At 37.6% G+C, this 222,823-nt stretch overlaps 4 protein-coding genes and 1 long non-coding RNA gene across 8 annotated transcripts; 3 read left to right on the top strand and 2 right to left on the bottom strand.

The window, feature by feature from the left end:
• Positions 1-4,398: 4,398 nt before the first annotated feature.
• Positions 4,399-5,181, bottom strand: LOC139145402 (uncharacterized). The gene is made up of 2 exons (XR_011554915.1): positions 5,074-5,181; positions 4,399-4,609 (listed from the first exon to the last, which is right to left on the bottom strand). It is a non-coding gene; the product is annotated as an uncharacterized lncRNA (long non-coding RNA).
• A 23,053-nt stretch (positions 5,182-28,234) lies between these two features.
• On the top strand, positions 28,235-49,454 carry LOC139145400 (D-beta-hydroxybutyrate dehydrogenase-like). 3 transcript variants are annotated; one of them, XM_070716544.1, is made up of 9 exons: positions 28,235-28,327; positions 37,175-37,347; positions 37,632-37,756; positions 40,401-40,523; positions 42,658-42,761; positions 46,195-46,267; positions 46,496-46,557; positions 47,127-47,180; positions 47,939-49,454. In XM_070716544.1, the coding sequence occupies exons 2-9, from the start codon at positions 37,196-37,198 to the stop codon at positions 48,056-48,058; spliced, it is 813 nt and encodes a 270-aa protein (XP_070572645.1). In that variant the 5' UTR covers positions 28,235-28,327; positions 37,175-37,195; the 3' UTR covers positions 48,059-49,454. The 3 variants fall into 3 exon arrangements, with proteins under 3 accessions (XP_070572645.1, XP_070572644.1, XP_070572646.1); XM_070716543.1 differs by lacking the exon at positions 28,235-28,327 and adding an exon at positions 30,790-30,993; XM_070716545.1 differs by lacking the exon at positions 28,235-28,327 and adding an exon at positions 30,801-30,993 and having other exon boundaries at positions 37,180-37,347.
• Positions 49,455-57,431: 7,977 nt separating this feature from the next.
• On the top strand, positions 57,432-82,224 carry LOC139145399 (solute carrier family 15 member 4-like). The gene is made up of 6 exons (XM_070716542.1): positions 57,432-58,170; positions 72,860-73,155; positions 73,899-74,064; positions 74,562-74,681; positions 75,596-75,929; positions 77,399-82,224. The coding sequence occupies exons 1-6, from the start codon at positions 57,595-57,597 to the stop codon at positions 77,758-77,760; spliced, it is 1,854 nt and encodes a 617-aa protein (XP_070572643.1). The 5' UTR covers positions 57,432-57,594; the 3' UTR covers positions 77,761-82,224.
• Positions 82,225-83,017: 793 nt separating this feature from the next.
• LOC139145397 (argininosuccinate lyase-like) lies at positions 83,018-112,513 on the top strand. Of its 2 annotated transcripts, none has more exons than XM_070716540.1 (14): positions 83,018-83,312; positions 87,962-88,156; positions 92,821-92,961; positions 96,022-96,119; positions 96,695-96,734; positions 97,105-97,142; positions 97,813-97,890; positions 104,767-104,819; positions 106,044-106,221; positions 107,055-107,139; positions 107,448-107,550; positions 108,200-108,321; positions 109,464-109,570; positions 111,042-111,686. In XM_070716540.1, the coding sequence occupies exons 1-14, from the start codon at positions 83,280-83,282 to the stop codon at positions 111,178-111,180; spliced, it is 1,410 nt and encodes a 469-aa protein (XP_070572641.1). In that variant the 5' UTR covers positions 83,018-83,279; the 3' UTR covers positions 111,181-111,686. The 2 variants fall into 2 exon arrangements, with proteins under 2 accessions (XP_070572641.1, XP_070572640.1); XM_070716539.1 differs by lacking the exon at positions 83,018-83,312 and adding an exon at positions 83,622-83,805 and having other exon boundaries at positions 111,042-112,513.
• Positions 112,514-118,863: 6,350 nt separating this feature from the next.
• On the bottom strand, positions 118,864-218,881 carry LOC139145398 (protein-tyrosine sulfotransferase 1-like). The gene is made up of 3 exons (XM_070716541.1): positions 218,737-218,881; positions 167,622-168,628; positions 118,864-122,733 (listed from the first exon to the last, which is right to left on the bottom strand). The coding sequence occupies exons 2-3, from the start codon at positions 168,485-168,487 to the stop codon at positions 122,337-122,339; spliced, it is 1,263 nt and encodes a 420-aa protein (XP_070572642.1). The 5' UTR covers positions 168,488-168,628; positions 218,737-218,881; the 3' UTR covers positions 118,864-122,336.
• Positions 218,882-222,823: the final 3,942 nt, after the last annotated feature.

Here is a 222,823-nt window from a genome sequence, read left to right as displayed (position 1 = left end):
TTTTCAAAAGTTTATACTGTCAGTGTAAGACATTCCATCTAACTATATACCCCTGTTAGCCTCTCAATATTGTTTTACTTTTTGTTTTGAAGCTATTTCCATCATGCATTTTACCCTCAGCTCCCTTTGGAAGAGTATAGCATTCTAGAAAATTGAACTCCTGCAAAGACGTTGAAATATTGAACTTCATTGACTCGATCACTAACCATGGCCATAGTCTATGGCTTTCGACACTGTATCTATTCGACTTCATTTATCTTGAATCCGGGAGTTTTGTTGCCAGACAGACTCTTTCTCCTCGGCCATGGCAAATTGTTTTCCGCAGTAAACATTCGACTACACTGACCTTGACCGGGTGTTTTGTTCTCTCAAGTACTGCTCACTATGCCGAAGCCAATTGTTTTCGACTGAAAAGTCTCAACTCCAGTTACCTGCAGTCATTGTTCTGTATTCGAATACGCCACCGTTTCGGGGTGGCCCTAAAACGAAGGGGGAAGGGGATACGAAGGGTTTATGAGCCTAAAACGAAGGGGGGGAGGGTTAGGATGGGATTATGATATTCACATTCTAAGTGGATAACCCTTGGATAACACTACGCAAAAATAAAATATTGTCCTGAATATGATAAAAATATGAAAAAGAGAAATAGTATAGTCACACTTAAGTAAGGGATTTATGTTAGTGGACAAGACGGGGTGGCTTTGTGTACAATTCAATATATACAAGAACCATATACATGATCAATAACTATCACTGATGCAGTGAAGTGGGATATGATATTCACAGTAATAGAAGAAAACACTTTGATAGCGATATGCAAAAATGAAATATTGTCTATACAATTAAGGGAGTTATGTTATTGGGTGACCCCGGGGGGAGCGGGCTTATGTACAATACGCTATATACAGGCACTCACGCCATGCTTAAGGCAGAGCCTATAACTATCACTGCAGCCATGAGCAGGGACATGATATTCACAGTGTAAGTAGAAAAAAGTTTGATAAATAAAAGCAAAATGAAATATTATTCTCACGCTTAAGGGACATATCTTTTTGCACGGGGGGGGGGGCTAAGTACAATTCAATCTTAAAGTACTACCATCATACACATCGGGGCCCTATAACTATAACTGATGCCACGAAGCCTGGGAGCATGATATTTTCAGAATTAATATTAAACACATTTACAACAAGATTCAAAAATGAAATATTGTCCTAAGGCATAAGGCACTTATGCTATAGGACGAGGGGGGACTTGGTATATAATGTACAATATACAAACACTGATGCCATACTGAAGATGGGGCGTATAACTTTAACTTTTGCCACGAAGGGGGAGATGATATTCTCAGTTTCAGTAGAGAACACATTGATAACAAGATGCAAAGGGATTTATTTATATTGTCCTTGCGCTCAAGGGACTCATGTTATTAGACAAAGGGGGAGCTTAGTGTACAATGTATAATATACAGTCACTAGGTCATACTGAAAACGGGGCCTATAACTTTAAATTACGCCACGGAGGGGACATGATATTCACAGTGCCAGTAGTGAACACTTTGATAGAAACACGCAAAGTTAAATTATTGTCCTACTCCATAAGAGACTCATGTTATTGGACGAAGGGGGAGGGCATAGTATATAATATACAATACACAGGCATGGGCACCATACTAAAGACATGGCCTATAACTTTAAATTATGCCACGAAGGGGGACATTATATTTTCAGCGTGAGTAGCGAAAAGTTTGATAGAAACATGCCGAGTTAAATTATTGTCATCGGGCATAAGGGACTTATGATATAGAACGGGGGGAGCTTTGTGTCTAATGTCTAATGTATAATATATATTAGCACTAGCACCATACTATAGATAGGGCCGATAACTTTAAATTATGCTTTGAAGGGGGACATGATATTCTCAGTGTCAGTAGAGAATACATTGATTACAAGATGCAAAAATGAAATATTGTCCTCACGCTCAAGGGACTTATGTTATTGTACGAAGGGGGAGAGCTTTTTGTATAATGTAATATAAATAGGCACTAGCACCATACTGAAGTCATGGCCTATAACTATCACTGATGCCATGAAGGGGGACATAATATTCACAGTGTAAGTAGCGAAGAGAGCGATAGAAACATTGAAAGTTACGTTAATGTCATCGGGCGTAAGGGACTTATGCTATTGGACGAAGGGGGGAGACTTTGTGTATAATGTATAGTACATAGACACTAGCGCAATACTAAAGATAAGGCCTACAACTTTACATTTTGCTGCGAAGGGAGACATGGTATTCTCAGTGTCACTAGAGAATACATTGATAACAAGATGCAAAAAAAGAAATATTATATCAGGTCTTAAGGGATTTATATAATGGGACGAAGGGGGTAGGGCTTTGTGTATAATGTATAATATACAGTCACCAGTGCCATACTGAAGACAGGGCCTATAAGTTTAAATTTTGCCATGAATGGGGACATGATATTCACAGTGTTAGTAGCGAACAGGTTGACAGAAACATACAAAGTTAAATTATTGTCTGCCGGCATAAGGGACTTATGTTATTGGTTGAAGGGGGAGGGCACAGTGTATTGTGTATAATACACAGGCATCAGCGCCATACTGAAGACAGGACCTATAACTTTAAATTATGCCACGAAGGGGGACATGATATTCTCAGTGTCGGTAGAGACCACATTGATTGCAAGATGCATAAATAAAATATTGTCCTCACGTTCAAGGGACTCTTGTTATTGGACAAAGGGCGGGCTTAGTGTATAATTAAGCAATAATCCCCGCCGCAGGAGGGTATACACGAGATTTTGCTACAATGCGCGACATATAGCACGAGCCGATAGGCGAGTGCTATAGGCTATGGAGCGAATTGTACCAAATCGAGTGTATACCGACTGCGAAGGGGGTTATTGCTATTATATTATATCAACTCAGTCTGAATGCTGGGGTGTAATTTGAACAGCGCCCTCAGAAAAATAGCCTCGTTTTCATTTCAAAACAAAGGTCGCAGTAGTACGCAGGGGTCACACCAGCATGGGTCGCCTAAACATGCCTATATTCACCCTATACCGCGGACCTGAGTGAATGTTATAGGTAATATGTGTTTTTTAGGAATTGTTTCTGATATAAACAGTTTGTCATGTAAAAATAAACCTACCTTCAAAAGATTGTCGATGTGTATACTGAGTAGTTTCTGTTGCATAACACGAGTTGGGTCTGTCTATGAAGGAGAAACGGGCTAGTAAATGGTTTTCCGGTCTTGAACACCGATCAAATTTCAGCAGTGTCTTTTTCAGTAACAATTGATTGTGTATACCAATTTTTAACTTCACAGGGCTATTTTACTGGAAATGGTACACTTTTCAATAGACCCTGGGCGAAACTTCGTCTAAAAGAATGCCGTTTTCTAGTACTTGTTACAGTGGGCACTATACATTCACCACAGATTAGATGGCCTCTACAAACGAGAATAATTTTATGTTAACTACAACTACAGTTCTTTAGTATATTTTTTTCTCAGAATTTTAGAATTTATAAATTGTTTTATGTATCTTGAAGTCTGTTTCTATATATAGGAAAATGAGAGCAACTTTACACATCGTTTTCTACCTTTGATAGTGATGCGGTATATTGATTCGATCAATGTGGTTTAATGATATGGAGAAACATGGCGAGACACTGGTGAATCGATAGTGCTTTGACCCTGGTCATGTGATCTGGGTCCCCGGGAAAGAACCGGTTATGTGTTGGAGCTATTTATCCCACATGTTAATTTGATAGTAGCGATTGTTCATCAACTAGAGATGCTAGTATGGATATGTTGTGGTCTGAACTTTGAGTGGTTTGTTGGTCAGACCGTTCGTGTTTATTTTATCCTCGTGCTTGATTTGTGCCTGAACGAGGATGTCTCTTAAGTTTTTATTCCTTTTGTATGCTATGATAGTTTTTTCTGGAAAAACTTTGACCAGTGTTTGATAGGCTTCTATTATTTTCCAATTTTTTGTTAGACATTGTTTGATTTGCCTGGTTTGATGAATGGACTGAAGGTCGTTGTGTAAACCAGTTTTGTTCTTATGTCATATTCCTCTTATCTTTATCGGTGAGGTATCGTCGATGGTTGGTGAGATTAACATCTTTCTTTATACGAGATATATCTTTTTTTTCTATAATCTTGTTGTTGAAGTTTGCGTGTGAGAAAGTTGACCTTTTCAATGAAGTCCATGTCGTTGTTGCATGTGCAAGCATATCGGAGAAGTTCACCTTTAATGAAGCCTTTGAAAGTGCCGCTCGGGTGACACGAATTCTCAATAAATATTGGAACGTGTCGGTTGGTTTTGTGTTGGTTAAATTAAAAAGAAATTAATAAGTTCTGAATTCAATATACTGCAAAGACAACAGCTTTATTCTAAATAAACCTGAAGTTTGATCAATACTTAAGCCTCAGAGACTTGACTGCAACAAACTGAGACAAATCAGACACGAAAATTACGTCAAAAAGGTTAAAAGTGAACAACCATGAGGTCACATGCACAAGTTTTTCTATGGGAAGCCCCGGCTGGAAGCTTCGAAGCCATCCTCGGACTGTGATGACCCTGAAAAAAAAAGAGGAAAATAATTAAAAACAACTGTGACACGAATTTTACGTATTACAACCTAAAAGTGTCACTTGATGATAGTTTCCCCCAAAAAGTAACATTTGACCTAAAAATACGCACATTTTGGGGATTTATTTCACTATGATCGTATGCGAGTACATAGTGTACGTGTAAACGCAGTACACTAATGTTGATTTGGCGCCATATTGGATTTTAGCGGCAAAACACAGCGGCGAACTTTGCCGCCCAACATCAAATTCCTGGCATGAACAGACAAAATTCTGCGGTAAAAAGCTAATTTATAGTATAATTCCACGAACTATGCTTGATTTTGGGCCATAATTTCATGCTACCGTAGTTGGTACAGCAACACAAGTCCGCGCTCGACATATAACATCGTACTATGAAAAATCGCAAAATTCACTTTAATTTTTCAAACAGAGCCCCGAAAAGTCACTTACCTTCTCAGAAAATCCAATTGAAGAGATGAAGTTGGTCTCCAATGATAATTATCGGCGAAAAAATGAGGATTTGGGAGCGACTAACAAACTATGTTAGCCAGCCAACGGTCACAGTGTAGACTGAGTTGCTGAGTGCCGTTCGAAGGAAATGGCATTTGCATATGCAAATTGCACCCCTAGCGTTCAGACTGAACTTGCGTGTATTTGTTGTAACTTGGGTACCGGGTATTTTCATCATTCTAAGCGCCAAATGCAAACGGACGTCTGAGAGATCGACCGTCGGAAATTCTGCGCCCGAGACCGAGCATTTTTATAAGTCGGGATTCTGTACAGGCACACAGTATCCTACGATAAATACGCATTACGTCCATATCGACATTGCATTTTATTCGCATGCAACACGAACGATACTTGTCAAAAAATACCTGCTGCACTCAGACAGAAAATGGGTCAAGAGTTCAAATCAAAAGAAAAAAGTTACAATTTTTTTCGTAAATTTACATAAGAACAATAGTCCTGGCTTTTTTGGCATACTAAAAATAGATTTGTCTCATTCTGTACCGCATACCGTCGCGACATTCAGTGGTGGCACAGTGAAGTTACAGGATCTATTTTTGATGGATAATTTGGACGTTAATTGTACCAGAAAACAAGCAGTTTTAAATTAATCCAGACTTGCGATGACTGCAACTGTGATGAACAGTTGTGCAGATTCTGAGTGTGTTGCCCGATGCAGGGAGAGTTGGACGCTGACACTGCTCGTTGCATTTGATGTCAAATATCGTCGCAGTCGCCAGGAGTCATCCCATTGTTATTTTGAACTTCTTGGTCTACATCGTTAGGACATCCCGATCTGTTATAGCCCAAACTTTGGTAAATAATATCTGACATACCGTTTCTGTGAGGAAGTGTCAATTTATTTGTGTATGAACGAATACTATCTTCATTTTAAAGAGCGGTACTAGGATATATCGCGTCTCGACTCCCGCAAAGTGCACGGTGCGCTGTCGCCCTAATATTTGTGTGCATCATACCCCAAACGTGCTGCTTCAGAGATGTCTTTCATCATCGATCCCAACTTATTTACACCAAGAGGTGAGTTACAGACCCACACTTTATCTGTGTATGAAAATTCGGTCTTCAGTCTTTGAAACAAAGTGGACTGTTTCGGTCTTTCTCGAGGGTCTATGGTTTAGATAGGTACGTTCAAATGCACCGACCGGGCAATTTTCGAAAATGCTGGTTTAGGGGCCCGTTTTAGCACTGCTATCAGTGCTAAAACAGTATTTTAGCATCGGTGGAATGAGCTCTCGTCCAATCAGAATGGCGCATGGTAGCATGATATAATATAATGTATAATATACAGTCAGCAGTGCCATACTGAAGACGGGGCCTGTAACTTTAAATTGTGCCACTAAGGGGGACATGATACCCTCAGTGTCAATAGAGAACATATTGATAACAAGATGCAAAAACGGAATATTCTCTTAGGGTTAAGGGATTTATATGATGGGTTTTTGCGGGTTCTGGGATATTTGTTTTTGGCAAAAAGTTGTCACCAATTTTATGTGTTCGTGTATACGATCGCGTACAGTGACCTAACGGAAGGGTCTTAAGAATTATGTGTTTGTGCATACAAAGATTTACATTTATCAGAATGTTTACTTATATAACAGTCACACCAAATTGCCTACTTTCATATATGCCTTTTATTTCAAAGTATTACTTCCAATAATCACACTGTTAACAATGTTGTCGCCTCTCTTTGCTACTGACAATGTAAATATCATGTCCCCCTCGTGCCAACATTTAAAGTTATAGGCCCCATCTTCAGTATGGCGCTAATCCTTTTATAGTAAATGTTATACACTATGCCCCCCTTCGTCCAATAACACAAGTCCCTTATACCTGAGGATAATAATTTAACTTTGCATGTTTCTATCATACTCTTTGCTACTGACGATGTAAATATCATGTCCTCTTCGTGCCAAAATTTAAAGTTATAGGCCCTGTCTTCAGTATGGCGCTAATCCTTTTATAGTAAACTTTATACACTATGCCCCCCCCTTCGTCCAATAACATAAGTCCCTTATGCCCGAAGACAATAATTTAACTTTGCATGTTTCTATCAAACTCTTCGCTACTGACACTGTGAATATCATGTCCCCTTGGTGGCAAAATTTAAAGTTATAGGCCCTGTCTTCAGTTTTGCGCTAATGCCTTCATATTATACGTTATAAACTATGCCCCCCCCCCCTTCGTCCAATAACATAGGTGCCTTATGCCTGAGGACACTTTTTCATTTTTTTATATTGTTATGAATGTGTTTTCTACTGACACTGACAATATCAGGTCTCCCTTGCTGCAATAGGCCCCGTCTTCAGTATGGCACTAATGCCTCTATATTAAACATAACGCACAAATCCCCACCCCCTTTTGTTAATGCATTTAAGTCCTTGAAGCGTGAGAACAATATTTCATTTTTACATGCTTTTCTCAAAGTGTTTCTTCTATTACTATGAATATCTTGTCACCTTCAGGCCATCAGTGATAGTTATGGGCCCCGATCAGTATGATGCTGGTACTTGTATATTGCATTGTACCAAAGCCCTTCCCTTCGGCCAATAGAAAAGTAATTTAAGTGTAAGGATAATTTTTCTTTTTTGCATATTGTTGTGAAATTAGTCTCTACTAAGACGGTGAATATCATGTCCCCTTTAAGGTATCAGTGGTAGTTATAGACCCCCATCAGATTAGTGCCAGTGCGTGTATATATTTCATTGCGCATAAAGCCCCCTCCTCCTTGGTCTACTAACATAAGTCCCTTAAGCGTGTGGGTAATATTTCACTTTTGCATATTTTAATCAAAGCCAGGACAATATTTCATTTTTGCATGGTGTTGTCAAAGTTTTATGTACTTACAATGTGAATATCATAGCCCTTCGTATCCCCCTTCCCCCTTTCCCCTTCGTTTTAGTTTTCCCCCGTTTCGGCCATATTCAATTTTTTTTGAAAAAAAACAAGCCCACTCCTTCAGATTCACGGTCAACTTGCGTCAGTGTCTTTTTCGCAATACCTCTACTGGTAGGGCAAAGGTCAATTGATTTCGACTGAAAACCTTTTACTGCTTTGCATTATATTTAAATCTCTTATGTGTAAAAATATTCTGAATAAGAGTAAGTAAGCAATTGTTTCTATTGGACAATAATTCATTTCTAATCCCCAAGTTTACAATTTACAGAAATTGATAAATTCATATTTAAGCCCAACAAATATACAATATTATACAACAATATTATCATGAGACAAAAGGGGTAAATTAGTAAGTGTTTCGAGCACTGTCAAAATCGGGCTGATTATATTCTTTTGATTATTTTATAAACATTTTTCCTATCAGTGGACTTTTGTCGCTGCTTAATTTTTTTCTTATATGTAATGGATGTATCTATATCCAATTGCACCCTTTAATCCTTTACATATCCTCCGAGGGATGATTTGTGATGACGAAGTATAAGATAAGATAATCGCGAGTTACGAGTTTCACTTTTTTCGTATCTGACGAGTTGGCACGAGCTGTTTTGTTATATTTTGAAAATGCGTGAGGTTTGGCGAATATAGTTATTCATGATGGAGGCAGACTGACACAAAGACCGAAACACAGAAAATAGTAGGTACGCAAAAAATTACAAGGAGGTAGATTAAGACTCACCAATATCCCTAACTGTCTCTTCACTGTCGCGTGAATCTATTTCCTTCAGGTCCTCGGTGAAATTCATAGTAGTGGCCGTACTTTAAAATCAGTTTGTGCTTTTAGAAGATAAGCCACGCTTCTGGTTGTGATGCTTTGCTCTAAATTTGCTGTTTATGAAGTACGATAAACAATTTTGCCAAGACCTTTTATAGCAGTGCCGGGTAGTGACCTACGCAGGTAGGTCAGTCACCGCGCATCAAGTTAGGGACTGGACACAAATTACAGGGGGGGGTGGGCCGGTGGTTTTCGAAACACCGCTGCGTCAAAAATAGTGACCCTTCAAAAGTTCATGCACAAAAATTAGTGACCCTCCCCCTTATCCGCGCATGAAAATAAATGACCCTCCCCTGTTACTCAATACCCCTCAACAAACCCACAATGTGTTCAAGACCCCCTTCTGACTTGCTATATTTTTGAAATCCCCCTCCCAAAAGGAAGGCAAAATGCGGCCGATATAACGCTTTGTCCAAAAAAATTCAAATCATATGTGTGTAATAATTCATGTAAATGTACTTTGCTTGAAGTGGCAGGTAAAAAGTGCATGCGTGTACAAGCAATGTAATTTTTAGATTTCATCGATAATGTTGATTCACTATACATGGGAGTCTATGACAAAACTGTAAAAAAATTATTTCACAATTAATAATATGCACTTTTTGTGCATATATGGACCCTGAATAATTGACATAATTGTACTTGATTAGAAGAGGGTGGTAACACGTGCATCTGTGTACAAGAACTTTCTTTTTGGAATTTCGCATAAAAAGTTCATCCATCATACATTGTAGTCTATGACAAAAGTAAGAATAATTGTTTTAAAATACAAAACTTGGCAAATCTGTCTATTTGTGTACACTCGATTATTGGTATAAATGTTCATGATTAGAGTGGTTTCAAGTCCATGGTTGTGCAAGAAATTTCTTTTTGGAATATCACTGAAATGTTGATTCACTATACATGGCAGTCTATGACAAAACTATGAATAATTTTTTTCCAATACAAAACTAAGTAAATCTGTGCATTTATGTACACCTAAGTATTAGTATTAATGTTAATGATTAGACCAGAGTGGTTTCAAGCCCATGGTTGTGCAATAAATTTGATTTGGAATTAACTGAAATGTCGATTCACTATGCATAGCAGTCTATGATGACACTATGGATATTTTTTTTCCAATACAAAACTAGGTAAATTTCTGCATTTATGTACACCTAATTATTAGTATTAATGTTCATGATTAGACCAGAGTGGTTTCAAGCCCATGGTTGTGCAATAAATTTGATTTGGAATTAACTGAAATGTCGATTCACTATGCATAGCAGTCTATGATGACACTATGGATATTTTTTTTCCAATACAAAACTAGGTAAATTTCTGCATTTATGTACACCTAATTATTAGTATTAATGTTCATGATTAGGCCAGAGTGGTTTCAAGCCCATGGTTGTGCAATAAATTTGATTTTGGAATTTCACTGAAATGTCGATTCACAATGCATAGCAGTCTATGACCAAACTATGAATATTTTTTTTCCAATACAGAACTAGGTAAATCTGTGCATTTATGTACACCTAATTATTAGTCGCGCCAGCGGCTTACTGACTACGCATGCGCTTATTCATAATATACTATGCGAGTAACCGGAAGTGTACCCTTCTTTCATGGGCGCCGCCATGTTTGTTTTTTTTGAGTACTCGTAAATAAACAAAAACGAAACAAATTACTATTATATAACATGCCTTTTATAAAATATACCTCTTTTATTAGCCAGTAAATGTTATTATGCACCTTGTCGCTGATACAAAATATCGTTAATATAGATAAAGGGAGAAAACTGTCGTGCACTGCATATGAACGGGGGCATACGCAAAGAATGCTGGGATTGAATTATAGAAGAGCGCCCGCTGTGTCAATAATTAGATTCAAAAATTGCAAGTTTTAGACGGAACGCTATAGTTTTCAGTTTGCAAGTGGAAGGTGGGCAGTGCGGTTACCATTGCAATGATAATGATTGCATAATACGTCCCTTGTTTATCACAATAGGCTGTTATCATTGTAAAAATTGCCAATTTTTGTCCAAAATTTTACACGCTACAGAAAATCTATACCTGCCCTGCTGCAGGGTTTGACGTCGTGTACGTACGTGAACTGCTTTCATCAGAGGGAAACTGGGCATAGTTGTCATATAAACGTTTATGAAGTAACACTTACAGTTTATCATGAATCAATACAAATAACATTGCCAATCTTTAATAACCCCTAGCACGACACCAAGGGCTGAGCCCTATATAATATTAGTATTAATGTTAATGATTAGACCAGAGTGGTTGAAGCCCATGGTTGTGCAATAAATTTGATTTTGGAATTTAACTGAAATGTCGATTCACTATGCATAGCAGTCTATGATGACACTATGGATATTTTTTTCCAATACAAAACTAGGTAAATTTCTGCATTTATGTACACCTAATAATTAGTATTAATGTTCATGATTAGACCAGAGTGGTTTCAAGCCCATGGTTGTGCAATAAATTTGACTTTGGAATTTAACTGAAATGTCGATTCACTATGCATAGCAGTCTATGATGACACTATGGATATTTTTTTCCAATACAAAACTAGGTACATTTCTGCATTTATGTACACATAATAATTAGTATTAATGTTAGTGATTAGACCAGAGTGGTTTCAAGCCCATGGTTGTGCAATAAATTTGATTTTGGAATTTAACTGAAATGTCGATTCACTATGCATAGCAGTCTATGATGACACTATGGATATTTTTTTCCAATACAAAACTAGGTAAATTTCTGCATTTATGTACAACTAATATTAGTATTAATGTTCATGATTAGACCAGAGTGGTTTCAAGCCCATGGTTGTGCAATAAATTTGATTTTGGAATTTCACTGAAATGTCGATTCACAATGCATAGCAGTCTATGATGAAACTATGAATATTTTTTTTCCAATACTGAACTAGGTAAATCTGTGCATTTATGTACACCTAATTATTAGTCGCGCCAGCGGCTTACTGACTACACATGCGCTTATTCATAATATACTATGCGAGTAACCGGAAGTGTACCCTTCTTTCATGGGCGCCGCCATGTTTGTTTTTTTTTTTTGAGTACTCGTAAATAAACAAAAACGAAACAAATTACTATTATATAACATGCCTTTTATAAAATATACCTCTTTTATTAGCCAGTAAATGTTATTATGCACCTTGTCGCTGATACAAAATATCGTTAATATAGATAAAGGGAGAAAACTGTCGTGCACTGCATATGAACGGGGGCATACGCAAAGAATGCTGGGATTGAATTATAGAAGAGCGCCCGCTGTGTCAATAATAGATTCAAAATTGCAAGTTTTTAGACGGAACGCTATAGTTTTCAGTTTGCAAGTGGAAGGTGGGCAGTGCGGTTACCATTGCAATGATAATGATTGCATAATACGTCCCTTGTTTATCACAATAGGTTGTTATCATTGTAAAAATTGCCAATTTTTGTCCAAATTTTTACACGCTACAGAAAATCTATACCTGCCCTGCTGCAGGGTTTGACGTCGTGTACGTACGTGAACTGCTTTCATCAGAGGGAAACTGGGCATAGTTGTCATATAAACGTTTATGAAGTAACACTTACAGTTTATCATGAATCAATACAAATAACATTGCCAATCTTTAATAACCCCTAGCACGACACCAAGGGCTGAGCCCTATATAATATTAGTATTAATGTTAATGATTAGACCAGAGTGGTTTGAAGCCCATGGTTGTGCAATAAATTTGATTTGGAATTAACTGAAATGTCGATTCACTATGCATAGCAGTCTATGATGACACTATGGATATTTTTTTTCCAATACAAAACTAGGTAAATTTCTGCATTTATGTACACCTAATTATTAGTATTAATGTTCATGATTAGGCCAGAGTGGTTTCAAGCCCATGGTTGTGCAATAAATTTGATTTTGGAATTTAACTGAAATGTCGATTCACAATGCATAGCAGTCTATGACAAAACTATGAATATTTTTTTCCATTATAAAACTAAGTAAATTTGTGCATTTATGTACACCTAATTATTAGTATTAATGTTAATGATTAGACTGGAGTGGTTTCAAGTCTATGGTTGTGCAAGAAATTTGATTTTGGAATTTAACTGAAATGTCGATTCACAATGCATAGCAGTCTATGACAAAACTATGAATATCTTTTTTCCAATACAAAACTAAGTAAATCTTTGCATTTATGTTCACCTAATTATTAGTACTAATGTTAATGATTAGACTAGAGTGGTTTCAAGTCCATGGTTGTGCAAAACATTTGATTTTGGAATTTTTATCGAAATGTTGATTCACTATACATTGTAGGCTATGAGGAAACTATGAATAACTCATAGGTTATCTGATCCTAAATTGTTATTCAAAAGTTGATCGACCTGAAGCTTCCAGTTGTTATTGATGACATTTTGCACTATTCTGAATAGTTTGTATTCTGTCAATGTCCTCAAAAAATAAAAAATGTACATACAGCGACATGAACATTTGACACCGACCTATACCTAATGTATTGCCAATGGGAGAATGATATCAAATAAGTGATCTCCCAAATTGTTATTGAAAGAGTCATAATAGGGGACAGTTATGCACAATAGAGGAGTTGGATAAGTAGAAATCATGACAACTTAAATCAATGTGGCTGCTTGGATCATCAATACATTGTTTATTATACCCTTAAAATTGCGCCGGAAGGGCGCGCCGAAATGGAAATGGCAGAAAATGAAAGTGCCAGGAGGTATTTTTTCTTTTTTCAGTATTCCATATTCTTCAATACGTGCACATGCAAGTTCAGCTTTGATGCATAAAAAAGGTGACCCTCCCCCATAGGCATACACAAAATTTTATGACCCTTCAAAAATGCTTGCGCGAAAAATGGCGACCCACCCCCAAAAAACACCGCCCCCGGGCCCCCCCCCCTGTAATTTGTGTCCAGTCCCTTACTGCGCAACCTTGCTTCTGCTGCGCTACGGCGGCGCTTTTAATCAAACAATCTAATTCGGCCAAAGTCTGATTTCGAGGGGCATTCAGCTGCCCGGACAAGAAACCTTTTTAAGTGAAGATGGACTATACCATTGACACGTAGAATGCCTTGCTTCACGCTTGAAAACGCATTGTCAAGGAATTGTCTCCTACAATTTATTGGTAACTTGAATGGAAGTCTGGTCCAAAATTATTAGTCTAATTTATGATTTCGACAAACACCATACGGTTTGCAGACACAAACAACATAATGACAATTTTTCGTGTGCCCCACTAGTAATGCGTAGAGACACCGTGCGATTGGAAGGACGACTGTGATAGAGACAGTTATACTGATATGTTCGTGAGTCGAAAAAATCCTTCCTGGCCGCCAATACAACAATGCATTTGTAATTGTAGTTTAAGTCTAGTACACTTACGCCTTTCACTCAATGCGATATGTGGAAATAAAGTGAGAAAACACTGCCTATGGATATTACTTGGTCTATACTGGAGGCAAAAAATAAACATAATGCCAAGTATATCTGGTGTAGAGTTTATCTCAGGGATAAGACGGCTCGTTGCACAACATGTCCCTAAAACATAAATATAAAGAGAATGAAAGCAACTTCACACATCACGTCTACCTTTGTGATTCGATACGATATAGTGAGAGGATCATGGTTGTATGATATCAGCGTACATGGCGAGACGCCTCGGCATTGTTTGTTTGTCTTTTGGGGGATTTTTTTTTGAGCTTGGCATACGGGAGCACATTCAGGTTCATATCTGGTTTAATTATTGCATCTTGAACATAACGGACGAACGGAAATTATAATTAGTAAAGTGTGCATGAAAAGTGTGCATGTGGAACTCCCGTAATACCCTTCCATAATTCAAAAATCATCGGTCAAAAGTCACGTTACGCAGTGACGAACACAGCACAGCACAGCACAACACAACACAGATTATGAACAGGTGCCGCCAACGAAGATGTTCGTACAAAAAGGAGTTTGTGTTCAGTTTTTCAGCGGGCGGGCAAATTTAAAAACAGATCAGCGGGCGGAGAGGAAAAGTCAATATTTATGGGCGGGCAAAAATTTCAGTTTTTACAATGGGCAGGGAGAAATTTTCTGGCAGTGGGTACTGGAAAATAGGTAGAGGGAGGGGAATGCAGTGGTTGATAGAACTTCAGGGAAGATTTAGCGTCTAACATAGAGGTGAGCGATGTCCAAAGGTCGAAATGATCTTAGCTTGCACAATTTTGCGTCGATCTCGGTTGGCACACACGAACGTATGATTAAAAGGTAGTGCTGCGCTCATAGTTACGTAAAATGAAATTTTCTATTAAAATATGTACATCTCTTGGGCAATGGGGAATTTCAGTGGTAGTGAGAGGGCAGTGGGGAGCTTGAGCCGTTGTAAGGAGCGGGGAGCGGGCAGACCATAGATACTGGAGGGTAGTTGGCATCATAATTCAGTGGGGCAGGGCATATTTTCCGCATATGCCTGTGGGAGGGCAGTTACTAACAGTTCTACTTTACCCCCAAAAATATTAGTCAAGGTCAAAAATATGTAAGATCAGCCTTCGACACATGTTTTGTGATGATTTTGTAAAACTGACGAAATTTACCAGTTGGGCGGTACCTGTACGAACAAAGCAATAGCAGATAACACAGTCAAAGTCGTGGGAGATTTAAGTACTTCCATTAAAACAACCAAGAAGTGGTGTCAGGCACTTCGAAAGGGTCTTCAGCAGATGTACGATAACTTCCGATAGTTTGCGGCATTTAGAACACGGCTACAAATATTTTTGATTTTGAAAGAGAATGAAATATTCCTTGCGGAAAGTTTGGGCAAAAGTGTAACTTGGCTTTCACTTTCGAGGCACGTACCCCCTAAAGCATGGTACTTGCCTTTATAGATGGCGTTTCGCAAAAGTTGACAACTTTCTGAGTCGTCATCCGCCCCTTCTCTTCGCCAGGGTGAAGTCTAATAGCCGATGACCGATCTCCGATCGGCAGAATCAAACTGCCTAGCCTGTCGAAACGATTGTGCTGGTCGTTAAAAAAACAAAACATGGCGTTATATTTGTGTTCGAGATGTATGCCATTTATCAAAAAAATTGCTAATGTCACTGCGCATGGACGGAATGCGAGCACAATAGTTTCAGGTTTACGACAATTTTGGTAAAGTAAAAGTGACAACCTTTTCAAGAGGTGTAAAAGCAATTTACTTTCAATCTTGTTTAATTCGCCAATACATGATAACTTGAAAGTAAGTACACAAGAATAGTTCAGTCAGATTTGCACATTTCTTAAGTATAAACTGATTTGTTGAACAAAATTATAAACTTTTCTGAACTGCTCTCTCTCTCTCTCTCTCTCTCTCTCTCTCTCTCTCTCTCTCTCTCTCTTTGACAACGACACATTTTCCTCTATTCGTCAGATATGTTGTTGTTTTTCTTTTTTCTTCCGTATGGATATATTTATTTTCCATTAGCCCTCACAATTCTTCCATCTCGTCAGAGGTACGGTGTGTGTGTGTGTACATAAATTATTAGATAAGATAATTCTAATCACAGAGTTTTGCCTTTTTTCCTCTTTTTGGAGAGTTGCCTTGTCACGAGCAGTTCTGTAACATTGATAATGTGTGTCTAACAACTTGAATAACTTAAAATTACATGATGGAAAGTTTAACAGACAGAAATAAAGGCAGATGAATGGAGAGACGGGCAGACGGACGAAGACAGACAGACGGAAGGACAGACGGATGAAGACTGACAGACAGATAGCTAGATAGAGAGCATGCGCAAAAATTAAGACTCACCACGGCCCCTCCACTTTGAGGAGGAACCGTGAACTCACCAATTATGGCGCATAATTTGGCCAAAATTCAGACATAACATTTGACAACTAACAGATACAAATTTGACAACACTACGAGTTTTGTTATTGTCTGCCTTGCATTTAGACAGATACCACAGCCGTGTCCCTCTTCTCTCTTCCACATTAGTTAGGCAGCCCTAAGTTAGCTTTCATGAAATTGAAACCGTTTATAGGTCGCAAATAAAACACATCAGATTTAAAACTTCCCTAAGTTAAATTTCAGCCTATTAAATTGTTCAGATCGAACTTGGAGTGTCAAATCTGTATCGGTGAGTGGCAAAACGGGACTGAAAAGCAAAATCCATATTCTGTAGCATTGTCAAATCTGTATCGGTGAGTGGCAAGAACGGGTCTGGAAAGCAAATATCATGAGCTGGGGTGTTGTCAAATAAGTCTGATTTGTGCCTAATGTAAACGCCTTACGCCAATATCCTACAATGAGAATTTGTTCAGTGTACGGTCGTGTAAACCTAACTTCTAGTTTTCATCGGTGAAATTCACCGTGGTGACGGTAATTTAAAGTTAATTTTTACTTTTAGGAATAAGTCACCATTCCGCTTTTGATTCTTTTTTCTTAATTAATTTGCTTTTGTATGTTAAATGGTAGACAATATGGCTAAACGTCTGCGCTTTTATAAGCGGAAACCGGTTTTGTAGTAGTGCTTGGTAGTGATCCAGTCTGTTTAAGTTGCCTATTTTTGCGCGGTGGCCACCGGTTTTTATTGTTGATTTGGTAAAGAGAATGGCTGTTTGAGCAAAAGTCTTTCTCTGTCGAGGCCCATACTACCTTAGGTTGGGGTCAACTCAAAAATTGAACGTATTATCGTTTTTCTGATTTTAGATAATATATTGTGCTCTGATCAGTGACATCAACAAACATAAACAGACAAAGGGGGTTCCCGTCCTACTTTTTGGGTTGGTGGTCCCAACGTACCCCTACCCCACGTTGTTTTAACTACAAACGGGTACTTTATGTCATTGTCGATGATATCAGCAGAGACATGACCACAATTGTCAAGGAAATATTGTCATCTTTCTGATTTCTGCATATGTTGTGCTTTGAATTATTCTAACGACCAAAATAGACAAAGGGGGATTCCCGTCCTACATTTTGAGTTTTGGGGTCCTGAATTACCCCTACCCACGCTTTTTCTACCGAATAAGGCTCCTTTTTGTCACATTTTGATAGTTTCAGCAAAAGACTTGTAAGGGAATCGTAATTATTCTAATTTTTGCATTTGCTCTTTAGGGTACAGTGAATAGACAAGAAAAATATTGAGAAAGGGTTATGTACAATCTTGCTTTTTGAGATACGTCTATAGAAATGTGCAAGTCTCTTTGATTTTATGCAGTTTTCACCGATTTAAGACAATATTCAATCCCTAAACAGTTACTTATAGAGCTGAAAAAGGCTAATGTATTGATATTTCTGCAGTGTAGAGTTCGAAAATATCCTTTATAAATGACTGTCGGATTATATGAGGAAAAAATAGCGTTGCTAACCACTTGATAAAGTTACACGATGATGTTTCATCAAAATTAGTAAGAAAAAATACCCAGTGTTAATAGTTGGTTTTGTTTGCACAGAAGGGGGTGATCTTTGCATTTTATCTTGAAATCTAGCTCAGTTACGCCACTCTTTGAACATATTTCAGAATGACTTCTCATTTCAAATCTTTTGTGAAAGTTTCTCTAGAAACAGTATTGCAAGGACGTTTTCTTGCATTTCAACCGGCAAATCAATGGAATTGCTGATACTGCGATATCCATTTGAAATCCCCTGCCTTAGGCACATTGCTAGACTGATTCTCTGCCCTGTTTCTCGATATCGTATGCTTCGTAGACGACTGATACAAATATGAGAGTGCGTTTTGAACGCAGCAAAAAGTTTACATAATCAGTGGACGCTCACTCAAAAAACGTCCCCCGGAAGATGATAGTTCCATACAGCTGGCTAATGGCACAGCCATGCATAGAACATGACGGGTCCTTTTTGTGAGCACAGCGCAGGTAACGGAGAAATGGGGAAGGGAACTAGACGAGGTAGTGACCTACCTATTTTAAAAGTGTGTGAGTGCCTATTTGCATAATGCTATCCGACAGCCATCAGTCATATGATATCCAAATGTTCACTTTATGCATGTCATGTCATTACCTGCATTGAAAGGTAGAATGCCTTGCTAAAAGAAGGAAACGGCATTTCATTTGTGACGGAATTGCATTAGACCATTTAAAGACAATTGTTTTGTTATTAAAATTATTGATACCTGTTTTAAATTATCCTGTCTAATTTGTGATTTTGACAAAAATCGATATGCAGAAATAAACTTCAAGTTCAACTGCATCATAAAATATTATGGCAAAATTATTGCGTTCGTGAGCCTCAAAACAGAATTCACTACCAATACCACACTTTAATAGTTTGAGCCCAGTATAATTATGTACTTTGTTCTTTGACAATTATTGAAATAAGCTAAGCTGTTTTTACGCAGAACAAGTGTACAATACTCCTTTAGAATTTCTCTATTTGGACTCTCAAACTCTTACAATCAGATATACCGCTTGTAGGGGTTCATTTTAAAGCTCTTGACGTAAGAAATTTTTCACCGGCTTAGTTTTTCGAAATTCGCAATTTTTATTTCTCCACAGAGTTAACATAGGGATGGCGGCCATATTGAATTGGAGTATCGGTAAATCTTGAGCAATTTGTTTCTCTAGTTCTAAAATTGCACAGTGACCCCCGATTTTTATTTGTGATTTTGAAGAGAATGGTTGAAAGATTCCTCAAGGAAAGTTTGAGCAAAGGTTTAAGTCTTTCATTTTCGAGGCGCGAACTACCTTAAAGGTCATCGAAAGTGTAAAGAGTCATTCCGATCAAAAGACACTACCTGCTTGCCTGGGCAAACTACATGTATTCGCAAGTCGGACAAACTCCTTTGATTCAAAATTCCCTTGGGCCTTCATTGGAATTTAGCCCCGGGCTTTGACTGTGTCAAAAAAAAAAGGTCAGACAAAAAATCTCAGCAGCTGCTGGGGCTTTGACCGTGTCAAAAATATTTGGGCGAAACCACGGCAGCTGCATTAATAGGAGGAAAGTTGTGTAATATGAGAGCATGTAACATATTCTCATACACAAAGCATACCATTTTATGAACAACCACTCCATTGTTCAATACCGAGTTAAGCAATGGGCGATACCCAAAATGCACGGCAACTGAGCTGTGAATACCCAATCGTTATTGTTTACACAGCAATGGTATAAGTTACAGTTCGCAACTTGTGTGACTTCTCAGGCCAATAGTCTCTTCAGCCTTTGGCGCTCTCACAGCTTGTAATTGTCAAATCTTTACCCTAGTCCCTTGCAACAGGTGTGTGGATGCCATGGTTTCCACATGAGCCGTGAGCGCCCTCTCGTGACAATGAAATTACCACCGACGAATCAGGCAGCGCTAAACCATGCATTAAAGTTGCAGGATTTTGTATCTGTAAGCATTCAATGAAATAACTCATGCAATATAGGTTGAGCTGGCTTACCAAACCGGTGGCAAAATTTAATTCCGAGTATTAATTTAAAACATAGAATAACGAACATTAGAAGTATGTGAACGATGTGATTCAGTCACTACTGAGACATGTGAGGTACTCTATTAGTGTTTGAAACTTGTTGCACAATGGCAACAATATTGGATGTTGTTTCAAGTAATTGTGAGTTGTATATCGTGTACATTGCGTATCGATGAGATATCTGTCAAACTTTACACATGCACGTATTGTATGTACAGATACCGGTAGATATTGGTGTTACACCCAAAAAGTATTTTGTCAGCTCTTGAGTTGAAGGTACGAAAATTGTGTTTTTTTTCTAATTGCTTTCTTCGATCTTAAACTATCTCTTCACAACTATTAAAATCCGCTTATGTTTATGTCGAAGTATGTATGTCTGTATGTCTGTCTGTATGTATGTATGTATGTATGTATGTATGTATGTATGTATGTATGTATGTATGTCTGTATGTATGTATGTATGTATGTATGTATGTATGTATGTATGTATGTATGTATGTATGTATGTATGTATGTATGTATGTATGTATGTATGTATGTATGTATGTATGTATGTATGTATGCATGTATGTATGTATGTATGTATGTATATATGTATACCTTCCTTGTCGCTTGGCTTTTGTTAGGCTTACGCTGTAATTACTGTCTTGCGGGCCACGCGTGAGTTTCGCGTTCAACCACCATCTACGCGACAGTTTGCCAATGTATTCTTTTAATTTACTCTGTTTGATATTTAAAAACCCTCAGAATTGGGATAAGTCTGACATATAACACATTTATACAGTGTATAATATCATTATCATATACACGCAGTAAATTCCTGGTGTGTGGTTTTATTTTATTTCAGCGTGTACTGTTGTCTGCAATCGCAAGCTTACCCGACAATGTTTTCCGTTGCAACAAAGGTTGTGTACTGTTTGCCTTTGGTGTTGTCAGTTAGCTTATCTACCTGTCGAGTGTCTGTGAGACCTTTTATGTCGCTGGAAGGTCTCTCGTGGGACATGTTTATTTTAACCACTAACAAGGGTTGAGGACAAGAACCATTTAAATGCTAGATTGACAATAGCTACGGATGCCCGATTGAAGTGGGCACTCATATCGGCTTATATCAGGTTACACGATGTGTACAGGTAATCTTTGTCCTCGCAATGGACATGCTCAAACGCTGTGACAGGTTGTCTGGTAACACTGCTACAAGCATGTACTCGGAACAAGCCCTTGCTCCTGTGAGATATTCAGCGCCAAAGTCTATTTTTGTCCCCTTTATTAAACAAACCCTAGTCAATTTCTCTTAGATTTCTGCCAAAATTTTGAGAAAAAAACCTGTAGCAAATGAAATGTGATGTCCATTTGGTCTAAAATTATCAGAAGATTATTGAAAAATTCATAAAAATTGGTAAAATTTTGCACCAAAATTTTGGCGGGAGAAAATTACAGCGCTCAAAGGGTTAATGTCCACAACGATATATTTGCGCATGATACGAAAATGTTAGGCACTTTCATGGAGTCTCTTCTTCGGGCAGGCGAAACCTAGGGGGTTCGCTTCCGTGCCACTGGTAGTGGTCATGCGACATGCACGTCGTTTGAGAAGCCAACACCCCTTACACATTCTTTCGTGGATTAACTGAGCAAAAGCAGTAGCCAATATGAGGACGATATCATTTCAAAGAAGGGTAAAGTTGAAGTCTTGTTATGCTGTAATGAAGTAAATCAAAAACTACAAATAAAATACAAATAAGTGAACGTGACGCATAGGCCTACACATGGTGTACGCCGAGGAGGTTTAACTCAACACAGGGTAAAATTCAAATTCGTCTCGAATCAATGGGATTTCAAGTCAACTCTACCCTATCTAATTCGCATAAAAGTTTGCATTACATAGTTACAAATACATGAGAAGCAAATGGCTTTGGCGATAATATATTTGAAAGGTGTCCAGCATAAAGAGAATCTTGAAAATTGATCGAAATATGAATCCTTATATGAAACACGAATCCTTGTAGGCTAACCATACACGAGTTCTCATCTGTTCAGGCGATAAGAAGTATAGTACAAAAGTACAACTGACCTGGGAAGTGGTTCGCTATTAACTCGACGGTTGCCGCAATCGTACTATAGTCGGGGTCTGATTACTTAGATTTTCACATATTATAGGACCTCGCCCACCTAAAGTGAATTACGACGTTTCAAGCCGTAGAAAAGAGCTAGTCACACATCTTGATATATGGCATCTATACCGTCAGGGTACGTAGACTCTACCTTTGCCCGACATTGTGGGCGAAACTCTCCAGTGGTCACTCGTGCATGCCTTTGTTTTTAAAAAGCAACAACCCTCGGCTTTTTGACCATAACCTTCTCAAGAACAATTAAAAAAAAACTGGTTTGAACTGGTTATGCTTTCCCCGATGTAAAGGCGTTCATTGCGGAGACTTAGTTTGGTAAGATTGGTTCATTCCTGGATGGGAAATACCTACTTGATAAATATAATCACAACAACAACAACAACAACAACAACAACAACAACAACAACAACAACAAACGATGAAGACCGGTAAAAAAGGCAGACTATTATTCAGCTACTCCTTTGCCAAGATCACAACCCGCTACCTTTTTTGCTTTTCATTCGCCCTGTGGTTGAATACTATAACGGAAGACGAATTACTCAGGAATAACCGCTGATTTTGTCAACTCTTAAATATTCATCGGTATTCTTCATTAATTCCTAAAGGGACAAATACTTGGACTCTTCCACTTAAGCACATGTTTCTAATCTGCAGCTTGTATGCGTTCGTTTTAAAGCTTGGGGAATGATTAAAGTTTTCGCCATCTTGTTTTTGTGAAAATCGAAAGTAGTTAGTTTCATTTCAAGACCTGAGCTGTCCCGCCGTAGAGTGACATCTCCGAAACAGAGTTTTCTGTGCTCATATCTACTGCGAAGTCCGAAGTGCTTTGTGAACAAGTAATACAGAGTGAAATTGAGGGTGTCGCCGTCCGCATTGCCGAGTAGAGTTGGCACAGGGACGGTATATCTAGTTTGAATTTAAATACTCGTAAATTTAAGGTCATTTGTTTCCATAGTGCCAAGATTTGCACGGTGACATTTGATTGTTATTCGTAATTTTGAAAGAGAATGGTTGAAAGTTTCGCCGAGGAAAGGCTGAACAAAAGAATTTTCAAGTTTGAGGCGCTTACTACTTTATGTACATTCCGTTTGCAGGCAAATTTAAAAATAGATGAATTAGAAAATAGGGGAAAAAAACATATTTGGCGTATGTTAGCTTGAGAAAGGGAGGGAGGGGGGAAGATTTCACGTATTAATAATAATTTTTTGAACATATTGCCGTTACAGTAGCTGAATCCGTCACTGATCGTAGTGTTGTAGTGGGTTGTATTACGTGTTTTATTTTTATTTTATTTTATTTATAATATTCATCCACAGCGGACACGATACGTGTACCGACATAGGATAGGATGACTGAAACAGGTGCGAACCACCTATACAAAGCCAGTCACCCTAATGAAATGAAATATGTACAAATGAAAAAAGCAAACAACAATAACATACAGGAGATAAAAAATGAAGAAAGTCTAAAACAAATCAAATAAAATCTACATAGGTCTACACCTGCTACACAGACAACGAGAAATCCACGTACAAGTGTTGTCTGGATCAAAACAGTTATAAAATTTATCCCAATACCATTTCGTCAATGTTACTCTAAATGTACAAAGTGAAGCAGTGGTTCTAATTGTCGCCGGTAAATTGTTCCAGAGAATGACAATTCTGTTAAAGAGAAGGTGTTGGAAAGTGACAGTTTTACAATGGTTTCTATCCAGTGCATTTGTATCAGCACTAGAACGTGTATTAATTTTAGATGAGTGAGTTTTGACATACTTATGAACATTTAAAGAGTATTTCCCAGTAGTGCATTTATAAAAGAAAATCAGATCAAGAATCTCCCTGCGAAATGACAACGGTAAAAGGTTTACAGCAACTAATCTTTGTTTATAATCAATGTCAGTGGGATAATTAAGAATATACCTTGTTGCTGCTCTTTGGATTTTTTCAATTTTTACTAAGTTGCGCTTAGACTGGGCTGCCCAAACGACACTTCCGTACTCCAGATGACTACGCATTAGTGAACAGTAAAGAGCTTTAAGTGTTTTAGAGTCACATTTGTAGCCACAAGTGCGCTTGATCATGCCAAGCAATCTATGAGATTTCATGCAAATACGATCAATGTGAGTATTCCAATTCAAGTCGAAAGTGAGATCAACACCTAAATCACAGTATTTTTTAACTGATGCTAAGTCATTACCATTCATGATATAATCAAAATTCAGAAAATTTTTACATCGTGTAAAGTGGAGGACACTGCACTTTCCTGTATTAAAAGTCATACCCCTTTGACACTCCAGCTATAAAGAGAATGAATATCTCTCTGTAAAGCTTCACAATCTTGTGAATTTTTTATCACACGAAAACACTTGGAGTCATCAGCAAAGAGAGCTAAGGTAGTCTTAGGAGATACACAGACGGGCATATCATTGACATATAATAAAAAAAAAAGGACCCAAAATGGATCCCTGGGGAACTCCTGAAGGAACAGGCAACCAATCTGAGCATTCACCTTCAACTACCGCTCTCTGTCTTCGATGTGACAAATAGTTAGAGAACCAATTATGCAGCATACCATTAAAACCAAAAGAATGCAACTTATTTAATAATTTGTCATGAGGTACTTTGTCAAATGCCTTTGAGAAGTCCAGATAAGCATATCCTCCTGTCCTCCTTTATCTAAGACTTCTCCGATGTCATGAACAATTTGTACAAGTTGGGTACCACATGACTTCCCCTTGCAGAAACCATGTTGTAAACTATAAATTTTTCAGATAAGATTGGATAAACTCTATTGAATAAACACCTTTCCATCACTTGCTGGCTGAGCTCAACAAAGAAACAGGTCTATAATTACAAACGTCTTCCCTCAGACCTTTCTTATACACAGGAATAACATTAGCATGTTTCCACTGTGATGGTAGCTTTCCCGCATTCAATGACATGTTAAAAAGGTCACACAGAGAAGGGGATAACTCCCTGGCACATTTCCGAAGAAGACGGGGATATAACTTGTCATTGCCCACAGCCTTATTGGGATCTAAATTTTCAAGAACATTGTAAACTTCATCAACTGTAAAAACAATATCACCCAAGGCAGGATTTGAATGGGCATCGCTATTAAAATTAAATTCACTATCAGTACAGTTTAGCAACGTGATTAATGAGACTCGATTTAAGTTCGGGGGCCATGGTCTCCGCCATGCTGTGCCACTTTTGTACGGTCCTCTAGAGGGCAGGATAACAAACTGAAAGCAGTGCTAGGTTTATAAAAACTCTCTGCGGTCTATAATATGGCATCCTACACATGCAGACATGGAGACATTTTGATCGATGAAATAATTAAAACAATCATTTGGGCATCTAAAGATCACAGAGAATAAAATAGTACCGTGTAACTTAAACGTATAAAAAGCCGTTAATCTGACCGCTGCCAAAGCTGGCATCGCATTAAATATCTTTTAAAAATCAGGGATAACCTGTTTACCACAACGAGATTACAACAAAGGAATTTGAAAGTATTGTTTTTGTTGATTTTGATGCATGTCTGGGTTGGTGGCGCTACATGTCATTGTGCATATCTGCACCTAACCGAAAATAAAAAGTAGGAAATTTCCTATTTTCAATTAACGTCAGCCAGATAAATGAATATTTTACAGAGTTTGACGGCTATTTACCACACGGACGCACCATTATGCTTATTTTTATTAATAGTAAAAATAGAAATAGGGGTATATTTCAATGTTCATTCGATTTTAGCTTACCACTGAAATCAACAAAAAATCTATTTTCAAATTCCTTTATTGAAAGCTCATTTAGTAAACAGGATGACCGCAATTTGTCACGGATAGTCTCACATATGCACCTCGAAAATAGTGTTAAATTTCTGGAGCAAATAATATTTGGTAATAGTTGACAGTGTAATAGTTTAAATGTAACACTCATTGCCAATGCGCATGCGTGCATGGGGGGTTTAGCCGTTGACTCATAGTACTTTGCCCCAAAAAAGTTTAAGCTATTCTTTCAGTATTTGTGAATAAAAAAAACTATTCTTTCGGTATTCGTGAATGAGAATAAGGGGTACACCGTGGAAATAATTGTTGATGATGAGTGTGGCATATTGCCTCAAATATGACAAAAAAAATTAAATTTTAATTAAAAATGGCCGTAACCTAAATGGGGAAATAACCCCGAATTTTTGATTTCCACAAGAGGGAGAGGATATAATCTTTATGTCATTCGCAGGTATGGTTTCATCATGATTCGACACATGAAGAATCGACAGTGTTTAAATCTGTTCCCAGGGTGCATTTTGCATAACGTCGACATAAGTTCTGGGTCCGGGACAGGTCAATGCCTGTAAAGATCGTTAACGCTATTATTAGATCATGCTAGATGAGATCATGTATTTCGGACTACCAAACGACCATACAGTCGTCGATTTTATGGTTTGTTTGGTTTTTTGATACTGATAAAAACACCTAAAGGTATCAATGAACTCAAATTACTCATCTTTGTATTATGATAGAGCAAATATCGAGGTATTGAATGCAAGGTTATGGAGGGTTTGAGCCAACGCATACTCATGCGCAACATAATGTTTTTTTGTTTGTCTTTCTGTTTATTTGTTTCTTTCTTTTGCACAGCCAAAACCAACCGTGTTCTTGTTTATCTTCGTCTCGTTTGTCAGTTCAACTTGTCGTCTATTCCTTTATTGTGTTTATAGATGCCGTCCCATGTTCACGGCCTCTCAGATAACACAGACGTTTTGGATACATCAAAGTCAAAGACACTCAAAGTCACGGTGAATTTATCTCTTTGATATTGATGGCCGTTCGAGATACTGCATTATGACAACAGAACGTGAAGGGTGGGATACACGTGCGGTGCAGCCACCGTACTGGAAATTCAAGTTCAATCCATTCGATAACAGAGGCCTTCACGATCACTGGTTGGATCACCGTCATTGCACGCGCGCGTCGTTGTAAAATCACCGTTGAGTAGCGCCTTCACGGCATCGTGTTTTTGCTGGCGGAAAACGTACATTTGCAAGCTACAGCGCCAAATTGAATGTTGTTCTAAGAATTACCTGACATTGTTTCCGTAATATCTCACTCGACTTTGAAGTTTGCGTCGAGCTTTACAAAAGTTGGGAATTCGTCCATGTTTATAAATGCGAGTCGTCTTCATTGCCGCGGCATGTTCTTGTTTTGATCCGGTCTACGTCACTTTAGTCGTTACTTCTGTGAATAAACGTTAGAGGATCTGTTCAAAGTAGAAAAGGTGCTTTTGCAAACGGAATTTTTATTAGAACCAGGAATATTACTTAGAACTGTTACGAGAAGGATTGTACTCGACCGTGGGATCTGCCAAATAATCCCTGAATATTGATCGAATTCAAGTGAAGTCATTCGCGTAAAGCGATACAAAAGGCACGATTGACGCTTCAAAATGCTGTGGTGGAGTTGGAGACAAAAATGTCTTCTTCGCCGAACAAAGTAACCATTGGACCATTCCAAAAAACCGTTCCTTTCTACCACACGATTCCATGCGAATTGCGTAAAAAGTTCAATGGGTGCAGCCAGGCGATGCAAGTGTTACAGTAAAAGTGATAGTTGACTGCTGCGCTCTGAACAGAAACTTATGCACAAACGCTGAAAGGGGTTTAACAAAGAACTCGAATCGCCCATTCGATTGTTATGGAAACTAGAAATTCCTCCACTTTGGATCCGGTGCGCGTTAAAGGCCAGCACCTGTGCCTAGGGCGCACTAGTATTGTCCGTGTTCCGTGAAGATTCTGCACTTCCCAGACCATTGTTTTTCCATGGAAAAGTTTAATCTGATGGATCAATTTGTTTACCGAGTAATCCTATAAGAAATCCATCCAACTCGACGCTGCGGTGATGTATGTTTTCTCCTTTACTGTGACCCTGTTTGGCCAAGAGTGTTGTACCTAGGGGGTTTTTTGCGTCTCAACATTCCTCGCAGAGAGTGACTGGCAGATCTCTAATTTTCAACCCTTGCTTCATTCCCTTATAATCAAATCAAACATTGCCTTTTCATGAACTTGGACTGCACCAAATTGTCGGGCTACGCGACGCCTGATGCTGGCACAGAAATGATCGCAGCTCAACAGCTCATCGTCAACGCGCCTTTGAATTCTACAGTTTGCTTAAAATTCCTGAAAGTTTTACTTGTAATTGCAATAATTATCAGCGACATCCAGTAGGCATCCTGTCTATAGATAAATGCTGGGTTTAACTATGGGTCAACGAATGCGGTAATTACATGAAAAGGCAAACTCCCAAGGCCGTTTGTACATATTACTCGAAATGACTTTTTTATTTGTCACCACATATGAATCCGTGCGGCTAAAAATACAAACAAAACACGACAAACGGGTAAAAATGACACGAACAAAGGGTGATATTCTTGTGCAGATCAATAATTCATCATTTTTTTGTCTTCCTTTATTTTGCTTTGTTCACCAAGAATTCAACAAACCCTGGTAATCCCTCCAAAATTGTTGGCACTTTGTCAACGCATTATCAGAGCCAGTGGTGCAACCTACTTCGATTATGCTACACATTCCCCGATTGTCCGCGTGAAACAATATGTGTTTTTGTACGGAAAATATTTTCGAGGCATGTTATAATACGTTCAGGGCCTGACGTGGGTATGAATAGCATTCGAGGGAGTGACACAGTCGTTTACCAATACCTTGTTGTTTGTTTTCTCGTGGGAGCGGATTTTCCGGCGAGAAAAAGAAACGCTCTTGATCTTACATGTACATGTTCACCAAGATAAACAATTGCCGTTCATGTGTGTGCGTGGCGTTTAACAATAGGTTATGACATACCAGAAATTGCTCGCTACCAATTGAACCAATTAACTTATCTGATAAATTGAATTGGATCAAATTTCTTCTCGTTCAACGGCTGCCGGTAACGGAAATGAATGTGAGATATATATATATATATATATATATATATATATATATAATATATATATATATATATATATATATATATATATATATATATATATATGTATGTATATATATATATATATATATATATATATATATATATATATATATATATATATATATATATATATATATATATATATGTGTGTGTGTGTGTGTGTGTGTGTGTGTTTTTATTCACCGTGACAATGTGCAATCGCTTTTCTTTCATTCGTCGCTTTTGTTCGTACCTTGAGCGTTTGTCACTGTGTTTGTCTGTCTGTGTGCCTGTCTATCTGGTCGATGATTAGTCTGCCTTCCCTCTTGGCGGCTCTCTCTCTCTCTCTCTCTCTCTCTCTCTCTCTCTCTCTCTCTCTCTCTCTCTCTCTCTCTCTCTCTCTCTGTTGGTCTGTCTGTCTTTCCAAATACTTTTATTTCTGTTTCTGCTCGTCCTCGTTTGATTTTCCTGCTTGTTTATTTTGCCTCATACTTGAACACCCAAGTGTATTGGCAAATGATATTTAGACACATGTCACATGTAACTTGGCAAAAATAGACGGGGGAATTATGTGACGAGTGGGTTTTGCTCCGAACGGACAACACACAGAAACGATTTATTACAATGGCGAAAATGTATGACACAGCATAGACATTGCGATGACATTAGTGTCTATGATTGCAGAAGCATGCAATTAATCATAAACCAAGAGAATGTTGAACAATGGGGACCTGCTATGCAAATCAGTCCTTTCTATCATGTGCCGTTATATGTAAATTCAAGGCTGCGACATCTCTCCAGCAAGTGCTAGTTTCGAAAATTGACAATTGACACTAATTTGTCGACGAGCTTATAAAGCCTAATTTCAGTTTACTCAGGAGTTAGACCCCTTCACTCCAGCACTTACATGTAAAAAAATGTCATTTGATATTTCGACGAATGGAGCAAAATTAGGCCTAAACGTTAGGGCACCGGCCTGACAATGTCAGAGTTTACAAAATCTTGTACAATTACCGGTCCGATTGAGAGGCAAACTGGGAGAGATTCATTCGCCTATTGTCTTTCTCCCTCTCTCTTACATCATACCCTGCTATTATAAGGGCCTTGGTATGAATGTGATGAAATAAAATCAAGTTCTTCAGTTTGACAAATTCTCGAAACCCTGACCCGGTTACCCAGTGCTTGGGGCGGAGTCGAATTTCATCGCGAGTGGTGAATCATTTAAGATATTGAAGTGCGGCCCGTTCGTTTCGTGATTGCGTGTATAAATTACCCTCCAGGCTTGATCAATTACCAGGACACACGACCAAACACTAGCGCTCGGAGGGGTATTATATACGGGTGATAAATTAGGAAGAATCGCTGGGTAAGAAGGACACTGCGCATGAGCAGAGCAAGTGCTGGTTTGGTTTGACCCAGTTATAATAGTTTGGCGATTGCACGGTTCATACACTACTGCATTTATCACCTCTCAGTCGCAGTTGCGAGCTCCACTAGTCTCTGGTTGTGCTGTCGGAGAAGTACAACAGCCAGTGTGCATGTATGTGGCATTGGTAATGCAAGTGGTTTAATCAATGCCCCGTTCGATTTCCTGCTGAAAGCATAGGTATGTATTTTGCAACTGGTTGTTGACATGCGGACCTTGCGGCTGTGACAAATTTGTACCCATGTTCTGCAAGTGCTCTTTATCAGTGAGCGCGCACAGCGCTGTCAAGGACATTGAGGTCGGTTTTAATTACCGGTGCCCACGAGCGCGTATGTATATGTTTCGGAGATGGTGGTAGTAGGGCGGCCGGCGGACACGAATGGAGACCCACGCTTTCCGAGCACCGCGTTGGACTCATTTGAGAACGGAATTCATGGCTATAGGACTGTCGTATTGGCACCGCCGCAGACGTCCCGTACAACATCGGATTCAGGCATGCATCGTTGGCCACCGCTAATCGTGCGCACAATCGCAAATAATGGAGGCAAGCACGGTAATAAACGGTAAACAGTACTGTTGCGAACAACCCGATACACCTTAATATCCATTCCCCCGATGGATGAGCGGCATGTATCGAAGATCCACAGTTGACGTGAAACTACAAGCCCACCGGCCGCGGTCAGCTTGCCTGAGAAACAGTTGAACTTTGCCTCTCTGCCGTTCCATGTCGACAAACCCCGAAGCTTAGATAGCCACGCACATGCACACCCATTGTCGGCGGCCGTGGACCGTGCTCTCAACGGTAATTCCGTGATTAAAAATCCGTTTGTCAGTTCTTCTCACTACATAGTGTTTTTAAGTCAAATTGATTACTGTGACCCACTATAGAGACTATTCAAGCCCATCAATATTTAAAAGACGTTTCTCCATGAAAAGTTCCGCGGAACAATTCTGCCGCCCACCGCACCCACCACCTCATGCTGTGAGCCTTAATAGTATTAGGTAAAAATAGACAACATCGCAAACATATCGTTTCATACTAATCAGACAGTCTCAAAACCAATACTGCTCTGTTAGCGCCTTTTCCGACCGCCCCCCCCCCAAAAAAATTCCCGCGGAATCATCGAGATTTGATTTCAAAAACTTTGTGAACGTCCTTGAAGTTGCTAGTTGTTATATCACAAAACCTTGTTCGCTCGGGAATTTCATGTCGCAACACACGGGAGTGTGGCACCAGTTGCACCTTGTGTGCGGCAAAGTGCTCGTGAACATTTTGACTCGGTGAACCTTGGAGTCGGCCCGCATCCGTAGTTCAGTTCTGTGCGGATGGCTGTTGAAATTTCGTCCAGGACGACTTCTCGGGCAAAATCTCAACGTTACAATGATATACGTCAGACACAAAGTGTCAAGCATCTGCAACACAAACGTTCAAGGGCGAGTAACTTAAAATTTTTGATGATTTGTTTTCACGAGTTTTGTTTGCCATGTCAATGGCAAATTTTTGTTCTGAGCATGGCGAAACACCTACTGTTTAGTTTACCAACATAGCATGTATAAGGGTACAATGCACTGTTATATTGTTTACATGTGAATTCTAGTCCGGACCAGAATTCACTTGTCAACAATAGCGGTGCAAAATGTATGTACAGGCTGAGTTGACAAGCTGAATACTGTATATCTCAACATGCTTTCGTGGAGCAGATCATGCAACTGCAATTGACATTAAAAACAAAAATGGTGAAAAAATCGTAAAAAATTACAGGTACCGGCAATTTAAACTCCCAAATTTGTGGGTCACAGCGCCCTGGTATGTAAAATGAGGCAGTCTTCAATGCCAATTTCTCGCATTAGAACTTATTGACATAACTGTTGAGGTGATGTCCGTCCTTTGTTTTACCATTAGCCACTCTTTCTCACTTGAAGAGTTGTTTCCAGTCAATTAATTTACTAAATGATGATGTTGATACAATAGCCTGCGCGATGCATGGGAAAGAGAACAGCTCGGTTGGGTCGCACGAAGTTGGATGTCAAGCAAACTTATCGCGTTTTATGCGCCTTTCCTGAGTTTAGTGTTGCCGTGCGCCATTTTATGCCTGAACATTCCGACAGTGAGTGAATCATGGGCGCATGCTATATTGATACTAGCTGATAATCTTTGAACGTAGCTATCGAATGTGTGACAGTGTTACGTGATATCTTGTACCCGATTCAACGGAACGCCTGGCCCACCACAACCGGGGCGTTCTGAGTACACTTTCATAGCTTGATTTGTATTTTCTTTCGTGCATATGTCGCCGCCTAGAAGAACGTCACGCTACAAAGTATGTGAGAAGGTATTTTAAGTCGACAATCCAGTAGCTTTAATGTAAAATAACACAAATAAAGTATAAAAAACTCCACTTTTTGAGTTTCGCGCTCTCGCGATTGTCGGATTGACCGTTAATCGTACGAACATAACTACATTACTTTTTTGCAGTGGGTATATAGGTCTGACTCGCGACAAGTGAATTTGTGCTCGTGCTCTGCAATCGAATATTGCGCGCAGACGAAATATGATAATCCGTTGTGATTACAAGAAAGAGGACAAGCGTATCAAATGAAGATGATCAAAAACGTGCGAAAAATATAGGAAACTGTTCTGTATATTTACCGTCCTAACAGTCATAAATCAATCAACAGAGAGACGTGTTTTGGAGAAATTTCGAGAGTCGCGACAGCAGAAACCGAAAAGGAGAGAACATGACGCGATAAGGCAGTGAGCGGGAAAATCAGCCAATCAACTTGTTTGCCATTGGCAAAAACGATATAAGTCAATGGGATACAAATAGTTCTTCTTTTACAGAGACAGAAAGCAAAGCAAAGACAAACTGACAAGAGAAAATGGATGTGATGATAGCGAAGGCACCCTTAATGTTATTTAAAGCGTAACCTAGTATAGGGATCGTTAAGGGGGGGGGGGGGGGGGGATAACATGCACGATTCTAGAGCTATTTTACCCAATAGTGGTAGCAATCTAAATGTCGTAATACTTACAGAGACGATATTCTTTCTCAGTCAAGTGTGTCGAAATACAAGGTATTTACGTTGTAAACATAACACATGATGCATTATACGCAATATTGTCGACAAACGTATTCTAAAGTTTAGTTGTAAGCGATAATATAAAGAAGGCTGTATTGATAGGTTGAGCGCTGGTCATTTTGGCGGGAAATACATCGACTAATTGAGCTACAGTCGCATCGCTGAGTCTGCTGATGTGTATAGGTTATCTTAACATCAGCATACACCTGTGAACTTGAATCGAATCCCCAGTAAGGGCTAACCCAGTGCTACAGCACATTTCACAAATCGTATGAATTTTTACCGTCGATATTCTCAAGGGTTAATGAAATTAGTGTGGAATTGATATTCTTGTGCATTTAAACCTGGAACATGTTTCCCTGCTGTTTAGAGACGCCCTCGGAATCGAAACTTCGATCACAATCAATTTCAAGAGCCCTTCCCCAAGTGTGACGTCATTCACGGGAATATAATGAAAGACGCGTTTTCGCAAACCCGCATGTCCCCCGTCATCTGCTTCGATGATTATCCAAGAAAGTGCGGTCGTTGTTGAAAGTAATCGGGTCAATCAATGATACTGAATGAATGAAAGAAAGAAAGCGATTTAACTTTATCGGGCATTTTCACTGTTTATAGCAGTAAGATATATAAAAGGCATGCAAAAGTAAACGTTTAATTTCTGTATCTTAAGCAGAGATTTATAGCATGGTACATCTGCTGCGTAAATGTCCGCAACTCAAAAGTATCGTATATGGTCGTACGGGACCAGTATGTAGTTTGAGGAGCAAGAACCGTGGATGAGGGGTCTGCCCCGCTGTCCTGCCTTATATATCAAGTCTTTCTATTTCAGCGCGGAGAATGTACTTTTTGTTCGGCCTTGAATGCCACGCGGTCTCGTGACGAGGCCATGCCAAGTTGCCCGCAAGTTTTGTTGTTGTTGTTGTTGTTTTGCACCAGAGTTGTAAACAAACCAAACAAAACAAAGCACAAGATTCGGATAGTCATCCCTAGCAATTATGTCGCCCACAGTCTAGACGTGAAGTCCTTCCTAACACACCGACGGCCTGGCTCTTGGAAAAGCACGGTTCATTAAGGCCCATTTTTGAAGCCTCATCCGGTTGACATTTAAATGTCACGCAACTGTACAAATAGGTGGGCCTGAACATTTCCAACTCGTATTTTTTTGTTCTTATGCATGATTGTATCATATTAATCTTTTGTCGCATGGTCCAGAGACAGGAACTCGTAAACAAGCCTTACAACCTCCAGCCCTGACAAAATCTACTGAGCAAATTTTACCCATAGAACGTCTGTGTTTTGAGGATCATGGGTTAAACCACGGTGGAGGAACCGTGGTTAAGCACTCTCAGTTCGGCCTTGAGTACAACGTGCCGGTGCAGTCCTGCCCATCGGCCTGTCAAACCAGCCATATAGCAATAGTCTTGTTTCGCCCGGTGTGCAAAAACTCATATTGGAAAGAAACCGTCGCCGGAGCTTCGGAGTGACTGTTCTAGTTACGCAAGCGCTTTCATAAGCTATCGATGAATGTTACTTCCGTCAGATATATATAGCCGGGACATGCTGAATGCAATCTCTTTTAGAATGGCTTTATATCTATTTATCACGCCACTTCAAGGTCATTTGACCAGCTTACAGTTTACAAAAGATACGAGGAAAAGACTCTGATGTAATCGACTTGCTTTTGCCTTGGCGACTGCGATGTTCAATACCCAATCGATCTGCATCCAAAAAGGCCGTGTTTGTTCGCCGAAGATGAATGGAGTGACACGCTTTTAAAGTGAAATGGGCAACGGTACGAATTCGATTGTTCCGCCCGATGAATCTTTCATATATAGGGAGTTGCAAAAGCCAGTGACATTGGGTGCCGACGTCTCGGGGGAAAAAACCAACAACCCCGGTGGCATACGCGGAAGCAAACGTGCTGGGGTGTTCTGAGACACCTGGAATCATGGATGTAAAAAGTCTATTTTTCACATCCATGCTGCAATGGTTTTCAGGTACACTCTGTGACGTGTAACTTTCGACGAACGGAACCCCAGATATCTCTGCTATTACATAACAGAACTCTCTGCAAGACGGTCTGGTTTTATCTGACGTTTTAGTCACGTGAAATATCACACTGCCAACAATTTTCCTTCACTATTAAAAAGTGTACGTACGGCGCAATTTACGCGATTTGTATTTACATTTGATAAACTGATCTAGAGTTAGATTTACACTCTTTGCAATCCTGACAGTTGGGATGCCACTTGTAGACCAAGTCAATGGTCACTGTAGCTCCGTGTATCTTGTAGTGCTTACATTCGTTCAAGTCCCAGAATTTGTTCCAAGTCAATGAATCATGTCACGGTGGGGTTACATTGCTGAGAAATATCCGATATCGTCGCAAAAAAATCTGCCTGACACCTGTTGATTGTAATCAATGTGGGGTCTATGAACGCAAACGTAAAAAGATCGGCTAGTTCCTGGTATACTGTACAGAAAACTATCAGTCTGGAAAATCTAAAATTACGTTCAGCATCCCCCGAGATTCTTGTGAAAGATTTCTTTTAAGTCTTGGGTTCCATTTTGAGGGCGGCCGAGGGTGGAGCGTGTAGATTGACCTGGCTTTCGCTTGTGCGTTTTCGCTCTGCCGGGAAACTGTAGTACTCCTCGCTGACGCAAAATCTGCGATGCGTACTAAACATTGCCCCGAGGTACGTTTACTTATAGTTGCCAGATCAAGCATGCTGGCCAAAGAGGACGCTGAAATAGCTTTACTTATTTTTGGATGTGTAGATTGTCGACAGACTGGCGACCCCTTGCCAATTTAAATACCTTATATTTTCTTTCAGGAGATAGAGTTGGTGTTTTTTTTTATGTGGTAAAATCAAACGAAATTTCAAGAAGTACCGAAAGCGAGTTGCTCTATTTGTCAACCACACTTTACCGACCGCCTCGACTTCCAAATATTGTGCCATGAATATGAGATTGCCATCGAGGATGGACCATTAAATTCTGGGGAGGACAGTAGAATTGTGCAAATGTGGAGAGATTTTTTTGAAAAAAAATGTTACCACTGTTTTTGCAAAGATATCCACATGACATGAAAATGAAACGTTTTGAATTTTTGAAAAGGACAAGGCGCATTCTATGCCTACTCACAAAAAATGGTCAAATTTAGGACCGCACAAAACTGCGTATCCTTATTGTAACCCCACACCTAAGATCAGATGGTCAACCTCTTATTCCACAAGGCGATCCCCGTAACGTCAGTTCATTTAATTTGTTCTTTCCTCAGTCTAGACTTAATGGAAACAACATGCCCAAGGTGGCCTTAGTGACCGGTTCCAGTGATAGTGAGGGCATTGGATTTGCCATCGCCAAGGCCCTGGCACGCACCGGATGTGACGTCATTCTAACCGGCTCCAGGGAGGACGACAAAGTCACGGAATTGGTGGATGAAATCAGGAGGTGAAGTTCACTGACAGTAGTGACTCTGTATAGTGATCGAGATGGCAGCCGCTTTCCCAGCATGCAATACGATCACTGACTGCTAATTTGTGAGCTGACTATTTCATATCTCTGTTTCAACTCTCTCTTCTCTATCATTTCCCTCTCTCTATCTGTGTCTGTCTGTCTGTCTGTCTGTCTACCTGTCCCCTTTCCCTCTGGGTTATGTCGCGAAGGTGATTCTTTTCACGTATAATCGAATTGAAAAACTGACTTTTTACTTTTTATGCTGTCATTTTTGTCAGGGATTACAAAGTGAAAACAACGTACATCAGAGCAGATCTCAGGAAAGAAGAAAATATCGAATATCTCTGCCAAGAATGTAATCGTCAGTTTCCAAGCGGGATAGACATTCTTGTGAACAATGCAGGTAAGAGCTCACGACATCACAGTGGTTTTCCATGCAGCATTCACCTTCCCGCCAATATTTTGCAAAGATTTCTAGATATTTTGAGTACTTTGACCTCAGTTATCTCAAACCGAATCTTCATTTCCATAAGAGAGAGAGAGAGAGAGAGAGAGAGAGAGAGAGAGAGAGAGAGAGAGAGAGAGAGCGCGATGTGGGTGACCAACGTGTTCTTGAACTTTGATCGTGTGATTCTGGTGACAGACGGAGCCTAATCTGACTCGATATCCAAGCTTTACACAAACCAATTCAAGTCAGACAGATCACGTGTGGAAATGGTCACCTATCGATGAATTCCGACGCTACCATAGTGACTGTTTTTCCGTCGACTATGGATACGGCAAATATTTGACCGGTAATCATCGTTTTGCATCTGGAGATAGAGTGTCAACGAAACCTGTCTCAATAAAATGCAGATCTATATCCTCATGTCGCTTATGCACTATAAGGCGTTGAAGGTCCCATCTGACTAGTCACGTCAGTCGATCCATTTCCAGTCTGAGTAATAACTTTGACAGCTGCACGAAAGATATTAAAGGGACAAAGTCGGCCATTTTTCAAGAATTTTGTTTGATGCAAGATACTACGTATATTGTTTGACATGTTGAAAGATACTTAAAAAGGGGGTGATCATGCATATATTCGACCCTGGTTTTAGATGGTCGAATATATACATGGCCACCCCTTCATTCAGTATCTTTCAACATGTCAAACAATATAAGTAGTACCTCGTATCAAACAAAATTCATGAAAAATAGCCGACTTTGTCCCTTTAAGTTCCATTTATAAAAATAATATTTTTGTTTTTTGCGTAAAAAAACTGTCTGGCTCTGGAGCTTTAACACTTTAAAACAAATCACGCATCAACAGCAACGTGAGCTTCTCTCGCGTTTAACAAAATCTGTATGATATACACTGTTAAGTTGTTGAATTTGGTCGTTTGTAACAGCATTGAGCTAAAAAGGGGAGCTCCATGGTAACAGAAACTATCGTTTAATATTTGTAGAACGGAAGGATTTTCTCCGAAATAACGTTGGGTAACAGTTCGAAACAAGTCATCGCTGATGACACAGTCCCCACTTGTTAATGGGTATTTTGATTACAGGTCCTCAGAGAGGATAGAGTCCTCTTCATTAGGTCTATGATAAAAATACTTTTGAATGAATTCACTTGATACATGTCTGAGTTATGGTTCAGGACATGAAAAAAATCATAACAAAATGGTCGCACAGTGGCCATATTGGATCGCATCACAAAACAAATTGATGTGCATAGCTATGACATTGGTCGATGTCCTTGTACCAACTTTGAATAAAATTGGTCGAAACATGCGGATATGCCTGAGAAATGGCTCTGTACATGAAAAAATTGTAATAAAATGGCCGCCTGGCGGCCATATTGGATCGTATCACAAAACAGATTGACGTGCATATGTATGACATAGATCAATGTCCTTGTACCAACTTTGAATAAAATCGGTTGAGATGTGCCTGAGTTATGGCTCTGTACATGAAAAAATCGTAATAAAATGGCCGCACAGCGGCCATTTTGGATCGTATCACAAAACAAATTGCCATGCACAGCAATGACATTTGTCAATAAGCTTGTACCAACTTTGAATAAAATCGGTTGAAACGTGTCAGAGTTATGGCTCTGTACATGAAAAAATCGTAATAAAATGGCCGCCTGGCGGCCATATTGGATTGTATCACAAAACAAATTGACGTGCATATCTATGACATTGGTCAATGTCCTTGTACCAACTCTCAATAAAATCGGTCGAAACATGCCTGAGTAATGGCTCTGTACATGAAAAAATCGTAATAAAATGGCCACCTGGCGGCCATATTGGATCGTATCACAAAACAAATTGACGTGCATATCTATGACATTGGTCAATGTCCTTGTACCAACTTTGAATAAAATCGGTTGGAACATGCCTGAGTTATGGCTCTGTACGTGAAAAAATCGTAATAAAATGGCCGCCTGGCGGCCATATTGGATCGTATCACAAAACAAATTGACGTGCATCTGTATGACATATGAAGTAATCCTTGTACCAAGTTTGAATGAAATCGCTCCAGGCATCTCAGAGATATCTGCGTGAACGGACGGACGCACGCACGGACGCACGCACGCACGCACGGACATGACCAAACCTATAAGTCCCCCCGGACGGTGTCCGTGGGGACTAATTACACAGTGACTGTCCCTGATCTTGGGCACACAAACGCGACGTGAACGACGGGAGAGTCATTCAAAAATAATATGATAAGGCTTGATTAATTGTCGCGTTATCGATCACAATGAGATCTGCTGTTAACAGTTACATGCAGTTTTCCCCTCTCACTCCAACAAGTCTTTCCGGGCAGCGGTGCTGCAAATTACTTTGAAAGACCTTGACATTCATAGTACCGTCTTTCTGAAATTCGCAGTCTCTAGTAATTCTTGGCAAATTCAGCCGAACCTTTCCTGACAAATACTGTCTTGAAATCAAGTACGCTATTATATTTTAGCCGCAATTGTTAATGGTAATTTACTTCGCGCCTTAGGCATACTAGCCCTGTGTATACCATTTATTGATAGTCTTTTATTTATATCTGTGCAGGTTTTGGAGAAGTGTTTCCGATCGAGTCCTACCCAGTTGATCGATACAATGACCTCATTGCTGTGGTGCTGTCGGCTCCGTTCCATCTTATACGAATTCTGCTACCTGACATGAAGGACAAAGGTAGGATAGAACGAGACAGAAAATGTCTTCCTTTTTCACTTCCTCTGTCCATCTTCAGCAATGTTTGAGCCAGTTCGCCGTTTTTTGTCCTTCTTTGGCGCTCTCTGTATACAGTCCGTTTTCTTGTCATTTTGTAACTTTTTCCGTAAAGTTATTGTACAGTTGTCAAAATGATGTAAAGCACTGGTTAGATTCCCCCGATTGTCAATTCGAAGCTTCCCAAGGTAGGGTCATGTAAATTTAAAAAAATTTCACAGCAATATCTTCGGTTTGTATATTTATGATTTTTTTCTTTTGTCAAATTTTGAAAAAAATATTAATTCTCATGAATAGTTCACACTATCGATTTGACATTGGGTTTGCAGGTCTTTACTAATATGCTCATACATATAAATTAAATCATAATGATATGCATATTGTAAGAATTTTTGTATTTTTGGATATCATTTTTGATGAAAGAATCTTTTTACAAAAGCCAATCTTCTCCCCTTTGTTTCCTTGAAATAGTAGAGCTAATACTCAAAACATTGTATGTGATATATGTTTACATTAGCATAAATCTGTGTACTTCTATTTTTGAGATGTATTTCCCCTTTTTTTTCAAGTCTTCTCTTCAGGAATAACTTGCCGGATATGTCTCAAAATTTGATCATTCAGATTTTTGGGATGACTTGATTATCCAATACCCAAGTGATGGCGAAATTTGGATGAGTAAATATTTGGGCCCATTTGTCATTTTTGGTCGAAGTACAATATTTTCCAAAACTGCTGGTGTAATATATTTTTCAAAGGGTTATTCAATTGGTTCCAAACGGTGGTTTGATGTTGAATTTCAAAAAAACAAATCTTTTGAAATTCAGTCGTTTGAATCATTAGGCCAATTTTCTCATTTTTTTGGTCAAAACATTTTTATTTTTTGTAAAATTCTAATCCAACAGTTTTTGAATGTATTTTTCATGCTACTAGTAGGCCCGACTGCATTGTGCTATTGATGAAATCTGCACAATAATCTCATAGTTTTAGTGATAATTCGGTCAATTCTCGATCGGATTCGAACATCACAAAGTACGGTACCCATTCACCTAGCGCAGACATCACAGTCAAAACCGCTCGATCGGCTAAATTCCAACCCTTGTAGAGAGTGGTTCAATAACCCAGCTAGGTCGTTACAGTTTTTCTGACCGCGATCCCTCCACACCCTATATTCTCTTTCCATGGTAACTGTGGCAAAATTGGAACAGGTGACAGTACACCTTTAATATTAAATTTCCAGTACGTTGTGTCGGTTTCGTTTTGCCAGCTTAATAGTGAAAGACAAAGCGAGTCACTTTTGCATAGAGATGAAAACAAAATTAGAAAACATATTTCCTGAGAATATTTTCTACGAATCGTGATCAAACATTTCTTTTAAGAAGACATGCACTCATGGCTTCAGTTTGATGTTTTCTAGAATGTTTTCATGATTGTTTAACCTTTGCTCCAAAAAGATTTTAAAAACTCACCTCCTAATATTGTCCAGCTTCTCTTAAAAATACAAACCGATATGATTCTGATTTTGTTTATAGACACAGTTTATATTACAATTAGTAAACTGTGATAAAAATAGAAGGCCACTGAAGTATTCATATGTTTTCGGTCACAGCTCTAGTAAACGAGTTGCTAATCATTTACGAGTATACAGGATGACATATGCACATATATTGGTTTGCAGGGTCTCTGTTATTTTTCATTTTCATATTGTGTTTTTGTGGAATCTTTGTCACTGCAGGTCAAATAATACATGTCTTTTGCACAAATCTCTTGTTTGATACTTTGAAATTTGGTCAATAAGTACATGTACATATCTGTTACTCGAGACACCTTGGTAGATGTAGGTTTGTGTTGGACATTTCTCCGTTTAGCAGAGACACTGCCATTCCTTGTTGAATAACTTGGAGGCAGTTTAGCGCATACCATTGCCATGTAGTATACAGGTGTTGCAATATTTTCAGCACCTTGAACAGTCCAACGCTATAGCTTGCATTTCGTTCGTGTTGACCTACCACATCTGATCAAATTTGAGCACAGTGTCCTTGACGCTATTTTTATTGAATCTTACATCTTACCTTTAACTCGCAACACAACTATCAAACAGGATGGGGAAGAATTGTCAACATCACCTCCGTTGGGGGCGTCAGACCTTCCATCTTCATGGCCCCATACTGTGCAGCCAAACATGGTCTGAATGGACTTACCAAGGTAAGAAGAAATAAGATTTTCTCTATGTATGTATGTATGTATGTATGTATGTATGTATGTATGTATGTATGTATGTATGTATGTATGTATGTATGTATGTATGTATGTATGTGTATGTATGTATATGTATGTATATGTATGTATGTGTGTATGTATGTATGTATCTATGTATGTATCTATGTATGTGTGTATGTATGTATGTATGTATGTATGTATGTATCTATGTATGTATCTATGTATCTATGTATCTATGTATGTATGTGCTCGCGTGCGTGCATGCATTCATCCATGCATGCATGCATGCATGCATGCATGTATTAAGTTACACACACACATACATACATACATACATACATACATACATACATACATACATACATACATACATACATACATACACAGGGCTCGAAATTAGCGGTAGTCCCGCGTCCACAGACTACCAACTTTTCCCTGGGGCTACCAAAGTCCATGAAATGGTAGCCCACACGGACTACCAAAGCCTGCGACATGAAATACTTGGCGTGCGATGTCCGTCACTTTCGGACGAGCTAAATGCAGTCAACATGCAGTTTTATTTGTTTGAAGCAATTATCCTTTCATCTGTGCAGAGCTTTTTCTGGTGACTCTTACAATTTTCACTGCTATGTTGTTGTTTTCACAAATTTCAGAATGTTGAGTTGCTTTTCCGTGTGCAGTCTTTGCATGCCACTTCACACCATGTTGTTGCTGAAATTTCACAAACTGTCACTTCTATATCAAAAGATTGTGTAATCAGTTTGATTTGAAGAATAGTAATATAAAAAACTGTGTCAGTTAAGCTTGGCTTAGTTTCGCTGTCTTTTATCTATGGTTATCGATCAGTATCAATTTATTACGTTCTGTATAGAGAGACTCGGGTGTAACAAGGCATGCCAGTTCATAAAGATCATGAGAATATTTTTTTATTTTTTTCATTACTAAAGTTACAATTTCTTTGGATATGTAAGCCGATTTTGAAAGTGATAGAAAGTGTTAAAATGAACATAAATTAGCATAAATTAAGCATTCGTGACACATTACATGGGGTTTCTGGAGTTGAAGCCCCTAGTTTTACTGCTATTTTGTGTTGCTGAACCGGGGCTTATACTCGGACGAGTACAGTATTGCTAAACTAAAATATTCATGGACTACCAGCCATTGCCACTGGGCTACCAACTTCAGAAAATGGTAGCCCAAGGGGACTACCAGGGTAAAAAGTTAATTTCGAGCCCTGATACATACATACATACATACATACATACATACATACATACATACATACATACATTTCACATATTCTATGAAATCGTCATATCTATTCGGAGAACGACAAGTTTACAGCGTCACTGTCTGTTAATACGAGAGGCGTTGTTCAGAGCCATTATCCTTGTGTAGGATGCAGGCGTTGAATACTTAGTTTCCTGGCTACGAGTGATAGCCCTTAACTGCGACAGCCAGTGTATAATATGTCATTTCGAGGAAATTCCAGTTTTGATTAATAAAAGTTGCCGCAGTTACTGCAATGTCTACGTCCATGTATGGGCATGAATTCGCATTCCTTATATTTAAATTCGCAGGTCGATTGTATAGTCCATGGCTAATAGGTCAGATTCGTCTATAATATACGCTCACAACATTTGAAAGACTTCTTTCCAGATAATTACGTCGCGATGACCTATATTTCGAAAGTCATGCCGATTTAGATGACGAAAGTCCAAGATTCAGCATTGCGTCATCCTAATGCTACTGCACAAATTGAAATGTCGACATCGCCAAGTTATCCTTGATGCGATCCTGTATTTTGCCCTATTTTCATAATTCGCGACAGCGCCTGCAAGACAGCACCTACAGTCAAGATAATTTGTAAAAAAGTCTGACAAAACAACACTAAAAGTAAAAGAAAGTCACAAAATAAACCTCGGTACTAGCACAGAAGCGACTGTTTCGGAAGGTGTGCGGAGTCGTGAAATTTGCGAATATCGTGGTACTTCCAATAACAGCCTCTTGCGTAGAACTGCCGACTGGTTAGCGAAATCCCTCTAACACAGTCGCGATATGTCTGCTTTTCACAACGTTTTCCATTTCTTACATTTGTGGGCAATAGATACCGCTCCATGATACATTGAATAGTGATGACGTATTCTGGTCACAGGGAAATGATAAATGAAATGTACGAAAGGGCAGCGCACTTCCAACTCGCAATGTGTACATTTCTTTCTCTCCTTACTTTCGATGTGTCATTTATTTGCACAAAAACTGATGATAAGGTTCGTTTCGACGTTTATTTGCACAAAACTGATTATCACGTTTCGACATTACTTGTCCCCTGCCAAAACTCTTTCCAATAAATTGTCTTTTTTTTCAACCCAAGGTTATAAGTTATGTCTTTTCAACCCACGGAATATCTCAAAAAATCCAGATTGCGTTGTTTTGCTTTTAGGTATTCAACTACCGTAATGTCTCTAAAGGTTCTGTTTTGAAAAGGAAACCACGAACGAACAAGGCATTTATAGTCTAAGAAAAATATATAAATCTCACAATTATAAAATATGAATATCATTAATGAAATCAGTTTGGTATTTCGTCAGATTTTGAGTTTTCTTTCCTCTCTTAAATACTTTTCTTTGCGTGAGTTCGGAACAAACTTGACACAGAAGTTAACTTGCATCGGACAGGACACGTTTAATACATTAGGCAAGCCGTATATTTAGTGAACGGCTGTGTCAAGTGTGATCCGTGAGCGTTCCGTGACGAGTAGCGCAGAGCGGAAAGGAAACTCAAACCTGACGTAATATTAAATCGATATTATTGATAATATTCATATTTCATAATTCAGAGATAATTTATTTTCTTTTACAATAAGTGCCTAATTCGTCTGTGAGAAAAAAATAGTAAACGGTGAAGGATTTCGATTTCTATTGTTTTGACCCGGCTTGAAATTCTCGGCTGCTTGTACAGTGTAAATACAAAATGTCGTATTGTTGTTTACGAACTGTGTGTATGTTCATATGGAAAGTCATGTAGTATTACCGTAAACAAAACGTCATATACAATCGGGAAATATGATGTCGATAAATCGAAATAAATTTCTGAAAGACCTGCCCCCTGCACGGTCGAAAGAAGTGGTCACCGTGATAAAACTGAAAGGTGTTTACCGAATTTTCATGATGACAGACATTTCCGAGACATTTCCATCGAAGTTTGTAGTTTCGGACATGACTGTTCAGATATTTTCGCTATTAGGTTACATGTTACGGGTTACCAGCATTACCTTATCAGCAAGCCTGTGTAATTTTAAACTCTGATATCTGCTCTTAGCACTACCAATTTTAGCTCTTATCGCAAAGAAACGCAGCCTGTTTTCATACCCACAACTGACCTGATTTCACTTCCCTGTACTTTGACCTACTTACAGGCCGTCGCCAAGGAAACAGCGGAATACGGAATCACATGCAATGCCATCCTGCCCGGAGTTGTTAAAACTGGGCGTAAGTAAGCTTACACATGATACTAAAACGGGGTCAATATAGTAAAAATGCAATCCACTTTACTCGTCTACTACAGGTTTTGTAATGACGAGCCTGGCACCGATGGCTCCTTTTCAAAATCCTATTCTGTTCATACCGTGGGTTGGTTAACCTCTCCGCCATCTTGCGAGAGTCCCCCTGACTCTGATAAACCCTAAATAGTCTTTTTTTCCCTTCTTTTTGTTTCAGTAACTAGAAAGGGGATGGAACTTCTCGCAGAGATGGAGGGAATTTCTAAAGAGGAGATGTCGGTGAGAAACATTTTTCTTTCTCGGTGAAGATCCTTGCCTCCATATCATCATCAGTTGCACACTCTCAACCATTTGGACAAACGTGTCAACAAAATGATCCACAAGTCTCTTGCTCTCGTGATTGGAGTGTTTACCACCATATGTCACAGCGGCAAAGTGTGTCATAAGTTTTTGAATAACCAGTATGTAGTCACCCAAAGGACACCAAGGGAGCAAACATCCTGACGCCACTTCTGTGGCGCCTTTTACAAGTCTTAAAATCACGCAAGGCTCAGCTCATTGACTTTTAACAAGATGCACTGCTTTAGTAAATCATCCAAATCTGTGTTACGAGAGCGAGTTTTTGAATTTACGCATTATTCCAAGCAAACTGTTTTAGCGTCGTGGCCGCATAGAGTGATAACACTACATCTGGAGCTGTAACTGAACACTCAACAAGAACTGCATATCTGAATACCTTTGTCTGAACATGGAGCTACTTTTGGTAGCTCCATGATCCGAAGTACATCATTATCATTCGCTGCCTTTGATAAGCAAATGACAGCGTCTATGAATGTTTGTTCTTACAGAAAAACTTCTTGCATGAAAGACATCCGACGAAGGAATACGTACTGCCGGAAGATGTAAGTTTTCTGCCCTTACTCCAGGCAATGCTTTCACTGTATAATTCCATTGTTCAGTTCCCTGTAGTGACAACTGGATAACTCATTTACCGCTGTACCCAAAGTATGTGAGACGTACTCGCTTGCAAAGTCATGGCAGTCTGCTTGAACTTGATTATTAAGGTAGATCGCGCCTGGAAAATTAAAGACTTAACTTTTGCTCAAACTTTCCTCAAGTAAACTTTCAACCATCCTCTTTCAAAATCAAGAACAATATTCTGGGGTCCCTGTGCAAATTTTGGTACCAGAGACACAAATTACCCAATATTTAGCGATGGAGGGAGCTTGTGGAATAACTAGCAGTTATAATGTTAAAAGGCTGCAAAATCGTCAGTCGTTCGGCCTTTTTTTTCGGATGTTGTTCACAGCCAAACGTGAGTTATACCAAAATCGCCGTAGCGGGCGCACTGTCACCTCATGTAATGAAAGGATGGATGAGAATTGGTTCGACCAAATGATTCTACACAGACAAGGTAGTTTAACAGCAATAATGCTAACAAATACTGTAAGCAGTCATCGATTAACATGTTAAATACCCAATGTTAACCCAAAAGGAGGTTCGCCATACCAGCCAGGCATAACGCACAAAATTAGCACGAGAAGGCCCTGCAACTTTGCTTTTGATTTCACAAATGCTCTCAGTCCAGTCTGTTGTCACTGATGTGTTTTAATCCGTCATTTCTTTTTGCGTTTTTCCCTCCCTCTCTCTCTCTCTCTAGATAGCAGATTTTACGGTTTTCCTGTGCTCGCAATCAGCGGCTCAGATGACCGGTACGTGCGTTCCCATGGATGGCGGTCACATGTTGAACAATTGCTCCAGCAGCAGTAGCAAGCTTTGACCAGCGGACCAAAGAAATGAAACTTTAACGCTTGACGAAACGTTACGCTATGGCCTCAGAGAAAAGAACAAATATTACCACGGATTCTACCTCAGACAAAAGCCAAAACAGGTCAACAAAGGGCTCGTTTTAGTTCCAAAACGACAGAATGACAACCTTTAGGTGCTCTCAGGTGCAAATGGGTACGAGTTGCCGCGGGTCTCGGATGAACTGAGCATGTTTCTTTTATAGTCGAGGACATCGCGAGCGTGAATTTTTTTTATCCTAGGCGCCATTGTACATGCCTTCAAATGTCTAAACCGCACATTTATTGCCATATTCAATGATTATGTAAGATGGTGTCTTAACCCTTTGAGTGCTGTAATTTTCCCACCAAAATTTAAGTGCAACATTTTACCATTTTTGATGACTTCTTTTCTGCAATTTGTGGAAATGTTGGATTAAATAGACATCACATTTAATTGGTTACAGTTTTTACAAAATCTGAAAAAAATTGACGGGAGTATATTTTATAAAGGTGACAAAAATAGACTTTGGCGCTCAATGAGTTAAGTACCTCAGGTCACTCTCAAGTGAGACTTCCCGAAGACATGTTCACGACGGGCGCGCCTTTTGCAGTGGAAGCCCCCCCGAAAATCTTCGCATGAAGGCGTTTATGTGACCATTTCCTCGAGATGTAATCCGACAGGCCATAAGCTGTAACTTTTAAAGTGTTTCAACATTTTTGTTCCGTTTTCCTATTATGCATTTCTTGTTTATTCTTCTCCCAAAAGTATGTCGAAATGCCCGGTATGATCCGTTCGCAACATGTCTAATGAAACCCGTGCACGTTTCAGTGTCCTTGTTGTAAACAGGAATTTTAGTCTAGAGTTAGTCTAGAATTCATTTATCAATAATAATATTGCACATAGATTGTATTGGCACTGCTAATACCCTGCATCTCAAGATACATTTGGGAGAAAAATAAAAGAATGTACTTGTTTTCTCGTGCAGCAATAATGCAAATATTATAAGGAAAATTACAGCGATTGTAAATTAAAGTCCTACGTCGACTCTCAGTCTGCTGATACTGGACAGATGTTTTGGAGGCGGGAACTGTATTTCCAGAAGTATAAATTATGTATGAATTTATTAAGAAGTTTTTACAATCAATAAATAACATTATTAATGTCTTTCCTAACCGATGACGAAAATCTTATAAATTGAGAATGTGTTTTTAGCAATACTGACTGCGTGGTTTCCTTTTGAGGACTGCGTTCAAGTGCAAGGACGGGAATATCAGAAACTAGTAATGTGAAGTTTATAATTGAAGCGCAATCGTATTGTACCTGCAATACAGAGAACATGTTTTCGATTTGCGATTTAACCAAAATAAAAGGAATTGGTGTGAATGTTTGTTGGTGTAGTCTTTCCTAACACTTTCCAAACGCACCAGACGGTAAGAACAACTCTTGACACGATTGTGGCCTTAGGGTTAGACCATTAGATCTGTGGGGGCGTTGTCCGAATCGGGACATGTAGTACAGAATTTTGGCGTTCTAAGAATTTACTTGTGATTCGCAAGGACAGGGTATGCACATTTTGCCCAGAATTTCTCACTTTTTTTGACATTTCAGGTCATATGATATTTTTTTGCGAAAGCAACAAGATGGCAATAAATGTTGTAATATGTTGTAATATGTAATATTTGTAAACCACGAGATTATGAAATCACAAATTACACGCATCGAGTCAGCAGAAAAAGCAGGAATTCCTTACCCATCAGAAAACACATTTTTTGTATCGATGAGCATGTTAGTACTTTGTACATCTAATACAAGTGAATGTATCACATTCATCTTCTTAATTGAAAGGCACATCTTTACGAAGCTGCACTAGAATATAGATGCTGTCATGCTTTTGATCCTGAAGGGCAGGGATACAATCACGGCATGATAGTAAGGTGAGAGATGATGGTGCCAGAGCGTCCGTTTCCTTCTAGCGCCATGGTTAAACAAAAGAATTTGTAATACACCGCTTGTGGCGCTACCTCGTTTTATCGTATGAGATCTAGAGTTTGAGAATACCCGTGTACCTGGAAGGACAAGTGCACTTCATAGCCTGTCAGTTTCTCACGAAAGAAGTAAAAATGTTAAGCAAAGATAAGCATTTAAACGGTTTATGGTGGTCATGTGGTAGTTATGGATCTGTGTCAGACTGATTTTAGGGACGATTCAGAATTTACTTCCAGGGGGAGGGTGGAGGATTTTCTATTTTCTGGGTGATTTTTTTCCACGCCCCCCCCTAGTAAATTATAGAAAAAATCTATGGCCCCCCTCATTTTTCCTGGGTTTTTTTCCATGGCCCCCCCTAATATATACATGCATGCTTACACACTATAGACATATCCAGTCTAACAAGTTGCAGGAACTGTAGTGGACATTTAATCGATGATCAGATATAACAAATCATTTCAGGGTTATGTGACTATAAAAAGAATGATTTGCAGGGACTGCAAGTGGCACACTTTTGGAAAGGGTAGCAATAAACATATCTGGTTGTAAATTTCTGAAAAAAAGTTAATTACTAAGTATGAATACTTTTTTCGTTATGTCTCACTGATACATATGATGCACACAAAGACAAGCAAAGATGTCAGTTAGAAATGGTGAACAGAAAATCAGAGGAGCAGATAATTGGTAAAGTGATATATATCTTGAAGTTTAATGGTACTACATCATCTACATCATTTGCAGATATCCAGATATTTCTGGAAAGTGAGATGTACATGCACAAGTTCAGCATACATTTTCATTTGATGATGCTGAATATTTGCAGACTCACGGTGAAAGTTTTAAACATTAGGAATTAAAATTGGTGAAAGCCATCTTGTTTTTACTTTTCTCTTTTTTTCTAATATAGTTGTCATAAAACCAAGTAGCTGCCACTGAAAGCAACAATGCTGAGGAATATTTTAGAACATTTCTTTAACAAAACACCTTATCCAAAACATGAATTTACATATTATTCTGCTCATTCCATTCACAATCCAATGTTCATATTAAAATGTAGATAACCCTGTGTAATTTAAAGTTCACATTTTGTCAGCAGTATTTTTCAAAATGGACAGAGCATTCATATTTCAAATTTTTTAAGCAAATGTTTATTTTAAAATAGTCATGATGCGCATGTTTTCAGATGACACAAAACAATACATGTTAATTTGTTTTTTTGCCTTTTCTGTCGGCCGCCACTGAGAAATCTTTGATTATACATATCAGAGTGAATGGGACACAAAAGTATTAGCATCAATACACAATGTGTAAGCCTATCCACACTTCTCCTAGCCTCATACACACTGAGATCACTTCTTGGACTACAGCAAATTTCTTGTGTACACGATATTTCAGCAATCCGACACCATAGCATTGATGCAGTGCCACATGATCTTCTGGATGCACATACAGGATAATTGGAAAATCAGGATTATTGGAAAATCAACCCTTTTGTAAATTTTTCACCATATATTTTTGACAGTAATACATAATATTTTTATTTTCAACATTAAAAAACTTTTCGCTGAAAAGCAACTTGAATATGACACGGCCATAAATTTATTTTCAAAAAAATTTATAGTAGATGTATTAAAGCACTGTAAAAAGTTATGTAGAACATTGAAAAAATTTAGAAACGGTAAAATTGACGGATGAGAATGAAACATAGAAAAAAGGAGCAGAAAAGAAGAGAGGATAAAAAATACGAGGACTATGACTGGTTAAAGTTGCTCCACAGGCGACCAAAAAAGTATTACTGAGATTTTCACTCTGTTTTCTCTATCATTTTCTCTCCTTTCTTCATGCTCTGACTGATCGGAGTAAATAAAATAAATGGTTTATATAACCTAACCTAGCCTCTGTGACTCTTTATTTATTTTACACTCCATTACAAGGACGTATATCTCTCATACACACATGCTGTAATTAATTAGTCAACACAACTAATTATGCTAATCCGTGGACTTATCAGGGATTTTACGGGTTGGTCAACATCGCGAAAGATAGGAAAATCACTATCTTTCCGATGTTGACCAACCTCTGATAAGTCCACGGATTAGCATAATTAGTTGTGTTGACTAATTAATTAGAACATGTGTGCATGAGAGATATACGTCCATGTAATGGAGTGTAAAATAAATAAAGAGTCACAGAGGCTAGGTTAGGTTATATAAACCATTTATTTTATTTACTCCGATCAGTCAGTGCATGAAGAAAGGAGAGAAAATGATAGAGAAAACAGAGTGAAAATCTCAGTAGTGCTTTATGGGTCGCCTGTGGTTGCTCTTGAGTGCGAACCTTCAAAATTTAAACGTAAAAGAATTAGATAAATACCTTGATAAACATAAATTATCAAAACAAAAAAATTGAAAGCTGAAAAAGTTCAAATTATAAGGGCACATATACATGCACAACCTTCATTCAATTTAAGAAAACTGTCAGGGAAAGATATTGTAACAACTTATGTCACAGATGAGTCAGAGTCAGATAGCAGTGACACTCAATTGGAAATCTCTGTCATTGGAGTCATTGAGAGTGATGATGATGGTGTTGGTTCTGAATATGATAGTGACACAGACACTGACACTGACAAAACCCCAGAGAACCAACGTGACCATGTTACTTTAAGAAGTGGCAGAGTAGCAAGTCGTTTTGTTTTGAAGTAAGGTGGAGCTGCATGTTGCCAACACATTGTTTTTCAAAGCAATATTTCTCATCAAAGATGACAAGGAAACCCCCTCATACCATATATTTTCAAAAAGCAGAGACTCTAAAGTTTAGTATCCTAGCAGTAGTTTACTCAAACGATGAAGTGGGTGTATATTTGGGGTAAAAAACCCAAATTTTGTTATTAATGATAAAAATTAATTTAAGTCAAAAACTATACAGTATTTTCTGAAATGTAATATTTCACTTGAAAGGAGAGTATAAGTAGAAAAAAACAATTATTTTATTTGGCATTATCCATCCTCATTTTAAAATTGTAGGGGTTTAAAAACTGACACTCTAATAATTGATTAAAATATGATCAGCAAAATTAAAATGCCTCTTATTCAAGATGCCTCTTATTCAAAATGTAAGAGCTTTGTTGCCAAACAAAAACCAATTGATAGTCGTTTTGTTATATAGCATTTAAAAAACATAATTTCAGAAAATTTGACCAAGCCGGAGTGGAGTTAAATTCTTTGGAATTTTGAAATTGGGAGGAAAAAGAAGCCAAGAAAACGGGTGATTTGCATACATTTGCATAAATTAACTTCTTTATCCACACAACTTTCAACTGCTTTACAAGCTACAAGGTAAACCCAACCTTAAAAAGACATTTGCTGTAATTTTTAGCCTTTGTTCAATGTTCATGTCTGTGTGTCAGCATTTGTTTGTTATTCTATCACTACATAAAACACCCAATGCTGTATTTAGCAGCATACCAGTGTGAACATAAATGACCATTATTATTGTTGACAAATGAATTCTAGTCTGGACTTGATCCGAGATCTCTTTTCAACAAAAACAACCCTGACTGTTCACTGTATGGTTTGTGTTGACATGCTAATACTGGACATTTCATAACGCTTCAGGGAGGAGAACAATATACTGCAGTAGATACATAAAACAAACCACTGTGAATATTACCGAATTTGGCAGCTAAAGGAGTTTAACTAAACATGTTGAGTTTATCTGTCACCCAGGTAGCGTCTATGGTTCTCTTTTGTAGAGATAAGAAATTCTGGGAAAACATTGAATTGATGTTTTTTTTTCCTTGCCCCCCCCTAAAAGATTGTGGTATTTTTGTCTGCCCCCCCCCTAATTTTTGTTGAGAAAAATGGGTGGCCCCCCTGAAAATCCTCCACCCCCTGGAAGTAAATTCTGAACCGTCCCTTATGATAAAATTATCCACAGAAACGTCTGCTGCTCGCTTACAAACACGAGATGATCAAATAAGCTTACACTAGAAGCCGCAAGCATTACTCGCTCCCTCGATATTACTCATGGATTCAATACTTGTCAATCGTACTTGGGATTGCTGCTGCAGCTGTTTTATAACTGAATAACTCTGATCGTAGGCCTAGAATACATCACAAAGTCAATCGATTTCTAAAAAATGACTCAGTCCGGTGTTTAACCATTGGATGTAAGTTACACCTGTGTCATGGTTACAAAAAAGATAATCCAAGGCTTCGATCATCATTCATTCACGCTATCCCTCTCTCCCTCTTTGGTTCAAGAGTTGGAGTCCGACGTCAGCCGATTCACTTTTACTCAGTAAAAGTGAGTCGATCTTCATACTAATGTCAAATACCTCTTTATAAGTGGCAATATATTGATCTTCGGTCCAGCGCTGATATCAGGAAGACAGATCACTGATGTTCAGTTACCCGCTTTAACGCACCCACGACTCTTGGTGTGAATTTTAGTCACAGCAGCCTTGAACAGGCGCTAGCCTATCATGCATCAGGGAGAACCATTTGATGACTGGGATAATGCATTGGGGAATTGTCGGCAGGTAGAAAAGGAGAAAAAAAATAATCTGATCCTGTAATGGTTTGAGTAGAAACATGTGCCAACCGACAGATGTAAAAATATCGTCCGTGCTGAAATCAGCAAACTAGCGAATTTGATCGTTCCCTCGTATTCTCTGGAGATGCGCCGCCTAACTAAAATGTTCAACATTGGTGTGGACTAACCATTTCTGCAAGTCTGATTTACGCATGGATTGTAAAATGCTGTCTATTTCTACTTACGTAGGATATTACAAGTTATTTGTAGGTTTAGACTTCACTCAACCAGTGACATGTAGGTAGAATTATGCACCGCATGTTACAAATTGATTACCTAGGAAAAATGCATTGCTTCTGCATACGCTGAACTGACCACTGATGCAGGACTGACCATATATAAAAGAACTGCCGTCACAGCGCCAGACAAAAATTCCTGCAGTACCAATTTTTCCACTCTCCCTCCCCCGCCTAAAAAGGGCTCTTCCCTTACAGAAATATCCACGGGCATTTATCACGCGTGACGAATGGATCTAGCCCGCAGCACAAACAGGTACCCTTACGACTTGTTATTGGTCGAAAACTGCACTGAAAAGAGTTGCCAACTCGACTGTAAAACTGGGTTGTACGCCCTGTATCGCGAAAGAGTATTTATGTAAAAGGGAAATAACAAAATGTCTTCACCGAGTTCATGATGAATAAATACCACAGGCTCTCTAAACCATAGAGATACTGTGATATAAGGGATGGACCATTAGATCTTGGGAGGGGGGTGGTCACAATGAAATTGTGAAATTTTTTTTTTTCCAATTGTAAATTTCTAAAAAAAAATTTTTCCAATTGAGAAAAGCTGTGCAAATTTTTTTTTTCTGAGTAAATTTTCAGATTTACAATTTTTTTAGATCGACGCTGTCTGATGATACAATGTACATCCATATCACTAGCGCAAATAAGATTGTGTGCTGTAACCCCAACATACATAGCCTAGTGATTTATATTGCTGATAGATTTCGCGAAATGTTGCAGATCATCTTGCGCACTGAATGTCCAACAATACTGACTAATACTGGAACAGAAGGAAATGAAGAAGTGGTGGAATCAGAGACTGATTTTTACACAACCAATGACAGTACATCCGTCACTCCTGGTTCTGTAAACAATTCTGAACAGATGATTCATATCAATGAGACAAATCAGAAAAAAAGACAATGTTGGCAATGAGTTTCCTTCCCTGTATGATGACAGTGTTCTCCGTAGGGTTTTTACAAGAGGGCAAAGATGTGGCGCGACAAGCAGCTGTGCAAGACGTCGCGGGGGGAGGTCAGGAGGGGGGTGTCCCCCCCTCCTGCCGTTTGAGCTTTTGAAAAATAGAGATTAAAATGGTGTTATTTGGTGGCACTTGGGGAGTATTTTTTTCAGATTACACATCTTCCTCTGAAACATGGTCTTCTTGCTCCTCAGTAGCTTCCTATAGTTTTGAAAGTTGACTACTTTGATTTCCTGGCTTCCCTTTCTACTGCGTGGTGAAATGCCTACATTCACCCCACCAAACATCATGCATATCTCATGATTTACAATTTGACAAGCTGAGAAGCTGTTTGCAAAATATAGTGAAATTTGAATATTTGTGTTTTTAGGGCAAATTTTGCCCTTTTTTGATCAAAACATCTATTTCTCTGTAGCTAGCAGCATGTACAAATTGATTGGATGTGTATAGATGTGGTGAAATTTCAATATTTGTCTTTTTAGGGCAATTTATGCCATTTATGGTCAAAAAATAAGTGTTCTCTGAAAGGGCTTGTCAAATTTCTTAACAATTTGCTACATTAGTCCTTTAAGATTTGTTAATGCTTTTTTTGTGGTGGATAAATTCTTCAGATAATTGTCATTCAGCATTTGCTACACACAAACGATTAGTCATACAGAATTATCCAGTATTTGCTACAGAGAAACCTTCAAAATTCAACCCATCTTCTGATGTTGATATATATAGGTCAACAAATTCCATTCATTCTACGTAGTGTATGGTTGAATGTTAAAAATGTGTTGCTGTTGAATTTAAGGCTGTCTTTTTAGAAAAAACTGAAAATGCCTTTTTAAAAGCAAAATAATACATCATGACTTGATATGTTGTTAATCATTATTGACGTGTTTCTACTTGTTCACCCGTTCATGCATTCACCATTGCAATAAAATGCCGCGAAAAAATGAAGCTGATGTGGCCTGCATCTGTTCACCTTGATCTTAAAAGGCAAATATAACTTTCTGTCTTGACAACCTTACCATAGTTTCAATGTTTGACCTAGTGTACCTGCTTGGTTTGTACGCAGGAAACAAGTAGAAAACAGGCTCTATAATTTTATAATTTTCAAGTGGTCAAAATACAAAAGTCCTGAAAAGATAATAAGGGATACAGTCACTCTAAATATATACAATAAAATTTAAAATTTGCGTGGAGGGTGTACTAAAAATACAGAAAGCTGCTTCCTGTCAGAAAAATATAAAAAAAATTCAAAATTTTCAAGACTTTTGCAGATTTTTTTTTTACGCATTTGTCTTCTTATTTATTTTTTTTTATTTTGCAAACTAGTTTGAAGATTTTTTTTTTCCTAACTTTCTGCTCTGAAATTTTTTTTTTCTGTTTTTGACCACCCCCCTCCCAAGATCTAATGGTCCGTCCCTAAAACAAGTTTTGTCACTTTGTATGGTACGCTCCAAATCATGCACCTCTGGTGGCGCCATTCAACGAGGCAGCTACAGAAAAACCCAGGGGAGATGTGAAAGCGATGCATGACGCGCTTGTCATGTGAGAAGACGAGTAGAGTACACAGGTCATTAGCATGCATTGGAATTGAATGAATCACATGACATACGCACAACAACATGGCGACCACGTAACAGTCAGCTGTCGACCGTCTCCAAACTTTGGTGAAATTTCTGTGAATTCGACTTCTGTTTCGCTTATTGAAGCTAGGATCTATTGTTGTGATTTCTGCTGCCGTCAACCATGGACAGAACTGAGAGAAAACCTCTCCTTTCGCGGCAACGGAGCACGGAGAGCGATGTTTTCGTCCACCGCTCAAAACCACGACGAGTATTCGCATGCACTTCGGTACTGGTTACCGAGTGTCTTGAGAGAGTCGCTTTTTACGGGGTTACTGCCAACATCGTGCTTTTTCTTAACCACAGACCTTTTGACTGGTTGGCGCAAAATGCTGCCAGTGCGCTTTTCTTCCTCATGGGACTACTGTACGTCATGTCGGTACTCTGCGGCTGGCTCGCTGACACGACTCTGGGAAGGTTCAAAACGATTGCACTCAGCTTTATTATTTACATGGTGGGAATAGCATTTCTGCCCTTCCTTGGGTATGGGAGTGAACCCGAAAACGACGAATTCTTGACAAAAATGTGCGGAGAACACGACTGGTATGATTTGCAGGATGAAGTGCCTACACCATCAAATAAATGGACTTGGACAATGTTCGAGGAATATTGTGCCTGGGCTGTATTTCTGTCACTCTTTATCATATCAGTAGGCGCTGGATCAATACGCGCCAACCTTGCCCCGTTTGGGGCTGACCAGGTGAGATATACCTGCTAAGGTTTAGCTGTTTATTATTCCAAACTAAACGGCCGCAAACTTGTGAAGTTTACCGCTGTGCGTCGTATTACTGTGCCTGAAATTCTTGCCGAGTCATTTCCAATGCTCAACTCCATCGATGTAAAACCAGCGATGCAATGAGAATAAAATATTTTTCCCTGATTGCGTTTCGGGCTTTACACGGGTCGAGTTGAGCGGCCACGTATCGCAGATGTGCCAAGGGACAATTTGACGGAAAAGCCCAGTTGCAGTTTACTTGACAAACGGAACGTGAGTCACTACTCGCCCGTGGGCGCGCCCACACGCACGCTCACACGTCCACGTTCCCAAAGCCCGCAAACGTTCTTTGGGTATCCCTTGGGGCAAAAAAAAATAACTACGCACTGTGGGAAAGCAGAAAAGTGAGATGTACACATTGTTTGATTCCATGCATGATATTTCAATTTGACCCGACAGTTTTTATATTGGCAGCACTAGTACTATAGTCTAAATTTCCCCATATGGCCAGCCCACTACCACTGGGCAACCGCACCCCATGAGCCTACCTAGTCTCATTTTAATATATCTGTACTTCAAAGAAGGTCTTGGACGAGAAATAATACCTGCAAATAATGTAGAGAATTACCACTGCAGTTGCTGAAAAAATTAACCCTTTGTGTGCTGTAATTTTTCCCACCAAAATTTTAGTGCAACATTATACCAATTTTTATGAATTTTTCTGTAATTGTTTTTGATAATTTTGGACCAAACAGATATTACATTTCACTGGCTGCAGTTTTTTTATCAAAATGTTGGCAAAAAATCCGTAAAAAAAACTGACTGGGGTATATTTATAAAGGGGACAAAAATTGGCTTTGGCACTCAAAGGGTTAAAGCACACATGTAGTCGATCCATAGGGTAGCATGCCATGTGATTATGAACTCTTAATCGATGTTAATCATTCTGGTTCTGCAAAATGTGAAATGAATAATCACAAATTCCATGAACCTTTCTACATTTTTTAAAATTGTACCCATGAGGCATTTTAGTGCCATTATTTAGTATGTATTGCAGTGTAGTGGCAAGGTTTTTTCTACTGGTAGTTAGAGACAAGGGATTGTGACACAAATTATCAACCAGCCTTGTCTATGAAAACCAATCTCCTCTTTAATATACAACTGTCCGTCATTACATGAAACATGATAGTGTGCTATCTATGCATGAAGTCAGCAGATCCCCTTCTGTCAGAGGTCAAGAAAAAAAGGTTAATCCAGAGAGTTTGTAAATGTATTACAGTGGTTACAGAGGGACTGTGGTTGTAGCAAGGGCTGCCTTTACATCAAAAACGGTCTCTCCATGACATTGTCTTTGAGTGACCACACAGTAAACCACAGGGGCTCACAAATGGCTATATAATCAATATTACAGCGTTTTTCTTTCTTTTTCAATGTTACAAATAAACTAGCTGAGCCTGAAGAGCACAACACTTGCGTAGCTGTCTTTTGTGTAGCTTGTATTGGCATGTATAGTGCGCCCTCAATAGGGAGTGTGATCATATGTAAATGCGACCTTTAGTTCCGTGACCTCTAGCCATTCCTACTTCCTGTCCTCGCTATGCTTACTGTACTAATTTCCAAGGGGAGCAGCTCTTCGCCAAGCCAAGACCATCAGCGCCGCTAAGTACCTGGTTACTTAAAATGCATCATAAATATTCATATATTTAGTGGGCGAGTCTTCATTAATGAGTCAAAAAGCACCAGGGCTACCGGCGACCTCAAGCATGGAGCAACATGTTTGTTACGGCTCTGGCGACTGTTGTTCTTGGCAAAAACGCAGAGCAAGAAAGTCCGGTAAAGTATTCAGTGCGTTGTACGCGCGATCGAGCAAACATCGTAGAAGCCGTCGACGGCTCACGGGAAAATGGTCGAAAATACGTGTTCTTCTTATCTTCAAGAAAGTTAGCAGGCGTACAGAATGAGTCTCAGCATGGAGGTAGCAGAGACATGGTGTCAGATAGTCAATAATAAAGATGATACAAGTTTATTTATTCAAAGTAGTTCATTATTTTGCAAGCTAAATCTACGATACCGGTCGGTCTCGTAGAAAACTGCCAACGAAGCCTATGCGTTGGCTCGCAGCGGGACTGTGGCAATGACCTCAATGACCCGAGCGCGTTCGATACACGCCACAAGTGCCGCTGCGATATCACAGCTACATGAAAAGGGGATTGCCTGGTCAGATCTCCACCCAACAATACCAGCACCGACCCATTTGTGAACGCAACACTACATTGTAACCACTCTATGTATAAAACCATAAAAGTTACAAGTACTTTTATTTCGTATGCAGCTTAATCTGAACAACATTCAGGGCTCAAAGTTGCGACCATTTTAGTCGCTGCGACCAATTTGACAAAGTTGCGCCAAAAAAATGTAGGTTACTCGCATTTTGCGACTAATTCTACGCAAGGAATAATTCCCACCGTATTTCACAGAGTTTGCAAGGGTCGTGACCCTGAAATCAGACGTGCCAAAAATAGATTTTAATAAACATTTGACGTCGCCCAGCCACACAGAGGCGAGCGCGTCTCTACCGCTACTTTGTTTTTATATGAGAGGTTACATGTTGCCAAACAGCTGTCAAGACATGCGATGAATTTAATCACAAATTAAATCACGACCCAATCAAATATCAGTATCATGTCAATGCTGTCATAATCAATTTTATTGAACCAATAACCATCACAGGAATTAGCAGTAACTAACGAAATAAATCACAAGCAAAAACTTTCCCCCACGTGCACACTACCTATATTTCAGTCCAAGATGTCGGGCTCACTAGATCGTTATTTTGGAAAGCAAGGAAACTCAAGGTCGATCATGTTGAAACTGGGTCTGCCAGTAAAGGAGACGCAACAACAACAAAAACGAAATCCCCAGCAGAACACTAGGGATATTGATAGCACCAGCGATCATACTGTTCACGGACAGTGTACCAGGTCAATCATTCGATGACGATGATGTTCCGTCTGTGACGTGTACACATGACAAATGGATCCGCAGCACAGCAAGAAACCGAGTCGGAAAGTCGATAGCAGCCACAAAATACAGGAAAAACATGCCAAACAAAAGTATGGGATGAAAAAGTTAAAAAATCCCTTGCAAAATACGTGACAAGTCGAGAATTTTGAGATTGGTTTCGGCACGACAAAAAAACGGACTTGAAATACTGTTACTGTTACCAAATTGTATGTATAAACGCAGATTTAGAAAAAAGTACTACGAGATGAATAATGAATGGCAACTGTTCACCTTTATTTGATAAGTACCACATTGTTTGAACGGTTTCAAAATGCTCCTATTTTTTTTGGGTTTGCTCCTAAATTTTGGACTTGGGAGCAAATTGCTCCTAGCTGAAAATATTAACTTTGAGCCCTGCATATATATGCATTATTGGATAAGAGGTTTAATGGTACACAGTATGTGGAAGGACTGTAACTGGGTAAACCGTTCAGTTAATAATGTACCATGGAGGTAGTAGCGGACTACCTCCATGCATATACTATGCATACACAACGGGCAACACGACTCAATCAAATCCCGTGCACTTTTCCTAGTGTTTGACTGTTGCTGCTGTTTTAAGCAGAGTTTGAGAAGTACCGTAAAAACCCGATCATTCGACCAGAAAAAATAATTACGATTTCAAAATCGTCGATTTATTAGGAAATTAAAACTGCCGAAATAATTTAGTGGTCGAATTATTTGGAACGACAAGGATGAAATTTACGCGAGAAATGTTTGCCATGTTGAGACTGCTTCAAAGCATGGACTGTGAAATTTTGTGAGGTCGACAAATTAGATAACAAAAAAACCTCAAACGCACCTGGGTGTCACATAAAATCAAAGTGGCCGCGATTACACACGGAGCGATCTGTGACACTGCCACCGGCCGCTCGACGGACGACGCGTAAGTTGACATCGTGTGCCAGCCCTTGGAATATATTGTAACTCCCTGACAGGCAAATGAGATAGTCTAATGGCGTTTGATGTTATATTCGATATCAGACTCAAAACAAAACGTGAACAATGCTGATAATATATTGCATATTTCGTATCGAAAACCGGTAAAGTTCGTAACTGGTGACATGTAGCGGCCTGGAGAAAGTTCATCACCATCGATCGAATGTCCGTGACGCTTTTTCTGCCAAATAGACATATTGACATAAGACATATTGCACAGGGAACTTCGCGATATGGCAATTATATGAATTTTACCGTGAAGAAAATATGTGAATTTAAACTGGCCGTACAACCAACAGTAAACATGGCGGAGCAATGATACCGACTTCAGAGACTTCGATTTTATTTTCATTGCGATCGCTGGTGTGAGAGCGAGTCGTCCGGTCGAATTTTTTCCCACTGGCTATTCGGCTTTGAATTTTCAATTGCCCTCATGTGCTAAAAACAAGACGGGCGTTCTCTGTGAATCAATAAGTCTTTTGAATATGAAAAAATCAGACATCTGAACCTCAACTCGCAGCTTGAAAGTTGTTCTCCGAATCGGGACAGGGACATCGGTGAGGCCGGATTTCACGTAATAGCTATGGAAACCGACGGCTCGTTCGGTGTAAGAAAGCATGCGATGTACGTCTACGTTATTTTTACTGGTTTTGAGAACTTCTAAAATAACTTGTAATCTGTATATCTTCGCACATCGAACCGATATTGTATACCTATCACAAGTGTAGGCGTATAGCTTCGAAATTTTATGGGAGAGACACCACGACTGAGACCGACAGTAGCGGCACAACAAACTATTCCCAATTATGCGTCCGTGTTTAATACAGACATCTCTGTAGGTGATTCTGGTTTCTCAATCGAAATGAATCAAAAGTCCGACATTGACAACATTGACATAAAATATGTCCGAAAACTTTTGTTTTATTCAACCAACTGATTCATCTCCTTTGATATCCCTAAGTTACATGTAAACAGTCCGGAAAGACTGACATCGATGTCTCCCGGGCCCCCATGCATACAGTATGGCCGTACGAGTTCAAATATTTCAGTGTTATACATTTTCTTGTCCTTCTCTTTCTTTTTGAGCCAGTGTCATTATTGTGAACACGGCTAATAATAAATAATATTTCTTCACCGTTTTGCAAATATCTCGTCAACCGGGCGCATGGGCAACGTCTTCGCACGTTAGTCAAAACTAATGACACTGTAGGTCAGAATATAACATCGGTCAAAGTAAGATTGAATAAGGAAGACGAAAATGCTTTCATCGATTGACAAAAATGAGAAGGAACGAGTCAGTAAATATCAATCCATAAAGGGGAGATCGAGACTGCCATCCCCCATGATTAATCACGGTCCCTCCACAAAGACCGTGGATTAATCAACTGTGAAACAAAATATATATTTCGATCGACAGACTTACACAACCAGAGACAGCATTTTATTCAGCTTTAAAATAAGTCACCGCCTTTCCTATAATAACACCCCGTTTGCGTTTCGATCTACTCTGCTCTGTCCCCAATCGGTATGGTGTTAGGTGATAACGCAATCTCGACTGGCTTTTTAACCTCCCAGCAATAAAATGGGAACAAAATAGGCATACAAACTTTAATACCTGTTGCTGTACCACTGAGGTGATCTGCCGGCTGTGTCGCGTACGGGCCATGTGCAATACATCGTGTTTGTAAATATGTTAATTTCCTGTTTATTTCTTGCATAAGGCACGCCCCACCACTCTTGAACGAGCCGTCACTCACCAGATTACGTCCTCATTATAAAGTATAATCAAGTTGCCCGCACAGGTACTTCACGGCGCACATGGGTCGCTTCGGACATGGTGCTGACAGCGTCCAATTTTCTTCACATTCTACATTCACGAAGGTTCATTTTTAGACTTTAATGACATTGCCAGATCCTTGTGCCAAAACAACGGCCGTGTCCGTCAAAAAAAATTACCAAGATTTCATGTTTTCGGAGATTCACCATAACAATCATACTGCGGATATGGCCGGATCTGCCTCCCTTGGGAAATTAGTACAGTATCGACGTCAGTAAACACAGCGACGTCTGTACGCATGGCCGGCCATATGGAGAGGGAAGTAGGCATGGCTAGAGGTCATGGAATCAAAGGTCGCATTTACATATGATCACACTCCCTATTGAGGGCGCACTATACATGCCAATACAAGCTACACAAAAGACAGCTACACAAGTGTTGTGCTCTTCAGGCTCAGCTAGTTTATTTGTAACATTGAAAAAGAAAGAAAAACGCTGTAATATTGACTTATATAGCCACTTGTGAGCCCCTGTGAGTAAACAGGAGCTGAGAACAGTTGACCGTTCTCTTGGGTCCCAACAAAGTTCAAGGTTTTTCTGCTTTCTCATCTCAGGTGACTTGGGCTGTGGACAATTAGCTTCCTTGTGAGACAGGAACAATAAACAGCATAGGGAGTTCAATGTGAATATTCCAAGTCCAAGTGCTGTGCAAATCCTGCGTCCTGTTTGTACATGAGTGGCAACCTCATAACCTTGCAGTGTTCGCGCTACCGCTCGCCAGACGGCAAAATGGCGAATTGATTCACTCATTGGCGACTCAGACGGTCAGAACAATCGCCAGACTGGCGACTCAAAATTTGTACGTTCGGTCACTTTGTTCTACGATGTTCTGTTGCATTGCGGTGTTTTTGTTTTACTTCTTGGGAAGTCTTCCACCATAGTACTATCGTACTCATCTAAGTATAAGCCCTGCCACTGTTTTCAGAGTATAATGGGTCATACAAGTTGGTAAAATTACTTTTCAGATAAAAGAAGCTAATGGGACATCGAAGTTCCCGTGTTAGTATCGTGAGCAAAATGGCACGTATACCCAATACATGTACTTGTGCCCCTCCGAAATGTCCCCCGTTACCTAAATAGAATAGTCCCATTCTAGTTACGTCCGCCATTGTTCACGTTCACGCTGTCCTGTTTCCCCGGGAGGTTGTCATAGTCCAAGTCTAAACATGCAATTTCAGTTGTTTTCAGCGATCATCCTTTCATCTGTGAAGAGCGGTTTTACCGGTGACCATTACAATTTTCACTGCTATGCTGTTGTTTTAACAAGACACGGACCGTTTGATCTTGGAAAGTAGAGTTGCTTTTACGTGCAGCCAATGCACATGCCAGTTCACGGGTTCACACCATGCTCTTGAACGTGAATGGCAGCACACATGATGTCTTTGTTTCACGTTTATATTTTATCTCAAGGTATGATTCAAGCTGAAATGTCACCAAAATGTCACTTCTATATCGAGGGATTGTGCAAACCAGTTTGATTTAAAACAGCTTTGTAAAACACTGTTTACTTAGCTTGGAAATTGTTACCGAGTTTTGCTGTCTTTTGGCCATGCACGGACGTGTATCAATATCAGTGTGATCATGGCATGCCATGCCACGTTCATGAAGATCTTGAGGATGTTACTCTTTTCTGTATTTTTTTGTACTTCACAATTTCTTTGGATGACGTTTGAAAGTTCAAGTGGTGTTCAATAGTCATGCATGAGTTTTGATACAAAGCATTCTTTTTATTGAACTATTAAAGCAGCACTGAGGATACATATGATGATGAGAAAGTGGCAGAACTGAAATATTTGGTTATCATTACTCTTGAGTATTTAATAATATCACCTTTGACCCTTCGAGATGAATGTGTGTGACCATTGACCTCCCCTCTCAAGAGAAAAATCTGGCTACTTGTGTTCACACTGTATTAGCCAAAAAGGCTAATCAGCTTGAGTAGCCAGAGCAAACCCTGCCTTGTAAAAGGTGTACATGGCCTTGAACTTCCATTTAATAAAAGTGTCTAAGCAAAGTCCCCTTTTAGCTTATTTTCACACACCTGTACATGTAGCTCTCCTTGGCCTGATTAGTACTGTCACTTCTGGTGTCATAAACATGCACTCTGTTAATCACACAAAGCTAATATCCAGATTATTACATGCCTCGTATATCGAACGTCATACGCTCCTTAGGATTCAATGGTAACTCGTCGATGACGTCGCGGGACGGCATGGTCATCATTGGACTGAAGTGAACCGGAAGTATTTTCAACTTGACAACGTTTTGATGTAAAAATGTTGAAATTTCATGTTTTGCATAGGAAATCTGAGGTTAGGAAAATTTTGTGGAAAAAATGATAAACCGCCTATCAGTAGTTTAAATATATCAATGTGCCATTCGATGATAAAAATCATTCCATTTTTAACGGATTTTCATCTAAGATGGACTTGAAGCATTTGATTATCATTTGCCAATAAATCTAAATATTTTTGAGTGAAACCTGTGTAAGAGAGGCATGTAATAAAAACATTATAGCCCAAACAAGAGACTATGTACCCTTGGGGCAGGAGACCATTTGCCCTCCTTATGTCGGGCAAATGGTCACCTACCCTCGGGCACATAGTCCCATGTTTGCGCTATAATACATGCATATAGTATGGCTTGTAGGTGTGTCATCAGCATTGCCACTGTGGACTTTTTCACTCTTCTGAAGTTTTAAAAAAGTTCTGTTTTTACAGTGGAAGTCTTTTGCACCCTTTGTAATCCTTTTTCTCAAGACTGATAACAGTTCACAATTACCCTATTTGCAATAAATTTTCAGGCCAGTTAGCTGTGATTTTGATGATATTTTTCTCTCTTTTATTGTTGTTTATGTCAAGTACAGTTTCTTGTTCTAATACCAAAAGCATGGGGAGTATTGATACCAGTAGACAAACAGTAAAAGAATGGTCGTGTAGAAATCAATTTAAGCACAAGAAATATATTCTCTTTACCAAATTTATGAAAGATAATTTAGGCAGTCCCTCAGGAATAAAGTCAAGTTCAAATGGGTTCATTTTTGATTATTGGAAAACAAAGTCTTTGAAAATCGCTGGAGATGAAGTCCGACCAGCTGTTAGGAGTTCTTTTAAACTGCAGCCACTATTTCAGATGTAATGAGCACAAAAATGCACACTCAGCAAAATTCGATTCTGTGGTGAAACTATGAATAACAGGGATAATTAAGTGTAAGCTTTATTTTGGAAATTCAAAACCCTACTTTTACAAATTCTCAAGAAGTAAAGTTAACTTGTAACTTGAAACGTCTATTTGAAAGATATACAAAAATGCACAGTCAAAAAATCATCACTCAAAAGGTTTTCCTATTCACAGAAGGATCATGGAAAATGCTTTTTGAGTGACAAATGGTTTTTGTCAGTTTAGGTGAGACCTCTTTCAACTGCAGGAATCACTTTTTTCTGACTGTGGAGGTAGCACATAGAAGCCTTCGGAAGCAAGTGGTCACTAATCAACTTCTGCATATGTGTTCTGTTTTCAGTTTCATTTGACTTGAATGTAATATTTTACAAATTTTGGGAGACAGCAACACAATAGATGAATGGAAACACATCCAGAGGAATTATTATCCAAAATGTTACCTTTTTTTAGGTGTTGAATGACCTTCATGTAAATATGGTGTTTGGGGTCATTTATGTGTTATCATCCATACCCCTTTTCCTGCCACACAGTATTTAGACTATTACTTTCCCATCAGCCAAGTCAGTAAAAGCGGTATTGAGCCAAAACATTACGTATTTTCACCCCGCTTGGCTTGGTATGTTATAGCATCTTTAGTCAAAAAAACAAGTTTACAGTCTTTATGTTTTCGACAGCCTTCAAATGTACAGTATTATGTTAAAATACACCATATGGAATATGTTGTGTTTCATTAATTTTACCCATTTTAACCTGATGGTGAAATATGGACTTGGCAGGAAAAGGGATACCCATTTATCGTTTTCTAACTTCCCTGTGGAGATCAATCTACTATAAGTGTGGCTTTTAGTGGTGGCAAAAATAATGCTGACTCATATCCTGCGATTAATAACGTCTCCATTGAAATCAAAATTAAGAACTTGAACAGTGGCCCTCAACCCTTTCTAGCAAAATTAATCACTATGTAAAAGAAGAATTAGACACATGTAGAATATTAATTACATATTTATTGATCCTGATCATGTGGCATTCCTGCACCGATGTTACAGTAATTATGAATCCATGTCATTGCTATCTTTATAACATATATAAAATGGATACTTTCAGTTTGTCGGGTTCCAGCAGGAAATTCTTTTTTCAGTTCTGTTTGGACAAGTTTTTGTAGCATTGAAAAAACTGTGCAACCTCAGTATTCCAGTGATTTAATAGCCTTCACCTGACCAAATTAGTCGCATTATCTGCTTAATGGCAGGTCACACAGATTATAAGGTCACAAAAGTGAAGGTTATAAACAGAGGTATCCTTCTACACATATTATGTTTGTCTTTGCACCTTAATTGTTATGCGTTCATATTTGTCAGCTGACCCCGAAGATTACGTACATAAGTCATGAGAACAAAAAGTAACATGTTTTGCCGAGGATAATGTTTGTATTTCAATTTAGCAACAGAGGTTTTGTACCAATTTTTTCAAGGAAAGTTATGACATTGTTATCAAAATCTGAGTACAAAAGAAGATACTGTACTGTGTGTTATGAATTGGAAATTGACCTTTCTAGGTCATTATCCAAATACATGTAACAATTGGATGGTCTTTGTGTGTTTCTTTTTTTATGCTGTGAGTGTCATCAAAAGCATAAACGTCACTGCATTTATCAATGACAAATGAAATATTTGGCACTTGAGGGCATGTGACGCCAGATTTGTTCTGGAGAGTCGGAAATGAAAACAAAATACATGATGATACATGATGATACTACATGTATATCAGTAGGCAACAAGTGAAAGCACAACTGTAAAAGACTGGGCCCAGCCTTCTATACAAAAAACGATCCAGTTGTCTTTTAGATGGTTTTTAACCCTTTGCCAAGGAGTGCTGTAATTTTTCCCACCAAAATTTTGGTGCAACATTTTACAAAACTTTTTGAATTTTTTCTGTAATTTTTGTGATAATTTTGGACCAAATGGAAATCGCATTTCCTTGGCAACAGTTCTTTATCAAAATTTTGGCAAAAGTCAGAAAAAATTTGAGAGAGGTATATTCTGTAAAGGTGACAAAAATTGACTTTGGCGCTCAAAAGGTTAAATATTAGATCCCCTACATGTTGATTTGTAAAGTTATTTGTAAAATGAAAGTCCTCTTTGGTAAAGACAACACAATAATGGACACACCACTATTATTCAATCTTTATACGCAAGAAAACTTTCATATGCTGTAAGTTTATACATGTAAGAAGCTCAAATTATACATGATTTTGTATTGTGAATTCATGGCAACTACATTGTATGCAGAGCGGGTTTACTTTGCATGACGTGTAGTGAAACCACAGTGAATTCCTCCATGCCACGGATGTTGTGAAAACCCATTGTCCATTGTTCAACGGAGCCTTCCGGGAAGTATACAGAAAAGAGTTCTGAGTGACTCACATGCTGTATGCTACATACGTATTTACACGTAGGTGTATGACAACACAGTACTGAGTATTACTAGCATTGTAAATTCCACCCACACCATGGACACCACCAACCCCACTTACCGTGTAGCCTGTACATGTAGCATTGAAAGTGGATCAAATTTATGAGATTCAGTTGTAAAAACGTGTTCCTCAGTTGTTTATTTTAGCTCACATTCATAGATGTGAATGTGAAAGGCCAAAGAAATTCCCCAGATGTATCAAACAAGATTTGTGTACGCCCATCCATCAGTCATTTTGCTGTTAAAGGTGAATCGATTATACTAAGTACATGCATGTAGAGATATATGCATACGGTACATATAGTATGCACCTTGAAAGTGAAAGACCTAAAAAGTTTGCTCAAACTTTCCTCAAGGAAACTTCCTCAACCATTCTCTTTCAAAATCAAGAATAAAAACGGGTCACCTTGCAAATTTTGGTACCAGAGAAACAAAACATTAAAGTTATCAAATTGATATTCAAAATTACTGTCATCCCTGCGTTAACTCTATGGGACAAAGTTACGTCTCTGATTTCACAAAAATAAGAAATTGAAAATTTGTTTACTCCATAAGCTCTAAAATGAGGTCAGCCCACACAAGTGGTAGATGAGAAAAGCATTGTAACAATTTTGGTCTGAATGTCTGTCCCCGAGACACATCCTACAGTACCTTAAGGTAGTATGCGTCTCAAAAGTGAAAGACTTAAACTTTTGCTCAAACTCTCCTCAATGAAATTTTCAACCATTCTCTTGCTAAAGCAAGAATATAAATCAAGGGTCACTGTGTAAATTTTTGTACCAGAGAAGCAAATTACCTAATATTTACTGATATTTGAAATTCAAAATGGCGGCCATCTCTGTGTTTACTCTATGGGGAAAAAATAAAATTTTGGATATTTGAAAACCTTAGACAGTGAAAATCTTGCTTACTCCCAGAGCTTCAAAATGAGCCCTAACAAATGGTCGATCAGAGCCAATCTAGGAATTTCTTGAAATTTCATGAAGTCAGCCGTGTACCACTGCATGTCCCATAAATAATTCAAGGTTATTAAACTCAACATTGCCTGGTTTAGTTCTTGTGTCATATCATTGTGAGTGTCATTTGTGCTGTGTCAGATCTAAGTGTAGACAGACTGACGCAGCATAAATGACGAGGAATGTTGATACAATGCCAGAAGAGGTGATATGGGCTACTAACCAATTTATCATATACCAGGTGTCTAGAATTTTACAAGTGACAGGAAAAGTGTCAAACTAGAGGAGGAGGGGCAGGTGGTTGCTTCTATACCATCACACAGGCAAGCATGGTGATATTCATATACGTGTGAACAGGCTTCAGTCGTAAACCGTGCAATCATTTTATCATTTTACGTAAAAAGTTCGGGAGTAAGAAGAAATCAGAGCTGGAAGTTCCTGAATGTTCCTGCTTTTTTAACTGCCACACAGCACACAAGGAGTAACCAAGTAACGTGTATCAAAATTCACTGCTCATGACAATTTAATCCCCTGTACAAGATACTTCACATTTATCATTCTGCGCTCCACACACCTGTGCACTGTGACAGCCTACATGTAGGTTGATGCCACTTTGAAAATTTCAAACACACACCTTTTGACAAATGTTACTTTGTTGTACATTTCGTATTCACCTCCCATTTTAAAATAATAACAGAAGCTAGTACATATAAAGGTTCCTCTTTTACCAAAGTTTGACATCATAAGGACGATAACACACACTCTGCTATAAATAACACAGTGCATTTGACGTCAGTGGAACTTTCCATGGCACTTTGCCAAAACTAAACATTGATAATTTACCCCATTATTTTGCACAATAATAATCTAGTTATAATACAGACAAGTAGAAAAATACATTTAATAAAGGTAATGTATAGATCAACAAAACTTTAAGAGAAATTGAAATAGATACTTCAAGTAGATTGTTCCAACAAAGAATTTTATTATAATACAGAAATGACAGAGAAAAATACCATTACTTGACCAGACAGATGGTTGTGCAATGAATGATATTGTTTTAGATTCATACAGATGCTTCATATTTATATTTATGTTGATGTTGGTGCTGTAGTGCTTAACCGCCTTTGTAATCAAAGTGAGCACGCACAGTCCTGGCAGTTATCAGACAGTCAGCAGTCATTGTAACAGTACTCACAAGGAAATTGCATAATCTCTTCATACACAGGTACATTCATAACCACATACCAAAGTCTACAAAATACATGACACTACAATGTGCATTGTTTGTCCATGTATATGTATGGTGATGAAGCGTGTTCATATCCGATGTCACCCTTACCTTCATTGCTTTTACTGCGTTATCTAGACGTCCAGATGACGAACAGATAAAAAACTTTTGTGGAAACAGTTTGCTCTTGATTGTTCAGTGTCTCATGAATCATACCGTTCACTTTGATCCCAAAATTATAACAATTCATGTTTTTTCAATTAAAGTCTGGCTGATGTGAAGACAACTCACATCACTATTTCGCGATGACTTTCAATTTATTTTGGTCTCAATTTTTCACCCTTTTTAACTTCCACTTTTCTGTCAATATTCAACCATGAAGAACATGTACATGTAGCAGACCAAAGAAAATGGCCTTCTAAGCTACATGTATATACATGTATTTGAATAAAACAAATCTTCACAGATTCGTGTTTATAGGCCAGTTGTCTTTAGCACAGAAATCTCAACTTAAAGGGTCAATACAAGAAACTCTTGTTGACATTAATTAAAAACCAAAATAGTGAAAAATAATTGAACATAACAGCTCCTGGCCCTTGTAGCCAAAAGCTTTGTTCAGAAATAAATGATTACAGGATTGTATAGCTACATTACTACAGGGTCATGACTTCTTCTTTCTGAAAGAAAAGTAAAACGGCATTCAAGTTTTCATTTATAAGAAGATATGTTTTGATCAGATGATCAAGTCACGACATGTGTATAACAAAGTATGATAGAAAACAACACCGTAGTAAACACAGAGCGTGTACATTGCATACATACTACTGTACATGCAAAACAATAACAATGCCTGCTATTTTTCAACATTTCTGTCAAATCAAATCAGTTTTATTGGTGTTGTTTGGAACCATATGTATTCAAATTGATTTGCATAATATTTGACATCAAAATCAACATATACATAATATGCAGAATTTCATTTTGGTTTTCTGAACAGGTCAAGCATGAGGGTCCAGAATTGACCAGAGCTTTCTTCAACTGGTACTACTGGTCTATCAACCTGGGTTCACTGATAGCCCTGGGCCTTGTGGCATACATCCAACAGAACATTAACTTTTACATCGGGTTTCTCATCCCGGCGGTGGCCGTCATCTTAGCCTTCCTGGTCTTCGTAGTGGGTCGGTGTTGCTACCTGGTGAAGAAACCGGCCGGGAGTGTGCTCACTAACACCTTCAGAATCATCTGCACCGCTTTCAGGAACAGAAAACGCAGGCGGGACTACCTGCATGACCGGTAAGTGCGGTAGGAATTCATGTAGGGCCAGGGCTGTTCACGTTTGCACATGTGCTGCTAAATATTTAGCTGCAGAGACACTGCTTCTAGAAATTCAAACAAATTTTGTTGGTGTTTTGTGCACAGGTGTTGTTGCAGCTTTTAGTCAAAGCCGTGAATATATCTTTTCTAGTGTTCATTGTAATAGTGGTAGTTGCATATTCTGTTGATTTTTGTCATTCTTGCAGCGAAATTTCAAAAAAAGTTAATCGAAATTTGCGACAAATGTTTGTTTTTTCATCTTAATGAGAGAACGATGATATCAATTTTCAAACAGCCCTATTTTGAGCAACCATGTTGTGCTCCTGACGTATTGCATTTACTTGAAGGGTTCACCATCTTGGATGTTCAGGCCAGGATAGGATGACAGAATTTTGTATGAGTGGAACCAGGAATTGAACCTTTTAAGCTACATGTATAAGAGACGGTCTTTACTGCATTTTCATTCACATTACACTTGCCTTCAACTGTTTTCAATTTGTTATTTGAAATATAACTCCAAATAATAGAGTACTTGTACGCATATCACCAGTGTATCTGCTGTGTGCATTAGAAATGCTCCATAGCAGGTCCAACAAGAGAAAAACATTGTTACAGTACAGCAGACATATGAGTAATTGACACACCAAATTACATGTAGGTAATTACTGTTTATTTGTTTGTTTATTTGTTATTTATTTACATTATTTTTTTCCTTCTTTCAGGGGTGAACATCCTTTCGATGTGACTCCACCACCTGGTTTCTTGGATATGGCCAAGATTAGGTACGGAGGATGTTTCCATGAAAGCAGTGTTGAAGATGTCAAGTCCCTGAGTAAAGTTATTCCAGTCTTCCTTGCACTCATACCTTATTGGATGGTCTACTTCCAGGTAAAATGATCTTCACTCCCCCCCCCCCCCCCACCTCATGTGACTTGTTTGGGATGTAGCTATGGAGTAATTACTGTGAGAAAAGCAAGCCAGAGAACGTGTGCCATAATTTTGCTATAAATGAATATTAATGAGCAACACCCATTTAATTATAGGCCAATCATGAAGGGACCATTTTAACAGAAACACCATGTTCTCTGTTGGAGACCATATTCACATTTAAGTCAGAAGTTTTGCTCTATCATCGACCATGCAGCTGGACGGAGTATGGGCGAAGTCCAAAAATCACTGAAGGCAAAAATACTTGGTCTAGGGACTAGGCTAATTCTCCGCTGACCATTGAAAACAATGGGTTTGGACCAAACCAACGTTGACAGTCGTTGTGACCAACACCAACAATTGAGTTGAGATCTGCACACTTACATTTATAGAGTACGATGACTGCTTTTATTTCTTTGTAGAAGATCTATATAACGACACTCTCCTTTTGCTTCCAGATGATGACAACATTCCTGATCCAGGGCCTGCACATGAAAATCTCTCCCAATGCTCAAAACTCCACAGCGCTGAATGGGACAGGGTATCAAACAGCAGTTCCTTATGAGAAGGGCTTCCAGGTATGGTGAAATTTGCTCAAAATCTTCCTCAAATCCACAACAGCAAACATACTTTTTGAGTGATATTGTGAATACGAAGTCTTTTCTCTATGCTGAGCCATACTGTAAAGTCGCATTGCCTTTTTCACATCTCTTAAATATAGTATTTAAATACAATTAATAGTTTACTTTGTGATTTTGTGTGGCTCCCGTAGAATTTATAAACAGCTGGCCACTGTTTTTGAGAAGTTTTCCTTTTGACAGTCTTGCTTTGTTTGGAATCCAACGATCGTAACTGTTGCTCTGACACTCTTCTAATGTGAGAGATGAAATACTGAGGTGTATTACACCCAGTGAGCACACACCAAGGCACACAACGTAGTAGCGTTGTGCTTCTCATTGCCTTCATAGAATGGTACCGGTCACGACAATAACATACATCTGGAGCATGCCACTCAAAAGCTGTCATGAAAAAAGTCATGAAACAGTCATGAGACTTGGTATCCTGAGGATAATGCCCAGAAACTATCAGACACACAAAATTATATTGTACGCCCCATAACTTATGCTTCTATGGCACCAGTGTTTCACATCAATACAGTGGTTTGAGTTGAATCGTTGGCAATATGGTAACTAGACACAGCATCTAAATTGAGGAGTTGTCAACACTTGTCAGGTGTAACTGTCGTCTAGCAGTAATATCAGTCGATCACAAAGAAATCAACTCTACGAAAGTTGAAACACTGTCTAGGAGCAGGTCAGATGTAGTCAAAACACCACCGCCAGGTCAGCACAAACAACGCTTTCAAATGATGCACTCTGAACAGCAAGGGAGATCAGTTGCTTTATTGAAATTAAGTCATTGTCTGACATATCAAAGATTACAATAAGTAGCATGTGAGAACTAGCAACTTGATTCTTATTGTATTTGGCAGGTTCCGGCATCCTGGCTGATGCTTTTCGACGTTCTGCTTCTCCTTGTCTTGATTCCGATCATGGATCGTCTGGTGTATCCGTGCCTGGACCGTCGCGGCTGCCACCTCTCCATGTTGAAGCGCATCGCCATTGGCATGGTGTTCAGCACCATGGCCATGGCCAGTGCCGGAATACTGGAGCAGCAGCGGAGATCATGCTACGAAGACGTGACTTGCGGGGAATGGCCTCAGACTATCAGTGATACTACATACTACGGTGCAAACATGTGGATATTCTGGCAAATTCCTCAATATACCCTCATAGGGATAAGTGAAGTCTTTGCCAGTGTGGCAGGTGAGATTTTTTTAAGTGGCATTGATAAATAGTAGATCTAATGGATCTTCCTTTGGAGGTATTTGCATGTTTAAACCCTCTAACAACTACAGTACGGTCCATTCCAGATAAGACAATACCATGTGTAGAGAAATCAGGGAATTCAACAATTGGCCTTTTAAGTATCCAATCAGCGATTTTCACAGTTATTGCATACATGTAAGAACATGTATTATGAAAAGTATACGGCACTACTTATGTTACATAGGTAAACATGGCTGACATGACCCTTTTACCCATGTATGGACATTATGCAAATTTGCAGTGACTAAGGAATTTGAAGGTATCTTTTCTTGATATATATGGTAGGTGCCTCACTGCCATGCCATTGCCTGCTGAATGTTGGTTCCAAAGATCCAACATTTGTCTCTGAACTATTGTCAGCTCGATTAGAGAGTACCAACACATTGTAGGCCCAGTTAGCCTGCTCCAAGGCAGTGTAGAGGTCCTTGTTGATATCCTAGAATAGCATCAATCAGTACAAACTCCCTAGAATTATCAATAGCATCAATCAGCAATCGATACAGACTCCCTAGAATAGCATCAGTCAGTACAGACTCCCTAGAATAGCATCAATCAGTACAGACCCCTAGAATAGCATCAATCAGTACAGACTCCCTAGAATTGCTCTAATCAGTACAGACTCCCTAGAATGGCAGCTATCAGCAGTCAGTTCAGACTCCCCAGAATAGCATCAATCAGTATAGACTCCGTAGAATTGCACTAATCAGTACAGACTCCCTAGAATGGCATCTATCAGCAGTCAGTTCAGACTCCGTAGAATTGCACTAATCAGTACAGACTCCCTAGAATGGCATCTATCAGCAGTAAGTTCAGACTTCCAAGAATAGCATCAGTCAGTACAGACTCCCTAGAATAGCATCAATCAGTACAGACTCCCTAGAATAGCATCAATCAGTACAGACTCCCTAGAATAGCATCAATCAGTACAGACTCCCTAGAATAGCATCAATCAGTACAGACTTCCTAGAATAGCACTAATCAGTACAGACTCCCTAGAATGATCAATAGCATCAATCAGCAATCAGTACAGACTCCCTAGAAGAGCATCAGTCAGAACAACAACTTGCCTTCAGAGTACATTTGCTCATAATCAGAAACAATTATGAAATGTTTACTTCTAAGTATTGCACCCTGAACCAACTACTCTTTTTTATTTCCAAGATTTCAAGATCAGAAAATAAATAAAATATTGGCCGTTGGCATCTAAAGAAGATGTATAAAAACTTACAAGAAGACAATAGTGCCACTTTAAGGAAAAAACTGACAGGTTGAAAAAACACAATTGCTGCCTGAAAAGTTGTACACCTACCTTTGAAGCGACAATGCAGATTATGCTACATTTAACATATTACATGTATGTAAGTTCCTCTGAACATTTTGTGTGTGTATTTTTTTTTGCAATGTAGGATTGGAGTTTGCCTACTCCCAAGCTCCCAAATCAATGCAGGGTCTTATCATGGGACTCTTCTGTCTATCCAGTGGCATTGGATCCCTCTTTGGATCGGGTCTCCTCTTCATCGTCTCCCTGCCTCACATCAACTGGATGCAGAAAACAGACGCAGGAAACATCAACAACAGCCACCTTGAGTACTACTTCTTCCTCCTTGGTGGCATACAGTTCGTCACACTCCTAGTGTTCGTGTTACTCACCAGGAAATACGAGAGGACGGATAAGAACTTGCACGTCAAAAACGGCACAATGAACGGCTACATGGAGGGTTCACCTTCCAGACACGTGCAGAGAGGAAGCATCAGCTCCTTTGAGTAGAAAGCGGAGACACAGATCTAACAACAGTGTGGGATGGAGCTTTCATTTCCTTGCTTGTCGTGAGCCAGCCAACATGGACTCAGGAATTCTTATCGAATGACAATGGTTACTAAAACCACAAAGGTCACCAAATCGAATCTTATATGTTACCAAAAACCAAGGTAACCGCAATGGCATCCCTGCCAAACATTTCACATTTACCTTGCGACTGGACAAATCATGTCAGTTATATACGGACTACTAAGACTAACAGGGAGGACAGCCTGAAGTTTACGACTCTGCATTGTCCAATTTTTTTTTGTATTTGTTTGTGTCATTAACCACCATGCCTAAACACAGGAAATAGCACTTATAACAACCGGATTATGTCCATCATATATCGGGAATGGTGAACTGTCACAAAAACCAGAGAAAAATCAGTTTATTTAATGACAGGTGATGCCATATTAAAAGTACGGAGAACTATAGTACATGTATATTTAGAATGCAACTCACAGGGAAGAACAAGTATTAACCCTTTGAGTGCCAAAGTCAGTTCTTGTCAACTTTTTGAAATACACCCCAGTTAACATTTTTCTGATTTTTTGCCAAAATTTTGATAAAAAACTGTAGTCAATGAAATGTAATATCCATTTGGCCCAAAAAGATCAAAACACTTACAGGAAAATACATAAAAAATTGGTAAAATGTTGCACTAAAATTTTGGCGGGAAAAATTCCAGCACTCAAAGGGTTAATAATTCTTGATTTTCATTTTAGTACATTTTGGTGTATGCTGCAGTACTTCAGGGTTTCAAAATCTTCGACAGATATCCACTCATCGACAAAAACTTTTCGTAGTGGTGAAGCTTGGAAGGTGAATTCACCATTCACAAATGTTGGGTGAAGGAAGTTCATCACTGCTGGAAAAGGAATGCAAAAAACATTGATCTTGCATGAGATGAACTGTCTCTATATATTACTATGCAAAAAGCAGTATTTGTCCAAAATGTGAGGCAGTACCCTCTTGAAATGAGGTTTAGGTAGCATGCACCTCAACACTTTACAGTTTTTGCTCAAACTTTAAATCATCTCTTCATAATCAAGAATGAAAATCACCGTACGAAATTTGTAACTGCAGGAACAAATTATCCAATATTTAGTGACAGTTGAAATTCAATAAGCAAAGTTTGGGAGTCAGAATACTTATCCCAAGGTGCATCTTACTGTGACAACCATTGAAAAATGCACAGTAAGGAATCCCCACCAGAAGCTGCAGCAACAAAACAAGATGGGAAAAAAATATCCGTGACCATTTCAATGCACGTAATAAACAGTAGCAAACTGACAGTCTTTAGCAAACCAAAAGCATAACATGCTGGAAATCCAATTCTTCTACTAGGGGTTGTTAAAAGTCAACGGCATAAAAAGCAATTTCTACATAGTTGCTAGTAATAAAAGGGCACCAGGCAATTCTCTCATTTCAGGCCGGTATAGCACATCAAGTACTGGAATGGTGTCACTAAAAAGTTGTCTTCTTCCAAAAAACTGGCAAACTCTCGGCGATGCTAATCTTCCCTGTTTTCATTGATCAGGTGCCTCGCAACAGTATACACATCCTGACATGATACAGCCAAATCATGCAGTTTCCATGACAACATTTAGAAAAAATTCAAAGCATTTATCACAGTTCATACATTTTTGTGTCAAATGAGTTACATCCAAAAATTACAGCAATAAGTCCATAACAGTTGTACTTCAGCGCGTATTCAGACACTGTTCACTTCAGAGAAAAAGCAATCAGGTATTTCTAAATTTGTTTTGTAATGCCAGGTAGTACATGTATGTATTTACAACACTCTGCAGAATTTGGTTGCTCAGCTACATGTACTAATAAGAATAACAGTTGTATTGCCCACAGCAATCACTTATCTCTGTGTGATTGGGCGCTGAAAAAACCACTCTACATTAAAGTGTATTTCATATTAAGATTCAGATTACAAGGAAGTCTAGTGTCTGTATGTTAGTTTTGAACCCCAACACAGGAGCGTGAGAGTCATATTGGATGTGTTGATACTAGACTTATTGCAAGTTTGGATTAATATATTCAAAGAGATGGCAACTCGTGTGCTTCTGAGTCATTGATATTGACCTCTGAACTCTATACTTTGAAAATTGATTGTTTAGGACAATCTCAGAACCTGGAACCTTGTGCTCCATTTACAAAGCTCTGTATGATGATATTGGTAAGGAAATTGAATGATGTTTAGCGATTTGAACTTTAACCCCATCGAGTTATGATAACTGCCAGCTAAATTGAAGCTACAGTCACCATTGAGTGCAGAATTGTGACTTTCAAGAACGGAGCATAAAAATAGAAGAAGGAACTCAAATCACATTTTTCTCGTGGCATCAGTGTCTGTTGTATCCCCTAATTAGAAAGGAAAGTGCATGCTTTTTGGCAGCTAGCCAAGTAACCCCACACACTGTATGTAACTTGATACTCCATCCAAAAAAAGCGATGCAAAGCGCAGATTCACCAATTTCCTTCTCTTGGACAACTCACTCCACTGAGCCTAATATTCAGCAACAATGAGAACACCTATTGCACTTTTTACCTGCGCAATATAAGAATATTCGTTGTCGATTTGAACAGTGTAGTCACAATGTTGGTTCATTTGGGTCATTCTCACATGGTATAAAAACGTTATTTTGTTCGACATTTTCCTCTCGGCCATTAGCGTCATGATTGATCATAATTATAATGAAGCAGTCCAACATAAGCACTTTCATACCACTTTTAGAGTATTTTCCGTGGAATATGTAACAATAGCATTTTTTAAATATTTTTACATAATACTTACTATTGAGCCCCACATTTTCAGTAATTAATATCAAAACTTCTTTCTGTTTTTATATATGGGCCAGAATAAAAAGTGTAGATACTCATAGCAGGAAATTTGTCACCCAAAGGTTTCATTTTGTGATGTGTAATATAATGTATATGAAAATGTATATGGATTCAGGTAACAGGATGCTTGCTTATCTGTATGTACATATGTACATGCTCTCAGACGTAACCATGCGTCCATAACACCTGTCCTAGAAAAACAGAAACAGATGCATATGTAACACATACTGATTACCCTTTTACTATAATGGAGATTTGAATTTTCAATGCTGTAGGCTCCAAAACCATCAGAAGCTTCACTAATAGACATCTGATTATCATTTTAAGTCGGATGAAAGAATAGTTGTGTTGTGCTTGTCATAGACCGTGAAAGCTATATATACTCCCGCATATAAATGATCCATTGTAATCTCTCATTGGGTAAAACAGTGTCACATGTTATGCAAATTAACTTTTCGCCATTGAAATCTCAGAAATATCAAGTCATTACACACATGTGACACTCGGGTGATGAAAAGTGTCATATGTTATGAAATTAACTCTTCACCATTAAAATCACATCTCAGAAATACTGGGTCATGGCACACATGTGAGACTATAGGGGCTATGGGAAGATAAACCGGCAACTGCCAATGCCCTATTTTTATCACAGAACAGACTGCCGGGATTTTACCAACATAAGAAGAACTTGATGCATCTTTCATCCACAAATGACTCTTTCTGGCACTCTAGAAATTCAAAGGTGCCTAACACTTTACACCTGTGTCCATATATCTAGGTCCATCCACCCCCATTATAGAACTGATTTTCTGTAGCCTGGTGGTGTATGCACTTTTACAAGCAAATGTTTTTAATTTTTTCACTCCTGTTTCAATTATTTTCATAATGATAATCTATGATGTAATATTTGTCTTCACAGAGTATATCAACTTTTTTAAAAGATTTTTTCACTCTTCACAAAAATGGTTAGCATTGTAAAAACTTCCAACACAAATATTTACGTAATTTTCTTATATATTTACGAGTATGTCAGTGTATTCCCATCACTTTTGCCGGCCTCAGGTTCAGATTACCCAGATGATCTGATGACAGATTTACCTTAAATTACTGTAATTTTTTTTATACAAAACCTGTTTCAACTGTGTAAAGTTTAAAAGAGTGGGTCAAGAAAGTTCATGGCCACTACAAAATCAACTACCTACAATCAGCCTTCAAACAGTGAAGATGAACTTCAGATAGATTCAAAGTCAATAACGCCAGTAGTTGTTTGAAAATCAGAAAACAAATCTGCATATGAAAACAATTTGATTTCACAGGATAAAATATTTCTAGAAATAATACTAATAGCAAAACTTCATTCTGTATCCTTGCCATCTTAACATACAGTTTTTTTAGGCATAATTCAATATTTTTCAGAGGTTATTTTAATTTTTGTGACCCATCTGACTGCTGCTACAATTTCTTCATTTGAATGGATGGATGGATCCTGTAAAATTTGTTTTTGTAAAAATAAAAGAATTTTTGTATAAAAGTCACTTTCACAAAGAAGAAATAAAATTGTCTTAAAGAACTTCATTGGTGTCTTGTAGTCTCATCATCCTATTAATCTCACTACTAGGACTGTTTGAGAAAAATGGATGTATTTTTCGGAAATACAGTTGTTCAGTATGTATATATAGGGACCTAATATCCAATGCAATTAATAGTCAAATGGCATATCAGGGGAAAAGTTTATCTCATTATCAGAAAAGAATTGGTGTGTTTAAACTTTTGCCATCATGGGAATGCACTTGACTGACATGATTTCACAGGACTCATATGGCAAAAGGGCAAAACTGAGTGTGCCTACAATTCCCTCTCACGGTCTCAAATGAATTGTGTTAAACTCCCCCAGCATTCTTTATTTTCCCATCCACATATCGACAACACATGAACACTGCGACACCATTAAAGACATTAAATAGACTGATGCTAGGGATCAGATAATCGCAAGCATATGCCGAATGAGTTATCAAATTGAGATATGATTTAAAAAAACGTTTCAATATCAAGAAATCTGAAACATTTGCTCAGAGTGCAAAATTTGATCTTACAAGAAATATTGACAGTTTAGCGAGATACATTGAATAAACCGATGATGGCGTTTATTTTCAACTCGGCACTGGCTACGGATGATGTTTTTTTTGTCAAAATTAAAGTTCACTCCACTGGAAGAAGTGTCGGCAGACTTTATTACCGTTGTTTGTGTCGTGGTCGCAGTTTGCCCTTGAAATACATAAAAACGAAAGTTACATGAAACCGTCCTCTAGCGGCGTTCTATTTTCCCCGGATGGATCCAGATATCCTGAATGTTCTCAGTGCATCTGTCAATCTTCACTCACATGTCATACAAAATGGCATCTTTCGCTGGCTACCAGCAGCTCTGACACTTGAGTATCGCGTGCTCTTTCATAATCACCGTAAATTGTATCTAGAAAAACAGAAGCTTGCTAAGAACTCTTCAATTCTTGATTTCTCTTACTGTCTGTCCTAGAATTTAGAAATCGCTTCCGAAATCACAGATTTCAGACGTGACATTTAAAACATTCTACGAATTCAAGGCTCCGGAAGTGCACGTCTAGCTTCTTGCGATGGCTGGAAATAATGTAGGAACAACAAAAGAGGTATGTACATCGTGTGTGTACAACAGTGTATTTCATTCAATAGAACTGTCACGTAGTCTTCTGCTAACGATTACGTGTTGTGAACAAAAATGTAATCACGGTCTCAGACATATAAGATTATCTGATTTATCATTTACAAGATAGTAAATATTCGAATAGCTGACGATTACAACCAATATTACCATACGAGTAACTGTACTGCATGAGGAACAACATAGCTTTTGTTGCTCGTAAGGATTTAAATAATGAGGTGTGCATTGATACTGGATCTATAACCTGACCCGCTTTAGCGCCGCCACATGCCGCTCTACCAGCCTGCAGCCTCTAGTTTAAAATTAGGTTCGAGTGGGTCCATCGCGTGTACTGATGTACGCGCGTTTTATTGGTAGTCGACAGTATGGCTTCTTTGGATGAGGGGCGGTCCGAAGGGATCTCGCCGGCCAAGAAGAGAAAGCATGAAGGCGGTTCTGAAGATTCTGGTGTTCCAGAAAAAGTGAGAGACATCTGTTGTTCTGTAAAGTCACCCTTTTGTTCGGGGGAAGATGTGGACCTTTGTTGTGTTCCACCGGGACCCGACTGTGGTTGTGGTGGAGAGACTAAACTAGTAAACTGCTGCAAGAGTGATGGGATTTTGACATGCAGACTTACATGCGGCTTCCCCGGTCCCTCCAGGGGCGTTGTTTGATGTTTTGAAATACGTGCTTCTTTTTTTACTGGTTTTGTAAATTATACAAGCGAGCTCAACGTCATTTATTGCCAAATGTTTCACCATATGTCGTAGAATAGGAGCGAACGATCAAATGTGTTGTGTTCAGACAGTAAGCTAGCTATGCGGAAGTAACAACGAAAACGCGGTCGATGCTCATACTCTACAATCTCAACGTCGTTGCATCACAGAAGGATGTTGAACAGGATTAGAAAGACCGGATATAGCATATTCTGGAGTTAAGCGTTTCCAGTTACTTGTTAATTTGTTACTCGGAATAATGTGAAAGTTTTTGGTTTTGTTTGTTTGGTGTTTTTTGTTTTGTTTTGTTGGGTTTTTTTTTTTTGGGGGGGGGGGATAATGTGGAACTTGTCAATACAAACTTTGTACCACAAACCTTCTTCACAGAGTTTGTTCTGAAACATCCTGGTGTAATGTAACCAGAGTGCATTATCTTTTTCCAACCGGTCATTTTAGGAATGGAATATCTAGACAGATGGAGTCATAAGTTCAGTTTTGATCATCTAACTCCTAAATGTTCCCCAGGTGTCACCTTCAGACTTAAGATCATCTGCCCTTCTTCCATGATACTTAGATGTGATGAGTGAGTATAAATCAAGGTTAATAGGTCGATATCTATTTCGAGCTTTCTCCCATCTGTAATGTTTTGGCCATTGGTGTGGTTCATAATGGAATTGTTTACGTCGGGTAGGAGCTATGTTGATCAAACCCAACCACCCCTAAAACTCAAGTTATCATTATTTTTATCTGGCATAGATCTCTGAACAATTTTTTATGTGATATAGATTTCCCTGTCACTTAGCATTCGTTTGCTTTCTCTTTAAAATCAGATGTAGATATGCTTGGTCTCAGGCTGGTGTTAAGTGTACAGTTGTCGCATTAATTAGCTGTCCTTGCTGCGACCTCCCGGGGTCAGGACCAATTCAAGACGAATACAAATAGAAAGTTTAAGCGAGCCAATCATTGTGGATTTTCATATAATGTCATATAATTTTTGTCAACTTTATCATATATACGCCAGTCAATTTTGTTTCTAATTTTTGCTAAAATTTTGATAAAAATTTGTAGCCGATAAAATGTGTTGTCCATTTGGTCCAAAATTATGAAAAAAAGTTACAGAAAAAATCATAAAATTGGTGGACTGTTGCACTAAAATTTTGGCGGGAAAAATTAGAGCACTCAAAGGGTTCATCCGATGCAAATTTGTCAACAAAGCACTGTTGAATCAACTCACTGGAGTTGTCAGTGTTGAATCCGTGTAGTGTAGTAGCAAGGTATAGAGAAACTGAAACTAACTTTCACACATGCCCCATGCACCTCAAAAATATTTCTCTATTTCCTGGAAGTTTTAGACGGTTTTATTTTTTGCTACACAGCCTCTGCAAGAATGAGATAACTTTATTGGTTTGTTTTCAGCCCAACTCGGTAAAAATACGAGATGGTTTATACTGTGAACTTAATGAAAAGACATCCCATTCTCATGTGGCTCCTTACATTCCTCATACTTGCCATCATGCTTTTTGAGTATTATGATGACTTGAAGTTGAACACATTTACACTGGTTCATAAAGTATTTGTTTTTAATGCAGGTTTTCATCTGTAGGTTTTGATTTCTAAATTATGACATTTAAGTTTTGTGCAGCAATACTATTTGTGTAGGAATGTAGCTTTCAACAATCCAGCTTTATGACCTTTCTTTCCATTAATTTTGCCTTGCCCATTTTGTCCCATGATGTCAGACTATTACCGCTTTCACACTATAGACTTTACATTGCCTCTTAGTTGGCTGTGGTTTTAAGAACAATGTGAATGCGCCATGTGTGCCGTGGTTGGCACTGGGATGGCCTAACATATGTCAGGTCCAAGAGGTATATAAGCTTCATAGTCGACAAAATTTGTGACCAAGCCAAAATTGTGTGTGTGAACAGTTTAGGCCTGCCCTAGGCCCAGGTGACACCTCAAAAGTTGGCCCTAAAGCAACATTGGTAATCCACTGAGAGGTTGGAGATTCATGTACATTTTACAGTGTAAAAGCAAATCAAAATATTTTGTACCTTTTGCCCAGCAGCCTAGAGGCAGCCCTGGGCCTGAGTGTGAACCTGGCATAAATATGGAGTCTTTTGTCAGCCTCTCAAAATTTGATCAACAGTCTCCACACTAAAATTCAATATTTTAGCCATCTTACTTTTATATAATCGAAAAACTGTGTGCATCCTGTATGTAACATCAGATATGCAAATGAATACTATAAAAAGCTATTTATTGATGAGAAATATGACCTGACTATTAGAATGAAATTAGGTGGTGACATTGTCAACGTGGTCAAATTAATGAAATGCATCGTTATCTGAGTTTGATTGAGTGAATAATCATTTGAAATTTTGAGTTTGTGTCAAACTTAAGTGCAGTACTCTCTACGCTTTCATACCTTGACTATCGGGAAATATTTCGGTAAATACGAATCCACATACCAAATTTAAAACGGGTATAATAAAATGAAAAACTTAAAAGGCAAAAATGTTATCCCTTTGCAAGGAATTTTTCCGTGCAATCTATGTACACATTTTAAGAGAGTTTAAATTAATCTAATTTACTGGTTCTCAAGGTCTGTCAACTTAGACAGGAAGAATAAATTTCTTTTAAAAAATGGGTTAGTTTAGATATATGGTAGGTTGAATATAGATCTAGTCACATGAGTTGGCATGCAGTCAATTTTAAGCTTAATACAGTGTAAGAAATGAGATTTATTATGTTTCATTACCAGAATGAAATGCTGCATATTAAGATAAATTATTCATGTTGACTCATTCCAATTATAGAGTAATATTCTGCTTGATCTAATCCATCTTTGATATGTGGCATTGATTAAAATCCCATCATTTATTTATTTTTTTTTGATTTGTAAGAAAGCTTTTCATTGGTCCTTTGCTTCTGTGAACATTCATACACACGTGATACAGCGCTAGAGTGAATACTACAGTATTCATACAGTGTGTTCTTTCATCCTGGTCATTATGCTACAAAATGCCACATTGCTTTTTGAACAATGCAGGTTTCATGAGCATCTCACCGCTTTCTAAGAAATTGTGAGTGATAGGTGATGATGACCTTTGAACTTGTTCCCACAATCCCATCTGTAGACTTTACCAAGAATCTGTGGTTGGTGAGGAGGATGTTTATCACAAACACGTACATATGTAACAGTATTTTAAAATACATTCCTGTCCATATTAATTTTTCTGTTACTGCCCTAAACTATGTGCTTCTTCACAATGTAGATCAACATTGCTGTGCTCACTGAATGTGTCCCCTAGATACTTTGATCTCAGAGGAATCTTGCAAAAACTACTGTAGTTAGAACAGAGATGATATTCAGTGAAGTCTACATGCCCATTGATCTAGGCAGACAACAGCAAATTTCTTGACTGAGCAATGAGATAAACATCTAAAGAGTTAATCCCTTTCCATGACCCCACCTTGACCTGACATCCTGGTAGGTTTGATGGTGTAGGACATATAGTGCAAGTTTTTTGCTCAAAAGTGAATGACAGTTGCACTTTATGAGCAAACATGGATTGTTGTTTCAGTGGTGAATGCATGTATAAGAAGGACAGTGCCAGGATGTAGGGGTCAATTAGGGGTCACTAAAATGGCAATGTGCCTACCCCAATGACAATAATGAATGTGCATTTATTGAATTAAACTGAAAACAGCTCATACCATGCAAAAAATGAAGTTCCATATTATTAAATTACTGTTCAACTTTTCTCAGGTAATGCACTTAAATGATAACACATATATTTAGTAGTTTTGTCTGTAATATGTATTTATATTTCACATCTGATATCCAACAGGAGTAAAAACAATTCTATCATCAACTAGTCCAAAATCAATGTACACATTACCTTTTCTTCATACACAGGCTGGTAAACTATGGGGCGGTAGATTCACTGGTGCCACTGACCCAGTCATGGAGAAGTTCAACGCTTCCATAGAATTCGACAAACGCATGTGGAAGGCTGATATCCAGGGAAGTCAAGCCTACGTCAAAGCATTGGAAAAAGTGGGATTGGTCACAAAGGATGAGAGACAGGCTATTGAAGAGGGACTTGATAAGGTATTGTTTTGTCAATAAAATTTTTGTTAGTTGTTTGTGATTTAATCATTAAAAATATCAACTTTCCAGTTTTCAGTAATCGCAGTGTAGTGCCAGTCACGGGAAATTATCGTGTATGTGGCGATTTGTCTCCAGTTCATGAATCAAAATTATATTTTATAATGTGGGAGGTCTGTGTAAAACACCAAGAAAATATTTTTGGTATCTGAATGCAAAAAGGAGGGCCACAAGGAAATAAATTTCAAGATCATAATTTGCAAATGAACCTACCTTCAAAACGATGTTGGAAACTCTGAAGTGCCTCTGATTTATGGTATCACAAGTAAGGTGCATTTTTTGTTGAACAAAAATATTTCACCTTGTACCAACTACCCTTACGAAATTTTTTTTTTGTGGCATATGTCCCACTGTCTTGCGGCTTATAAGCTACACACAAAAAAGGCTGCCAGAACTTTTTTTTCACTATGTGCCGATATGTGCCACTAGAGGCACTCAACAGGCACACAAAGACAATCAGTCAAATCTTTTGTGGCAGATATGCTAAAATATTTAAATAAACACAGTTTGAGCAAGATATTGCTCACTATAAGCCACAACGTTGAGTTGACACTCCACTTGATCTCGCATTCTTAGATGAGATATCCATTGACAGTGACACTACAGCTGGCACAGCAGGAAACCTTTGATTTTCAACAAATTGTGTGAAAAACAACCATTTGACTTTGATCGGTGCAATAAATCAATCACTGACTTTTTATGTACGTTTTGCAAATGATTGGTTCTCACTGACAGCGTAACTGTTTCTACAGAAAAAAAGGCTTTGCAAAATATTAACTCTGGCGAACCATATATCGACGTTAGCCCTGCGTACGATGCTGTGTGTTCCGCTACAGCTAATTGTGGTGAGCGGGGCTAATTGTGGTGAGCGGGGCGATTAGCTGTATACAGCTAATCGCCCCGCTCACCACAATTAGCTGTAGCGGAACACACAGCATCGTACGCAGGGCAAATATCGACGTATGATGAACTTATTTCACGTGCATATCTCCCTTGAAAAGACTAGTCTTTCAAAGAACTGCAACTCAAAAATAACGTATATCTTGTTCTTTTGTGTTTTCTTACGCCCTTTCCACACGCGGGTTTTAAATGAACTGCAAGTACGGAGTAGGTCTTGAAAGCGTACGTACGGCATGGAGGTACGTACGGTAAAGCTTTCCCAGCGTATAATAATGTACGCATAGTTTCAACATTGATCACGCTGGGCTTCAAAATACGGACGTGCGCGATGAAAGTCATCGTCGGGCAAAGTTTGTAAGTCACGAGACTGCTATGTCGGAGCCGTTTTTGTAGAGTTTTGTGTTGATCTAGAAAGGTTATTCCCATGTATTTGTGTCGTTTTGGTTTTCAAACGCAAGCTCGCATGCAGCTGAGCTCGAGCTCGATCAAGCTGCCAGGGAGACAATGCGTGGCGGGTCAGAACAGACTTTGAACCCGGAACTCTAGAATCACGCCTGATGATGTCATAGATCATGTGAAGACTTCTTTATGATTGGTCAGATTGTTGTAGATCATGTGAAGATTTCTTTATGATTGGTCAGATTGCCAAAAGGTCATGGGTCAAATCCTGAGCGGCAAATTAAATCTGATATGCACTGGTAGGCCGTTAGGACGTTTGAGCGAGGAGTATATCGTCGCCATTTTTTCGCTCTGATTTTTGTACAGTTTAGCGTAAAATTACCGTAGGACATTATCATTCAGGGTACGTAAAGGTTAGCTATGAATTTAAAACCAACAAACAGCGTTTGCGATGCGTTGATGGCCCTTGGATGACCGATTCTGAGACCGCGATATCGTCCCGAAGAACAACGGTCACGGACACACCCATAGTTTGATCGAAGAGCTACAGATCGTTTAAAATTCGGTAAGTAATTTTCAATACCACGAGTTGTCTCTATAATTTTCGCAGTTTTCACTGTCTTTGGTCGTGCTATATTGATGTTGTTCTTGGCGAACCCTGTTCAAGTATGCCAAATGAACGTACGGTATTGGCAAAAATAATATACCGGTAGTTAATCATGGAGGTTGGTAGCCTCCGTACGATGCTGTGTGTTCCGCTACAGCTAATAGCCCCGCTCACCACAGCCTGCAAAGACCCGTACGTAGGGTCGGTGACTTCAAATCCATTTTGGGACTTGACGTAAAAAGCCAAATTACTGCCGAAATTCAGCGTTCTTGGGCCCAAGTCGTATCCCTGCCTACCTCAGCTACTCGATCGCTTCCAAAAATGCCAGTCTTTTATTCACTTCTCGTAAAACCGTCGATGTCGGCAACTCTCGCTAGCCCTGCGTACGATGCTGTGTGTTAGCTGTAGCGGCCAACACACAGCATCGTCCGCATTTTTAGATTACACTTTTGAAAATTACGAATGCAAGAACGACGAAAATACAACTCAGTGGGCTAACTGCTAGTGTAACAATGAATATCAATAGGCATATCCACGACTCAGAGTACAAGCTGCAAAAACAGCAATGTATGCAACATTGATAAAATTTGTCCGCATTTCAAGCTGCGTGTCCGATATCGCGCGCGTACAGCTTTATTTAGTAACAAACCTGTAACCGTGCACTGAGCTATTATAGAGGGATACTTTTTGTTTTAAAACAATTTATGAGACAGTTTTCCATTTACATTTCTTCTGTTTGAGATGTGCTGAAACCCAATCACCGCTGGTCAATAGTTGTAGTTTAGAGTGGTGTGTCACAAGTAAATAGTGAAAATGAGGCTGAAAAGCAATGATTTGGTAATCACAATAAACATAATGTATAGATATGTCATGAGTTTGTATCATTAGGTAAATTATTTAATATTAATTATTATTATTTCTTTCGAGCACATGAATGCTCTTTTCCGTGAATTTTTGTATTAATATATAATAAGGGTAGTCAACAAAATACAAGCAATTTCACTTTGCACATGTAATAATATCCTTGTCTGTTATTTATCATTTTTATTCTCAGTGTATGGGCAAAGGCCATGAAGCTGAACAGACCAATGGATCAACAGGAACATTAAATCTGAAGTTTCAGAACAAGATCGGAAACATTAGGATGGCATCGAAAACAACTTTGGATAATGTGAAAAATCAAATGCAGACTTTTAGACGTGTTCTGTTATGTTTTTCACATGAACCTCATTAGATTATTGAATTTTGATTTTATTTTAATTTCTTAGTGGTTCAACCTAGTGTACCAACATCATTGTTTTACATATCAAAATAAACAATGGGGTATTATCGTGAAGATATGTGGTAAGTTTTTTTTTTTGTTTGCATATGTGAGTAGGCGGTTTAAAAGGCAGTAGCTGTAACTTAATTTTTATGCAGTATTTTTATACTGTTATGTGTCTTGATTTTTGCCTATTTTGCCAAGTGAGTAAAGTGAAAAGTTACCTCAACACACAAAAGTTAAAAGAACAACATCATAAGTTACAGCTACTGTCCCTTAAAACAAATGAAGATGTGAAGTGTATGGTAATCTCCTGGCTAGTATAAAACTGGTAGGTACAAATGCAGGTATGGTTGGGGAGGGGGGGGGTAGCACAGGAAGCATGCATAGCAGCATTTTACCATGTAACCTTTTACCCCACCATTTTTTTTTTGCATATTGTCTGCAATCACAGCGGCTTCTATGCCGCTAAAAGCCCCGCCCCATTTTTTTTGCGGCATATCGTCTGCAATCACAGCGGCCTGTATGCCGCAAAACTGTGCCAGAACAGATCTTTGCATGATAAAATATGAATAACCTGCTTATAAGCCACAAACAGTTGCAGCTTGGTATCCACAACTATTGTGGGTTAGCATGCACAACTATGTGCCAGAAGCCATATTTTTTCGTAAGGGAACAGTTTGTTTTGCACTGTAGGTTCCAGAGTCGTCAGAGTAAACAGTGGCAGTCCAAACAGGCCTCCAACATTTCGGTTTTCTGGTCCAAAATGAAAGCATAGCAGTTTCAAACTGTTAGTTCATTGTATATGTAGCAATTCCATACACAAGGGACATTTTTGCCACCAGGAGATATGACAATGTTGAGTATCTTGATCTAGATAACCATCTCCCCCCCCCCCCCCCCAAATGATGATCAAAAATTTACATTGAAAAAGGTTTCTTTCAATAAAAAAGTCACATCTCTAAAACCTGGTGAGTATCTGTACACATGAAATGCTTGTATCCCAAGGCCCATAATTTTAAGATTTTGTTACATCATGTGTACCATGTTGCCTTCTGTGAAGGTCTACCCATTCTTTCCCTATTCCCGGTGCAGATGTCCACCTTTTCCATCTATAAACTACAGGATCAGACCAAACAACGGTGGTGAAAGGATTAATGACTCAATTTAGACAGCCATGCACTGCACTGATTAGAATGCATGGCGTGATTCCAGTTTTTAATGCAACCATGATGACATACATGTAACTGACTTCGTTCAAAACAGGATATACTAATATCCTACATGTCTGCCAAATAGCTAACAGACAATAAATGCTCTTTCTCTATAAGATATTTCTCATAAAAATCAAAATTTCTTGAATGCAGTGGATGCATACCTGCACCATCTCAATTTCAGCTGCTGCTGTGTTTATGCTGTAATTCTGCTGCTCTGTGTTAGGTTGCAGAAGAGTGGAATGATGGTAGTTTTAGCATACAGGCTGGTGATGAAGACATCCACACAGCTAATGAGAGACGACTCAAGGAACTCATAGGCAGTGCAGCTGGCAAATTACACACTGGCAGAAGTAGAAACGACCAGGTAATTGTCTTTACATTCATAGGGAACACAAAAAAGAGTCTAAGAGTATACTGGTATTTTTACATTTATGGAAAAGAAATGATCAAATTTAAAAAATTAAAATTTGCATGATTACACAGTAAGTAATCTGTTTGTGAATATGCCATTAAAGTTCCATTAGCTGTCCCTCTTGCGATTTTTCCGTTAGTTTTGATTGAAATGATCACGGGCTCATGTAGAATAGCCTGTCAAATAACAGAGAATCGCATATTATGCGGAAACATTACGTGCCCTACAACTAAAGAATATGTGATTTTACAACGAAAATTTCAATTTTTGTCCGGACAGAAATACAAACTCTGTTGACACGCGGATTGCAACGTAGGCATTTTTCTGCACCTGCGCGAGCCATTTACAGCAATTTCAAAATAAATATTCATTACTTATGCCCGGCACTTACGTCGTAGTCCATTGTCCGAGCACGTTGCGTAGCCAGATGTCTGGCAATCCTCGACGCAATGTTGTTTTGATCCCAGCATGCTGAGCATGCCAGACATCAACAATGAGCTCGGAAGGGCAACACGTTTGAACAAAAATTAGCAGTTTTATGTGGCTATAACATCACTAATCATGTTTGTTTCTTCGTAAAACAACATTTTGCAACAAATATGAGCCTCCAACATGGAATTTTCCGAGGTAAAAAATGGTCAAAAGTTACAAATAATGGCCCTTTAAGTGCAAGGGTCAATGAACTGCAGTGACCTCAGACTAGGGTCACCTTATCTCACAGAATTTCCCCTCCCCCTTTCACAAGGTAGCATATGTTTCATGTTTAAATTGGTCAGTCAGCAGAAAAGCAGTAAATCGTCACACATAGGATTCTGATTCACATTAATCCTCTCGCTATCAAAGGATTACAGTTCAGATGTGCTTGGATAAATTTCAGTTGAAATTACATGAATGTTCAATTTTTAATAGACGCTCAGTCCAAACTATCTCATTCAAGTTCAGTTTTATCATATTGGTCATCCAGTTAATGAATATCATGACCCTCACTCTGATAATTAATAGCTGTTTCAACTTGAATTTGTAATAGTATCTTATCCGTCAAGGGCAAAAAGCAAAAATTTGGCGTTTAGCTTGGTAAAGAAAGGATTCAAATTATCCCAGAGAGATTCAGAAGGTGCGATGACAGTGGATTTCAAAGTTGTTAGCCACAGATTCCTTGCGTGGCGAATTGGTCATACATCTTGTTAGCCACACACAACTTTCTTTAGCCACACAAAACTTTTGTACAATAAAATCAAAACAAAATATTTTAAGGTCTCATCTTGTTTGAAGTGCCATAGACTTCACATGCAATCCACCCCTACCCCCCCCCTTCTCAGACAAGGACTTTTTGAACGCAACTGCTTGTTACACTTCTTTAAAAAGACTGGTACAGTTCATTTTCTGTGATGTGATAAGGAATCCTAGCAACCCATATGATTCAATTAGTACAACCAATAGAGGTAAACTATTGTGCAACACATACACACAATTACAGGGCTTCCTTTCCCCATCGTTTGAACAAGTATAATAGAATGAAGAGCTGAAGACAAAAACAGTTAACTAATTTTTTTATTGATTAAATTTGGTGTTTGGACCAACTGACATTAGTTTGATTCACGTACGTACAACATATGCTTTCGATAACTTGCCTTGATTTAATCGTGTCTCGTAGTCATACTGTGTTAGTCAATCTGTTTTCAAAGTTGGATCACGTATTTGACAAGCATACCAAAAGCGGTCTTTAGATAGAAAGAAACCACAAAGTATTGAGATAAAAGTTTCAGGCCCGGTTTATTTCAGTTAAAAAATACAGTGTTTTCAATTGGCTTCGAACTCACAAAATATGGTTTCCAGTCACCTTGTGGTGATGCAACAGACACATGTCAGACGCGACGCGACGTAGGATATATGTCACGATGTCAACAGTAACAACACATACATTTGTAAACAAACTAAGTCGACCGTCATGGCTCTTTCGCTACAGGCTGGATAAGGCCACGATATCAACAGTCTGAATGAGCTTATCGATTGCAAGTCACTGGAAAATCAAAAGAATACACTTCAGTTTAACTAAAATCTTACAAATTTCTTCATCATGCACATTGAAAGAAAACCTCAACCACGGGGACCGTCTGGAGCATGGGAGCATTCAGCTTCACGCAATGATGGCCATGCTGCCATCCAACGCCACGTTCAGTCGCAATCAACTTGGCTAGCAAATCGCTCGATTTTTCCATAGAATATTATCAAAAAAGTGGTAAAATCTACCGTTTCTATCACTCAGAGAGTAATAGCTGTACATGATATAATCGTCTTCTGTGTCTGAGTTGCGAAAAAGCTATCATAAGGTCTCTCGACTCTTGCTCTCGTTGAGTAAATGGCAGCGGGGCAGCTGACCTGATTAATATTCACGTAAACAACTGACCCTTCTCGGAAAGTTCACATAGATTACTGGAACTCTCTATTGTTCGGGTGGAGATGTCATTATTTTGGTCCTTATATGGTACTAAACTGGGTTCAAAGAGTAAAGAAAAAGCTTTATGGCTTGCCGAGTTTGGCAATGCGTACCATAGCTGGACAGAACGCATAGTACGCAACCACGTACTGTCGGATATCGTAAACTTATGTGGCGCTGAGAGCGAGAGTATCACATTGATTTCATCACCTGATAGTATCGCATCGTTAACCGTGAATTTGACCGGGGTCTTTGAGTTTGAGGCCAGTTTGCCACACTTTCATGAGCGTGGCGAATCAGGAAGACATTTTATTCGCCACTCAGCACTTTCTATCGCATTTTGCGAATGTGGCCCCCAGGCTACGTGAGTGTATACATGAAAAGGTACAGTGAAGAATCGTCACCGGTAATTGTTTCATATCTAAGGGCCCATGACATATGAATAATAGAATAAATTTATCTTGTACATTGATAGTGTACACAGTGAGCACAAGTAGACATTTATAAACTGAAACAACATTATGTAATCCAGTATCAGTAACGATGTGTCTCCTTTCTGATTGGTCGATTCATAGGTGGTGACAGACATGAGGCTGTGGATGAGAGACAATTTATCCGTTCTTGGAAACTATCTCAAACAACTTATTCAAGTGATCATTTCCAGAGCCAAGAAGTAAGTCCTATCGCTGTGACAGCAATATTTCAAATCTTCACTTTCAACATCATGACCCTCACTCCATGGCTCGAGGGTGCTGTCTACGTTCCCCTGAGGGATCTTGCAGTCTATTTCAAGTTGTGCAGATGAAAATTTGTATATTAAGTTCACTTTAGGATGCAGGGATTATCAGTGCCACAATTATGCTTCAAAGAATTGCATTGTAAATCAGTGATGTCATTTAATGGAGTCAAATGTCCTTGTCTTTTGGATGCCAATTGCATGTTCTTGTTCTATTCCCTGAGGCATGTTGAATAACAGCTTGTTTAGCTTGTCAACACAGCATCTATAGGTGCAGAATGCACTGTTATTGTGTACATTTGAATTCTAGTCCAGACCAGAATTCACTTGTCGAAAATAACAATTTGAAAGCAGTCTACACACATACAGATTGAGTTGATAAGCTGAACATGCTTTGGGAAGTAAAAGGAGGTTGTACTTAACATGAATAATAAAACTATTGAAAAAAGGTTATCAAAAGTCAAAACTACTGGCCTATTAACAGTGTATTCTTATAAATATTTATCCTTCAGGGAAATTGATGTTCTCATGCCAGGGTACACTCATCTACAGGTCAGTATATATAAATGATAATGACAACAATAGATTAATGGCAGTAAGCAATAATTATGAATTTTCAAATTCAGCAATAGAAATGTTAACTTTGTTTCGTTTTTTTTGAGATTGTATTTGATATCATCTTTGCTAGTGCCCTCAGTGTCAGCAATGAAACATATTTTCATGTTAATGGAAACATCATTCATACTTTCACAGACTGAACAGAGAATCCACATATGAACAACTAAAAGGACACAAAAAACCATATTACAAAATATCAGTAGTATAATATAGTAATTCGCTAACTCCTTACATCTGAATGCGGAAATCAATCATGTTAATGCAGTCATGCAGTTTAAGGTTCATTTTCTTTCATATGTTGCAGAGAGCTCAACCGATTCGCTGGAGTCAGTGGCTTCTCAGGTACGGTGAATGATATTCTTCTGAAACCGATAAAAATAGTCCCTTCAAGTTTTAAGGTCGGTTTTCCTTGATATGGAACTTATCAAATACAGAAGTTTCTGCCCTAAATCCGCAGTTGCTGCAAAATGTTGTGATTTAATGAAAAATTATCTGGCATTATGGTACATCTCACCACTGATTACTGATTTCAGCCGTGTATGTCACAAACAGTTTATTTTTCAATCACTTAAAGGTTCATACAGGGTGCTGTCATTCACATTTGTTCAAGTCATAGTGAAATTAGTGACATTGTAAAAAAATTGTCACAAAATATCCCCTATCTGAATATCTGCTCATTTCCAAGTAACGTGGGATATAGTATACTCATTCAGATTCATTGAAAACAAGGAATGTACATTGAATGATATTTTTATACAGTAGGACCCTTAATCTGTGGACATAGAAGTGGAAATGTGAAACTTTCAGTCACTATTAATCACTGTTATCCCGTCTTTTGACTCAGACTGTACTGTCCATCTAGCTACATTGAAAATTAAATTTATTCAGAGACATCTGTCTCTGCCAATTACAGTAGTTCATGCACGCAATATTTGATTTGAAACGGTCTTTGCATAAACTGTAGAATACACTAGGTGTTGTAATGACATTATCTGTGTGATTTCTTCTTCAGTTACGGCACTGCTTTACAGAGAGATATGCAAAGACTCAGAGAAATAATGACCAGAATCTGCGTGTGTCCGTTGGGATGGTAGGTAATTTACTCTGTCATCGTACAATGAATGGAATATGCAAGCGGAAATGAAATGACCTCTATAAGCCAGACAGTGATTAGGGTAGAATGTGCCTTGAGAAACAATATTTTGACTCTCAAAATTTTTACATCTACCACTTGTGGGGGCTCATTTTGAAGCTCTTGAAGGCAATAAAGTATTTGCTACATGTATTTTATTTTTTATATTTTTTTTAATTTCGCCGTATAGAGCTTGAAATTGAAAGACTTACACTTTTGCTCAAACTTTCCTCAAAGAAACATTCAACCATAATACTCTCACCAAGTAAAGAATGATAAAAATCGGGGGTCACCATGCAAAATTTGGTACCAGAGAAACAAATTACCCAAAATTCCATTATTTTAAATTCAAAATGGCCACCATCCCTGTGTTAACTCTATGGGGAAAAGTAAAATTTTAAATTTTCGAAAAACTAAGTGAAACTTTTCGTCGTTCCAAGAGCTTTAAAATAAACTTCAATAGGGTGTAAATTAGAAACGCATTGTAAAATTTCAGAGTTGGAATATCTGTCCCTGAGACACATTCTACCTTACGCCATGTCAGACAGGTCAAAGCAGAACTTCTTTTCCATATATAGTCACATTTTACAAGCCTTACTTATCATGGACAGTGGTATATGCTGAGTTTACTTGAAATAGTAGCACTCAACAGCAAGTCCATGCATACCAGTTGATCTCATTCTGTGTGGGAAAAACAGATACAGGTCAATTGTGACATTTTACAAGCCTTACTTATCATGGACAGTGGTATATGCTGAGTTTACTTGAAATAGTAGCACTCAACAGCAAGTCCATGCATACCAGTATACCTCATTCTGTGTGGGAAAAACATACAGGTCAATTGTGACTTTTTACAAGCATCACTTATCATGGATAGTGGTACGCTATAAATTCACTTGAAATAGTAGCACTCAATAGCAAGTCCAGGCATACCAGTTGACCTCATACAAATTGTTTATGGTTTGTGAAAAATCCACAAAGAGTTTCAGTGCATTCAGGTGATGTGTTATTGCATTGCCACTGACAGGAAATCAGTGCTTTTTCATCCACTCAACATAAATTGTACTAACTAACTTATAAATGACTCATAATTTAAAGTTTTGCAAGAGTGACACATCAATAAAACTAGATATGAACTGTAAATGCTCACGTGTTTCATTATATATTGAAGTTATGTGTAAATTTGAACATTTGCCACATGTTTGCAACTTCATTGAAATTATTATGATCAACATAATGAACAATAATCACCGCCGATTAATTCTAAAAGGTCATGAAGTATACAAATATGTAATTAGCTGAAATAAAAATATTAAAGTAATTTTACTGCTCTTATTGTATCACCACTTTATCTAGCAAGTGTAATTACTGTCGGCCAAGTCCTTCAAGCCATATATGCCGAGCTGTGAAAGCTCATTAGATATGCCAATTATAAATAAGCTGACATGAAAATGTGAAATGACTTTCGATATTGTTTTGATCTAGTACCTGGTATAATCATCAATGTACATAGCATGTTTTGCCAACTTTGATCAAGTAAATCCCGGTATATATCCCTAATAAGCAAAGTTAATTAAATATGTAAATTAGGAAGTGGCTTTAGTAAAAATGCTTAGTGATTGTCAGTAATGTTGTATCATGGTATCTGCAATATGTGTAGCAAATTTTGTCAACTTTGGTCAAGTCAATTCAGACATATATCTCTAATTAGGAAAGTTCATTAAATATGCAAATTAGGAATTGGCTGAAGAGAAAATGCTTGATGACTTTCAATAATATTGAATTATAGAGTCTTTAATATACATAGTAGGTTTCATCAATTTTGATCAAGTCCATTAAGATAAATATACCTAATTATGAAAATTCATTTAATATTAAAATTAGGTTTTGGCTGAAGTAAAAATGTCTTTTGACTTCAAATGTTATATCACAGTATCTTTGATGTATATAGTAAGTTTCAACAACTACAATCAAGTTAATTCAGATATATATCCCTAATTGGGAAAGTTCATTAAATATGCAAATTCGGAATTGGCTGAAGTAAAAATGTTAATGACTTTCAAAAATGTTGTATCATAGTGGCTTCAATACATGTAGCAAGTTTCATCAACTTTGTGTCAGTCATTTCAAATATATATTCCTAATTAACAAAGTTCATGAAATATGCAAATTAGGAATTGCTGAAATTAAAACGCTTAATGACTTTCAATAATGTTAAATCATAGTACCTTTAATATACATACCAAGTTTGGTTAATTTTGATCAAGTCAAATCAGACATATATCCCTAGTTAGGAAAGTTCATTAAATATGCAAATTAGCATTTATCTTTCATGTCACCCTTAATGGTTCCCACTGCTGATATATCTTGGTGTGATCAACATTTGTAGCAAATCTCATCAAATTGTGTGTGGTTGTTTTTTGCTCACGTGTGAACACGTGAGCATATGTCGCAGCGATGTCTGTCTGTCTGTGTGTCTGTCTGTCTGTCTGTCTGTCTGTCTGTCTGTCTGTTGGTCCATTTTCTCAAAAACGGCTGAACGTATTTCAGTCAAATTTGGTAGACATCTTCAGAATTCAAATGGCTAGAACTGAAAAGGTTTTGGTGGGCGTGGCTTGGATATTAATGAAGTTATGAAAGTTTTAATTTTTCTGTTACGCCGCGTATGACAAGTGAAAACAATTGACTGTTTGAGGGCGCTGTGAAATGTGCTTGTCCAGGTTGGCTACAGCTGGATAGCTCTGGTTTCAACCACGGTCCCTCCGTGTTTCAACCTCGTATTGAACATTAAAAATATGATATTTTATTACTCATTCAACTCACTATTCAAGATAAAATATCGTTTAGCAAATTAGCTTTATCCTTGGTAATTGATTGTTTCCCTCGCTGCTCGATCGCCAGAAATGAGTACATACGTTCTCTACCTAGCCTCATGGCATGGAAGTGCTGATGAATAATAACTTTGGGTCAAAGGTATTGAAGTGTCCAATCAGGTTCGTGCACAGAGTCCAAGGCCATGACCTACTTCATGTACTTCTGCACTGTTTTGATTTTGCTTCGCCAAGAAACGTGTTCGTCATTGTCCATAGAAGTATGTTTGCTCTCCTTTGAGGTTGTTTGTGAAACAAATTCCGGGATAGGCCTTGGAATGCATACGATCGGCATCGCGGCAGTGCATGTAGCTAGCCCTACGAGTATGACGAGAGTGTCCGGCTTTGGCTACGCCGCCTCCCACCTCCGGTAGGCGGCGTAGCCAAAGCCGGACACTGTCGCCATACTCGTAGGGCTATGCATGTAGCGTACCATGCTTGTGTAACTGCCGAGCTCAACGTGCATTCACGGTTGATACTCGTGTACAATCATGATGTGTTCAATTCTGATGAAGATTCATAAGTCTTACTTTTGCAGTCTTTTTTCCGTACGATAATCCCGACAATACGTGTTACTGTTGGCAATGGGATATACTTCCAAAGATATGTCGGATTATTGAAATACACCTGCAGACTGATTATACAGCCAATGTTTACAATATCGCGCAACGCATGTTGATGTCGCCGAACACCAGCAATACAAATGCAAAAAATGAACAAATTATGTATGCATTCAAAAATCGAAAACCACACAATGGCAGCATATTATCTCCAGATAATATGTGTAATTTTTATTTACATAGTGGCAGCAATAAGCATAAATAGGCGAGCGATGTAAATGGGGTCGGTAAAGCATTGCAGCCGGTGAAAACGCCGTTGTTATCTATAGGGTATTCTGCATGTAAGGCGCTGAATTACTTGCGTCTGTAACAATGTAAACTTTAAAAATTAAAGCAAACTTCAAAAATCTTAACCATACAATTGAAGTGCACAACATCAAGATTATTTGTGTATTTTTTTAAAGTCAATAGCTGAAGGAATAATAATCTCCAAGCGAGCGATTGATTCGGGACCGGTGAATAATCACAGCCGGTAAATATTTTGTATGGGCTTGGGAGTAATAAATTACGTCGCCGAATCACGACAGTAAAATGTAAATTTAAATAAAACCAACGCAACAGCAAAACATCGAAAATAATACCCTTGTAGGACAGTATCTTAAGATTATAGATTTAGATTTTTACATTCATAGCTGAAGAAATAAGTATCTTGAGGCAAGCGATCGGCACGGTAGCGGCGAAGAATTTACAGCCGATAATACTGGGTGCGGGAGGGAGGGAGTAACGTATACGCGTACGTCGCCAAATCACGAGAGTAAAATGTAAATTTACACGAAACTAACGGAATATCCAAACATCGAAAATAACACCCTTGTAGTACAGTATCTCAAGATTATAGATTTAGATTTTTACATTCAAAGCGGGTGAAATAAATATTTTGAAACAAGCGATCGGCACGATAGCGGTGAAGCTGGTAGATCATCAGCGCCCATTGTTTTCTATGGGGCGCGAGTATGTGTGTTGCCGAAAAACAGAAGGCGGTAAAAATGTAAAAATACAATAATTTGAGCCAATATTTAAAAATCGAAAACGATACGATTGTAGAACGACATCTAAAGATTACGGATTTAGATTTTTACATTCGTAGCTGATGAAATAAATATATTGAAGCAAGTGATCGGCACGATAGCGGCCATGAATTTGCAGATAGTAGACGCCATTGTTTTCCTATGAGGCGCGGGCAATGTGTTTTTTGTCGAACTACAGACGGCGGTTCAAGTGTAAAATCACAAGAATTTAAGCATATATTTAAAAATCGAAAACGATACGATTGTAGTACGGCATCTCAAGGTCTCAGGTGTGAATTTTTGTATTTATGAATGAAACACTAAAAAAATTGAAGCAAGCGATCCACAAGGTACCGACGACGGCGCAAAAACCATTGTTTACTATGGGAATTTTTCGTATCATTCATCCACACTTGCAATACCTAAAACTCGCCGGTTCAATTTTTTCATTTTTCGCACGAAATGAAAGAAAAGACACAGTCGTTCGGATGTTCATCGTAACAAAAATCGTATCGTTTTCGATTTAAAATTACGCCTTACTTTTCTTGTACGAATTGGTTTCAGGGCTTAATTAGCAGTGGTGCTGTACGCGATTCGGACATAACCGCTTGTCTGTGTCAGCATAATTTTGGCAGAATTTTCATAATTTATTTCATGTGTAAGTAAAATACTTACATATACGTTTTCATGTATATGTATACTATATATTTAGAGAATCTTTAGGACAATGCTAGCGTGAAACGGCGGCAATAGCGTTATATATTTCTGACGGGCGTCAACGTCCATGAGACAGCGTGTCGCTGCCGTAGTGGGCTCATGAATAATTCATTAGGACGACTACGCGTGAAACAAATTGGCTGCCAAAAAACCCGTAGTGTGTAGGCAAAAGTGTGACGGGGTCGAAGTGACTCGGGTACCTGGGGCCGACCAAAACCAGTGTGAATTACTGGGGTCAAAGCGGACAGCGGCCGGGATGACGTGTTCCCCAAGCGAGCTACCTTCAGAAGTCTGTTTCATCGCAAAAAACGTCAACTTTTAAAACCCGTCATTTATTTACTGATGTTATTCTCAGCATCACAAACATATACGCCTCTGCTATGTATCACAGCAAATAGTTATATTTGAGCGCCCCGTAAATGGGATCCTCGTTTTTTTGCGAACCCGGAAGGTGTGTCTTGCTCAATGCATTTCCTACCCATAGCGAGGGAAACTGCCCGCGTTCCCATGCTCCCATGCACCCTTTTCAATGCCAGTGCAACGCCATCTGTGCAAAATTTGTGGTGGTATGCTCCCGGTGATGGAAAACCTCTCTTATTCTAACAATGACGTAGTTGACTTTGGACTTCGATTTCGTAAATGTGATGTCCATGCAGTGAGTTTGGGTTGGCGCGCTTATAATGCAATCTTCGCCCGCCTGCGGTCCGATATCCCGCATTTATTAGCGATATTTATCTGTTTTGACTTGACCAAAGTTGGCAAAACTTGCTATGTACATTAAAGATACTATGATACAAGATTATTGAAAGTCATTTGACATTTTTTTCAGCCAATTCCCAATATGCATATTTAATGAACCTTCCAAATTAGGGATATATACTGGCATTTACTTGATAAAATTTGGCGAAACATGCTGTGTACATTGATCATTATACCAGGTTATAACAGTATTGAAAGTCATTTTGCATTTTCATGTCAGCTAATTCATAATTTGCATAAATAGCTAACAAGCTTTCACGGTTTGGCATATAGAGCTTGAAGGACTTGACCAAAGGTAATTACACATGCTATATTGTGATACAATGACAGTACTCAAAGAAATTAGTTATTTTTATTTCAGCTAATTACATATTTGAATACTTAATGACCTTTAGAATTGATCTGTGGTGAAATTCATTGTGTTGATCATAACACTTTAAATGTAGCAAAGCATGTAGCAAAGGTTCAAACTTGCACATAAATGCAATATATAATGAAACACGTGAGCATTTTCAGTTCATATCTGGTTAATATATATCCATTTTTTCTAAAATCATTAATTATGCAAATGAGCAAAAAGTATGCAAGCCAGACCCACCAAAAACTAATCAGTTCTTGCCATTTGCTAACTGAATATATGTACCAGATTTGATTCTGATCTGATAAGCCGTTTTTGAGATAATGGACCAACAGACAGACAGACAGACAGACACACAGACGGACAGACAGACAGACAGACAGACATCGCTGCGACATATGCCCACGTGTGTAAACACGTGAGCAAACTAGTCATGAGTACCATCATCTGCAGATTTGATATGGTTATTTTTAATACACCTGTTCTATTTTTTAACCCCGTAGTGGCGCCCTTGCAGGAAATCCGTTCAATGTTGACAGGGAGTCAATAGCTAAAGGTAGGCTATTATTTGTCAACAATAACATAAGGTTATTCCCAAAATACCAGGATTTATGTCCGAGTACATTGTGCAGGGGAGGTATTGTCTGAGACGCGGAGCATCAAGGACAATACCGAAGCGTACAATGTACTTTGACATAAATCCCGGTATTTTGGGAATAACCTTATTATTATACACCTTTTTAGTCCAACTTTACAAGAAAAACGTCAAAATTAAGGCGTCTTTTGGATGCCGTCGTGCAATGTACTGAGCGATCACAAACAGACTGGAAACGCATTGAGCACGTCCGCTAAGCACACACAACAAAATTTCAACCCGTGCAAGGCAGTGCACATGGTTGAAATTGTACGTCAGCAGCATAATTTCACTCGAATTCACAGGTTTAGGACTGACCATGATATAATTTGTGAAGTACTGAATGCTAAGAAGTACATACATTTTTGTGAAAAATGCAAAATTTTCTCTTCTTTTCTCTGTGTTGACGTGAAGGTGTTTTGAGGTCAAAGGTCAAATAGCGTCCAATAACACCTAAAGTTATTGTATTCCGTGTCAAAGTTATTGGACTCCTTGTCTTCTGATATCGAAACTTACTGTACGACGAAACTCCATAGATTGCAGACGCAGGTGAACAATAATATTGCATATTAAACACACTGCACTGTGCTGGCAGTGTTGATACAAGGTATTTCAACATATGGTAGAGAGAATACTAAGAAAATATATTTGTTGTCTTTCTGTCTGTCCGTGTATCTATCTACGTGTATCTATCTATCTGACTGTCTGTCTATCAATATCTAATCTATGTATCTATCTATCTATCTGTCTATCAATCTAATCTATGTCTATCTAATCTATCTGTCGATCAATCTATCTAATTTATCTATCTATCTGTCTGTCTGTCTATCAAATATATTTGTATAGTGCCTAGCATCTAAAGTTAACTTAGTGGCATGTTGAGTTATGAGATGATTGAAAATATTCTCTGAGAGATGTCAATAGGCGACTGTAGGGAGTCAAATTCCATCTGGGTGTGTTAAGAAAGTATTTAGACGATGAACAAAGAATACATGAGTGCTGTGTAGTTCAGTTCCTTAGATACTGGGGAGAGAGTCCATCAAGGGCGCTGTATAACAAAAGTGATGAAAATTTCATCCAACTTTGAACTGTCGAAGCTTTGTCCTTTTAACGTGATAATCCATTTCTTTTGCCCTGGCCATGTAGAATTAGGATTTCCTGGGATCTCAGCCAATAGCCTGGACGGCACAAGTGGCAGAGACTTTGTGGCAGAATTTCTGTTCTGGTCATCGATGACCATGATAACACTCAGTAAATGGGCAGAGGATCTCATCATCTACAGTACCAAGGAATTTGCCTTTGTACAACTATCTGATGCTTACAGGTCAGAGAATCATCTATTCACATCTTTATTTCTCCTCAAATTTAGTTTTAATTTTCAACTGAACAGATTGCTTCTGTACTGTAGTAAGTGGCTGATGATTCAATTACATTATTTTTGTGCAATTACTATTCCCTCTGGTTTCACAAATTTACATTATTCGGTTGTAATAAAATTTTTCTCTTATCTCCCCTTGGGAAAGAAGATCCGGTATTATAATTAGGGACAACCAATTGAACATAATGCCCTCATACAGAACAACAAAGATATTCTTTAACTGTCGTCAATCGGTCCCAAATGACGTTGATGTATAAATCCTTTTCAGTTGTTTATTTCAATGGTTCAACTCCGGAATAAACATGATGCAGTATGTTGTACACACTCAGTACGCCCAAAGATCACAAGATGGCAGTACAAAGAAACACGTGTAGAAAAGCATATGGAAATACATATATTTTTTATGTGCATTAGTGTAAATGTAAATAGGTGTACATGCTTTGTACTCCAGCAAAACACTGTTTTTTTGTCAAGAAAGGTCAAAATTGCAAAATCATCAGATGGCAGTACAGAACACAAACACATATAGAATTTGTGTATTTAACTCTTTTCCATGTGTGGGACTTTGTTGCTGCCCCTGTCCATTTCCAGTTGTTCCCAATCTGTTGATTACTAAGTTGGCTGTAATGAGAGCAACAAACTATGAAATTCAACAGGGACGTCAAAACCTATGGTATCCCTGAACCTCTGGAACTTGTAAATTAAAGAAAAGTAGATTATGATTTTGAGGATGTTGACATATGATTTCAAAATCTTTCCCTTTCCTTGATTTCCACCAGTACTGGCAGTAGCTTGATGCCTCAAAAGAAGAACCCAGACAGTCTGGAATTGATCCGTGGTAAATCTGGAAGAGTATTTGGAAAGGTAAAAAATTTTTTGACAATTTGAGACATATATCAAAACATTGAGACAGCAGGGACCAGACCCTAATTGTGGCACCATACTTAGTGAGGTTTTGAGTTTGTTCTACAAAAATTTTATTCTTAACGCAACATATTTTAGTACAAATACTTTTTGTGTTTTTCCGAAAATGATGTTTATTAATTTACATCTCTGTCTTACTCTATCTATCACTCTATGTGGCTGTCTTTACTGTCACTGCTCCCTTTTCTCCTTACCCTCCTCCTACCCCCACCCCTCCCCTCTCTTCCATGATTACTAATCAAACTCAGTGCGCAGGCTTCCTGATGACCATGAAGGGACTCCCTAGCACCTACAACAAAGATTTACAGGAAGATAAGGAGGCCATGTTTGATGCTTACGACACATTAGAAGGTAACAACTCATAGTCTTGTCTCCATCTCCCCGAAAAAAATTGTACATCATTATCTGCTTGTCGCACAGTTCCTCCACAAACATTTTCCTGTATGGTGTTCATGTACATATAGATATTTCAACAGGTCCCAAAATCATTTCTGTAAAATGCTTATCTAAAAGGTTTTCCTTTGACCCAAAGAAAAGAAGGATTGTTATGATTACCGACTGAAAGAATCATTCTATGGACTCTGTCTCTCACCAGGGCTGTGAAATCAGTTTTCAGTCAAGTGTACAGTTTATATCAATCAACTGCCCTTGAACGAACCAGCAGGCACTTATAGCCAAATGCATGTACCATCTTGGGTGTCATCCTTTAGATTATCGCAGCAAAGTCTATAATCACTACCCATATTGTGCGCCTCGTGAACAGATGTCTCAGTATTTATGCTGCTCTGAGCTTGCAATTGCCTGTGGGTGGCTTTTACAGTCTATAAATAGAATGTATCCCCTAGATAATGTTGAATTGTAATATGGCATAGCATAAAATCAGCTTCTTCATCAGTCTTGTCACTCATAGATACTGACAGTCATCAGGGCCTTGATTGGTAGCCATTTCATCATTGTATCCTCACTGACAGTCTCATTTGCATATTGGCTGTATGTACAGGTGTACTACAGGTTGCGGTTGGTGTTATGTCCACTCTTCAAGTGAACAAGAAAGCGGCCCATGATGCATTGAGTCCTGACATGCTAGCCACTGATCTAGCTTACTACCTGGTCAGGAAAGGGGTGAGTCCATACATTACTAGCCATTTATCTGCACTCAAATGGAAGTTCTGGGACATTTTTGCCCCAAGTTTGGTCCGGAATACCAAGGATGCGATTCCTTCTACAGACTCAGTACACCCAAGAGACGACATGATTGTGGTACAAATGCAACCGCATGTACAAACAAACACGTATGGAAGTACACATACAGTGTATTACTATGTGAGTTTGTACACGTTTTTTTTTACTGTGGTCTATTCGAAATCCGGGTTTAATCTATTTACCAAAGACCAGCCGATTTAAGAATGAATTACTGTTTAATAGTAATTTATACAAGGCCACACTAATTTCAAGGCTTTCTGAGCATTGAGATATCCCTTTATAGGGAATGTAATATCTTTTATTTAAAATTAAAAGCCTAGGGTAATTAATAGATGCACTGCTTCCTTCCTCCAGTTAATAATGTTAGGTTCTCTGTAGAACACAGAGAAAATGTGACATGTGAGTAAAATCCGACAATATACGACTGCAAATTGATAGGACCAATGAAATGGTCTTTCCCCTGTTTATATACATTGAGAATAATTTTATGTGAAGTATTCATGATGATAGTTTAGCCAAAGAGTGTGCACAGCCAGCAAAATCAGCAATTTATGGATGACACTTTGAATGGACTGTTTTGTGCCACCAGGCCTAGCACCAGGTAAGACACAGCTGGTGGTAGTGGACTGCCCAGTAGGTAGTGGTGGACTATATATTCAAAGAAGGGATATTGGGCAATCAACAACACTGCAATGGTTCTCCTCAAAACAAGCCTCATGACATTCAATGCAAACAGTGGCGTGCCTCATTGTCATAAGCCGGAGAGGTTTATATACATAATTCAAGATTGGGCAATCTTTGAAAAGCTAAAAAAAGTTGACTTGTCATACTTTTCGGAAGTGTCATTTCACCTTTTGATATGTCTGTTATCCAGCAAACAAGCACAATAAATGACTACAAAAATGAACGTATCTTGTCTTTAGGCCCGCCACTGGAAGTAGTAGTGACATTTGCGTTTGAGACCGTTTCAAAAGTGTACCCAGGGTATAATGTTGGTTGCACTATGAAAGTCTGTTTGCAGTTTGTTTTTTTCAACGTAATGCTCTTTTACATGATTTCAGGTGCCATTCAGAGAGGCCCATGGTTTGTCTGGCAATGCCGTGCACCTCGCTGAAACTAAAAAATGTTCCATGAAGGATTTGACGTTAGAAGATTTGAAGAAAGTCAGGTAGGCAAATGGCACTTCAGACTGACTTTATCATTAGGTTGTCAGTTTGAAGGCAATGCTAGACAGAAGTGACAGTTACAGTACATGTAGTTTTCTTGTGATATGTGATTTCTGGTAATTTTGTACACTTCTATTTTACATTGGTTACAGATGACCCGCAGTTTTGCTGTGTCCAAGTCATCTTTAGCAACAAGGATACGGTACTCCTACAAAATTTTTCTGTCATTATTTTTTGTGAAAATTCCTTTGAGCATAAACTTGAATTTTGATAATTGCAGTAGAGATATAAATGATAATGCCAAATTTTGCTATATTCTCATGCTACTTTTTCAGGATTGTTCAGTACTATGTAGGTCATGTGATTTTCCATATCAGAAATTTGTACCTTGTGATATTCACAGCGTTCTAATCTCATCTCACGTTTGTTTTGCTATTTATGAACACATTCACTTTATATGTAAAGTGTGTTGAAGGGGTTCATTTGAATATGCAAATCAGCTAGTGGTGAGTCACCTTGAATGGAGAATATCCATTGAACTGAATATTTACACCATGTAGTAGATTTCTCATCTCAGATAAACAGCGCGTGCTTCATGTGCAAGACCAATATGACCCTGTGTAAATTAACTCATTATTACTCATGGTGAATGTTGGTCTTAACCCTTTCACCCCAGTTCCCTGTGTACAGGTCCAACTTTACCATAGAAAACATTGGATTTGGGACAAACCATGGTGGTGAAAGGGTTAAGCTACTCTTACCCCTACATCAAGTTCTGCAAATGATGCAGAAATTTTTCTCTTTTTTTTAGCTCATATTTGGTTTTATATATAAATACCAAAAAGAGCTTATATGATGAGTCTGAGTGGCGTCTGTATGTCTGTATATTTGTGGGTATGTGCGGATGTATGTCCGTCACACACAAAGGCTCCCATACCGCCAAAGCTACCATCTCAGTATTTGGTGTACAGGTAGATGCAGGGGTTGAGATGTGAATTTGTTCAAATGAACTTGTCAGTGTCAAAAATGTGCATATGAGGTAAGAAAAAGTGAAATCCTGCAAATGTGCAGGAGTGATGGCCAGTGTCTGAAACAGGCTTGAGTCATTTCCTGTCATTGTTTATGAACTGTTACATATTAACAGACCAGATCAACCATAGACAGTAGAGAGGGGAAGACTGTCTATGGTCCAACTAAGAGGGACTAACTGTTTCTGCTATGCATGTCGCTAAAGTTGAACTCCAGTACCTGAAGTTCAGACCTTATTTACTTTTGCCATTCTTTTTTTGCTGGTTTAAATATTCTTGTTGTACTGTGCAGAAATCATTGTCATAACATCAACGTAGAATTTTCCTGCACTGAACAGATAGAAACAATATGTATTTTTGATCTTTGGTACCCATACTGGTATATACCAATTCTGATAAAATTTGAGCGACACCGAATAATTGCGGTATTTTTTTGTCTTTGCAGTGCTGCTTTTGATAACGATGTCGCCAGCGTATGGAACTATGAGAACAGCGTGGAGCAGTACACATCATCCGGCGGCACCAGCAGACAGAGCGTCCTCAAGCAAATAGAACAGCTGAACAAGTGGCTGGAAACATTGTAAAGCAAAAGAAAAAAACACCCAGTGCAGTGTGATTCAAGATTTTGAAGTAGCCGATAACATCTGGGAAGTTGGCAAGCCCAGATGATAATTATAAACTTAACAAAAAATTTTAAGGCGATTTGTAAATTGTACTTGTCCAGATGTGGTCTTGTCATAAACCCGGGACTCTGTTGTTCATAGGAAATTCTGTCAGTATCATACACTCCTTTGTGGGAGCAATTTTAATCAGCTAAATCATGTCTTTATTTTTTAGCACATTTTCTTTCATAAACCTTTGATTTACCATGCCAACAATATTGCATGTAGCATCTCGTATCAGCCTTTTTCATATCACTTAGTGATCTCAGAGTCTTAACTTTTGTTGTGGCGCACAGCTGCTAAAATCCACCCACAATCCTCCTTGATTTGTAACCAGTGGATATTTCTATTCTCAAATCTTTCTCGCTGTGTGAAAAATTGAAATGACTGGTAATTCTAAAATTATCAGTAGACAATTTGCAACAACATGTGGGAGCCTACCATCTCTGCATGCTATTGCAAGTGATGAGAGTATAGTTTGTAACTTTTCTACTCAGAGAAGATTTGTCGGAGTTCATGAATTGATTTCCATGTGTACAAATCAAGTTGAAATATGGATAAATTTTAGCAATATGTACTGCTTTCATAGTTTAAAGGATGTTTTAACAAGAAATTAATGAATCATTTAATTTTAGTGCCACTTTTGTCTCATAACGAGGCTGGTTGCTGTGTGCTGCTTTTAAAACTTAAAGATGATCTTTTTACCCACAAAGCTGCTTTAGTGCATTTTATTTTAACCTTTTTTAAATCTGCAGAGCAGGTTGTGCATTATATTTAGTTGTTTAATATGGCTTAAAAAGTCATATACTTACGGTAGAATGCGCCTCGAGAAGAGATATTTGGACTCTCAAACTTTTACGATTCTTGTCTGATCTACCACTTGTAGGGGTTCATTTTAAAGCTCTTGGTGTAAGAAACTTTTCACAGTCTAATTTTTCGAAAATTGGCAATTTTCTTTTTCTCCGTAGAGTTAACACGGGGATGGCAGCCATTTTGAATTTCAAATATCGGTAAATCTTGAGTAATTTGTTTTGCTAGTATCAAAATTTGCGTGGTGACCCCTGATTTTTATTCTTGATTTTCAAAGAGAGTGGTTGAAATATTCATTGAGGAAAGTTTGAGCAAAAGTTTGTCTTTCACTTTCAAGGCGCATACTACCTAAGAGAGTCCTCCCTTATGAAAGGCCAAAGGTCATATGCAGATAGTATGTTGTCAGATGAAAATAAATATGACAAAATTACAAGTTGAAACTATACATCATATTCATGTCATTATATCAGTGTGATTTAAGTCGTAGACAGTAGAAGCATAGATGATAGAATGCTATATATGATTAGCCACATGTTGTATCTTTTTGTCAACGCCTATTGGTGATAATAGAATTGAGATAGAAGCATAAATCAGCGAATGTGGTTGCAAGTTATGTACTGTTTGCAACTGTCATTCTGAATGGTTGGTTATTTTTACCTGCCAGACATTTTCAGCATTATATCAACCAATGAGAGCAGGTCTTTAGTCGTTATTTAGCAGGTGAATACACATTAACGATTGGAATAACAGCATTTTGACTATCAGGTTATTAACAAGTTGCGTGTGTGTGTGTGTGTGTGTGTGTGTGTGTGTGTGTGTGTGTGAGAGAGAATCAGCAAGTGCATTGTGAATGACACCAGTGTTTCTTAGGAGATGCATACCTCTCTCAAAAATACTAAATTTAAAAAAAGATATATTTCATCAGCAAGTGTTTAGTGGGTCACAATAATTGTGATCAGATCTGTAGCAAATTTACACAGTTCACCTTGTTCATGATTATTCGCATAATACTCTGGATGTCTGTTCTGTCATAGGTACAAAGTCAACTTGTTTTGTATAAGGTCACCTGTACTTTGCCATTTGCATATTGACCTGTTTACACCTGTTTATTTGTGGCTGTCCTTATCAGGTTTCCACTTTTGAAAAAAGATGCATTGTCACTTACACTGACCTGTTCACCCCCAATACCCTTTTAACAGGTCCACACTATCTTTCCTAACATAGGTTTAGGCCAAACCATTGTGATGAAAGGGGGTTTAATACTGTAAACAGAAGAATAGTAATGTGTATCTTTCATTACCCTTTGTCACGTAGCTTTAACACTTTGTCATAATATTTAACTTACCTTGTGTTTTGGGGAGTTTTCTTGTTTTGTTGTTTTTATTCTGTGGATAAAATAACTTTACTAGAGGAAGATTGTCCAGGTGCCACTCAGGTCTTACTTTGACCAATAAATACACCTGACATTGTATTCTTTAAGCAGGTTAGTCATTGTGATCTCCAGTCATTGCCCTAATGTAGTCCTACAAGTAAGCATCCTTGTCCAATTCCCTGCTACCTTATTGTAGTTTTGATAACATATCATTTATGGGGAGGAAAATTGATCTTGACACAAGATGGTGAGAGCGCGTCTCTGCCATTTCATATTACGGTAAATGTTTTCTTCTCAGTGACATATCTACCCTAGAAGACCTCACAAAGTCACCATTTACAAAATTTTAAAGATTACATGACTGTAGATCACACTGTGACTTACCAAATATGTCGTATAGTCAGTGTTGATTGCTCAGCAAATTATTGGTAACAGATTTGTCTTTAGTAGACCGAAGATCCGTCGCTTGAGGGCGCTCTTTACACTCCCCTGCGCCCTCCAGCTATGGATCTTTCAGTCTAAGTCTTGAACTGCACAGTAAATTTACTGCTGTATCTCATAAAGAAGGGAAGTTACAAATGGACAAAAACCTCACAAGTTGAGGTTGGACTGAAGAATACAACAAGGCTTTCCCTGAACTGGACTTTAAAACAGTGCCATGGAAAAACTTTATCCAAAATAATTTAGCTTTGATGTAAAAGTTATCCACATGTAGTTTAGTTTTGCAATTGTAGTTTTTCTCATATATTGTGGCTTCCTCAATTTTCCTTTTGTCGTGTGGTCTCTTGTGAAGAAACTACTCTCCTAACAGAGAAATGCAGCACAGTTAATCTGTGGGTAGTTACCAAAAAGAACATTGCTGTCTTTTATCTGTCTTTGTGTGTTTGTTTTCAACAATTTCATCAGCCATCCAATATTTAGGGTCTGTATACGGAAGTTTACTGTAACCTGTTATACAAGGATGATGTGTGCTACACTTCAACTCGTTATTGAAAAACCCAAGTGAAGTCTCACTGTAGCGTTGTGTTTATTTTCAAGTTCCAAATCACCAGCTGTCTTTCTGCATGGGATCCGTATTTGAATGAGAAAATTCAGACATCAGTGATGGGCATGTACATGCCTGCAGCACATTCTCAACCACAGCAAAATAAAAGTCTAGACTTGGTGGAAACTGTAATTCTAAAAATAAGAAATAATTTCCTGAATCTCTAAATACAGATTACACAATTTCCCCATCGCTCATTATTATTCATATCAATATATTTATTGGGTTTTTGATCTGAAATATTCTTTCATGAGGGAGTCTTGTACTGAAATAATTTTGAAGATACATGTACAAGGAATTTAAATGTAATTCCAGCTTTTTTCATAATTTTATGTTCTCTATACGTGAGTGAGTTTTATTCGCAATTTTGTCTGAAAATGTCATTGCATTGTCATTATGAACACACGTGGTACTTTTACCCTTACAGCTGTTTGACAGTTTTCCCAAAATGCAAATTATTTCAGAACAGTTTGGCAGATCTTATTCAAAATGTATGGTATTGTGGCTTTGCTGTCCAGAAATTAACACCATGGCCCTGGGGTGTTGGCGTAATTATAGCAATCTCCCAGTCGTTTTAACAAATTTTGAAGTAAATTTTATGTACATGATAAGAAAAAGCAATATTTTTCCCCTAAAAATAGAGTAATTTGCCAAAGAAGACCAGTGGAATTTGAAATATGAAACGCTTGAAATAACTTCTTTCAGCAGAAGTGGGACAAATGGTGAGAAAACATGCCATGTTCAGCATTATTTCGGATGGAATAACTTTTTTAAAGACTAAATGGGCAATTGCCAAAAAGATGATCATCATAATTGAACATGAAGATTATGTAATATCTTTGTAACACTTGATGTGATTATGGTAAATCCTCATGCGTACCACTGCTTCAGCGGAAAAATATCCCAGGAAAGAATTTTCCTGTCATTATTGTGTGATCTGGAAATGTGTGTGTAGAATAAAGACAATGCGTACAACAGTTATCAAAGCGTGTTCCGTCTTTATTTTTCCAAAAATAATCACATAACGGAATTCCAAATGTCCTCCGGAGAAAGGTGAAACTAGTGTACAGGCTCCATTTACACATTCTAAAGTATGATTGGTCATCACTTAATGTATGCAAATTTATGCTGAAAAAAGGAATGTACAATAGCACTTGATTGGGTAAATTGGTTAGAAAGTCCTCAATTCTGTCGTCAATGCACTGTTTCAAAGGTCAATTGAAGTGAAATCTGTACTGAAGTCTACTCATCAGGAGCCCCTGTACAGATATACGGTGTGACAATAATTTTATAGTGTGTGAGCAAAAGAGCCAATCTTGGAATTAAATGGTTTTAAAAATTTGAAAATTATCAAATCTTTTCATTCACTGGGTGTTTTTCCCAGATCTTTTTTCTCTTTTTTCTACAACAAAATGGCTGCCTTTTTTTCGCAATGACAGATACCTACACAATGCACTGCTAGCTGGGCAAGGGCGTATAATTGACATCTTTGAAAATTAAATGAATGCACATAATAGTAACCTTGGATTTGAATATCACATATGGTAAGAAAACCATAGGTACATTCAGTGCTTCTAATTTCTTTTCTCATTTTTGTTGTGTGCCAGGATCCTGCGAATCATGTGTTCTGAAAAAGACCATTTCTGAATTGTAAATGCACGATATGTTCTAAATTCCAGTATTGGCAGTTCCTGTGAGCGACTAAATTGATCCAACACAAGTTCAATCAGCATTAAACCGAGTTGTTTTTTTTTCACCCTTCAAAAATATTTCTGCATTGGGCAAAATTGTCCACAGGATTGGTTGCCATCAGACTAATTGTCAATCAGAGCTCATTGATAAGCGAGCTAATCTGCATCCAACCAAACTCTTCAATGCTATTGGTCAATGCTTGGCCATGTGATATGCTAATCAAAAACTCATTTACATATGCAACTCTGAACTCATCCACACCGACTACCGGTACTTAGAAATGATCATTACAACTTATTTACACAGTGTATATACTCCACCTTATGTGAATGTAAAACTACTTCCGATGGTTACAAAATTCCTTGGAAAGGCCCAAGAACTTAGCCTACAGAAATTTAATGCTCTACAACAAGATTGTACACTACCCCTGGTTGAATGTCAGCGCATTTTTTTGGCTATTAAGAAACAGTCACGTCAAGAAAAATATATATGATTCCAAGAAATCTAATTTTCTGTGCTCTCTCTTTGGCTGGAGTCTACCAATGAGAGAGCATGTTGAATGTGCATTGCCTTGTGCAATGAATGCAAAAATATACAACGCTGCTGCAGATTGGTTGGAATGACATTTGGAAACACAAAAGAAAAACAGAAGTATGTGAAAACGAGGAACACAAACTGGAAGTTGCAGCAAGGGTATTAAGACAGCCTCACAGATATACAAGCATCTTGTGCAATGATACATTTCTCAGGGAAATACCTTCAGCAGTAAAATGTCACTCTAAAAGGGCAGTAAAGTGCATGCCAGTTCATAACAAGCGACCTAGCGGCCGATATAGCTCCGCTGTGTTTATGTAGAGAATAACTATTTTTGACACATGTTAATGAAGAAGGGTGGAAATCTTTGATAGCTCAATGCAGTGGCCAGAAAAAAAGTGGCTAAAATAAGCTGCAAAAATACGCAATTGAAGATTTCATCATACTTTGAATGTATCACATAGGATCATCCCTAAGAACATGTCAACCAAAGCTATCTGATGAAGAGTTTTTGAGAATAAATTTTTTGACCAAAAATGGCAACAATTGCCCCCAAAAGTAAAAATTGCAGATTTATCATAATTTCAGAAGATCAAATTTAGTTCATCTATAGAAACCTGTATACCAAATTTCAAAGCTGTTAGACAAGTACTTTTTGAGAAACGCATTTTTTGACCAAAAATAGGAAAAATTGCCCCAAAATTCAAATTGCAGATTTCATCATATTTCAATAAATATCATTTAGTTCATCTATGGAAACCTGTATACCAAATTTCAAAGCTATCAGATGAGTAGTTTTGAATATACACATTTTTTGACCAAAAATGGCAAAAATTGCCCCAAAAATACAAAATTACAGATTTCATCAGAAATTCAATATATATTACTTAGCTCATCTGTAGAAACCTGTATACCAAATTTCAAAGCTATCAGACCAGTACTTTTTGAGAAACACATGTTTTGACCAAAAATGGCAAAAATTGCCCCAAAATTACAAAATTGCAGATTTCATCATAATTTCAATAATTATCATTTAGTTCATCTGTAGGAACCTGTACACCAAATTTCAAAGCTATCGAATGAGTAGTTTTGGAAATACACATTTTTTGACCAAAACTGGTAAAAATTGCCCAAAATTACAAAATTGTAGATTTCATCATAATTTCAATAACTATCATTTAGTTAATCTGTAGGAACTGTATACCAAATTTCAAAGCTATCGGATGAGTAGTTTTGGAAATACACATTTTTTGACCAAAAATGGCAAAAATTGCCCCAAAAATACAAAATTACAGATTTCATCAGAAATTCAATACATATTACTTAGTTCATCAATAGAAAGCTGTATACCAAATTTCAAAACTATCAGACCAGTACTTTTTGAGAAATAAATTTTTTGACCAAAAATGGCAAAAATTACCCTAAAAATGCAAATTTGCATATTTTTGCACAATTTGAACAAATCTGAAATAGATCATCCCTAGGGACCTATGTACCAAATATCAAAGCTATCTGACTGACAGTTTTGAAGAAGAAGATTTTTAAGATTTTTTACCAAAAATGAAAAAATTGCCTTAAAAATACAAATATGCAAATTTCACCACAATTTGAAGAAAACTGACTGAAGTCACCCTAAGCAAACTGCATATCAAATTTCAAAGCAATCGGACAAGCGGTTTTAGAGAAGAAGATTTTTTTACCAAAAACACCAAAAAATGCCCAAAAATACAAATATGCAAATTTCACCATGATTTGAACAAACTGAAGTGAGGTCACCTTAAGTCAACTGCATATAAATTTCAAAGCAATTGGACTTGCGGTTTTAGAGGAGAAGGCAATTGTTGACGGACGACGACGGACGACGGCGACGGACGACGGACGACGACGGAAATCAACCTATTTGATAAGCTCCGCGTCGCTGACAGCGGAGCTAAAAAAGGTGGTTACGATTTGTAAAGTTTTCACAGATTGAATATTCCAACCATGATACAAAACGTGTTCAGTATACTGTTCTGTGCTCTGTACCAGTGAAAGAGAGTGCCACTTTAAAAATTGATACACGAATAGGAGAGAGGCCGGGGTAATTTTCATACACACTGGATAACTTCAGCCCAAACACTGGAATTGCAACTTTCATAGAATCAGATTTCCATTGTTGAATATCTCTAGAATTTGGTTTTTTGTGTCATTTTATTGTTTCATGAAACAACTACAAATAAACAAACAAACAAACATTACATCAGGTACACCCACTGGTACATTTGAGTAGTGAAGACGTAGAGCTATTTTGCGTTGATTTGAATCTGTGCATCTCTGAGTTCAGCTGTTAATAATTGGTTGTTTCACATGCAATACATGACACATATGCAAATAAGTTGTACAGCATCCATTATGAAACCCTCCTTAAAGTCATCGGTGAAAACTAAAACGCAAGATTCTACAATTTAAAAAACTTGTCGAGTCAGTTACTTTCCAGTGGCATGCTTACAACAAATATGGCACACCAATGCACAGGTGGAAAGAAATACTACAAATTCTTGATCAAGGCCAAAAATGGATCAAGGCCCTGATGTCAGAATAAAGCACACCTACAGCATGTTCAGTCTGATATTTTTTAACCTTTCATACCCATTTCCGAATATAAAGGTCCCCATTTGCCCTACAAAACAATAGGGTTATTCCAAACTCGGGATGAAGGAGTGGAAGTTCTGAGCACACATGAAAGACTATTTACACAGAGAAGTGATACAACTTGAGAGGCTAGACGTAAGTTTCAAATTCAAAAGCATTATGACATTATAAACACGATTATTTCAGAGAACAATTATTGTTTCATAAATTGAGGAAATATTTCACATTGTGTCTTTCAATATCTTCTTTCCTGGTGTTCAGAAATTTGATTTTCTGTGATAGAAAAGCTTTATAAATAAAAAAGACTGGCAGCATTTCACATGATAATGATTGTTGTGCTTCAGTTTTGTCAATGTTTAGTGTCATAAATACCCAAATTCCAGAAACAGTTACATGATTTCATGGTACAGTAAAGGCCACTCCCATGAAAGCTACTGTTTCTTGGTCAGTCCTCGTAAGACTAGCTTACTATATTTGTGAAGGCACCTGGAAAGATTCAATCAGTGTAGTACCAGTCATCTTTTTGATGGTTAAAGTATTATGAAGAAACGAAATACCGTTTGCAACATGCTTTCTTTTTTTCCCCCTTTGTCAACAATATAGTGAAAGCATTCGTGTGAAGGGCGCCACCACAAGTTACAGTATGTCATACCCTTTTTTTTCTCCCTGGCCAGCTCATCACAAAACTTGACCAAATATAATACTGAAACAGTTTCCTTAAAAAGAGCCTAATTTACAGTGTGTTGTTTATTTCAGAGAAACTGAAAATCTTGTGATAGCAGGCAGATCTACAAATATTTTGTGATAAAAAGGGCTACTGACAAGATTACTTCTATAAAAGAGCAAAATGGCTGACAAACAGACCTTTGGCAAAATTGGGAATCTAAATGGCTCACTCTAGTGAAAAAGTGGAAGTTTTGAAAACAGCAAAGTTTTGTTTTACAAACAAAATGACTAACTGCCACTAGAAAAAATTACAAGACAAAGTAATAAACGGTGGTACAAAGTTGTAAATGATAACAACTAGAACAAGAGCACTGTGCTAGGCCATAATACTGATAGCCTTAAAAAGCCAAGACAATTATTGAATTAGGGACGACAATTTCAGAGTCTAAAAGTACACAGTGTCTCCAGTCATTGCAAACTTTATTATTATGGAACCAACACTTTGTAAACCCTAGTGATCAGCCTTCTTGCCTCATAAAATGATTCCAAGTCATCATAATTTCATGAAAATACTTCAAGCTGACTGGTGAAACACTGTGTATTCTTGCTGAAGAGCTTGCAAATGGTGAGAGGCCAAAGGTTCAAAGTTCACAGTGACATGGATGATAAATTAACATAAATGTGATAGATGTTATGATGATGGTGGGCGGTGAAAATTTATACAATTATTACAATGCAGCAAACTAGCAACAGGATGCAGATTCTGCAACTGTTACAGCCTCTCTCTCTCTCTCTCTCTCTCATACACACACACACACACACACGGGATTTGTCAATCATAACAATATTTACTTCTACTATTCACTATAATGATATGACTTGCAACCACAACTTGCTATATGCTAATGATGTGGTATTGGTAGGTAGTGTGCTGCAACTAGTGAGTGCCACTGATTCAAACCAGTCAGAAACAGCCTGTTGCCAAGCCACCACATTAATATCACTCCAGTGTCTCAGATTCAACCAATCAGAAACAGCCCCAAATCTGTTGCTACGCAACCATGTTGATACACTAGTAAGGTTTTGGCAGTCTACTGAATGTAAATGGCTTTTAACAGGAAAGAAATGTTCTTCCAAAAAAAAGGAAGACTGCCTTTGTGAAAATGTGAAAAAAAGTGTAAACTGGGGTCTTCGAAAATCTATAATTGGATCCTGGGTCATCAAAATCAGTTGGGCTCTTCTGTGTTACCCCTTTAAAGCTGACATTACACTGGGGTACCACTACAGGCACATACCAAATTTGGCGTCGATTGAAACCTGACACAGCGTTTATGCAGATAAAAGGCACTGTTATTGTTTACATTTGAATTTTAGTCAGGGCCAGAATTTACTTGTCAACAATAACAATGCAGTCTACACATGTACAGGCTGAGTTGACAAGCTGAATACTGTGTATCTCAACATGCTGTGGGGAGTAGAACAAGAAAATTATGTTGACATTGAAAAGCCAAATGAGTGTAAAAGATATAAAAAGTTACAGCTAAAGTCCCTTTCGTTGATTTGTAAACCAGATGATAAAATTTACTGTACGCTTAAAAACTTCTTAGGTTGATAAAAGTTAACAAGTTTTAATGACATTGGACTTGATTTGAAAAGGCAGTAAGTACCAGATACTGAAGACCATTGAACTGATCTGACTGAAAAAAGGTTTTGTAGGATGCACACAAACCCTTAAATGTAACAATGAATGATATGATGCTGATGGGAAAAAGTTTATAGAATTCTAAAACTGATGACTCAGAGAGTTTTGAGTAGTGTCGTAAATTAGAGCACACACTGGTTTCAGGCGAGAATATCATTTTCCCATGAATTTTCATTGACAGAAGTACATGTATCTGAAATAGTGATGTGTATTTGATTCAGATATTTCAATTCTTGTAAAAATGTGGGGGAATTTGAAAGGCCAATGTACAAATTTCAGCCCGACTTGAAAACACACAATCCAAATTCACTTTTCACTGAACAAAAACAGAGACACGATACAAACAGGCAACTTTGAAAGAACACTGGTACTTGAGATACAAAAAAATAAATTTTGTACGGTTGAATTAACAATGTGTCCTTAAATATTTTGCTCCACAAAATGGGAGGGTGGCCAGTACAGAAAGGCAGGGGGAGGACCTCAGCCATACCAGGGCACATTGGAGAGGAATAATTGAACAGTGATCATCCAGAGAAAACAAAACAGTACCTGGAGGAGACATATCGGGTGCTATTTCTGCATAGGAACAAAAATATAAATAAATAACAGTTTCTCTAATTTTTTCCCTAATAATTTGGTAAAACGTCTCTTCTAAATCTTGGTGGTAATTTTCTGTCTCTGAAAGCCTGGGGTACCGGCTGTGCTTGATTTGGAGGGTTTTGTTTATTTTTGGAAAGTCCAGGGTCTTCCATGTAATCTTTTATGTAAGTCTCCTCTCCGTTCTTTTCAAATCTGTTCACAAAGAGTCCTTCATTCTCCCGCGCCCGCTTTGTGTTGTCCACAACCAGCTTGTCCGGGGTTCCATAGTTCGGCGGGTTGGCCCGTGGGTCGTAGCCAAGCCTCTGCAGCATGGGGGCGACGTACGGCATGTCGTCCAGCACTTCTTGTGGTATGTGACCGACCCAGCTGGTGAGGGCGTCCAAGTTGATGGGTTTTATTACTTGATCTGTTGATCTTTCAACCCTGAAAAACACAGAAAAAATAAAGTTTTTTTTTAATAATACACTCCTTTTCACCAGAGAAGATCAATCAACGAGTAATTTTGTGACGACTTCCCACTTTTGTCATCACTAAGTTATAGCGCCCTCTACTGACTACAAAAACAATATCTTTCTTTTGACATGAAGTACCGGTCTGTTCCCAGGACTTCCTGACATAATTTGTTCAAAATTCTTAGAGGTAGCTCCAACTTTTTGAACTACATAGCATGACTTTCCCTCTTGTAGTTTAGACACCTAGCAAACAAATTTTTTGCTAATATATCTTTTAAGAAAATATGTTCCTTTATTGTCAAATGGGCTTTTTCTGTGAGAAGTCTGGTTTAAGACAGCACAACACATAACAGTTACAAGGCTAATACACTATTGATATGTAAATGGACTAGTGTTTCATGGAGTTGCGGACTACAGATACATCATCTTTTGGAAATTTGACAAGAGGTAAAAATCATCAAAAGGAAAAAGTCTACAGATGCAACAGTGGTTGTAATGTGATCGAATACCATATTCAACACTGTTATCAATTAGTGAATTACACACAACTACACACAAAGGATCGCAGTGTTCCGTGATACATCCCTGGCACAACCGCATTCTCCACTGGAATAATCACAATTTTCTGCACCGATAGTTTCTCCTCTTAATTTCATTTAGATGAACTGTGGTAAAATAGAGAAACCTCAAAGCTGCGGAGTCAGACAGCGTGTTATCTACATTTCAAATTCCACTTGACTAGTTGCTTAATTACTAGGAAAGCATTTCAGTATTTCACACCGCCATCAATTATTCAGGACTGCCGCTTTTTGTCGAGCGAAAAATTTCATCAGAGTCTGTATTTCTCGGTCACATGGGAGTGCAAGAGGGAGCGATCCGTGACCACTTTTTACTCCATTCCATGACAGTATTACTCCATTCAATGTTCCTGCTGCATTTAAAAAACTGTATTGTTCCATGCCGACTGATTTACTGTGAGGAGCACATCCAGCCACTACAGCACCCAACCTATTAATTATAATAGTCTAGAGGCTGTGTTGCATTTCAGTGGTTAAGGAAGTCATCACCTACAACATCAACTCAACTTAGATAAATTGCCTTCCTCGTCCACATAACAAACATTTGCATAAGAATTGTCCAGTGAAGAAAAGTGTGAGGGGAGGCAGGTGGTGTGAAGATGAATGCCTTTTTGTTAACATCATGAGTTTTTCTAGCTTCCTTGGCAGTTCCTCCCCGGCCCATAATTCATTCTTTAATGACCGTCATCTTTGGAAATTACGAATTCGGATGTGCAGAGTCATTCCGGGGTAAATGCACTTTGATGAAAAAGAGACTCAAACTGAGAAGTAGAGAAAATTTAGCTGCAGCAAAATCTTTTGCGCGCCATCGAAAAACCCCTGCTGGAAAGACTGAGACAGTCACCGGTACCAGTATGTATACCGGTATTCTAGGTTGGTAATATCTCCCCTGCTGTTCTATGTGCCTGATGTCCTCAGTTTTCAGGATTTCACTACTTTGAAATTGTTGAATACGCAAATTAAAGAGATATTTACAGTAGTACAAGCTGATTTTCAATTGCACAGAAATACAGAAGCATGCCTTTGTCATTTACAAAACAAATTGGAATGAAATTGATCACAAATACTACAGCACTTTTTATGGCACAATAAACATCAAAGTTCGGGGCCAAAATGCCTATTGACATTCTCTTTTGATGAGCCGTTTAATGATGGGAAAAGTTCATTTATGTGCTTTTATCACTTTGTCATTAATTCTAAGTCAACACAAAGTACACCAAATCCTTCCCAGTAAATTTTATGGTAATTGCAGCCATCCTACACAGAAGTCATTAAATGCTTGGTGCATTTCCATTCAAGAATGCAAATCTGTCTTTTTGTAACACCTGTGTTTGTTAATTTTGTTGTGGGAATTTACTGATACTATCAGGGTTCAGAACATTTTAAGATGCTATGAGAGAGAGAGACAAAAACAGCATCTGTCACTGTCAGAACTGAAAAGACAAATATATGTAAACAAGGAAAAAACCCAGCTGATCTCAAAAGTAGAAAATCTCAATGTACAGTACATGATCAACATTATTTGAGTTAAAAAGTGATTAACCCTTTCACCACAATGGTTTAGCCCAAACCAATTGTTATCAGCGGTAATTGTGGACCTGTTCACATGGAATCAGGGGTGAACAGGTTGGAGGTGTCTCTCGAGGCAATAAAACAAGTGACTTTACCCATGAAACGATAGACAGTTCTTTTTTCCCCATCTTTTAAACATGAGACTGCGGTGAAACATAAAATTTAAAACGCTTGATATATCAAAAGAGTGATGAGGTGAAGATGTAACATTCAGGGCATTAAATGGACACTAAATTAATAGTTTTTTATCACCTTCTGTTACTGAACAAAACAATGAACTATCTTGTTTGCCTGGATAGTTGAAGCCACCATTGACAACTCCGACTGATCCAACATACTTCAAACCATCCACGAGTGAACGTTGTTATCAATAAAAATGCGGTGACTCTTCAAAGACTATTAACCAGCATTAACATCACCGGGAAATATCATACGTATTCCCTTTATCACCAGAGAGCTGCTGATAAAATGAATGAATGGTGGGAGAAAAAAAAGTTCACTGAAGCGATAGCATTCAGCTTTTTCACAATCACCATGGGAACCAAAGGCGTCAGAACGGGGATTCATGCGATCTGCGGTAGATAAAGGAACTGCACAGATATTATCACTACAAACCACAAGAAAAAATTAGCCAAATTGATCACGCAGAAGTCGGGTGGACTTCCGAGCACCGCTAAAACCACAATTCAAAATTGAAATCCAAGGAAACGAGCCATTGCTTGAATTGAAACCCACATGAATAAAACCGCACTTTCATTGAAATCGGCGTACTGGAAAATGTGAAGTCCTTTAACATTTGACTGATTTTGCTGAATTGTCAGCCAGGTTATAATTCATTAGAAAAATCAACACCTCCTTGTGAAAGTGTTCCCAATCATATTTTTAACCTAATTTTGTTACCTACCTATCCTAAATCAGCAGTCAACGATATATTTTGCATTTTTTTTTCCTCTTGCACTTTTTTTTTTCACGGATTATTGCATCCTCTTCGTCTGCTTACTTTATCAACTAAATACGCTTAATAAATTTTTTCACAATGCTTGCCAAAAATACCACTTGCCAGATTCAGAGTATTACGTTTCAAATTCTAATTTGCTAATCTTATTACCGAGGGAATGAAATTGATGTACATATTCTATTTCTGGTACTCTCTTCTTAACATACGTGTATGGTATAAAATATTGCCAAAGAGCAGAAACTGAATGCTATCATTATTATTAAAATCATCATTGTTACATCTTATCAGTTGTACTGACCATCATCATTAACATTATGAACACTGTTCCACGCTCTTAAATCAAACCCATACATCATATGATTTACTGCTATTTTTACAGATGGAATTCAACACGTCAGACAACCCTGAAATACTTCAAAAATTAATTTGTGAAAGGTAACACGCACCTTACAAAAGAAAGGTTAAACAATTTGTTCAAAAATTCCAAAGGGAAGCTTTAAACAATTCACTATAGTGATAAAGAATAAAAGTCAGGGGTCAAAGGGCAAATTTGGGATTACAGAAACAATTGGCCTAAAATTTAGCAAATATTTGAAATTAATAATGGCTGTCGTTCCCTCTGTCATCTTCATGAAATAAAAGTAGATCTTCAATTTATTTCACCGAAGGCTAGACTGTGAAAACTGCATTAAATTTTACTTTACAGACTTCAAAACAAGTCCACAACTAGCGGCAGAGACGAAAGACACAGTACAATTTGAGTTTCAAAAAAATATTTCCCTTGAGGCGAATTTCACCGCTCATTATCCTTTTTTTCGGTCATGAATGATATCAATCAGGTCACAGCAAAGAATGTCAGACCTTACTGGGATTAGCCCTGCTACAAAGCAACAATCAGAGTTCAATCTTTGCAAACCCACAGGGACATCAGGGTTCACAGCAACAGACATAAAACTGTCAGACTTTATGTGGACAGCACTCAGTACGATTCTACATTCAAACCAGACTATGGCAATCTACTGAAACCCTTGCCATCTGCGGAAGATTTTGAATTGTTTGTTTTCCGATGAAAAACTCTAATCCACTGATGTTCTAAGTTGTGTAAAAAGGCAAAATGCTTGAGTATATTGACATAAGACATTGGTAAAATATTTGCACAGTTATTTAATACTGAACCTTATACTTTACAATTTACATTTTGAAATCAAGTATCGGGATATCATGTCAAGTATAAATCATTAAAAATGAAGAATTTTCTTCCAAATGGAAGCCAAATTCGTCAAATATAACTTTACCGGATTATATTATATGTAAAAATATTGTCATATATGAGAAGTCGAATTCATTCCTTTGTAAAAGTATAAAAAATGTAAAAATCTGCAAATATATTGTTGCTATTCAAAATTACGTATTAACTTTTTAAATGACCCATATATTAATCAGCAAAAGCCATAGTAATTGCAGAGCACACACCTATAGAGGATTGTGTCTGTTAAATATTTGATTGTTTGTTTTTCTCAGAAGTTGAAGTCCCCATTGCTTGCTGAAGGCAGAATTAACCATCCCAATACCCAGAGAAATTGAAACAATATTATTAATAAGTTGATTTGAAAGGCAGATCCCACATCTGGTGATACATTATATTTTGAAATAATTACCGTTTGCTCAAATACTGCAACTCGGAACAATTAAGTCAACGATTCCCAATGGATACAACAGGCAGTTCTATGTTTGTGATTTGCATTGAATGAGCAGCCATTTAAAGAAAATTCTGTGTTTGCCGTCCTTGGATTTTTGAAAAAAACTACCAGCTAGCAAGGCAAAAAAAAACAAACACAAACAAAAAGCACAAGGGTATTAACATAAGTTCTTTTTTATTTCGTTTCATTTGCAAAATAACATTCTTATTTGTAATAGTGTTAACATTGTGTTTGTTTTCTTAATTTTCTCTGAAAACCTACCAGCACACGGACGGCAAACAAAGAATTTTATTTACAGCGCCTTATGCAAAGAAGATGTGTAGGGCACATCCATCATGCGACAACAATGAACGACACATGCAAAATCGTCATGGGAGCTAAACAATTGCTATGAAACCCAGGAAACGCATCCATGTGACGGAAAAAAAATGAAAGAAAAACTGTCTCTAGAAGATGTTCATTATCATTGTACAAAAGATACTCTTGATAAATAGTATGCCTTACAGCTGTAGCTTATTCATACAATTGTGACTGCTTAACTCCACATTCACTGTATCTACAAGGCACCTAAATGTCATCCTTTGGAGGATCTAAGCCTTTAGGGAATCAAAAATCCTCACTCACCGAGTGTAACATGTCCAGTAATTGACAGAGCTGGCATTTCCCCCCTTTGAGGAAACTGAACGACCCTCAGAGTCCCGAGGGCTGCATTCAAAAATTCAAGGAAGGAAAATCTGAACCGTTGATTAAGATTTTTCAAAAGTCAAACTACAAAGGATGTGGAGGGTTGAAACGTTTTTACCATCTGACTTAAAAATAATCCTGTGTTCCTCTATTCACAGTATAGAGGGACTTGTATTTGAGGAATTGACAGTTGAGGAAAGAGTATACCAAGAACAGACAGATACCGTGTAATCACAGACACATGTTGATAGTAAGTCGTGTCCAATTCATTTCCTTTCACTTGCTCACCCCCATTTTCCTGTACACAGGTCCACAATCACCCTTGATAACAATGAAGTTGGTACAATCCATGGTTGTGAAAGGGAAAAATTACAAAAAAAAAATTCCCTGGAGTTCAAAAAAGTACAGATCAAACAAGGTCAAGAAAAATAATGAGCAAATTCACCTGCACGGGGGAACTGATTCCATTCCTAGAGGTTAAGGTAGTATGCACCTCGAAAGTGACAGACTTAAACTTTTGCTCAAACTTTCCCTAGGGAATCTTTCAACTATTCTCTTTTAAAATCAAGGATAAAAATCGGGGCTGACCATGCAAATTTTGGTACTAGAGAAACAAATTATCCAAGATTTACCGATATTAAAATGCAAAATGGCCTCCATTCCTGTGTTAACCCAATGGAGAAAAATAAAATTTTCGAATTTCGAAAAACTTGCTGGTAAAAAGCTTTCTTACACCAAGCGCTTTAAAATGAACCCCCATGAGTGGTATATCAGAAAAAAATTGTAAAAGTTTGAGAGTCCAAATATCTGTCCCTGAAGCACGTTCTACCTTAACACACTAGAATTGACACAGGGGTTTTGACAGGAAACTCCAAGTTAAAGTCACCAATGGAGGAGACCGACACTCAATAATTTGAAAGCTCCACATAGCTAAACAAGTCATTGACAATGACATAGTCCCCACTTGTAATAGGAGTATTAGTCTTGATGGGGCAGGAAAATGTGGTCATTAAAAAGTATCACTGGAGTGTATATGTTCAGATCTATGGACACATAGGTCTATGTCATTGTTCCCAATTTGAAACAAGAGGCATGTCTAAGTTATGGTTCTAAATCGGGAAAAAAGATCAGACCTCTAGCTGTGGCGTCATAAGGTGTCCCACCATACCAAATATGAAGAGTGTAGCACTTGTGGTTCCTGAGTTATGCACAAATATGTATATTTGAGGCCAAAGGTCACCAAGGTCACCTGACATTTTGTCCAAAAAATTGTATTGCTAAGTTATCCCTACTTACCAAAAATCAGACCTCTGGCTCTATTGGCTCGCTCAAAATTAGATATGCACATAATTAATTAGGAACAATATGTGGCGTCATAAGGTGTCCCATAATAACAAATATGAAGGGTGTAGCATTAGTGGTTCCTGAGTTATGGACAATCTGTATATTTGAGGTCAAAGGTCACCAAGGTCACGTGACATTTTGTCAAAAAATTGTATTGCTAAGTTATCCCTACATACCAAAAATCAGATCTCTAGCTCTATTGGCTCGCTCAAAATTAGATATGCACATAATTAATTCGGAACAATATGTGGCGTCATAAGGTGTCCCATAATAACAAATATGAAGGGTGTGAGCATTAGTGGTTCCTGAGTTATGGACAAATCTGTATATTTGAGGTCAAAGGTCACCAAGGTCACGTGACATTTTGTCAAAAAAATTGTATTGCTAAGTTATCCCTACATACCAAAAATCAGACCTCTGGCTCTATTGGCTCGCTCAAAATTAGATATGCACATAATTAATGAGGAACAATATGTGGCGTCATAAGGTGTCCCATCATACCAAATATGAAGGGTGTAGCATTAGTGGTTACTGAGTTATGGACAAATCTGTATATTTGAGGTCAAAGGTCACCAAGGTCACATGACATTTTGTCAAAAAAATTGTATTGATAAGTTATCCATATATACCAAAAATCAGACCTCTAGCTCTATTGGCTCGCTCAAAATTAGATATGCACATATTAATGGGGTACAATATGTGGCGTCATAGGGTGTCCCATCATACCATATATGAAAGGTTTAGCACTTGTGGTTACTGAGTTATGGACAAATATGTATATTTGAGGTCAAAGGTCACCAAGGTCACGTGACATTTTGTCAAAGTGTCTGAGATATCTGCGTGAACGGATGGACTCACATGGATGGACTCACGGACTGACATGACCCAATCTATGAGCCCCCTATTTATCTGTGGGGACTAAAAACTGTGTCACTGCATCCTTTTTGCAATATGAATACGATGAGAAACTAAATTTTTATTTTTCTTGGTCTTATACATGGGAGTCTATGGACTGCCTTATACCGGTACATGGGAGTCTATGGACTGCCTTATACATGGGAGTCTATGGAGGTGAAAACTAAAAAGTCCTCTAACACAGCCAAATTTGATTGCATTGTGAAACAAATCGACGTGCATCTGTATGAGGTAGGGTACTAACCTTGTACCAAGTTTGAACAAAATCGCTCCAGGCGTCTCTGAGATATCTGCGTGAACGGACGGAAGGACAGACGTACGGACATGACCAAACTATAAGTCCCCCCCCGGACGGTGTCCGTGGGAACTAATAACAAAGCTGAAAGTTATTTATGTGAAATACCTGGGATACTCCGATAACACTTGTAAACCAGGTCTGACCCTTATTATGCCACAGCCTACAATTCAATTTCCAAGAAATTACAGTTGCCTGACAGCGTGTAAGATCTCATTGTGATCCTCATCAAAAAGAGTAAATTTCAATTTGCGCTTTTTTCTAATTAGGACAATGACTGATAACACTCAGGAAATTAAAACTGTTTCGCATCAGTATAACGAGTAACCTGCAACACACTGATCAATTCCCTGAACCTGTTTGGCCTGTCTAAGTTACCTTTCTACGTCATTTTCACCCAAACTTGAACCAAATGCTCATAAATTTCTGCATTGCATCTAACAGTATGCCCCTGACCTTATTGATCTGATTAAAAACTGCTAGCTATAAATGCTCATTATTTAAAATGACTGACATTTAAAAGACAAGATAACACGTTGGACATATACCAATGTTGTACAAGACTGGAGATAGATTTCCCGTCTCTGAGAAAGTAATGGCATGAAAAATAATATGTTCTTATCCTTCTGATCCTCTGGAAAATTTTTTTGGTTTTCCATTGTCGATCAAAACTCAAGTTTGACAATAACAATAATTCAATATAAGTTTTAAGGCTTTCAGTGAAATGTAAGTGTTCAGTGATAGTGCTTGTACCAATACACCTATCAGTATGTGAGTGGATATGTTCATATTTTCCAGTGAGATTTGACAGCCTTAATGTCATCCTAGATTGATACTGCTATATCCAATACAATTAAACACTAATATTTCAGAATGATTCACATTAAAATCGGCCAATTTCCTACCGGTATGATCAGAACCTCATTCATTCAGTAGCGGGACTGAATATACCGGTAGCTTAAAGCTATGTTATGAAGATGATATTAATATTGAACGGCGTTTGTGGGTAGATAGGTAATCAATAACAGCATTAACCGAGTCCTGTGTAAGTAGCAACCTTTGAACATTCCTACATTTTTGAAGCCCCGTTTATACGTGTTGAAGTCCTGCGGTGTTGAAAGCCTAATGCAAAACATCATGATGTCAATGTAGAAATGATACCGTTGGACTGGCCATGTACTGCTGTATAGTTATCAAAATGTTGAGTCATGTAGGTGAAACCAATATTCAATCTGATCATTATATGCTTGTATTAAGGTAGAATGCACCTCCAAGACAGATGTTTATTTTGATTTTTACTATATTTTTCTGGTCAACCACTTGTCTGGACTCATTTTGAAACTTGTGGACGTACCTCAATGAAGTTTCATTGTCACATAGTTGTAAAATCGAAAATTTAATTTTTCCCATGGAGGCAAAATAGGTATGGCGGCCATTTTGAATTTTGAGTGTTGGTAATAAAGTGACAGGTAATTTGTTTTTCTAGTGTCAAACTTTGCATGGTGATTCCAGATTTTTTTTGAACATTTTTGATATTGACAAATAATGTTTATTAAGTTTCCTCAAAGAAAATGTGAGCAGAAGTTTAAAAAAAAGTCTGCCGGTTTTGAGACATGTATGATTCTACCTTGATGATGATGTACCGGTATGCACGCAGGAATTTCATACTGCGCCTTTCTTGAAATGCTATGATGTGAATGTACCGACCGGTACAAGTCGCATGGTTGGATTACGGTAGTTAAGAACATCTGACTGCTCTAATGATAAAGTTACTAAAAAATGTTCATCTAGTATTAAAATAAATTGAATCATGTGTAGCAAAGTCAAAATAATGCCCTTAAGCCTAGAAGAGTGCTTTTTACAGTTTTCTACACCGACGAAAGTGATAAGAAGGCGACCAATTCCCATTCTTGATTATGCACAATAAGTCAACATAGGAATAGGAAACAGAGTGCGACTTCCTTGTGTTCTTAGCAACAACTCTTCCCTTTCCACGGACTCATCAACAAGTACAGCAGAATCGCCTCAAGAATCTACGATCAATACACCACAAAGCTCAACGTCACTACGATCTTGTTTGCAGTTGCCATGGTAACCACTCAAAATAATCACGAGAAATGAGAGGAAAAATACTTCTCACTAAACATGCAAAACCTTCTTTCCTGCTATGACACTGCTGAAAACAACATGTGTAATCTGTGATCAGCGTAACAAAATCTTCCATAAAGATGTGAAGGGGCTTTTCTATGGAGATAGTGACGCGTCTCTCGAATCTCTCCTGGGGAGGATGTTTCATCACGTCACGATAGCACGCACCATTCAGTTGTTGTTTTTTTGTGACATTTCTTTTTCAGCTGAGAGGTGTGTGATCGAGAGAATCATCCTGTAAGACACCTACTTCAAACAGGAAGTAAATTCAAGGGGGCTCTCAACCTCCCTCCGACAGCTATTTTGATTTCCGCTCTTGACAAAAGGGAATGATAATTAATATTCGTGTAGACTTCCATTTGGCAAATTACGGCAGCATTTGAGAAGATCAAAAGAGAAGCACATGCAACAGGAATAATCAAATGAATTAATAATTCTAATTGATCAATTTCATGAAACCTATGGAAAAAATATATCACGTAAATTAAAAGACATTCCACCTGATCATTAACGTATCTACAATTCTCTAATTTTTGTCAATATCTACTTTCTGTTCAATATTCAGATCTACTGGTAGTTCAAAGTATATATCATTTGTTTTTACATTTTCAACCTTTTGAATGAATTTCCCTGTATGCTTGTTACAATGTTACTAACCCTCTAAGGAGGAGAACTAGTTTCTATAGATACAGCATTGTTGTCAGGTAAATTGAAAGCCTGTCAGAACCTCAATATTTCCTGTTCACTAAATGCAAAGTCATAAACCATTGTGTAAATTTTCTCAATTGTATTGAATAATAATTCTGGATGCATGCAGCTGAAGCAAATAAAAACAATCCCTGTGTTGAGAGAGTGTTAAATGTACCAACTACCCTGGCAGCTGCAGTCAAAGTCCAAGTTCATAACCAATACACACTAAAGTGACTCAACATGACGAAAGTTACAGACTGAGTTAACATTAGAAGTTTGATCATACTGTCACCCCATCATTGTGCCTCATACATACATGTATCAAATCCAAAACCGTTGGATGAATTTTACTCATATTTTCTGCCAAAGAAAAGCGATCATTGTATGATTGTTCAATGGTACGTGATTAAGTCTGGCACTAAATAGGAATAACAAGAAGTGGATGACAGCAGTTCACTACCAGTAGCTCTTGTACAGAAAATATATATAACAGAACTGCTATGAAAGTATTGTCTACAAAAAAGGTAAAGCTGAGATACTGTCTCCACCTGTGTGTTTACAAATCATTAGATGGCAAGGTTGCAGAATGATAAGTGCAGCTTAAGATGAAAATTGACTGATCAACAAAAATGTGGGACTTCACCAATATGTTGCTCAACAGCGCTCCTTTGCGGGAGAAACAGAAACCACAATCTATTGATTACATTCAACATCATTCAGTCATTTGGAACAGTTTTTATCTCAGCACTCAGATAAACATCAGAAGTAATCCACTTTTCAGTCACACTGTGGAAGATACTACTGCGTCCCACGCGAGCTTTCAAGTAGAAATCTCTAAATTTTTGATAAATTGATCAAATTTCATCACAAACTAGATCAACAAGCACTCTGCTTATCGCTTTGACACAGAGAGAGTTTGCCAAAACAAGCAATTAATAAGTTATCAGACTTCACATTCCCGCAAAGCTCTTGAAATAAAAATAATTGAACGATAGGGGTATTTTTCCAATTAATTATTTATGCTAATCAAGTAATTACCAGTAAAGATGGAAAGCCACGACAAAATTGGCAAGCTACTATAATTTTACAGACTTAATTTTTCTTAATTATATCATATTGAAATGTCACATTAATTTTCAAATGCAGGATACTTGTAATGAAATACAAACAAATTTATACTAGTCACTGTTCTGGAATCTTTGAGGATAATCTGAATATGTTGTCAAAGTCTTTGTCAATGCTTTTAACTGTTTGCAACAGGGGTGTCAGTATACGGCAGCCATATTGGCTCAGGTCACCAAATAAATCCATCAGTAGAGTACCGTAGATTAACATTAGTATGCTTATTATACTGGTACTTGTTGTGTGTACCTAGTTTTGAAGTTTTGGAATGACAGCAGTAATGTTCATGGCGTGTAAAACTGATGATTCAAACATTACAAATTATGCAAATTATTAATTATTGTTAAAAACATAATGTATCAAATTTGTCAGTCACATCAAAGTCTGGGGATTGGTTTATCTGTACGACATATATAAATTTGCGAATTTTTTACAAATAGCCACACATTGTATGCTGTAATGTGTATTATCCTAGTAAAAAGTTCAGAAATTTCTCAAACTTTTGTCGGCAGACAGACAGCTGCGGTGAGCAAAAAGAGGCACAAGTGGTCCCTGTTCCATACTTTTGAATGGCAGCGACTAAATTGTACAAACTACGTGCACCGATGTACCGATCAACAATAAGGTTGGTGATTGCGTGTGTGAGTCACCTGAAGTACAGATTTGACATTTCCATTTCCCTCCCGCGGGGAAAAATACCTGGTACTTTGCAGCCTGACAATCCTGAAGGGCTTTGTGATGGTCATGATGCATTTGCCTTGTCTAGTTTTCATCCCTAACTAGTCAATTCAAGACCATCGCTCAAAGTTCTTTTTTCTTTTTTTTTTTTTTTTTTTCTTCCGCTGATTGATGAATGGTTAATGGCATCGCTCACGGCAGCACAATTAGACGTTCAACCTTTCTGAATGATAACGGAGATTCAACTTTGCTCATTCTAACTTGGTGATGAACACTCGTATCAGTAATCAAGACAAAAAGATTAAAATATAATAATGCATCCAGAATACGTAGTCTAACAGGTTAAAGGATAAACAATTATCTTCAACATAATCTTGACCAATGAATCTGAAGATTTTCCAAAATAATTAACCCAAATTCTGCAAGTTGTGCTGTTTACGACTAGGTAAAGGCCAGATTTGTGTTCCAACATTGATTCATTGATGGCCTTGGCTTTTAGGTAGTTATTGGCAGAAAGAGCTAAATATTGACCAAAATGATCAGTACAATATAATGTATATCTATTCCAGGTTTTTAGTATCAATATTCGAAAATTGAAAAATTCAAAAAACGCGATTTTAGAATGATGAAACATTTTCCTGTACCTTCAATAACATCTCTTTGTAACGGGATCATTGTACAAACAAACTAAATCTTCAAAAAAGTTCCATGATCTCAACACACCCCTCATCATCTGATGTTATATGTAGAAGACGAACTCAGTAATTGAAACCAGCCTGACTGTTTTTGCTGTTGGCTAGGTACTTCTACTTGTCCTATGAGAACATTACGCTACGTGCAGAGCAATCCTTTGAGGATGGTGAAATTTTCTCTTCTTCAGATGAATTTTTTACGCCATGGGTGAGTTACATCACCATGACACTGGGGTTGAAATACAGCAAAACACACTGCCACATTACCAAAACACCATGCAGACGGAACCTCATTGACAACAACTTGCAGACTACTTTCCCCTGGACTTTCAGACGCCGTTTCTCTCTCTTCCAGTTTTTAACTTTGATAATCAAATATCAGGCTGATCAGAGTGCAGAGATAACAACCTCATTTCTGAGAAATTTGACCAGAAATGCGGTTACGTTTGCTACGGGAGATTGGTGCCGTATCAGTTTACTAAAAAGGTAGACATGGTTGGGTTTTTTTTTCAACACAACATAATCATGTATGGACAGCGGATAACCATCAAGGAATTTGCGAAAAATGTAAATCGATGCATCTCAGAATCCACACTAATTTGTGAAGATGCTCAGACCGCCATCAAAGCAGACCACACAAGTATTGGATGACTAGCTTCATCTGTCTTTCTTTTCTACAGAAAAAGGTTATCAAAGGTATCATAAAGAATGTATCTGTATACCTGTGCATACAATTGTACTATACGTAGTGATCACAGGAAACCCTCTTCGAACAAAGCCGGATGGATTATCTCACTGATTATAGAATTGATACTTAAGGCATTACATCAGACTCATTCTTTCTCATTATGCATGTCACACAAAGAAAAAATTCTTTTGGCACATTTTCCCTTGTAGATGGTTGACGTTAACTCTTTCTTCTGTGCAATGATACACCAGTATCACTGGTCCAGGGCAAAAAATAGAAAGACACCATTTTCAAAATTTACAATGAGCACAATGTTGCTACGACAATGGCACATGAACAAACTGAATGTTACAATGTAGGGTATGATAGCTTCTAGATGACCGGTGAAATTACTCACATCATCACAACAAAATTTCAGGAAAAAGTTCATACCGGTACATGCCCTGTATACTGTACATGCACCTACTGCCCTCACAATAATTTACACATCCAATGCTGGCAGAAAATATTAACCGCTCCTTCTCAGAGATGAATTCAAGAAAGTTTGCAGCCGCCATCATACAGTATTTACACATGATACTTTTGCTCAGAAAGCCACTTTTATTGGCTATATGCCTTTTTTCCATTTCACTTGTGTGCAATGGGGCAGTGATAAAGACTAACAATGTACGGAATGATGCAGACATGCTCTGAACACCTGAAAGTACTGGTACTCCACACTGACTCATACAAACAGACAGATATGACAGAAACCGCAAGGATCAGCTTCTTGAATTGTTGAAAATTCACAGACTCAAGGGATATTAAATTGTTATGAGTCAAATACCAATGTTTTGTATAACTTTCCCTTTACAAGTACGGTAGTTACAAATTCTAGAAAAAAACCAGTGGCATCAGTAATTTAATGTGAGAAGTCACGGTACTGGTAGTTATGCAAACACAAATCATAAACCAGGGTTGCTAAGGAACACAAAGCATTGGTGTATAAAAGCAATTTCACTTAAAGTAATGTACCATACTGGTACATGTAATCTAATGATAATTTTTCTATGGAGTCCTGTCCACTACACGATATTCAGAAATTTGTGGAAAAAGCAGGAAAAAAGCTGTTATTTGGGATTGTACACACCTATTGATAAAACACTGGTAGGAAGCTTGTTGCCACATGTGGGGCAGGATGTGCTTACTATTTTCAAAACACCAGACATCACTTCTTGGTCTTCTGGCCAGAGGTCCATATACCGGTATCTTTCTTTCATGAATATGACTTTGTTTGTGTACCGTCTATTTACTGTCTGTTCTGTGCTGTTTTGTGTCTATGTTTACAACTATTGTCTTACAAATTCTGACCTACTGTCATTGGATTATGGATTGGTATGATTGCAATTATAATACATTGCAACTGTCTTCTCTGAAGAACTTTTTATACCGGTATTAATTAAGGCATAAACTCCATACAGTGTGAAACAGCAAAGTCCAACATTAAGCTATGATTGCTAGGTACATTGACATTACACTATTACTAGGTACATGTATATGATCTATAGTGATTTTATCAAATGGTCTTGTTCTTTGTTGTAGGCTGCAGAGCCAATTATTAAAAAAGTCACAATAAAAAAATTTGGAAGAGATTGAAAGATGAAACATTGTTTCAGAGGCCACTGACAGGGCAAGATAAAATCTTAACTTGCAAAACTAATAATCATCAGTATTTGTTTAGTTTTACAAATCTGTAACAAATACCGGTATGTCATTATCAGCATATTGTACGATACGTACAGCTGGTCATCCAAAATAAACACCATTCACATTAGGTAGCGGTCAGTGTTGAAAGAGCTGCATCTACTATCCTGCCCAGATGGTATATGGAACACATAGAAGAGTCTTTTTGCTATTATTCCTAATAACCTAACAGAATTGAATATATACCGGCACATATTATACCGGTATACAAGAGCTTGTTTGTAAATGGCACACACACACCTATTTTCATATCTTCAGAAATTCTAAAAGTTTGGGTCTTTTGTCATTTAAGGCTACCCTTCAAAATTTTATTACAAAACCAACCATACATACCGTACAAGGGCTGTTAATGGATATTCTGTATCTAGACCTTTTGTTAACAAGCTATACCGGTAAATAGCTTGGTTGTATTCATACTAGTATGAAAGTCTGCAAAAAAACCTCAACACTGATTTTTAGAGGGCCAGTAGCTGTATCTTTTGATGATTTTTGTCACTATCTTTTTTAATGTCAACCACAGTTCCTTGTTCCACTCCCCAAAGCATACCGGTATTAAGATACACAGTGCTCAGTTTCTCATCTCAGCCTGTACATGTGTAGACTACATTACCGGTATTGTTGTTTACAAGCGAATTTTGATCTGGACTAGAAATAAATTGTACATCATGTATTGGTGAAGACATGGTGATGACACAAAGCTAAATACTAGGTGTTTCAACATGTTGTGAAGAGTAGAACAAGAACTTAAAATGTCATCAAAAGTTACAGTCACTGGGCCTTTAATTTCCTGAATCAACTGAGCGTGCTACTCCATTTGAGCATTAACAGACTGACTTCCTGTAAGAGTGAATTTGCTCGGCTGAAAGCTCTGTCATCAGTCTTTACCGTACTTCCTGTCAGTGCAGATTTTGCTCTCAACCTGACACAATACATCTGTCACTGTTGTTATACCTTCAGGGCACTGCTGCACATTTCGGCAGCAAATGGAAGGTAACTGTTTAACATGGGAAGACCGAAAAGATCACGGGTCGTACTTATGTGAGCAGTTTGTCTAACTGACGCTGGCCTTGGGAAAAGATGAACAACAACAATATGTTCCTTTTGATACAGATCCTATCGTTATATACCGGTATGACACTGAAAATCTCAGATACATTTTTTGCCAAAGAATCTGAGAGGCAATTGGAAGTAGCATGTTTGCCTTGAGACAGAAAAGATTGATTTTTTCTATAGCTTCATTCAAACTTTTCGTTTGATACAGTAGTACCGGTACGTGCTTGTATGGTACCCGGTAAATTCGGCTTGCTCTTCTGGATATCTCCATAATGCTTGTTTCAGTCATATACAGCTCACAGTCAGCTTGAAAAACTAGCATTGTGTTGAATACAACACGGGGTATGTGCGTTGTAATATGGTACTTGATGGATATGCTGATTTTAATGAGAATACAAGTACCAGTATACAAAACCCTTCTTGGAAAATGTTTAAAATCAGCCCTTATAATACCCTACAACAGTATCTGCACTTCAATCTAATTGAAAAGGAGTTACGCTACAGTTTGCAAAATCTTCTACATTTTACAAGGACTTGATTTCCTGTCACATGTGAGTAACAGTGACGGCAGTAGGGATTTAGGGTATTATCCTGACTGCCCTTGAAAACTGATGGCAGTTTTACCAGTCATCTGGATTTGATGGGGGCCTGTCTCCTACATTTCCGTTTGTTTGCTCTTTACAGGTTCAGAAAATGCTCATACCAAACATGGATTTCAATCAAAGCATGTTTATGACAATCAAATCTTCAGAGAAGGACATCTAGACCTCATTGACAAACACTGAAAGGTGATGTCAGGTGTTTCAAAAAGAGTGAGCACCACTGGGTGTCACTGCAAAGTTCTCAAGATGCTGGTGTTCTTTTACCGGTATAACTTCACTTGCCCTTAGAAATACTATTGGACAAGTCACCATTGATACCACAGTCCCCAAATAGTCAAATTGTGTGTTTGTTGGTTGGTCAGATGTAAATGACCAACAGTACCATCGTCATCACCTGACATCACCTTTCATATATATATATATATATTATATATATATATATATATATATATATATATATATATATATATATATATATATATATATATATATATATATATATATATATATATATATATATACACACCGTATATATCGTATATACCGTAATATATATATATATATATATATATATATATATATATATATATATATATATATATATATATATATATATATATATATATATATATATCTCACAGGTAAGTTAAAGAGGGTTGAGCAATTCACAGGCCTCTTCTGACAAGTAGCTTTAGCAATAAGTGAATATCCCTTATTAAATTTGTAAAATTTACTGGAAAATTGGTGTTTATTCTGTTTGTGTGGTGAACTGATCTGATATTATCCTCAAATGTTCATTTTATTAATCCAATGCATGAGTTGCACTTGGCTGGCCCAAATGTTATGATGATTTAGTTAATCAGTTGATGACTTGACAGCTGTGGAACTGAGATTGGAACTTAGACACATGTTAGCAGAGTCTGTATTCACCGTAAGGTGTATCTTGCCATCTGGCATTCTTGTAGATCCAAATCCCTTATCACTGTTTGGGTTTCCCCACTGAAATATTTGCTAAAGTTGGTCCACTAATGTCAAAATAACCTCAACCAGATATGGATTTGTGTTCAGATTCAGGAAGTTTCATTATCAAATTCTGATTCTCCATTATATTGGCTCATATCATAATTTTTGTTCCCATGGATATGTATAAGTCATAATGTATTATCCTTGTGCCAAGCTTCAAAAGTATCAAATCAGCATGGCATGTCAGAGTAATACCGAGGATACCTCTTGACATGAACAATTCACAATAAAACGGTTTCCTGGCAGCCATATTGTATCATATCCGGGTATCTTTAAATGATTTGGTGTGCATGTGTAAATCATGGTGTTGTCGTTTTGCCAATTTTGAATGAAATTGGTCCAGGTACATCTGCATTAAATGCCTTTGACATGAAGAAAATGGAAACAAAATGGCTGCCAGACGGCAAAAATCGATTACATAAAGTCAATCAAATGCATACCGGTATGTATACCACAGTGTATTATCCTACAACACAGTTTAACAGAAATCATCTCTGGCTTGTCCGATATATCTGTATGTACTCATGCGCGGAGCCCGACTAGAATCAACAATTTTTTTCCTTACTAACAGCAGTAGTTTTTTGTTGTTGATCAAAGTTCAATGCACTCAAAATGCTTCTTTTTATTTGACAGTCACTTTTAACACATGCCGCACATATGAAACGATTCAAATTTGACATTTAGTGTTGAGAGTCTAACAATTTACCAAATCTGTTAAAGATGACACATGAAAGGAACTATAAATGTTTCCAAAGCTGGATACAGCTGGCCTACATCTACAAGTACAGATAGACAGAGGCAGAAACTTAAGACATCTGGCCCAGCTTTACCACTGTTCCATTACATGCATGCAGGTATGTGATATAGCAACTATAGCAAAATAGCTCAATACCATGTTATTTACATTACGTATTCCATCATATTATTTTGAAAAAGCCATTTTTACTGCTATTTGTTCGCGATTTTTTATGATAGTGTAGGAATAACCAGAAATTCCCCAGTAAAGTCACACAGCTTCAGTGTACATAAACTGCAAGCAATTCCATCTCATAAAAGAAAAACTTTCCATCGATTGTATTCTGTAACAGGATTCAGTACACATTTACGTGTAGCGTACGGTACTTCGATGAACCAGTAACACATCACATCTGGATCAATCAAAGCGTTTCAGGAAGATCATATTTCCAAAATTGGCCAATTTACTTCATCGTTTATGTCATTTATAAAAGACAGAATGGTCATATAGTTACAGCTGCTAGGATTGTGTAGGATGTGTTAAATGTCAAACTACCCGAGCACCGAAGCAAACTTGATCAGTGCATTTGAAATACATGTTATGGATGGGGTCAGTGGAAGAATGAGGCACTTAATGACTTTTGTAACACCGTCGATTATCAAACTCGTTTAAACATCACTACGATGACGATGTCAATAAATTGGACTGTTTACAATGATAGCGCGGGATCAACTTTCCATTCCCTTCCAAAGCTTCTAAATGACATGAAAAAAAGGTCACATGAGCGGTAAAATGAGTGCATAGGCTTGGAATCAAAGGAAATGAAATTCAAACACTGGTCCATTTGGCACTACTTCTGTTCTAAGCTGCAGTCCTAAGGGACTCACATAATGAGGACATAATAATGAATTCCTGCTACTAGTAGATGGGTTTGATAAAATACAATAAGATAAATGAGAAGAGTATATCATGGAATGATGAGAGGTCAATGAAACACAGTAAACATCCTGTTGAATGAGAGAGGCAAGGTGCATCAGTATTTAACCCAAAAATTTTATATAAGTTTTAGGAAACAGGCAGTGTTCCCGCTAAGGCTTATTTGCGCGCCAATTGCGCAGTGTCTCCGACTGCTCTCGCAGTGAAATTTCATGTTTTGCGCAACTTTAGTCTCAGTCATTTCGATCGGTAGTTTTGGAAACGATAACTCGGGGCGAAATGTGCGATCTCGGCGTAGATTTTACTTCCGCGTTTCGGGTTTAGCGCCCGTTGGTGGCGCAGTTGCCACCAACGTTCATTGTACGTTGTGACGTACCTCAGTAAATTAGCATATACATGAACGGACCCAGCTGTGAGACAATAATCCGACGTATCTCAAGTTGCGCACCCTCTTGAAACCTCAGAGGGAACACTGGAAACAGGACATTGAACTTCATGTCACTGCTATGGTATGATATAATTTCCCATATTAACTCCAACTTCAGCAGTGATCACTTCATATTTTCACATCTGAAGCCTCTCATTGACTGTACCACGTACCTCGTGAAAAACTAAACCTTTCATCACCAAATTTTCTGTACAACCTTATTGTTTTTTACTACAAAGTTGACCCTGTCAACATGAAAATGGAGACAACCAGGAGTGGTGGTCAGCAGCGTGAGATGTGTTAATCAAGAGCTTTTTAAAGTGATTTTGAAGGTGTGTTTGAGATCAAAACTGACATTTTTAAAATACCAAATATGCAATATTTGAGTTGAAATTTTACATGATGACTGAAACTTCACAGCAGCATTCCTACATGTACCAGTAGGCTAGATGAATAAAATTTCTATCTCTTTATTTCCGTAGGTTGATTTGTTGATGCTTATGATTCTATGACTTTCCAGCGCTTAGTATCCAGAACCGTACAATGTAAGACACACAGATCTATGTCGTCTCTCCCCCCTTCCCCCATCCCCAACCCTCTTACAAGATCAATGACTCATGATTGAACACATTTCAGGAAAGTCAAACCATATACTTCACAATGAAAAAGGATACAGTAATGAAAGATAACCATTTTGATATTATACCTGTACACTTGAGCATATACCTGGTATAATTACATACTGGTACAAGGGCTGGCATTAATCATACCCTTTCAACTCACAGGGTTAGTAAGTGTCTTTTAAACATTTACGTTAGTGACTGTTACAATTTAATACCTGTACAAACACAGTTGAGCATTTACTAATACCTGGGGTAAGTGCATCAATATCAATAAATGGTTTCCATGGTAATTTTCAAAGCATTCAGATTATCGTTTCATTTCAATCAGGAAATGTAATCAGGCTGTGCACTTAAAGAAATTGACTCCCAGTTGAGACGAGAAGATTAAATGTAATTAAGTTCAAGATGAGCGATAATTACAAAATGTAAAGTTAATTTCATCAAAACGAGTTAAAGACCAACTAGACAAAACCTGCATTAAAGTTTGATTAGCAATCAAAGATCAATTTCCAGATACCTGGATGTGCATATAGGATGATGGCACTGTAGCGGTAACTTTTGATGATTCTTTTACTATTTTTGTTTTGTATGTCAATTGCAAGCTCTTGTTCTACTCCACTAAGAATGCTGGAACATCAACTGTTTAGCTTATCAACATAGTTAGGTGGACAATGTCCCGTTATTGTTTACCTTTGACAAAATTTCACTTGTCAACAATAACTTCATGCACGCAGTCTGCACATATTGTCATGTAAAGGCTTGAGTTGAAAAGCTGAATACTGTGAATACAGTGAACCTCCAAACATGTTGATATGTCGGTACACAGTATTCGACTTGTCAACTCAGACTGCATACCGTATGTGTAAACTGCATTGTTATTGTTGATAAGAGACTTCTAATCTGGACTAGAATTCAAATGTAAACAATAACAATGCATTTTACACATATAGCTCATAACAAGCTAAATAACCAGTGTTTCAACGTTCTTTTGGGAGAGATTAAGAACTTGCAATTGATATTTAAAATAAAAATATTGAAAAAATCAACAAAAGTAAGCACTACTGGCCCTTTAAGAATTGGAAGACATATGACTGAAAACATCATACCTAAAAAGAGGCAGTGTGAAGAAACATGAACATATGTGTCAGTGCTTGGATTTCAACAACCTTTTATGCAAATCATTTTGTCATGTTGAAAGTCTGTGATGAGTGGTACATAGGGCATTCTCTCAGTATACCTGGTATCTGTCACTCTCATTGAATGTTACTTGTTGAGATAACACAAATTGATGGACTAATAGAACTCCTATATACTTGTGACGCAGACACTGCACATCAGTGGTACTAATACCGGCACAATGAAATTTCAATTGAAGTCATTTATGGAAAAGCGGATGTCACGTTTAATGAAGCTAAATGTGTCTGTTTTTAAAATGGCTCTTTCACATCATAGATTATCTTTTTTATAAGACATAAAGGGTAATTTGTACATGTCCCAAAATATGTATTCCAGAGCATTCCTGAAGTACCTGAGGATTTTAGGTGATCAGTTCAGCAATATAAAAATTTATCTAAATTATTCACAAGTTTTATTCTCAAGCTGGTCATACATATATCAGTTTTACACCGGTTTGAGCAGAAAACACAGTTCTTTCAAGCTTGACGGCCAGGTTCTGTTTTGTTACACTAACTGACAGAAGCTTCCTCATACATAATATTGTGCATCTACAAACAAAATTTTTAAACAGACAAATGTCCTAATTATATATTTTAGACCAGATATGAACTGAATATGCTCACGTGTTTTACAACAGGTTCATTAATAGTAGTACGCTTCACAGAACAATGAGATATATGTTATCACTATATGTAGCAGGGTTGTTTAAAACTTCGCACAGTACTCTCAGAGTTTAATCACTAATTACAAAACTTTATTTAATATGCGAATGAGCTGTCAATTAACTTGACACTGCTCAATGCTTTATGGGACAATTAGATATCCATCAGATCAACATTTGTAGCTCGTTTTATTTAATTTAATGCTGTAATTTTAGAGTAATGTCACTAATTACAAAGTTCATTAAATATGCAAATAAACCCTACATTAACTTGACACTGTTCAATGATTCATAGCACAATTAAATATTTATCAAGTCAATATCTGTAGCACGTTGCACCAAATTTTAGTGCCGAAATTTCAGAGTTATTACCTAATTACAAAGTTTATTAAATATGCAAATGAACCCTTAATTAACTTTATACCACTAAATGCTTTACAACACAGTTAGATATCTGTCGTATCAGTATGTGCAGCAGTGTTCATCACATTTGATGCAGTTATTTCGGAGTTATATGACTAATTATAAGACTTCATGGAATATGCAAATGACCTAATCATTAACTTGACACTGCTTAATGCTTCTCAGTACAATTGGATATTTATCAGATCAACATCTGTAGCAAGTTTCATCAAATTTAATGCTTCAATTATGGAGTAAAATCACTAATTACAAAGTTCATTAAATATGCAAATGAACCCTTAATTAACTTCACACAACTAAATGCTCTACACCACAATTAGATATCTGTCGGATCAGTATCTGCAGCAGATTTCATCACATTTGGTGCAGTTATTTTGGAGTTATATCACTAATTACTAAACTTCATAAAATATGCAAATGACCTATTTGTTAACTTGACACTGCCAAATGCTTCTCAGTACAATTAGATATTTATCAAAACAATATCTGTACCAAATTTCACTGACTTGGGTGCTGTAATTTCAGAGTTATATACCTAATTACAAAGTTCATTAAATATGCAAATGAACCCTTAATTAATTTCACACTACTAAATGCTGTACACTACAGTTAGATATCAGTTTGATCAGTATCTGCAGCAGATTTCATTACATTGGTAAAGTTATTTCGGAATTATATGACTAATTACAAACCTTCATAAAATATGCAAATGAGCTATTTATTAACTTGACACTGCCTAATGCTTCTAACTATAATTAGATATATATTAGATCAATATTTGTTGCAAGTATCATCAAGTTTGGTGCAGGAATTTCAGAGTTATCTCACTAATAACAAAAGTTCATTAAATATGCAAATGAGAAGATAATTGACATGACACTCACAGTATCATCATTATGTTCTTAGATTGTCATCTGCGAAAAGTTTCATGAAATTTGGTGCAGTATTTCTTGATATATGTCTACACTGTCATTACCGTCTCCATAGGGAAACCATTGTAAGGAAAAAAACAATATTGCATAACTTCATTAATATGCAAGCCACACTAACCAAAATCTAATCAGTTCTTGCAAGTAACACATGGTACCGGTGTACCAAATCTGACTTGAATCCGTTCAGGCGTTTTTGAGTTATCGTGTAAACAGACAGACAGACAGACAGACACACACACACACTAACACACACACACACACACACACACACACGGACAGACAGACAGACATCGCTATGACAATAGCCCACGTGTTTACACACGTGAGCTAAAATGACAATTTTTGCCAGTTGCATGTCCCACAAATAAACAGGAACAAATCATTTAAAAGGATGGGGTCGTTATCAGAGTCACATGCAATACACATTTGGCCACTGTCCATGACATTGAAGGGAAATGAAAAATCATTGAACGTTTCATACAAAGAGGGAAATGTCCCCCTCTGCTCAGAATTTTTTTGGGGGGGGGGGGGGGGGCCTTTGGCTCTGATCGAAGGGGGCCCATAATAATTCATGCAAATTTAAGTTCGTCAAATTAAGATTTTTAAGGTATTAGTAAATTCAGATTACAGTGTGGATTAAATATCAAATTAAAGAGTCACGTATTTCTTGTTCTTATCCCTGTAGCATATATTAGCAGCTTAAATAATCAATGCTTCAGTCATATGAGTTCAAACACAGTTTTGTAATCTGGAGGCAAAGTCTAAATGGTAGTCCTTCAGCTTCTGCAGAGATGAAGCTAGCTAGGCAGAGAGTGGGTTTCATAAACTGTGTGATGTTATATCTGACAGACAGTAATCATGGTACAGAATGTCACGATCATTATTCTTTTATACGGTATGAGTATTTGTAGAGGGCGACGCGTCACACATTTGTGTTTATTTTAAGGCAGATTTATACATGAAAAATGTGGGGATTATAAATTATTCTGGTTTGTTGATCAAAGGGAAAATGTAACGATGCTGCGGTATCTTTATTGGTGTTGTTATTATTCATTGAATCTGTTCAAGTAATAACTTCAAAATCCTAGATATATCATCCTGGCTGATAACATTTCTGCAAAAAATTTCAAAAGCATCTTTTGAAAGTGATAGCATGTTCCACAACAGGAAATATTTTCTATGAGAGACTTTAATGTGGTTGTTGTGAGCTACTTGCTTTTGGAAAAATATTGTTTTCACATTCAACAAGGCAGCTTACAGGTATCATGCCAAAATAATATATTTTTTCCAAAGATTATTCTCAATATTGAAAATTTACTTCAGAGATAAAAAATCCTAAGAAAGTTATGACACAATGTGAGTTTTTCATTGCGTAATGAAATATGAATCACCCACTCCAATATTTCTAGTTCTAAGGTACATAAAGTTGTAATAACATGTCATGATGAAATACTAGACAATACTCATATTCCAAAGGGTACACTAGTGGATTCATATCTTTACTTGAAGTAAGGAGTTGTATTCTGTGCATTATTAAAGGCAGAATGCGTCTCCGGGACAAACACCGGGACTCTCAAACTTTTACAATATTCTTTGTGGGGTTTCCGCTTGTTGGGACTAATTTTGAAGCTTATGGAATAAAAAAAGTTTTCACTGGCTTAGTTTTGTGAAAATCAGAAATTTTATGTTCTCCCATAGGGATAACACAAGGATGGCGGCCATTTTGAATTTCAAATAACGGTAAATATTAGGTAATTTGTTTCTCTATGGTACCAACATTTGCACAGTGACAGCCCCCCCTTCCCCACCCAATTTTTATTTTTAAAGAGAACAGTTTTAAGTTTTCTTGATAAAAGTTTCAGCAAATGTTTAAGTCTTTCATTTTTGTGGTTTGAACTACCTTAAAGATGCATGCAAACACAACTAAAATATCAGACCCATGATTAATACCCTACCCACAGTTTAAAAATATTCAAAAACAGCCATGAATACAACTTAAAAAACAACTATTTTGTTCAGATACAAAAAATATCTTTATTGTATGAGTATGGAGTAATGGTTGTAGCTCCCAGCTACCCCCAGAAGAATTGATGCCAGACTCATTTGCATGGAAACAGTCACCACTCCAAGAGAAACATCAAGCATGATTCTTCTGCACCACTTGAGACAGCACAACCTAGGGCTTACTCTACAATTTGACTCAACTGAGTAACAAATTGAAGTTTGACTCGACTGAATGTCAATTAGCAGTGATCTACCTGAAAGCAATAGTGCGAGCTATGTAATGTATGATAGTCACATATCTCGGCCGGCTGTTTCAATTCCTGTTCTATGCAATCGTTAACACTTTCATTCTATATTAAAATTGCAAACGCTTAAGGGATTTTACTTTAATAACAGGTTTCAAATTCGCTCTTCAGATACAGAGAGAGTCACATTCCCGGTTATTATACTGCCCGCCTATCATCCATTCTCTGTCCATCTCTGAGATTGGCTGCTTTCTTAGGAACAAATTTATAACTGAGATAACAATAAAATGGTAGTTATTGCATTTTCAACTTCGCTATACTGCAATATTCATTGGAATAATCTTTAGTGTCTAAATCAAACAAATTGAAGGCCTTGATATATCATTCCACGGACCAGTATCATTACGGTAGCTTTGAAAAAAAATTGATATGCTATCTTGGTTTAACTTTTCAACGGTTCATGAAACATGAGATAATAAAGTCTCGTCCCTCCCAGGGACTAGAAGAAACCACAATGCTAGATTTCTCCTGAGAGAGGAAACATGATTGTAAGACATAAATTCAAAACTCGATGACACGTTTTTTAATTGTTCCATTGGGATCAAAGTCTCCTAGCAGAATCTTTTTAACCCTTTGAGTGTTGTAATTTTTTCCCTCCAAAATTTCCGGGCAAAATTTTACAAATTTTTATGAATTTTTCTGTAATTTATTTTTATAATTTTGAACCAATTGGACATCACATTTCAGTGTTACACGTTTTATCAAAATTTTGGGAAAATTCTGTAAAAAATTGACTTGGGTATATTTTCTAAAGGCGGCAAAAATTGACTTTGGTGCTCAAAGGGTTAATACTTGCAACCAGTGACATAATGTACATATCAGTCTTGAAGGGTCAGTAGCTGTAACTTTTGATAATTGTTCGTTATATTTCTTTTGCATCGTCAATTGCAAGTTCTTGTTCTTCTTGAAAAAAATATACAAATAACTAAGACTTCTCCATGTTTGCATTCTCACTCTCGTCTTTGTCAACGGTCAAGGTTTTCATTATTGATGATCTAATCAGAATGACACTGGATGGTTCAAACTGTTCTCTACCAGTACCGGTACATTCATGTGACGTCTTAGGACTCTGCACACTGAATTTTTGGCGGTGTGTATGCAGTGGGCACATACCGGTATTTATAGTTGTATCAACAAAACTAAACCAATTTGTTTCAAGTAATAAGACAGGGTGTAACATACGCATAATTGTTAAATAAACTTTGTTGATTTAAACTCTGGAACAACTGGTTTGCCATTTCCGCCGAGCAATGGCAATGAACAGATTTGCTGCCCTTAGGTAGTACTGTTTTCATCAACAGTTACAAAGTACAGATAGCAGAACACATACGGTACAAACATACAGAACTGTGAAATGATCAAATAATCACAGAAAAAGAAGGTTTTGAATGCATACAGCATGCTTCTTTTCAAAATGCAACATTAAAAGCTCTGGTTTGTTCACAGGAGAATTGGGGAGAAGTATCCCAGAGTGGGGGCTGGACAACCTCTTCCCATGGTGCATGACCCTGAAGTCAGAACAGACTACATTCAGAATGCAGATACTCTCTTCCCATGCAGTCTATGATCTGAACGTCAGAATAGTTTTTTTATAAATGCCACCTTTCAGTGACAGGGAGATAGAAGAGCCTAGCAGATGAATGCAACCTAGCAGGTGTGTTGCGCCGGCGACTCCCATCATCTGCTTCACCGGGCAGGACACTAATTGCACAGTTGATCTACCACTGTCACAGCTGACACCCTGTCATCGTGCACCGGCGGTGGTAACCCAATTCAATTCTTCTCACAATTATCGCTGGCTTTCCTTTCCCGCTGTAAACCTTCAAGAGGTCCCTTCTCATTCTTCTTTCATAAAGCACGCCATGAACATCACTCCATTCACAGAAAGCTGTGTGCGACCTCTTTGTTCATACAGCTTTAATATCTTGTAAAGTCTCCACGACTGATCAATTGGCTATGCCTGTGTGAATTTCATTCAAAAGATACTGTGTGCAGTAAAAGTTTCCTCTTTCATTGCACCTTTTCAGTAGATCGGAAACTCTGACTGCCCGGAACTTAGGAGATGACTGTAGCACTGAATAAATCTGTAAATGGGTCACCGCAAATGAATTCAGATGAAGCCCTTTTCTCAAGCTGACATGGCCAAAGGCAATTCTCCGTTCCTTCACCGGAAAGAAACTGTCTTATCGAATCTTATCACGGAGAACGCTACTGAATCTCTTGTACATGTTACGTATAGACAGAAACCATTGAGCTGCACTCGAGATGCACTACGGGTTTTTGGTGAAAATGTTGACAAACAATGGACTTTACTCATCAATCTGAATCTATGGGCTATGGTGAACAAGTATACGGGTATAGTGTACGATGCTTGTACCGGTATGAGAAAGTGCATAACTTAACCTGGCCAGTATACTGGGTGAAATGTCCCTGATAGGACACAGATTCATGTACATTTACAGATTTGTTTACAAATCTTTCAAAGCAGCAACTTCAGCCACATTTGATATGCATTTGCAACTTATACTACAATCAATGAGTACCAGTTTACGTATACCAGTATGCAGGACAGCTTTAAACTATATGAATCTGCAGAGCATTTTCCATGGTTTATCAGTATTTATACTATCTGATTTGACAACACAGTTTGTCTACATTCTGCTCAACGCTATACATCTTCAGCATTAACTTTGTATGTATGAAAAGAATCTGCTCTCAAAATCAGATGCATGATGATGTTAGAAATGTTATAATTTGCGATCTTGATGCAGCAGTATATGAATTTTTGGTGTCATACAACAATGTTCGTGTTTCCATTTTGCACATAACATCACTGAACACCGTTACACTATTGGTTTTGTGACAGTCAATCTGCATCAATCGCTGGCCTGTACATGGTGCATGCACATGCACGTTGCATCACTCTGCCATGCAATGGATCCACACAATCGCTAAAACCTCATTTAATTTCAGAAGCTTTGTGAGATTGAGAGAGGCGATTACAGAACTTTTAATTGCAAGCTATCAAAGCCATAATGGATTGAATTCATTTAATAATTTTTCCAAGGAAATCCCATGTGGATTGAAAGGCATTAAAACTGGCAAATGGCTGGCAAATGGAAAAATAAAACGCAGCCGTCAAATCTTTACTGCAAACGCTCAATGTTAATTTCCTTCATAGGCGTTTTATGCATCTAAATTGTACAATATTTTTACATCTGTGATTAAAAAATATATAAAATCACAAAATATTGTATTCCTCAAAATCAGTAGTTGTGTTCATGAGACATATAAATAACAACAGTAAAAATACTGATCATACATGTTCATTGTAAATCAACTCTGCTCTTTTCAAACAAAACTGAACAGACTTGATACCAGCATGTAATCCTGATCAAGTCTTTAACCCTTTGAGCGCCAAAGTCATTTTTGTCACCTATATGAAATATTCCCCGGTCAATTTTTTTCTGACTTTTGCCAAAATTTTGATACAAAAATGTGGCCAAAGAAATGTGATGTCCAATAGGTCCAAAATTATAAAAATTTACAGAAAAATTCATAAAATTTTTTGAAATGTTGCACTAAAATTTTGGTGGGAAAAAACTACAGCACTCAAAGGGTTAAGGAAAACTACAAGCATATCAGAGTGTTTCTGCGAATTGTCCCAAATCCAATGCATATCTTATGACGAATATCGAAATATCACAAGAAGCATATACCGGTATATCCTTCAAAATGTCAAAGTTTCATAGTAGAATTGTTTATCAGCTGCAAGGACCGGTAAATCCCTGAAAAAATACTAGACAGCATCAAAATATCAGACATTATCTCTGACTGGTTCTGTCTTTTCACAAAATGACTTTTACATAGCGGTACCTTTTCAAGACAGATACGATTGATGATGTTTGATCTCTCATTATTTTTATAAAATTGAAAAAAAAAATCCCGGCTAGCTTAGCGATGCTTGATGTTGCATCCTGAATACTGAAAGTTGAATGACTTTCAGATGAACTCTGCCAATAACTTGCAAGATGCAGCCAGCCTTGTCTCAAAAAAAAAAAGAGTTTTCAGAAGTGGATTATTAATTCCTTCACATAGCAGTAGGGTGCATTCTGGTCTACCATACCATCAAAAGTTATTAAATGATTTTAGTAATTGCCCTGATTCTTCAAATGTCACATTTAGCAGCCTACTTCGTCACTGTTTCCGTCATGCGCCATGAGGTATTAAAATATGACGGATCCTGTATCCATAGCAACAAAAACAAGGAATGGACAAATGACACAGAAAATGGGATATGGACAGCGATCACAGACTTCAACTTCAACATTGACTTTGCTCTAACCAAAGTCACAACTTGCCCTTGGGCTTAAAATCGACATGGTGTCACTGCTCGGACTGATCACGTATTATAGATGTCCGCTATTGGTTTCAATCACGCACTGTACATTGATTTCGTAATTTCCATCACGAGAGATAAATCACCACCTAGGCTAGAGTCCTTTGCACACGAGCTATTTCATCACTGCCACTGGGGATCAAATGGGATCAGTACACGACATCAACTTGAAATCAACATCGATCGGGGTGCAACATTGATCACTCTGAATTTCTGACGACCGCCGTGAGGAATTATTTTATTGCCTGGAATTTTCTAAATTTAGAAAATGTGATAGCCAGGAGGGTCTTACTTGGGCATTATGATGACGTGAAAGTGACGGTAAATGACACAGGGCGATCTTTAATATTGAGTAGAGGGTGTCAATTTTACCCATTTAAATGTCAAACTTGTATCAAATATACAATGCTAGACTGTCGACAGTCCCTCCTGTCTTCTTTGCCTAAAATACCGATACACCGGTTGCCACTGACGATTATTAACGCTGGAACAGCTCAAGTGGTTGTTGACAGTCTAATACAGGTATAATGCTAAACGTTCTTAAAGTTAGCGAAGTCCTGCGGTTAACTTTGAGAGTACCGTTCATTTGCCATTGGAATTTTTTACTATCATTTCATACGGGGACAGTGCTTTCTTCCGCACCTGTACCCTCAAGAATTGAAATTTACAAAATTTGCATGTAGTTCGTCACACGCCTTCTGCCTGACAAACAAAAAAATTTGCCTCATCTGAAATCACAAGATACCATTGGATTGAAATGAACATACTGGTGTTGCTGAGAACGATCATTAGTTCTACGATTTGTGCCAATGGTTTCAGCATGCAATTGAATTTGATTTTCAAACATCCATGTACAAATGGTTTATTTCATTCCGACAAGGACGGATAAACTTTGATCTGTATATGATATCACGTTTAGATCAACATGAATCAGGATACAACATGAATTGCTCAGAATTTACCAGTTATCTATACCTGGTATGCTGCAACAAATTATTTCATTTTCTACTTCTAAATTTAGAAATATAATTGCCAGGACCATGTTACTCAAACGTTATGACACTCTGAAAGCAAATTTAAATGACACAAGCAATCTTCATACCAAACCATAGGTGACAAATTTGTATTAACTACCAGTATATAACAGGTTTTAATCTTTGTGTATGCTAGCAATGTCAGGAGGTACACTTTGAGAAATCAATGGCTGTTAGAGTTGTTCGAAAAGACTAGTATCGGTATTCCGACTGTAAAGTGTGAATTCAAGTTGATGACATTTGGCCATGGGGCTTCTTTTTGAAAAAAGTTTTGATAAATTTCGGTCAAAGTACAGTCACCATGGTCAAAGGCATACTTCAGTGTGATTAACCGTTTACAAGTTTGCCTCAAATGTGTTTTTGTTTTACAAAGACAGGGTGATTTGACTATCATAAACAGTGCAATTGGTCTCTCAATGTATGAAGATACATGTATGTGAAATAAATTGTTTAAAAGCAGTCTACCTCACAAAGCAGAGAACATAAACAAATTATTGCTAACGTAATAATAATCTCAAATGTAACTCTGTTTTATCGTTGGTTTTGTTTTTGTTTTGGGGTTATTTTTTTCAGAACAAGATTATTCCTCTGCATTAGAAGTACATTTGCGATCAGTTTTAATCCTGTAGGGTTTTTCAACTTCAGAAGGAGATGTGTGTTTTCATCTTAAAACTAGCACATGTATTCTGGTCGTGTTATAATTGGTTTGCTACATTACAGTACGCAGGAAACGATCCTTGGAGCCATGTTCCCAAAATACCAAGTTATCCCAGCAAGGCCATAAGGTTGGCCATATTTTGAAAAGCCTAATTCAAAATGAATTTCTTTCACATAAGGATTGTTTCTGCTTTCATCCCTTTACTGGACAGATGTAGGATGTCTGAAATCATCCATCTGCTTGTTTTGCAGAGTAGAGTAACACATACTGTTTGACTGTTAAATTTAGCAATTAAAAGTGAAATATAAAAAACAAAATAATGCCCAAAGATGTACCGGAAGGGTATTTATCCCATTATTAAATCGGAAACGTATGGCAACCCCATAGTTAAATGACCCTCCTAATTAAATGTCATTTCACCATATGGACCCAGTGGACTTCATTTCTACCTGAGAACCGTTAGAGGTACCCTCATCCTGTCACAGCCTCTACAGGTCTGTCAAACAAAATTTAACGGCTACGATTCAATTGTAGAGAACCCAATATGTTGGCACTGAGTTCCAAAGCTATATATAATCATACTGGTCCATTGCCAGCCATATATGTACGTACTGGTATAGACTATACCCCTATCCATCATCCCTCAATATACTCCACTTGCCTGGCTTTACTGCTAACATACCAGTGTTAAAGTAGCATTTATAATCAAGTAAAAACCAACATTAACAGGCAAGGGTCTTTGGAATCGCATCTGTCCATCTTTCTTGTTTACAAACAATTTCTTGCACGATATCTAGATGCATCATGTCAACATAGCGACATCATTAAAATTGAATGATGTACACTACGAAAAACATGTTTTAACTTTCATTAATTGCCAACGTACCTTGAATGCAGTGATTACACTGGTCGTATGGGACCCATTCGACCTTTGATGCAGTTCCGATGACCTTCTCCCTTTGAAGTAAAATGTTGACAAAACTATGGCCAGAAAACAAACTATGGGTAAATGTTCATGAAAGTATGGCCAGTAAATTGATTTGACACAGCAGTGAATATCACTGTCAATATCTGAACATATTAGATTTGCAAAGACTTTCAGTACATGAATGAACGTGTCCTCCAATTTTAATGAAAGAGGAAATTGCATGTACAGGTACCACAGGTTATTGACAGAGCCATAGATTATTGAGTGTTTCAGTTCTGCATCAGAATTGCAAATTAACACTTCTGAGCTACTTGTAAGCAGCGATTCAATAACACAAGTACGGTATGATTGATTCATTAAGAACTTGGGCACCAATCACCTAATCAGAGACCCCCCCCCCCCCCACCCGAATTCAGACTGTCAGGCAATTTTAAACCTGAGTGAAGGCTGTTCTAGTTTCGACACTTGGTAACAGTGACAAAAATTCAGCCAAGGAGCTGAGAAATAGGTCTAGTGGGAATGTAGTCTGGGGTAATCTGCGGCATCCAAAAGGATTGCTGGAGCAAGTTCTGATTTGTACCAGCTCTCATGCACCACACCGGTGGGTTTTGAATACAGAGTAATCAATCTAAATCAAATTGTGACAGCTAATGTACACAGTCAATTGACAACAAATTAGCCAATTCTCCTAGGATTGCAAGAAGCGGATGTTGGCACACTGCTGCTAAATAAATCATAATGCCACCAAATCTGTTTCCACGCACAATTCCAAGAATTTGATTATGTTAAAAACCAAATTTAACAGACATTCAGTTAAAACGTCCAGTTAAATTGAGACCACTTTATCAATCAAATTTTCCATATACCATTGCCTTTGGTAATACGGTACTCCCAAATACCTGATAGTAACATTTGAGTTGGTTTGGAAAACTCCTAACCTCAAATGTCACGCAAACACATATGGGAAACACACGACCTGGATATGGATAAAACATTACTGGTACTCTCGCTTTAAAAAGAGCCAGTAGGTGTAATTTTTAATGATTTTTCCCCATTTAAGTTTTGTATATCAATCGCAAGTTAATGTTCTACTCCCCAAAGCATGTTAAAGCACCTACATGTACTATTCAGCTTGCTAACACAGTGTCTTTACTTGTAGAACGCACTTAATTGTTTACATCGGGATTTTAGTCCAGATCAAAATTCACTTTGATCAACAATAACAATGCAGTTTACACAACTACAGACTGAGTTTACAAGCTGAATATTGTGTACGTCAACATGCTTAGAGAAACAAGCGACCTAGCAGCCGATATAGCTCCGCTGTGTTTATGTACAGAATAACTATTTTTGACACATGTTGATGAAGAAGGTGGAAATCTTTGATAACTCAATGCAGTGGCCAGAAAAATGTGGCTAAAATAAGCTGCAAAAATACAAAATTGAAGATTTCATCATACTTTGAATATATCACATCGATCATCCCTAAGAACATGTCAACCAAAGCTATCTGATGAGTAGTTTTTTGAGAATAAAATATTCTGACCAAAAATGGCAACAATTGCCCCCCCAAAATAAAAATTGCAGATTTCATCATAATTTCAAAATATCACACTTAGTTATACCAAATTTCAAAGCTGTTAGACCAGTACTTTTTGAGAAACGCATTTTTTGACCAAAAATGGGAAAAATTGCCCCAAAAATTCAAAATTGCAGATGTCATCATTATTTCAATAAATATCATTTAGTTCATCTATGGAAACCTGTATACCAAATTTCAAAGCTATCAGATGAGTAGTTTTGGAAATACACATTTTTTGACCAAAAATGGCAAAAATTGCCCCAAAAATACAAAATTACAGATTTCATCAGAAATTCAATATATATTACAAAGCTTATCTGTAGAAACCTGTATACCAAATTTCAAAGCTATCAGACCAGTACTTTTTGAGAAACACATTTTTTGACCAAAAATGGCAAAAATTGCCCCAAAATTACAAAATTGCAGATTTCATCATTATTTCAATAAATATCATTTAGTTCATCTGTAGAAACCTCTATACCAAATTTCAAAGCTATCAGATGAGTAGTTTTGGAAATACACATTTTTTGACCAAAAATGGCAAAAATTGCCCCAAAAATACAAAATTACAGATTTCATCAGAAATTCAATATATATTACTTAGTTCATCTATAGAAACCTGTATACCAAATTTCAAAACTATCAGACCAGTACTTTTTGAGAAATACATTTTTTGACCAAAAATGGCAAAAATTGCCTTAAAAATGCAAATTTGCACATTTCTGCACAATTTGAACAAATCTGAAATAGATCATCCCTAGGGACATATGTACCAAATATAAAAGCTATCTGACCAGTAGTTTTGAAGAAGAAGATTTTTAAAGATTTTTTTACCAAAAATGACAAAAATTGCCTTAAAAATACAAATATGCAAATTTCACCACCATTTGGACAAATCTGATTTAAGTCACCCTAAGCAAAGTGCATATCAAATTTCAAAGCAATCGAACGAGCGGTTTCAGAGAAGAAGGTTTTTTTACCAAAAACACAAAAAAATGCCCCAAAAATACAAATATGCAAATTTCACCATGATTTGAACAAACTGAAGTAAGGTCACCCCAAGTGAACAGCAAATAAAATTTCAAAGCAATTGGACTTGTGGTTTCAGAAGAGAAGGCAATGTTGACGGACGACGGACGCCGGACGACGACGGATAAGCAACCTATTTGATAAGCTCCACGTCACTGACAGCGGAGCTAATAAAAAAAGAAACTATAGTTGACATGCAAAACAAAAACAGTCGAAAAAATCATCAAAAGTTACAGCAGACGACCTTTAAAAGTCTGACAAAACCCTTAACATTTTGAGCACTGTAATTTTTCCCGCCAAAATTTTAGTGCAAAATTTTACCAATTTTTATGAACTTTTCTGTAATTTTTTGATAATTTTGGACCAAATGGTCATCACATTTCATTGGCTACAGTTTTTTTCTCAAAACTTTGGCAAAAATCTCAGAAAAATTGCCTGGGGTTTATTTCATAAAGGGGATAAAAATAGACTTTGGTGCTCAAAGGGTTTACAGGCACACTACTACATGTAGAACAGTAATCGGTATCATTGACTTTACTACCAAGTACTATGATTCATTGAAAACAAAACAAAAACAAACCAACTAAACGACCAAACAACACGTGCAGCAGTGAGATTGGCTGTCTCTGTTCACCATGACAACCACCTGTTGCTTCAGAAAAGCCACATGCGCCTCAATATGAATAAAATATAGGCAAATGTTGACTGAGCTACATGTAGCTTGGCTGATGTGATAAAAACGAACTCCTCCGGTGAACGTGGTTTTACAATTGGCAAATATGTACAGTTGTACAGTATTGCATAAAACAGTCAAAAATAGGAGCAGGACGAAACGATTACTCTAATTAAATTTTAATACAAGTTTCATACAATTGACTCAAATCTGTGGTGGTGGGGGGTGGCAACTGAATATGATTGCAGTAGATTTTATAACGGACAATCAACATGAAAATTGAAGAAAGGGAATAAGGCAAGATGTAGCACATTTGTGTTTTCTTTCGTTGACCAATCAAAATATTTTGCTGGACAAAACAAATAAATCTGCACTCTTTGCCTTACATATTCAATTACCGACAATCACCAAAAGAGTTGATGCAAGGTTTATAATTGTCTTTGTAACAGAATCTTGAAATTTCAATAAATTTTTCTGAAAGGTGTGCCACACAGGAGAAAAATTAGCTGAGCAAAATTTCATTCAAGGCTGTTTGCTCAGCCATTTACTCTTGTGTGCGGGCAATTTTTCATGAGTTTTCCTCTCGAGCTGTCGAGCAAAATATTCAACATGTGTGATATTTTCTGCCTCACGAGGCAAATTTCTCACTGTGTGACTGTGAGCTGGAGAAAGTGATTTCCTCAGTTCTATGTTCAAAAGTTCGAAAATATCATACATGTTGAACATTTTGCTCAACGGCTAGAGAAGAAATACCTCACGAAAAATCACCCGCACATGAGAGTAAAATGGCTGAGCAAACAGCCTCGAATGAAATTTCGTTGAGAAGCTAATTAAATTTCTCTCATGTGTGGCAGGCTTAAGCTTATAAGATTCTACCTCACAACCTACCATAGTTTAGTACCATACCTAATAAGAAAACACACGGACATACTGGTACCACACATGTATACAAACGCGAAGACGACAGATGTCGTTGCTGTAACTGCCACCCTTTATTCTCTAATCATGAACTACTTGTATAGCTATATCTTCATCATCATAAAATTCTGAAATTATCATCAGTTTCTTTTCACCATCTTCACAAATCCTTTCCGATGACATCCAATAAATAACATCTGCCCTGCTGACATCATTTTTACATGATACTTATTTTATCGACAAATCACCACAGCGAAACAGTCTTAAAACAGGAAACAATTACGCATTACCGAGAAATGCTTTATTGAGTTTGTAACCTTTAGTGTCAGCAAAGAGATGACTATATTCCGGTTGGCTGTATTCAAGATACAGAAACACAGCTGAGCAGGATTGATGTGAACGCCGGTCACATTGTCGACTATTTGCTCACATCAAAGATCTCCAAGCCTGGCAGATTCCTTTTTCATGTATGCATTAAACAGGATATTGGATTTTGATAGGAATCAAAGTCCCATGGCTTCAAAATTAATCTCTTTCACACTCAGAGTAATCATATTACATACATATCATAAATCTGATAAGGAATGTATCATCAAATTGCATTTGCAATAAACAGAATTCCAAATTTATTTTCTCTCAAAATTTTCACTGCCTTTGTAGTCGGACTTCATCCAAAATGCCATGATTTTGATATCACAACATTCCCTGCAATATTTGACTTACGACAATTTTTCAGTCAAGTTCTAACACCTGTGATTTATTTGATGATAGGAATTGTTCAGAGGCGTGATACACAAACTTAGGTGGCGATGCTTGTAACTGTAACAGAAACACCAACACCAGCAAAATCCCCATGTATGCATGTTAAAGACTTTTACCTACCGGTACATGTACAGACATACCAGCACAATATCGTGTTAACTCTTTAAGGAGTGTGATCTAGGGACCAAACATGAGTTCTGCTCAATGTTTTTAGTCACGCAAGGAAAATATAAAGTAGATTATTCTGAGTGTTCACATCTGTTCTGAAATATTTTTAGCATGTTCTGGTGTCAGAGAATGTACGATTCTGTTACTGATGCTTAATTTTTTGAAGATCTTTGAGCTTGCAATTCTATTTTTTCACAATTTGGCATTTTGTAAAAAAAAAGACTTGTAATGGAAATTCAGTTTTTGCAAATGTCAACAAACAAGATGTCTTGATTTTTTTGCACTGCTTATTATTGACATCCTTTAACCAATCAATACAAATCTGTTATATTTAGCTGAAATGACAAAACTTGCTGGCTTTGTGGCAGATTTTGTCAATGATATGCCATGTCTACGGGAATCAAACAAAACTTTTTCTTAAAATAGTGGTCAACAAGACATACATGAACCTTAAACTCCACCTACAACAACAACAGATGATGAAAGAAAGTGACGACATCATTTCTGGTATCAATCAGAAATACCGGTACACCAGTACTTTATGGGATGGAGATGTGTGGACAGCAAATAGCAGCTTTAACAAAATGCTGACTTCAGCATACCGTACCATACCAGTACATGTACTAGGAAAGCCAGGTTGTATTTATATTATTCGCAGGGTCAACATTGAGTTCATGTTTATTTTAGAGAATGCATTTCATGATAACGACCAGTCCCCTGCAAAAATTATATATAAGCTTTGTGCACCTTGGGGACAGACACATGTATTTGGACTCTATTCTTTTCTGAGACTCTATTCTTTTCTGATCTACCAAATGTAGGGGCTCATTTTAAAGCTCTGAGAGTAAGAAAGATTTTTATCATCTTAGTTTTTCAAAATTGAAAAACTTTATTTTTTCCCCATAAAGTTAACATACAGATGGCAGCCATTTGATTTCAAAAATCGGTAAATGTCATGAAATTTGCAGGGTGACCATTGATGTTTATACTTCAATGAGAGATTGGTAGAAAGTTTTATTTAAGAAAGTTTGACTTCACCAAAGTCTTTCACTTTCGAGGCAGATACTACTGTAAGTTACAACAGCTTACATGTGAAGTATTCTCTTGACACGTTCAGTTGGCCCTACACAGGTCTACCAAAGAACAAGACATTATTGTATGCTTTCAGTTTCAATGCTTGCACTCTCCTCACACAGTACAGTTACCTTCAAAAAAATACAAAAAAGTCACCAGCACTGCTCTTCATAAACAGTATACCCTGTAGGACACATTAATTATCACTATATGTATTTTGCATAAGAGTGAATACACTCCATGGTCATGTATTTCATCTAAACCATCTATCATGTCCATTACATGTAGCTATAGATACCAAAAGCTTGCCCCTGGCAATGTGTGTTTTAAATAAACAAAGGATTTCTCTGTATACCTACACACTTACATGTATCTCTACACTTTGGGGTTCCCCTTTGAGAAAGAAGTATAATTTTATGCAAATGTATGCAAATTAAATTCAAAAGAAAGTAACTCCACTCTGGCTGGGTCAAATTTCGAAAAATTTCACATTTTATTTTCTTAAGCCTATAAACAAAACAAAATTTTGTTAGGCGACACAGTTTCCCATTTGGAATAAGAGTCATTTCAAATTTGCTTTAATACATATCATGATTTTAAAAACTTTGAATGTGAGTCTTTCAATTCCTGCCATTATGAGAATATATAACATGAAACAAAATTGTCGTTTTTTCTACAAAAAAGTCTAGTTTCAGATGCAATGTTAAATTTTGTTAACAAGTATCAAGTTTTTGATGTGTTTCATCCTTATTTTTGATACTAAAATTGAGGTTTTTACCCCAAATATTTTATCCAGATATCCAAACATGTACCCGTTCATCTTTCAAGTAAACTATTTCTGCCATACTAAACATAACATTCTCTGCTTTTGAAAAATGTAGTATTAGGGAGTTTTCTCGTCACTTTTGATGCAAAGTACTGCTTCGATAAAAGTGTGTTGGTTATGGTAGAATGCGCCTTGGGGACAAACATTCTGATTCTCAAATGATTATAAATTCTTTTCTGAACTACCAATTGCTGCCGCTCACTTTAAAGCTCTTGCAGTATTAGTCAAAGAAAAACTTTCACTGTCTTTGTTTTCTGAAAATCCAAAATGATATCTTTCCCCATAGAGTTAACACAGTGATGGCTGCCATTTTGAATTTCAAATAGCAGTAAATGTCAGATAATTTGTTTCTCTTGAACCAAACTTTGAACGGTGGCCCCTGATTTTTATATTTAATTTCCTGCGAGAATGCTTGAAATTTTCATTGAGGAAAGTTAAATCCTTCACTTTTGAGGCACATACTACATTAAGAGCATTGGCCACCTTAATTTGGTTCACCTGGAAGTATACGTGCATCTTCACTGATATTTATGTGATACTTTCCGAGGCTGCCCTTATTATTATGCACACAGCTGCAGGTGTCCTTGAAAATAATTGATTTTTCAGACGTCCTGCAGTGCATGTAGTGATAGAAGCACCACGCTGGAGCTTTAGTTGGATGTGGCAGAGTGCTACGAGTATCGTCTACATCCCCTTTGAGAATTCCCTCTATCACAATTCAAAGAGCAAAGACTCTCCCGAGCAAAGTGACGTGAACATCATTTTTCACAAATTGATGGGCTCAGATGTGCAACCGAGCATCAAGCATGCCATTAATTTTGTTTCAACCCACGGAACTTAGAATCAAGAGAGTCCGTGTTCATACCTGGTACAGTATAGATCCAAGATGATATCTATATCACAAAATACACAAATAAAACAGACTGCAGAGCAAAATCATTTGTCGATTTGAGTACTAGAGCTTAATGGAACTTTAATTTTAACAGAAACACTACCGTCACTCTCATTTAGACAAGTAGTAGGGACCTTTTCACACAAATTCAAATTGATCATATATCTATATCTATATATATATATATATATATATATATATATATATATATATATATATATATATATATATATATATATATATTATATATATATATATAAATATATATATATATATATATATATATATATATATATATATATATATATATATATATATATATATATATATATATATATATATATATATATATATATATATATATATATATATATATATATGAAATTAACATGAACTATTTAAACCTTGAAGATTTCCATATTATACAATCATATATCCTGGTACATTTCAACATCCATATCATTTCATTTGCTATGAACTGTGAACACTTTTCTGATACAGTACATGTAGGTTGTCAGGAACTTTCAAAATTTCTTTACGCTGGCATGATCACCATTTATGGAGTAGTATTTATTGTGATATACATCAAATGTCTTTACCTTGTTATACACTGTATAATGTATACCCAATTCACTGCATGATGAATTATATGGGTATAGTGAATGAGAGAGTTTCACCCAGCATGAAATAGCATGAAAAAAACATTTCTTCAACGAAACATACGCATGTATATTTGATATTATGGTATTTAATTACTGGGGTACACATGACGACGAGAAAGATTACGTTAAAATATGAATAGTTTGCATCAAAGGCTGGTAATCTCGTGAGAATTGGCATAATTTTGCCTGGCTGATCGATAACAAATCCAAATGAGGACTGAAAGGGTGTTGTTGGCACATGTCTGTTGCATGCAGAAACGTGTCATCTCTGCTGCTGGATTTCCATACATATTACCCTAATACTAGAAAACAAAACTGGGAACTCAACACATTTCAGAATCTCAAAATTCATCATTTTTTCCATTTGACAAGAGTAAAATGTTCAATACGGATGGACAAATACATTTCATTGGCAAAATGCCATTCTATTAATACTTTCATTAGAGTTCAGTAGTGCTACATTGATTTCCAACTCAAAAACTTTTGGGGCAGCATGGCATGAGAATGTATTCAAAAACCTTAGAACTGCAGAATCTGAGACAATATTGACTTGAAATTCTTTCACTGTTCGAGTGACAATCAGTTCCCTGCAATATTTCATACATGTAGCTATTACTGATAGATTCACACTCTGATATCATCAATGTCAAGTTGAATTGAGTGCCAAGTGGAACATAGGAACAAGAGGCATTCTGGGTATACATGCGTATATAAGGGGCTTGAGGTACTGAGAGGCAGTGTATCCATATATAAGGGGCTTGGAAGATTGATTGCACAGCATTATTTTTCTTCCTCCCTACTTCACTCAGGTTAATCTCAACTCTGTGAATTCTGGCAATTTTTTTTATCACTCCCCTCTAAGAGGAATATTTTTTCTGTAGTCCCTCCTCTTTTTGTTGAGATGTCTTTCTCTAATTGATATAACAAAAGTGAACTGGGAAAGAAATGTACAGCAGCACAAGCTGATAGGGAACTTAAATAGCTAGCACGGTAAGAAACTAAGAGAAGTAAACTCATGCAGCAAATATCCTTTCACAATTTTATGGTATTTGTAGAAGAGAGAAGTTGAATAACAAACCACTTAAAACCACCGAATCTTTTCCAATCGTGAAAGTAAACAAGCTGCGTGATACGAGATTGCTATTGACCTGTACATGTACACTCAGCCCCTCCAAGGATATTACAAACTCACTTCACCTTCAAACTGAACCTGAGAGGCAGTGTATCAACCTGGGAGTAGACTTCACATTCAACCATGTAGGCCTGATATCTCCAATTTCAAACTGCTACTTGAATTTACACAAAACCAAATTGAGTGTTGATCACCAACCATTCAATGTATCTGATCAATGCATAACAAACATGTACACATCATACCTTCAGGGTACATCTAAGAACCTTATCAAATCCTTTTAAATATGCATATTGAAAGAATACCTTGAGCTAATCTGTCGCCAGCTGTTCCAAGACTTCTGGGCGCAGTTCTACGTTTTTCTCCAAAGAATTGTGCTGACCTAATATGCACATATTTTCAAGGTAACTTTTCTTTCTTTTGTCATGACATGTTGAACAGGTATGAAACACCTCATCATTACAAAACACACACTTTGAAAGCACAATATTTTAACCAATAATGAAAATTGCAATACGAAAACAATATCACGGTCAATTTTCACAATGGGACTGCCAAATCCAGTGAAGTCTTTGTCCTACTGACGCTGCATAAGTACTGTATACGATTAGATCAGGGAGGGCAGATCAAGAATGATCAAGTTGGATCTTTTGCTAAGTTTTCCCGCTGATGATATTCCTCCAATAGAAGTAACACACCTGATCACTCACTTTGAGGGATGATGATTGAAAGCAATTTAAGATTCAATCAACGTCCAGCATCTATGAAATCACCCACCTTGATCTTTTTTATTGCAACAGATGTTACCCAGTCTCAGTCTACAATATACGGTATATATATAGCCAGACAGATGACAGGTCAACACTGAATAGCTATCATGGGACACTGTTAATAAAACTTTGACAGAAAGTCATGCTTCAGCAATTTCAATGGGGTTTTTTTACCGACAACAAAGTTGTACCAGTACAAACACAAGAAGGTACCTGGCAGATTTGGCCGAGAACATTTAGGGCAGATGGTGATGCTCATTTTACTTTTGACAACGTATCAGTATCAATGCCTGTAGATCAAGTATTTCCACAAACCATTACCCATGCTAATGTTACACTATTTAGCTGAACATATTTTTTTTCAGGTTTTCGATTACAAAATTACACTGAGAAAGATACAGACGTACAGACACCGCTGGCTGACAATATCAGCTCTCTTTGGTACACATATGCTAAACGTGAGCTAAATATTAATTGTGACATGCAAAGAGTGGTGGACATGATGTATTGTGTACCAGTATTAACCCTTTCACAACCATGGTTTGTCCCAAATCCATTCTTTTCTATGGTAAAGTTGGACCTGTATACAGGGAACTGGGGGTGAAAGGGTTCAAGCTTTTCATAAAAGTACATATCACACTTACTTTGAAAGGGAAATTCCCCCTGGCTTTCCGATAGCATCTTCGTGATGTAAAACTCTTTCATCCCAGGGCAGATCCAGGAACTCCGTAATTTTTCTCAGCTGTGCCTCAGGATGCAGCACTAATTGTTCGTAATGTACCGGCAAGCAGTAGTTGGGGCCAACCTGCATGCACTGTCCGTACATGTTCTCAATGGCAAGGTTCCATTTTTGTAGACAATCCCTATAATTGGTTATATCGAACCCTGAGATAGTGACTTTTCTGGAAATAATCGAGTGCACTGTGGCACGTCCGTCTCGTATCATTAAAATATACTTTGCACTGGGAAAGAGCTCTCGTAGGTATGTCATAGATTTCAAGGTAAATGGGTCTTTGTTGCAAAGTCTCGGGGCCGGCTCCCCGTGCTTCGCTATAACTTCGAGTATGAAGGCTGATAGGGCGTCGTTTATGACGTTGTCCGTCAGTCCTGCCTCCTTGAGCCGGTTCCATTCCTTCTGCGATCGCTTCCAGGATTGCCGCATTCCAAGCAGCCGGGGCACAAGCCGCGTCTCCTCCCCGCATCTGACGTCTTCGTGCGCGTCAATCATGGCACGCATCAGAGTCGTGCCACTCCTGGGTACACCCCCAATGAAAATGAGTGGCATGTCTTTGTGATAGTAATACGTTTCGTCGCCTTTCCTCGTCGTCACGCCTTCATTCTTCGGCACCATTCTACCCCTGTACTCCGGAACCTTGTACGGATTACCACACGGCCAGCCACCATTGTGAAGATACATTATAAATAGGAAAATGATGATTATAAAAATAGCAAAACGCATGTTGCTATTGCGACCACGGTGTGCCATACCTGCTACTTTAAAAGCTAGCATAAATAAATATTATCTCTTCTTTGACTGTAAATCTCCTGTTTGGTTTGGTACTGATACAATAGCCTTGTGCAACGATGGAAGCTCTATCTACTAGATGTCACTTTCTTCCCAACAGTAGCCAAGGCAAACTCAACAGTGGCACTGCAAGAAAAACAAACATCAAAACAGTTAGTGGTGCATGGTATCCTTAGGGACTGGTCAGTTTCTTCAGCTCAGGGTGCAGGGTGCCGGGGGTTGGAGTCATGGAAGGGGAGGAGGGTTCATCCTGTTTATGCATCAAGTTTTAGTCAACACCAGGAACTGATGTCATTTGCATAAATACTTAATAAGAATCATGGCTGGAAAAAATAACGTTTTTAGACATCCGAAAACAAATAAACTAGCTGTAACATGCAAAGTTTCATAAACAATTGTTTAGACCACATCATTGAGATTACAGACAGTCACTTTCATAGTTTTCACTTTCAGTGACTGATACTACCAGCAATTTTCCAGTCTTGTGTAATTAATTACACCGGGCTTTCAGAGACACAACTACAAATACCGGTATGTAATGTACACATTAATAAAAGCTAGTCGCTTGTCAAAATGCTCAGCTGAATGCAGTATGAGACAGGCTGTGTTTGCAAACTACATTAAAACAGACATGTTAATACGCGCAGTCTCTGAATACAGTACTGTCTGGCACTGCAACGATAATACCATACCGGTACAATTGCAAACTTCAGGTAATTTTTCTGAACTGTGGCACATAAATTTGAAAAGTGGATATAGACATTACAATCATCATGGCTAAATGACTGCGCAGTATCTTCTATTCGGATCAGTCAAAAATTTACGAACTACCGGTACACATTTAGACTTGGTAAATATGCAAATTGTATGTAAATGATAGTCAAAAACTGACTCTTGCAAAAAATCAGCTAAAGAAGACGCACTCCATGCCTACATGTATTTGGTAGAATATCTACAACCTCTGATCGTTTCACAAAATCATGGGAAATGAAAAATCTTCAGAACAGCACATACCAATATGACTAACGCCTGTGAACTTTACCATTTTACACATCATTGGATCGTAAATGTGTGAGATTAAACATTGATATCACAATGCTTCACTGATAATGCTTGACATTTATCTTTTTCCTCGAAGCAAAAGTGTACAGTACATGGCATTTAGTTGTACCTATGTGTGAGAATAATCCATTTGATTAATAGTACATATCATCAAGACAAATCCATTATAAAACATTCGCAAATTCACTTGCGACAACAATTTATTGCTCAATTAAATGCAGCTATCATGTTAGGCAAGTTTATGGGAAACATGTTTATCTATTGTCCCAGTGTGCATACCGGTACCTGTTGTTCCCTGAAAGCAATGAGTACGTACATGCAGATGATACTGTGGAAATGTCAAGAGTTGCGGATGAATCACAGCAAAAAATTAATAGTAGCGCAGTTTCAACATTCAAATTACTGAATATAGGACAGGAGTCCAGTTTGTGATGAGAAATGAACATTTACTTGTTGGAGTCCAAGTTACCAGAAGTTCTACTGGTACACTCTACTTTTTTCCTGCATCACCAGGAACTTACAGTTCTGCTGCGGAAAAAAAAGGCAGTCACAAAAAGCAAGATTCTTGACTTTTACCATGCTTTTTACATACTACCAGCAAGTGTACATTGCGGAGAGATTTTGTTTGTATGGTGAGAAAAGTATAAAGATCATCACTGGTTCCCTGCATCTTCATACTTTGCCAGCTAATATAGAAATAACGGACGACGCGCTGACCATTAATGTTTATGGCAAGGGAGAGACGAAAACCAAAAATTAACAGGCGAGGCTTGCCAAGCCCATTACTTTGGCTTTCCTCTTGCCTGCACCCATAAATAAACGTTAATGGTCAGCGCGGAGTCTGTTTGAAATATATTATCAACGAACCCCCCCCCAAAAAAAAACGTCAAAATTTACCAAAATTTCCTGTGCTAATGACAACAGGGCCCCAAACCTGTCAGTGAGTAGTGCACGCTGAAAATTTTGCAAATCTGGATATATCTGGATAAACGTCTTAACTTGGCCCACAAATGCTCCATTTTATTTTGTGGTTGATTACGATCTTTGTAATATATTATTTACTATAACCCAAATGGGACACACAGACACAGTACAAAAACATATAGTAATCGGAAAAGCACAAAGCTTTTTACTGAGCTATCAGACAGACTTGGGGACAAGTAAATATCCACCAGCAGAACTGTCCACTCAGGTTTAAAGAAATATATTTTTACTATAACCCAAACGGGATTCGAACCCCCACACACTCACGGCAACGGCAATTTTAATACATTTTAGCCATAAGTTGATGTTTACGATATTATTCATATTCACGGGCATGAAAACAAACCGTTACTGTGTATTTGTGGGCAGTCACTCGGTTCAGCTCAGCCAATTAAAACGCAATGGACAGGGCATGGTAATATAATAAACATGCATTAATAAAACCACTTTTTCACTGTGCTTTGGTTAATTTGAGGTACAAATTGCAGAGCAATTGAAAGATTTGGTCACACTGTTATTAAATATTGTGTAATTTTAATGGCCTATATTACGAATTTTAGATTCTGACTCACATAATTAACATTTAAGTAGAACATTGAACAAGAATATTATGATCATATTACAGGTACGTACATGTATATTATTATTTTAAATGTATTTTTATATCATACATGTATATATTATATATTCAATATATTTGCTTCGTACAACAATTATACCGGTACATGTATTTCTTCTTCTTCTCCCTAATGAACAGGTCTGTTAAGTATAAAAGTATGTATCTGCTCTACAAACAAAAAGGAATGAGTAAAATGTATTCATCATATCTACAAGTGAATTTGAGTCTTGATGATAATTCAGCTATAAACAATTGTACATAGGACAGTACGTACACAGAGGCAGTCTTGACGAGTTGAACACTCAAGACATTTCAAAATGATTCTGAGAGTCAAACAAGAAACTGAATACATGTCAAAAGTGACAGCTTTCACCCTGTAACCACCATGGTTTGTCATCAACAACAGCATAGTGGTGGTAATGGAATTAACAGGTGGTTTCGAGTAACAAAGTGGTGACAAAGTGGTATTAACAGGTTAATATTGGTGCTGCAATCCACAATGTACGGTAGCTGCAGTACAGTTCCTTGAGGTTTTGCCTGGGTTTGCCGTCTGACCCAGATACCCTGGCAAAACCTCGAGTTACTGTACTGCAGCTCTACAATGTAGCAAGGCAATAGTTAAACACTTTTCATGTACTACCGGTATAAGACTATCACAAATGGAAGAAGGTACATGTACCAGAGCAATGTATTGACAGCTTTTAGGTTGGGATTTTTTTTTCATAAAATGACCTTTTCTCAGCATCTTACTAACGCTCAATTACCGATTTGCTGTTCAGTGATGCAAAAACGATTTCCGTTACTGCACACATTGGCCATTTAAGGGAAGGGGGGTATGAAACGAGATGGGAATCACTGAATAAGAACATGACTTAGCACAAAAGCCAATAAATGCATTTTACACTGCATTGCTGTTTTTTGCATGAAAATACAGCAAGGCTGCCTGTATTCATGACACGCTTCAGATAAAACAGCACACCAGATTTTACATGTAAAATGCCACTTAATTATCAGCACACTGGAAACACATCCAAAGAAACAAGAAATTATCTCCTAATGGTATGTGTGTTTTCATTCCTGCCTTACAGCTACTGGTACTTGACCCCTTTTGCATGTGACAACAAATCCGTTTGTGTGCTTGTGACCACTTGACAAATGCGTAGGGCTGATTGGAATGAATTGATTTTTCTGCACAGTTCAATATTTATATTACCCTGGACATACATATGGAACAGAAAACAAGAGGCAGAAATTGAGACTAACTCTTGTGTCATGGATTATTTTTTATACATGAAAATGTGACTTAATCCTCATGACAATTATGAAGTTGCTCATATGAAAAGCTAGCCGACACCATCACTGAAAGAATTACCATGTTGCCGTCCCACATCAAAACCTGCTGATGAATATTGCACATAAAATCATGTACGGTGAATTAAATGTAAGTTCCCTTAAAACTGACTGCCTAGCCACAAATTTTGTAGACTAATCCGCAAGCCTGGGGGAAATACGGTACATGTACATGCACGTCCTCCGTAAAAATAGCCCCTCCCCTGGCTGCCTTTGTTACAGTCCATACAGTAATAGGCCATAAGGGCTTTTTTCATGTGTTTTCAACTGTGTACACTCTATTTATGAACATTCATAATTCTGTGACGGAGCAGAGAAGTACATTCACCTATGTCTCAGGATGAAGCATGATATTGCCACCTCTAGGCCATCGTGTATGGTACATATAGCGCTTAAAATCTACTACTGTCAGGCATAGCGACTGCACTGTATCAGCCTAGTAACTGCCTACCCACAAGTATTATACAAAATTCCACATACTGTCAAATTCTTAAGCTTGAGGCATATGACTCTAAAATATGACAACTTGACAATCGCACAACACGAAAGGTCACAAAATACCTTGCAAAAGCTAACAGTAACAAGGAAGACTACATTAAAACAAACTGCTACATGGCATCACAGGGAAAGTCAGTGACAAATTTTGCATTTACGCATTTCCTGCTAAGACCAAGGTTATATAAAAATTAAAAATTCTAACATTACAGACATAAATATTGAAAATTCAGTGGAATGACGTATAGAACAACCTACCTGAATATTTGGTATAATATGGTCTAGAAAAACACTAGAATGCTGGGTAATAACAACACTGCTAAAGTGGGACATATGGTCTGTATTTGCCAGTATTCTCGAGCTTGCTAGTTTGCCGATTACACATTTACGGTATATACTTCATGGCTCACTGTGCACGTGTATAAATATTAACTGACACCCACAAGCCATCTTGAGAGGAACACCCAGTGTATTTACCATGTAATGATGGAAAAAATATTGGTTGAGGATTAGCTGATTCCGTCTACATGATGAGTTGCTCCTCAGTGACGACATATACACATTTCGTACTTGGTATGAGTGTGTGTGCATAGCATGCAACAGGTGGCTTTTGTTGTCATGTCTGGTTACTTTAAGAACAAATTTTGTACGAATTTTTAAAAATGTATGCACACAAGGTCAAATTGACAGTAGCTGAATTTGTGGTGAATTTGAAAATAACGGTAACAGCATCTCTGAGAAATTTAAAACTGAACCTTCTCTCATGGGTGATGATGTACGGTAATATGATAAAACTCGCAAACAGCCAGGTGAATGTGTATACAGTATTTTGATACAGCACTTACTGAATAATATGAGTACTTTGTCAATCAAAAGCAGTCATTTCAAAAGTTTTCCACATCTACAATCCAAAGTACAACAGTGACTACAGTATGCACAAAAAATTACAATATAAGACAAATACATGCTCAATTATTTAACTGTTCTTTTTTAAGGGCGGGAATTCAGCGGAGTATCTTTTTGACTGTGATGTCTTCCCTGTGTGACCACGCGCCATATATTGAGTTCAAATACAAAACATGCTCATTATGCAGCTTGGGAAATCCGGTCCAGGACAAACAATACTGTAAAGTTTCGAATTCCGAAGGTACATATACCGTAATATACCTAAACCAAAGAAATCAAACTTTCAACAGATTCAAAATTTACACATACCCAGTAAATACCAGTATATGATGTCAAATCGCCGATGAATTCCACTACCCATATGGCAACAGTACCTACTGGAGTGTGTCAGAAATGAGCAAATTCTTCTTGAGTTCTGAAACATGAACAGGTCTTCAAAGAAATAATGCTCAGTGTACGTAGCAGCTGTCCATCGATCAGGGAACAGACATTATGTCAATGCAGAACATGGACATTGACGATTCCGATTGCGCACAAGATGTCGGGAAATACCGTCTAGCTATCCTGGCAGGAAGCGTCACCTTTGTGATTGATTTCAGGAAGCTCCTGTCTCCTCCTCGGAGCCTGGCTCAGATTTTTAACATGCACTTCTCGCAGTTCAGCAAAGTTAATGTAGAGATAACAGTCACATCTCCTTGATTAGGAGGGCAGACAACGTAAAGTGCCTCACCCAGACTACGAGGCAGTTGGGGATCCGATGCAATTATGTCTGTTTTTCATTATACGTTAAAACGTGATACATTAAAACGCCTATTTTTATTTCCGCAGAGATGTACCGGTACTACATGTACACCATTAGGGATCATTGCCAACACGGGGATGATTGTAGTTCTGAAAATGTGTTTTTTTCTCATAATGTAGAGTGTCTAGGGCGCAAACATGTACAGTGTATCAACTCCGCAAATTGATACATTTGAGTCTATAAAGCGTAGTATATCCCAAATAAATCCATATCTGTTTACGATGACTGTTAAAAACATGTACCCTCTTCAGAATATCGATGAACTCAGAGCGTAAGGAGAGAAGCAAGTTCTATAGGTTTACAGATTTTTCAGTTTCAAATGTCTTGTTTACTAGTATCGCACTTTTAGAAAGTTGTTTTCTTTCCAGCAAAGTGGCCTGAAACATGATAGCAGTCAAACAACATGGGCAGCATGCTGAAGTGTTCTACAAACCGACATTAACTAATTTTGTAGCTGAATACCAGCATTTCCCTGTTCACTTGAACTGATGGACTCCCAGTACAGAAGGTTCACTGGGCAAAAAGGTATACACGGTAGGTTTTGAGTCGATTCAGTCAATACAAACATGTCTGATAGATTGTTCTCTGAGTTTTAAAACCCTACAGGGTTTTTAATTAGTCAGAGAGGGTTTGAGAGGGTCCCTAAAATGATAAACATTTTTAGACACCTCTAGCTGACAAAATAGTTCAAGCTTTAATACACTTAATAGGTCCTGTCATCTTGCTGAAATAAAGATTGCTGTGAGCTCTACTATACATGTACCGGTAGGTATTAAAGTACAATGGGCCTTGGGAACAGATATTCCTATTCTCGAACTGTGAACTTTTACACTATTGGTCTACCTCGTGTGGGAGACTCATTTTGAAGCTCAGGAAGTAACTTAAGTTTTCACAAGCTAACTCTTGTGAAAATCAAAAATTTGAATTTACTTATACATGTAGAGTTAACACACAGGAACAGTGGCCATTTTGAATTTCAATAATAAGTAAATGCTACATAATGCTCTTCTCTAGTACCAAACTTTGCTCAGTGACTTCTGCTGATTTTTGTTCTTGAGTTCAACAGGTACATGTAATGATTTAATGTCTCTGTTCTGAAAGACTGAGCAAAAGTTTAAATCTTTCAATTTCAAGGCATGGTCTACCGGTACCTTAAACTAAAGACAAATTTACTAGATTTTACTGCTACTAATGACTGGACACACAAAACACCATTATGAATTACGAAGTAGTCCCAAATTGTTAAATTCATTAAAAATCCGATTTTCACTTGATTCTGAAAATGCAAAATGCATTTATAATAACTCTTGAATAGTTTACAACACAAGATCATAAATTCATTAAAACCATATGCAAATAAATACAAAAATGCTAAAGATAAGAAAAAATCTGACAAGTTGGTTTGAGTTGCCTCATGAATATTTTCTCATACGTGCATCAAAGTATTTTTGCAAAGGTCAAGCAGATGGCTGTGGGTAGAATCAAAAAGCTTTGATATGTGGAGATGAAACAGGATTATTTTTCTTTCAAAACTGAAGGCATGATTACTCAGTAATAAGAAAGATCCTGCATGTTATTACTACGGATTATTATTACATGTACCTGCAGGGAAGAGATTTAGGGTCATGTGAGACCATGCGTTTGTCAGTGTGTACAGTTTTTTTGGTATTTTGAGGGTTATTTTCAGAATACAAGATAGGAGCCCGGCAGTACTTTGAGAAGTAATATGTAATATAAGTATTATGCGATTCATTAATTATACATGTACCAGTTCACATGTGCACAACATGTACCAGTATGTTTTATATAAAACTTAACCTCAGAAAAAAATCATATATAAAAAAGAGCTACCATTTTTTTCATTGAAAAGCAAAACTATACCACATTCATAGTCCCCTGCTTTTTTAAATATGAACACCTGATAGCAATGGTTCTACTCCAGAATGAAAAGGATGTGCAGTCCTCCAAAGACTCGGTATGCCCAAAAGATCACGTGACGGCTGGTATAAACGAACCCACACTCTCGCATAGAAATACACGTCTTTATATGCACTCTTGTGCACATGGTTTTGTTTGAACCATGATCCACTGAATTCTTTGTTTAACCCATTGCAACTACATTCGTGTATCAAATTCTTTTTACAGAAGAGGCCAATTTGCTTTCACTGGCTGATTTCACAAACATTATATCAGCTCAAACAGGAGGGAAATTGCTATGAATGAGACAAACAAAACCTCGTCATTGAAAGGATTCAATAGCAGACAGAAAAACGCAAAACACAGTTGTGAAAAAAGAAATAAAATACATGTACCTTCAGGATTTACCTCATGGTTTGTCATGTGTTTCAGTTAAACAGAAAACTCAATTCTGATTAAATGATTTTATGTTCTCCATATAGCACCATACATTTTGTGATGAATTATCACTGTCCAACTCATATTGTGCCAATGAAAACGAAGCAAACTGGCAACATGTAAACATAAAGTGTATCAATACGCTGCTGTATAACAGGGCAATATTGTCTCGTAAATTTTACTCAGGATCCAGGTTAATTATCAGGACACACCTGTTGCATTCAAAATGGAGGCCTGACGTACATGTACAAACTGTGTACCGGTACAGACATGCGTTTGCATGTTAACAAACTTCTACTGTACTGTATAAAGTACTGTTCATAAATGCAAGCAATTTGAGGAGGAATTTCATTACTCTAAAATCATTCTTACATTTTGGTACCAAGAAGCGTCCAAAAGTTTTGGGGTACTGGAACAACAGAGACTCAGGTAATTGACTAAGAGGTCACAGTAGCAGGGTTGTTCTACATCTTGAGAAATTCTGAAACTGGGACAAAAAAAACGTTCATTCTAGATACACTGACTGAATAAAGAAAGCGAGGAATCTACCAGAAATATACCTGGTATGTTATGCAAACCTAGCAGCTGTACAAGGATGTTGTATGTGATACTCATATTGTAAAATGATACCCATAATAAATGAACTCTATTCAAGGCAGGTGTCAAGTTCACTTCTTTGTGATCAAAAAAGACAACGCAGTGACATAATAGTATTCATTTAAGCAAAGAATATTACAATATATGCAAATTACATGATAATGAGTCACTATCCATGGTGAATGTTTTACAACTGTTTACAGTGTAGTACACATCCATCACACATTCTGCCTTCATTAATTAAATAAGATTCCCTGGTACAAATCGTAACTGAGAAATACAGCTGACATATGGTACTTTCTATTCTTTTTGCAAGTTGGGAAAGAAGAATCAATGATGTCAAATCCACGATAAAAACTCCATTAAACCATTTCCCTTATATTCGACAGACGCTCATCGTCTATCGTGACAATATAACGTCTGTCGCGTTTTAATATAATGCTGCAGCTTCTTCATAACAGCTCAATGTCGTAATTTCCTTACCATAATAATTCAATACTGAATTATTTAAGGTTCAGAAAAATCGCTGCCTGGATACAACAATACAGGCAACGGTGAAAAAGCTACTTTTATTGATAATGAGTCAGATTACTGTATGATACACTGACCCTGTATGAAAGCACTATCTGCATAGGGGTTCTGGAGTGGGGGAGTGGGGGATGGGGGGTGGTGGGGGAATTTCAGGGGTGGGTCAACCCTTTTATTTCCAGCAATCTATCTCTATGTTCATAATATCCATATATATACAAACGAGCACATTTTCTTAACAAAAGAATATGCAAATTACATGTTACGTAAATTACTTTTTTCCAAAATGGAGTAGAACAGACAGATAAGCTGAACTTTAACACTCAATAACACAGAAAAAAGGCATCAGTACATGTATATCAGTTATAATGATCTTGTTCATTACAAAATTGTAAGTGTCATTTTTTGGAATTTGCAGAATTACATTTAATGTAATTCTGCAAATTCCAAAAAATGACACTTACATTTAACAATACATATTTTCATGAATCATTCTGAAACAGCATCTTTCAATGTGAGAGAGCCAGGTAGTACTACCAGCATCATTACCAAAGAAATCTGCTCTCCCATATTTTTAAATTTGTAAAGGTGTTCAGGGTATGGAAGTAATTATGAATATACAATTTTATGAATATACATACACAATTAACTGCCTGCACACATAGGATAAAATTAATCTAAAATTAACAAATGTGTGTGTTTTTAAAAAAACACCTAAATGCATAATTGTCATGTGACATTTTAACTTTTTTTTTGGCTTGTATTTGATGTAAATTACAAATTGTCTTTTCCATTACAACCACAAAACAAAATTGAAAGCGAAAAAGACTGATACTGATAAATACATAAATTCTGTTCAACAAGCTAACGGTCATACCAGTGTGTTTACGCAATAGAGGATACAGGGTAGGGAGTAAATTCTGCACCCACATACACATGTGAACATGTAGTCCTCAAACTACATGTGTACCGGTACATGACTTACCTTTGCCAGGATGGAAAAAGGAACCATTGGTAGGCGAAAACCAGTTGTACAAAAATTGCATGAAAGTCGCCCAGTCATGTCAAAGCTCGGCCAATTGCCTCTTTCTAATTTAAAGAATTGCACAGCAATTACTAGTAATTGACTCCAATTTATTGATTATTAGCATGATACACAGGTATTGTATTTCAAACATGTAGAGTGGGGTGGCAAAATAATATTTCATATTCACACATTTTGCATTGCACGTTCTTTCTGTCAGGCGTGGCATACTAAACGATGGTTGTCAGGGTATAATAGTAATCGACTGAGCAAGTCCCAAGCACAGAACTACAGTAGTGCAGTCCACACATATCCTCCTTTACCAGGATGGTAATGTGCCTGGCATTTACCGGTACACTGTTCATGCATTTACAAACTGATTATTGAAAAGCAAGCCAGCAAACAAACCAGTCTGCCTTCACCTATGGAATTTTCTCATACGAAATGTCAATCATCCCCATCCCCACCTCACCCCGCTAGCCTCAACTTCATGAGGACATTTACATATTCTCTTCCATTTGTAAAGACTTGTTCATATTTGCTCAAGAGCAATCATTAAATGCGTACCAATATTATTGTAATTTTCTTAATTAAGGTAGAATGCGCCTCGGGGACAGATATTTGGGCTCTCAAATTTTATCAATGCATTTATGATCTACTACTTGTGGGGGGACATTTAAATTTAAAGCTCTTGGTTCAAGAAAAATTTTTACCTTCTTAGTTTTTTGAAAATCAATAATTTTATTTTTCCTGTAGAGTGGATGGCAGCCATTTTGAATTTCAAATATAGGGATATCTTCAAGTTGGGTAATTTGTCTCTGTATTACCAAATTTTGCCCAGCAACCTCTGATTTTTTCACTTGATTTCGTAAGAGAATGGATAAAGTTTCATTGAGGAAAGTTTGAGCAAAAGTTTTAAAAGTTTTTCACTTTCGAGGCAAATGTACTACTATTTAGTTCTTATTAGGCTTGCCAATATCAACGCTTTACTGGGTGAATTTCTTTGTCACCATTGTACATGTAACATGTCTCTTGATAATTTTGCCATCAGTTTCTTTAAAATTCATATCATAAATTTACTAATGACCAGCTTTGTACATAAACAAGAATAATAGCAGTTGGTGGTGACAATCGAGATATCAAATTATAAAATTTCTTTCATGCACTGAAATTACCTCCTCTGTGACTCATAAGTGGATAAATATGAAAATTGTTTTTCTCTTCCATGATACATAACTTTGACCAAACTTTCCGAGCAGTATTTCACAGACAAATGATGGAAAAAAATGAGTTAAAAGCCAGTTGGTAAATACATGAATCATACTAAATAGCCACCTTAACAAACGTAGTTGCCTCATGCTGTCTGAGTGAGAATGTAAGCAGGTTGGAAGAAGGCTATGAAATACCATGAAATTACATTTAAGTATACAATTTAATGAAATTATTTTAATAGTATATTTGGGGTCAATGATTAACTGGTAATGATATTGGTTTTTGCAAAAGATTTTCAGTGTATCGCACAAAGAAGCTCAAAATTTTATTATATTCTTGCATAATGACATACAGGTGTCAGCTCAATACAGGGAGCATACCAGTACATGTCCATTTACACAGTATGTACAATGTTTAAAGTAAACATGCACATGTACCATGCTCGTATATGTACTGTGATCTCAACTTCCATGGCTTCCAATGTTTTCTAGTTTTGCACTATCTGAGCGTAATTTTGCGGTCACGATGTTGTCCATTGGCATTAAATCGGCAACACCAAAATGAAAGCACCAGTTGCATACAGTACACTAGCATAAGTACCTGTACAGGTTTTGTTGATGAGTTGAATACTGGGTATTTCAACATCATACGCATGTTGGCTATCCATTTACATACACATACATGTTCAGATAGTGATGTATGAACCAAAATATCAACAAGTCATCGTTGATGACACAGTCCCCGCTTGTCGATTTTGTATAATCTTTGGTGTCTAGGTAGCTGTGGTCTAGGTAGCTGTGGAATGACATTGATGCAACGGGTGCATCAGGCCTGTGACTTGCATAATAAAGTAATCTGAGAACGTTCAATAAATGACTCATCTCTGCCAGTAATGACCACTCAAGGAACTTTTGATTACATCACACATAAAGCGATGCCCTTACTGCCTCCAGTGTCATGATGGCAAATACTATACACATGGTTTGGTGGAATTTTCGAAATGGTATGGGATCGGGTATGTTGTTGTAATCAGCCATTTCGGATCATATAATGAAACAAATTAATGTGCACAAGAATGCAGCCATAGTATTTTATCTTCGTATCACGTTTGAACAAAATCAGTCCATCGAGGGACAGTGACCTATGTTTATGTTTCAAAGACATAAAACATAGGGCCAAAGTCCCTGAAGCTACTATAGACATGGATACAAAATTAAGTATTTCCTGACTGTATGAAATTATCTCACTAAGGTCATCCTAGGGACATGTAAACCAAATATTAAAGCTGTCTGACCAGCGGTTTTGAAAAACAAGCGACTCAACAGTTGACAGAGCTCTGCTGTGTTATGTAGAGAATAACCTTTTGTGACACATGTATTGATGAAGAAGGTGGATATCTTTGATAGCTCATTTCAGGATGGCCTGACCAAAATGGAAAAAAATTCCGTAAAATACAGATTTGCATATTTCATCAGACTATATTAGTCTATAATAGCAAATAAACGAGAGTTAATTGCATTCTAATTAGAGTAAACAAGACTTGTTTAAATCAAGATTTACGTCATAAAAAAACAGCATATATGTCAGGTTTTAAAGAATCCTGAGCTGGTTATCTTTTAATATCAGTATTTTTATCCTATTAACCAAGCACATTTTAACTTTCAAATTAACATTGTAAGTAAGTTCTGTTGAATAAGTTGAGACTGTACGTACTCAGAGAAAGCACACAGAAGAGACAAATGTTTGAAACTTAAGAGGTTCAAGGTCATCAAAAGCATATAATGGATCATATTACACCTTCATTGCACTGTTTACACAGATTGCAAAATTGCTATAAATAGCACATGAGGAATCTTACAGCCCAGCTTTACCATAAAAACCCTATCACTTTGACCACTCTTTTAATTGACCACTCTATTTTTTTCCTCCAAAAGTAATCTTATTTTATCCTTACCAAGTCAACCATAAATGGAAATTAGAACTTTCTCTATCTCTATTTGTTTGACCACCCTATCATGACAAACTATTATGAGCAATTTCTTTTAGATAACATAAATGGTGGTTCAGAATATATCAAAGTTGGGATTCAGGAAAGTTGCCTTTACATGTTTTAATCCTCAATTCACTATGAACTGTCAAAAAAAGTTTAACTTTCTGATAATTCCACACTAAAATTATTTTGGCTTTGATGATTTCCTAATTAATTCAATTATTTAAAAACATATTAATTATTTTTTTCTGGGTGAATTGATAGGGTTTTATACAGTACAAGAATTACATACAATGTAAGTCAAACTTTGACCAAAAATGACAAAAAAATTCCTTAAAAATACACATTTGCATATTTCATCACAATTTGAACAAATCTAAGTTGGGTTATCCCTAGGGACCTGTATACCAAATAACAAAGCTGTCTGACCAGCGGTTATGAAGAAGAAGATTTTTACCAAAAACACCTTTTTTGGCATTGATTTGCCTATTTTCAACAATATCAAAAAATTAAAAAAAATAGTTTCTCAAAATCATATTTTTCATCTACACAACAAATATCAAATCAGTAAGTACTGCGGTTCTCAAGATATTTGAGTGGACGGACGCCTCACAAACGGACATACATACATACATACATACATACATACAGACTGACGACGGACGCCGGACGGATACCCATCCCAATAGCTTCTATAGACTATAGTCTATAGTAGCTAAAAATCACACCAAAATTTTAATCAAATGGCTGTCTATTGACCATATGGATCATAGCACAAAATAGTAGACATACGTATGTATGCCATAGTACTTTATCTTTGTACCAAGTCTCAACAACATTGGTTGAAGAATATTTGCATATGACTAAGCCTCAAAGATATGAAAAAATCAAAACCATCTGACAGCGATATTGGAAAAAAATGAAAATCTGGCAGTCATATTGGAAAATGTCACGAAGTAAATTGACATGTATATGTATGCCATAGTGCTTGATCTTTGTGCCAAGTTTGGACAAAATGGTGTAATGACCTTTGAATTACGATTCAAAGACATGCAAAGTTCCAACAAAATGGCAGTTCTGCAGCCATATTGGATCCTATCGCAAGCTTAATTGATACATGCATATGTATGCCATTGTGCTTTGCCTTTGTGTCAAGTTTGAACCAAATCGGTCAAGGATGTTTGAGTTATGGTTCAAAGACATGAAAAAATCGCAAAAAAATGGCCACCTGTCGGCCATATTGGATCATATCACGAAATAAATTGGTGTTCATGAGGACATAATGTTTTGCTTTTGTGCCAAATTTGAACAGAATCGGTTCAAGGATGTCTGCGTTATGGTTCAAAGACATGAAAAATCGCAACAAAATGGCCGCCTCACGCCCATATTGGATCGTATCGCAATATAATTCAATATGCATATGTAGGACATAGTGTTATGCCTTTGTGTTAAGTTTGAAGCAGAATTGGTTCAAGGATCTTTGAGATATGGTTCAAAGACACGAAAAATCGCAAACAAAACTGGCCGCCTGGTAGCCATATTAGATTGTATCACAAAATAAGTTGACATGCATATGTAAGCCATAGTGTTATACCTTTGTGGCAAGTTTTAACAGAATCTGTTCAAGGATGTCTGAGTTATGGTCCAAAGACATGAAAAATCGCAACAAAATGGCCGCCACACGCCCCATATTGAAACATATCGCAAAATAATTTGACCTGGATATGTAAGCCATAGTGTTATGCCTTTGTGCCAAGTTTGAGCAGAATGTGCTCAAGAATGTCTGAGTTATGGTCCAAAGACATGAAAAATCGCAACAAAACGGCTGCCACGCGCCCATATTGAAACATATTGCGAAATAATTTGACATGGATATGAAAGCCATAGTGTTATGCCTTTGTGCCAAGTTTGAGCAGAATGTGCTCAAGGATGTCTGAGTTATGGTCCAAAGACATGAAAAATCACAATAAAATGGCCGCCTCGCGCCCATATTTGATCGTATCACAAAATAAATCGACGTGCATCTGTAGGTCATAGTGATATGCCTTTGTGCCAAGTTTGAACAAAATTAGTTTAGCAGTGTCTGAGAAACTGTTGATGACGGACGGACGGACGGACGGACGGACGGACGGACGGACACACGGACGGGACCCAATCTATAAGTCCCCGCCGGACTTCGTCCGCGGGACTAAAAAGTACAACATTCAGTTTATTGGTACTGCAGGGACAACTTCCATCAAACAGTAAATGAGATGAGTGTACCTTAGACAAAGAATAAGGGTTTAATAAAGAGTTCATTATTTCACTAATCTGTTAATTACATACAATTGAATAATCATTTAAGGTAGAATGTGCATCAGGTACTCAAAGTTTCAAACTTTTACAATGCTTTTTTTTTTGGTCTTCCATTTATGGGGCCTCATTTTGCATCTCACAGAATAATTTAATTTTTATCAGCTAATTTAGTGAAAATCCTACACGTAATTTTTCCCTACAGAGTTAATGCAAGGATGGCGGCCACTTTGAATTTCAAGTGTCGGTAAATAGTGGGGAATTTCTTTTCTCTGGTACCAAATTTTGCACGGTGACCCCTGATTTTTATTCTTGCTTTCAAAAGGGAATAGTTTGAAGGTTCCTTGATGAAAATATGAGCAAATTAAAGTTTAAGTTTTTCAATATCGAGGTGCGAACTACCGGTACAGTTATTCTTCTCCCATGGCATTTTGAAATGACTTTTAATCACCATTGCAAAATTCGAAATTAAAGCTCATTCAGACAGACTACTGAACCAAAACAGGCACAAATATGTTTTCATAGGAGAATTATCAATCATTAAAACGTATGACAGGATTTTATCAAATTTTCGTAGCAGTCTGAAAGCATTACAGCGATGGCCCTACTGACATTTCTTATATCATTTCTTACTTTTGACAGGCAATTAGTGGCTGACAAAAGAACCCCATCACATTCAATAAAAATCTTGGTAATTTGTGGTTAACAAAAAAAATCCATTTAATTTAAACTACGTCCCAGTAACACACTATTACACATGTGACAGATTAAATTTGATGAAATCACTACTTGGAGAACAACTTTCGTTTCAAAAAAGAAAGGGCTTTTTGAAAATGATGAGTCATACTTATTCCCAGCACACCATGAACGCAGGCATCACTGGCAAGGAAATCTGAGATTTTATGGCAGCTTGGACTCTGAGGATATCTCCAATCTCCAAGAGAAATTTGTTAAGCAATCAGACGTACATCGGACACTTCAGACAAAAACATCTGGGCCTACCTGGACAGCTCAGAAGATTGAAGCTGATTGGTAGATTGTCATGATTCACAGCAACTTAGGGAGTCTGATACCAAGGCTATTGTGTACATACCTGATTGGCTGTTTTGAATTCACTCAATAACGTCAATGCTATTCAGCCAACCAATAAGCTATGAGCTTTCCAGATGCTACACAATGCAAGAATCCGTTACAAATTCAACTCGTACGCAGACGTACACATATACCGGTACAATAGCAACAAGTCATACCGCTCAACTAGTGATGTATTTTTGCCAGAAGACACTCGTATTTCACAGAAAAATTTCCATTCTGTAGAATGTCAACCAGTGGCAAACTATAAACCAAGCCTATTAACAACTCTGTAGGCTTTATAATACCAGACACAGAAATTTGTAGGCTATTGACATTTGAATTTGCGACTGTTCTGATCTCCGACATTTCACTGAGAGGGATATTTTTCACTCATTGAATGATATCTTTCCCAGCCTGAATGATATCTACTGGTATTCCATGGCTACACGGATTTTGCATAGACTTTGCATGGATGGCAATTTTCACCGGTATAGAAAAGACACAGCACGATCTTTCACATTAAACAGGAAAGACCAAACGAAATACCAAAAATTATTGTTATTCTTTTCATTATTTATAGCGAGCCCATATTCAGGCCCGGGATAAATAAAAAGTCTGCTATTTATTGCACAAGATTATTTTTTTTCTCCTCTCTGCATACAGTATGGAACCAAATCTTAAGTCTTTCAATTCCTTTACAAATGTCAGACATGCTGCTTTTACCAAGCAAATGATAAACACTGCTAAACACACGTATCCTCTTTCACTCCTACACCATAAACTCATTTAGGTTTGGTATTTTCAAAAATATTTGGATCCAACTGTAATTGTTTTACTACATGTACACTAGCAGTAGCAGTTTGTACTGTGTATAATAAATCCATCCATATTTTCTGTCACAGCTGTATACTGCACACTGAGCTGTTCATAAGCCGTAAAAATGACAAAATTTTATCCTCCCTCATGGAAACCTTCCAAAGCCAAGCCTTTTGAACTTTCCATTATGATGAACTTTCTGATATCTTGAGCCATTGCTTTAAAGCCGCAATTTTCAATCCCAGGTTCTCGCATTAGTGGAGTTCTCCTCCCAGTCAAAGACTTGGCCAGTACGATGTTTGATTTCTATAACATTAATTACACAAACTGATCTCAACCTTTTGGCGCCTTTTGCTAATCCTGCAAACAGAGTTTATACAAGCGTTTGATTGACGGTCGGTTCAAATCGCCAATGGTCATTGATTCCCCAAAACCAACACTCTAATTTCCTTAAAACTCATCTTCCAATTGCGTTACAATTTGAATATATGGTAGCCACAGAGTTCGATTGGCAGCAGCTTTGCACTAACCGCTTGGCAGTCTGTCTGCGTTTTTGTGGACAGACAAAACTAAAAAGTGGTTTTTTCTGGAGCATAAGCACGCGTGTTGCCTGTTTGGTGTCCACTTACACGATGAACGCCAGCATAGCTTCGCGCCCTTTTAAAAGGAGGTTCCGCCTTTAACTCTAGTACCCCTATAGATGTATCTCTGAGTTGTCCAAACACTGATTTATGAACAATATGGTTGAACAAGAAATTCAATGGAGGAAGCGAATATTCTGTAGCTATGCATGCACAATGTACCCCGTCCTTGATCAACAGCTTCCTAGATTTAATAAAATCTTTGATTCTAAATGCGAGATTTAGGTACAGCCCTGAGCTATATACATAAAAGATCCATGGGCAGGTCTTATATCAGAAAGGTTTTGGGTCATAAAGCCATTTGTCCACTCATCTCCAGCTGATATTGATTTCCATGGAATTATTTCAAATCAAGATGTCTTTGAACATCCGAGAATGGGTTCGTGCCACACTGACAACCTACAAAATTACATATGAATGAGTGAATGACGCTTTCGCACAAACTTTACAGATAGATTAATGCTCCTTGAAAAGATTCAATTGTCATTTGCATAAGTTGTGGTTTCTCAGTACATGTAAACAAGTGTCTTAAAGGTTTCAACCACAGCTTCTCAGAATGCCAGATATTTCCAGTTTAATATTATTCTTTCTTTTTTTCTCTCTTTCCAGTTTTTTTTGCAACACTTTGAAAGCACAGCATTTCATAACCTTGGGTCAGCACTGTACAGTGATTTTCATGACGATGTCATCAGAAGTTTTATTTCTGAGTTACTATCAAATTCTAGAAAAATATTTCGAAAGTGATTTACTTTCAATAAATCAATAATTTCCCATTTATTATTTAAAAAACCAGCAATCAACGGTACATCATTTCAGGATTCATCAGTATAAACATGTACATTTACTTCCAAAATAATTTTTTTGTTCAGAATTTATGAATGTCTGACTACATCAAAACCAATAAATTATATCATTTCCGTTTTCATCTGTACGACCTTTCAAACACATTGATTTTTTGTTTTGTTCAGAATTTACAATTGAACATGTCAAACACTTTGACTTTTTTACAATAGCGTTATAAGATCATCACTCAACCTGTCTTCATACGATCATTACTCACCGTGTAACACATGCCAACATATTCATCACAACACTTGCGTATTGACTGAGTTTGGCAGATGAAGTATTGACTTTGTGAATTAATAAGTAACGCGGCGAAGCGATGATACTGAGTTTCCCCTGGTAACAATAAACTCCGACTTGACTAGCACGTTTCAGATCATCAAATTAAAATCGGAAATTCAATTAATTAGAATGCCAATTACAAGGCCATGGTACGCTTATCGATGTACCTCATCGATTTGAGATCTGCTGAAAACGTAATGGAAATTTAAGGGAGAGATTAACAAGGCAGTACGCCACCTGACTGTTCACATCAATGTGTGCTTCTTTGTGTTACTGGTACAAGCCACTATTTCATTTAAAATTTGAAACATAAGATATTGGATTTTGTATGCTCAGCAAAATTTGCATGGCTCAACTTGTTAACTGGAGCACTATTTTACACCTGTTGACTGATTTTAACGTCAACACAGTAATTGATAGAATGCACATTGGGGACAGTCATATGGACTCTCAAACTTTCACAATACTTTTCAGGTTTACTACTTGTGGGGGTTTATTTTCATGCTCTTGGAGTAAGAAATACTTTCACCGCCTTAGTTTTTCAAAAATGGAAAATTTTTCCCAATAGAGTAAACGCAGCGATGGCGGCCATCTTGAATTTCAAATGTCAATGAATTTATTATAATTTGTTACTCTAGCGCCAAACTTTGAAGGGTGACCCCTGATTTTTGTTCTTGATGTGGTAAGAGATACGGCTGTAAGTTTCACTGACAAAAGTTTAAGTCTTCCATTTTCGAGGCGTGTGCTGCCCTAAAAAGAATTTGTAGATATACATGTACAGAAGTACATGTCATGTACTTTTGAATAATGGTACCGGTACATATTTCTGACACAAGGAGTAAAATGCTTTTTCACAATGCCAAATCAATGGACTAAAAAATATTTTAGTTCACACAGTAGTCAGTTTTGTCTACACTGTCATCAATCAATAATACATGTAACTCGCTAGTTATATCTAATAGGCAAGGCAACTCACAAGCTTTTATTCTGGTGCATGGCAAATTTCCCTCAAAATTTTAAAACTGTAAAAAGTCCTCTTCTTCAAAAAAGTATACAATTAACAAAGACATGGCAAGGCGAAGTCAATGTGTAATCTAGGCTGTGGGCAGCATGTAAATGAATATTTCATTGCAGATCTTGCTGAACATACGATCCAGACTACCGCCGGGTAAAAACTGCCTTTCACAATACATCCACACTGAGAAGATTACACACTAAAGACTGCCTGAGTTTATCACTTCAATCCATGCACAAAATCCTTGATCTAGAGATTTTTTTGTAACCTAGAAACCTTACTGTGTCGTTGTCTGCTTATCACCTTTCTCCAATTTTGTGAGACCGACTTTGCAATCCCTTGAAGTTAGACGTTTGTCAGCATGATGCAATACAAGAATCCTGTGGATGATGAGAATTGACCAAAATTTCACAACCTTCGAGTGGAAAGCAGTTGTAGGAAATTAGAGTTGTAAAAAGGAGGAGAAAATGGCCAGTTTCTGACGTCAGCGCAGTATTTTTTTCACTTCATTTAAAAATTCATCAACTGGTGTGTTGTCAAGTGCTCAGCATGGCTCTTTCCTCTGCTGCCCGCATTACAAAGGAACAGCGCCGAGTCAGATCGTTTCTTTGCTCAATGAAAAATAATAGTCTTTTCAAGGTAATACACACTTGCAGAGTCAAAGACTTATGGTAAACTTTGCTCACAGTTTGTTCAAAGAAACTTTCAACCTTTCCCTAACAAAATGGAGAATAAAAATCAGGTAAAATGAAACAAATTTTGGTAATACACAAACAAAACATTAAAATTCAAAATGGCAGCTATCCTTACGTTGCGAAAATTTATTTTTTTGAATTTTTACAAAAACAAGATGGTTAACACTTCACTTATTCCAAAAGCTTCACAATGAGTTCACACAAGCGCACAAGATGGTGAAAAAACAGAGTTCAAATATCTTTCCTCAAAGCGCATTCTAGAGGTACCTCGATTGTGTATTATTACACATTTTATGTCCAAGACTACGCTAGTGATGACAAAGGCACGTCAGAGTTCAGTGATTTTATTAACAAAAAGTAGTGAACTTTCACAAACCACTAGTTTAGCATAGAATATTCCCCTTTGATATTTCACAGAACTGAATACAAATACTGCTGTGTGTCACAAAAAAATAATGACAAACTATACATGTGTAAATAATGTGCCTAAAAAGTGTACCGGTATATATGCATGGAATAGCTTTCCCTATTAAAATAGAACCAAAATAAAATTTTCACGAACAAATATTTTGTTTGCACCTTTTGAATCGTCACTTTTAGAAGACATCATGTTTATGTACAATGCGCCTCTGGGATATCCAGACTCTCAGTTTTACAATTTTTTTCTGATCTACCACTTGTGGGGGCTCATTTTACAGCTCTTGGAGTGAAAAAAATTTCACCGTCTTAGATTTTTGAGAATTGAAAATTTACTTTTCCCCATAGAGTTAACACAGGGATGGAAGCCATTTTGAATTTCAAATATCGGTAAATGTTTGGTACATGTAATTTGTTTCTCCTGTACCAAAATTTGAATATAGTTATCCCTGATTTAATTCTTGATTTGATAATAGAATGGCTGAAAGTTTCAACAAGGCAAATTTGAGCACAAGTTTCAGTCTTTCACTTTCAGGGCACATACGACCTGAAACAAAATATTTGCATCAAGCGTATTTCTTAACTCAACTTCTGTAGCAGCTGTTTAGTTTACAAGTTAAACCACCCTCCAGCATTGCCACTAGCAAGGACTGTAGTTCTGACCATAAATCAAACTTCCGGAAGGACATTTAGGAATATCACAGTGTTTGCTGTCTAACCTGTAAAATAAATCATGAATTTCAAATCCCTTCCTTATGTACTACCGGTATAAAACTAATTGAAAAATTACTCATAAGTCAAAAGTTACCATAATGTTGCGATGGTATTAAAAAGTCTCCATAAACGTCATGACAAAGCCATTTTGCAAACCTGCAAAAGCAACAGCCATGAAGCTCTGCCTCAAGTCAAAGGATTTTATGGGAGCGATTTCCCCCTGATGTTATTGGACAGACACCAAATGAGGTCATTTCAGCACGCGACTGCCGTATTTCATGGCAAACTACTCATGGCATTTTCAGGTTATTACCAACCATGTTCAGACAGTAAAACTGATGCGGAGAACATGATAAAATGTGTATGAGCACTTTTTGACAAGAAAAGAGTCAAGATTTGTGTCAGTAACATCTTGTTTCTGACTGACCAAACACTGTCATTGCAGCAAGCGTGCTTTCTTTACAATAAGTAGTCAGGTAGAGTAACAAGCTTCGCTATTTAACATAAAAATGCACCCGGAATAAGATTCACCGATATACTTATAAATAAAATAGCCAGACGCAGATAAAATATCACTGACACAGTATGCCAATATGGTGGTAACGGTACATGACTTATTTATGACACAATTATCTTTTCAAATCAATGATAATTAAAGAAGTGGCTATCAGGCCCAATGTGTAAATTTAAAGTATACCGGTATATGTACATGTAAAATGTACCTAAGGGAGAGATATTTGGACTCACAAATTTTTACAAATCTTTTCTGATCTACCACTTTGGGGGAGGGCTCATTGTAAAGCTCCTGGAGTGACAAAATTGTTCATCATCTTAGCTTTTTGAAAATAGAACATTTTATTTTTTTCCCATAGAGTTACAAAAATGTAACAGAGATGGCAGCCATTTTGAATTTAATATATCGGTAAATGTAGATAATTTGTTTCTCTTGAACCAAATTTTGCGCAGTAACCCTTGATGTTTATTCTTGATTTGGTGAGAGAGTTGTTGAAAGTTATAATGAGGAAAGTCTGAGCAAACAAAAGTTCTTTCACTTTGAGGGGCATACCACCTTAATGCTACAAGACGAACTTTGCCAAGAATGAATTTGAAGTTCACAACTTTCTAAATGTTAGCCAGCCCTCTGATCACGTCAAGAGAATCAAGGTTTTTTGGATAAAAGAATATGTACATGTAAAAACAGACAGTTTGAATCCATTGCAAATTATGGAGAAATCGCCCTGCATCATGAGAAAGCACACCATCATTCCACTACTGTAAGGGGTGGACGATTTGCTATCCTGAGGGTGGGGGGGGGGGGCTGGAAGATTTTCAACAAAAAAAGGTTCCCTGCAATTGTCAATGAAGAGAAAATCAGAAGGTTCAACAAACAAAAAGATAGGAGAGTGGGAAAAAACTTGTGTAAAATGGATCTGGTTAAAAAACAAAATAATGCTACCTCATCAATATTCCACCCCTAATTCATGATTTTTTCAGAATAGTAAACCCATGCTGTGATCTCTGAAAAGGATTGCTACAAAGTCAAAATCTGTCAAAGTCTTTACTACGTGATGTACAATGTAGACCTGTACATAAAGTATAGCTCTGGAAACCAAAGGCCATCAAGTTGATCAAATTATGAACAATATTAAACTGTAATGCTTCTCCACAGATGAATGTCTGAACATAAAAAGTTTATGAAGAAAGTACCACATGACCAGCAAACTCTCTGGTTTGTTAAAATTAGGAACATGTGAGATTGCACTAGATTTCATCGCCAACAGACCATCAAAGATACCAAGTCATGTACGTGTACAGTACCTCACACACAGGGACATCTTGCATTGCATCGATTTTGAGAACGCTTCACGCATCATCAACAGAGAAACAAGTTGCTACACCTGTACGTGCAAATGTCTTGGTAATTTAGTATGCTTGCCATCCTGTGAATTTTCTCTTGTTAGTCAAGATCTTTTATCAACAATCAAACCCTGGGGCTGACTAGGCTGATCACATTTTGCTCTCCCCATCTTTGAGATGGACACTGTGACATCCACACACGCAATGATATGATCCTGCATGCAATCAACTCTAGCTGTCCCTTTGCAAAAAGTCTAGTCTGATACAAACTGCATTTTCTGTTCAAATCTTCGGCAGATTTATCACTCCCCATTGTGTGATAAATAATAGGGTGCCGTATCAGTGAAAGGGGATTACACAGATTCAATCAAAAGAACAGAAAGAAAATATAATATATTTATGAAAAAGAAAATGTTGAGATTGCACAAGTGAACAATTGTTCTATGTAAACTGAAGAGTTCCATGCACTAGTACACAATGCATGAAGTACATTTAGAGTCCTTCTGGAAAATTACTGAAATACCTGTTGTAATATTGGCTCCATGTACTTGTACCATGATCTTCTTCAAATGCCTGTAAAACGTCTTTAATATGTCTTTAAGAAATTCTACCATATCCATGTAATTTCATAGTGGCTGTTAGGACTATGTAGTAGGTATGCTTTTCCCACCAGCTGTGTTACATACACAGACAACAAGGTATGGATGTATAGTATGAGTGACAGAGCTGCCATGTATTATGTGAGGGACTGCAGGGTAGACACGACCATGGCTGGTCTTTTAAGTTAATTGAACAGTTACAATGCCTCCTGAGGCTGTGCTGAATACCTCTCATGGGTAGTATAAGGACAATGCTGAGGTCATGTCCTGAGCGTAAACAAATACAAACAAAGGCCATCATGTGGCAAGGGAATTCATGTGTACCGTTTAGTATGACCTTAGTGCACTCTGTGGTATATGTAAATAGACGTGTGAACACACGAACGTAACGTGAATGCAAAAGTTGAAGTTCAATTTACATATTACCGCAAAGTCCTTCACTGGTAGGCCAATCATTATCCAGTCACAACATGCCAGGTATTACAAATAATATGCATATGGCTGAAACCACTGTGTATGGTTGCACACCAAAATGGATGGGGAACTTTACCTTTATTTTAAAACATACAGTAACTACTGATACTGCATGGACACTACATGTTCAGGAAGCTCTACGGGTGTAGGCAGTTCAAAAAGTGAAAAACCGCGGCAATTAATATCAATATGGGCCTTCAAGTGTGATAAATCTCTGAGTAATCTGAACCAAATACAGAAAACATACCGTAAGTTACTTGGGTAAGCAGTGAGGCCTGTTACTTTTACGATTTCTGAACTCTTTAAGTTGTTTTAGAAATGTCTTGAAATTTCCTCGAGACAAGTCCTATACCAATACATATACATACAATGATGTTACATGCATTACACAAGTTTCTTGCGTGAGAGAGAACACTTCATGGTCGGTGGTGAATCCAAATGGTTCACAGAACACATGCTGCATACTGACAAGCATGAAAGCCCATTTAATGGGTGGATTTGCGATACAACCAGTACCACAATACCACATCTTAGCTGGCACGGCTGGCAGAAACAAACCTTTTCAACAAGTTTTAAGACATGGGAAGGTCTTTTTAAAATGCTTGCCAATTACAAAATGCCGGCCAATTACACGATATTACAGACGATTCCATTATCTGACTGAATAGGAACTGCAGATGTCATGTCAGAGAAGCTGAAAATTAAGGTCTGCTGCACACAAAAAAAACTACAGCACTTATTTTTCCTGCCAGGCACATTCGTTTTGGTGAGCTCATAATGAAAGATGACCTTTAAAATCAAACGTTTGTATAAAATCTACTCGTATCCTGCCGCCAGCAAAGTTCTGTTCTGAGTGTATTCCTGACATTCAACTGTTTCTGACTCATTAAAAATGCACAGGTACATGTAAGCGGGAACACTCGGAAAAGTGTACAAATAACGCAAAAAAAAAACACATCCATGGCAAAAGTTCTTACATACAGGCCATGCATAATTAAAACCAAGTGCATGACTAATGAAACTCACTGCGATAAATAAGTGTGTTCAGCTCAACTTTGATTATTATGCCCACATTTGCACTAATTATATATGCCATGTTCAGTTCTATTTTGATTATCACATGCATGTTTGCACTTTTTACCCTGCGTTCCATTCTATTTTGACTATCACCCACATATTTGGACTAATTATTATAAGCCATGGTTGCACCATGGAAACATACAGTTATATATATATATATATATATACATATATATATATATATATATATATATATATATATATATATATATATATATATATATATATATATATATATATATATATACATATGCACATACGTACATACATGTACACATTTATATGTACCATATGTAATACTGAATCACTGTTCAGAGTTTGTCTGAAAAGTTTGTTGTTCAAAAATCTTTCAGGGGTTTCAACTCTAAATGGCATATTTTGGCAAATTATTTTTCAAGGAAATTCAAATTAATTACAACAAAAGAGTTCCACATATCAAAATTTTCATTTTGGGAGAAAGAGGGATCAACGTCAAATGAAAAAATACCGTCAAGGACAGTGTGCTCATATTTGGTTTGAATTGGTCCATCAAGAAATATTTAAACTAGAAAAACAAGAGTGACAAAAGTAAATAAGGTCTGAAACTTAAGGTACTGGAGGTCAACTTTAGGAACAGGCTTAGCAGAGGACTTGTTTAACGCAGTCCTTCATGGTTTCAGCAGGTCTGCCAGTATGTATCAGTTCATGAACAATGGCAGGAAATGACTCAAGGTCAGTGAAGTAGCCTGTTTCAATCACTGCCATCACTCCTATACATAATTGGTACACTGCATACAAATAGGTTAGAGATTACAGAATCTCTAACTCAGATGTGTGGGCTGTTTCAGTTAATGCCACCACTCCCGCACATTTGCAGGATTTCCCCTTTTTCTCACCTCATTTGCATATTTTTGACACTGACGTGTTCCTTTGAACAACGTCACATCTCAACCCCTGGGTCTACCTGTACACCAAATACTGTGATAGTAGGTTTTGGAGCTTTTGCGTGTGACAGACATACATCCGCACATACATACAATGTACAGACATACAGACGCCACCGACTCACAATATAAGCTCTTTTTGGTATTTATATACATACCAAATATGAGCTAAAAAAGTTTTGCTTGCCCTGCACTTTGTCATTATCTGTGGGCCCTGTGTTACAAAACATAGGGCATCAAGAAAGCTCATGTTCTCAGACATATATATCATCTTTGACTGGCTTAAACCTGGACTTTGAATCAATGGACTGCAGTACAAACATAACCACATGCACAAAAACGCATAGAAATACATTGTATTTCCATGTGTTTGCCCACATGGGTTTTTTAGTAACGCTATCCACGGATCGTGCACCATCACATGATCTCAGTCTAAAGAACACCATCTATCCCTTGTATTCCGGAGTAGAACAAAATATTTATACACGGTGACATTTTCATGTCGATCTTTGTCCTATATGTATATTTGTTGACTATTATCAATCGATGATCAAAAACTTCTGAAAAATATCAAGATATTATATAAATCATTTATTTAAACATAATAGTAAATGGACGATAACAAAGCAGGTTATTGTAAACAAAATATACAATTCATACATGCATGCATTTCAAAACATTCCAAAATCCTGAGGGTTTTTTAGCTTTGCCAATGCGTTTATGAATGAGATTTTATGACAATCCGCCATCTGACGACAGACTAAGTCTGTGCATGATTTATCACTATTGAAGCAAGCTCAGACAAATATCAAAAGAAGTATTACGAGGGACTTATTGAAGATTATAAAAAGACAAACATTGTCAGTAGGTCTATTTTATTCTCTTCTCACCAATATCTTTGTCAGTGTTTGGGTCCATGGTATTTAACGCAGCAAAGTGAGATAACTTTAGTGCGAAAAAATGTTGTTCATTGGATTTTATGAAATTCCTGTTTTAATTAACAGTTCATCAACATAGAATACTACTACCAGTATGACGACCAAACAAGACTAGCACTGTCTCAACATAAAACTCACAGGTGTCGTTCTTCTCAGTGTGTAGGGTATGTGAAATTTTCACAATGGTACAGTACTAAAGAAAAGTGTTGCAGCTCACCCTTTGGATGTCTGGGGACTTTAAAAAATTTGCTTGATATTGCTTAAGGCGTACATGAAATTGCAACAATTATAGGTGTGACTTCCAGCCTGGCCGAGACACACGTCACAACACCAGTGACCATGAAAACATCCTTCACAGCAGGGCTCACATACACACTATATATCAGTTGTGGTTTTTGTTAAGGTGTTCTTTTGAATATGCCCTTGATCTGATACCCTTATTGTACAATCTACCATGTACCTATTAGGCATGCTTTGAAGAAATTTCTATTTGCTAATCTTGGCCAAGCTGGCAGTCGCTGATAATTGTTGCAATTTCAAGAGAACTTTCATGAATTAAAAGCATAAAACGTCAAAGCCCTCTGAACAGCGAGCTGCGATAAATTCTGTAGTACATGTACACGAGTCACCTGATCAATATATTGTGAAATCAAAAGAGCAAAAACGTTAATGCTACAAGCTGCTGAAAGCCCAGGTTGTCCTTACTACGAAATAAAACTCGGCATATGATAACACTCAATCTACATTGCATGTCACTAAACATCCTTCCCCCTCACTTCTACATACGGTACATGTACTGTACACACACACGTCACGCATCGGATTTCACTATAAACCCAGGTTTTGGCACTTTGTCAGTCTCTCCAAAGTGATTAGTGTGGGTGGATAAGGTGCTTTCTCTGTCCATAGTCAGGAGGAAAAGGCATTTATCAGGGAAATCTCCAGACAGAACAGATGGTTGGATTTCGGATCTGACCACTGACAAAGAACTGAAATGCATGAAGTCTGTCACATACATGTACGTGGGTGTGAAGAGAATTTCTACATACTACTTGCAGTACACAGACCGTAGCAGTTGCAGTTGATGACAGATCAAATCAAAGCGATGAAAACTGGGATGGTGAAGTGGAGTCTCAATCAAAGGTGATAAAATTGCATAGACAAAGTGTGCTCATAAGAATATTCATTGAAATCTACCTTCTGCTCCTTAGAATGATTGAAGTCCGCTTCAAAATACAGGTGGACAATTAGAATTGTCCAGAATATAATATCAGTACCAGCTGTTTCCCACAGGCATACCTTAAAATTACAACTAATGGCATACACACATAATGCATACATGTATGTAACAATACCAACTAGATGAAACCTGCCAATATTATTTATCCGCGGAAAGTGATGATGCAAAAAAAAACCACTAATGCTGGAAGGAGCGCTAAAGTTGGGAAATTTACAACCACAGAAGGCAAGCAGTTTACACTATCCATGATTTAGAGGAATTAAGTTTAATCCTCTCAACTCTGGGATACAGATTAGACGGGGATAATCCCATGATAACAGCTTCCATTGATTCACTGAAGCAAACACATACAGTACATCCATACATCTGGGATAATGCTTGCGTGTACTTTTTTCAATAAATATGGAAAGAGTACAGTTTTGTGTGTGAATAAAATAAAAGATAACACAGACCTCAGTAACTATGAAAAAACACATGTACATGTACATGTACATATCATAGATACAGTACATGTAATAACTTTCACATTCATGCATCATTCTATAACGCATTATAGCTGTAACTGTTGGTGATACGGGTATATTCATTTTTTTGTTGTTCTATTTCCATTTAACCAATTACTTTTTCCTATTCTTCTCTGCACAGTTCGTTGAAATCCATGGTACTAGTCTTGCCAATGTAACGATTGTGTACAGTATGCCATGTTATTATTCAGATACGAGTTCTAGGCTCAGATTCAGTCGGCATCAATAAGTGGACATTGTACACATTACAAGTTGTGTTGACTAGGTGAATACTTGTTATTTTTTCAGAGTTTTGGCAGTACTGGTATAGTAATCTTTACAGCCCTGAACTGGGCTTTGTAGACCAAGATTGTACATGGGAAGGGCCCAAGCATGTGAGGGCCCTATAACCTGTATCAATGATGTAAATTATCGTACATTGCATGGAACAGGCAGCAAGATCTGATTTCTGGAAAAAAGTTTGATCGAAATAAATGTCATGCCTTTTAAGTAAAGTTTGCAACCATTTCGTGGCGAAATCACCGCATAACAAAAGCAGAAGTGATGGGTGATGGGCTTGGCTCATGTAGCATCACATGATCACAGTCCATCAGATTGTACCCTTCGAGATCACTTTCTCATCATTCACAAAAGCATAAATCATCGGTAAACTTGCTTAAAGTTTCAACTGGATTTCAATAGAAACATCAACAGTTTCACTGTCGACACCACTATGATCAAAATGAGTTGTTTTTTCTCATCTCAAACTGGCTTTGTTTACAAATGGAACACTGGCTGGTAGCAATATGCATAGTTTTAAAATCAAACTAAAGGTAGTTCAGAAACGCATGTGCAATTGTCCATATTTAGACTAAGGGTGCCGGGCTTGATACTGCATAGCCAAACAAGGGACTACAGTACCGGTATGTGCCTGAGGGTACATGTACATGTAGGTGAACAGTTGCCTGACGTCAGGAGGGTAAATGGTCTAAATTTGACACAAAATTTATAAATTTTGAATAAATTTGAACCATTTAAGCATTTAAGTCATATGCATTATGCACAGAAATGCAGTATTCTTTTTCATCTAAATGTAATACATGATTTTTGAATGAAGGAATAAATGGTCTAAATTTGACACAGGTCGTGTAATTTACTAAATGTATCCTTGTAAGGAACATCTATGCTGCACTTTAATACAAGTACAGAATGTACAGTTCACTTTGAGACTAAATAAACCCAAAGGATGAACATTAGAGCATGCATCAGTAGCATCAGTAACATCAGCAACCATCTAAATCCCCCCTCCCCCCAATCTGGCTCCGGGGCATATAGGTCTGTGCTTGCATATCATCCCACTACGCAAAGGATACCATGCATGTTAGATGTTATCAATGAAACTTGCATATCACCATAGCAACACCAAATGACAGAGTTTATTACATCCTATTCTAGAGACCGCTTCCGGCCTTATACTGCAATGCCTTGCATGAACACCGAACACAGTGTGCGCATAAATAACGCATCTACCATTTCCAGTGTTTCGGCATGGCTGCCGCCGGTACCACCAGATGCTTTTAATTACATGCCTTGTGTCCATCCAATTAGCTTAGTAACTGAGCCTCCATAGCGACCAGCTTCATCTCATCTGCCACCTCATAAATTTCATCTATCTACATTCTGACATAAATTGCTTATGCTGGTTTTCTTTGTCTGGTTACAAGCCATAATGACCACAATAAAAACATTAGTGAGACAATTAATTTGTGAAGTAGCAGATCATTCAGCATACAGGCCATTAAAACATCAGCTGCACACTGGCGTGCACACAGACACAGTTCCTGAAACTTAACTTCAGGGAACCCCAGGCAACACTTGCCAGTCACGCTCTCCCCCTTGAAAGGAAACTAGGGCAGAGTCGTTATTTTAATTTGATCAGACGAAATGGTTACAGCTATCAAGAGGTCAATTGTTCACTTTCAAAGCCCCTTTCATGAATGCCGCGCCGTGATAACTAACCCGGTGAATATCATGTTCAAGCTTCATACATGTCATTCCCTGCCTGACTTATAAAATGATGGAATTTCCTGTTACACATTTTTTGTATACATGTATAGCAGAGGTGCAACACACCAAAGAGTTACAGTTCATCGTTCAATCTGGTGCACAGATAACAGCGAGTTTCACATTAAAATTGTTAACAACAACCTTATCGAACGTGAAATTGGTCAGCAATGCAGTTTACTGAGGCACAACACACCATTAAACAGTCTCGAGTGTCCGGTCGTTTGTTCAGTCTCATGCACAGATACAGTGAGCATCACGTTCTGAATGTTTACACTGAATTCATCAGACGTGAAATCGGTCAGCAATGCGGTAAAGATTGTACCACAGAGGATTCAACACCAGAAATATTACCACCCCAGCATCACAGCATCACGTCTCAGCTCTGTAACGTGCCCCATGTGGAAATGTTAAAATCAGGATATTCTCCCGTCGGAGCAAATTTTAACATTCTATCTGTTTCTTGAGGTAGAGGAAAATCCTGATACAGAATATATAACATTCACAGTTGCTTACAAGAACCTTATCAAACATGAAATGAGTATACAAAGCTCAATTTCACGTTATAGTAATAAATATTCTACCTTGATAATGACTCGTAGCAGAAATGAATACAACACAATACTGACTACAAAATTCAGGAAAATTTCAGCATGTTAATAGATGGTAATGAGTCAGCGATGCAGGTCGGAAAGAAAGTACCCGACATAATTTGATACCAGAAATGCTTTTACGCTCATTCAATAATGCACTCCTCAGCTCTGTAACACGTCAAGCGTGACAGCCTCAAACTTGGAATTATCTGCCTTTGACATAAATGTACATGTACTGTTCTTCTTCGCACAAATTTAAACGCCTTATTATGTTATAGGCAGGCAGATTTTTATGCACAAGAAAGGATGCCACTACTACGATCATATGAGCAAAATACCCTGTACATGTACACACCTACCTGAATTATTCCCACCAGGTTTCGATGGCGAAGGGATTCATTGATTAGCTATAAAATTGAAATCACACACCATATATAGCATATGCAAATAATCATGAACGCAAAACCACACGTCTAATTCTGCTCAGTTGAAGCATATGCCCATTTTATAACCTAGCCTGAGGTCGATAAAAATTTAAAGAGACACACGAACATGTCAGTCAACAAATCTGGGTATTCCGTTTTCCACATAAAAATGGTTGGACCTCTAATAAGGTAGCGCTCCATGTTGCTAACATGGTTTTTTTCAAAGCTATATTTCTCATCAAATATGACAAGGAAACCCCCCTAACACTACATGTATATATTTTCAAAAGGCAGAGAGTCTGAAGTTTTTGTATGGTAGCAATAGTTTACTCAAAGGATGAAGGGGGTGTATATTTGGGGTAAAAAACCTCATTTTTGGTGTTAATGATAAAAATTAATTAAAGTCAAAAACTTGACACTATTTTTTTAAATGGAACATTTAACTTGAAAGAAGAGCATATGTACAAAAACATAGGGCCAATGTCCCTGAAGCTACTATAGACATGGATACAAAATTAAATATTTCCTGACTGTATGAAATTATCTCACTAAGGTCATCCTAGGGACCTGTGAACAAAATAATAAAGCTGTCTGACCAGCGATTTGAAAAAACAAGTGACCAAACCGTTGACAGAGCTCTGCTGTGTTATGTAGAGAATAACTTTTTGTGACACATGTACTGATGAAGAAGGTGGATATCATTGATAGCACATTTCAGGACGGCCTGACCAAAATTGGCAAAATTAGCTGCAAAAATACAAAATTGATGATTTCATCATAATTTCAATATATTACATTAAGATAAAGCCTAGGAACCTGTGTACCAAATATCAAAACTATCAGATGAGCAACTTTTGAGAAACAAATATTTTGACCAAAAATGGAAAAAATTGACCCAAAAATAATAAAATTGAAAATTTCAACAAATTTCAATATATCATACTAAGACAACCCCTAGGAATCTGTATATCAAATATCAAATGCATCAGACAAGTAGTTTCTGAGAAACACAGTTTTTGACCAAAAATGGCAAAAATTGCACCAAAATAAAAAATTGCAGATTTCGTCATATACCGGTATTCAATATATCACATTAAGTTCCTCTGTAGGAACCTGTATACCAAATATCAAAGCTGTCAGATGAGCACTTTTGATGAAATAAAGTTTTGACCAAAAATGACAAAAAAATTCCTTAAAAATACAGATTTGCATATTTCATCACCATATGTCATCAAAATTTGAACAAATCTAAGTTGGGTTATCCCTAGGGACCTGTATACCAAATATCAAAGCTATCTGACCACCGATTATGAAGAAGATTTTTTACCAAAAACGCCTTTTTTGGTACTAATTTGCATATGTTCAACAATATCAAAAATTTAAAAAAAAGTTTCTCAAAATCATATTTTTCATCTACACAACAAATATCAAATCCGTAAGTACTGTGGTTCTCAAGATATTTGGGTGGACGGACGCCTCACAAACGGACATACATACATACATACATACGATACATACATACATACAGACAGATTGACGCCAGACGGATACCCATCCCAATAGCTTCAATAGACTATAGTCTAGAGTAGCTAAAAATGACAATTTTGTTTTGCATCATCTATCCTCATTTTAAAATGGCATGGGTTGACAGAGCAAAATTAAAATGCCTCGCGTAAGAACTACCGTATATTGCCAAACAGAATACTTGTTTTGTTATATAGTATTTAAAGAACATAAAAGGTAAACCCAACCAATATTTTAATCTTTGGTTAAAAAATTATGTTAAGTTTAATAAATATTTGCAAACAAATGATTTTTGAGCAAATTACAACTGTGTTGGGTGCAGCGCCCCCTTCAAACATGTAAATTTTTTCTACCTAATGATAAAAACATACCGGTATCGCATGATTTGCTGCCTAACTTATAAATGATTGTGACCTTCATTATACATTGTGACTTGATGCATACGGTGTCTGTAGCTTGGAAAATCAGAAGAGATGCAAATTTACATAATAATAGACAATTTGCATATTATTTTGTTGTGAAAAGGTATTCTTTTGTATGGTCATTAGCATGTGAATACATTGCTTGACAGAAGGGCGACCAATCCTATCACCAGTGACCATGTGAAGAACCCTGGAGAACCCAGTATCCCAAAATGCCAGAGAGATCCTACACTAAAAACTGGTGAAACGAAGTTTAAAAAGCTGCGGCCGAAAGGGAACACTAAGGAACAATCACTGTACAATAATACTGGATGGATTACATTCAACGGTCAATGTCATTGTGATTGTAACCATCAAAGCTAGCTTCTTTTTTTTCAACGATCCCTGAAATAATTGGATGTCGGTTTCACTGCTCTGTAGATGGCGACTTGGTCACATCCCTGGGGAGTGTGCTGATTCCAATCCAATTAAAGACACTTTCTACTTTGAATCGCTTCAAATCCCAGAGTCCAAACCCTCCGAGTAAATGCAGTACAAAGCATTATCACATGATGGAATGGGTTCACAGAGGACGCTACGGTACGTGCCACTCAGTGACTGAAGGAAAATGGTAGCTCCTTGATTAGGGAGCCTACCGGTAAAGTCACGATGCTTTGTGAGCAATGTGTTCTTCAAATTGCGGTGCCAAATCCACAGAGTTATGCCATACAAAGCATAATGGAATGGGTTCAAGGAGGACACTTCTGTAAGTGCACTGAAAAAAATAGGGTAGTTTCTTGATTTAATAGGGACAAAGTCACAATACCGGTACTTTGAGAGAGATCAGACGTGGTTCTCTTTTGTTCTGTAATTGGAACAGGTTTCCTGTGTGGTCGGCAGTTGTCAGAAACCTGCTATCATCCAGTTTGTAAATGTGGCACACTACAAAATATAGTTCTTCACTCACATAATCCCTAATATCTGCAGCAAAAAAATTTGCATTTCAAAATTTCATCACTTGTAGAAAGTGTGCACTTACACATGTAATAGGCTCATCATAAGATGTTAACCCTTTGAGAGCTGTAATTTTTCCAACCAAACTTTTAGTGCAACATTTTACCAATTTTTATGAATTTTTCTATAATTTTTTCTATGATTTTGGACCAAATGGACATCACATTTCATTGGCTATAGTTTCATCAAAATTATTGCAAAAATCTGAGAAAAAATTGACTGGCATATATTTTAGAAGGACGTCGAAATTGACATTGGCACTCAAAGGGTTAAGCAGGCTTGTCAGTACTGGGAGGAATTGTCTTAAATGTTATTTCATTTGATTTAATTTCCTTTTGGTGTGTTTTCCAAGTCTTTATTGTCAACTTCAGAATTTTTATGTCTTTCATTTATTGTAATGTACAGCATGTAATTTTCCTTGATACATGTTATGTCTTGACCTTCATGAAAAGAGGTTTTCAAAACTAATAGAGTTATCAAGGTCAAGATTAACAGTAATAATATCAAAATGGTGTGAATAGGTGCAAAACTTCAACTTCAAGGCTATTTCAAGTGGATACAACAATAGGCCCTATTCATATTAAAGATGATATAAATTTTTTTTCTGGTCTTTTTTTGAGCCCCAAACATTTACAATTACAAGCTATTACAGCCATGTCTGGGCCTTCTAAACCCACCAAACACACAGACTAACCAATGAGCTGCTTGGATATCAAGCAACACCATACATGCTTTGACCACGAAATCCACCGAAATTAAAGGCTTTTTGGGCGATCCCTCAAATCACCTTTGTTAGTCCCCGCGGACGCAGTCCGGTGGGGACTTACAGATTGGGGCCCATCGTTCCGTCCGTCTGTCAGCAGCTGTTTCTCTGTCACCCCTGAGCCAATATTTTACAAACTGTGTGCAAGGATAAAGTACTGTGGCTACATATGCATGTCAATTTATTATGCGATACAATCCAATATGGCTGCCAGGTGGCCATTTTGTTGCGATTTTTTCATGTATTTGTTCAAACCATAACTCAACTATCCCTGAACTGATTTTGTTCAAACTTGGCACACAGACATTGTATTGTACGGTAGTGTGCATGTGCATGTCAATCAATGGTATCATGCGATCCAATGTGGCTGCCACAGTTTCTGGTGTGATGTGATCCAATATGGCCGGTGCGATGCAATCCAATATGTCCACAAGGCGGCCATTTTGTTGCTTTTGCAACATAATACATTAATAGCATTGCCATGGAAAACACAAACAGTCATAACTTTACTGTCCCAACTACACAAACATGACCCCTACAGACCACTACGGTACTGTGATTTCCCAACATGTAACAAATTCACCCCTCTCCCCTGTAATGAAGCTACCAAGCATGTAATTCAATCACCGTAATTCAAACACCATAATCCAGCGGGGACTGTGTCACCAGCAATGACTTGTTCTAGTATGTAAGAGGATTATGGAGGTGTCATAGCCTTTTGTTTTATATTGAAATTTTAATCTAGTAAGCAAATATTTTTATGAAACAATCTGGCGCTGACACAGGCCTTTAAATGTGACAAGTTTCAAAACACCTAGACTACGGTACACCGTGTAATTTTCTAAAACCGCAAATCTCTGACAATAGAGTAAGGAAGGTAGTACTTTAGCATTTATTTCTAAACTAAATCACAAGTTCACGATCAGTTAAAAAACGCCACAGACAGCATGCCAGATTTTGGTGCATACAGTAGTTCACCCTAAAACTTTCCTAACATGCCTGTTCATAGGAATAAAGTGGTGGTTTAAAGTCTCTCCATTGTATCTAAAGTGTCTCTGAGTGTCACTCATTATCAATGAAAACTGACTGCACAGTATCATGCATAGTATAAACTTTACCTTGTTTAGTATTATCTGCAAATATCTGTAAAGAAACGCCCAAAACAGCCCCACCTCACAAATCTGAGATTTGTTACATCGTTGATTGTCCCAATCATCTTAAAGTGACAAAGCCATTTTCATTGTAATCCTTGTCTTTGCTAGATCATCATAGATGTACCGATAGAATTGAATATCCGTTGGCAGACAAGGCAAGATTACATGATGCTATTAGCATCAACAGGTATTTAGATGGGTTTTTCGCTTCATCAAAGACACTGTTGCTGATAGTATAAAAGTTGCAAAGTTTCTGGCTGCGATTTATGTGTTATTGACCGAGTTTGAAAAGAGTGTGGAAGTGGACAATAAAATAAGAGGTTTACATATCTAAACGCATTACAATAAACTGTAGCCTTTCATGGTTTAACAAATTGTGAAATGGTACACATTGGTCAAAATTAATGAAGCAGTACTGTTACAGTTACAAGTAAAGCCATCCTCAACAACAGAGTAACCTGTCAGCTGACTGTACATACTGGTAGGATTTACAGATACTATTAGTAGTACCATTTCACAGAATTCCAGGTGACTCCATGCAGATGTACCGGTAGTGATGGTTCTAGCTTACACAAGTATTTATGCCATCATGCATTAATTCTTCACCTTGTCTACTTTCAAAAATACATTTTCTGTAAATCGTATGAAAATTATGCGTACTTTGTCCAGATGAATTGAAGTGCAAATATTCTGCACTTACATGTTCGTCAATATGTCAATATCCTTGCATCAACTTTTGATGAAATCACACTATTCCATGTACGGGAATAATATTGTATCTCTGGATGTGAAATCTTCTCCATTACGATTGCCATAAGATAGCCACATTGACTCTCATCAAAAAACATAACTTAATGCATCACATTTTGCACAATTGGACATTTGTTTAACAAACAGTTAGAAATGCACCATTGAGCAAACCCTTACATGTCCTGCCATTAAAATTCTGCCCCAAGACATCTTGATGACCCATATAACATGTACCTACATAATGAAACTGTTACCTTTAAAAATTTACCTTATTCAATGAGAAGAAATAATTTCACTTCTCTGATGAAAAACAAACTGATAACATACCAGCAGATGGTATCTTGCTATTAAAGATGCAACATACATACTGCAATATGAATAAATGCACCAGTACATGTATGTACTTCCTTGCTGATTTAGCAAAATGGTAGTTTAAGAGATTCAGTCCAGTTGGGGCACTTCCTGACTTTGGACCAAGAGCATCCTTACAAGACTTCAATAATCTTCCAGACAAGCAACATGACTTATACATACCCGGTCCTGTCTACAAAAATATTACTTTTAGAAATCAAAGAAACGATAGAAAGGCGTACTATGATGAAATTTTAACCCTTTGAGTGCTGTAATTTTTTCCCATCAAAATTTCAGTGCAAAATTTTACCAATTTTTATGAATTTTTCGTAAATTTTTTGATAATTTTGGACCAAATGGACATCACATTTCATTGGCTACAGTTTTTTAACAAAATTTTGGCAAAAATATGAAAAAAATTGACTGGCATATATTTTGTAAAGGTGACATGAATTGACCTTGGCGCTCTAAGGGTTACAGAAACACACACTGTAGCATCAAGAGTGCATGCATTCAGTTCAGATGCTCGTATTACATACAGCTCATATAAGGTACTATGAATATATCGAATAAATTCCAAAAGTTTAAACAATCACAGGTTTTACACAAATTCCAGTGCACGGTACAACATTTGGAATCAAATATCTAGCGTCAGAGTATTATCATACCAGTAGTCAGTGGCATTTCTAGCTGATCAGAAAGTGAGGTGCAGTCACGCTGGTTTAACATTTACATCTCAAATTTGCAGCAAGCTTCCAAAACATTTTATCAAATAGCAGTACAGTAAGGGAATCTCCAAAACCAACACGTACTTCAACTCATGGTGCTATTATTTTTCAGCCATTATGACAGATGTGAAATTGAACTCTAGCTTATGCTACTTTTTGAATATTTTAACTTTTTGGAAAGAATGTTCCTTTGTCAAGTCTGGTGAGCGGGCCGATCATACCGATAATATGGAAAATACATTGAAGAGGAAGATTAATCAGTATTTAATGAGTGAATGACGTGAATTACCATATGGAAAAAGTGCAAAGTGTCTTGATAAATGTGTACATGCCAGCCATTAATAACGGACCATGTGGAACTAAAGTGTTGGAATTCTCTCTGTGTAAAAAAATATCTTGAAAATAAAGTCTACATCCTGTATACCATAGCAGTATACATGTACATATACACATTCCCACGAGGTCAAATATTATCGACACGTATCTACTGGGGCTGTTTTCAGTTAATAACAAGAGTGGTAGGATGTATTTTGAAGATGCTGGTACTGTGACATTTCATAATCCAATTGTACACTGCAGATGTGTCCTTGAAAAAGTTATCAACATGAAAACCCCTCTCTCATTGCAATTAAATACACACTTTGTTGAGGAGAACACTTCGAAACAGAAATTCCTACCTGACCACACTTGATGAATTGGTTAAAACCTGGAATTCGAATGGACAACAGTACTTAAGTATTAAGTACATGTATTCGCTGAAATGCAGATAGCATTATGGGTATTCCTGTTCTGAGTGTTCATGCATTTACTGGTTTGTACCGTGCTATGGCACCGTCAACGTCCTTTTTCCATACTCTAGAACACCGTTGCAGTCAGAGTGCCACATTTCATTCCGGAGTAGGCCAGACTGTTTGACTGGAAGGGCAAAACTACCATTGAGCTGGCCTCCATAGAAAGCATTAATGCCTCTTTCAATAAATAGGGAAAAAAATATTGCATAGTTTTCATGTAAAACAGGCACATTTTTGTCACCATAAATTGTAATTTGCTCGGTTTGACGTCAGCGCTGGGCATGTTTGTTTTGCAAAAGTCAAATTACAAAGCAACTGTGGATTGCATTAGAGCGTTTACCCGCATCATATAATTTGTCTATCAACATTGCCTGCTGTGTAAAACTAGCTGTACTAAATCTAATTTTCCGATCTAAATCTAAAGACAAACTAATTTTCACTGCAAGTTTGTCAAATCAATTATTCCCCCTTTGTGTCGCTCTGTCAGAAACTCACAGACATTACACAAATATTAGTCAGTCTATTTGTTGTAACAGTCCGATGCAGTTTGCGGTGATAGGCTTCTCTGCCAGTTTCTGTAACCAACGTGTCAGGTAGCTGGGGGACTGCAGCTGGAGGTTGCACAGTATACAATGGGATTCGTGGGGGTCGGTCATCACCCAACAACACCAAACAAAGCATCTACTGTAATGTAGATATACCCACAGGGTCCATACACTCAAAGTCACCAAAAATTCAAAATATTTCATACGCTATTTTACATATCATTTTTAAGATGTCATGAATGATTATCTTGTCAATTTTGAAAATTGTGGGCAAATTGTTTTCCATGACTTTTGCAGGACTCTATTTTTATACGCTTTTCCAGGACCTTCCGTGAAGCTGGAAAATTAAAGGACTTTCCAGGAGAGTACTGACCCTGTAGCCATAAAAAGATATTGTTTGAGAGCTTCAAATGTACACTTTATGCAATAGAACTGGGTACAAACAGCATAAAGCTCAATTTGAAAGTGAAAGACATAAACTTATGATCAAAGTTTTCTTCAGGAATCTTTCAACCATTGTCTTTCAAAATCAAGAATAAAAATCGGGGGTCACTGTGCAAACTTTGGTACAAGAAAAACAAATAACCCAAAACTTTCTAATATTTAAAATTCAAAATGGCCACCATCCCTGTGTTACTAGTAATTCTATGGAGAAAAATAAAATTTTCAAATTTAAAAAACTAAGACGGTGAAAAGTTTTCTTAGACCAAGAGCTTTAAAATGAACCCCCATAAATGGTAGATCAGAAAAGAATTGTAAAAGTTTGTCCCCGACGCGTCATTTACCTTTACATAGTCAACATGACAATACAGTAGTTGTCAACAAAGCCTGTACATACTGTACATGTATAAAAGTGTTTTGCCTAAATGTTATTGTCAACAGCTGAATTTAAGTCCAGACTTGTATACCTTTTTCGACGGCAATACAGCATTGTCTGCATGTTGGCAAGGATGATACTTTGTGTTCAAAGGAAGAAGCTGATAGAAATGAACAAAATAAAATTGCCTTATCATCAAAAATCACAGCCGCTCTCCCCAATTAAATCTGATCTGAAACATTTACCATACAGGAATGGAGCCCATCCATGGCTGAACAGAGACTGTGTCCTCCACACCTTGGAAAAAACAGGTGATGGCTAATTTACATAACAATACATAATTTACATATTCTTTTGTTGTGGAAATGTATTCCTTTGCATGGTTATCAATATGTGAGTGGCTTGCTTGATAACAGAGAGGTGGCCAGTCCCTGATATTCACTTATGGAAAACGCTGTGAAAAACATTGCAACATTGTGTATCTGAAATTTACACTGTCGTGTCTACTTTTGATATGAAAGTGTGATGGATAGCGTTGCGGCATATACAATCAATCAATCTTATATACAAGTCTTTAAATTATGAGTGAGCAAGGTTTGATAACAATCAGAGACACACTACGTGAATTGTATAGTCTCGTCTTTTCTGTCAATGCCCTCCAGTGTTACAGGTTTGATATTCCGCTTTAATCTGGTTCTTTTATACACAGCTAGCGCCCATCTTACTTTATAGTTTTCGTATCAACTAAGATTTTGGAGAAAAGGAAATTGGCCTGTGTCTGACAACAAAGTGAAATCACTTGTGGAGTGATGTGTCAACGCTGAGGCCAAATGAAGCAATCACAAGGTAAAGAGAGTGTGTACACTCTCTCAACAGTATGTCACATGGCCACAATTTTACCTTTTTTCTCCACGCCGTATAACCCCACAGACAGACAGTCATGGCCCCCTGAAGGAATCCATCAACAGCAAGTCTGTTGCAGTGTACAGTGTACACGAGACAGACAACGTGATCTCTGAGTATGTATGTATACAAGTGATCCGTAAATGTCCAGCAATCCTGAGTCTATCACCACAGGAGTAAACCATTCATCAAATCTGTACACGCTTCGAGGAACATCTATACACTGTGTGACTAGTCGGTTCTCTTTGGCTTCCAACTTACAATTCCCTAATACCTTTTTTCTCTTCTAGGAGTGAATCTTTTGATGAAATTTTCATTGAGATTTCCAACTTCCTGTCCATCAAATTGCAAAGCTCACATGCACACACTTAACTTGGCTGTTGAGTACCACAGATTAACAGATTATCACGCCTAGATTATCTTGTTCATATTGAAGAAAACACCAGGATCTAACAAATTCGGTCTATCCACAGCAATGAATACCACTCTCAATTATCAAGCATGGTACAAAAAATGACTGCAGGCAGTAAACCTTTGCACATGTACAAATCCCTCTAATTGGAAAAACCTCAAGGAACATTTTATCAGACTGTGTGTTTACACCAGGCTGATGATGGATTGACTTAGATATGCCTGGCTTTGTTTTCACACTTCACACAACACATAAAGATGAGTTTTAACATTGCGGATTATCTGATAAGTCTTTTAGCAACCTGGTAATCCCTGAATGACCTTCCTAAGGCTCACAGACACATTGATTGCACATCAAAGTATTAAAGTGTGCATGTTGTATTTGACACTAATTTATGTAAATTTATGCATCCATGTTTTACAAAGCTCCATTCGCTTCAAATTTTTATATAGTCTCCAGTGTATTTATTTTGTTTGGTGAACACACACAATCTTGTTCCACTCTAAAAATTATGTCGAATTGCCCTGTATTCAACTTGTCCTCAGAGCCTTTATGTAAATGTATCAATGTTATGTCTACGATCAAATTTGTATCCGGACTACGGTAGACTTAATTTATCAACAACAACATTTCATATTGTATACAATCTACTGTGTTTGCTAGACCAGCATTTTATATTTGAACTCACTTGGGGGGGGGAGGGGAAATTGTTTTCCTTGCACAAACAGAAATAACAAAAATATCAATTGCAAATTATGACTTCTGTCCCTTCAAGAGATTTCTCCATAACAGAGAGCCATACAATGTATATTCACAGACATATAATACTGTTCTGTAAAACATGAATAAATCAAGAATCAACGTACACGTTTCAGGACAAAGATAAAACATAAATAAAAGTGAAAATAAGTTGTGATAGTTTTAGCGAATATTTGTTAACTTTTCAAATCAGTTTTTAAAAATTTAGAATCACAATACGCTGCTGTGATGCGGAATACATTCTTCTGAGGTCGACTGCATAAAATCTCATGGATACGGTCCCACGGATGATTAAATGTGTTTTGACAGATGAATGAATGATTGAAAAATATGATAGGTGGAATAATTTGATCATTGTTTGTTCTCTCTTGTTCTGTGTGTAAACCTCACCTGTACACCAAATTTGTTTCCTTTTGCATTGTTGTCAGTAAACAAAAAAAATGATTGATGATTTACGCTTTGCTAACCAAAAACAAACTCTATATATCATCTGTTTATATAAAGGGAGCTAAATTAGGAAGATCGTTTTCAAGAAAATATTGATAAAACTGACATTTACAACTGCCTACATATCAAAACACTGAGTTCTTTTTTCATTATACTTGACACAAATATCCGTGTAATTTCCGTTTCTCCCTAATCCTAAAATGGACATAAATGCACGGTTGGCCACACATGTGGTACGGTCAGTGTATAAAACACGGGCGGGCAAAATACCAGAAACCGTATAGTGTCCTCCCACTGATAGTGCTATGCGACAAGAATTCCATCTGTCACCGGTGACAGCGGAGGTCAACTATGCAAATATCCCCTGATGAGGATTCCCTCCAAAGAAAGTATCATCAAATTCACAGAATAATGAAAGAAGATGGAGAGTGATTGCAAAGCAGGAGTGATGGACTGACTGCATAAAATTGATGATTACTTTGGAAAACGAGCACGGTCAATGTGAAGCATCATCCATCACTTGGCTGAATTGGTTTGCATACTTGTGAATAAACTCAGCTGTATTTTACAACAAGCCGAGCATACCCATCGTCAGGATGATGACTGCGATAACCAAAGTCATATGGAAGCATTAAAACATTTCCTCGGCACAGATTCGTTTTTTCCTCTACCCACGATATTTCAATTTTATAAGCTTTGGGTGTGTACCCAAAAAAGGGAAGACAGGAGGAGAGTGGGCCAAGACTGACTAATTTTACATATCAATTCAAACCTAGGGGGTCCAGTTGATTTACAAAGCCTCGGAAGGCAAAAAAATATTCATTTCATATTAAAGGGGGAAGTTCACCAAGAACACGATTGGAACTAATTTGGGATAATTGGATTGTGAGGAAAGGTCGTTTTCACCTGCAAATGTAAGCTCATCTGCTTTTCTTTTTAAGTTACACTTGCTTTTATGAGTAATTTGCAATATTGTAACATTCAGCTATATCCTACCACTTTTGAGAAATTTGAAAAATATGAAGATCCAATTATCCCAAATTAGTTCCAATCATATTCAATTTTTACATATGTCTTCGCTTTAGGGTCACTTATTCCAGAAAAGTCATTTTCACCACTTATGACTCGCACAATTTTTTACATAAAAGGATAAAAATAGTGGTGGAAGCCGCATTTTAGGGCTTCATCAACTCACTGTATTTTTGAATCGTAGGGGGAAAAGCTTGCCGCTTTCATGTCGTGATATGGCAGGGACCATCTTCCAAAGGGTATGGCATTGTCACTCATGTTCACACCAGGCTCTGCATATTTGCATGACTATTATTTAAGTTGTTGGTGAACTTCCCCTTTAAAGAGTCAGCTAAGTGTACCGTATGAGCTCAAGTTCACCGGAACTGGAAAGTTTGTGAAAAGGATGTACATTCCAAGTAAATTGAACAGTAATTAAGGTACTTCAGGTGTGCCACAGAAAAAGATACGCAAAAGTTGCTTTAAAGAGAGGGCAACACAGGGTTACAACATGTTTGCGTACATGAAATAAATTGACTCTACGGGGAAAACTTCAGCAACAACAGTGTCTAATAATGGGATGACAGAACAAAAACATATTCTACATACACTAGACAAGTGATTGATGGTGTGTGGAGGCAATCTAATTATTTTCGGTTCTTTATTAATATATTACCAGGGGAATGACTTCATGATGCCTCAATGAATGAATACCTTCCCTGTCAATGTGAAATTGCATTATTTATTAAAAGCCTGGCTGGGTATTGTTCTGTTGAAGAAAGATCTCCTGCATTTTTCACTGGTTGCGGTGATGAAATGTTATTAACTGACTCTTAATTAGTGTGAGTGTAGTGTTAGCTAACTGACTGATGTCTAACTCACCTGACTGCTGACTCGCTGACTGCATGGCATGTCTGGGCACCTGACTGCTCTAGATGTACGCCATGCTACCAGGAGAGTGAAAGCGTGTGGCACAGATAGCCACAGGGCTGTTAGTTACACCATGGAGTAACAAACTATAATATTCTTAGTGAGAAGGGCATCTTCTTCCTTTTTCTATAACTGCACTTTTCTAGTAATCTGGAGGCACTGATAATTGTTGCCTTTCTTATTGTAATGTTATTGTTGTTGTTGTTGTTGTTGTTGTTGGAGAGGTGTGTGTAGGGCAATAGTTTGAAGACCCCGATGCACGTGCACACCGATACTTGCAGCTTTCAAAACTTGATGAGCAAGTGTCGTCGCTGATCTGTTGATCCTTTCCCACTACGGTTTGGCTCAAAACCCACTATTATTATCTATGACTACAGTATGGTTTGGCCCAAACCCGTTGTTATCAATTGTGAGTGAGGACCATGTTTAACAGGGAATCAGGAGTGAACAGAATAAGATAATGTCTTGTAACCAATTGAGCTACTGAATAGTTTGAATATCTGACAGTTCATTATCAGACTAGATTACTTAAAGGCCTGCTTCGGGTGTCAGATTGTCTTGCCAGAAAATTTACTCACTGGATTACAATTCCAATCGAAGACAAGAAGGCCAGGGCACCTCCGTAATCGTCTTACAGACAAGAACAAATCTGATCCCTAGGATCATTGTCACCTGGCTAACTGTCATGAAAGCTAACCTGTCCTCAAACCAAACCATCTACGTATTTGATGTACTTCTTCCTGATCACCTCCTGGTCGGGCAGATAATGCAAGTTACGATAAATTACAGTTTATGATGGCAATTTTACAAATCCATGAAACTCTTCACAAAAAAAGAATTTAGATTAATTGTTCACATTTATTCGGTACCATTTTTTTTGACACAGCAATTGGAAGAAAGCGCAACCTGGACAGAGAAAACATTCGGAAAACTGTTGATCTATTTATGAATCCGCTGAAGAAAAACTTTATTACTGAAACATGATCATATAAATTTGATTAGATGGTATAGAAACGAGTATATGGGGACGGATGTACTTCAGCACATTTTTGTGAGCTCCTATTTCAATATGCTGAATGGAATTGGTAATTTTTTCCTTATTCAAGTCGTTCTGTATCATGTTTCAGGTACTCACAGCAGTTTCATTCTATTGGAAGATGCATATCACATTCCGGTAAAGTACCCAACATTCACAAAAATTCTTTACCTATATCCAGCTCGGAAGGAGCTTGTCATGATACAAAGAATCTTTAAAACTCAAGTTACACTCTTAAATCTTTGACGTCTCACCCATTGTATTTGTTCCTTTTTTAAACACTGCTGTTTTTTGACCTACTCCCAAAACCATGTCCAAACTCCTGGTGTTCAACTTACCATGAAACACAGCCTGTATACTGTCTGTCTAATTTTTAAAGGCGCTGTCGACAACTTCACAAGTTTAAGTCTGGACAAGAATTCATTTTTCGACATTAACGTTGAATATTTTACACAACATGTACAGTAACTAATACTTTGCTTTCAAATTACGGCATTGCTTGTTCTCCGGAACAAAATTAATCTGAACTAGATGGTTGATATCAAATATGCTTGCATTGTAAATGATAAATTAAGTGATAAATTCACAAATGGACTGAAACTGCCCAAAAACCCTGGTTAGTGGCCGCTCTGACTTGCTCTTTTCTATCTTTACTGGGAGATATCATCACAGTGAACATCTTGAAGTGGGTATTCCTTCAATAGATCTTGTTAATAAATCTTTTTTTTTCCCCTTTCGCCAACTTGAAGAAGGCCCAGGGTACCTAATTTTCTTTTTCACAATGAATAAGCCCTAAAACAACCATCTTACCTGCGTCATCAGTAATTTTGACATTTCAGGTATATGTGTAGGCATGGATCTATTGAGAGTGGACTGGGATCTTTACAGAGTACCTATGGGCACTAGTCAGAAGGTATACGATTAAATATCACTGGAGGTTTAATGTCATATCCAACGAGTACCATACAGGGATCACTTTCAGGCAGAAATGTGTAAGTTGTAGGACTGAAACACACAAAAATAAAAAGGAGGAAAAACTACTGTACATTTTTATATAGAAATTAATACTATTTAAGTAAGGAACCATCTCAGATTGTTGCATAAGTTCAAGAAAAAAATTCCTTCGTTAATATATCAAAACCCCCTCCCCTAAACCATAGTTAAAAAGTGCATAATGTTGATGCCTGCCTGAGAGTGCTATAGCTACTGAAGAATATGTTGCCCCTGACCATATTACATCGTCAAGTAATCAATCAAATTTGAATACTAACCACCGTCAGTATTACAAGAATGAGTTGGAAATAGTTACAGCAAAATTTGTCCATACGAGTGTGCAGTTTTTGTTAATTTTTACAGAGAACTTTTAATCAAAAAATAAAAGTGTGAAAGTGAAGTTCACTGATTGACTGGGGGTCAAATCCCCTCCGAATAAACTTCGTTTTTTGAACTTATACAACAATTTGAGACGGTCCCTAAGTTACCCCTTTTTCTGCCCAGTCTTCATCCTGCTAAGTATGTATAAAATGGTATTGACCCAAAATCTATTTTCATAGATTTAGCCATGTCTCATATGTACGAATGTGAAGTACATAAATGTACCTTCTGCTTTGCAGCTTGGGCCCCTAAAGATCTACCCAAACATGGCGAGTGTTACTCAGTCACTGAACTTTGCTGGCTGTATGTATAGACACTGCTATGTTTCAGAGACTTGGTTACAAGATAACAGCCCCAGCTTTTGGGAACCGTGAAAATGAAAGCAGTTTGCACAATGTTGATGCGTCTTTTAATAATACGGAAATAATATTATCTTACTTTCAGTAGCAGAAATACTTTGTACTAAACTGTAGTACTTTCACCAGTAGTGTTGAGACGTGTATGCGTGTCCACATTTTACAGAACTAGAGTATCGCACGACCTACAGCGGTATATCTCAATGCTATTACAAATCATGAGTGAAAGTCGGCCAGCGCGGCGGGATGACAACCACGACTTCTATATCGCAAGAAAACCGGAATATAAAGGAGGGGCATGGCCGATGGTACTTGCTCCACATGGCAGGAGATAGTTACCAAGCGGTTCACACTGATCTGACGATCATCATTACTGTACAGCCTAATACAGACTTCCTCGTTGACCTTTTCAGAACCCACAGAACTCAAACAGGGTCATCGTCAGTGCAGCTCGGTGAATAAAGAAGGCCAACGGAGGGAAACGGCGGTGTGCACATCGGCGGACTGGTGAATCTGAAACGACGATGCCTTGCAATTGCACCACAGATCGATGACTTTCAGTTTCACGGTCACTTCGACTCTCCACGGAGAGGTTCGTGACAGGTACTCCAGGAACAGTACAGCGAGTTTGCTTGTGAACTAGTACAACTATCAACACACATGTACTGCACTGACAAGGACATCGCGGTTCACTTCCTGAGATTTCGACACACAGTGTTCGTTTTATATTAAAAAAATGATCAAAGCAGTGACAATACTTACATCTTTTCACCATATTGCATGGATCTTCTTGTTCCTGTCCAGACCTAAACAAAATTCATACAATTCCGTGTACGTCCTCGCGCTACGCTGACTGCGATCGATCTGACAGTTTTATGACCTTTCACCCGTGTTCGTGCTTCCGATTGCGCATGTCTCGGACGCGGGGAGGGGTTTTGACTTAACACAGCAAATCGGGAGCAAATACTTTAATGATATTTAAGATCGATACTTTTTAGTATAATCGGAATGACAACGATTATCAATGTTAGTGTTTTGTATTAATGCAAACTTACATAGAAGTCATAGGCCTAGTTGCTAATAAAGGAAATTTATACATCCGGTTTCAAAATTTCAGAATCACTCTAGGCCTACTTGCCATCGTAAATTTAACACCATTTTATTTAATCGTATGTATTCTTATGACGTTAACCTTTCTCCTGAGTAGGCGTTTACATGACAATGTATTTTATCACATTTACAAACGACTAAAATAAAACATATTTCAGACGATGTTTAAACACACTGTGTCAGCGTGAACGAATATAAATCTCAGACGTACATACCGTTAGATGGCGCACTTTGATCTAGCCCGCCATCTATAGTGCACTTATAGGTTATATGACAGTATATGCTGTGTATTACAGCAAAGTCTGTTTACCCGGTGTTATGTATTTCAGGATCGAAACTTATAATGCGTTATTCCGATAGCAAATACGATAGCTGTAGCATGAAAGTGATTACAATGTAAATGTTTATGTCAATGCTACATGCGCCGAACAAGGCCATATTTAGTCAGGCCTACTTATTTTGAGGAGGGTTCAAAGGGTTGTCACATGTTATTGAACTAAACAGTCTTGCCGACAAAAACAACGTTGCTCTTCGACATTTACTTGTATGCAGGCATAGCACCCGAATATAAACAGTGCGTAGGGGGACTGTGATACAAATATATGTTCGACAGGGACTTGATCATAACACCTGATATTATCTTGACGGGCTAAAATCTGCAATTTTTCCCATTGAGCTTATACTTTTTAGTTTTCGTTTCCGCGCAGTATATTGAATTGCATAATACAATATATTTGTGCATTTTTACATTATCATAGTTGACAAATGAATTAAAGTTGGCTAGTCAACATTAACACAGAACTTTCCGAACGCCGACAGCTAGGTTGAACACTTATAGCCGTTCGACATGATTTTGGGAGTAGAACGGGAAAACTGATTTGAAAAGGTAACAATACAGTAATGGAAAAAATATCAAAGTTACAACTGATAGCGGATCAAACGTTCGACCTTACTCCAATGTGGAGTTGGCCATTTTCAAACTACAAGGCCAGTTTTTTTTATATATTTTACAAGTACCCACCTTCAAATCTTCAGTTTTATGTCAAAAAATTAAGCGTTTCCTTCATCGAGATTCATGTAATTTAACATTGTACTGGATGGTCAAGTCTCAGGGAAAAAATTCGATCCACTTCCTTGTGCTGTAGGCCTAAGTTTGCGTTGCGAGGTACAACAAAATTCGTTATCAGATTATGACGACAGCAATATGAGACCAAGTTGGCTCTCCATGCGGCGACTCAACATGTACCGAACATTCCGAGCTGAAGAGCGACGCTGGCGCCCGTCAAATATTGCAATCTAGTTTGTCAAAAAAGTCAGAGAACAACGTACTCTGAATGGCAGGACATGACTTATTTACATTCACCGGATAAAAGTGACAGTGGCAGGAGATGCTTCAACAAACGCATGAAGTCGATATTATAAATCAACAATTCGACGAGGGAGAAATTAAATTGTCGCCCTCTAGGAACTATAGGAAGGAGCTACCTCATTTTAGTTCGCACTCTGCATATGATACATGGTCACTTGTGCTGAGAATTAAACTTTGGGTGCCATGGGACCCTTTTTTCTGGGTCACAATATTTGTCTCAATCATAGATCACTCTTTATACCACCCTCATACCTTCTATCAAACATATACATTTAGTAACTTAAATGCACAAGGTAAACCTCTGCGGTCAACTTAATTATTTTCCGAGAGCATTTTTCTATTTTCCCCGGCGACAACATTTCATTCAAAAGCTCTTTTTTCATTATAGTTTAGCATGAACCGAGGACTGATTTTTTACCTTTAAGGGAATTTTCATGAGTGTGGATAAATGGGAAGGTGTCAAGCGACATCGTAATTTTGTCTTTATCCTGTTCTGGTATGAGGGGGCTCGTTGATAAGCGACACTTCGTCACAGGCACAACTAACGCTATTGAAGCTAAAGCGCAAAAATCTGGCAAGTCGTCCAGATACTAACAAAAGTAACCATCCTACTTAAAGGACAAGGCTCCATGACAATGCATGCAAGAGATATTTCAACCCAGGACTCGACTGTGAAACTGTCTGGAAAGATTGTGAGTCTCTCAACTACCATGCTGGCATAAGTATACATTGCTAGTTTCTATAGGTACAACCCAAGAGGATTGAACACGCAGTGTATCTCAACACTGTAAAATATTAGTATTATTCTGCGAAATCCATCTAAGGCAAACAAAATGTTTCTGGTCCTTTACATTCAGCAAAAGTGATGCGGCGACCGGGTTTTCTTTTTCCCTTCCTTGTCTTTTTTTATTCCTAACAATGCTGGTTTGGCACTATGGATGCAACAGTTATTGTCTTTAAACTGGCTGCATAATACTTCCGTTTTTTCTACCATTTTTGGACATGCACACAGGGATATCAAGGATAGCTGTACTGATGAGTATGTAACCCCTAACCCCCGCCCCCCCCAAAAAAAAAAAAAAAACATGAATGACGCACAGGTTCAGAAATGTCCTGCGTCGTGACCAGAAACATTCTTTTGTTTTGGCCTTAGAAAATTTGCAAACAAGGTTTTCAATGTGAGTGCTACACAGATTGTCGATGTTGAAAGTTCTGCCTGAAGTCCTGAACTCCCTTCCTTTAAATCTGGAATCATTATGTCCTCGCTCTATCTGAGTGCCACTGACCCATCATAGCATAATTTTTGACATATCTCGGAAAAGAGACACAATCACCCGTAATTTTTGTTTGATAAATTACAACTCTACCTCTCTTTTTTGAAATACTCTGTAACAACCAGTACAGAGTCTATAAGCGTTGCAGTGGTAGATACAAAGCTAAAATTAATCATTCCTGAGAAACCCCTAGCAACAGAATTATTATACTCAGAGTAAATTATTTCTAAAGTTTTGACTAAACTACCCGAGCACATATACACAGCCTACACTGACTGTGGAACAGACGATCACCTGATGAAGAATGGTGAATCCTGAAGATCAAACCCATGACCATCTCCTTTAGGGGGCGTGTCGCCCAAGTGGTATATATAAACCAATGTTCCAAAACATATGACTCATTGTTTGTGGAATTTCTTGGCAAATTTAAGGTATTTTACCATTATTCTACTCCTGGTTTTCCTGAAGTGTGGGGGATATATCATTTGTAAATGAGGGCTGATGTGCAGCGTCTCGGAAGCTGACATCCAATTGGGTGGCTGAATCTTACCGTTATAATAAAATAATACAAAAAAAGATTCCCTAAGTTGCTGTGAATAGTGACAATCGACCAATCAGATATAACCTTCCGAGCACGCTGCACATCAACAGGTAAATGACCCATATTTAGGGTTTTTTGGATGAAAAGTGATCCATGTTTAGAGGCTTTTTCTGGAAAAATGACCCGTTCGGGAGACACATACTAGGACACCTTTCTACGGGAGTACACCCCCTCCCTTTTCCTAAACTTTAACCTCTTATGATAGTTCTTGAATCTCTCTGAGTTTATAGTAGCGTATACCGGCAATGACGAGAAAATTGTTGAGAACTTTCTTGTACTTCTTCAAGGACTCAAAACTCTTGGTAGATAGTTTAGGAAGATGCAAGACTTAGACGATTGTGAGCATGATCAACGGCAATCGATGAAAGTTCATCTCACTGTTGTATGCGAGCTGCAACTGCACTGAATCTGCCTGTCATTACTGCAACACCGTCACCGCCAGACGTACCAAATTACTCTCTCCGGAGTAATTTTTCAAACATCACACAAAGCACA

The sequence above is a fragment of the Ptychodera flava genome, chromosome 12, assembly GCF_041260155.1.
Source record: "Ptychodera flava strain L36383 chromosome 12, AS_Pfla_20210202, whole genome shotgun sequence".
NCBI lineage: Eukaryota > Metazoa > Hemichordata > Enteropneusta > Ptychoderidae > Ptychodera > Ptychodera flava.
This window is presented reverse-complemented; position numbering and strand designations above follow the sequence as displayed.

Bases quoted from the DNA above. Each gene is read 5' to 3' on its own strand.
- LOC139145400 (XM_070716544.1), top strand. From the start codon at position 37,196: ATGCCCAAGGTGGCCTTAGTGACCGGTTCCAGTGATAGTGAGGGCATT. The intron at 37,757-40,400 runs GTAAGAGCTCAC...ATATCTGTGCAG, and splicing joins CATTCTTGTGAACAATGCAG to GTTTTGGAGAAGTGTTTCCG. The intron at 47,181-47,938 runs GTAAGTTTTCTG...CTCTCTCTCTAG, and splicing joins AATACGTACTGCCGGAAGAT to ATAGCAGATTTTACGGTTTT.
- LOC139145398 (XM_070716541.1), bottom strand. From the start codon at position 168,487: ATGCTAGCTTTTAAAGTAGCAGGTATGGCACACCGTGGTCGCAATAGC. The intron at 122,734-167,621 runs GTAAGTGTGATA...TGTGTTTTTCAG, and splicing joins GGGGGAATTTCCCTTTCAAA to GGTTGAAAGATCAACAGATC.
- LOC139145399 (XM_070716542.1), top strand. From the start codon at position 57,595: ATGGACAGAACTGAGAGAAAACCTCTCCTTTCGCGGCAACGGAGCACG. The intron at 73,156-73,898 runs GTAAGTGCGGTA...TCCTTCTTTCAG, and splicing joins CGGGACTACCTGCATGACCG to GGGTGAACATCCTTTCGATG. The intron at 75,930-77,398 runs GTGAGATTTTTT...TTTGCAATGTAG, and splicing joins AGTCTTTGCCAGTGTGGCAG to GATTGGAGTTTGCCTACTCC.
- LOC139145397 (XM_070716539.1), top strand. From the start codon at position 83,710: ATGGCTTCTTTGGATGAGGGGCGGTCCGAAGGGATCTCGCCGGCCAAG. The intron at 97,143-97,812 runs GTACGGTGAATG...TTTCTTCTTCAG, and splicing joins TGGAGTCAGTGGCTTCTCAG to TTACGGCACTGCTTTACAGA. The intron at 104,820-106,043 runs GTAGGCTATTAT...CTGGCCATGTAG, and splicing joins CAGGGAGTCAATAGCTAAAG to AATTAGGATTTCCTGGGATC.